This window comes from Megalops cyprinoides, chromosome 8 (assembly GCF_013368585.1).
Source record: "Megalops cyprinoides isolate fMegCyp1 chromosome 8, fMegCyp1.pri, whole genome shotgun sequence".
NCBI classification, from domain to species: Eukaryota; Metazoa; Chordata; class Actinopteri; order Elopiformes; family Megalopidae; genus Megalops; species Megalops cyprinoides.
Genome location: NC_050590.1, coordinates 25810517 through 26098874, shown reverse-complemented (window position 1 = coordinate 26098874; position 288358 = coordinate 25810517). Strand labels below are relative to the sequence as shown.

The 288358-nt window shown below is 38.2% G+C and overlaps 1 protein-coding gene across 1 annotated transcript; it reads left to right on the top strand.

The window, feature by feature from the left end:
• Positions 1-99311: 99311 nt before the first annotated feature.
• Positions 99312-271854, top strand: LOC118781819 (protein kinase C-binding protein NELL1-like). The gene is made up of 20 exons (XM_036534911.1): positions 99312-99455; positions 100357-100485; positions 131287-131437; positions 141988-142158; positions 165919-166015; positions 175797-175869; positions 176243-176325; positions 178706-178840; positions 179588-179690; positions 180468-180541; positions 184705-184804; positions 186752-186880; positions 213688-213813; positions 223853-223972; positions 250647-250742; positions 260792-260932; positions 266655-266848; positions 268018-268194; positions 269280-269504; positions 270117-271854. The coding sequence occupies exons 1-20, from the start codon at positions 99407-99409 to the stop codon at positions 270165-270167; spliced, it is 2424 nt and encodes an 807-aa protein (XP_036390804.1). The 5' UTR covers positions 99312-99406; the 3' UTR covers positions 270168-271854.
• The last annotated feature ends 16504 nt before the right edge of the window (positions 271855-288358 follow it).

The following is a 288358-nucleotide window of genomic DNA, read 5'->3' as shown; positions in this document are numbered from 1 at the left end:
GTGGGCACGAGCAAGAACGAGGGGGGTCGGGAAGAATTCTTTTCCAAAAACTTCTTCGAAAAAGTGTGTCATAAAAGCAACAGGGTTAGACCCTTCCACCCTCTCAGGAATGCCCATGACTCTTAAATTGAGCCTGCATGAGCGATTTTCTAAATCATCAACTTTCCTTCAACCAGGCATTTTTAGTCTGGATGGCGTTTAGCTTAGCTTCAACCAGGGCAAGCCTCTGTTTGCTTTGGTCGAGAGTAGCTTCAATTCCACTGATCCGTTCTTTGTGTGACTCGTACAGAGATTTCACTTGATTCAGTGTTGAGTTGAGAGGAAACAAAGCTTCGTCTAGCTCCTTCTTTATAACAGCGTGGATAGCCTGAGTGAGCTCTGAAATAAGGCCTGAGCAGAGTTGGTCAAACTGCTCAGCTAGCTCCAAGCTAGGAGCTTGACTAGTCTGGCTGGTCGCAGAAGCACTTTCTTTATCACTTGGTTTTTTGCCACGGAGCTGCTTGTTTAAGGATCGGCTGGTTTGTCGAAAATGACTTAAATTCACTGCATTGACTGGTATCTCTAAAATAAATGGGGTAAACAAGCAAAAATAAAGTAAAAATTCGGGAGCCACTTCACCGCCCACCGCCCCGTGAAACGTCTTTCTGGTCAAGTGGAACAACCCTCTGAAAAATGCTTGGACCTGGAGGGACGTTCAAAGAGGCAGAATCTGAGAATTGCCGGGGTAAGAGAGGGGAAGGAACATGGGCAGAAGACAAGGGATTTCGTAGCACAGCTGTTTAAAGATGTGCTAAATCTGCACGAAAAACCAGTGATAGACCGAGCCCACAGGGCTCTTTGGATGTGCCCGGGGGATAAGGAACCACCATGACATTTGATTTTGAGGATACACTACTGCCATGCCCTTGAGGAAATATGACATAAGGTTACAACCAACAAGAATCTAACATATCAAGGACAATGGATCCAAATCTTTAGAGACTTCCCATCTGCCGCATTTAAACGCCGAGCTGCTTTCACCCTTGCCAGGAATTTGCTTCGAGACAAGCTCGGAGTCAAGTTCGGACTTCTATATCCAGCCAAGCTGTGAGTGACGCACAATGGGACTGAAACTACATTTACAGATCCAGAGGAGGCCCGTCTATATGCCGAACGCCACTTTGGACTGAGAAATAGCTGACTGCTTTCTTATAGAGGCACTCACATAATGAAGAGGGTCCAAATACTTGTGATGGAGACGGAAGGTAATGAATAACACTGAAGTAGGCCTATAGGGAAGAAAAGATAGACCTATAGTTTCATTGTGACATAAAGGGTCATCCAAATTCATTCACAGACGCGTACATGTATATGCGCACGCACATATTATGGGAATGATGTCAAATATTGATTGGTGACACTGACCTAAAAATAAGATCACTAACAGGAGCATATAATATTCTATTTCTCTCCCGTTTGTTGATCTCTGTAGTTGGGGGCAGTTTAATTTTAAATTGCAAAATGATTGCGTTTCTTGTCATTCCTCCTACCAGAATGTTTACATCTACTAGAAAATGATGTTAAATGGAGAACAGAGTAATGTCAGGCCTATATGCTTTCGTTATTGAATAAGGGAAGGCTTTAGGATTAAAATTTCAGTTATTGCTGGTTTGTTCATATGATTTTGGATTTAATACATCTTTTTCAAATTGTAAACTTTATGGAAGATACATAATCTGGTTTTGTTGTGAATTGTACAATGACTGTAGAGCTACTAGTTTGGTAAATAAGAGAATTAGAGATTAAGAGATTATAGTTGGTTGCTTGGTTCAGAGTTAATCTTCTGTTAGGTGTGTGTTTGGAGAGATCAGGCTAGGCACAGTTAATAAAGTTTGATAATGTTATGTTTGTGTATTAGTGTATCATGTACTCAGTGGAAGGATGCAGGAAACTGTCTTGTACTGTCTTTAATCTGCCATTATAATGCAGGATGATACAGGAAAAGAAAGGAAGAGGGAAGATATAATCTTCTGTTTGTGGAATGTAGATGGTATTAATGAGCCAGTAAAAAGGGGCAAGGTGCTCACCCATCTAAAATCACTACAAGCTGACAATTTTCTTACAAGAAACACACCTGAAAAATGATTCACACGGTAAACTCAGGTGTAGGTGGATAAATCAAATATACCACTCCAACTTCTCAGTGAAGGCCAGAGGGGCAGCCATTTTGATTCATAGGAGAGTTCCTTTTAGGCAAACATCCACAACAGTGGACAAGGACAGGAGATATTTTATGGTTATGGGGGAAATACAGTCTACGCCAATGACTTAACTGAATATATATAGGCCACATTGTAATGATCCGGAATTTTTTAGGAAGGTTCTAAGCTTGATACCAGATATTTTTAATACTAATCTAATTATTGGGGGAGATTTTAATTTTGCTTTGGATTCACATTTGGACAGATCTTCCACTCAGAGAGTAGCGTATTCAAATACATGCAATCTTTTGAAAACATACATTGATAATCTGTTTGACGTATGGAGGATCTCAAATGCATCAGGCAGAGAGTATTCCTTCCACTCCCAGGTCCATAATATTTACACTAGAATTGATTATTTTTTAGTAGATGGTAAATTACTGCCATATTCCTATAACGCAAAATACCACCACATTATTATCTCTGATCACTGTCCTCAGAACCGGTCGTGGCATAGGCGGTATAGGCGAATGCTAGGGGGGCTGTCCATAAGGGCACCCCAAATGAGGGGAAAAAATAAAAATGTACTTTTACTATTTTTTACTAATACCATTTTAATATGATTATTTTAAAATATTACAGAAAAGCCCGCAACAACATAACTACATAGCCTATTAAATAATTAAATAGGCCCTATTTTCTGGGTTGCCCTCAGCATCAGTAGCAACTGTCTTGGTATCCTGGTTAGTTGGCCAAATTGCCTAGCTTAGTTGGCCAAACCATTACTCAGAAATTTATCCAACTACCAACTGTAAAGACTGTAGATTTTTGTTCAGCATTTGAAGTTACTTACTAGTTGACGAACTTGCTAAATAGTTTGTCAGCTGTAGACAATGCTTAGCTGGCTAGCTAGGGACTATAGGGACATGTTTTCCATTCCTCTTAGGTACATGAAAGAAGGTCTTTAATTAGCTACTAAATTTTATTGTATGAATGAACACTTTTCAGAGTCTGTGGTCACATATGTGAAATATAGCATTTCTGGATTTTTGACCCTGAAGTGATAGTAAATTACAACCAAAGAAAAGATGGCGGAGCGGCTGGTGTGCTGAATGCGACACTCTCAGCACGTCCCATGTAAATCTACAAAACATGGTTCCCATGGTGATGGAAATCCTGGAGAAGTCATGGAATTCAGTAGATTCATTGAAAGTTTTGGAAAAGTCATTAAGTTTGATTTTGTCATACCAGGGGCTTAGGAGATGTAGGAGATAAAGTATCTTATTGTACATTTTGTAAATGAATAGGAAATATAATTTTGCTTGTCAGACATCATGGTGATAAAATTGTTCTATTTCTACGAGGTGGGCGTACTCTATCGAAAACATCAGTGGCCACAGCCTTCTCTGGATTTGTCTGATGATAAAGTGACTAACAGTAAATGCTAGAAATTTACTACTGTTTAATTGTCATTTAACAATTAGGCCCAACCTGTGAGTAAAGTATACATTTTTGTGTACTTGTAGGTAGTGAAAGATCATGGAAATTTGGTCATTGAAAAGTTTTGAAATCTTGTCAGTAAAAATGGGTGGGAACCCTGTACAAAGTCACTAAACCTAAACCTAAACCTAAACTACATCATACATCAAGCTGGAACACAATGAGATTGAGAAACTGGAGTGTTTTATTGATCGTTATTATATTAAAATGAGTTCTAAAAATGATGCAAAGCGCCTGAGAGAACTATTAAGTTCCAGCAAAACGGACTCTGAAATGACTACGGCGGAAGTCAGAAGACCGCGCGATGTTAGCACCAATGAATGAACAGACGAAGCAGCTAAGAAAGCTGGATCTGCTGCACGATGTCATAAAAGATATTGTGGAATTAAAAGCAGCAGTAGAATACAATAATAAACTTATAGAAGACCGTGAGTACCGTCCTAACAACAACAGAAAAACTCTGATGAAAATAAGCAAATGAAAGTTGAACTTACTGGACTTGGAATTTAGAGGCATGCGAAACAATATGGCTGTAATGGGAGCGAAGGAGGAGGGAAACGAAAATTATACTGCGGCTGAAAACCCGCTGAAACAGTTCATGAAAAACGAAGTAAAGATGTCTGACAATCAGGTAGCGCAAGCTGAAATTGAGATTCAGCGCATAGGATTGGCCGTAAAAAGGATCCCAAGAACCCCAAACCGACAGTAGCGCGATTTCGCCATTTTGGAGAGAAAATGTCAGTGCTTGAGCGTGGAAGGGAACTCAGAGGCACAGACTTTTCTATATAAGAGCAGTTCCCTCCCAAAATCGTGAAAGGGAGACTCGTTCTTTTTCCCATAATGAAAAGGAACAGGGCACAGAAAAATAAAGTGCAACTGACAACAACTGTATATGAAGAACCATCTTTTCTGGGACTACAAGATAACAACGTGCCTGTAAGTAGGTATTTTCCTATACCTTTTGGGATCACACTGTTTTTTCCATAGACAAATTTAGGCGCTGTTTGGTCACTTTGATTTTTTTTTTTTTTATTGATGCGGACACCCCTCCAACTCGCGCGAGACTTGGCTGAGAGACGTGACGAGAATTGGCCACTGACAGCAGTGGAGAGAGAGAGAGAGCGCGGTTGAGAAACAGTTTAGAGAGGAGGACTCTAAATATAAAATTATTGGTTACATTTCTAAATAATAAAGACATTGGGCCCCTTCTAATAATTATATATACATAAATCGGATTTCACCGATGCAAAGATGTTAGAAACGATGCATCCCGAGTTCATCTCAAATTGTATCCGGTGCACACTTTTTTAATCGGGGCAATCGCATCGTGAAATTTTATGCCTGTGCACTGATGCGAATCGGTGAAAATGACCATCCCTAGTGTAAAAGCGTGCTAGGAATATTACAAGGCCCACACGCACACACACACACACACACACTCACTCTGAGACAGCCTTTACTATAAACAGCAATGATACAGAGAAAAGGCATTCACAGTGCATATGCAAGATGGTAACAGCTTTTAGCTTTCTAAACCAACAGGTACAACATCTGCAGCGGTACAGAACTCCATGTTTTACTGAGGCAAAATCACAAGATTCTTAGAGACACAAATCGAATCACTGTGCAATACTCAAATAAAACAAGGCCATACTAATACAATAAACACAGCAGCAGCAGCATATAACAGCAATAATGCAACAGCAGCACAATCATAAATACATAGTCCTACCTTTGAAGATTTTCTTCCTTGTTTTTCTGACAGAGAGGTCCTTAGGCTGGTAAAATCCAATTTGCGCAGAATATTTAGGGATTTTCTTTAGTATATCTTGGCCACGGTATTCTTTCAGCCGTTCTTTGCCGTGCTTTTCGTTTTTGTGCCCCGCCATCATATTTTCTTTCTGAGATTTTGCTGCCATGCTGTCCAGTAGCAGTGATGTATTATTTGAAAACCAATTTGACCTTATGAACCTGGCCACACCTACCCAATCAATTGCTTAATTTTTTAAACGTTTCTAATAAGCCAATAGAGCTCAAGTTTTTTTTTTCCTCTGAAGTAAATTTAAATAATTAACCCTTTCACACGTACGGTCACACTGGTGTGATTTGCCGTTTAGCGTCTATGCTAAAACCGGTGCGATTAGAACACTATCTTGGAAAAATTCTAGCTAATTTTATCTTTGAGGAAACAGTGATTTAACGTTAAAATATAGCAAATGCCAACTGAAAACTATGAGAAGATTAACGCTAATGAAAACATAACAAACCATGTAACACAACATGCGCTACACAGCATAAAAATAAGTTACTGCGAAAGGGTTAAAAATAGTCTGGCCAATCCGGGGCCCTCGCACATGTGGGGCCCCTAGGCTGCAGCCTAGGCCAGACTGTGCATTAATCTGCGCCTGACTGTCTCATTGTGGAACTGTACACATCCTGTCCCCGTACTGTCGCTATGCTTACTTTATGCACTTTTCTATGTCGCTTTGGATAAAAGCATCTGCTAAATAAATAAATGTAAATGTAAATATATGGAGACTTAGAAATCCAAATTTACCCAGATATACTTGGGGGAGACGGAATCAAGCTAGTCATATTGATTACTTCCTAATTTCATTCTCTCTGGTACTGAACGTTAACAAGGCATTAACTGAAGACAAAATGAGATCCGATCACCAGCTCATAGCGCTCCACTTACTACTTGCCGATTTCCCTAGAGGCCAATATTTTGGACTATGGACAATACTTTTTAACCAAAACAAACATTTTTATTGAAGATTTCTTCTCTAATAATAGAGGGTCAGCAGATCCTCTTATTGTGTGGGATACATTTACATGTGCTTTTAGAGGCCACACAATCCAATACTCTTCTTTTAAACAAAAGCAGTTTAGGTCAAAAGAGAAAAAAACTAACAAAGATTGAAAAACTTAGACTAATTATTGATAGCACTGATAATATATCAACAGATGTGTTAGATAAATTAGATGAAAAACAGAATGAACTTGAAGAACTTAATCAAGAAAGATCAAGTAATGCATATTTAAAAAATAAAGCAAAATGGATGAAGAAGGGGGAAAATGTAACCAATTCTGTATCTTCAATACAGAAACACATCTAAAAAGAATATATAGAAACTAATCACAACTAATGGTGAAACTCTTGTGGCCCCAGCTGATACATTAAAAGAAGAAGAAAAATATTTTACAGAAATGTTTTCATTTCAGTCTCCACCACTGCCACTGAATGATGCTCATTGCAAAGACTTTTTCCCAAAAAATCATGTAAAGCTTTCAAATAAACAAAAAGAATCCTGTGAAAGCCTAATTACAGAAGATGAGCTCAGACAGGCAATAAAGTGAGTTCAACCTGGGAAAACACCTGGCCTTGATGGCATCCCAACTGAGGTGTATCAGACTTTTTACGAACCATTACTTACATGTTTTAATTATTCATACAATAAGGGTGTACTGTCTGAGACCCAACAAGGTGGTTTAATTTCGCTATTACTAAAACGAGACCAGTGGCCAATATAAAGACCCAGTCTAAAAAACTGGAGACCTCTTACACTTCAGTGTTGTGATGCTAAAATATTAGCAAAATGTATAGCCCATCGCATTAAAAGTGTCTTTTCAGATATTGTCCACTATGACCAGTCTGGGTTTTTACAAGGTTGAAATATTGGGGACAATATTAGGCAGATACTGGAAATTATAGAGAATTATGAAACATCAAAAAGGCCGGTTTAATTTTTATAGCAGACTTTGAAAAGGCCTTTGATAAAGTTCGTCTGGGTTTTATTTATAAATGCATGGATTAATTCAACTTTGGCAAATCTGTAATAAAATGGGTTAATGTTATGTATAGCAACCTCACATGTAAAATTATAAATAATGGTCATATTTCATGTAATATTTCATTATCAAGAGGGGTAAAACAAGTTTGTCCTTTATCGCCGTATCTGTTTATAATGGCAGTTGAAATACTTGCTTTAAAGATAAGGTCAAATAATAAAATCAAAGGTTTAGAATTCCACGGACTACATACAAAGGTTTCAATGTATGCTGATGATACCAGTTTCCAGTTGACCCCCAGTGTTCTTCTTTGCAAAGTCTAAAACAAGACCTTGATTATTTCTCCAGTTTGTCAGGTTTGAAGCCAAATTATGACAAATGTCTTTGACAAATACAGCATTCACCTTACCATGTAGTTTACCCATAAAATGAAAGGATGGATCAGTTGATATACTTGGTATTCACATTCCTCAAAATACAAATAATCTCTTAGAAGTTAATTTCAATAATAAACTCATAAAACATACAAAATTCTGCAGCCATGGAGAGGGAAATATTTGACAATTTATGGCAAGATCACCTTGATTAATTCCTTAGTCATATCTCAATTTCCATATTTGTTTATGAATCATTCTTCAAACTATATGAGCAAAAAAATCTTCAGATATATATGGAATGGTAAACTGGATGAAGATAAACATATGTATTTCTACAATGAATATGGATCAAGTGGCCTTGAACCTCTCACTTAAAGCCTCTTTGGTTCCAGAACTTTTTTAAACTCAAAATGGCTTTCCAGGAGACTATTATAGAATGTCCACCCAATGTTCAAAAAGGGACTACTTCCCTTTCTACAGATAAAACACCCCCAGCTCTCACAGCTGATCAATGAGTGGATCGCATAGATTGATTAATTTATTCCTTTCCTTATTGTTATTTTGGTCTTTAAATGTATGTTTTTGTTTTATTTTGTACATGTGTATATGTGTGTATGTATGTGTGCATATATATATACTATATGGACAAAAGTATTTGGACACTTGACCATTACACCAACAGGGACTGTAATGACATTGTATTCAAGTACATATACTTTAATATGGAGTTGGTCCCCCTTTTGCAGCTATAACAGCTTCCACTCTTCTTGGAAGGCTTTCCACAAGATTGTGGAGTGTTTCTGTGGGAATTTGTGCCCATTCATTCTGTAGAGCATTTATGAGGTCAGGCACTGATGTTGGACGAGAAGGCCTGGCTCGCAATCTCCGCTCCAGTTCATCCCAAAGGTGCTCAATGGGGTTGAGGTCAGGGCTCTGTGCAGTCAAGTTCTTCCACACCGAACGCATCAAACCATGTCTTTATAGTCATTTAGACCTCCACTAATGTCTTTCCTCTAATGAGCACCCACTTCACTGGTTGACTGTATAATTTGCAGTGTGAAAGACTGTAGTGATGAGACAAGCCTAACTGCCAGTTCCAAATATATGTTTTATTTTTAAATTTAAGCCATCATGTAGCCCATTTATGTGCACCTGCTTGTGGGATCATATTGATTTTCAAGTTGAATGTAATTACCTTAAAATGGCAGACAGGTGGTGGACAATTTGATTAGAATCACTGTACTTTTACCACATTAGCCTGCAGTCTGATGCCAGCACTGAACCACTGTAATCACAAAAACAGCACTTGAATCAATTCTGTTATTAATGCCTAAAAAACTAGAAGGTGAGTACATATATGATGTAATGCTTAAAGTGTATTTAAATGTATTTTTATACATATAGTAATATGATTGGATATATCCCTTTGAACAAGAATTTAACATAGGAATCTGAAAGGGGAAATTATCCCACATGGGCCTTCTACACGCAAATTTTCCTCTTGTGCAATAATATGGACAATATATGGATAATATGGACATGTACACTGCACTTTAATACAGTACAATGTTATACAATAACACGGGCATGTGCAATAACAACATACTGTAAATATCGGTTTCACACGTAACAGTTAGGAGTACTTTTTACTACTATTACTATTTATTTATGTTCCATACTACTCTTCATATTCTATACATCACACATCTTGGATTTTTTGTATTTATTCTTGTTGTTTTTAATTCTTATTATATGTTGTCACAGCACTGACACCAGGGAGCAACTGTAATTTCGTTTTCCTGAACAATGACAATTAAGCCTTATTATGTTTTACATAGTGAAGACCAATCCTCATGATTCATTACATATCCTTATTACAAAGTTATACCAATTTACATGTAATGTAGGTGATTCGCCATTTACATGTACTGTGCAGAAGCAAGGTTGCACGGAGGTTAATTTCTATTAGATTTTCACAGATAAACATGTCTTTTTTACACAGACTATAACTAATGAATTTCTTAGTGGTGAATTATTTCTGCAGGTGTTCTTCACCAGTACAAGTTACCTGACAGTGATAACTTATATCATACCAAAATATCATTTCATTTTTTATTTTAAAGTAAATGATATATGAGATATATGAAAGACTGTAATTGTCACAATATGTTGTAAGGTTCATGAAACATGTTAGCAGATTAATTTCTAATTAGAGTCCTAATGTAAACTGAAGCAAAGATGTGGCTCAGTGCGTAGAACAAAGACCAGTTTGAGTTCTCAAACATGACAAACAGAATATAATACTAGCAGACAATTCTCAGTCATCTTGAATAAGAAACTTCATTATCTGCGTGCACCATGTTTTATTAATCACCTTGAAAGACAGCACATGCCAAGAACGATCCAACACTGTTAAAAACATCTCCTTATGAATAATTTAAATACAAAGGACTCATTTCTTTGTCTGCACTATTACCATGAATGTGGGAGGTATATTACTCTCAGCTGACGGTTTTGTAATTGGTACCAGGAGACCTGCCATATCAGTGGGTGGGAAAACAAATGCAGACTGAAATGAAGCATGATTCAATTTGGCGCCTGGGCCTGTGTGAGATTTCACATGTGAAAGTTGAAGGCTCCATTAAATAAATCAAAATGATATCAATCATAGGACAATTCAGTAATGTACATGAATGTCCATTTCCTACACTTAATCCTAAACAGGATACAACCTGAGACACCACAGGCCAGAGAGCATCACCACTCACAAGGCACGCTTCCACAACAGCCTTTTTCCAGCCATTGTCAGAATGATTGCTAAGGACATTAAGGCAGGAAGGAAATACCACTCCCTCCACCTTACTCACACCATGGATACTTAACACCTCACAACACTCTTGCACCTTACCAACTGGGTTTTAGTACTCAACTACCTCACCCCTCACAGAGTCTTCCCCAGTCCATTGGTTTGTCTTGGTTTGTGCAATATTTTCAATTCAATAGTGCAATAATTTACTGTGCAATAATTCATAGTGTGTATTTGTATATAGTGTGTACAGTGTGTATGTATTCATAGTGTGTATTTATTATACAGGTGTTTTCATTACTTATTTCTTATGCTGCTCTTTTTAATTGCCCTTCTTTATCTGTTTTTTTTTTTTAATAAAAAGCTGACTCAGTGAGCTATGCACAAAAATTCCAATGCACCTGTACTGTCCTGTACCTGTGGAAATGGCAATAAAATCTCTTGAATATTGAATCTCTTGAGAAAATCAGAGCCAGCAAGAAATAGGTAGAGCATAATCCTATGCTCTTAAAATATATTTTTGTCAGCAATGCATACATTTAATAAACAATAAATATGGATCAGTGGAAACTGCAGAAAAGTATGATGCTTAATCAGTGACACACTTTCACTGGTCAATAACTCAGCTTATTCAATAACTGTACATCTTTATTTTTTGGCTCACAGGTTGTCCAAAATCATATTTCACACATAAAGCCTAAACTTTTAAACTTTTAAAACCTTTGTTAGATGAAAGTATTAATTGTTCAAAACTGATTTCTGTCAAACAATTTATGTTGACATACACTTTTGGCAGGTGTAGTGTTTTCTGGGTTTGAATTATAATGTAATGCAATGTAATTTTGTTGTCCTGAATAATGACAATAAAGCTCTCATATCTTATCTTGTCTTATCTAATAATGATAGTAATAACAGCAATAATAATAATAATAATTTCAAAATAAATAAATAGTTGTTATAATAGGCCTACTTAGTTGTTGTAATATTTAAAAATAAATAAATAGTTGTTATTAGGTTTCAAATACTGTAGCACAACATAGTTCCACAACATAAAGGTGAACTATTACTATCCAGAGGTTAAACTACATCAAACATATAATATAACATGAGTTATGTCCTTATACTATCAGTGATCTATGGTTCACCTCACACACTCATTGCACAGCCAATGATGTGCAAGCCTGCTCCACATCACTGTAGAACGAGCTATTTAGCAATATCTTCTGGTCACAAATGAACAGTTTTTCTTAGTTACATAGAAAGACTTACTGGACCCTGTGGGCCCTGTTGTTCAGAGAGCCCACTTACTGCAAGTTCCCAGGGAACACTTTGAATGAACAGGACTCTGTCTGGACACAGACAGCAGAAATGCAAATGACACTATTTGATGAGTCTAGTCAGATCCTTGCTATCAGTGCTGACTTTGGCTGAGCAAGCATGAAGAGAATGCTGAAGGTGTGAGATTCAATGGGGGAAATAACCAGGCAACTGAGGAAGCTCAAATATGGTTTCATGGAGCAGTCCCATTCTGATAGCTGTGTACTCTGCAAATCCACAACTATTTATTATTTATTTTCTTGGCAGACACACTCATCACTATAAAGTGTCCGTACAGATGGATATTACTGGAGCAGTTCAGCTGAAGTGCCCTCTGTTCACAGCCAACTTACAAGTCAAGTTTTTTGATAATGACTCCATACTGCTGCATTTAGATGTCAACAATAAATGCCAATGATACATATACATCCGTTGAAATTCCTAAGTGTCTATTGCAACAGTAACACTCTCATAAGAAGCCTACTACAATCTTATAACAAACTCACTAAGATGTAGTTAGTGTTAGGTAGCTGACAGAGAAGGCATTCTCTAAGAGTGATTTCTGATCACAATGATACATTGTAGATTATTGAACTTAATATTTTGGGTGTGCTGCAATTCCTGTTTTGGATGGATACCATCACACAGATCCCCTCTTTGGTCTTCAGCTACTGTACATTTTTCTTGAAATGTGTCATTTGTGTCATTGAGTTTTGTGCCTGAAGACTTCATCATGCCTCATATAACAATACCTATTTCAGTAGTGAACTGATTCTAAGTTCTGCATTACTCTCTATGCCCTATTTGAAATGATCCTCTCATGATCCAGTGACTGACAAGTAGTCACTCTTTATTGTATCTTGACTACACCACTGAAATCCCTGATTTAAATGTCTTAAGGTGTATTATTGTTCTAACTTTAGAATTGCTTTTAGCTTTTCAGAGACAAGAAGACCTAGGTCAGGAACAGTACCACACATCTAAAAAGGACATGCTATACTCATTTTAAACACTGACTTAATTGAGTAAACAAAATAAGCCAACTGCATTTCAAGTGACACGGTGACACGGTGGTTTTTCAAATTCTTCTTTAACAAAGTGGTATAGCAGCAGTATTTCTGCTTTATTATTTCTACAGTTATTCAATCTCCTAGGTCTCACCTTATTAAATGAAATACAGTTATAATATCACACCTTGTAATGCAGCAGTAATCTAGACTTCCCCTCCCAATGGAACCTCAGGTATCTGTAAGCTTGTAGAATTTCTCAACAAGACCCCGTGGATAAATATAAACATTTTTTCCTCTTTATAAGACCTTTGTTCATTGTCTCAGCACTGAGGCCTTAATGGGAACCAAAAAAAGGAGATTGAACCAGGGTTTAACATCCAATAAACTACTGCTAGGGGATAGTCATGGTCACATTTTTATCCATCCATAGATCATATTTCTAACAGCATTCTTCCATATTTATGTAGTCCCCTGACCACCCAGAGATCCTTTGACAAGGTGATTTGTGGGAAATACATAACTGTGACTTGCCAAAATACAATACCACTTTTATTACCATTTTTTTGCATTTGATGCATCAATGGATTCATGTATTGCCATAAACATACGTACTGGTAACAATGGAAGCTAATCAAAGTGATCATACAGCAAAACCCCTTAATTCATCAATGTTCTTTGTTTTACAGTTTTACAGTTAGTTGAACAAAACATACAAATTTCATATGGTAAAATCAAAGTCATCTTGTTTCAAACTCACACTCCACGAGGAATATCATAATTTAGGATAGATACAGACAAACAATATCTTCAACATTTGGTTCATTTTGATTCTGTGATTTATGTCAACCCTGCTGTCATAAAATATTAGTGTCTGCTAAATAAATGTGTGTACGAAGGCATTTCAGTATGTTCAGATTGTTGAATCACTTTAGAATAATACACATTATCATAATTTTGATATAGGATATCACATAAAAGATCTAAAAACACTTTACAGTGAAAGGGTTGATTTTAACTACTATCAATGTGTAGTGACTATGTGGGTGATGCACAGCACAGCACTTTGCACCGAATGCTCACTGCACATCAGTTACGGTAAAGAGGGAGAGATTTATTAAATCTGGCTCCCCTACTCATTGCAATAATTTCCATGGGATAAATAGTGAGTAAGAACCTAAATTTAGCTTCTCATTCAAGGGATGGAAGACTTCAGCTATCTCCCAACATGACAGACAGCTGTGGATTATCATATCCACTGTCTTGCCTTCAGTTAAATCTATGGAAAAAATGTCATAAAAGACCCCCAGTAATCACTGCAGCATTTCATCTTTTTGTTAGCTCAGCAGCTAACAAAAACCTCTTCTAATAATAAAGCTACACTGATTACAGCTGCACTGCTGTGACAACATCACTGGGCAGTGCTGGGAAAGTAAGACATTGGTCATCTCAGACCTGGTGAATGGAAAACTGGGTGTTTATGGAGGTATTAATGAATGAATGGCTTTGAGTGTTGGTGTGACTGAGAAACTCACCAGCAGTGATCGGGGCAGGCAATGGTTATGAATGTAAGTTGAGCTTAAGACATGGCATGTCCCCTTGGTTTGATAAATTGGTTATTTTACTGCCTCCAGCTCACATGTCCTTGTAACTCAGTGGGGTTTTACTGTGGGGAAAATTGCTTCTCCAACAGCTTTTATTGCAATTCAGGCCACATCTGCATGGCTGTGCATGCCTGATTATACTGTTAAGACAACGTGATTGATCAGATTGTGGCTGCCAGATGAAGGAACACATAACAAAGTGAACTGTCCTGTTTCATTGAGAAACAATATGGGCAGAGATGGGCTGAAGTGACCATGTCTTTTATTCTCTTGACTAATGCATCCTTGAGGCTGGATTTATTGCACTGTGTTGTTACCAGACTAGTGAAAAAGTAGCCTTTTTGCACGCTGAATACAGTTCACATTATTCTATGGGGAGCATGAGAAACACAACACCGTGAAGACATTCACACGTATTATTATCCTACTTCTAAGAGCATAGTAATGTATCAAATTGTGCTGAAGAATTACTGCATTCTACTCTAATCAATTTGTATGCCTCTGTGCTTTTGTTTGTGTATTAATGGTGTCCCTGAGGACTATGATAATGCCTAATAGTGGATCTGTGCCAGCACACTGCTATTATGCACCTTTCTGTTGTGATGCTGTGGTTTTTGGTCTCACTCCTGCATAGTGGCTTATTTAGAAACAGATTGGACAGTAACTTCAGTTTCTTTTGCTAGTTTTTACTTTTGTACCATGTTTATGGCAGCTATGTCGACACTGCATTGTTCATTACTTAAAAAAAAAAATTCCAGGGTCATGAGAGAAAGCGAGGGGAGCATTATATTAGTAATAACATGAAAAGGGGGGGGGGGGGGGGGAACCACAATTATCTCTATTTTTGCTTTCTGATGGATTACATTGAGGATAACAACAAACACCAGCCAAACCTAGAATCACAACAGTCATCACTATGGATGGAACATAACTGTACTTAATGAGGCACACAGTAATTACTACAAAAATAATAGTGGGACAAAAAAGAATTTAATTCAGTCATAACAGCACAAAATTAATTGGCAGGAATACAAACCAAAAGGAAACAGTTCAGCCTGTTCCACTTCATAAATTATTATTTCAGCATTTACAGCCATTACACACAATTCACACACGTATAAATAATGCAAAATGATAAATTGGTGTAATGGTATGGTATGACTTAACATGGCTGAATGACTGATACATGGAAAGAATTGCATCTAACATTTACAGTAAACAAAAACCAATCCCATAATTGTGAACTGCAGCTATAAGCACTGTGATGAGATAACAATGACAGAATCAACTTTGTATTATTATAGCACACTAACTAACTAGACTAGTTTGATAACTAGAATCCTATATGAGATGATTCTTAAAAGTACTTTTTTTATCAGTGGTCCATTACCTAGTCTGTGAATGACAATAATAAACAATGTAATGCTCTACATTTTCGTACGAATGAAAAAAATGCCACAGACAGTACACTGTAACTGTGAAATTACAGTAAAATACTGGCAGCTGTGGTCACTAGTATTTTACTGTATTTTTACAGTGTCACTACCATAATTTATTTCAACAGTTCACTACTGTAAAATTTATTACAGTACTTTACAGTAGAATATGAGGTGTACCGTTTAATACTGTATCTAGACTTCACAGTAATATACCGTACACACATTTGACAGTAACAGATAATAACACCTAACAGTTTCTAACCGTAGTTTACTGTAAACTACTTTACTACTATACTACTATACTATACTACTATACTTTCTTTGTATTAAAATTTATAAAAACTACTGTGAATTGCAGACATATACTGTAAACAACAATGTGTCTTTAATCTCTGGACAAGCCCAAGATCAGGGAACGTAACTCACAGAATGTTGCATGAAATTACAACTGATTGTAAAAGAAGTATCACCTGAATGTCATTTTAGTTCAAAAGAATAAATCCTTTGAATACAAATTACATTTTAGTAGAATGTACCTTTTTTAAAGTGACATTTACCTAACAAAATCTGAATGGCTGACACTGAATTAAGAAATAGGTTGAGTAAATGACATTCCTGTATAAGTTCAGCAACAAAGTACAAGCAAAGCTGTGTCTGGCTATTTCCCTTAACTGATCACTTTTTAATGGATCCATTATCTCATCAGTCCACGTACAGTTTGCTGTTTGCTGTTATGTCAGCAGCCATGTAAGTTCCTGGTATGAAAAAATTATCAAAATTTCATTCTTTCGGGCATCAGAAATGGAAAAAGACGTGTTTTCCAGTATTTTCTTGTAATGGATGATCTGATAAACAAGAAAAAAAAGTCTTACTCAATTATTCAGTCTTATTCAATGTCTGTTGCTGTGGCAAACTCCTATTAAGCATAGACAATGGTATTCAACATTAGAAAAGCAGTGTGCATATAATCATAATAGAAAAAAGTTATAATAATTACTTTTGCAATTAGCTTACATCAGCATTGAGTATCAGTCCCTCAGGTGACTCAGTGAAGTGGGCCATCAAGAGCTGAATGACATACTGGGTCAACATAATTGAAGCTGTTTTTAACAACAGTTTTTCTCCTGTGATCTGTTTGGAGTGTCTAAGTATTACAAGCCCTTAAAAGATCGTCACATTTTAAGGTATCAATCACAGTGCCTATAGCTGCTTCTGGAAGCCCCAGAGAGACTAGCTTTTCTTTAAGATTGAAAAGCAGATGTGACTGACTTATGGCATGTATTTCTTGATAGTCTTCAATGATAGTTTGAATAGTAGAGAATGGAGGGAGCAGTTTTGCTTGTAATTTCAAATAAAACAAAGCTAAGTTTCTCAAAAATTGGCCTTTGTCTGCATCTTCTGGGAAAATCTCTTGTTCACAACTGAATTGACTGGGAGCATCTGGCTCTGCCTCACGATACTCATCATGACTTTCATAGGAGCTGTGTGGATTTGCTAAGGCTACAACTAAGGCCATCAGACTTCCTTCAGAAGAATCTTTATGCCTTCTTGACATATGTGATGTAAATGTAGACTTAACTGTAAAGCTCTGCTTGCATTGGTGGAAAGGGCATGGAACAGATTTTCCATCTTTGATATGAGTTCAGATGGGAGAAAAGACTGTTTATCCTCACACTTAGCACTAGGGAAGTCAACATGACATGTTAAATCGGTTGCACTTCCTACATCAGTCTTATGCGTGTCTTTATGCCGATAAATGTGACACTTAAAGGCTGAAAACTTACAAAACGCTCTACTGCATCCAAGAAAACCACTCTTGAACAACACATTAGGCATATAATTATGACTACGCATGTGCCTCACATATGCCAATATATTGCTGCAGCTCTTGGAATAAATGTTGCGCGTTATCATTTTTGTATGTTCATTGCAAGCAGTACAAAGCAAATTCTCACTTGTCTAACACCAGTGACCAACATTTTATTCTTTATGACAGGGTAAATGAACATTCACATGTCTACAATATAAAACAGAGGCAGATAACTGGCTGCATATTGTATCAAGTACAAAAAACACTTTACCTTTCATGAAGTCCGGATTCACTGACTGAAATGGGTCCTTACTCACATGCAAGGCTGAAACAAAATAAAATGCCAGCAGTTACTTTAATAGCCAACTATCAAAGGAAAAAAACACCCTCACTTCTGCAGAAAAATACACTTTTAATTTGTTAATATTAGGCAGGTCTTATATTAGTGTTAACTGACTAAAGTGTAGATGTGGCCCCCTATAAAAGCAATCAAACAAAAATGTTTAAACTAGACCTCCAACAGGTGTACCAGCCCTCATACGAAAATAATGTTTACAGTATTTGAACTTCCAACTGCTGAAGACTATCTAAAAATGCACTCTTGTGCACTGCCAGATGCTTGCTAATTAATGCTAACTTACTAGGAAGTTAGCATAAATTATATCTCACAAATTGGGTAACCAGATTCACAAATGTAATTTTAATTTCTCAGTATGATGTTACTGACCTTTTTGGTGTTTTCAAGAAAGGAGGATGAATGATGATTGAAAGTCAATTGTTGCATGTGGCTCACTGCTCTACTACTGCAAAAAAGAAAATATTGCATTGTATTGTCAAATTTTACGGTAGCCTGCTGTTAACGGTCAATTGTTTTTGGCTCCAAAAAAGCACCAGACTTTACATAATTTTATTGTATTTTGGAAAAACAGTAAATTACTGTTAGAATTTGGCTGTATTTTTACAGCAATTTATTAGTGTAGCAATACTGTCAGTGGTCATAATCAGACAGGAATTATACAAATATGTTATATTGCAAGAATAATGACCCTATAGTTTTCTGTATATTTATCTGTGTCTATAATAATTTTAAAACGATACCATTACATCAATATGAACCACTCACTTGAAAGCACTAATGTTGAGAACTCATTCTGTGGCTGGGATTTCACAGCTGAACCTTGTTGAGGGGCTGTTGTTGCCTAACTAACTTAATAGATTTGTTTTTCTTCCAGGAGCTTGTGCAAACATCCATTGAAGAGAATGAAGAATATTGCTCAAGCAAATACCCCAAGAGCCATTAATGTGCTGAATTTGCAGCCAGAGTATAATTTGCTTCATTTCATGCATCAGAATGAAGCATATAAGTATAGAAACTTGTTTATAAATCCTTGATTCAAGGAAATAAAAGGTATCGGGAATAATAACAATAGGTGTAAAATATTGATGAGTAAACTATGCATTTGGAGAAGTGTGCTGTCTAGCCTCCCCTTACCAAACAGACACAATCTCCTGCAGTGATTCACTTTCATAAGGAAATAAAACAAACAATGACTTTTTAATGGCAAAGCTGTGGCACCAACTACATTTTCATTACCTGGTGAGAAATAAAAGAGGCCTGTGGGTTAGAGCTGGACAGACTGGGAGATCCTGGTGACTTCGAAAAGAATACAAAGCATTATTTTTGCAGAGGGTGCCACTGTCTGTGTTGTCTGGCCTGGAGTTGGTGGTTGTGGATAGCTTTGGCTGAAAGAACATCATTGACACTAGAATGCTTCTTGTTTCTATGCTCATCTTACAAACAAGTATTTGCACAATAATTACATTTTTCTGTACAGTTTTGGCAGTAGTAAAATGTAAAATATGTCCATTTTATTCATGCACATTTCAGTGAAATCATTGTTTAGTTTATCAAGGTTACTGTAGTAAGGTTACTGTACCTGAAGGCCACTGTGCATGTGTGTGTATGTACACACACTTACATTGACCATTTGAACAGATTTCCTTCCGGCCTGGATTTATTTAGATGGTCACATACACGTTATACCCTCTCTTTAAGAATGATGGGTTAGTTCAGGTTTTGTGTGTTAGTAGCAACAGAGAGGTGGCAGAACGGGGTCAAGCACTCTACTCCTGGCATGTACAGTATAGAAGATGTCTCAAATACTCTGTTTAATCCATGGATCCATGTGAGGCTGCCCATATAACAGCACCATATGGGTCTTGAGGCAGTACTAGTTAGAAAGTATCCTGAAAGCAGAGATTACATCTAGTCAACAAACAATAGTATTACAATGAATGCACACTTTTTAGATTAGACTCCTTTCAGTTTAACATGGGATGTTAGAGGTATTACTGAAAGACATTACACCTTATAACAAGTAACCAGCCAACCCTTCACCATATTTCTAGCTAGCTGTTGAAACACAGTTAAAACTTGTAATACAGCTTGCAAGGATAGTCCCTGATCTTGTTTGCTGGCTGTAGGCTATGGAAGAGGGCTAGAGGTTGTCTCTGTTGTGCCTGTCATGGCTTTGAGAGTCTACATGGAAAGGAAAGTTTGTTATAAGCATACAGACCAGCTGTTTGTCACTTTCACAGTACAAGGTCACTTTCCTAGGATCATCACAAACTGCAGGGCAATCAATGGTCAATGCATTTTAGAGTAATACCGATTTCAACAAATCAAAAAATGATGCTGCCACCGCCTACTTCAAAGTGTTGAGGCTACTTCAAGAAGCTTGGACACTGTTATGGAAAAATATTACAGTTCCCTAAAATGTATGGGCTTTGTTCAACCACCTTACATACCCCAATTTCAGTCTTTCAGGTTGACTTGAACAGACAGCTTCCCATCTCTTGTAGTGGCTATAAGTGTTCTTCTACTAAGGCAAACCTCTTCCGCAGAAACTGGCACCATAGCTTTTTAGAGGTGATCAGGCACAGCGCCTAGCCGTTCTCGTACTCCAAGGGACTTGTACACTTGTATATAATTAATTATTTAGGGCAGTTTTCCTTTATTTGGTGCTGCATGTAATTCCTTGTGATGTGATGAGACTTGTACCCTCTCCTCCCAACATATTTTACAGGTGGATCCCATTACATACAGTAGACATAAATTGGGCATGAATAACTGATATAGTGCAATCTTAGTTCTTTAAGCAAGAGACTCTTGCCATCTAGGGATTGAATGTGAATGACATCTTTGATGAGCCAAGACATCTTTGATGAGCCTGAGAAATTACCAAAGGAATCCACTGACACATTTAAAATTATTAAGAGTATGAGATCACAAAAACCTGAACAGAAATGTTATGATTTTCCTGTTCAAACAAATGGACTCATTGTCATCAATTGGGCATTAATCTGGGTGACATTAGGAACTGATAAAAAGAATTGACAGTTGTGGCTACACAGACTTTTTTCCTCGCGAGAGAGGAATGAGGAAAAAAAAAATTAGCTTCACTCTATTGCTGTCTCCTCACTATGCCTCTCTTTGTTAGAAGGGAATTTCATGGCCAGAAGCTTTGCTTCTCAAAAAAGCATACCTTATGTTCTGAAACATTCCTCATCAATATGCAGGAGCCATCATAATTATAATCCTAATCATTGCTGTTAAATTTGTCCTTATTGAATGAGCCCCCTAGCAAGCCCTATACTATATGAAATGTTTGGCTTTTTTACCCCAACTTCTTTCTCCCAAACGAAAATGTGGTACTGAGGTGAATTAGGCCCCCAAAATTCCAGCAAAGGCACACATGAGACCATTAAAAAGGATAAAAATGATGGAATCATTAACTTCTCTTATCATGAATAAAAATAACCTGTGAAGTATGTCTTATTGGTATCATTGTACTGTACATGCAGTGCTATTTTTGAGTTGCCAAGCAGCAGCACACTGAAACAAGCTAACAAGATTCATTGAGAACATCTTACTGCGGTTTCTGATCCTTCTTTAATTTTTTTCAGGGAAATAAATATATGAATCATTCAGTGCATCTGTCTAACACAAGCACTGGAGTCTGCCATTGTGCATTTTTAATGTACTCAGCTAACCTCCATTAGAAATTAGAATTCTTTACTTAATCCAAATTCATCCTGGATAATGTATTCATGAGTAACCTCCATCAGTTTCAGCCTCACTTCTCATTACTGTGGTTGTGTGCCAATAGATTTAAATTGATATGCACAGTATCATGCAAGTGAATGCACATCTTGTATTGACATACTTCTGACACATAACACAATTATACATATACACTTATATAATACGTATGGGCCCTATAAGTATTATGTTACATAATCTTTCACGTGTGAATAGCAGCAACGTTTCTACACCATGTCAGGGGGCATATTTACCTACAGTAGGCTGACAAACTGTGCCAGATGACCTTCTCAAGAATTGTGTATGTATATCTGTGCATGTTGGAGAGACACTCAACTCAACTTTCACTCAACATGCTGTGCTCCAGTTGTAACTGGGCATTGACCACATGTATGGAAGTTAGAAGCTAGACTGCTCCCTCAGTTTAGTATATCAAGTATCAGACTTCGGTGTCAAACTTGGTTGTTTTTTTTCTCAGGGTGACCTACTTTGCTATGATCTCACAAGACAGGAATAAACAGGACTCCAATTTATCCCAGTAAGTGATCCTTAGAGTTTCTGATTGTCTGAAAGGAATTTTTGGACAGGGGTTATAGCAGGAGAATGCATGACAAAAGAGCATGAAAATTATTGTCTGGAGGTTGGCATGTTTTTAGTAGTAAATTTCTGAGGTGAATAGATTCAGTCTCACAACACAATCCTCTCATGGCACTCGCACTGTTTGAGTTAGAGGAAGTGGTGGACTTAGTTTCAAATCCCTTTCCAATCACCATTGGGCACTTTCCTGCAAAACCCATTCCATGTGGTATTATTTTTCAAAATTATTTAGGACTATACAATAAAACACTTCCCAGAAAGTTTCTTTTGGTTAACTTCCATGTTCCATGGGATTGCAGTTTTGGGACCATGGGACGTTGGATTAACACAGCAGAGTGCCCCTCTCACTGCATTGACACATTGCAGTTCCTTGGTCCAGAGACTGATCAATTCTCAGCCACTAGCACTACTTCCAATGGAAGTAATATCCCTTGAGGCCTTTCATCCACACAGTAGGCCAGCCCCCTTAGCTTTAGCTGTCAGGCAGGAGTGAAGTACAGAGTGGTATGACTTTTGAGGTGACAGTCCTCATATATATATATATATATATATGAGCATGATATATGATATATATATGATATATGATATGATATATGTTGCTCTACATATTAACAGTGTAGAGCAACAAATTACCTCCTTGGTGTTCCAAGCCTCAAACAGGGTCATTTTAAGGGGAATCAATTTCAACTGCAAAAAAAGCAATCATTTTCATTCATTTAACTACATTGCTTCCCAGCACAATCTCTCACCTGATAAAAAAACAAAAACAAGATTTTGTAATTGACACACAGGCTCCTTGTCCATCATTCAGAATAGATGCAAGACTTTAGATGTATGTTGAAGTGCTGGTGTCGTGACACCCATGTACTCTTTAGAACATAACCACTGCATGCTGACTGAATACAGAGAAATCAACCATAACATCAACCTACACAGTGTTGAGGTGTAACCTCAGGGTCAGTTGTGATTAAACACCCACAGATGCCAATTGATTCATCCATTCATGCCTTCTCATCATCATAATAATTATTGTTAGAATAAGTGTTAGAATTCTAACCTGACAGAGGGCCCTAGCCTGGGTCTCTACAAATGCTCAGATCCGTTTCTGACTGTCTTGGATTGGCTTGTAACCTAAAGGGCCATAGGTGTTTTGTACAATAATGTAAAACAACGTGAAATGGATATGAAGTGGAGGAGAGAGCTCCATCATTGTGATAGCTGCCACTAGAGCACAAATAAAGACGAGCTTAGAATACTCATCTGCTGAATGGATTAGGTCAGTGATTTTCAATCCTGGTTCTGGGGACTCCTGTATGCTGGTTTTCATTCCTGCTGAGGTCTCAATTATTAGGTTTGATTTAGCTAACGCTGCTCTCTATCTGAAAACAACACATGCAGTATATCATTTTTATCTTTATGTAAATTCTTTGTGAATATAATATAAAATGCAAATGCTAATATGAAAAAATGAAATGCTTATTTGACATATTTTTGTGCAAATCTGCCCCTTGAACACCTTTTTCATACAGCTGTTCCAATTAAATGTAATTAGTTCAATTTCTTGTTCTAAGTTCCACTGGACAGCTAATTACTCTCAATCAGTTAAGGTGAACTTGTTTATATTATTAATGTGTTTAAGGACCAAAATGAGTAGAAATAACATTCTCACATGTATGATTCTGTTAGAGCACATTTCCAAGAAGTCATAGCTATAAGAGACAACTGGCAGTAGAAACTTAAATGAAGTCAAATGGAGATCTGCTCATTTAAATTTAATAGATAAATCAAACCTAATAAATTGTGAGCTCATCTGGCATGAAAACCAGCATACACAGTGGATCACCAGGACCAGGACTGGAAATTATGGAGCAGACATATTCACCTCTGGCAGTTTATCAAAAGGTCTGCCACAATGGAAGATATAATTCTCAGGGAACCTCTATTTATGCAAAAATCCATTGCCTTTGATAAATGAACAAGTTTATTATATATATTTATTGTATTAGTTTATTGTATATAACACTTCGACTAAAATATATAAAATGAGGTGACAATGAAGGAGTACACTTTAATCTTTATTTTCATTTAATTTCAATCTGTTCATTGAGTGTGTTGTTTTCCTGTGGTCGTGACCAGAGTACAGCATGAAAATAATGGTAAAACTGTTAACTGTATCTTACACAAACTAATCAATTTCTCAATTAAATGACAGATACAATTCTCTGAAAGGCAGAGAAAACTTGTGTCATTAATTCCATACAGACCAGTGGTGCAGTGGAGTCCAGCTCCATCTCAAGCAATTGCTTTAATTTTTTACATCACATGCATCCTATATAATATTATGTATTCTCTCCCTTGATGCATTAACGGAATTAAAAAAAAAGCAACTGTTTGTCTTATAAGGCAGCTTATGATAACACATTCAGAATATAATATTTAATGTTATATTTAAATTAAACATCAATTGCAATGTGTAACAGTGTCCACTACCTTTGAGAAAAATTCTTAATGGATTTTTGTACAATGGTGTCATTAGATCAGGTGGCAACAGATCACCTTCTAAAGAAGAGAATGACAAAATTGAATATAGTGCATCATTAAGAACGGCTAAATATAAACTCAGATTTCTGGAAGGAGTGTGTCAAAGGAAATTGAAGTCTTCTCCACTTATATTTTTTGTTGCATTTCTCTACATGTTGTGCAGCATGTCACAGTCCAAGCTTTACCCCATTTAGTAATGTTAATCTGTAGTTGAGGTAATTTCGCAACTAATGCACAAAATGAATTTCAGTTATTATACAAAACATCAATATTGTGTACCTCTTTTTCAACCAATAAACATAGACATAACACCATCACACAATTTAAGAATTAATAGCAGCTAAAATCAACATATGTTCTTCTTACAGCTGATGTCCTGTGTTACAATACAACTGTCTTCAAACATTACAGGTCAACCTGCTCTTTTCAGTTTTTATTTTAACCTGAATATGTATGAAAATTCTTTCCCTGAATCTTATTTTGGGACTTCAATATATTGGTGGTTGGTGATAGAGAGACAAAAAGCCTGGTGCAATTTTTTTTCATGAAAGTTAATGCAAACAACTCTTCATTATTAACAAATAAAGCAAGCAACAGAGGGCAAAAGGTTTTGTATTTTTCTTCTTTTTTATTTGTACATCTACAATGCTTAAAATTGGGGGCTTGTGTGTACACCTGTTATCAGCACATTTACTATTTTCAGAGCAGGTTTCACAGACTATAGTGTTGTGTGGGAGTGACAATGGAAATCATTATCAACACCACTGTAATAGTGAAACATCAGAATATGATTCTTTTTAATGTAGATTCACAAATTTCAAGCAAAACTTTCTTGTGCATATGTCACTCTAAGGAGAAGTAAAAGGAATATACGACTGAACATAACTCAGAATTTTAAAATTAAGGTGTCCTGTTCTGAGTCTGTGTACATCATGTACTAACTGAATTCTACCCCACTGAGTCTGCAATCTGATTTATTATCCAATCACTGGTTCCAATCCACATAAAATTCTATGCGTAAAAAATGTCATATAGCCATGCTTTTGTTGCATTGTTTTCCTCTCAATCTAATTAAACCCATTGAGGTCTCTGTGAGCCAGGCATTGAGCTTTCAATCAATTGTGTCATAAGAGTTTTTGTTTCGCAGATCAAAAGGTTTACATTTTATATGTGACTTTAGACCAGCATGTGTATATGGCTGCCCCTCAGGCATTACAGAGTAAGTCTCATCTTTGTCACATATGAACATTCAATGAGGTATCTGCAGCTTCCAAGAGATGGAAACCCAGTGTGTCTGCAACTATCCAGCCTCAACCATTGCACCAGTTTGCAAAAAGCAGCTGAAGAAATAAAATATTTCAGCAGCTTGAAAATTTTCAATGCAAACATAGGATGAAATAACAAAAAAACTTTTTATGAAGAGGAAACAAGGTGACCCTCCTATTAAAGGGGCAAAGACAGATGTATATAATAACCTGCAAGATGCAGGCAGACACCAATCAGCAGCATATAAGACTATGCCAAAGCCATAGAGTTGACTGAACCTATGTTAAATACAAAGTCAGTACGTCTTCCTCCAAGGCATATGTATGAGAGAGCTGCACAGCATTTGTAAGATACTGAAAGGGACTGCAGTGATATTTGTGTAGGGCAAGTTACAAGACCATATCTCCTGCAACCCCCCCCGAACAAGGAATGCAAGTGTTTACCTCTGGGCTTGCAGGAGGTCAGGAGGGTGCAATAGTTATCTGAATACCTCTGTTACCCTTCTTGACAAATAAGCAACCCAACCAGGGGGTAGCGGCAGGCCAACCCTTGTCGCTAGCCAGGCAACCTACAGCACAGCCATGCTCAGGACCCTGTTCATCTCTTGTCAAAAGTATGAAATATGGTCATCGTCAGGTGCAACTTAATCATGTTGGTGTCATTTGAAAGCTAATTTCACATGCATGTCAATGATGTATGTAGCAGGGAGGTACCATGGGTCCATAATAAAGATTACAACATGTGGCTCAAAAGTGGACAGTGAGGAAGGAGCACTTATCTCTGCATTCCTCACTCACTAACACCACTCGTACCCCCCTGGTTACGACAGTATTGGTAATTGATGAATCATGACTACACTGTTGTTTCAAAGATTACCAAGTTTGGTCACAACACCAAAGTCCAGATACCCTATGTTCAGGTTCAGCATAGTTCGGGGAGACATTAGTTAGATAGTTCCATTGTGCTCTGTTATTTCTATTGCATTATCTACTGTTTGTTTTTTTGGACAACCATACATTGTAACAATAAATTCATTTATCGTAACTCGATGCTCATCGTCCATCTTACTTGCTGCAGCTGATCACTGTACGGTAAGAGAACTGCTATTTACGCGCTCATAGAATCATTATGCTATTGGTATACTCTGTAGTCCCTCGCCTATACAACTAGTGTCATTTTAGGTCGAGCTCAGGCCACAGGCATGTATGCATCTCCACGAGAGACTGCAACCCGTATGGAGCAACACTACGCGAGACCAGAGGCTACAGTCCCTCGGTTGCATATAAGCATTCTATCTTAGCGATTAGCAGAGAGGAATCTGAGCAAGCTGCTTACTAAATTGGAATACGTTAACAATAACAAAATTGGAGTCAGATATATTAAAACAGTTATATTTAATGAATTCTGTTCCCGAACCGCCAAAGGTAAGACAGCACGCCATCCTTTGCCACTCGGGCACTTCCGTTGTTGGTGTGTTCGAGCGAGAGCTCTACGGGCATGCTCTACATTTGGCAGTGAGCTAGAAATACCTGAAGGATTCATTTTCAGCTTCAGAGAAAATTGATGATGGAATATTAATCCTTTATGGAGAACACATGCTTTTATGTACAAGCACAGACATACATCACATGCATGTACTATAACAAGCTCTGCACAGTAATTGAGACAAGGACATTGACTGTGTGTCTCTGCAGCTGTTTCAGAAACAGGTTCTGTCTGACCTACTGCTATATGCAAAACAATGGATGTCACAAAAGGCAGGACTACATTAAACCATAAACCAAAAACCCTGACAGACTGATCACACAGTCAGCACTTACAGCTAATTTCCTCGAGCATCAAATGTCTTTTGATGAAAATGAAAAAATGACACGATCAATATGGTATTGTAACTTGTGATTAGCATCAAAGTTTTGCTTATACCCCAGGCAAAATCAATTATCTCAAGATAAAGGACATTGAAATAGAAAGACTGTTGACACTTAAAAGCTCAGTTTTTTGACCAGGGATATGGACCCTAAAAATACTTCAAAAGACAGACTGCATAGGGATTCACTTTTGAGTCTCGTAGAACTAAACTCTTTAGTGTGTCTAGGGTACATCCCATGGCCATGACCCTCATAGTATAGAAGGGTCATGTCCATGGGATGGGTAAGGGAAAAGATTTTCCACAGAAAACACTTCCACGTGAATACTTGCTCTAACCAAGTTAAAGATGACTTTTACCCTATAAAGACAGTGAACAAGTTAATCCTATTCAGTTGTAAACACAATTTGTTCCACCTAAAATGCACTGTATGCAAAAAAAGGGAACATTTTCTAACAGTAGTGCTACTCAGGAGGGCTGATTTTCCTTTTTGGTCTGCAGTTTCAGTATAAATTTTGAAAAAAACATTGCATTTTACTTGCGACACCATTGCTCTCTATTCTACAACTTTTCTACAGTTGTCATGGTCATGTCCATGGGATGGGTAAGGGAAAAGATTTTCCACAGAAAACACTTCCACGTGAATACTTGCTCTAACCAAGTTAAAGATGACTTTTACCCTATAAAGACAGTGAACAAGTTAATCCTGTTCAGTTGTAAACACAATTTGTTCCACCTAAAATGCACTGTATGCAAAAAAGGGAACATTTTCTAACAGTAGTGCTACACAGGAGGGCTGATTTTCCATTTTGGTCTGCAGTTTCAGTATAAATTTTGAAAAAAACATTGCATTTTACTTGCGACACCATTGCTCTCTATTCTACAACTTTTCTACAGTTGTTCTACAGCTCTGTATTCTACAATGCCCATTATTGTAAAGGTGGCTTATGCATATGGATAAAAACAGCCAAAGGCATCTTAAATGTCAAATGTATATAGGCTATACATTCACAGCAAACATTTAAACATGCCAAATTACACATTTAACTGTGTAGGCTATATTGAACAAATATCAGAGGACCACCAGGATAAATAATTCCAGTACCTTCTCCACTCATTCTATTTAGTCACATATCTAACATGCATCATAAAACATAGTATGAGCATACTTCACAGTCATGACAGGATTAATTAACTTTGAATCAATACTGAGCATATTGTGTTTTAAACATTTGTCAAAAATGTGGCTTACTGTGGTATTAAGGTGAAATTCTTTCTGATAGCTGCTGTTTCAGGATTATGTAACAATTACTACTTTTTCATTAGCTCATAATAATGACAACTCCAAATCAAAATATCCAGATTAAAATGGACAATAGCATTCAGCATTTCCTGTTTTATTGCCATTTGCACCATTTTGCCTTTGGAAAAGGCCATTTCATAAAAGAGTAGAATATCCTTAAATCACAGGGTTGAGCTGGAAACACAACTGCTCAGAATTGTGTTTTCATTTCATTTCATTGGTCATGAGGATCCATGAGGATCCAGCTGCGCTAACACTGATCTTTCACTATTTCAGCAAAATCATTGTAACAGTCTCTTACATGTGGGTAAAGAAATGATAACATTAGCATCAGGAACTTCAGCAGAGTACAGCCCAACCCTTTCAGTGAGCCTTTTTTTTTATCAGTAACAGTGGTTATCCTATTCCATCATCAATGCTTCAACCTGCCTTTGAATGTGTTGGCTGATCTGAAATCATGCTACTTGCACAGAATTGTAATTATCTCTTGTCTCATAATCAAGGGCAAATCCAGGACCAGTTAATGCCATTTGCTGTAGAACTCTAAAGGTCAGCATTTTTCTCTCACAGGAGCTCCATGAAAGATCAGGTGCTGATATGTTTCAATACAAAAAATAGATTTAAAAAGGACCCACCAAGTTGTACAAATCCTGGTATACCTAAAATGTTGCTAACAAGCTAAAGACAAGGTACTCTCAAAACTGTTATTAACATTAGCAAAATCATTTCATACATATGCAATGCGCCTTACGTGAGATGACCACAATGTTCTGGACCCCAGCTAAAGTAAAAACTTACAATTGATATAATATGATGGGTTTCACCTTTAATCACACAGAGCGCTATGCATTATTTTTTTTTTATTTAACATGTAAAAACTGTAACCTATGAAAGTCACTCTGGATAACAGCATCTGGTAAATGACTTCCATGTAATGTAATGTTATGACATATTCTGTGGAACAGGTTATGTGAGATATGGAGTTCCTTAAAGTTTAAATGGTAAAGTTGGAGTGCTTACTCATACATGCTGCTCACAGAGCATGGATCTTGTTCTCAGGTCACTGCACTGTCTCCCTTTACCCTGTTTTTTTTTTTTTTTTGGGGGGGGGACATGACATGTCATGTCATATGAGATGTGTATCTACTAATGAATCTTTCAGTTTAGTCTTGAAGACTTACCTGTTTTCACATGCATATTCTGCTTATTCAGAATTTTTCTTTATTTAAAGTACCCTTAAAAGTAAAGTACCCTAAAGTACCTAGTAACATAAGGAGCACTACAGACATTCTTAAAGCATTGTATTATACAATAGGATTTAAAAACAAAACAATATGAGACTAATCTTTATAATTTTGCTGGTAAATCCCTCTCACTAACTTTTCCTTCTTGTATTTGCTTTAAGCTCATGACCCACCAATGCTCCATGTACCTTCGAAATGGTGTCACATATTTTGAGTAAAAGTAAATTAATGATACCTATGCTGTTTTGTGTGAGAGAGAGGGTGTAAGGTGTGTGCTATCATACCTGTGCAGGAGTAGTCATCCACTCCCAGGAGGAGCTCCAGCAGGCAGTAACAGTGAAAGTTGTCTAAATTTTGACATACATGGAAAATGAATTAATTTTGTAGAAGTATCCCTCTGGAGGTAAGGAATACAAATAAATCTGATTGATATGTGGGTTGCACAGAAAACTTTGATATACCAATTAATTACATTTTACTGCTTTACACGTTGGCTGTATAGCACAGTTAAGGAGCAGGACTTGTAACCGAAAGGTGGTCGGTTCAATTCCCTGCTGGGGCACGGCTGCTGTACTCTTGGGGAAGGTATTTAGCCCACAATTGCCTTAGTAAAAATATCCAGCTGTATAAATGGATAACATTGTAAAAAACTGTAACTGATGTAAGTTGCTCTGGATAAGAGTGTCTGCTAAATGCCCATAATGTAATTTAATGTACTGCTTTAATGAGACACATCTAAAAAACAAAAAGTTTCAGGAAGTAGAATGCAGAGTTGAAAGAATTACATACCGCAATTTTCACTGGAGATATGAGAAGTAAGTGACCTTGAAAGGAATGAAGGTAGGAAGTTATTATTAACATTAAATGTAGCTTATAATGAGGGCCAATGAATTATCCTCTGATTGTAATATATGGGTGTCATACATAACAGTTTTTTCTTAGACTGAATTTTCTTCATTATACGGTACTAGAGTGACAAGCCCGCATGTCCTCCAACCTCTCAGTAGCATGATTCATTTCTTCTGTCACATGAACATGCTGCAGTTGAGGTGTGGTCAATGCTGTACTGAGAAGTTACATTAAGACTGTCATATTAACATGGTTTTCAGAATGAAACTAAGCCTGGAAAATCCAAAAGCAGCTCTTCTCCCAAACGCTCAGAGTAGTGCTTTTATTTAGAAGGATGCCTTTATATGCAACTCAACAGTGGGAATCTAGGCCTATGTCCACTGAAGCAAACTTCTGTTGAAGGACATAGAGTTTGGTCCTCCTGAAGCACAGTATCCCCAGTGGGAAAGAATGGCAGTGTGACATGCTCTTGCCTCTCTGCATGGCACAGAATTCCCAATAGATCGTATGGCCTCCTTTCACTACTAATGGTCCCCTGGGCCCTGACACCTGTGTTCCCTACCAGCTTTTTCCAAAGTGAGGGAGAGGAGGGGGAAGAAAAAAACACCAAGTGCAGTACATTTTGTGACTTCCAGATAACACAAGGACAATTTCATGATAGATTATAATCATATTCCCCATTCCCATTTTCCCAATGTTAATGTAGCATGAATGTCATCCTTATAATCACATTATATCAAGAGAAGCATTGGTCACAACAGCTGACATAATGAAATCAAGTCAGACCATGTGCTCATATAGAAAAGACAAATTTCTCTCAATACTGGGAATTTTTAAACTTTCAGTCTCCAATACAACTGAATGAGCTAGGTCTGCTCTTCACCTTCATATCTGTGAGTGTCGGTGCTAATGAATATTCTCCTTGAGGTACAAGGATTTACTTCACGTTTCACCTGGCCATGAATATGTGTATAACTACTTACACATGTATGTGTATAACTTAGGGTCTCACTGACTACACGTTCTTTCTGCTACAGTTGGACTGAAACAGTGAACACAGGTAAAGAGTACATTCTGTGCATACTATATCTAAGTGTACAACAGTAGGAAATCCTGTCCTTTCAACTCCCAGCTCCTTCCCATAACTAATCTCCTACCTAGACCGATCTCTGCACATTTTCTGAGCAGTGAGAACACAGGGCCAGGTGGGTGTTTGTGATGGTGATGGAGCTGGGGGCTGTCATTTCACAGTAGGGTAATTAATTTCTCTGGCCTGTCTGCACCTGCAGTCTTGTTTATTTTGTGTGTATGTAGGTCATGACCAGGAGAAACAGTTTTCTCCCCATATTCTGAATCATAATACATATATAAAAAAATTACATATAGGAAATTATATATAATTATAAATTACTATGTGAGAGCAGAACCTGTAGGTCTAAGAGGGCCATTCCTGTTTAAGAAAAGAGCAGTACAGACTACATCATGGTTTTATTCAATGAGTCCCTCTATCCAGGCTCAATCCACCCTACCAGTTCCGAGCCTCACCATCTGGTCCCAAGTAACTACGGTGTGCATGCTAACTTACTGGGATTGACTGGATCGACCTGGTTCCTCTGAGTTATTTTCATAATTGTGCACAATGCTACAACAGTAAGAGATTCTTACATGGGGACAGTTATAAGAATGTGGTTAAAAATGCTCACAGATTTGCATGCATTGCACTGGTGGGACTTGTAATGCATTGCATTTCACCCTGAAGCATGTTCACAGCAAGCAAAAATGTAAAACACTTACACTTGCAAAGTGGCACTTTCAGTTTTGCCAACTCTCAATAATTCCTTTAAAAGTCATTCATTTTTAAGACTAAACTCTAGGCAAAAAGAACTTCCCAAACAGCTCACATAGTCTGGATTTTCTCCATGTCTTTTAAGTTTTACAGAATAATTCATAGAAAATTTGGCCCCAAGACAAGTAGCAAATACAACCTACTAACACATCACCTAGAGATGAAAAGCCATATAATCCATAGTATAGTTACCAGTATACCTGTACAAGAAAAATGGTTGTAAGGGTTTTATGAAGTATGTTACCTACAGTTGGCCATATACACCATTTGTTAACCCTGTAGATCTTAAATTCTAAACAAATTCAAATTAATCAAATATTAACTGACATAAATGAAATATGTTGCTATTACCATGACATAACTGAGTAAGACTGGAGCCCAGCTAGCATGCCATGCCAGAAGAAAGAACCATGAAACATCAAAACAAGAAATAACCTAGTTCAAACCACCAGCCCACCATCCACTGGTAGAAGCCGGGAACTCCCTTACCAAGATTTCCTGACCAACTCTGCAATTATTTTAACAAACATTGTTCTCGTTTAAATTTTCGACATTGTTAATTGTATTCATCAATAAATGTAAATACCTTTTTCCAGGTAAGAGTAGGCATAGTGCTGGGCTTTTGCCCGGATATCTGGTGATTTAAATACAAGCATAATCCCCATGATAACTTTAGGGTGCCAAATATCAATCACATCAATGCCCTTAATGCTACTGGTAAAACTAACAATCACCTACCTACACTAGAGAACGTGCAAGTGCTGCCAAGGCAAAAATGTCAAAATATTTGCTGTTGGCACCAACATAAAACTGCGGGTTTACTGACTGTGCTGCACTTTGGGGTCCTTTGAGTAAAAAAACTTATAACACAAAGATTTGTAACTGAAAGTACAAGACACTCTACTGTTTAATGGAGTGCTTTTGTGTGCACTAAAAAAGGAATCAGACACTCCCATGTCAGGGCAAGACTGGAAACTGTGTTCATATTCAGTGACAGTGTATTGCAAAAAGGATGTTCTTAATTTTGTGATTGCTGTTGTTATTTGTGATTTTTTTCCTTTTTTGTGGTGCACACATCAGCCATTCTCTATAATGCTCAAAGATGAAAAGAGTGCATTTAGCAAATGGCTTATACATTCATTCACTTTTTTAAGAAGTTATGGTGGAGGAGAAGCATGTGACAGCTGGCAAAAAACAAAACACAATGAAGAATATGACAGAGCATAATACCATGCTATACTATTTAATTGTAGTTCTAAGAATCATTCTGGCTTACTCATATGTAATATGATACTTGAGTGTAACAGTGCATAATCAGACAAAAAATGAAATTTTAATGTGAATGTTTTTGGAATTAAAATAATGCAAAGAATGTCAACAATTTCACATAGTGACACCCATAGTGAAGCAACATTATCTTCATTTCACTTAATGGTTTCAAAAAATTGAATTACATTAATTATTTTTAAAAGACTAAAATGCTGTACATTGGAACACATTTTATTGCATATTTGAAGAACTTAGTTAAGCACAGTTATATTTAGAGAATGCAACCCTACCTAACTAATCCCCCCCCAACCCCCACCACACAGACACACACACACACACACACACACACACACACGCACATATGCACCTCTGGCTCCTGCCACTGTGTCACGTTCTTCTTTCTCCTTAAGTACTGTATATGAGCTCACTATAGTTGTGCTGTTCTGATCCTGAATTTTTAGTCCAAGTCTGAAAATGTGCACCATGCCCCAAATATTTAAAGGAGGAAACTTTCATTGAAATTTAATTCTGACAAATCTATGAATAGTACGGCTTCATCATCAGGATGCTGTGCACATTGTGATGCACATATTGATACCCAACAGTTCAAAGATTAGCCCATAAACTATTTTTCTGTGCATGCAAGATAGATACAAACCTCCTTCTGAAACTACAAGTGACAGTAACTGTTACAATTGACAGTTGTTTCTATACAATGTAATTATACTCACTGGGGCAAACATTTTATTTTAAAAGATACAGGGGTCACTGACATCAAAGAAAAGAACACTGTGACACTCAGCTATACCAAGCCCTCAAGTGGTGTGAAGCTGGTGATCAGCAGTTATAGTTTCTGTTTAATGTAGTTCAGTTATTGAGATTGAATATCTCTGAGATTAAAAAAATAATTGTTGATTTATCGCTCTGTCAGTTTTGCACACAGAGGGACATTTGATGACAATCTACATGAAATAATCTCTAGAATGCAAATTGAATTACTATATGAAGAATTGCCAAGAATGATTGCCATTATAACTTACACTCAAGTTTACAGAGGCAACTTTTCAAAGTTAAACATTTTATAAGATCTAGTGATTATAAATTATTCTTCAACTGAAGCATCATACCAGAAACTGGTAGCAGGTACAGTATATTATCATTTTTGCACCACAGGACCTGTACAGAGTGATTGATTCTTTGGAAGAAGAAAAAGGCCTGAAATGGAGATAGACAATACCTAAGGGACTGGAGAGAATAAACAGAACTTACTCTGTGGGGTATGGGGTTCAGGTGAGTGACTAGCCATATTCCACTTGAGTAACGGGAATTGTAGCCTCGTTCTCCGTAGACACACACCACCCTTTCTGAGTCACTGGACATTGATAAGGACTTTTTGGTTGACTCCACAAGCCAGCGTGTACTTCCATGCCTCAGCACCCATTTAAACAACATACGGAAAGGTGCTGTTGTAGTCAAGACATTCAAATAGGAAAAAAGGCTTACTTCAGACAAAGTCAAAAACAAACATAAATTCAAAGTACATTGCTTACAATGTAACAAACTGATAACTGAAAGGACGTACACATATGAACAGCCTTTGGAGTACCTAGACAGCTTGAAAAACACATTAGCATGATTTTTTTTATTATTATTATTATTTTTTTTTTTTATGAAAAGCCTGTGAATCATTCATTTGTATTGGAAGCCGCTTTGAACACAGCTGACATCTTCAGTCTTCCTATCTCTACTTGCAACTACTTATTTGGCTTCTTTTTATCAATGTGACACGATCGTCAGTCTCTCAAAGTGTCTGTCTGCTCTAATCACAGTCACACTGGCCACCTCAATCTCCGATGTTATTTCTTGGTGAGAAATTGAATCAACCTGAGCATAGAATTAATATACGGTACTTACACTTCTGACAATAGCTATCTTCTACAATTCTGATGAAAGGGGGAAAGTGGCACTTTTGGGTAAGTTAAGTGGCACACATTTTTAAAAATCTGATCAATCTCTACAAGTGCTAAGTGCAAATAAATAAGTATGGTAAGACACAGTCATCTCTAGCAACCACATACTGTATAGGAGTGTTCATTGTTCAGTGTTCAGTGTTAGTCATGGTCCAGGAATTGTTTTTTCCTAGTTCTTTCACATAGCCATTTTCAGGGACTGAAGGTTTATTCCTACCTCACATGTTTGATCACTCAAAAAATCACCATGGAGACATATGTCCGCCTCCACCATTGTGACCAGAATCACAATTTATGCTCCCTAGAAAAAGGGAGATTAAATTATTAAACAAGAAACTACCAATTATTAAACAACCAACCATCATCATGCTGTTCATTATTGTGCTGTCATTAAGTTTCACCCTAGCTTTAATATGGACACAAAGCAGTTAGCAACTCAGGCCAATAGTCCACCAGAAAGGTTAATTCAAATGCAGTGTGGTCAAACATGACAACAATCTGAAAATGCAGTATAAAACTGACCGTTCCAAAATGGCAGAAGAGAAGAAACTACTACACCAGTCACAGATATCTCAAAGTAAGTAGCATGGAGCCACTGGTCCATGACTTTTTGTTTTTTATGGTTTTTATTTTTGTGTTGCTGCAGGGCCTCTTAACCTTCTCATCAGATGAGACACAGGGAGAGGGGGTGAGCGAGCAAGGAATCATGCTGCCCTCTCACAAATTGAGAGCTGATTTCATACCCACTTCAGGTTGGAAATGAGATGAAGGTGGCTGTCTCAGTGGCCAGAGGATGGCTGCTGGCTTAGTCCTGCAGCTGTAGCAGCAGAGTGTGGCCAAGAAGTGAAAATATAAATCACAGGAGCCAGACACCACATTTGGACTGGCACAGCAGAGGGGAGGAGATGTTCTCCTGTGTTTGCCTGACATCCTCAATGGAAAGACCTTAAAAAAACTGCACAAGAAACTTCCCACATACTGTAAAACAAACAATTAGTTCGTTTGTATTCACCCTCAGGCCCTCATGAAAATTGTCTCTATTTCTCTACACAAGTATTTATCTCTTAAACAAGTCAAATCAATGATTTACAGCTGGCCTAAATGCCTGCTCTCATGCTCTCTCTCTCAAATCTCAGTGTTGGTGGATTTCAGTGAAACTCCAAAGCCTTATTTTCATAATCATTCATTAAAAATTAAGTAAAAAATGCAAATTAAACCCTTTTAGAATTTAAATGCATTTTTTTTTTTTTTCAGAAAAATTAAGCCAGTGATATTTACTTGCTTCACACATTCTGTCCATAACTCCTCTGCAGTGATACAGTATGACTGAAGGGAGTAAAAGAAAAGAAAACTTGTTCAATTATGTTATTTTTTCCTTTCAGCAATTTTTACTGGGAGCATATTAATATGTCATAATTTTGTATTTGTGATAATTTTTGTACTGAGCTCCATTTTGGAAAACGTGCTATTGTGAGCTGAATGCCTCATCCTAGATATCCTAGATACCTATCATCCTACATACCTACCTGGACGCCGCTCTTGTTGTTTTGGGGGATTTTAATCACTGAAATCTCCGGAAAAATATACCCAAACTCCACCAGTTTGTAAATTTCCCTACCAGGGGAAACAACACTTTGGACCGTTGCTATAGTAACATAAGGAATGCATATACTGCCAACCCCCAACCCCATTCTGGTAAGTCTGACCACCTGGCAATCCTGTTACATCCTACCTACACCACAAGGCTGAAAGCTAATCCAGACATAGTCAGAACTGTTCAGATATGGACTGACAGTGCACTGGCAGACTTGCAGGGCTGCCTAGAGGCTACATTTTCAAGGAGGCCACAAATAATTTTCACGATGACACAGAGACTGTTAGCAGCTATATTAACTGGTGAACTTCCATCTGTGTCCCCTCCCGTACTATTTGTGTTTTTCCCAATCAAAAGCCTTGGTTTAATGCATATATACGTATGAAGATCAGGAAACGGTGTGCAGCTTTCAAGTCGGGGGACATCATGGGGTATAAGCGGGCCCGATATGAGCTACAAAATTCCATCAGAGCTGCAAAAAGGGCATACTCCCAGAAACTTGAGAGCTGCTACCTAGATAACAACACATGTAGTATGTGGCATGGAATTCAATCTGTCACCAACTACAGGAGAAGCACGAATGGGACCGAGACTCGAGGCACCACCCTACCACACAACCTCAACAGTTCCTATGCCAGATTCGACAGATTGAACAGAGACATCCCCTCAAAATCCCCCTGTAATCCTGAGGAGACTGCACTTCAGGTGACACATACATAGGTTCTTAGGGCTTTGAAGCGGGTAAACCTCTGCAAGTGTGGAGTGTCACCGAGAGTCCTGAAGGCCTGTGCTGAACAGCTGGCAGGGGTGTACACAGACATTTTTAACTCCTCTCTCACACAGGAAACAGTCCTACGGTCCTTCAAGTTCTCTTTTATAGTACCAATCCCTAAAACACCAAACATATCCCAGCTGAACGACTTTAGGCCGGTGGCACTTACATCGGTCACCATGAAGTGCCTGGAGAAGCTGGTTCTCCAATCCATAAACTCTGTGGTTCGACACGGTGGACCCCCTACAGTTTGCCTACCATCCGAACAGATCAGTGGATGACGTGGTGGCCCTGGCGCTTCACTGGAACACTTTGACACTTACAGAACATATGCACGTAGTGCCAACACCCACCTGCAACCGGATTTTGGATTTCATTACAAACAGACCACAGGTGGTGGTGAGGATTCGAAATAAGGTCTCTGCTGAGCTCACAGTCAGCACAGGAACCCCCCAGGGCTGCTGCCTCAGCCCCAAACTCTATGCCCTGTACACTTATGACTGTGTTTTCAACCAGAACAACAACAACATCATTATTAAATATGCAGATGACATGACCATCCTTGGCCTCATTAAAGGTGGGGATGAGTCATCATACAAGGAACAGGTGAAAAAAAAAAATCATCTATGGAGTGGACAATGACCTTGTTTTCAACATAGAGAAAACCAAAGAACTCATTCTGGACTTCAGGAGAAGAGCCCCCCCTCTGCAGCCTCATACCATCAAGGGGACTGAGGTGGACCGGGTTGACAGTCACAAGTTTCTAAGCCTTTACATGTCAAAAAACCTGAGCTGGACCATAAACACTGTGACAACAGTGAAGAAAGCACAGCAGCAGCTTTACTTCATCAGGCTGCTGAAGAAGGCCAGACTCAGATGTAAGCCCCTCACCCAGGCCTACAGAGGACTCGTTGAAAGTGTTCTCACCAGCGGCATCACTGTGTGGTTTGGAAACACCACCCAGGCTGAGAGGAAATCTCTTCAACAAGTCATCAAAACTGCAGAGAGAATCATTGGCTCTGACCTCCCCTCCATGGACACACTCTTCACATAGAGCTGTAGGAGAAAAGCACAGAGCATCCTCAGTGATCGACACCACCCAGCTCACTCTCTGCTCAGGTGGGAGAACTCAGGATACAACTTGAGACACTACAGGCCAGAGAGCATCACCACTCACAAGGCACACTTCCACAACAGCCTTTTTCCAGCCATTTTCAGAATGATTGCTAAGGACATTAAGGCAGGAAGGAAATACCACTCCCTCCACCTTACTCACACCATGGACACTTAACACCTCACAACACTCTTGCACCTTACCGACTGGGTTTTAGTACTCAACTACCTCACCCCTCACAGAGTCTTCCCCAGTCCATTGGTTTGTCTTGGTTTGTGCAATATTTTCAATTCAATAGTGCAATAATTTACTGTGCAATAATTCATAGTGTGTATTTGTATATAGTGTGTACAGTGTGTATGTATTCATAGTGTGTATTTATTATACAGGTGTTTTCATTACTTATTTCTTATGCTGCTCTTTTTAATTGCCCTTCTTTATCTGTTTTTTTTATATATAAAAAGCTGACTCAGTGAGCTATGCACAAAAAATTCCAATGTACCTGTACTGTCCTGTACCTGTGCAAATGGCAATAAAATCTCTTGAATCTTGAGATGTATCCAAAAGCATAACTTTTTGATCTGTTAAAGAAATGAAATAAGTCAGATCTTAGAACATGAACATGAATCACAATTAAAATAAAAAAGACAAACAAATAAAGCCAACTATATATCTGTGCACGCAACAGGTCAAATTGTGCAGCTATGAAAGAACTGAAATGAGAATATGTACCAGAAATAAAACAAAATAGAGAGGTCTTGACAAATAGCCTAAATAGGGTTGAATTTCAGAGTATCCGTTCAATTAAATATAATTTCTGTGTAGGCCTTCCTGACAAAGAAATTGGCAATGTTCCCTACTGAAAAGATGTCAACTCTATTCAAATTAAAGAAATTCAGTGTGTCTACATTTTTCAGCTGTCCTTGAATTATTTGTTTTGTTGACCAACTTTAACCAACTTCAAAATTCACACATAAGTTGAGGTGAATACAGAGCAGGTGTTTCTCTGCCATCGCCAGTTTTGGATCTGCCAAATTTTTCATTTCAACATGGTGTGCCAATTTCCACTGGCATATTTGGCAATCAGCTGTTGGTATTTATTTTAGTTTAGGGGTCCATAATAACACATTATTAAACTAGTAAGATAGTAACTAAACAACTTGTATAAAAACCCATCCAAATATTGAATTTAGGATTCAAATTGCTAACCAGTCCCTAACCAACCAGCCTCAGACCTCTGAAAGATTCAGCTCAGCCCTATTTACAATATGAACAAAATTAACTCTATGTCTCTCAACAAACATCAAAATAAGAGCAAATTTGTCATCTTCAAAGTTTTAGCTTTTCTTCACATTCTATCTGAGCTATCTGGCTCTTGTGTTGTGAGTTGGCAGGGCAGTACAACACAGAGAGTTATCCACATATATAGGATATACTGTGTATATTTGTCAATGACCCTGCGGATATGAAATGACTTTATGCAGCAGGAAAATTAATAGAGAGAAGAAACAGACACTGATCAATTGGGATTGTAAGTATGCCATAAATACTCACTACAAACAGTCACTGCAGTGCAATCTACCCTCATTTAAATATACAAAATTTGGATATAATCTGATGTGGGCACACAAAAAATTGCTCAACTTGGGGTTTTTTCACTTTTCTTCTCCATCTTAATTTTCTTGCCACATTAAATAATTGAAAATCCTGTACCCCAATTTATGTATCTCACCACTGCTCTCTGCTCATATTCAGTCAAATTGCCAAATCTATTCCTTGCCACATTGGATGTGCATGAAACTCACTAGCTAACTAAGGTCGGTTAAGGAGGTTAAGAAGTAGGCCTTATCATCTAGATTTGATAATCACATTCAGCTGTAACCTAGGGTTTCTATGTTACACAAAGTTACCAGCCAGCCAGCTAACAAATTAACTGGATAACTGGTGGGCCACCTGGAATGTGACTGAATTTGGCTGGGTAGCTAAAGCAGAATCTAACTTCATTGCTAAATCACTAGATATATTTACTTATCTAAGTGGTAATTCAATTTTTGCAATATATTTTATACTTTTAAATGGGAAATTAGACTGTACTCATCATCAAAGGAACTATTTAGTGGTAAAGTCATCTTGAAATGGGGGCTTTAGCATGAGGAAAGAGAGGATCAAGTTAAACTGAGAATTGAGGAATTGAGAGTGGGTTTGCTTTGGAGGAGTGCTTGCCTAGTTTGAGCTTGTTAAGGGAGCCTGAGGCCATATGCAGGTCATGCCTGTTTGGTATGCCTGGCATAATCTGTAGCCACAGCATGCATTCTGTATATATCCTAATGTTATTCTTGTTGACATTATTCCTTTATCTCAAATGTTTCTTAAAATAGTAGTACTTTTTCCCTGTGAGGGGACGTTTTACCCTATTAAAAATCTCCCTCAGGATTTGATAGGGCTTCTTTACCTTTAAATCATTCCAGAGCTGCAGCCAGACTGTCCAACGGCATTATTGATCATAGGAGATTCACACCTTGGCTTGTAGCCTATTTTGGGTTTTCTTCCTTGTTTTAAAATGAAATGCAGTTCCCCTTGCCTCAAGTGGATTGAATCTGGGGCATGGTCTTTTTCCTTCAAATGGTTTTCTTGGTTGGCTTCTTTTCTTTTCCTTGTTTTCTTTGCTCCTTTGCACAGCCTGTCTCAATCTAGTAGAATCTGATCCCCTGCAAAAGCAGATTATAAAAGTCCAAACAATGATAAAGATGTCAAAACAACAATTAGTGGGGAAAAGGCTACAAATGAGTGCATTTATGAAACCAGAAACAATACCTTGACAGTTTTAAGGACGCTGAGTAATACCCAAAAGACGTATTTGGTTCTTTTCATTATGTATGACTCAGTACATTCCAGCATATACACTTTGATACATTTCCTTGGCTTAGAGCATAGGATTGCATAAAAAGTGATATAATTTGTCTTCCATAGACATTATTTTGTTTATAGCAGTCCATAACAAATTTTAAAACTTAAAATTTCACTTTTAAATTTTATTGAGAATGCTTTTTCTATGCCATGAGAAACATCCTCAACATAAATATGCTAAACAAATATCCGCAAATTGAATTGCTGATGTAAAATACACTGACCTTATCTGAAATGCCTGCATTTTGAGAAGCCTAGTATTCTGGATAGCAACCTCTTTATTCTCTACTGTAGTTTATAGCCATCATTATAGCAGGAGAATCTCATTATTGCTTGTCATCCGTATCTTTCAAATGGCACCACTGTTTGTGAGAAATGTTTAGCACTGCTAATAACAATTGTAGCAAAAATAAATATCACTGACCTGGCATCCGATCACAAGCCCCGTAAATTCCATACAACAATGACATATTGTATTTACATGTTTTACTCATCTTGTGAATGTAATAAATTACATGAATGTATATTAGTCCTTCTAGGCTGCCAGCAAATATAGCATGTAAAAATAAAACACAAGTTTGCATTACATACAGACTTTTTCAGAGACAGATGCCTCCTAATTATATATTATTTTATTGTATATTATTGTATATTACTGCAAGCACTCAATTACAGAGAATACATCAGAAACACATTCATTTCATGTGTTAGATCCTCAACAGATTCTCTGTAATCAAACATAATCCAGTTCCCCCAGCACATGTACTCAGATAAATCCTCAGCAAGTCAACCTTTAACATGCACATGCAGTACTCCCAGGCAGCAACACAGGAAAATCCAGGAGAAAGGTGTATGAGCTGTCCTACAGATAAGAAAAATGGATAACTTGGTGCCAGTCACACATTGCCACCTTACTGGGTTTCCTTGGAGCTCACAGGGGAGGGGAAAGAGGCACTTAATGGAAAAGCTGTCAAAGAGCTCAGCCAGTACTCTATTTTATACCTAAAAGAAACCACAGGTGAAACAGTCCCCTTCTCACCAAGAAGTAATACACAGCACTAGAAACCTTGAGACATCTAACAGTGTATTGTTATGCAAAATAAAATTAGAGCTTACTATTTTTGATATATATGGTCTGAATGGCCTGGTCTTAGACTTTGTTGATGAATTTCAGCGGAGCTCCAAAGCTTCATTTTCATAATCATCCATTATCACTCTGCAACATCCTCCAAAGCAAGGGTTGACACACCCAGCAGGGCCACTTTGGAATCTACTTGTAGAAATGTATGAAATGACAAAGGATGTTTTTCAATTATTTTTATTTGAGTAAATTATACACAGAAAAAATTTGAATGCAACTGCAACTATGACATAACATATAAAAAGATAACTAAAAGTAGTGTTCCTGTTCATGTAATACAACAATTCTGCAAGGTTATGGTAAAGCCATATCACAAACTGCAAAAATAGATGAACAGTAATTAATAAAAGCATCTAATCAACAGTAGACATTGTGCAACTATGACATAATGTCAGAACATGAATCACAAATAAAATAAAGACAAATAAACAAAAGCTATATATATGTTATATAAAAGTATAAAAGTATAATATGTTGTTCATATTGGAGGTCAGTTGTGCAGCCATGACATAAACCTGAACATGTATTACAAAAAAATCAAAACAGATAATAGTTAATAGGTAAAATATTTGCTAAAATCTCAGCTATTAATGGTATAAATTCAATGAAGGCCTACCTGACAGAGAATAAGACAATGTCCTATGCCTATAAGATGTCAGCTCTCTTCAAGTTATTTCCAAGGAAAATAAGTTTGTCCACATTCTTCGGCAAAAACACATTGTATGTTTTGTTTATGATGTATTCTTCTTGAAACAAATTTGCTCTGATGGAACTGAAGTTGAGGGAATTCAGAGCATATGTTACACTGCCATTAACAAATTTTGAATTTGTCAAACATGGTATGCTTGTTTCTACTGGCATGTTTCCACACAGCTAACTTCATAAACATCTTGCTGTGCTTTTGGGCAACAATGTAAAACACACAGATGGTGCGTCATGTGGAAAGCTAAACAGTTCTGGTTTCATGATTTGGTTAAACTGCCTGGCTATTTGTATTTTCAAAGGGAAATCAATACAGAAAATCAGTTCTGTTAAGAAAAAAATCTAATCACATGATTAACTGCTATGTTTGTTTTACTAAAAAAGAATTTAGAATATTGAATATGAATACAAATATTGAATATGAATTTGAGTATTGAATCTCTTAAGCCTGGAGACACTAAAGTGTGTCTTGCAAAGAAAATCCTCACCTTAAAGGTGTTACCTGGCCACTCTGGGGCACTTTTTCCCTACCTAATAATAAGGTCATATTTCTTCCTCCAAACATGATGTCACTCCCTCACCCATGGGCTACGGATGTTGACAAGAATGTCATTTTTGGTTGCAGGCCAGCCAAGCATACCAAAAAACTGACTCAACAACCAAAATGAGAAAACATTCTGCTGTACAGTATGTAGCTGATCATCCACTACAATATGAATGTAGTGTAATACAAGTTACCACCAAAATGGCATAGGACATCTACAAGTGGATGCAATATCAATTTGTGGCATTTTTCTCAAAACTGCCATACTTTTCATTATTTAGCACATTTGAAAATTTCAAATTATGTTCCAATGTCCTTTACTGCTATAGAATAGCAGAGAAAGGTTATTCCTTCAACCTGAAATAGATACTTGTCCACCAAATCTTTTTAACATTTGTCTATGCACCATTACTTCTAATAAATAAGGAAGGCAAAGAAATGCAAGATTCTCATCATCAATAAATCATCAGTGATTCATTATTAGCTCGACAACATCATTCTTCAATGAAAAATGTTAGATATCAATAACAACCAGTGAAGAAAGGGTACCAATATTTACATATATATCAGGCTTTCTATTATGGCTTGATACATGATACTCAACAAGGTGCTGGAGTAGTCAGGGGAAAAATATTATGTCCTAAAGATTCTACAGCCTTGTGTGAATATCCTCATACTCTAAGAGAGACACAATTGGCAGGGGTCCTCATGTTAATTCAATATATGGCATGTTTGCAGATGTCATTAAATACAATACATGAATACCAATAAATCATTTTTGTGTTTATTTATTCAAAGTTAAACAGACAAAAACACATTGAAAAAAGTACTTTAGTATCTGCCAGTTCCACAATGGCCCATAACAAAACTGTTTGTCAATATTAAGAAAGCCAGAAGCACACATGTGCTCACCTGCAGGATAATTTACAATGTCTGATTGCCTCTAACATGTCTATTTTTCACCAAAATATTCTATTGTGTGATTCTGTAATGGAGCCCATTTCCTACAAAAATCAAAGCCATTGATTTTTCTATACCTGTTTCAGCTGAATGGCGGCCAAATTAACAATGAGGTGCATACTGGGAGCAAGTGCACACCTTTCCCTAACTGAAAAAGAATGATGCGGCCATAATCTCATTACCAAGATATAATGAGCTCATTAATTCTCAAACCAGAAGACCAGTTACTATTTTGGGAAGAATAAACTCAAGACTACTCTAGAAATCGCAATATGGAATTGGTGTGTAGTCACTACTATTATCTCCCCTCCCATATTCCCCTTATTCCCCTCCCAAGTTTACAACATTGCCCTGAAGCAGAAATGACAAATGTGTAGCTTCTAATTAAGATAATTCTCTCTCTGACCTTTATGGTAACGAATTACACAAAGCTTCAATGGAGTCCACCCCAACAATGGCATTTTCCTTCCATGAGAACAATTCACGCCAGGATATCTCTGCAAAACTCCTATCTTGTTAATGAGAAGTGTCTAGCAGCAGACCAAGTGATGTACAGCTACCTAATACCTCCAAATTTGACAGGAATAAGGGCAAATATTTCTGCAGTGCACATGATTTTCAGTCAAATAAATTTCAACAAAACTGAGAACAACTCATTTTATATCCTTTTTGCAGTATTTACATTTAAGACAAAAAACAGTAAAGAAAGTTAAAAAATAAGTCCATTCATTTTTTCTGTTTCACCACACATGAGAAAGTGAAATTTATATTGTCATTCTTTATTTCTACATTTGAGTAATTGAATAAAAAGTTAGCAAAAAATCAGCATGGACAGGATACTTATAAATCTTATTTTGCAGTTCTGCTATAGTTATATACTGCTTTCCACCTTCATGCTACACTGCTTTGGAATTGCCAATTTCACATTAGGCCTGTCTGACTGCAGCAAGTTTCACTGCAGGAGCACTGAAGCAAGACAAATGCAATCCTCCAATACACAGGCATGGGGGCAATGGCTATTCACACTGCAAATTACACACTCCACTACAGTGATGTGGGTGCTCATTGGAGGATAGGCACTACTCCACTGGCGTCATCAGGGCAACTTGCAGATGGATGATGAATTATAGGGGTCCTGAGAGTGGTGAGAAGACACACCAGAGCTGATCAAGCCACCTCATACCTATTTGTTCTGCCATTGTGGGTTCCTGGTCAATGTTGGCAGGTGTTAGGATTAGGATTAGGGTGCATTCAAGAAGAGATCTTTGCCAACTAAGATATTTGTGAGTTAAATATTGTTTTGTTTTGTTTTGATGGTTCACATTTTAGTTAAATGCAACTTCATAAGACCTTCACAGCTTTATTAGGTGCTCATAAACAAATTAAATGATTCACAACAGCTGTCAGTCATGCAGTACATCAAATAAAATCAACAAAGGAATTGGAGAGGTGCCCGTATTTTTGTACTTCTTCGGTTAAACGCTCCTCAACTTGATCCATGGTTATCACGCAGAAAACAACTCTGGTATGAGCACTTTAAAAATGGCAGTATAGCGAGAGGGAGAAACCGGAAAAGCTAAATGCCAGAAATGATGTACTGAGCAGACCAATCACAGCCCTTGCGACACGAAGTTACAATTTTTTGGAGATACACGTCAGGCGATGGCGGAGGGGTACACTGTCAATTCAACACAGAAGGCTGAATCAGGCTTAAGGGTGGGTAGACTTTTTATATCCTCTGGATGTAGACTTGGCACCTTTTTCTTATAAAAGGTAGAATTTAAGGAGTTTGAGATAGTGAGAGGGGTTATTAACCAAGTTCAGATTTATTCTGAGATGAGGGCTGGAAATGTGCTCTGGGTTTGTTGACTTTGGGCAAGGATTCCTTTTCCCACTTTTATTGTCAACTACCACATACAAACTGATGGCAACATTTGCATTTGTTATGAAAAAGAGCTGCTCTTAGTCATAACTGCCTAGCCTTATCATTAAAACCAGGCTCGTTTGGCAACCCACATGCTGATTTGCTGCCATCTCCTCCTATTCACACAGCTATTTCTAATCTCTCAACCATGTGACCATTCCTTTGGGCTCTGACCTCCCCATTCGGTTTGACTCACCTCAAGTCACTGCTGATATCAGTCAGTGAATTAAACATTGGACTGCAACGTTGTAGAGCGTGTGAATGAGAATACCCTCATATTATTTCCCACCAGAGATAACTCCATACAAGATACTCAGTTAACCCACATTGTCTGCTGTCACATATTTAAATAACTATTGCAGCAAATTAAAAATGTATTTACATTATGAACTTGACAAAGACGAACTAGTATCATAAAAAATGTCACCATGAATTGTTTATGAGACAAACCAAATGTATGACACCTCATGGCGAGAGAACAGTAAAAAAGTTCAAACAGTTACTTAGGTAAGCTTCAGCTTACTGTCCTGTGGGTGTTTTTATCTAATGAGATTTAAAAAAAAAAAAAAGATAAAGGAAAACCACTTCAGTAAATCATAATTCAACAAGAGAATATGGTAAAAGGTTCAGAGGTTTAGGAGTGAAACACAAAATAAATTTGTCAGCCAGTAGCAACACAACAATCAAATTCTCAAATTCTTCACACCTTTGTGGTGAAAATTTTAAGAGATATGGCCAGAATGCTGGAGAATGTAAGGGCCAGGCTTCTATGCAGGCAGAAAACAATCACCACCATTCTCCACCCTTGCAATAGAAACAGAAAAACCTTTAAATGTATGGGTTGATAATTATGTCCATGTAAGCCGTGGGCAAACATAGACTATCAGTTTGCTCAAGATATTTGTGAGGGCTCTCAAAAAGTTCTTTATTCTTCTTTATTCTGTGAACCATTCTGAGGGGGTGCTGAACAAGATATTTGTTGGAATGTTGAGTGGAAAGACATTTTGCGGAGCTGGCTATTTGTCAGATCAGCTTCATTCTAAGAAGTTGAGGAAAGGTATTGCTCAAGCTCACCTTTTAAAATGCATACAACACCTTCCTTGGGTAACTGTGTATTCAAATAACCCCTTGTCCTGGGGTGATGGTGAAACACACTGTCTGCTCTTAACCGGACAATGGCCTAGAGATGTACCCAAAATATGGAAGTGGGTGGGAAAGGGTATGCTTAAAAATCAGTGTCTTCTAATTGTTGGGGGATTTTTTCTTTGTACTTGGGTAGAAGACCTTGGTAGTTCTTCTGTTCTATTAAAATTTCCATTTTGAAACATGAAATGAACACTTGGGCCTAAATTCATTTTCATGTTCAGAAAACTCACTTTGATTTCTATAATGTATTTTAACCTTTGTGTGAGCCATTTTGCTTGCACAGTAATTACACACTTGTCCAATGATTCTTGTTTCCTCTTTTCTCGCTGTCTGTGTATTGTCATTCTGCAACAATCATGCAGTGTATGAATACACACAAAATACAAAATATTTATAGTGTGCTTTATATGTGCCAGTATATTGAAATGTACAGATATCTTGTTTATCTTTATACAGCCATTTTCAGTGAATTGTATATTTTATGTTATGACCAAAGACCCCATCGTGTCAAATAGTTTGAGGAAAAAGGTATGCAGTTTACCCTGAATTCCAGTTGTTATGGCAGAAAAGTTGTTATAGATGAGAAATTATCATATGATCACATATTATTATTTGCTTTTAAAAAGGTTTGTATAAAAGTTCTGTACAAACATACTTTGTTCCATTTTAAAGCATCTAGCAATTGACATTTATCATTTATCAAATAAAATGCAAAATTCTGCTTTTAATTGTTGTCTGCTCTTTCTTGTCCATCTTGATTTTTCATTGACATTAAATCTTTGTAAGTTCTCCAGTGCCCTTAATGATACTCACCATTGGTTTCTCATATTCAGCTGTTAGCTGTACCTCTTCATTGTAGACAACTATACATTAAAGAAAACATTAGCACGTCAATTAACATTATCCAATAAACCAATTATATTATAACCAGTAAAGATGTACACATGTGATGCCATTTAAGCCAATGGAAAACTTAAAAAAAACACAGATTCCGTACTTAGAACACATTAACATTAGCTGATGCAAAAACATTCTAAAATACATTTGCTACCATTTTCTTTTATCATTGCGTATCCTGCAAGCTACCTATATGTCTATTTAGCCACCATAGCCTTGAGGGTGTCACATTTTACAAAAATTCATGTTTTAATTACTACTTTGCTAACTACCTAAATAACCTCAGTTGCTAGAAGGCTGAAAAAGAGCACAAGCTATATACAGCTTGCTATCTAGGTATAACAATCAATGATACAAATGTGCAGATTGTGATCAAGGAAAATTCAGTGCAGAAAATTCAGTACAGAATACAATTTCATTCTGTACAGTCAGACTAGGAGAAAAAACATAACTAGGAAACATGTTTGGCCCCAATGTTTAGATGTAATTTCAAGCTAAGTTGCATTGTTCTGATTTTTACTACTATAGCATTGGTCACAAAAGAATTTCAAATTACCATTTATTTCCTTAATAATAAACAAATCTGTTGTGGATTCCTGATATAGTAAATGTGAGAAACAAACTGCAGTTGAATTACCCAGTACACAACCCAAGAAAAAGTAATATTATTCATTCACTATTCACTCAGTGAACAGCTCCCACAAACAAAGCATATTTATTGTATTCCTGTAGATGGCAAAAAAATATATATAAATAAATAAATAAATAAATAAATAAATGAATAAATAAATAAATAAATAAATAAATAAATAAATAAATAAGGGGATCCAGGGCAAGGGGAACCAAAGTAGCTGCAGCCATTTACTACATTTAAATCCAAGAAAATGCACAACATTAACACTTGACAGTTGGCAAAGCCACCTGTCAACTGGCCCGGTAATGGGAACATGCTGCCCTACTTGCATACAACTCCCTGAGCTGATACAACATGTAATCCTTTGTGAAGTGGAGCTAATGTACTTGGGTTTAAAACCTCCAGGCGATATGCCAACAGAATTGCACCTTCATAACAGTATTTTTTTACCTAAATTGTTCCCACACAAATAATAGCACATTTATCTACTGATGGGAGAGTCACAAGAGACCTTTCTGCTGAAAGAAATACTGTTTGGTGATTTTACCTGTTACTTTATCTGTTTTGAGTTGCTGATGTACTAGACGGGTCAGCATCAGGGAATTCTAGAGTATATACGACTCTTCAGAACCAGGCTTGCAATCATAGACATCTTACTTGTATATATTATAGGACACCAAATTATAGATTTAGGTCATTGTCCTCCTTTGATCACACTGCTGTATTGCCAGTGATCCTGGGACTTGAGGGAAAGTCATTTTTGTGTTGCAGAGAGATGGCAGAAACAACAAAACTATTATCTATCCATTTTATGAACTGATTATATAGATGTACCAGACATAAGCATTGAGACAATGTGTACACATAAATGGGGCAATAGGCAGAAAACCTTCACAAAGTCAGAAGAAGCAGCACACTTGACACTAGCAATTAAACCTTGCCTGAGTTCTCTCTCAGGCTCTTCCCTCTCTGGGGGAGCAGGGGAAGATTAAGATGTGTCTCGCATGGAGGCGAGAAGCCAGCCATTCTCACATGATGAACTGCTGTTGGAGGCAGCTGTGCCCATAGGTTTCTCATATACCCAGGGATATGTGCACATGCTCATTAATGCAGATTGCTGTAAATAAATACACTATCTTTCATCCCCCGTGGCTGGTCTGGCACTTTCACCTGCTCTTAAAATGAACATTCTGTGCACTCAAACTCATTAAACACTCCTTGCTTCTAATACTGTCACATGGAATTGTGCACAGGTTTGTGATTGGATTATACAGTGGGATATAATGGTCTTCATTTTTCCGTTTCATTTTGTGGATAATTACTTAATAGGGTTATATGTATAGATGTATATATCAATCTGATATGCAGTTGTACACATAGGATGTGGTTCATGTGGAAATGTTTCAATTTATAGACGTAGCAAAATCAGTCTCCATTTCATGTGGTCTTGAGGAAAAAAATATGAAGTTCATCTCTGTAGTGTCCAACATATTTGCTCTATTTAGTCCTAACAACAGTCCAAAAAATTGACAGGAGGAAATCTCAATAAACTTCTACTGTTCACATAAATAGTCTAGTATGAGAAGCAATATTCATGATTGCATCTGTTAACTGCATTAAAATAAGGTTATGGTATGTTTATATGAATGGTCCAGTAATTTGTAGGTAAAAAAAAAAAAAAATTCAATGTTAAACCACATTTAAATCAAAAAACGGTAGCAAAAATGACCTGATCCACAGTTCACTTTCAACTATTACTGCTGTAAAATAATAACTGACACGACTGGTATGAGAAACAACTTCATATAATGATCTTTTTTAATTGGATGGATTTAATGGGATGAATTCCAAAAATCTCTTATTAGCCACTTATGGAATTACAATTTCAAAAGAGAATGAGACTCCAGGTAAAATTTGTGGTTTGCTAAATCTCTTATTTGTGATGTTTTAGCAGCATATGCAAATAACTTATTTTCTTGCAGCTAATTTGGTATTCATACTTTACTTTTCCCACACATAATCTGCTAAAACATACAAATCAATGTTACATGATCAAATAGTAGGCCTTTGAAGTATTAACTTGTCATCTTCCTTTTCCAACTGATAGTGTTTGTGCATGTACATATGTGTATGTTTTTATTGTAGCTTTTGAAAATGTCAAATTGAAGCTCTCGAGCAGCTCGGTAGTCAAAGCATTTGCTTTGAACGCAAGATGAGCTTTACGGCCCGGGTTCAATGTTGACTCTGTCATCAGCCAATCATGACCATGAGCGTATGACATTCCATTGCACACTAGCTACTCCCGCTGGTCAGTCAGGTGCCCATTGTCTGCTATGCATGAAGTGTGGGATGAAGATGTGTTCATGAAGTGAAGGACTCAAGCGCAGACAGCGGAATGGGGTGCACCAAGCGAAGTATAATAAGCCGATACGGGGAATCCAGAAAACGAAGTCAAAAACAGGCAAAGTCGGAAAACCAGAAAGACACGGCAAACAGTACCAAACAGATCCAAAAACACGGTCGAGGGAAACAGGCAAGATCGGGAAAACAGGCTGGCAGGCAGAACAGGAAAAATAGCTTGTAGCGAAACAGATAACTGAGACGAACTAGCAACGAGACAAGAAACAAACGGGGAATATATAGGGCAAGGCAGATGACAAGATGGGATGCAGGTGTGCAGGCAGGCAGGTAGAGACAATCAGGTGGGCGGAGAACGGGGCAGGGCTAGAACACAAGGAAAAACAAAAGCACATGGACAGGGAAAAGAAAACAACCGGCTAAGACGCCGCAGTCATGACACAAGACATTAGGAATGTAAAGATAAATTGATATGTATCCAAAAGTAACAACATCAATATTGCATATGAGAACTGGATTAATTTAAATCATCTTTATTTTTATTCTTATTGAAAAGTGTTGCATTGTTTCAAAGTGAATTCTTAGATATATTTTGATATATCATATTGTTGTTTACATATTGACATTGTATCATAACATTAAGCCAGAGGTTTACAACCTTACAACTTATTAAGAGGGGAATGTCTGGAGTATGATTTTAGAATTTTGGGAACAAACAGACCAGAGCAACAGATCCACTCCCTCATTCAAACATTCAGCTAACATTTACAACATTTGTGCTTTATCCATATTTACGTAAATGCATTCATTACATGAAAATCACTCAAGCGCCAAACAGAAACACAGGATGATTTCACACTTGGTTCATTTGGCAGAGACTTTGAAGACAAGTTTTGCTTGTTTAGTCAAAAAAAGTGTGAGAACAAAAAAAGGACCAAAGTTCACCTGAACAAAGTGGTTTTGGGTCCCCTTCAAACAAACTAGGGTGTAGTTTGCCCTAAAATTTCACTGCTGTGAAAGCAATATGCTGTGTTTACAGGAAACAATGTGAGAAAGTACATGTTGTTCAGTGAGCAGCTTAAGTTCAAGGATTCACCAGAACCATTGAGCAACGGCATGTCAAAAAACTCATCAATAACTGAATGTGTGCAATGAGAAGAACGAGCAGATCAAACAGAGACATTTTTTTTGCAAATATTCCAGGTCCAATCAGAACTGAGAAAACCCATCTCCTGGTTCATAAGACATACAGTAAATGCTACAGAAATACTGCCCACATTATAATTTATGATTGTGAGCAAAGGTATGTGTAACAAAGGTATGTGACTTTCAGTTAAAGAGTTCCTTGAAAAGATAGAGCACCTCAATTTAAATGAGGTGTTACATAGATTGGCTGGATGTTCTGAAGGTGGTTCTGTTTAAATAAAACTTGAATAGTTAAATTGTTGATTTTAGTTCAAATGTTTTTGATCCCAAAATGACTGTGTCTTATGAATAATGGACTTTCTATAAGTGGTTCAGCATTATTGTGTATATTGTGTATACTTTAAATTCATTGGGGAGTAAACAGTATTTCCAAAAAAAAAGACTCATAAAGGGATTTATTGCTTGATTATTACTTAATCAGCTCTGAGTGTTCACACATTTCACACATTACAACAGTAATACAACATATAGAGCAATTTACTAAAGCAAGAACAATATTTACTGAGCAAGATATTCCTGTGTGATGTGATAAGAAAAATCTCCTTTGGAATATTAATCCATTATGTGGTAATGCCAATACAGCCAACAACAAAATTATTAATTGTCTGAGTACAGTTTCATATGACCTACAGCTTTGAAAAAAGATCACAATGCATAATTAACTCACATCTTTTACACCTACATCAGTGCCCACTGCAAATTATGCATTTAGAATTTCACAAAAATTTGTCAAGCACAAGTCACGTAGTGACAATGGTGTTGATGGTGTCAATGTGGCAATCACATGGAAGAAACACCTTCATCTCCCCTTGAGATGACCAAAAGCCTAAATTCATCAGTGCTTTGCTGTGACTGTGATTGAGGATTTCTTGTGCAGATGTTCCTCTGTTTTCAGGAAATGGTTCCATAAGCCATGAAAGGAGAGGTTATGCTGCATCTCAAAAATTACTGGAGGCACATCCACCCCATTAAACATCTCAGTCCATTTGGGGAAAAGTGTGTCACTGTGGCACCTCTGCAACAGTGATGAATTTCTGAAGACCTGGCATCATGCATTTTACCTGGCCATCTTACTTGTTCCAAAAATCTCAGTCTATGTATCATTACTTTGCAGCACACTGAATACAAACTTTGGCAGATATAAGTTTGCTTATTTACTAGGTGGAGCTAAAATGCTGATGTGGGTCCCACCAATAATACCAATACACTGTAGGAAAACCAAATGATCACAAAGTTATGGCATAATTCCTTGGAAATCATTCTAAAAGAAGATTGTAATCTACTGTGATAGCAAGTTATTCAATGTTGGTTGTAATTTGGTGGGTTAGACAGGTGGTAAATAATCCAATCCCACAAATAAAGAATACATTTTTTGCCATTTTTGTTGAATCTGCAGATGTTGAATTATCCATTTACAGTTGCTGCCTACACCACATTTTGGGACATCAAAATCAGACCCTTAAACTGAAAGCTGATGAAGGTTAGAAGGAGTTTGGGCATTTTTGGTAGCTATGTGGATCATCTTTGAAAGGCTAGCACACCTTTAACACATTTATGCATGTCAGCATGCCACACAAAACATTTTTCAAATCACAGCAAGTTTGGCAAGTTTCAGTATTCAAACATAAATGTTTTTCAGTGGTGCAGTTATGAGGAGACAAAGGATGTGAATATTTTCTCAAGTCATGGTCCTGGGTTAGTTGGTTGTTGTTCATACACATTCAGACACATGGCCTTCTTTTCCATGCCACTGTTCACTAATAGCTAACCCCCAGTAACGTTTATGAAACAAAATGAATTAAAATGCCCCTACTGTCCTAAATGAGGGTATTTTAATTTATTTACACCAAATCTACACACAAATCTACACAAGATAAATAATACTGGTTTCTCCGTTCATATGAATGGAGTTAATTTCCGTAGCTTCTTCCTTCCGTAGTCTCTTCCTCGCTAATGATATAAATAGCACCATGCAACTTCTTGTGCACCCGAAATTATTTCAAGAGTGTCAGTACACTCAGTACTGCCTTTGGTATGAATGGAGTTTTTATTATATTATTTGCCTTTATTTTAAATAGGTTAACCTACATTGTCAGGTGAACCACTGTTTCACCCATCAGGCTATGATTTGACATATTGTGAGTGAAAAAAGGAATCCCATCACATTGCGGACAATGGGGAAGCATTTTAATACCTGGTATAAACATGCCAAAGGTGTTCAAATGACTCCCCAATCATGTCTCATCATATGTATATAATACCAGGTGTAAATTCCCTGTATATTTATATTTACCAGGCTTATACTGCAGGTTTATAATTCTACATTATTTTGCAATTCTATAGTTTTCATGTTAATAGATGATTAGAAATACCAAGGAAGCACCAAGACCTGGCAATCATCCCTGTGTGGGCCCATTATATGCTTTCTTTTGGTGGGTGGGTGGCTTGCAGTGGGTCAACTCTGGGTCATAAACCTAGATTGGTTTTGGGAAACAGAATAGGTTAGGATTTAAGTGCATACTGATCCAATTAATCTAAAACAGAATATCCACTGTGGATTTAGATCCATGTCAACAAAGAATTGAAATTGAAATTTAATCATTTACAGGTTCAATCCAATTCAATTAAATTTCAATCTTCTGATGACATGGGCCAAACTCCATACTCCACTATTTGAAAAGTTAGGTACTTCTGAAACAGACCTACAGACATGCATTTCAGCCCTTGTTTGAGCAGGATGAATTCCTACATTTTTAGGCAAACTCATTTATAGATATATAAAAGGGAAGTTTAATATGTCTCAAAGAGGAACTGTGATTCCAAAGAGGAACAAGTGATTCCAGAAACCCTCAAATTGGTCTCAGAAAAAATTTAGAGAAGCAGTGGAGTGGATCTCCAAGAATGAAAGTAGTTTTGACAGAATTACTTTAATAAACAGTTAACATGAGATTCCAGTGCTGTTTGTATTGTGATGACTAAAGACACTCTGCTTTAGACTATGCCCCTGCTAGAAGTCAATAAGAAGCCAGGAAGTCAGAGCTCTTATAGCCTCAATAGTAGGAGAGATAGAAGTGTGAAATACATTGAGATGACAATCTGATCAATATATAGACCATCAGGATTGATATGATACCAGAAGCGCAGTACAGAGTATCTGGTCATAATACAGAATATCTGTCATTTCAGTCAGAAAAGTAGCTTCTTGGAATGGCATTAGTGTGTTGCATGAACAAATAAGAACATTTTTAGTTATTAATATAGCCTATGAATTGAAAATGACCATGTTTATCTAAAAAAGCCTGTAGCAACTTAAACATATAACATATTAAGCATGTGAAGTATGTGAATATAGTCTCAACTCTGTAGAGCTGTAGGAGCATGTTTTTTGTCTGTGTGTTTTGTGTTTTAAGGAATCCTGAAGGGATAACAGTCATCTTGTTAAATGCAATCAGACTGCTTTCTCTATCTTTTAGAGGTGAGTTTTAGGCCTGAGTGCTGGAACTGCTTTAGGTTCAGGGCATACAATCCAGCCCTAATGAGGCCACTCACAGCAAAGGAAATGCTCCTATGATGTAAAACTCTAAGCTTCTTCATAGAATAACTCTATTCAATTTGTTGCATTTATATACCTATGGCTGTGATTTCAAGTGTAGGGTGTCACAGTGTGCAGTACCTGCAGCTTTACAGTTCCAATGATGGAAAACTCCTGCCTCCTACCTTCACACAACATAGAGTCTGCAAACCTGCTTTGTACCTACACCCTACTTTGTATGCAGAAACAGAATATCAATGTTTTCCCCATAAACAAATCTTTAAGTTTAAAAGTGGCCTGAAAATAAATTCCATGTGAGTGAAAGAGGAGAGGAGACTCAACTGTTTGACAATTCCATGTAAGGATAATTTGACTTACGAGTTATAGGTATAGCCAGAATGCTGCCAAAAGGTTAAAAATGAAAGCAATTTCTCTGATTCAGTGATGTAAACAATTCTGATGTAGGCAGATGCAAGAAGAAAATGTACTATTAAGTGTGTGCAGTGAAATCCAGGAGTCAGCACATCACTGATTGAAATAAGAATGACTTTGAGAGAACTCCAATGTCGAAATAAATCTGTTTTAGAACAAAAAAGTTGTTCTTATGCTGTCTTGTGTAACAATGAAATTTTATCTCACTTGTAGTAAGTATGTGGGGGTAGACATTACAAATATAAACCAGAGATGAGGAGGTGCACAGTTACACATAATTAAAACCTTGACCTCGATTTAATTTGATGAAAGTCTGAAACATAGCCCTGTTCTCTAGTGTGATCTGGGCATAGGGTCCTCTCACTGCCATTCATCTGGTGGCACACAAATGCCATGTTTCATGGCCATATTGTGTAGGATACAGGAGAACAATGTGATCTTGCACACCTCATGTATGTGCAAAAGCGTGCCACTTGCTGTGTTCAAACACATCCACCAGCCTTCCAGCGCATCAATGACTTTGATATAACTTTAGCAAACAATGTGGGGAAAAAGGAATGTTTTCTTACTTCACCATAGAAAATAAGTAAGAAATAATTACAAGCTTTTAATACAGTATCAAAGCTTGGAATCCCACAGGCTACCAAAATGGTTTAATGCAAGGTAAAGGATCCTTTTCAATGGTAAACAAATGTGTGCTGCAATATTTGTAGAAATTGCTTGTCACATTACTTTTAATGACACCATACCTCATCCCACCAAACAATTTGTAGTGGCATGGCAGTTTGATATCTTTATTAACTAACATTATCTGTCTTTTCTCTTGTCCCCATCCTAGGCAGAGGGCTGTTCCAATGTTAGAGAGAGATAACAAAATGCATTCTGAAAATTGTGTAAGAATTTTATTACTCCTCATTCTTTTGTAAAAAATAGTATTCATAAAATAATGGCTTCTCTCTGAGGATTCATATTTTATAAATGCAAGCAATAACTCATAGTTTATCATCCTTGCTTTGTCCTTAATTGGCATATTTCCTATTTCCCTTGGGTACTTTCCCAGTTTATGATCCCCCTTTTCTGACAGTCAGCAAGTAGTGACATTCATTTTCCTATTACTATGCAAGCTACATATCTATTGAACATGCATTCTATCCATTGGCACCACCTTCCATCACTTATCAGTAGCCATGATGACCTGACTGCAACAATAGGGCAAATTGCATTTTTAAAACAATTTTTACTATATCTTAGTGTATATTATAACATTGTGTGGGTTGTTCTCATTCTTGCCATCATGCTTTAATTCACAATGCTAAATTTTCTAATGCTTATTGATGTTCGATATTCAAATGTCATATTTTGAATGTTGCTTATTTAAAATACACCTACTAATGGTTTAAGGTGCATTAATAATTAAACTAAAGCGCTACGTGTTTTGAATTACCAGGTGTTCCAAGCATGTTTTGCATGGGAAAGACATTTCTTCTTGTAAGAACAAAAGTGTGTCTTAGTGAATGGGGGCACTGGCAACTCTTTTTGACTGATTACTATCAATCAACATGTTGACATAAGACTTTGCAAACTGAAATTGAACTTGAAGTGAAAAAAAGTGATGGGATACCTATGAAAAAGTGGATGGAAGACAAAAATTTGTTTGGGATATTTGTTGTGACAAAACAGCACAACTTCAATAAGGTAGAAATGAATGTGCTGGGTTGAACTGAAAAAAGGCACAGTCACAGTCAAAAAATGCAGAGGACCTATGATAAAATTAGAGATACTTCACATGAAGACAGAGAGAAATTATCTGTACATTTACTGAAAGGTTTCTGTTAACAGATTAAAGGTGTCTGTGCAGTTAATTGAAAGCAAACTTCTCTAGAAAGAGACTTTCTACAGACAAAGACTTTCTCTTTAAGTAGACTTCACTAAAGTGAAGTTATAACTTTTTGAAAATACCAGGCATACTAGTATAATTTACCTTCTTGGCATTTTCAAAATGATCATATTTACTTTTTATTCTCATTCTGTCGACACCACAATTTTTTAGTCACACTTTGCAAATTTCAAAGCAGCCAGAGCCAAGTGACCTGTTACTGAAGATAAAGCAATGTCTCCATATTTCAAACCTTATTCCTCCTTTCATCTCTGGATGAAGAACCTGCACATTTGAATGTTATCATGTGAGAGAGCAACTAGGTCTTCCAAAAGCCAATTTCTTATATGACTGCCTGCACAGATGGAATAGAAAATAACCCCTGCTGCTTGTGTAGCTTTGTGCATGCAGCCAACAATCGTCTACCAAGGCTTTAACCTCGACTTTCAGTCTGGTTTGAGAATATACAGTTTTAATGACTTGTAAGGTGACTAATTTCATTGGGAGTACCCACTTCAATGGCAGATGATGCTGGGCAGTAAGCAGCAGTGAGAAAGGCAGGAAGATGAAAGGGGATGAGCAGGCACGTAGCAGTCAAGGGGAAGATTAAGGACAGCCTTATTATTTGTCCCAGTAGCACCTTGCAGCTTTAATCAGGCACTCCGCATTTCAGAAATCACGGAGATCTGATGTAAAAGAGAAGTTCCTAGAACTATAAAGCAGGCAATCTTCTCTTACTCACTATCTGTGATGAGTAGTAACTGTTCCAATGTTCACATAGATGATGATGGCTGTTGAGATGATACTTCAAGTAGGGATATAAGGAACATAATTTATATAATTCTATGGTGTGAATTAAGAGCAAAAAAGCCTTAAACTTGTCAAAATTAAAATGAAACACTTCATGCAAAGGTGTAAAGCATAGCTTTTTTCCAACAAACTATCCAAAACTGTCCCCCTCACTCACCCAATTTGGTAAACTCAGTTATGCTAACAGTTCCATTTTGATTAATTGTGACACATTTTAACAGAAAACGGTAAGTGACTAATTGTCATGGCTGCAAAATGTACAGGAGAGAATATCCAGGAATTTCAGGGCCATCAATCAGCAGTTTATTATTACTATTATTATCAATAGTGGTATTATTGTTAATTGATCATAATAAACAAAAAACAAATAATTTATTGTAACAATCATTTAATAGTAAAAGTACGTTCATATGGATATTTTACATAATTACTTAATCTTCAGGTTTATGACAACCTATTCAAATCTAGTCATTTCCTGTATTATTAGACACACAGACAGTGCTGCGTGTCTCTGTATACAAATGCAATATTTAAGGTGGAAACAAAGATATTCTGTTGCTGAGGGGTTACTTGTGTATACTTCCATATTAATTCACACCTAGTAATTTATACGAAGTAAATAGAAACATGAAATATAACAGAAAAACATAATGGGCATTTAGTTTTATTTTTCCAGTCAGTAATTACTATTATTAATAATGTTACTGAGGAATAATGAACTGAATTAGATTTATTTTACGATATACAGTATTAACCTACATGTTAATTACAAACCTTTGATTGCAAGTATTATACGATTACTTCGATTGATAGGATTGCACTGCATTCACATCACACTGTACTGCATGCGTACCATTTGCAATTTCTCCTGGTATTCTCTCAGCACTTATATCTATAAAATATACTAACAGGTCAGTGATATAGAAATTCCACCATAAACTTGAGATTCCTTCATTTTTCCATGGCCAAGCCAGTGCAAATAAGATGAAAGCCTCATCTCAATACTTACTGTATATTTCATCCTCCAGTTTCTCCTGAGACCCAAATGTTTATGAGGGTATTCACTCACAGTCTGATTAAGGCCATTTAGGGAGTTTCAGGGAATTAAAAAGGGATGAGAAAAATTTTCTCAAGCACCCATTCGTTTCATCAGCAGTCAAGGCACATTTAACTCTGTCCATCAAGTGTCACTATATTCTTTTCCCTGTGCTGCTCTGTGTGTGCATGTGCGCATGCAGTCAGTTTGTTCATACTTTTCCCTGTGTCTCCAAGTACAACTACAGCACAACAGCAACTGTCAGTTTCTTAAAATCTGTATACACTTGGCATTATGCAGTGTTTTAGTCAATAAAATAATGTTTTCTTTGACAGTGGGCAGCTGCTTTGTCCTGGTCAGTCTAATTTTGTGTTGCATATTACAAGATTTAAAGATGGCGAGGAAGCACGTTGCTTAAATTATTTAGAAGAGAAGATTTTTCAGCCAAGTGACATCTCTTGCCTATTTAAAAGGAGAAATGTTATTATGCTCTTTAAATTATTGGGTTGTACAATACAAATACAAATTGATATATTTTTGTTGTGACTGATAAAAATATTATATGCTGTATTAATTATCAAATTCTAGGTGAGCTGAAGAAAATGATAATAATTTTTAGATTCATATGTTACATTTGAACTCTAAAATGTATAAAAATCACTGATATGAAAAGTACTGCTATGCTATAAAAACACCAATTTTCACAGTTACACATATTCATGAAAAGAAAATTTTCTATTCACGATGGTAGCACACTTTATAAGTGACCCATTAGGAACAAGATTTTGACTACTGTGAACCAGACTTAAGTATGAAGGTCAAATGAAGAGAGGTTTACTGTATGGTATGACTGTACTTGAAATACACCTGTTATTGTATACAGCTAATACCCTTGCCTACATTTGAAATAACCAGGGATGAAAACTGAGTAGGTCTGCACCATTCATCCTTTGAAGAGTTTGAAACAGTAGCTAATGTAATTTACAGGGCATGCCATTTTAGAAGAAAATTTTGAAAATTACTCAAGACTTTCCTTCTACGTGTTATACAATTTAAAGAATCTGCTAACTGCCCAAAACTGATTAGATGTTCACGTACAGGAACCATTGCCACATAAATCAGTTTGAGCACTCTTGCAGTGGCATCAGAGTAGGGCCGTCAGACCCAGCAGGAGAAATACTTCTCAGGCATGTGAACACTCAGAGTAATGCTGTATGTATCATTTTCATAAGCCCTGAAAATTAAATACAAACTACAAACAGCTCTACATGTCAGCATTTTTGATGCATGAATGTAATGTGCTGATTTTCAGGACAATTTGACACAGCTATAGTGCCAAGCTGTAGATTTTATTAAACAAAAAGAAAATGCACAAATCTTAGAATTCTGCTGAAGACAAGTATGCTGTCTTCACAGTGTGTCACTATGCTGCAGAACTAGACAGTCTAGCCATGTAACAACTTATAATCATGTTACTCACAGACAAATAGTCTCCAGGGCTCTGCGTGGAAGAAAATATTTTTAACCACAAGACACATTCATGTTCGCCGACTCGCTATGAACTAGTGATGTGCAGTTCGTGAACGAACGAATCCTATTGAACGTTGAGGTGAACTGAGTGTACTGAATCCCTAGTCTAAAAGATTTGTCCCTTCCTCTTTGCAAACTTGCATGCTGATTAGCTGGCATTGTGGTGATTCCACCACTACCCGCCTCTACCGGTCAGGCCAGAGGTTCCTTTCCGTTCTTGTGCCTTAAATATGCTGTGTTAAATACAGAAATAACTCCAAAAAAAATCTCCAAAATTAATACAAATTATACCTCAAAGTCTGATGTATATAGGTTTATTGTATATGGATCAGAAATCACATACAGTAATCCGGGCTGGTCCACGTGGAGCAAAGCAGTCACACCCTCTCTTGAGACCCAGGTCTGGGGAAACCCCTCAAATACCTCTTCTTATATATCTTTTTCTAAACCTTCCCATTGCTGGGCTTACCTGTTAGCTCCCCCTCTCATGGTCAACCCTCTTTTCCCCTTTTTGGTCTGATTAAACTTTTACACGATTATTTATTTATTTCTCCCAACCATTCTTACTTTTTCTCAGGTTTCTCAGGTTTTTTCTTCCAATATTTTCACGCTAAGCCAAGCTATATTTTTTAAAATGGGTGGAACCCTCCCAAGACTTAAGCTGGCAGTGACCCAGACTTTCTGGGTCCATTGCACCTGTCCTGCAATAACCTTAAGCTAGCATGGTGAACTTAATACAACCTTTTGGCAGTGAGCTTATGCTAGTACACAGTGTTGCTAGGCTAATACAGTTTTCCTACCACAGCATAGCAGCTATAACTCTCCCTCCAGTGGATATTAGATATGCAGTCTGTCCACGAAGCAGCCTATCACAAAACTGTATCAGCAGTATGTTCATGATGACAACTAGCCAATGGCTGAAATGCTAAAACTCAAGAAGCACCTCCCACTGGCCATCTCGGCACAGCTGACGATGTGCGACAATGCAAAAGATCTGGTGACTACTGAAGAATAGTGGTGATTATTTAGTGCTCATTATATTGGTAGACTGATTAGTTTGGTAGAATTAGTATGCACAGTGTATAATGTGACTGTGTAGTTTTTAGGCCGCTCACGGAGTTGTGACCTGTGGCCTACTTTCCAAGAGATGCTGCTATGTTGAACTAATCATGCACACAAGGCACACTGAAAGTGTGTACGTGGCACAAGGCCGTCCCAACGGTGAGGCCTATGATTTCGAGCACTCATATAGCTGTAGAAATCACTCATGTAGCTGTAGTTCAGTATTAGGTTAGTCATGACATGTTTAACCATTTGGGATGATCAGCACAACCAAGGTACCTCAGTTCCTAGAAGCTTCTTTTATAATAAAGGTTTTGTTCTTAGGTGATATAGGGGTTCTCTACCCGGCTGAACTTTCTCCCACTCTGCCTCCCTTGTCAGTGTCTGTGACAAAGAGGAGTTGGGTCAGAGTGTACTCCTTATCAATCTAGAGATACCTTCAGAAGCAATGTTTTTCCAATTAGGCGCCAGACTCTAGGCGATGCAAGGACAGTTATAATTAACCACTCTGGACAGCTCAGGGATGGTATAAGATGTTCTTTGTTCTTTGTTTAGTACAGAAGCAACGCAACAACAACGTGGCACGGACCAGAGTCGTGTACATATATCTAGGTGTGGGTGCGAGAATTACCTAGCCGCACTAGAGACAGACTGAGCGTGAGGACGAGTGTGCAAGGCTTAAGACTCTAAGTGAGACTTAGTGCGTGTAGTACCTGAAGCCGACCTTCATGTATGAAGTCTTGCTGTATTGAAGACCATCAATAAAACCTGTTTCTACCTCATCTTCGACCACGCTCCAGACTGAAGTTCTTTGTGTAACAGTTTATTAGTTAGCTTGCGAGAACATCAATTCACCAAGAGCCAACAACTTGGTGCCGTGACTCGGATCCACGAGGAAAAGGAGAGATCCTGCCAGAAAGTGAAGAGAAGACACTTGCGCGCTTTCAACATCTGTTGATCTTCTCTAACAATTGGTGAGCCCCTTTCCTTACCTTGCTGGGTTCCAGAAAGAACCGAGACATTTACAGAGTACATGTAACACTATAAGTAAAGGCTAACAGTTAGACAAAGAACTGTGAAGATACGTGCCTACAATGAGGGAGCTGTAATCATTGTATGTTTGATGTGTACACGAGGGTGAAAGAAAATTTGCAAACTGCAAAGTGTGTGGTGCACCTTGACTGCAGAGAAAAAGAGTCTGTAGTGACCGGTTAAATGCATAGCTCCTTTGGGAGAGCGCTATAGCGGATATCCTACGAGTAAGGGTACACTGGTGGAAAATTGGCATTTGTATGTGTACGCTTGAATTCGTGGATGCACGTGCTTTGTCACGGAAGATCGCGATATTCCTACAGTTTGAAATAGATCTGTAGAAGCCCGTCAGGGAACGGAAGAGCTGTCTAGACGTTGATGTGTTTTATTTGTTTTATGTGTTTTTGTACTGTCGACAGTGAGCGAGTGAGTGTGTGTGTATATATCTTGTGGTTTACGGTGTTTGGATAAAGAGCTCTATTCAAACAACCGACGGAGTGAAACTCTCCGGGAGGAGGAGAGTAGTGTGTAAAAGACATCTGAGTTTTCCTAGTGAGAGAACTAGCACTGGTGTGACAACAGCCTGAGATTAATGATAATGGCGGGTGCTCAGGGAAACTCTGAACCTGGTGCTGACAAAACGGAGCAGATTCCTACTACTGAGAAGGGTGGGAGAGCTGCGCCCGATGTTGATTTTGAGACAATGGTGGCAATGAGTACGGCGTATTTGCGGTCCACTTTTAAATTGGAACAAGTTGAAAAAGAGATTGAGCAAAAGTATGGGATTGAGCTTGAATCTGGTGGTGTGTGGCCAATTGATGATGTTAAGAAAGCTTGGGGAAAGTCGCAACGTGTGCCTGAAAAAGAAAGAGTGCCATTAACTTTGGTGGTGTTGGGTCAATTGCGGAAAAGATACGAAAAGCAAGTAAGTTCGGAATCTGAGAGGCAATTGAGTCACGAGAAAGAAAATGTCAGGGCGTTGGCTGAGGAGATAAGAGAAAAGAATGTGAAATGCAAGAGGCTAGAAGAGGAGCTGTCGGAGCTCAGAGGCAGACTGAGAGAAAATGGGAAGGAGCAGGAGCCCTACTGCAGGGGCGGAGCTACAGTTGAAAGGGGAGCTCACGCCTGCCCCACTGCTCCTCCCTACAGTGTCTACCCGTATGCGGAAATGGAGGAAGCAGTTCAGTTTGAAAGACGATATGCATTCAGAGCAATGGCAATGGGCGCCTCTAGTGATGATGACGAGGAAAGCACGGTTGTTGCAGATGATTCTGAGCCCAACAGTGAAAGGCGCTTAAGGCCCCTAGTGGTGAAAAGGCACGGGGATCAGATGATCTACGCTCACAAAGCATGCAAGCCAGAAGAAATTGATAAGTGGTCCAAAGGCCTGCAGCATCCACGCAAGGCAGGGATGGAGACTTGGACAACAATTGAGCGTTTGCGTCACATCTATCGCCTGCATCCCAGTGATGGCCTTCAGTTACTGTGTACAGTGCTTAACACTGCTGAAATCGCTAGAGTGACTCATGAAGTTGAAACAGCATTGGGAGATGATAGACAGAATTTGGGTAATGCCTGGGAAGCAATTCGTCTGTGGATCCAACGAGCTACAAGAGCAACAACAGATTGGGGAAAAATTGCTGCCTGCATCCAGAAAGCCGGAGAAGCAATTGATGACTACTCAGACCGGTTTTCCAAGCTGTTCCTGAGACATTCTGGAATAGAAGGCCTCAATGAACGGAACATCGGAGGGAATGCGAATGGCCCACTGAAGGCAACATTCATGCAAGGCCTGTTACCTGAAGTGCGGAAGGCGGTCAAGTTGAGCACGCCTGGATGGGAAGATAACCGCACAACATTTGAAGACCTGGTGACAGCAGCAAGAAGAGTGGAAACAGATCTTGAATGCAAGATCCGCAATGTGGCTGCACAGAAGCAGAAGAATCAGAAGGGCAAGACAGGAGCCTGCAGGAAGTGTGGGAAGTACGGACATTGGGCTAGAGAATGCCGCACGGGAAACCGAAAAGGCAACGGTCCACAGCATAAGGATGCTGAAGACAACTTGATGCAGAGATTCAAGAACTTGAGTGGAGACAAAAAGAAAGAACTCCTGGACCTGATTTCGGGAAACGAGTAGCCCCCTCCATGCAACCCCTCGCAGCGGCAATTGAACAACGGAACGACGGACTTCATGTGTGTGCAACAATTAATCGGATAATTGAAATTGATTTCCTTTTGGACACGGGAGCTGAATTGACTGTGATACCCGCTTCACATTTGAATGGATGTGCATTACCTGTGACAAACAAGACACAAATAGCTTGTGGTGCTGGAGGAGAAAGGTTCCTATTAAGACAGACACAACCCCTGTCAGTGACAGTGGGACCGGCAGAGATCATCGTCAGTCTGTGGGTTGGAAAGGTGACGCAACCATTACTGGGAATGGATGTATTGCTGCAACTGAACTCCAGTCTGACCTTCTCGGAAGGAAAAGTGACATGGAATTTGAGAAAACTGCAGAAGCCAGAATTGGCACAGCATCCAATCTGGGCACAGGGCAAGAACGACTGTGGCCTCCTGGATATGGAACCTGTCACACTTACTGGGAAACCGCCTCCATGCACACGACAATACCCCATCAGCAGAGAAGCAATAGCAGGGATAAGGCCAATCGTCAATGAGCTTGAAAAACAGGGCATCTTGAAGAAGACTCAAAGTGCATCCAACAGCCCTGTATGGCCTGTGAAGAAAGCCAACGGCACGTGGAGACTGACTGTCGATTATCGGAAGGCGAATGAGACCATTGACAAGCTGACACCGCTTGTGGCAGATCCGTCCATGATCTTCAATACGCTGAAGCCGGAACATCAATGGTTCACTGTGATTGACATGGTGAATGCGTATTGGACAGTGAAATTGTCTCCTGAATCGCAAGACTGGCTGGCCTTCACAGTAGATGGGCAACAATACAAGTGGGAACGGCTGCCTCAGGGCCTGCACAACAGCCCCACTTTGTACCACCAAGCTCTACGAAGACATTTGACCTCAGAGGACGTGCCGTCAATCACGTCTGAAGTGATTCAGTATGTGGACGACATCTTGATTGCGTCAGTGACGGAAGAAGAACACGACAAAGATGTGGCGGCCCTCTTGGATTACCTGTATGGGAAAGGACACAAAGCAAGTTTGGAAAAAGCACAGATTGCACAGCAAGCAGTGGTGTATCTTGGACAAAAGATCTCACAAGGGAAGAGGGAAATCACACAAGATCGAACAGTCGCAATTCGGAACACTCCTGAACCAACAACAGTGAAGGAACTTCGGTCCTTCCTGGGCCTCTGCAATTTCAACAGGGCCTGGGTGGAGTCCTACACTGAAATTGCCCAACCGTTGACTGAAATGCTGAAAGGTCGACGGGAATCAAAAGAGCTCATACAATTGGATGAGAACCAAAAGGAAGCATTTGAAACTTTGAAGAAAGCATTATGCGAATCACCTGCGCTGGGCATCCCGAATACGGAAATGCCATTCACTCTACATGTGAATGAGAGGGATGGATATATGTCTGCTGTTTTGACGCAAGAGCATGGCGGACTGCAAAGGCCAGTAGGGTACTACTCTGCGAAGCTGGACAACGTGGCTCTGGGTTTTGGACCATGCTTGAGGGCTGTTCAAGCAGTCTTCCTGGCAATTCAATCAGTGGCCAGTCTGGTCCTAGATCAGAAGCTGTTTGTGAAGTGCCCCCACGCTGTTCACACTCTGCTGACAATGAGACGTGCGACACAGGTCTCAGCGAGCCGGTGGGGCAATTGGCAAGCAGTATTGGAAGCCCCGAACATTGTCATTCAGAAGGCAACAGTCTCCAACCCATCTACAATGATGAGCGCTGTTGAAATTGAGGAAGATGACCACGTCTGTGAAGACATTGTCGTCACCTTGGAGCAAGATCAACACCTCAGGGAGACACCTCTCCACAATCCGGAGTTGGTGCTGTTCACTGATGGATCTTCGACAGTGAAGGATGGAGTAAGGCATGCAGGATGGGCAGTGACGACTGAGCATGACATTCTGAAGAGAGGCTCAATGGCACCTGGAACGTCAGCACAACAAGCAGAATTGAAGGCCTTGATAGAAGCGTGCAAAATAGCAAAGGACAAAACAGCAAACATATACACTGATTCAAGATATGCTTTTGGGATTGCACATGACTTTGGCCTGTTGTGGAGACAAAGAGGATACATGACAGCTAAAGGAACACCTGTCAAAAATGGTCAATTGGTTAAGGAGCTCATGGATGCAATCCAGCTGCCAAAAGAAGTGGCAGTGTTGAAGGTCAAAGCGCACACGAGACAGAGTACCATGGAAGCGAAAGGCAATGCCTTAGCTGACGAAGCTGCGAAAAGGGCTGCATGGATGGAGGGGGGAGAACAAAGTGAAGACCAAGATGAAGACACTGAAGCTGACACTCCTAGATCACACCTGGCAGTGTGTCAGAACAGTGAACGATTGACGGATGTCAAGGAAATGCAACAGAATGCCAGTAGGGAAGAAAAATGGGGATGGATTGAGCACGGAGCGAAACTCCATGATGACTGCCTGTGGCGACATGGCACGAAGATAGTGGCTCCATCCAGTCTCTTACCATATCTGGCGACTCAGATTCACTCCCTAGGACATGTGGGAGTAGATAAGATGAGATATCGATTTTCACAAACATGGTGGAATTCAAACTTTGCAAGTGTTGCGAGACAAACGGTGCTAGGGTGTGTCACCTGTCAGAAGAACAACGACGACAGGAGAATCAAAGTGCCTGCCAAAAGGACATTGGCACCACCGGGACCGTTTCGACATCTACAGGTGGATTATATTTCACTACCACCTTGCAAGGGTTATCGAGATGTACTGGTGATTGTGGATAAATTTTCCAGGTGGGTGGAAGCGTATCCCACTAGGAGAGGCACTGCAACACACACGGCGAAGACATTGGTGAAAGACATAATCCCTCGATGGGGATTGCCGGATCAGATCGATTCAGACCAAGGAACGCACTTTACAGGAGCTGTTTGTGCGGAGGTTTGTCGAATGCTGGAGATCCAGTGGTCTCTTCATTGTCCGCATCATCCACAATCCTCTGGACAAGTGGAGCGAATGAACAGGACGCTGAAAGAGAGGCTGGCGAAAAAACATCAGGATGGAATTTCGTGGCTCGAGGCCCTACCTGCGGTTCTGTGTAGCATGAGAGCGACACACAACAAGGAAACGGGACTGAGCCCCTTTGAGATCATCACTGGAAGGCCTATGTCTTTACCAGGAACAATTGACATGCGCAAGGCTGACATACACTTGACATCAGATGCCTTGATTTCTTATTGCACTGAATTGACTGAAGCAGTTCGAACAGCTGCCCAGCAGGTGGTGGAGGCGTGGAAACAGCCACCTGACGGGGGACATTCTTTAGTACCTGGTCAATGGGTCATGGTTCACAAGCCCCAAAGGTTACCATTGGAAGCGAAATGGGAGGGACCCTATCAGGTGTTATTGGTGACAGACGCTGCAGTCAAGGTGCAGGGGAAGCAGAAATGGATTCATGCAAGTCATTGTAAATTAGCTGAGCCCCCAAAAGAATAGGGAGAGTACAACAGCAGCGCTATGGGAAGAGTCGGAGGGTAGAACTGGAGGCAGTATGTTCCAGGGGTTACCTAAAGACGAAGAAAACATGAAATGACATGTTTCATGCTGTTTCATGTTAATACTTCTCATTGTGTTACGACCCTGCTGGAGGGCCAGACGGGGGAAAGTAGTGGAATTACTGGAATTGACAGTTAGTTAGGACGCTTAAAATGTCATTACGGCTATGATGTGTTGGTCGTTTTCCTGTGTGTTTGTGTGTTTGTGTATCTTTCAGGGTTCTGAGTCCTGGGCAGTCAGAGGTTACAGGAGCTGGCCTGGATCAACCTGTGGATCGAGTGACCCTCCTCCTGAGCTGCGACATCGCCTCGTTTGTCATCGAGAGTGCCTGAGGGACGACGACAGAATCTTTGGGAACATCGTTCAAGATCATCTATGAACTGATATATTGACATTCTGTGTGATAACATCTATGATGAATATGTGGTTTGTTGTGGTGTTTGTGTTGTTTTTGAAAGTTCAAGCACATTATGACAGTCATCATGATACGCACAGGGATAACACATTTCTAGCCATGGCACACAGCTATGCTAGGGCAAAGGGACAAGATTCATGTTGGGTGTGTGGGTTATTGCCAACATCTTCTAACACATATCCATACGTATCAGTTCCATTCACATTAGCCGACTATGCTACAGCATATAATGACACACAAAGCCCCTTCTTTGAGGGAAACGTGACCTTCTATACACGACCAATTCCATCAAGCCCCCCAGAGCGAGTGAAATTGAGTTATGCGCCTGAGGGTATGTTATGTTGGGAAAACAATGGTACGGGTATGTTTTTGGGACGAAGTTCATGTAACTATAGTCTTTCTACTTTAAGACCATGGGAAGCGATGCATTGGCATGGACATTTTGCTGTAATATCCTTGTTCGTTTTAATGCCAAATTTAGGAGCTGAAGACAAAGCCGCTCCAAATGGGACAATGTATGTTTGTGGGAAGCATGCTTATTCATATTTGCCTGCTGAATGGTCAGGATCGTGCTATACGGCATATGTAGTACCAGCTATGCGTATGGTTAACATCAAGCATAGAGGTAAGAGGGACGTGTTCCACAGCACAGAAACTGTTGCTACCCCAACTCAACGTTTCTTTGCTTCATTAGTTCCAACTTATGGTATTACTGTCGCATTAGATGAGATTAGGCAGATGGCTTTTGCCTTAGACAAAATTGCTAATGATACAGCAGGAGCATTGACACTGATAAATCAGGAGCTACATTCAGTGCGTCAAATGACGTTGCAAAACCGCATAGCCTTAGACATTATTCTGGCAGATAAAGGCGGAACATGTGCAGTTTTGAAACAAGAATGTTGCACGTATGTACCAGATGCGTTTGTTAATGTCACCACATATGTACAAGACATTTACGAGCAAGTGGCCCACTTAAAAGCATCTCAGAAGTGGAGCTGGGAGACATGGTTAGGATCTTGGGCGGGAGAATTGTTACCCCAGATCATTCAGATTGTGACACCTTTTATTGTTTTGATTTTGGGCATATGTTTGTTTTTTAAGGGTGTAACCTGCTTGGTCAGCAGAGCTATGACACCTGCACGTGTGGCCCAGATGACAACGACGTTGAACTTGACTGAGACTTCGTTTTTCTATTAGCTTTCCTTTCCTTTTATTAATGCTAGAAACGCAAGATGCCTATGCTCTTGAGAGTATAAGATTCGCTTCGCTTATATATATAATCACTTTATCTATCACATATAATCACCTTCCTTTTTTGTGATCATTGATGAGTTTGGGAATGATCAGACGGGGGACTGAAGAATAGTGGTGATTATTTAGTGCTCATTATATTGGTAGACTGATTAGTTTGGTAGAATTAGTATGCACAGTGTATAATGTGACTGTGTAGTTTTTAGGCCGCTCACGGAGTTGTGACCTGTGGCCTACTTTCCAAGAGATGCTGCTATGTTGAACTAATCATGCACACAAGGCACACTGAAAGTGTGTACGTGGCACAAGGCCGTCCCAACGGTGAGGCCTATGATTTCGAGCACTCATATAGCTGTAGAAATCACTCATGTAGCTGTAGTTCAGTATTAGGTTAGTCATGACATGTTTAACCATTTGGGATGATCAGCACAACCAAGGTACCTCAGTTCCTAGAAGCTTCTTTTATAATAAAGGTTTTGTTCTTAGGTGATATAGGGGTTCTCTACCCGGCTGAACTTTCTCCCACTCTGCCTCCCTTGTCAGTGTCTGTGACAAAGAGGAGTTGGGTCAGAGTGTACTCCTTATCAATCTAGAGATACCTTCAGAAGCAATGTTTTTCCAATTAGGCGCCAGACTCTAGGCGATGCAAGGACAGTTATAATTAACCACTCTGGACAGCTCAGGGATGGTATAAGATGTTCTTTGTTCTTTGTTTAGTACAGAAGCAACGCAACAACAACGTGGCACGGACCAGAGTCGTGTACATATATCTAGGTGTGGGTGCGAGAATTACCTAGCCGCACTAGAGACAGACTGAGCGTGAGGACGAGTGTGCAAGGCTTAAGACTCTAAGTGAGACTTAGTGCGTGTAGTACCTGAAGCCGACCTTCATGTATGAAGTCTTGCTGTATTGAAGACCATCAATAAAACCTGTTTCTACCTCATCTTCGACCACGCTCCAGACTGAAGTTCTTTGTGTAACAGTTTATTAGTTAGCTTGCGAGAACATCAATTCACCAAGAGCCAACACTACGAAGACTCTAAACTCCCCCTACTGACCTGATGAACTGTAGACAAGTTCCTCAGTTCACCAGTTCCTTCGGACTCCAAAGATTCACTGACTATGAAGACCTGGTTGCCAGAATCGCTAGTTCTCAGTATAGTAGGCTTGGGCTGCATCTGCCATATCTGTAATATTATTTTATATTTATATTTTTAGCAGTAGCATATTTTAGGTGCGCACAATATATCGCAGTTCTTGTTTATCACAACTGCAATTCTACATAGGCTACGATTTATTTAATGATGACATCACATTTCCTTTTAACTTGAATAAAGTCCTTATTAATAAATACTGACAAATCAACATAGTAGGCTACAAAACAAAACAGAAATGTGAGGCATAAGCCTATGCCTCACATTTGTAGCGTACTATGTCTACATTAACAACAAATACAAATACGACAATACGACATCACTGACTAGGCCTACAAGTATATTAAAATGTTTGGGCTCGGTTAGTTCAAAACTTGTAAAACTAAGTTTTTCACTTTGGATATAAGTGTGGCTCTTTTTTCCTCAGTGTTTTTTTTAGTTTTAGCAAATGACATGTACTTAGGTTATTATACTCGTTAAAATGTGAGGTTCTATTACCTTCCTAAAGACGAAGTATGTTTGGCTGCATGATTGTTTAAATAGCACGGTGCAGTTTCATGTAATAATTATTACGATTTAATTATTATTAATTTCATTGACATTTGGTTTCACACATGCTGTTTTGCGGCAGAGCACGCTAATAATGGACATGTTTGGAACAATGTAGAGTAACAGATTTGTGTATGCCATCTGACCGGATTTGAAAAGGAATGAATCAGTGAGTCAAAGATTCGAATCATTTTTTTGAACTGAACGAAAGGAACTGAATCACTAAAAAGAATTGTGTTAAACACCACTACTATGAACTGAAAACAGTCCAAGTCTCTGTGGTTGTCATTTACCATCCACCAGGACAATTAGGTGATTTTGTGATTGAGCTAGACACACTGTTGTCCTCCATTCCTCAACATAACTCTCCACTAATCGTCCTAGGCGACATGAACATCCACTTAGACAATCTTAACTCTGCTGACTTCCTGTCCCTGATATCCGCTTTTGATCTGGAAAGGGCTTGCAGCCGCTGTACGACCTCCAATGGTCTCCTACCTCCAACCTCCACAACTCCAAATCTCCCACCCACTTCTCTGAAGTGGTCTCGTTCGCATTGCCTCCTCTCAGCACTTTTTCCTCATTAGAGGTCAGTGATGCCACAGAATCTCTCTGCTCTACGCTGAGCTCATGCCTGGATAGCCTGTGTCCTCTATCCAATAAAAGGGCCCGCTCCAACCCACCTCATCCATGGCTAACTGATACCCTCCGTTTGTTGCGTTCTGATCTCAGGTGTGCTGAGAGAAGATGGTGAAAAGCCAGAGATCCCACTGATCTCAAAGGCTATCAAACTCTCAAACTCTCCTTCTCAACACAACATCTCTGCTGCCAAATCGGCTTACTACAATGACAAAATAAGCAATACCACTGACTCTCAGAAACTATTTTCCACCTTCAAAACACTACTATGTCCGCCCCCACTTCCATCTGACACAATCCTGTCAGCAAACGACTTTGCTTATTTTATTACTGAAAAGGTGGCAGCCATAAGCAGGTAATAATCCGAGCCTCTCAGAGATAATCAGTCTCCCCCGGTTAAGAGCTCAGTACATCCAAACAATTCAAAATGTAGCAGTCCTACTACATGTCCTCCTCTGTCTTCCCCGGAAAATGGCGTAACACACTCAAAGCCTTCATGTAGCAGTCCTACCACATTCCCAGCCAACAGCACTTCATATGTGTTTGGCAGTCCTACCACATCTCCTCTGTCTCCCTCGGTCAACGGTGCATCACTTTCTTCGTTCACCCTTCTCACTGAGAGCGAGGTATCAAAACTTCTGACTTGTAGCTGTCCTACTACATGTCCATTGGACCCTATTCCTACCAAACTCCTCCTGACCATCTCTCCCACAATTGTGGCAGCATTCACTCATGTGATAAATGCTTCATTTGCCTCTGGAGCATTCCCAACTCTTTTCAAACAGGCTAAAGTAACACGTCTACTCAAAAAGCCTTCTCTCAACCCTGCTCATGTTGAGAATTATCGGCCAGTCTCGTTACTTCCATTCCTATCCAAGGTTATTGAAAGGGTGGTATTTAAACAGGTCTCAGAATTCCTTTCTAGGAATGACCTCCTTGACTCAAACCAATCCAGTTTCAAAAGTGGACACTCCACTGAAACAGCTCTGTTGTCTGTGACAGAAGCTCTAAGAGCCTCTAAGAGTGGCTCAGTCCTCGGTCCTCATCCTACTTGACCTATCAGCTGCCTTTGATACAGCTAACACAACATTCTGTTATCGGTACTGTCAGAAATGGCCATCTTGGGCAGAGTACTGTCTTGGTTTGAATCCTACCTCACTGGGCGTTCGTTTAACGTGTCATGGCAAGGACAGACGTCCTCATCCCATCGCCTCTTTACAGGGGTACCCCAAGGCTTGGTGCTGGGGCCCCTCCTCTTTTCAATCTATACTACCTCTCTGGGCCCGGTTATCCGCACACATGGCTTCTTGTATCACTGCTACGCAGACGATACCCAGCTATATCTGTCATTCCTGTCTGATGACCCCACAGTCTCGGTGCGGATCACGGATTGTCTTGCAGACATATCCTTATAGATGAAGGCACGCCACCTTCAGCTAAACCTCTCTAAGAGGGAACCCTTGGTCATCCCAGCCAAGCCATCTATGCATCACAGCATCAATTTAAAGCTTGCCTCAAATATTATCAAACCTTCTAAGGTTGCAAGACACCTGGGGGTCATGATTGATGACCAATTGTCTTTCTCGGACCTTGTTGCCTCAGTCTCTCGGTCATGCCGCTTTGCACTATACAATATCCGCAAAATCCGGCCCTACCTGACTCAATATGCTACCCAGCTTCTGGTACAGGCCATGATTATCTCCTGCCTCGACTATTGCAATGCCCTCCTAGCTGGCCTCCCAGCATGTGCAGTGAAACCACTACAAATGGTTAAGAACGCGGCAGAGCATCTGGTTTTCAATCAGCCCAAAAGGACCCATGTCACCCCATTGCTCATTGAGCTCCATTGGCTACCTGTGGCTGCCCGTATCAAATTCAAGTCTCTCATGCTTGCCTACACAGTGACCTCTGGGTCTGCTCCGACATACCTGAGCTCAATCATACAGGCTTACTCTCTTTCTCGGCTGTTATATTCCTCCCAGGAACGTTGTCTAGCATTGCCATCCCTACACACAAGGCAATCTCAGTCCAGACTATTCTCATATGTAGTTTCCCGCTGGTGGAATGAGCTACCTTATGCTATCAGAGCAGGGGTGTCCCTCTCTATTTTCAAGAACCTCCTGAAGACCCAGCTCTTCCGAGAGCACCTCCTCTCCTAACACTTCTAACTCTAACACAATTCCATCTCCGCACACTTTCTGCCTCGCACTTCTTTCTTCACTTCTTTTTGTCACTACTTCTTTGTCTCCTCTGCCTGTCTATCCTTGTGTTTTCACCTGGTTTCACCTTGTTTTTCTATTTTTATTGACTTATTTAGCTGGGTTCAGTTGTTTAGGTTGCACTTAAAGCTTACTCCAAGGTCTCCTATGCTACTGTAGCTTGTTGCTGTTCCTCACTTGTAAGTCGCTTTGGATAAAAGCGTCTGCCAACTGACCTAAATGTAAATGTAAGTGTAAAAATGAAACCGAATGCCTCTCACTAATGTATGCAACAGCACCACAAATCGCCAGAAGGTGGCAGTATAATAACAGATCTTCGCAACACAATATTATTAACAGAAAAGGCATCACACTCCCTGCCTGACACAATTACTTTGTGTCACTAGTTACTTTTAAACACAATATCGTCAATGTCGGGTGGAAACCTCGTATCTCCATATTTCGTCATTTTTAATTTTTTCATAAATCAGTGCTATTGGTCACCCTTTACATCTGTTTGTTGGTTTTACAAATATTTAACTAATAAAAAGTATTAAAAAGAGCTTGTGACTAAATCTCGTAACTCTATTAGATCCTCAAACTTGGCAAAACCTTATAGCTCCACCCTGCCTCCATCTTGAATGAAGTGCCACACACAGCAGAGCTGAAGGTAAACAGTGACAAAGTGATTTCGTCTGACTTTGTCTAAGGCAAATAGCTCTATAAAATGTTTTCAAATTAGCTCTAGGTTGCAAACTCAGATAAAACGATGCAATATACCTGTTTATCAAAGCTCTGATGTTTAGCTCTGATGTTAACATTGTGATTATAGATGGAAGTGTTTGCTGAGGAGACTAACATAGCTAGCTAGCGATGTGACAATAAATGATCAGATTATTCATAGCCTTTCTCTCGCTAGCTAGATCAATCCCTCGAAAGTAATATTTATTAGAAAACTCAGTTAAAACTGTCCATTTTTGTAACGGCGATGATAAATGAAGTATAACACCTAGCTATATTGTAGAACAGTGTTTCTCAACCCTCTCCTGGAGGGCCCCCTGGCTTGCATGTTTTGGATCTCTTCCTTTTCCAACACAGCTGATTCAAATTATCAGTTTGTTATTAAGCAGCTTCAGGAGTTCATAACGAGTTGATCATTTGAATCAGCTGTGTTGGAGCAGGGAGAGATCTAAAACATGCAGGGCAGGGGGCCCTCCAGGAGAGGTTTGAGAAACACTGCTGTAGAAGAATAGTAGGCAGTTGTTTGGAAACAGTCTCTGGTTGTTTGCAGTGCAAGGGCTGCAATGCAAGGCTAAATAAAGAACTGGTTGTTTGAATAAGTACAGCATTTTCTTTACTCAAGAAACAATACGTCTATAAAGGCTAATGGTTTATGTATTTGAGGCCTGAGACATGTGGGAGCGGAGAAGAGTGCAGGCAAACCACGGTAGGTTGGAGTGCAGTGTAGTCTAGCATTTGCCTTTTAGTCATAGCCAATACTGTCTTCAATAGCCTGTTCGTAGCACTTAATCTTTTATAACAAGATATTTTGGCCATATGTATTTAATGACAAGCGTCCCCAACCTTCACGTTGGACCTCACGTCTGTCCACATCCTACAACCTTGCAGAGAGGACAAGTACTCTGCACACCAATGTTTCCAAAAGGTATCTGCAAGAGCTTGGGCTTGCTTCCATTGCTTTCCATGAAGAGCTGATGTGTTAAAGTCTCCAGAGGGCGCTGTCAAAGCATCCACCTTTTGCGTCAGGAGAATTGCTGGGGTAAAGACTGTAGGGTTGTCCGGATCTGTAGAAACTGGCAGTAGAGGTCTCGCATTCATTATCTCCATGACTTCAGTCATGAAAGTGCTCAAAATATCGTGGGTAAGACAGGTAGGTCTTGATTTCAGCAACATTGCATCTAGGATACGCCTGGCTACTCCTATTAGTCTCTCCCATGACCCACCCATATGTGATGAATGTGGTGAGTTAAACAGCCAGGTGCAGCCTCTCTTCTGCAGATAAGTGTGGAATGATGTGTCAGTGGTATCAATATATGTTCAATTCTCTTGCTTCCAATGATCCATAATCCTGAAGCACAGATCACTCCCTCCATAATGTGATGTCTCTGGTGTGCCACATGCTCATGATAAAATCTCACAAGAAGGGTAGAGACGTGGTGATAGCATGGGAGGATAAGAGGGTGTTTTTCCTCTCTTGGTATGCCTGCTGAGACTAAGCAACCCTTTATCCTGAGTAATGTGTTCTCATCCATAATGGGGTTGAGCTTTTTTAGTGGGCTTTGCTTTGAAATTGTCTGCCTTCTCTCAATACATCTGTATTCTTCTTTGAAGACTTCCTGCTGTACAGATCCAATGAGCAGGTTTTTGCCTTTGGCCATTTCTGTAGTGCTACACAGCTCTCTGAAACTTTGCCATCCCTTGTGACCAGCATAGTCTGGACCTTGAAAGGATATGGCAACGTGAATGAGTCTGGCCATAATGTGACTAAGTGTCCTCCAGCTTGAAAAGCACGAGAAGTGATGAGAGCCCAGTTGCCCCTCTGAACTCTGAGTCTTTATGGCTGTGATATCAGGACGGATCTCTTCATCTCTCTATATCTACAAGAGCAAAGGTGTTTGTTTCAGGAGACATATCCATACTGGTGCATGATAGGATAGGTGGACCTGAGAGCCAGGTTGTTTGTTGAAGGAGGCTTGTTTTTCTGAACCTGGTGGCATAATCTGCAGGGTTTCTCTCAGTTGAGATGTACTACCACTAATCAGGATGTCTACTGTTGGATACATAAGTGTAGAACCTTCTGTTGGTGTTATGTATATGGCCCAAAACTATTCTGCTGTCCGTATAAAACTGGGTCATTCCATGTGAAATGGGGCCTCCCGATTGACCATCTTGGATTTGCTTCATGCAAATAGTGTCATTGTACCCAAAAACTAGTGTGCAAAATTTTCAGCTTGTACCTTCTTTTGTTTTTGAGTTCCATAAGTCATTACTTTTGAGCTATTCATGCTAGATGCTTGAAATTTTCAGGGATTGTTCTACGCTATTAGATCTCTAACTTGTAAAATATTTGGCCCACGGTTGCATATTTGCCAAGTTATGGCTTGCTGAAAATTGCGGCAACCCAGAAAATAGGGCCTATTTAATAGGCTATGTAGTTATGTTGTTGTGGGCTTTTTTGTAATATTTCGAAATAATATGATTAAAATAATATTAGTAAAAAATAGTAAAAATTTTAAATTTTTGATTTTTTTTCTTCCCTCATTTAGGGCACCCCTATGGATGGATGGTGCCCCTAGCGTTCGCCTATACCACCTATGCCACAGGCCGGGTCTGTATACTTATATAAGAATACACAGGTATTATATTACATAGTTTTAATATAATAATGCATTATTTCTCTTTTCCAGAATGGCTGGGCAGGTGTTAAAATGAATAACACTGCAGCAACCAGAACAGGTGCAGAACAAAAATTGCATGTTTTTGTTCCAGCTGAGCTCTCAGTGAATTAGGTTTGATTGAGCTCCATTTCCTCTGCATTTAATTCTTTGTGAAGGAAATGTTCTGTTAGAGGTGCATTTGTGCTATAAAAATGTACTGTTGGAGATGTTCTTGTGCTGATAAAAATAACCTTCCTCAGACAGGTTGGGAGATGTGGCTTCTGACAAAATACCAAAATTTTAATTACCTTACATGTGTTCAAACTGATATAGGCCTGAAATAAATTCCATTGATTAGCATGGTTGATTTTGCTGATTTTGTTTGTGTATTTTCTCAGTCTTCAGCTTTCTATTTTTCACAGTGTAGTGTTCTGGTTTATCATCTGAATTGATTCCTGCTTTATATAGTATTTTTCCTTTACTGTGTTTGTATTAATGTCTTTTTCATCCCTCTCGAAGAGAAATGAAAGGTAATCAGTTATTCACAATACAGTTTTTAGAAAAAACAATTAAAAGAATATTTTTCACCCATTCACACACACACACACACACACACACACACACACACACACACACACAGACACACACACATACATATATAATATTCATGCATATTTTATTATGTCCTTTAAACACATTTGAGGAAAATTGTCTTAATTAATATGAATTCTTTTTAAAAGCATTTCTGATTTATTTATTTAGCTCAGAACTTGTTTTGTATGGTCAACTTCCAAAATCCACTGTCTATGACAAAGCACTACAAAATGTCAAGTCAGTATTCTGATCTGATCGGTCAGATCAGTATTCACTCAACAGCTCAATAACAATAGATCTATACTGGAATCAAGAACAGTATGCACAGTGTGCCCCAGGAACCCGAGTATTCTGTCATATCCTATTCTTCATATTGAACCAAAGTAATCTGAAATCTGAAACATCAATGCACTGATTATGAACAAACATCTTTACATATTAAGTTGTAATGGTGAGAGAGAACACTTTTTCCAAGACCATCATTTATTTTGATTATTTTTTTAAACAATGTGGACTAGAAATTATTGTTAATGGTCAAATCAGCAAATTTTAATATTTGTGGTCCATGTCTTCAATGGATTGTGTTATCCCCTATCCACATAAACTATTAACGTGTAGGTGATTTGAGAGGGAGATGAGAATGAATGCTCAATATTTGCTGCATAAATAATACGTAGACATTTACTAGCAGTCAGTGCAATAAGCAGAAATTTCATTTTGTGGGAAAGAGGGAGAGGAGCTTAATTTGGAAGGAACATGTCAATGCAATTCTGGCATGCACCACTTAGTAGTTTCCACCTGCAAACTAATTCTTCAAAATTCCTAAATAAATCAATACGTATATCCTTTTAATCAGGCCTCATGACATCCTTAGATTGATTTAGAGACTAATGATTTTAGAGTTAATGTTAAACTGCAGCGTGAAGGCAGATTTGGCAAAGGTAATTATTCCAAATTTTTTATGAATACAGTTGGTGCTTGTTTACTTATTTGTTTAGTTATTTCACATTAGCTTTTATCATATGTACTTTCTGTGAAGATGGTGTGAAGATTGAGTGAAGAGCTGTATATTGAGAGTGTACATTGTCTGTACATTTTGAATTCCACCCATTAGGCTGACTCATTAGATTGTGCAGACTAGTGTTTAGGGCGTGTATGTCCATGCTTTGGGGCCTTGGATAAACACCCAAGCATGTTACTGCAGCATCCTGTAGTGCAGCTGCACATTCATAAAAGTTGACAGAAAACATCATAATCAAAATAAGTTAGAAAATTAGTGCCATGTTTCTCTCAGGGGTTGCAAAAATGTGTCAATAACTGGATAATAATGCCATACTATTTTGTTTGATTTTTTGGAAACTACTTTTCCAACTAGGTGAATCATTAGAGAGTTGGAAGGGGAAAAACAACTACTGTCAACAACTACTATTCAAATATTTTCTTCAAGCATTACAGCTGTCTCAAAGTAGCCAATCAAATTTGAGTCCTTAATTCAGTTGGTTTGACTTGCTGTGTTCAGCACTTTGCAGCTTGAAGAGAGCAAATATGCTGACACACTGCTGAGAATACATGCCCTCCTCACTCCAAGGGCAGGCAGGCAAGCAGCAAGGACATTTTTGTCAATTACCTTAGATGAAAGTACCTTCATGGAGACCAGGACGTGGTATGTCATGCCAGCTAGATCATCTTGGGTATTTTTCTTCTTGTTTTAAATAGCAGCTATCTCTGATTTTTTTCCAATCCCACAGCAGGAGAGATGCTGCTACACAGTCAAATGCCTCATGCACTGGTAGACTGTTGTGACTTTGATGTCACATGTTAATAACCATAGTAATTATTTGTGTTTATTCTTGTAAATAGCATCCAATTTCTGTCTACCTAAGTCTGCTTTCTAAAGTTCCATTAATGGCATGAATGTATTAAGAAATGTGCTCATTTGTATTTAGCTTTTTTGAATTATGCCTTTTCCCTTTTATACAACCTATTTTTGGAATCACACAGTATACATTGCTGGAGGCAGGTCTCACCATGACAACCTCCACACTAGTGCAGGAGCACTGAGGCAAAGCAAATTCCATCCTCCAATACATTCACATGCAGCCAACAGCTATTTATCACACTAAAAGTCACACGGGGCACTACAGGAGAGATGAATACTACTCTGCTGACATCATCCAAGCTGCTCCCAAACACCTGAGCAATTACAGGGTGCCTGACAGTGGGAAGATGAGGAACCTCTGCTGACATTTCCACACCTGTCCATGGCAAAATCAAGCCAATTTATTCCACCATTGTGGGCTTCTGGTCATCACTGACTAATGACATGGCTGAGATTGTACCACAAGGTAAGCACCTTACCCAATTAGATACTCCTGAACTCTCATTTCATTTCAAACCAAATCACATTTCATGTTTCAACTTATGATCATATGCTTTGCTGAAGCCACCTCACAAGCCATTTCATTCAGTTTACAAAACCCCTAAAGAACCACCTGTCCAATTTGCAATTTTGATGTGGCTAATAACTTATTAACCCCTTGATTCTCTCAGATAATCATAACCGAACTCATTTCAAACAACCTTATTATTGACAAACAACACTTGACTGTTAAGCATGTATGATTTCATTGCTTCCAACTTAACGTATGTAAATCTTCCTAATACCTCTAATTAACCCTAATTAAGTATAATTGGAGTATGACAGTGGGTTGATAAATGAGGACAAAAAACCCATTAGAAGTATAGGCAACACGATGTTCAGTAGATGAGCAGCAGTAAAATCATTTAATCTTCATTAGCTTCCTTATTTTGTTAGTTTTAAAGCTAGCCTTCTTTCAAACATCTTTAATGTGCACTTACATACCTCACAGCATGCGCAAGACCCCACTGCTATTTGTAGTTCTGTGACCTTAAAAAGTATGTCAAGATCACCCATGAGCAAACTCATCCAACTGCTTGGTGAGACATATATTTGGTGTACATTTCACAACTGTAGTTGCATTTTTTTCTTGAGTAATCCTATGGACAAGAGTGCACAGACACAGCCACTTGCACACAGACAGACATGATGAAGATAATCCGTCATCAGCCTTCATAGCAGAGAGAGAAAAAACCCTCTGAGATTCTCACACTTGCAATAGCCACTGTTGTGTAGTGGTGGAATGAGGGGCAACTCAGGTACAGCTGTGGAAATTGAACAAAATTAGAATTAAACAATTATAACAAATAAACAATTAAAAACAATTAAAACAGCCCTGAGTTGACTGTGTGGTACAGTCTACCTAACAGGAATGTGCCCAGTGAGACAGGAAGTGATCACTGATACAGAACCAACCAGCTCCTGAAGCTGACTGCTGCTTGTCACCAGGTTCAAAAACATAACCAAGGAGTAGCAGACAGATGTTCTCTGAACTTAAGGGTAGGGAAACTTATCAGATTTCCATCTTTCTTAATCCCCTGCCTCCTGTAATCAAGTCTCCGCTCACACACCTCCATGCCAAGTGCAGAGACTACTACACTCTTTTAGCAATCATTCAGTAGAGAGGCCTGAGGGGGTGCAATACAGCTGAGTGTCAGTCCTCTCACAGGCTGTAACGGAGTAGGCAGGAGAAGGCTCCATTTAATTGCTGCCTGTCAGGGGCCCATGTAGGAAGGTGATTTTTTTGCTGCTTTACTATTGTAGGTGGACCCTCTCATGCATTGACAGTTTCACTCAGTCTTCAAAGTGACCATTCAACAATATCACTAAAATTACTTGTAATAGTGATAGCTATGTATACCACCTTCCCACCTTGTGTATAACACTTACAGATTTGAGTCATAGCCTATGTTTATGTATTTTTATTTGTCCTTATTGAACTGTTCCAAAACTGCATGTTTTATTAAACCTTTCGCATGTAACTTATTTTTTATGCTATGTAGCGCGTGTTATGTTACATGGTTCATTATGTTTTCATTAGCGTTATTAAGCTTCTCATATTTTTCAGTTAGCGTTTGCTTTATTTTTAACATTAAATCGCTGTTTCCTCAAAGCTAAATTTAGCTAGAATTTTTCCAATCTAGTGTTCTAATCGCACCAGTTTTTGCATACGTGCTAAGCGGAAAATCGCATCGGTGTGACCGCACGTGCGAAAGGGTTAAAAATAAATATTATTTCTACCCACCGCTTATTTAATTTAATTGTCTGAAGTGGTTGTCTGTGTGTGTGCGCCCAAGCATGCACTTGTGTTTGGGGCGGGGGGGGGGGGGCAAGAAAAAATATTTGCACCAGATACGCTACAGAATGGATCTGTGCTCATGGAGGTGAAATTACAGTTATGGAAACAGATAAGTTGAGTCAGCATAACTGTAATCAAGAGTGCATATGATCACATGCAGAACAAATAAACATCCTAATTAGGCTCTCACATAAAAACTCAAAAGAGTCAAATTGAAGGTGGTAATGGTGTTCAGTATATCAACACTCTGTGTCTGTTATTGCATTGTGTTTGAAAATGTTGAAAGTATGTTGCAGGCACTCTGAAAATAAAGGTCAGAGAATACTGCTCTGTTTGGATCATGCTAAATATGACTGAAATCTGTCTGTGGTCATTTTGGAAATTTTTGGCCATTTTTATGTCTCCCTCCAAATCTTTAAGTTCCTCTCCCATCTTATTCCACTCTCTCCCTCTTGAGCTTCCTCTTGTAGCTTAATACTTGTTCCTTTACCATTGCTGGCTGACAGTCAGAGATTTTTGCATTTAGTTGTGAATAATGGTGGTTGAAGGCAAACACACTGTACTGTAAGAATGAAAAGTTGGAAGATGGCAATCACAGTGTTCAGTGGATGTCAAGGGATCAGTACAAAAGAGGATAATTCAACCCTTTCCCATACATTGAAAATGGTAGCGAAAAGCAGGGTATTTTTCAGGGAATGTAATAACCCTTTTAAAAATAGATGCAAATGGATGTTCTTTCAGAAATCACTTTTGCGTTAAGTATAAGACATATAAGTATAGGTTGCCGTTAAATGTTCCCTTAAAAATACTTTAAAAGCAAATGCTGGGCCATTGACAACATTTTTTTGCAGTCCCTGAAAATGTGAAATTTGGACCCAATTTAAACAGTGCAGAAAGAAATCACAATCTAATGCAACATCAGTATTAGAGGATGGACATGGCAAAAAACACACTTGTGGCTATATGTCTCCTCATCTTTACTGTTGCTTGTGCTGATGGGTGTGACCATTTATTTAGAGGTGCTTTGCCACTAATGCAGAGCACAGTATTTAAATGGTCTTAATATCTGAGCAGATAGAAGATTCTTTTAATGCAAACACAATGTAGTAGTGCTGACCACTCAATAGTTTGGTACTCTACTGTAGTGTACTCTAGTACCATACTATTGACAGGTGGTGATATAAGGATTCGTTGAAAACGTTGATGTGGAGGGAATATCCGCATATACTGTGGCTAATGTTTACATGATGGAACAGATAACACATTGTGTCAAAATTAACATAGCTTAAAAGTAGACAGTTAATGTTAATGTGTACATCTACATTTTGCAGTGCTGTTGTGATACCAAGGTACAATTTCAGCAAGTACATGCCAAAATTAACTAAGATTTGTGGCAGATCTGGAGTCCCTCTTAAAATCTAACTACACTGAAAGTCTGAAATTGAATATGTTCTTCCTTTCCATATATTTTATTAGGTAGGAACATTGAATGAAGGAGCTGATTTCACAGCAGAGAAATCTCTCCTTTTTTAGCTTTTCACACTCTGATATCAGCAAGTGACATTTCTCTGCTCAAATGGATGAGCAATAGATGGGCACTTGATTAATAACTCCCTGCTACAAGTAATGTCTCCTCTAAGTTGAGCAGAAATTGCTGCTGAATGTGTGAGTCTTCAGATGGACAGAATGCCCAAGTGGTTGTCCTGAAACAGTTAAGCCATTAAATTATGGTTAAAATGTTCATTTTAAAAAACTGTGGAAGAAGCCAAACGTACTCCATCTCATTTCATTTGTCATCAGATCATACTCAGAATTCAATGTGAAACTAAAAAAAATACTTTTAACCTCCTTGCACCACTAGTGCACTGCTAAAATGGATGTACTGTATCCAAATTCCACCCAGTTTAGCATTCAAAGCTTAGACTATATCCACTGCCCAGTGAGGTGTCTATATTTAGAGATTTCAGTGATCACAATGGTTAAATAATGACTAACAAGGATATATAAACATACAATGCCAATTCATTCTTGGCTTTGTATGTGTATATGTATACAAAGGATGATATTGATCATTTGATGCAATATTCCTATCAACTATATTTGCTGTAATATTTATTTGAAAGGAAATATGTCAGGGCACAGGCACGGACTCACACTCAGACCAGGCGTAATCAGATTCCAAGAGGCTTTACTGGAAGGGAAAATCGCAGGATAGGTTCGTAATGGCAGAACAGACAGGGTCAAAAACCAGAAAGGCAGTCTAAGGCAGAACAAACAAGAAACAGGGATCGAGAACAGGAACAGGCTGGGTCAAACCAGACAGGCAGGCAGGCAGAAAAGGCAACCAAGGCAGGGCAGTGGGCAGGGACAAGGTAGGCAGTCAAGCAGGAGTCAACACAGGTTCAGCAACACAAGTAAACAGTGGGTACACAACAGAGAAAACACTGAGACCAACTGGCAAGACAGAGACAAGCAGGGTAGATAAAGGCAGGGCTGACGAGGAGATGGGATGCAGGTGTACAGGCAGGCAGGTGGCGACAATCAGGAAATCAGGTGGGCAGGGACAAGGCAGAGAGTGGGTCAGGGCTGGAACACATAGGAACTGTAAACAAAAGCACAAGGATGACACTGACAGACTGGGAGAAACACCAAAACAGCTAGGGGGCTGAATTACTGACAAAATATATTAATAACTTGCTGAATAGACAACTACCCAAAGCTGTACACTCCCACCCACAGACATCAAAAAACTGAAGGGCCCAAATAAGAGCTAAGGTCTCCTTCTCTATTGTTGAATAATTCACCTGGTGTTTATTAAACTTCTGAGAGAAGAATGACACTAGTCGGTCTACCCCTTTATCATCTGCCACAACACTGCACCTGGATCTGGAAAGATTGATCCAATCGCAGAGCCGCCAGGACCAGTTCAGTGCTCAACAATAATTTGATGTTCTCAAATATCCTTCTGGCACCCCACCATCCCCAAGAACCTCATGAGCTCCCTTTTGGAGGTGGGAGGTGGAAAACTGTCAATGGCCTGGACCTTGGCACACACAGGCTGTACTTGCTCCTGTCCAACCGCTTTACCTAAATAGACAGTGTCTCTCGTGAATCACACTTGGCTAAATTTACAGTCAAGCAGGCATCCACCAACCTCTGAAATAATGCATGGATGTGTACTACGTGCTCTTCCCATGTATCACTGTATACTATTACATCATCTAAATAAACTGTGCATCCTTCCAGCTCAGCAACAACGAGGTTCATCAAACGCTGGAAGGTTGCAGGTGTGTTTCTAAGGCCAAAACTCATTACGGTGTACGAATACAAAGGGGATGGTGTCATAAAAGATGAGATCTCTTGAGCACAAGCAGATAAGGGCACTTAATGATAACCTTTAAGTAGATCAAACTTGCTCACATACTTGGCTGCCCCAACACAATCCACGCAGTCTTCCATCTGGGGAAGAGGGAAAGAGTCAGGCTTAGTGATGCTGTTCAGCTTCCTGTAGTCAGTACAGAATCTGTATGTACTGTCTTGTAGGAGCCAAATGTTGCCAATAATTCAGTTGTAATTTTCTTTCTGTACACTGGGTGTCACTGTCATTAATTGGGGTGCTCAGGTATATAGGTAGCCAAGTTCAATGTTGTGGTTAGGTGTTTGACCCCGGAAGGGCAAAGGGTTTTTGACTGCTAGGTTCACGCTGGGCTCATGCTAAGCTCACACCTGCTGTAAGCTGTACTGCGAGTTTGTTTGGTGTGGTGTTTCGGGAATGGACATTAAGCTTTATCTGCGACTGTTATGGAATAAATGAGGATTACGTTGCTACTAAAGAACCGTCTGCAGACTGCTGAACAAACTGGTAGGCTTAGCAAATTTAGCAACGTCAAGTCTAGCGCATCAGCCAAGTCATTCCTGGAGTTAAAACACTTCAGTAGTTCTGTATTAAACCGAACTTCTTTAACATTTAGTCAAAAACCCTGCTACCAGTGGAACTTGTTGTAAAACATCGGAGTCTTTGGCGCATTTGGAACTAGAAGCTGCCGCGAGCCGTGGGATTTCCATGTGGATTATTGTTGGATATAACTTGAGGACCTACTGGTGATGGAGGAGCTTCGTGTTTGATACTGAAGTCAGCTTTGGAGCATTGCAATCATCTGATGCATGGCACCCAACATGCATGGCACCCAACGCAAGAGGTATACGATCAGGCACAATGTTCTTAAACTGCTCCAACACCATCAAATCACACAAAGCACCCTCAGCTGCCAGCCAGCGATGGAAATGAGTGTTTAGTTCTCGGGCCACCTCTACATGAGCCTGCCTATCAGCTTTCTGCCAGTTCCTAAAGCGCTGACCTGTAAGCCTCTGGAACTAGCTCATATACCCTCAGGACAGCTTCTTTGACCAAGTTGTAGACCTTCCATTCAGCTCCTGTCAATGACATAAAAGCCTCCTGTGCTTGTATGGCACTGACTGCGAAACAGGAGAAACATAATAATCAGGAGCTTCCCCGCATCTAACTAATAATCTATTCCTAGTCTTCATGGCGCTCCCCAAGAGCTCAGTAACTTTAAGCACCAACATACTGCTGGTGGCGAACTATCCTGGCCGTAGTCCCTCAAACCGACAACCACGGCAGCTCCCTCAGCCCGGGGATTAGCACAAATATAACAAACACAAAACAACAAACAGTGCGAAATGTTCTGCAGCCCAACGCAGGGTTAACCGATGCTCCAATGGTAAAATATCCCTTGCGGTCTCGCAAACAATACCATACAGCACTTACCCAATTTTGGTTGCTTACAAACAGCCTGATAATACCAAACTGCCCCCCCCCCCCCAACCCGCCCCCCACACACACATTTAACGTAAGCCAAACACAATGCTGAAACAATCCTTAAAATGTCCTTACCAAACGATCGAAATATCCACACAGATCTCCCCAAAAGTGTTACTAAAATGCCTGGTGTGCAATCAAGCAGACTCCAAGGAACCAATCAAATATGCTAATTACGCACAATAGATTGCGTCAATAGACAGCCCAACCAATTCACAATTTCAGCAATCTTTGAACTAACACTATCACATTACTTACCCGGTAACGCGTAGCAAAACAAAACAGGCACACCAAATCATGACCAGAGAACAATGACACAGACCCAGTCATGATCCCGGACAAGCCCTCATATGTTACACCCACCAGGCTCATTTGGTGAGGCAACATGAATGGGAGACCACGCGTGGATAATTTATAAAGAAAGTTGTTCTTAAAGTAAAGAAGAATACTCAAAAAGATAAAATAGCATCAGGATAAGCAATGATAAGGAAACTAAAGTGTAAAGCAAACATCCAGTGCATGCTGGAAGGGAGAGAGGGAATGCCACACATCAGCCACGTAGCCTTTTTATGGTCCCAGCAGGCCAATCAGGTAAACTACCTGCACCTGTCCACTAGCTCCACCCTGCAAGACAGACAAAAGCCAGGAAAGACAGAAAAATGGGCAGAGCCGTAAGAATTGCCTCTTGCATCTTCCGTCTTTTCTTCCTCAGTACCTTTGACTTTGATTTTTGGATTTCTGCTACTAGGAACTAGTTTGCTTATTTGGATTGGCTACCTGTTTCCTTGGATCAAAACTCTTTGTCAGCAAGTAGCGTTCCATGGGTACAATTATATGCTTTCATTCTGAAAGGCTTTCATAATTTTATAGCCCATGGTAGACCTTCAAATGAATCTTATTGCAGATTCATGCAGGATAAATAATCTCATGGGGTATTACCTCCATTTCTAATTTAATTAGTTACTTTCTCTTAGATGTTTATGTTTCCTGCTGCATGATGAAATAAAGGCTAGCAAAGCAAGATTTGTGGGCTCAAGGCCTTTTTCCCATGTACTCATGTCTTCCCACAATTATTTTAAAACACAGATTATCAGAATAAAAAAGGACTGAAATGTGATTAATGTGTTTCCAGTGGGAGTTTATGTTTCCTTGTACTGACATAAGCTTGATGACAAACAATGATATGTAACCAACTGATGATTTTTATGCATAACAGATCCCTTCAATTTTTTTTGGCAAACAACCCCTTAAAATTTAAATTTATTTGTACAGAAAACTGTACTCATCATCCCCACTGATTTACTTTAGCTTGTTGCAGGAGCTTGGTTATGTACTCAAAATTGTTTAGATTTGGCATCTAAACAATTTTGGTAAATCATTAGCCAAGAAGTCAAAAGGTCAGAGTATTGGTATGAAGAAATGATAATATCTCCTGTTGTGCAGGGCTCATTAATTAAATGTGACAGTATAATGTAGATGTATTAATGAGCTAAATCTCCATAAGTTAGAATATTTGTTTAATAATTGGTAAGCTCTGAAAACAATCTTGAAGCAATTCTCAAGTTCTCATTTTACTGTTGTTTACTGTGCTGCAAGTGCCCCTTGAATGCTTGATATAAAATTATGTATCAATTCCCAAGCCAATGTTACATGTCCCAAATAAGGTTTTAGCAGATACTCATGCAATTTTTGAAAATTAGATAGATTACTGTTTAAGTAGAGCATATTTTGTAAGTTTGTTTCCCCTTTGTAGCAAATGAAGCTACTTGGAGTGGGTGAATAAGGGTTTTGTGACCTTTTTGTAGATTATTCAGAATAGAGGGCTTTTGTCAAATCTGTTGGGTGACAAATGTCTGATAATCAGTCAGATGTCACTGATAATCAGTCATCTTTGGTTGTGTTCTATACATAACAGAATGGGCCATATTCAGGTCTTAACAGAAGATGTTGCTGCTACAAATACATCAGAGGAAGTACTGAAATTGAGACAAGTGGTGTTTTGCTGCCTTTCTCCTGAACAGGAATAAAATAAAATCTGTCCAGTGGGGAAAGAATGAATAACTTAGCTACATTATGCTGGTGCTTCCATGTGGAGGTTTTAGAATGGGTTTTTCCCACAAACGCAAGAGAGATTTACACTTTTCCAGGCCCCTTCTTCATTTATGTATCATCTAGCCAAAACAGAAGGTTTGAGTGCAAAAGATTTTATTTCATCCAGATATGCATTTATTGAGCATGTGATTAAATATTACAGTTTGTACAATTTCCAGGGTTAAGGGAAGATTCTATCAGAGCTGCTTTAAACTTCATTACTTTGTTGAATGAATATACAGATGAAGCAGATAAACAGACGTCACCTCTTTTGCAAATGACATGAGGATGTAAGGTAACTTTACAAGTATTTACATTAGTACGTTAATCACATAAATGTCAGATGACAATGGAATCATGGCTATAAAATCATTGGGATGGGACATCATTTTCTTCTTTAGGTATTATATGAGATTTTCAGCTGAATCACTCAATTTTAAACTAAGTCGCTTTACATAGTGTACAAAAATGTGATGAATTGTTATGAATCCACTTTATAAAGAAATATTACTAGCTGAACTAAGTACATATTTTTAGTAACTATGGTGCCACTAGGTGGGACGCATCACCTCCGCGCCCCTCCCAGGCTGAGAAATGTCACTGCAGCCCTTCAACCAGGTCAGCTGATCAGACCCAGGACAGGGCCAGGATCTCAAGCCCCAGCTGCAGGTCCTTGGAGAGTGGTGCCATGGAAACTGATCAGACTACACACTGGCACATGCACACCTGAAACCACTGAAGAAGCTCTGATGTCCCAGTTTTAAGAAAATCGGCTGGGAGTTAAAAGGAGGCATTTGGCCTCACTCAGGGATCTTTGTTTCCCTTGTGTCTGGCACTAATATGCGTGTCCTTTGTGTTGCAGAGTCCAGTTGAGGTGTCTGCCCCTTCCTTTCATCAGACACTCTGTTCCTGAAGAAAGCCAGCTGCCTGCTTTGAGCTCCAAAGACCACCACTGGCCACTGTGCACTTTTGATCCCCTTGAACTGTTCCCGAGTTTTATGTTTTAACACTGGTTTTCTTTTTCCTTTTTTTCTGCACAATAAACAACTCTGCTGGGTCTCTACCTTGAATGTCCAGCCTGTGCCACCCAACCGTGATGATGCGGGTGCCACACTACTAAAAGGCTAAAAGGCTGATGATAGCAAGAAGTACAGGACTACTGGAGGTCTTTCAAGGCACAGAAACACTTTAAGGTTTACAATCCTGTTTGTGAAGGTGCTATTTTATATATATATATTTTGTCATTGTTATTGTCAGTAGCTACTTGATCCTCTTGTTTTCCTCTTGATCCCCCTCTCCTTCCCAACAAGGACTTGTGGCTTTAATAAGCATACGCCTACTGTACTTATTGACTAACTATAGTGACCATTTCCAAAATAGGTTTTGCAACTCATATATAGTTTTCTGAAAACTTCATACCTTGTTTTCAATTTACACAGTACAATGGTACAATAGTCTGGCCTTTCAAAAAAAAAAAAAAACAGAAAAGCAGAAACACTACTCTGTATCACCAATAGGTGTCTCTAATGCCATTCCTGCATCTGTAGCTGTTAGAAGTACATTTATTATCAGTGAGAGGAAACAGGAGAAAGTCAAAATTAGAAAATAGATTTTTTTCTTTGAAAATTAAAACAAAGGTTGCATTACCTGGTGTCCCATAAATGCCTAATCTGTCTCTCCCTCTATGTCTCTCCCTCTATGTCTCTCCCTCAATGATATGTTCTGTTGTATGGTAAAGTGAAACTAGTTCACTTGTTTATTGTGTGCCGCTGTATTTGTGAAAAATGTTGTGTTTTGGCATTTTCCCTCTATGCGCATCCTATTTCATATTGGTAAAGATTCTTTAAAGATGTTGAAATGAATATATATATTCCTGCCAAATAAGATCTAGGGAATCCAACAGATTTAGTGAAGCTGTCTGTTTCATCCTTAATAATTGGATTTTATTCCACAGGGTTAACACATTTTCTTTTCACTCCCCATATTCATTTTAAATATTAATGTAATTATATTTTTTAAGAAAATCATTTTAAATGATATCTTTGTTATTCTCACAGTCCCATTTCATTTGCATTTTAGTTTTTCTGTTCATACTGTTATGTGGCTTGTAAAATCATATACTAAATACTTCTGGGTTACCTGCTTTGTGTATCGCCTGTAAGGAAAAACATCCATTATGTGCTGAAAAGAAGTGTACAGTAAGGTAACAAATGGCTATTTATTCCCTATACTATACATCAGTATTATTACAACTAGCAATACAATCAGCCATGTCAGGGGTGATAAAGTCTAGGTCTTGCTCTTGTGTTTGAGGTTTGAGTTGACACCAATGGAGGATAATAGCTTGCAAGGGCTAGCCTGCCTGGTATGTGTAAGGTGGATCATAGTGATTATCATTTAATCATTTTAATTGTTAAACTCCTCCTGGCACTAACATTCATTGAGGTAAGAGCAGTGAGCAGATAATCAAAATACACAATCTACACATTGCTCTAATCTTGCTTGCAAGATTCCAAAAACTTCAAAATGGCCTTTCAGGATATCAAAAATAATTGCTTTAATTTTTCTCTTTGATTAAAGGGGTACAGAGTGAGTATTGAGATGTTATGTGTTATGTGTCCAGTGGGTAATGGGCCAGCTGTACTGTATTTGTATTGGTCTGTTTGTATTGGTCATATGCATCTTAAAGCATAATAGAATGACATATCACTCTCAGCAAGACTGAATACCTATTGTTATACACATTCTAGCTTTTCAGCACAGCACAGCACAGGGTTTGGTTTTAATGTCTGTCACTGGTAATTGCTGAGATGGTGTTTTGCATATCTGCAACTATAATGGCCCAGCATTGTATTGGCTGTGATCTGGCACTTGAGTGAAGCTGAGAACCAGAGTGTAGAGCTGCTTTACATTGTGTGTATCTATAAGCATCTGGAGTGTGAGGGTCACAAGTACAGCACAAAAGAGAGGTGACCCTTGTTCAGATTCTGTGTGAGTGGATGGGACAGGGAGACACGTCCTTTGAAATGTCATAATAATCACATTGCATTATTTTTGCAGAGTACACAAACTCACCCAGCTTAACCACAATGCAAAACACATTAATTATGTGCTACAGCAAATGTTGTCCAGATGATCCTTTTTCCCCTCTAGAATCCTTTACATGTGACTAACTGCTTCCAGTAGACTAACTCCACCTCCACATTACTTCCAAGCTGTGCGTGATCACTCCCAACAATGCATGCTGCGGAATCATTTATTATGAATGGCTCCACAGCAATTGGGGCTGCTGCGGTCTCCTGGCCTAAGATGGTCTCCTTCCTGACAAAGCATCAGCAGGACTGCTTCAACTGCATGATCAATCTAATGTACTAATGTCAACAAAACTAATCTCTGAGGCACAGAATGCACTCATCTCTGACCTACACAACTGAATCAATGAACAATCCAACATTGCCATTTTTCAGTATTTAATTATGGGTCTTCCACTTGTGTTCCAAAACAAAATGGTAGTTTAAGTAAAAATGAACTCCCACTGGAGTCCTCAAGGATATGCTGATTTACTTTAACTATGAAAATTTACTTGACTAACCAACCATATTTTATTGACTTTCCTGATACCCTTCCCTCAAATATTGCTACAAATATGAGATATTAAATGTCTAATTTCTTCTTCTGAATTTGTCTTACTTCACTTCAAAGAGATTTTGTCAGTGCTCCGCCTCCTTAGCTGTTGTGTTTTTGTTTTTCCTTGCCCATGTGCTTTTGTTTTCCTTGTGTTTTAGTCCTGCCCCGCTCCCCGCCCGGTCTCCGCCCGCCTGATTGCCTGCACACCTGCTTCCCATCTCCTCGTCACCCCAGCCCTATATATTCCCCGTTTGTTTCATGTCTTGTTGCTAGTTCGTTACAGCGTATCTTTCCTGTTTCGTCCCCGCCGGTTTTTCCTGCCTGTTCGTTTTTCTGGTTCCCGATTCTGTCTGCACCCGACCTTGGTTTTCTGCCTGCCGTTTTTGCCCTGTTTGCCTGATTGCCTGCTTGCCTGGCTCCTGACTCTGCCTGACTCCACGATCGCCTTCCCCAGAATTGCCCACGGACTGTCTGCCTGGTTTTTGACCCTGCCTGTTTTCGTTTTCGCTACGCTGTTATCTTCCTTATAAAGTCACACGGAACCTGTAACTTACGTGGTCCGCTCCTGAGTCCTCGCCTGAGCCCTGACAGATTTGCATAATCCTAATAGTTTCATTGAGTATATATACAAAACACCCAACCCTTGATATTGTGCATTTGTTTGCTGTCATCAGTCCGGAGAGTTTAGGACATACCATGGCAGGGACTGGTGTGGTCATTAGGAAACAGATTGTATAATCTGATGGGGTAGGTTCAAATCCTGTGTGGGACAGTGCTGTTGTAGTATTGTTCAAGGTACCTTCTGTAAATACTCAGAGTCTTGAATAATATGAATGAATATAAGTTGTCCTGGTCAAGGGGGTGCAGCACTTAAATAACACAGTTCGAGATTAAATGCCAATTAAATGACACATGTATTCCTTCTTTTTCAACATCAAAGGTATTCCATGCACACCAAGCCAACTTCACCTTCACCTTTACCTTTAAAATAAACAGGAGCCATACTTGTGTCTTGCAATGTATTGCTAACTGGTGTACATTGTGTACCATTGACACTGGTGTAACCATGTCACAGTATTCGTGTATGATATCCCCACATTAAGAAAACAAAAGGGAAAGTATTCTTTTATTTGGCTAATTGCTAAATATCAAGAAAAAGAAAAAAACACTAGAACGCTAGAACAGTAAGAAAATGATGGATCTCTGCCTCATCATGTGAACTGTTTGTCTTTAATTATGTAGCAATGTCTCAGTTAAATTGGTGTTCAGGAACATGAGACATGTTTTGAAGTAATTTGATTTCAAGGGTCAATGTTTGAGTGAAAGTCGTAACAACAACCAGAGACTGACATAACATCACTGTAGCCTAGTATGAGTGATTGAAATGTTGGTATACATTTTGAAGTTGTTGGTCTGTCATCACCTTTTTGCCATAATTTTTCAGATTAGGTCCATTTTTGAAACTGGCATGCTTTAATTTGAGCCACGGACATACCAGAAGTAGAACAGCTTGCTTTGATCACCATGTACAGTACTGTAATCTTTTTAATTAAATATGTTTTCACTTGAAAGCAGATGCTTCACCCATAACATTCAAAACACAGAGTGAAACATAAAGACAATGAAAGATATATCCCTGTCGACTATCTTAAGTAGTGATGTTGTATGTACATAGAACCAATAATCAATGGGCGCCAGACAGGTAAATATGTGTACTGATGCCAGAGCAAGGTAAAAGCAAACAGACCACTGAAATTGAAGAGGTGTGTGTGTCTGTGTGTGTGTGTGTGAGTGAGAGAGAGAGAGAGAGAGAGAGGCAGATACACAGACAGAGTGATAGGAACCTTGTGCCAGTTACCAACATGTATATGTTACTTATAAATTTTAATATGCTAGTTGTTTCATTCCAGATTTTACTGCAGATTTACTGCATAGATGCAGATACATTCATGCATCTGTACTTGCCCACATCATGATGTTATACATTTGTTTATCCTACAATGTGTAATCAGCTATAGCTAATTATTATCAATCTCATTATTCTGTATTATTTTTGCAAGGGAGGAAATCCATACAACAAGATTTTGTACACAGGAGAGAGAGAAAGGATTAAGAGAACATTTCCTTGGAGAAATGTGATTTTATTACCGTTGTTTACAAAGGGCACTGCATTCCTGGGAGAGTTAGAGAGGGAAAATTTAGAGAAGAAGATATAAGAGATGGTGAAGGATAAGTAAAGTATAATGAATATTGGAGCTTTTGATGTTATTTTTCAATGCACTCGGTGGAAACATTTCTTGAATATTAATCCCCTTAATAGTCAATACCGTTAAGACTAAGGGTATTGCTAGTATCTGGTTATTTGTTATTAAGATTAGATGCAAATGTAGCAGTAACAGAAATTACAACGATGATGTGACTCGTAAGAGAGGTAGTAAGGTCTTTTCACCTACCCACTCGAAACCTTTGGGTACCTCTGGAATGGGAATAGCCTTATTCGTCGATAGGGGAAGACTTGTTCATGCAATACAAGTATTTAGCACGAAATAGCCCCTCCAATAGCACGAAAAATAATACCAATCCAAAATCATCAATGTAATCTGATCTTTTCACTGGAGAAATGTCCACACGACTCACATGCCGATTATTTCTCAAAAACAAGGCGCGGGCGGATCCTATATTTCAGAGAATTGGACTGTTCCAACGAGCTAAATTCTTCACCGGTGTGCTGTTCTTAGTCGCTCAGTTCTCAAGGCAGAGTAGGTGGTGAGCAAGTTTAGACTTCTTCGAAGCACACAATCATTGTTTCTTTTGAGGAAATTATATACTTCTAATTACCGCATGAAATGGATGTTTTTGCGGCAGTTATACTAGTTGTGTTTGTTACGAAACCAGGTAAGATTTATGCAGCCAAATCCAGTGTTGCTATTGCCTGTATGTATTAAATTAAGTGATATACAAAAGACAAGTTGTTTTGTGCATGTCAGGGCTGCCACCCTGCAGTAAAATCGTTGTGTCGTTACGCACCTGTCGGTGCAGTCCGTAGATTTGTATTTTCACTCTGTATACTGTTTCAGTCGATTAGATGTTTTAATTTTTGTGAAATATTTGCAAAACTTAGTTTGTACAGCCATTTTATTTTCCTGAAAGAACAAAAAAGCAATTACTTTCGATTTAAAGTTTACATTTGCGCGCATTTATACCATTTTTACACTATTAATAGTGGCGTGAAATGTCAATTTTCAAGCAGCATCTTTTCATAAGCGCGTGCATTGAGAAGCTTTGAGTTCTTTCAGCTGTTTGAGACAAACTGCACTGGCTAATGAACACAAACAAAACAACGTAAAGGGCTGAACTGGCGAGCTACGTGGGTTGAACGCCTACAAATAATTAGCCCTGTAATGTTGCTCCAAATACTGTGCATCATTGTACAGCTTCAACAGCTCTATTACCCGGAAATTCATTTCAAGTCCTAATGTCAGTTAAATGAAATTGCTCATATTTAAACATTCCGAAGATTGACTGGCCCGAAGGTTTTCATCTGTATTGACTGTAGAAAGTACGCGAGGACTACTTAGTCATAGGCACCATTAAGTACTGCCTGCTCATGTGAGGACACACTCATGGAGTGACACTGGAACACGCGAAACTTTAGTCCGAGTCTTGTAACGTTAGGTAATTTGAATCTAGCTATGAAGTCCGATATGTATTTTGTTTAAAAATGTTGCAACAGCGCACCACGAAATATTTGTCATGCATATATTTGTGTCACAATGGAGTAATTTTTCCTCTGTAGTTGTAGGTTTTGGGATGGACCCCAATTTACAAATTGATATCATCCACGAGCTGGACTTGGCTAATACAACTTTTGGAATAACCCAAGTGTCAGGCCTCCACAACAGCAGCAAAGCCTTCCTATTTCGAGGTAAAGGGGTTGTGTGTGTGTGAGAGTGAGAGTGAGAGTGAGTGAGAGAGAGAGAGAGAGAGAAAGAATGAAGTTTTGTGCTGTTGTAATAGACCTGAAAATAAACTCATGGACTAGAGCAATGCTTGTAACAAGGATACACTATGGAGTTTTTTTTGGTTGTTTTGCACTTTTTTAATTAAAGGGAAGCATTGTATGTAGTGCACATTAGGCTCACTCTGACTTGTCAGAGTAGACTGTGATGTACATTGAGGATAATTTATTTTGTGTTACACTGCACTTGAAAACATGAAAGATGTGCTACTGAACCACCATCAGATATTTGCTGGTTTTGAGAGAGCTTGAGGAAGTAAGGATGTATTGCAAACATGGAATGAGAAGGCAGTTGAATTATACAAAGGATGGACAGTTTGTCTTTGCGCACTAAGGGGTCTGCTGAATTCATTCCATAGTAATGAACTGAGTAAACCAAGTTCAATTTGCTTGCTAACCCTAAAACCTGTAGCATTGAAGACTTAAGACTGTCAAACTAAACATTGCAAATGATTTTACATTTTTTGCATGGGTTTTTTTGTGGTTGTGTATAACATTTGGCTGGAAAGTCCACATTTACAGTTAAGGTGATTATAAAAGATACTGATGCCAGTATATTAATGAGGTGAAACTTTTGGTGTCAAACCTAGCAACTGGAAATTCTGCAGCCTTATAATTATAATAAGTAGTAACTTATTACAAGGCATAAAAGGCATTTTATTACAAGAGGATTGAAACAATGTCTCAAAACTGTCTCCTGAGCTTGTCAGAATATATCTTATGGCATCAAAAGTATGATTAATCAAATCATATTTAGTACAAAACTTATGTAGACAACGTCTTTGCTTGCTCAAACTCTGACCCCTCCTAATCCTAATACTGTGGCAAAAGATAGTAGTTGTGTAATGGAAGATGAAAGCCTGGTGGCACTTAAAGTGGCAAAAGCTTAGTGGTAAACATCCTGTGGTGATACAAACTTGAGGTGGTAAATTGGCAGAAATAGTTCAAGGTTTTCCACCTTATGTTGATGCCAGTGTATCCCAAAATTCCACTGTATCTCAAGCATAGCATTAATGATTTATCTCTGTGACTACTTGCCTAATTCTGTTGATGGCACATTTTGTAAATTGCTCTTAATAAGGGTGTCTGCCAAATGCATATAAGTCAGTGTTAATGTGAGTAAATGTTTCCTCCTGAGAAAAGTGTACAAGCCTTGGTCGTCGACCAGTTATTCCAGAAATCAGTCATTTTTAACACTTCATTTTCCATTTCGGCTGTGACCTAGCAAAATCAGCTTAAAATCAGTATAGACTCAATTTTAACTGTACCATCTTGTGTAATATCGCATTCAGCTTGAAATAACTTGTTCTTTACAGGGCCATACCTGAGAGTTTGCCAGAAAGATGACTGACAGTCCCCCTCCTTCAGTCCCACCCTTTACTTGTGAGGATAGGTATGGGGATCCTTCAGAGTAGGTGTTACTGAAAATGCATATCAGGATCTTTTGTATTATAGTGTGTGCTTGGTTGATTTTTTGCTAGGTCAAAGGAATATTTAAAATTATGAATAGCTTTCTGAACTCATTTCCAAAAAATCCTCTTGAGCTGACATGGATCAGCAACCAGCTTCATACACTGATTGTGGTCACTAGACCTTTATCAGAGATTGACATCTTACATAATTACAGTATGGAAGTACACTGAATGCAGTCTTCCTATACACTCATGCAGCCGAAGTTATTTTTCCACCCTGCCACCCACAATGCTGCACAGGAGAGGGAGAATGGGCACATCCTCCGATTGATGTCATCTGAGCAACTCATAGGTACCTGATGAGCAGAGCCAGCCCTGACCAATTTGGTGCCCTTGGCAAGATTTTAGCTGGTTCCTCTTGCATTGCAGCCAATTCCACCACCACGGTTAATTGTGGTTTTAAGCCATTCTTTATGGTCAGAACATGACAAACACTTGCCAAACAGCAGAACATTTCACAAATCTGAGGCAGAACATTCAAAGGAATTATGATAATCTTTTTTCAACACCAAAATATGCATGAGTAAAATTAAGTAAAATCCGTGTTCAGTCCTTTTTCCTAAGCAAAATAAATATCTTAATAGAAAAATTAAGTGCTGCAGTGTGATACAGCACACATGTAAGATGGCTCAGACTGCAAAGTTTAAAAGTGTTTCAAAGGATAATGTCAATAAATAAAACAATAAACAGACAAATAAATCTTAATTCTGGTCAGCATGCCAAACCCTTTGTACAGACGGTTTGAAACGTTTTGTAACTGTATTAGCTGACAATGTAAACAAAATAAATAGACAAAAAAAAAATCTCAACTGTGGTCAGTATCTTCTGTACAAGTTTTAAACAAGCAAAGCCATTACCCTACAGGTTACAGGCAAGAAAGACAAGTCTGTCTACAGTTTCAGGTTTTAAAGCTGCCCTGTGACAGCTGATGAGCTTCTTGAATCCCTCATTTTCGACAGTGCTAATGGGAAGTATGTCTTTTGCGATGCAATTGCATTTGTCGCAAGGTACGGTACTGGAAAATGCGAATACAATCGTTTGCTGCTAGGTAGTCGCACTGGGTACTGGCCTGGTGTTTGTCGAAGCTCCACTAACAACACATGTTTGGGACTGTAATTTCTTTTTTTGCATGTTCTAACGGGTGATATTGTTTCAAATGATGAAACAGGTTTGTGGTGTTGCCTGTCTTTGATGGCACGCGTCTTCGGCACAGTTTGCAGTGCACGCTGCTCTGATTTTTGTCGGATTGTAAATAGCCAACATGTATTCAAACTACTGGAGCTGAGTGACCTTTCTTGTCGACAATGTCTTCGTACTTTGAGCTGGTCATGGACACTGCTTTTTGTTCGGTGTCGCTCATTTCGCTTATTTTGCTTATTCCGCTCCAACAACAAGCCTGTCAGCTGCTGTGTCTGTAAACAATACCACATGCTGGCTTGAATTTATACCTCTCACCGTGCAACCTAACTTGCGCAATGCATATCTCTATTCCTGCGACATGACTGGCAGTTCGTGATTCATTTCTGTGGATGATAGCTAAGCATGGAAATTAATTATATCGCACATTTGTTATATTTCTATCAAGGAATATTATATCGCGATAATTATCATTTTAGTGCCCAGCTCTACGTTATAAACTATTAATTACAAAAGGGCATGGAAAAGGAAAAGCATTTTAATTGACTATTACAAGCAGGGCTAATGTTGGCCAACTAGACTAAGATGTCAATAAAAATGTACCCTATGCCTGGTTTCTTGAGGCAGACAGTCAATGGTTCGTGCAGCACTCTTAAAAGAAAAAGTGTATTTCTCAGTTATGAATAGTCTTTCCAACTTTCCCTAATGAATTTAAGGTGGGAGTAACTGATAACTCTAGCTATTTATTAAATTAGCTAATGTTACTATTGTCCAAAGTAAGCTAGTAACACTTTGCTGCAATGATAACTGCTATGCAATGGATAAACTATTCATTCATTACATTACCTGTCTCCTTCTTGTTTTTCCTCCTCCTGTTTGTCTTCCCTGGGTACCAGAGGGCTTTGAGGGGTTTGGTCTTTTTGACATGATATATGTATATGAATTATTTGACATTTTATAGTATATACATGATTTGGACATGAAGAACACAACATGCTGTGTGTGTTAATGTACATTTCATATGATAAAATAAGAGGCACTGGCATCTAAAGGCTAACTGATTTTTAATTGGCACTGTTACGCTTCTTGAATTCAGCGTGTCAGTATCTGAAACTGTGTAGCCTCATGGAGACATTTTCATACCTTTTTGGTTCTCTACCCTTTCTTGTTCACACTCTTAACATTAATAAGAATCAGTATAAAACCATAAACTGTCACAACAATAGATTGCTTTTCTTTTTTGTTATATATGATCTGACATTCAGAAATTCTCTGCTTAAATGTTGCATCATTGTCATGGCGACGTTTATGGCTGGAGATAGTGTTGCACAAGTTTAGAGAACACCAAAGAATTTGACACTTTCTAAATCGCGACAGATTTCTACAACTCGTGTCTATGCGTGAATGCCCAATGTGTGTTTCATTTGAATTAATTTGAATGAGTTATGGGTTTGTTGGATCTCATAATGCTACCATGGATGGCTTTCTTCAAAAGAAGCAGACTTGTACTCCCCAGCAAGCAGCTGCCCTCACTGAATTAGTCCTAGTAACCATTCATTAAAAGACGTATTTTTGAATGAAGTTCTCATCTTTATTATCTTTGTTTTAGGCATATGCTATATAGGAATGCTATATAGGATATATAGGAAAACTACAACCCCAATGAACCACCACAATGAGAATAAATTTCTGCCATGAATAAGTATCTTGCTAAAGAAAATACTCCAATAGTCTTTTTTCACATCTCCCAGGACTAATATATTCCTGTTGTGCTGTCTGTTTCACTGCAGGTTTGAAACAGGTTTGTGGAATTAGCCTACTGATGTTAATCGTATCACGTTTCACAGTCAGTGTCACTCACTACTTCGGATAACTCGCCCATCCCCCACAATCTGGTAAATCTATCTAAGGGGGGGGGGGGGGGGGGGGGCGAATAGGTTATGTAGTTACGTTGTTGTGGGCTTTTTTGTAATATTTTGAAATAATAGTATTAAAATGGTATTAGTAAAAGTCCCTACCAGTTGCCTATATCACCTATGCCAAGGGCCGGCTCTGCTGATGAGTCCCTAGAGTTTGTTATTGAGTCGTTCAAGGACGGGATCTAGGCTGACGTAACCCACCCTCCCCGGTTTTATGGAGCCAGTATTGTTCTGTTGCTGTGGAGAGCAGTCATTGTTAATTGTTGAGCCCAGACTTAGATCTGTGATGTCTATAGCCATCAGACTCATAACGAGTACCTTAGCCCCCAAGCCACCCACGAGCCGCCTGTGCAGTGTTTGATTAGCGCATGGATGTTTTTTCAATAGTTTTCAATCATGCAGTACAGCACTGCAACTGACATGCATGCATCGGAATTCTACATTTGAATTCAACACTTAATATATGTGATTGGATGCTATTTTATAATTCAGGTTAATTCTAATATTAATGTATTAATGTTTCCATCTTTAGATGGCAGTCAGTCACCCTATGCCTCTGGCCAAAAACAAGATTGCTCTTAAAGTAGAGGCCCAGTTATTTAACTTTGTGTGAAATGGTGGAATAGGCAATGCCGTTTCCACCACTCCAGGTAGGAGTCTTTCATGGAAAGACTCCTACCTTGAGCTGTCTGCCTTTAAGTATAGTGATGTCAAAGAGCAGCACTGTTACCAGTGCTGTCATCATTTATTTTTTTTGTCCTGAAATGGGCAACTGTTGTCCTTTTTCTGGGAAAAGAGGAAGCCAGGTTAGTGTCTGAAAGCCTATGGCTGTATCTGAAACTGTGCTGTGCTACAAATTTTATTTACATATATACATTTAGGAATGACTTCACACACTGAGATTAACTTGTGACAATCGTAGAGTTGTGACTGCAGTGGTTTTGTAACTGTAAGTGGTTCAGTGCTTTCAGCGTCTTCATTGTGGTTGTTCTACATTGTAAGCCTTTATCTTGTTATCCAGTACCACTAATTTCTCTAAGGCATAGATGCTTGCTGTTCATTTATTTTTCATTTAGGATCACTTCCTCTCCCAACAATGACACACATTCTGCAAAAAAATGACATCCATTTATCTACCTAACTAAAAGAAGTATTCGGTATTTATGCCTCCAGCTATAAAGACAGTACAATGAAAAAAACATCATAATTTACAGTGCCAGACACAGTACTCTATTGGGAAAGTGTAACTTTTCAGCCATTGTTCTTCCTCCTATACTCTGTAGAAAGGTATATAAACTTCCCTTTCTCCTTGACTTTTGTATCAGTATATTGCAATATTGTGTTGCTGTTCATGCTGTGGAACATTCACAAATACTATGCCGTTGCCAATATGCACTGTACCTTACACAGCAAATCTGCATGACCTATATTTTTAATATTACTTTTTTCATGTTAAGAATTGTAGAAGGTATTGCTTTCTACAGTGAGGGATACCTCAGAGTGCTCAGGTGCACCAGGTTGATGACCCTCATCATTCTCAGCTGCCCTTTCATTCAGCTGACATTTGCCATTGGTTCAGCTGCCTGCCTTATGTATTGCTTGTGAAGAGTGCAAAGGGGTAGGACCTGAATTCAGACTTATCCCACTATTGTCAGTTTCTTTAGACCATCCATTCACTGTGCTGAAGATGATTAGTCCCTACACCTCCTCTCGTTACTCTTTGGCACTAGTCACTAGCATGTGGTATAATGGCAAATATATATGAACCTTTTTTTTCTTCACATACTTAACAGTGCATCTTGTTAGCCTTTTCAAAGTGGTCAGGGAATGACTTCACATTTAGTCTCAACTAGATTTTCATCTTTTAAATTCCTTGTGGAAATGGTGCACTGCATTACACGCTGTGAAAATGTGATTATAAAAGGTGCCATCCCAAATGAAAGTTAATTGATTGTGTCAAACACTGACACATTTCTGCTAGCCACTGTGGGAAATCTTCAATTAACACAGCAGAAAGGCAAGACAATGCAGACTCAAACCAGTACATTCTCCAGAAAACATCCCTTGCAGGTTTTTGGTGAACTGAGCCCAGTTGAAAACAAAATGCAATGTGAAAAGAATTTTCCTCTACGTGCAGTAGCAAGTGGAATACAAAATAGACTGAGCAAAATCATTTATTTTTCTCGTCTTAATGAAGTAAACCCAAACTTACAAAAATGTAAGCATGTTTGAAAGTACACTAGCTTTAAATCACAAGTGACTTGGTGTGAAAGTGCCCACATTCATCTCATACACATAAATTATAAATTTCTCATAAATCTCATAAATTTGAAAAGAGGATGGGCTCATTTTCCGGTTTCTGCTGCAAAAGAGTAAAATGGCAGTCATCCTTACTGTGTGAGTGAGTTACTGGACATAGGGGTTTGCTGGGCTTAATAAGGACTTGCTGGCCTTAATAGGAATACTAGCAGTAGGTAGAATAAATTATATGGGATATAAATGTAGTTAATATTTTACAAGTCTTTACAGAGTTAGAGTAGAACATGATGTGAAACATGTTTATTTGACATTTTATAGTATATACATGATTTGGACATGAAGAACACAACATGCTGTGTGTGTTAATGTACATTTCATATGATAAAATAAGAGGCACTGGCATCTAAAGGCTAACTGATTTTTAATTGGCACTGTTACGCTTCTTGAATTCAGCGTGTCAGTATCTGAAACTGTGTAGCCTCATGGAGACATTTTCATACCTTTTTGGTTCTCTACCCTTTCTTGTTCACACTCTTAACATTAATAAGAATCAGTATAAAACCATAAACTGTCACAACAATAGATTGCTTTTCTTTTTTGTTATATATGATCTGACATTCAGAAATTCTCTGCTTAAATGTTGCATCATTGTCATGGCGACGTTTATGGCTGGAGATAGTGTTGCACAAGTTTAGAGAACACCAAAGAATTTGACACTTTCTAAATCGCGACAGATTTCTACAACTCGTGTCTATGCGTGAATGCCCAATGTGTGTTTCATTTGAATTAATTTGAATGAGTTATGGGTTTGTTGGATCTCATAATGCTACCATGGATGGCTTTCTTCAAAAGAAGCAGACTTGTACTCCCCAGCAAGCAGCTGCCCTCACTGAATTAGTCCTAGTAACCATTCATTAAAAGACGTATTTTTGAATGAAGTTCTCATCTTTATTATCTTTGTTTTAGGCATATGCTATATAGGAATGCTATATAGGATATATAGGAAAACTACAACCCCAATGAACCACCACAATGAGAATAAATTTCTGCCATGAATAAGTATCTTGCTAAAGAAAATACTCCAATAGTCTTTTTTCACATCTCCCAGGACTAATATATTCCTGTTGTGCTGTCTGTTTCACTGCTTACTCATATAAATCCAAGCACATTTGACCTTTGACCTCCCTTTTTCAATGCTTAATGAGTGGGGATGAAACTTCCACACATTTCTTTGTGAGGCAGGTAATTGATGAGCACTATGTGTGGGAGTTGTGTGGAATGCTGGTGGATATCGAACACCATTTGGCAATATTGTTATTGAGTGATTCATAAACAACAGATGGCTAATGTTGGCAAAGGAGAGGGTTTTATGACTCTGCATTATCATCAAGAAAAAATGTGTGTACTGGTGCTTTGATGGGATGCCCATTTAAATCCATCTTATTAATGTGTTTAGCTCAGTGAGGTCTTATACCTTGTGAAATCTGCTTGGTTCCATTATAGAACTGCAGTATTACTGTAAAGAAAATATGTGGGCAAATCTTTTCAGTTGAAATTGACAGCAGTCTCTTCAGCATTGCTGCTCTTTTCCTCCCTTCCCCAGCAGGCATGATGAGAAACTGAGCCTCTTTTAAATGGCTTTAGTTTTTGTGGTACATTTTCATTCTGTTAAGAAATATTATTATTGTTTCTGCTACTTATCAATATCCTCCTCCTTTCTATGACTTCTGATGTGCACCACACAGAAACACCAAATTCATAGGATTTATGGCTTTTATGAAAGTCTCTTTCATAGTACATTTCTTCCAATGGCTGTTCAGTGGCAAGGCGTTTGGAATGGTGCTTCTTCTCATGATAGCCTAGTTGATGCTGCTGTTGCTAATGACAAAGCACTGGGTGAAAATATCAGTTCTGGTCTTTTGACAATAAAAAGTGCACTTTCTTTGCAGTCTAAAATTACTTCTGCAGTGACTTCCAGTGTGACTTCTGTAGGTGATATGGGCACACATTTGCAGCCAAGTGCTTACCCTTAGCATCTTTAAAGTATTCCCCACACAGATGGTGCCCTGTTTAATGAAGACTTAAGACTGAAATGAGCTGATTTGTCAATACAAATCTAGACTTAACTTGAAAAGAAGGAATTAATCAAAGCAAACTAAAGTCAGACCATGGGACTAAATGGTATGACTTATGTTGCATTTCCAGAATATGTTGTAGCCTGCATGTCCTATGGTTTCTGTGATTTAATTTGCTTGTTCCTGAATATTTGTTACATCAGTGTGGTCAATAAGTTCCCTCCAACCTCTGAATGAATCAGGCAGTAAGTCCACCAGACCTGTGTTTGTCTGTGTTTAATGGGTTCACTGTATGCTTTTACTTTTCTGCAGTAAGTGATTGTGGGCTTCTGACTTCTCTGTATTGCTTTCAGTGCATTTACTGAGTCTTATGTGTATACAGGGAGGCCCGCAGAACCCTGTTACACTGTATTCAATGAGTGCATGAACTGGTTACATTGTATACAGCAAGTCTCACTGCACACCAAATACTGTAGATGGCTATTACTAGTCCACATTTTGTATGAAGTGTAAGCAGTGTTCACTTACTGCATGGCTTTGCTATAATATATAGCCTGTGGAGAGTGATGTGCTCAAAGTGAGAACTAGCAACCTTTCACAAAGTTTCTCGAGCAACCTGTGCAGAAGCAGTCATTGTTAGGGCCTTAAACACGACCAATGTAGGTTGTACTGACAACCTAACATTTTCATTTTCATTTATTCATTTGGCAGATGCTTTTATCTAAAGTAACTTAAGTTAGGCAGAGTACAACACAAGTGAAAGCCATACAAGGAGTCACAATATTAGTTCTGCAGAAGTTCTGCATAACCAAGTTTCAGTAGTTGGCCAGAGAAGGCTAAAGCTTGCTGGTACAGAAACAAGTGCATTAAACTTTTTAAAAATGGAGAACTGAGTTAAGGACATAAGAAATTGCTTTAGGTAGTAGTGATTCAGGTTATCAGTTGAGCACGGAAGAGCTGTGTTTTCAGATGTTTCTTAAGAATAGTGAGGGACTCGGCTGAATGGATGAAGTGTGGAAGGTCATTTCACCATCAGGGGACAACGGCGGAGAAAGTTCTGGATAGTGATTTTGTGCCGCAGTGTGAGGGGACCACCAGTTGCTATTTGGTACCAGAGCTGCTAGATCTGCCCTGGTCAACTGTAAGTGCTATTATTGTCAAGTGGAAGTCTCTAGGAGCCGCTGTGTGCTGAAGCGCGTAGCATGTAAAAACAGCCTATCCTCTTGAATCACTCACTAGAGTTCCAAACTGTCTCTGGCTGCAACATCAGCACAACAACCGTGCGTCGGGAGCTTCATGAAATGGGTTTCCATGACTGAGCAGCTGCACACAAGCCCAACATCACTATGCGCAATGCCAATCAACGGCTGGAGTGGTGCACAGCACGCCGTCACTGGACTCTGGAGGAGTGGAAACGCGTTCTCTGGAGTGATGAATCATGCTTCACTATCTGGCAGTCTGATGGACGAATCTGGGTTTGGTGGATACCAGGAGAGCGCTACCTACCGGAATCCACAGTGCCTACTGTAAAGTTTGGTGGAGGACGGATAACGGCTTGGGGCCAGGGGCGGAGTCGATGGCTCATTGCAGGGGGGCGAGGACCTGTAGTGGGCTCTTATACAACCTATTATAGGCTGTGTGGAGATGCAAGACAGATCCAAAGGGAAACTTAAGGAGACAGAAGGGCGGAATGGAGAGAAATGCGGATTACAGTGAGGTGTGCCATTTCAGCACACACCTCATTGCGTGAGACCATTTTTAAATACCGCAGCTCTGTCAGCAGTGACGGCGACGGGGAAATAAAGCAAGACAGCTGGCAATCGCCTAGTTCCTACTTTGGGACTCAAACAGAGGGCATAATTTTTCTGTTTGTACACTTACACAAGGGAAGTTTTTTGTGTAACTATGTTGTGTCTCTGGTCATTCAAAATAAATATTGCGGCGAGAAACTTAGTTAGGGGTCGGTCGAAACCATTGCACCCTCAGTCTGACTTTATTTTTTTGCAGCAATTTTTCAGAGTTTGGGCTAGGCCCCTTAGTTCCAGTGAAGGGTAATATTAATGCTAGAGCATGCCATGCAAAGACATTTTAGATAATTGTATGCTTTCAACTTTGTGGCAACAGTTTGGGAAAGGCCCTTTCCTGTTCTAGCATGACTGCGCCCCTGTGCACCAAGCAACATCCATAAAGACATGGTTTGACGAGTTTGGTTTGGAGGAACTCCAGTGGCTTGCACAGAGCCCTGACCTCAACCCCATTGAACACCTTTGGTATGAATTAGAACTCCGATTGTGAGCCAAGCCGTCTCGTCCAACATTGCCTGACCTCACAAAGGCTCTTTTGGCTGAATGGGCACAAATTCCCACAGCCACACTCCAAAATCTTGTGGAAAGCCTTCCCAGAGGACGCTGTTATAGCTGCAAAGGGGGACGGGGGTGGGTGGACTCCATATTAATGCCCATGGTTTTGAAATGGGGTGTCCAATAATCTCATATAGGTGTGATGGTCAGTTGTCCACATACTTTTGGCCATATAGTGTATGTAGATGCAGCTTTGTTCTGAATGCAAGCAACAAGGCCTTGTACCTGATGTGAGCAGCTACAGGGAGCCAGTGGAGTGAAGCAAAAAGAGGTTTAATGTGGTCCCTCTTCGGCTGGTTGAAAATCAGACATGCAGCTGTATTTTCAACTGCAGAGGCTTAATATAGGAAGGCCAGCCAAGCGAGCATTGCAGTAGTCCAGTCTTGAGATGACAAGAGCCTGGACTAGGAGCTGTGCAGCATACTCAGATAGGTAGGGCCCGATTTTCCAGGTGTTGTACAGCACAAAACTTCATGATCTGGCTGTCGTTGCAGTGTCGTCCTTAAAGTTTAGCAGGTCATCAAACACTACCCCCAGGTTCCTTGCAGCCCTAGATGGAGTTATTGTCATGGAGCCAATCTGTATGGTGGTGATGTGCTGAATGGACAGGCTGGTGGGGACATTGCTAATTGGAAGTTTAAACAGATTTGGCAATTTGGTGCCATTTCGACTAACACTGAAAAGTTGGCTAAGGCCCACAAATTACTTGATTTAAAATGGGAAATCATATTGCTTTGTTGAGAGAACAGGTGACAGAGATCTGCAAATTGTGAAAACGGATAGCTTTTTCTTGTGACCAAGTCGCTCCTTGAGAAATGTAGATAAGCAGCTAGAAAGCATGATATATGATGATTCCTGTTCCACCCATTTAGGTAATATGCAGGTAATATGTAGGGCTTTTCCTTTCGCATTAGTGTGACAAAATGGAAAGTTGGTGGCTGTCAGTGAAGACAGCTTTTATGGATGTGAAGACAACTGGACATCTTTGACATTTTCCACATTGACAACGTAATAAGGAAGCCAAGCAAATGGGCCTCCAGTGACGGACCTGGATGCTATGTTTGTTTCCCCTGACCTGCATACCATGCCATCCAGGACAGAAACCTTTTTTCTGATGATGGTCGGGCAATAGATCTCCCCTGCATGTCTGTCTTTTGTGACAAGTCTAGAAGCCTCTGGTGGAAAATGGACTGTGGCCTCTCCAGAAAGCCTACAACAGATGAGCTGCCAACCCCTCAGATGTAATGCACTAGCCCTCCTCATGAGTAGCCTGGCTGATTTTTTTTTTTTTCTTGTACAAGATGTGTTTAGACACCTCTGTGATTCATACAGCGATCATATTTTCCCCCATTACAATTATGAAACTGATTAGAGTACTTTACAAATAGTTTAATGTTTTGTCAAAATAAGAACTTGTATGGTTACACGTGTCTAATGTTTTGTCAGCGCACATCAAAAAAAAAAAAAAATCGCTTCATGATCTCCTGTAGTTTGGCTCATAGCTGCTAAAAGCCCAATCCGACACTTACTGAGTGTTATCTTTACAATCCCCTCTTCGTTTTTCGTTCTGCAATTTGTTTTTCATGACTCATTCATAAATTCATATCTTGATTGTCGTGTGTTTTGGTATTCTAGTTTATTTCATTTTGTCAGTGTGTGGCTGCATTGTGTTAATAAACTCCTTGTCGCCTCATCTGTATTTTGTACTGACAAATCAGGCTCTAACAGCCTTAACAAATATAAAAATTAAGAAAATGAGCTCTTTAAAGGAACGTTAACTATCCTCGCCAAAAAACTGGTGCTTCTGTGGGGATAGTTGTATTCCCTACATAGAGAGCAAACTGTCTGGTTCCGTTTCTAGTGTTCCATCTCCACTGGATTGTGTTTGATTTGGAAAGATTTGGGGAGGTGAGCAAAGCACAGTTAATCATGGTTTTTAAGCGGTACAAATAGTGCATGCAAGTGAATTGTGAGTGCGATAGGAATGCACTCTAGCTGCTTTCATTAAACTTAGAAAAATGGTACATTGATCATTTCTACTCATTAATAAATTCTTTATATCATCAAAATTAGCAATTTTTAAAATCTGATTATACTCTATAAACATGCCATCTGCTATAGACCAAAACATTTTATTTTGATTTGGGCAGTGTGTGGTATGTTTAACTATGTGTAATGTGTGATTTGGGGGGAAAAAGATTCAGTGCTTGGTAAGTAGAGTGAATAGCAGATTGCAGCAACCTATTTTATGGGGAAGCTGGTTGTACATCATGTTGGTATGTGATACTTCTGCAGAAATTGGGGAGAGTGAGGGAAACAAATGATTAAGTGAAGATCAGTTGAGACATTTATGATTCTTAACACAAGATAGAACAGTGTGGATCTGATTTCCTTAAACATGTTTTAATCATGATGTTAAGAAGTTGAGCTTGCATCCCAAAGTAAATTAGTAGCATTAATAATTTAAATTAATATTAATAATGTAAAATTCACATTCTTGCTATCCATGCAAGAAAAAAATGTAACTAAATCTACCCATGTACCCAGTCTGGTTATTCATTTAAAGGACTGCCAATAATTATCCTCAGAAACTGGAAACATCTGCCGCAAATAAAACGCATATGAAACCTGATGTTCTTTGTGCTCCTGTTGATTCCACTGTGAAATGAAAATTATAGCAAATGCACCAAGGAGGATGCCCCTGTTGTGATTGTGTGGTGACTGTATTGTATGTGGAGATTTGTTTTTTCTTACGTTTCCTCTGTGACAATGTTTGTGTGCAGCTGGTTTTGTGGTGGCATTAAGAATGGTAGGACGAACAGTGGAGCCTGCTAAAGTTGATCGTCCTCACACACAATGCCTGGGCAATTCTGCTGGATCTGAAACACAATGCATCTTTTCCAATTTACTCCCAGGCATGTGATCAAGCAAAACACAGATGTCTGTCCTCACTTGTTCCGCTGTGACTCTTTGAAAGCTGGAATGGCTGAAACAGTGTTGTGTTGTGTCTCCATCTGCCATATGTGTTCACATTATGAGGCATCCTATCTATGCGTCTTTCTGCAGTGTATATATGGAGTTATTGCAGGATAGGCTTCTGTTGAGACAGCCAAAGAATTGTTGGTTTGTTGGCTCTAAAATCTTGTTTCAAGGACATGATCAAAGTCAGAGATAAAAAGATGGAGCAGAAATGTGATTGTACTCAGACATTGCAATGCTTTCTTTTCCAAAAGTCACGGAAGAAGGAAGACAGGTTGTCAAAAAAAAAATGAAACACAAGTGTGTATAACTCGCACTATAGCTTTGATTAAGGACCAAGCAGTTCATAATGCCAAGTGTGCAATACTCTGGGCTGTTTTCATACACCTTTGCCCTGTGCAATGATGGTAACATGCCCAGTAAGAACAACAATGTGAGAGTGATCAGATGATAACATATTGCTGTGTCTTTGTGAGCATGCTACGGAGTTAGGTCCATGTCATCAGAGGATTTAATTTGAACTGGTTTAAATTATTAAGTAAATCTGAATTTCAATGTCTTCAGTAGAATAATTATTGATTGAAACTCCATTCAATTTCATGTTTGAATGTTCTAACACTACATTGGATTTTATATTTGAAATTCAGTTAAAACGTAAGCTATGTTCACCCTCTGGATTGCATTCAACCTCTCACTGCATTCACCTCTGTTAACTGAAATTAAATTGAGAATTTAGATTCAAAACATGCAAGTGGATATAGACTACAAAACAGTAATACTTACTAGTAAAATACAATCAGATTGATTCAGTTCAAATCCAGTTCCCTGATGATGTGAATCTAAATTTCCATCATGCTCACAAAGTTCGACTGTAGGTTGTGCGGTTAATTTAAGCCCTATCATCAGTGTGTTTCACAATGTAACGATGCTGGCCATTGTACTGCTAAACATATAAACACAAAAAACACACAGGAGAAGAAATCTTTACCAAAAACCAAACACTTATTTTAAAAACACCAGCCACTTACAAAACCAAATGCTGTACTCAACAGCTCAGATTGTGTCTCAAGAAGTACAGCTTATTGGTTTATGGATGGCCATACACATGCACACATACATACATATTTTTTTTGTATTTCACGGGAAAAGTATGACTGTTAGTGAGGGAGAAGAGAAGATTGCACCTCTACCAGGGGTGCTGAGCCCAAAGGCACTCATCCATTTATCTTAAATATAAAGTCAAAAAAGGCCAAACACTACATCTAAAAAATTTAAAAAAGTCCAAAAGTCCAGGTTAACTTCCATTCTGCTTTCTTACTGTGAGACACATGCAAAGGCAAACAGGATCCTCATTTAAATTTGCGCGTGTGTGCTCTTTCTCTCGCTCTCTCTCTCTCTCTCTCTCACACTCACACACATACACACACTCACACATACACACACAGAAGTTGCATTACTGACATAAACATTAAATATAATCACGTGAAGATAGGCTAAAGCTCCTCCTCCTCACTAGATTTCAGGAGCAATTCTTCTCCATGGAAGGCAGTAGCAGGACTCATTTTACCTTCTGCATAGCTAAAGGTTCAGAGAATGAAAATAGTTGTTTCAACACAGGTTGAACACATACCGAAACTATTACTCTATAAAATATGCCAGTTCAGAGTCATTAATTGGTTTTAGCTCACAAGCTAGTATCACATCTCTGACGTACTGCTGACAGTTTGATTATAGATTTTCCAAGAAGTGGCTAGCTTTAAGCCACTCATCACTGAGGATTTCAACTGAAAATACAGGCTAGAAATTAGTGCTACTCAAAAATACCTTGCTCCTTTCAAAACCTGCCTCTCTGTTTCTAACAACTACACAACATTATCTGCCATCTTAAGTAAGCAAGTACAGTAAATATATTAAAACAACTGCAAAATATTGTAACATTTATTTTTTTTCCACCATTACACGTAGTGGAAATAGTTGTTATTGTTAGTCTCATCTTGTCAGGTATCCTGTAGAGCTTCTGATTCTGTTTGTGTGGTCAAATAAGCAAAGCCCTGGCTCAAGTGAATGGACACTCTTGTGGGGCTGCTTCAGTCAGCATCACTACAACTCACAGGGTGAGGTTATTTTGGAGCGATATTCAAATAAAGCTTAGAGAATTCCAGAGATGCTCCTCTATCCACTGGTTTGCTGGCATGTTTTCCTGGCACTTCTGAAGCATGGTGGGAGGGCACAGATTAGACCAGATGCCTCTCAAATGAGAGGTGCAGCGTCAATATGGGACACTTCAAGCTAAAAACGCAGAGCATCTGTCAAACGGGTGACGTCCAGTGAAAAAAGCAGAACTTGCAAAAATATCCATGTGAACACAGGCTCAGGATGATTTTTCAGTGAGGCATAACTAACAATAAGTCATTATTGTAAACAGATAGGCAGTAAAGACCAAAAATAAATAGCAGTGATAAGCAGGTAGTGGTGATTCTTGATAAAACTAAGAGGGGCTTAGTCTTGAAGAGATCTTTATGGAAATGCTGTTAATGGAAATGTTCTTAGTACACCAGTAGGAGGTGCTTTTGCAATCTTTTACAATTGTGAAATAAAAATTTGAGTAAATCCCATGCCTGTAAAAAATAAATAAATCCTTGTAATTTTCATGAATAACTTTGTAATATTACTTTCTGTAATAACAAAAGGTAGTGGAACAATTTTGCAAATTGCCCTGCTCTCTTTATGATGATCACCAACAATGCATCAGAAGTACGTTTTGATAGTTAAGATGCAGTGTGGCCAAAGTGGAATTAACAGTAATACTTATTTCTTTTTTCTCCCGTTTCTCCTCATGTGAGCCTACATTGCAGTGCATAACCAGAGTGCAACATAATTATGTTGAATGCTTTAGTAAACAATTTTTAAATGCCAGTGATATAAATGTGTAATTTTTTTTTCAATGGCAAAAATGCCACTCTTTTTTTCTAAATTGTGCAATGCATATAAACAAGTACAACAAAGGGGGTGAAAAGGTAAATGCTGTGCTTGCTGATGGCATGGTATACTGAGCCCTGTGTTCTGAGCAAGTGAGAGAACAAAACTTTTTTTTTTCACTTTTTTGTGAGTAGTAGAGAACATGTATGCTATTTATTATACACAAGTGAAGTACAGTTCTGTAGAATGAGAGAAGGGCTGGGCTGAGTTTAATGGAAAAAGTTTCTAGAATTATCATCACAGAACCTTGTTTTTCTTTCCTTTTTTTAAATCTTAAATACTCTACAGATGGGCTGTATGACCCTGGTATGCAGAATAGCCTGCTGCGTTTAGCTGTGTGAAATCAATCAGTGAGGAAATGTGGCCTATTTATCTTTGTTTATTTAGGTATTTATTAGAGATTTTTTACAAGTCCTGTGAGAGTAAAACAAAGTGACCTAAACAGCTTAACATAAATTTTGTACAACTCTTTTACATCCTAATATAGTATAGTAAATGTAGTGCTAATGCATAGTAGGTTTAAGTGATGTATTCCTTGAACAAAAGAATATAAGGTTGGTGTTTTCTCTGTGATCATGCTGAATTGTATCCTACTAATGTCAGGTATAGTTGTTTACGAGAAGACTGCTCAGTGGAGTGCACTGACAGCCTTTCAAAGCAGGGGAGCTGCTAAAGGCTGGACTAGCCAAAGGAAGCGGATGAATTGGCAGGGGGATTGGAAACTCTGGGGCCCCAGCCTGCTCTGCTTGGCCAGCAGTGATGAACAAATGCTCCTTAGCTCTGTGTGTGAGAAAGAGAGTGACAGGAAGGGATAGTGAGAAGTAGTGTTAGTTTGGCAGAGGGAACGAGTGGTGAATGTGTGCGTGTGTGAAGGAGGTAGTCAGCAGCCCCTTTCATGTCTCACCATTGGTATGAATGTGTATTTGTGAGTTTTGAGCCCACAACTTTAGTCTGTGAAAGGGGAAGAATGGGTGTGGATTTTTTATGTTCATGTATCTGCATAATCAGCTAGACAGAGTGAGCATGTAAGTGTATTATGTGCCAGATGGTGTGTGTGTGTGTGTGTGTGTAATGTCCTGTCTTCCAAATGCATGTTTAAATGTGCATATGACTTCCTCTGCTCCTCTCACAGGGCTGTTGCCTCTTGATTACACCAACTCACCACTTCAGGTACCAGCAGTGGGCTGCAGAAACAGACCCCTGGTGACCCCACTCCAGGCTGTCTCAGTGACTGTTCCTCCAGTAAGCCAATCAACAGCAGTGCATTTGCTGTTCCAACCATTTGCTGGCTGGCAGTCAGACTGCTTTATATTGCTCTCTACTGCTGATGGGAAGGTGGTTTCCTACCATGACTCTGTGAGTACAGTGGAAAATTAGATCCGTCCTTACTGCATTTTTGCAGCTTATCAAGTACACATGTGAGGGAAGATGGGGTCTTCCATGGAACCCATTCTCAGTCTCTGTCAATTGCTTAGGAAAGGGTCTGAGTCTGGGTCTGAGCTGTGTGGATTCAAAGAGACCTAGACTGAGCCAGTGAACATTCCCCAAAATATTTAGTTTAAAAGGGTAATAAGCCAGTGTATAAAACTGACCGTGAAACCTGAGTTTCTTCACTTGGAGTCATCCCAGTAGTGTTTGGAGACTATGCAAACTGATTTGAATATTCATCACTCTATGCTTATAAAGCTGTACTGTTTCGCACTTTGAAATGATGTGCTTTGAATTTAAAATAAAAAGGCTATATCTGTTAGCCAAGGGCTTCACTTTGCCAGCAGATTTTACATATTTATGGTGAAGCTGCCCATTTCTCAGGTCAGATCCATATCGGGTGCACGGCAGGTAGTTTGACCACAAATTGTATTGGTTTTGTTGTATTCTTTTAGAATAATTTGTAAATTGTAAAAAAGTGGATCAGTTTTTGATAGAACATAGTGATAAGTTAGAATTCCTCCAGATAACATTAGATAAAAATCCAAGCAGAATATGTAGCTGACTAAAAAGAACACAAAAACACAGTGGGCTTAATTCTCATGTACATTACATGTACATACACAAATTATCTAATGAGCAAAATTAAAAGTTAAAAAATTACATAAACACAAAGCCAATATGTTTAAATCTACCAATTAGCACTCAAAAATAATAGGTACAGTATGCCCAGCTCATAAAGTAATAGTCATCTTGTTTGAATTGTCAAGACTGAGAGAATGTTACCTGTTCATTCCTTCACACTCCCTATTTCTGTGTGGGCAGAAGTGAGATGATATTTTCACACTTACAGTGTCTAAACAAATTCCTGAAATCCATCCTATCAAACATTCTTCTTCTGCTGCATTCACCTGTTCCACCAGAACCTCTTAGAATGCACCCTTGCTACATTTCACCTCCAGTTCATGCTGTTATGCTTACCTCTATAGACTCAGTGGTGTCATGCACAACATTGCTGTGGGAGACATGGTTAAGTTGTGATTTTGAAACCTTAATGGTCATTATTGGGGGAAATACTGTTTAAGGTTGAAGCATTTAGGACTCCTCATTCTCTGGCTTTCTGTTCTTTCATCTTTCGACATTCTCAGCTCTAAGTCAAGTCATACTGTTTTTGGTTGTCAGTGTCACCTTGTGTTGGAATGAGTCTTTTTTTGTAGTTTGCTTATGTGTAGCAAGATTGAGTTGGTCAGAGAAAGTCTACACAGGTGTGTTGTGCCACAAATGTCCCACATTCCTTTTACATTACTTGGGTGATGAAGTCTGGGGTTCCTGATACTTTTTACATGAAAATTCTTTTATGTCACTGGGTAGGAATGGGGTTGTGCTCTGCTGGCTTATACTGGTTATTCAATGCACTTTTCTAATGCAAAAGACAGCAAATTGAAAACAAATTGATAAACAATAACAGATAGCATTTACAGAAATGGCTCTAGTGAGACCTTTGTGGAATTTGGGGAGCTATTTTTACAAAGGATGAATTGTCACAAATTATTTATTTCTATGGGTAATGATACTTTGATGCTTATTTCACCAGCAGTCCCACAGAGGAATACAAATGATGATAATACTCCAGCAAAGTAAACACCTGCTCCCTTTTGATAATTCTTTTGTTAAAGCAAATTAACTATGAATATCAAACATATAATACAAATCATACTGAACTGAAGTTAAGTCCCGATATACTAAGCTTTTATGACACCACAAACCCACTGCTGAGCACATTTTTATCCCATACTTCCCCAACCCAATAATCACCTATTGGATTTGTTCAGATGAGGAACATGCTATTCTTTGCTTCAGTGAGGGGATAGCACGTGAGAGCCTAATGCGTATGCAGTTATAGAATACTTTTACATTTTACATTAACATTAAACCAGGAGGGGTTAATGCAAAATAATGCTCCACAAGATGTAGTGAGATTTATCATGTGGACACAGATTGTAATATATAACTCTTATGTCATAGTAGCAAATGTTGATGCTTGCCAGGGTTCCTTGTTACACTACTCTTTAGCATGTTCTATGTACTCATTAGTTGCCTATGAGCTGCTCAGTTATGTCAGTACATTTTGTTAACTTAATTATAATAACTGTGCCCTTTCCTTTGCATATTCACCATACTTCTGCCCTCCCACTTCCCTGTCTCCTCTTTTGTAAATGTCCAAAAGTGTAAACAATTTTGTGGTAATGTATACATTAGTACAGTACATTGTTAGTCTGGACAAGAGTGTTATATATATGACAAATGTAAATGTGAGAGATGAGCTTTATCCTTCAGTCAACATTCACTCCCCTTTGGTGTACTGTGGGGTCTAAGCTATGAAAAATGGCTCATGCTCCTGTGTAAGTGTGAAAGAGGCTGCTTTGTGGTGAGCTTAACATACAGTTAGCAATTTCAAAGTTGGGATGAGAAATGGGCAATAATAAAGAATGAACAAATAAAAATATGTGAAATAAAGGTGTCATCAAAGAGCTGGCATGCTTCAAAATAAATTCGTAACTTGTCTCTTTTGGCATGTTTACATACTCGGCTGAATCCACAGGAAACAAACTGGGTACTGCTGAATATACTATTTTTCTGGCCCGATCTGTGAGAAAGGCATCATTTCCAAACCATGAATCAGTTCAGTTTCACACATTGTGATGAATTAAAAACAACATGGTCTGCGATTATAACAAGAATTTATGAGATGGAACACGTGAGAGCATTTTCTTATTGGTCTCAACACACACTTTGTTATTAGGGATGCTAGCACATATGGAACATAAGCACCCTATTGTAACTGTTACAGCTGTAAGTTGTAAATTGTTATAACATCAGTCCATTTTTTTTCTAGGGACCTATTGAAAGCCTACCATCAAGTACATCCATATTTTCCCAATGGGTCACATGGTATGGCTGCCATTTTCTTTCCCACTACAAATGGGCATAACTCATTAACCATATGTTGAACAGATGAGAAACCAGTTTTTGCATGGTCCACTCTTTCTTTATTTTATGCAAATTATGGCATAAATTTATTTCTCTCAAAACCATAGGACTGATCTGTATGAAACATGATACATATTATATATGACCTGTCACAAGTTAAATTTGTACATTTTACAAATGTATTTTAACAAAAACATGGCTGCCGTAAGCCCATCAGCTTGGACCACATCACAAAATATTATTCATTATGTAAATGACCATATCTCATCACCTAATTAATTGTTCATCCTAAAATTTTTTGGTGCGCACATACACATTTTCAGACTACAATAAGGAGCCCAATGTCAAACTGATCTGTAAAATGTGAGCAAAATGCAAATGGACCACCGCTGATTGATTAATGTAAAAGTTGGCAAGTGGACACATGGCACATGCTATAACAGTGTGCCAAATTTCAAAGCAATCTGTAAAAATTGTGTCTGTGACAGACAATCAGATTGCACCATTTTTCTACCCATTTTTCCTCTCAGGGGAATGTATTCAAAAGTTGTCTTCTCATGAGCCACTGGACAGAATTTGTGTCTTGGTTGTCCTTAGTGTGGTCTTTCTCAAGCTTCTTCAAGAGAGGTTTCTACATTGAGCAATATGATGTCTACCAGGCAGTGAATTGCCAGTATTCCAAATAATGGTATGTGCGAAAGCATATCTTGATCCCAGATAATATATTAGATGTGGCATTTGACAGGTGTGCACAGAAGCCTATGCTTTAACACTGTGACAGGTTTAAAGCAATCCAGTGAAAAGTGTGGATGATAAACCCAATTGAATTTCACAATTTTTGTCCCTACCTTTGCCCATTTTTACAGTTTTTTCAAGACATTCAAAAATCTTATTCTCTTGAATGACTGGACGAAATTCCACAAATTTGCTGTCTAAATAATCATTATAGTGTGCTTTATGAACTTTGCTCACACACAGTACGGCTATCAGCCAATTACATCACAAGTCTGTTTAATATGTTCTGACTCCGTAACACTGTCCTTAAAGTGCATCAGTGGCTCATTAAAGTACCACTATAGTGACTTTCATATCAGTATAGCACATAACAGCCAGGCTTGTGCCATATTGCTGATTACTGCTTGCAGCTATATTTTGACATGTTGTAACTGCCTTACTTAAAACATTTTGAGATCCTTTTCCAAATTTGCAGTCTCGAAAATGGAGAAAGCAATCAAATATTATGCTTCTGGTCATGTATTTCGTGATGTAATTATCAACCCTGCAATTCATGTTAATTTCCAAACAATTTATTCCTGAATACATTTTCTACAGTTTAATGAAAAAGGTAGTTTTGCGTATTGTATTTCCTCCTGTCATGCCACTTTTATCTCAGCCAAAGTATTTTAAAATTATAAAATTATCCTTGTTATTAATTTCTTGTCAAAGATATATACTTAAGTATGGAATTATTTTTATTTGCCTACTCTGCTAATACTTTATTCTTCTTGCACCATGTGTTTCCCCAACCATATTTCTTGTATGTACAAAGATGCAGACCTCAGTTACATCATGGGAGGCAGCTAACTGCAGAGCATTGAGGGGTGGTTGTATTTGTGCTTAGTTGCATATACATGATAATAAATGCACCACAAATGTGTTGGTTGCAGATATTTGTGCTTGTGTGTGTTAGTGACCAGCTTATGAAAAAACCTGTTACCCTGTCCACAATATTCTCACTGTGACGGTTGTGGTGCCTACTAATGTAATGACAGTTCAGAGGAGAAATTTATCTGACATATCAAAACCTTTAGAAGTTCATTCAAATTTGCATTAAGTGGTGTGGCAGGGCCCAAATTCTGCATACAGTGGAAGCTGTGGTTATATTTGCAATCCTTAAGTTGTAAGACCCAAATATGGCTTCCCTGGAGTGGTCACTGCCAGCCAAGGAGTTTAGCAAGCACTGATCCCAGATTGCCAATTCTGCCTCTATTCACTTTATAATAGCACAGTGAGAGATGCTTTTGGCAGGGGCACTTCTGCCCTTCTCTGTGTGGATGGGAGAAACTGGTGACGCACGTCTGTTGTGTTGTGATATCCTGCATGCCTCAAGGTTTTTAGTCATGGTTAAAAAATGTGATTTTTGAGCAATATGAGGTGAGCCAAGGCTCGTTTTATTGAACGGTTCCCCATATATGCTACAGCAGAGTGATGTTAGAAATGTCTGTTCAGTCATGCATAGTGCTGTGCTTACTTGTGATCCTACAGAGAATATTTACTTGCAGAAAATGTGTGTAAATATTGAGGGGATTGGTTAAGCCAAATCCTCAGTAATAAGTTTACAAATCCACTCAAAATTTATTATGGTAAGATAATCAACAAAGCTTTGAGTCAAGTTAAATTCTCACTCCTCAACCATATGCAGTCTTCATGCTCTGCCAAAGGGAGAAAAGGGACCTATTACAGGTATGAGCTCTGTTCACAGTGTTGATTATTTGCCAATCAGTGTTTACAAAATCAAATATTTGTTTGTATTACCCGTTTCTGTTTTAAATTCAACCCTTTGGTCTCTGACAGTATTCATCTTGTTTTTCCACTTTTTTATTTAAAATTATTGCTTCTTAGAACTAGGGCTGAATATTGGTAGCATTTTTTGATATTGGTGCCAATAACTGTACTTTTTAACTACCTTAATACTGGTACCAATGCCTAAATGTGTCATTAACAACCTCAGACTGCCACTTTGCTGTCTATATTATCTTTTGAACTCCTAAATGCAGCAAAAAAATGTTGACCACAAGCATTTTGCACAATGTTGAATTTATGTTGCAGATGTTCTTATCTGTGGTTTGAAGTAAGTTAATGCGAAAGAGACAAATATGTTATGAATTGACTGTAATTATAAAAGAATAAAATAAAATGTTTGTATTTCTTCACTAGTCATTTCTAAATATCAATCCAAGTAAAGTTAAAACTTTAAATCTGATTAAAAGCACGAAAAGATATTACAGTAGATCTATTGGCGATCTACTGTAAACATAGAAAACTAAAATGTATTAAAATAATCATTAAAAATATTTTAAATAAATGCAAGTGACAATCTTGCATCAGTGACTGTTGCCCACAGCTGTTGCATTAGCTAGCTTGTATTCATGGAAAAGATCCAATATTGCGGATGACATAGTAATTGTGTACATTTTGAAGAATGTTAATTTAAAGCATTCAGTTACTAAGGAGTATGACCAACACAATTCACATTCTTCCTGAGCAGAATTCTGGTATTATGCCAAACTTTCAGTGTGGCACATACTGAAAGATGAACTCTGATGCAGTCTGTCCTGTTGACTAGTGTTTTCACATCTGGAAAGCTAGATAACCAATTTGTTCATATTACAGACTACTGTTTTATCTTTCAGGTAATATTTAAAATACAGATTACATTTTAATAAGATAGTTTGTATGATAGAGGGATTCTATGAATGAAATACTGACATTTAGTTATTACCCCCAAAGTCAGTTTCTTGGCTTCATTAGCTAGGAGTGCAGCAGTGGTTTGAGTTACACTCTCTTAATAACAAATTGAGCCCTGGCCTCCTGTAGATCTTGGTCTTTGCATACCCAGATACCTTCTCTCTAAGGAACATCTATTTACCATTCAACTTTAGAAAATTCAGATCTCACCGATCAGGGATAAATGTGTTAATTTTCACAGAAATGGAAGAAACCTTTTTTTACAACCTGTGAGAATAGAAATGAAATGACCAGGTGGATTTCAACTGTTGTGTCAAGCATTTATCTGAAATGTAATAAATTGTAAAAATGACTTCTTCCAAACTGAACTATTATAGATGTTTTTATTGAAAATGTTGTGCTTAGATAAGTAACTATTTATGAATGAAATTTGTATTTGGTTATTTAGCTATTCAGTCTTGAAATGACATATTGAAACCTTTGGTTGATGTAAGAATGTAAATGTTTGTTTGTTAGTTAACAAAATGTTAAAATGTTATTAAATATTAAAATATTCTAATTTAATTAGGAATGTAGTCATTCTCATTAATATGTATTAAAGCCCCAGGAATGCTGCATAAAAGCTAATAGTTAACTATTGTAGTTGAATATTTTCCAACCTTTTTTTACAGGGATTCAGGATTTTCTCTGCACTGGAGTTAGTGGGGAATAGTTTTTTTTAAACTCTAATATATAATCTTTGGAGGTGTGGTATGTTTCAAATATAAAATTACAATAAAGCGTCCTGGAAAGGATAAGCATGTAAATGGCATAAATTCTTTTTAGTAACTATTTACAGAATAACCAAACAAAAATACAGGGGGAAAAAAAAAACTTGAATGACACATTGCCAAACTTACCAACTGTTCCTGCAAACAGAGAGCAATTTGACGTTTCCTGCACTCCCAGGGGGTAAAGCATAGGATGCACAGCACACAGGGCCTTTTGAAGTTTGAAGGTAACTGGACCAGTGGCGTCGCTGGGTCAGATCATTCAGCCCCGAATATTTTAAGACAAGCACCAGGCAAATCTGACTTAGCCCCTGATCTTTCCAATAGCTAGAAACATCCTAGAACTGGACACTTCTAATTTTTTGGTTTTAAATTATACATGTTATACATATTCATCTGCGGTGACATCTGTATTTATTCATACCCTTGATTAAATGGGAAATGAAACCCATATCTTTTTTCTGCTTAAAAAGTAGATGATTTTTATTCACATTCCTGTAATAAGATATTTTATACTACTTCTGCTCTAGTTCACATTGACAAGATGCTTATTGTAGTTTGTGTTGAGGTTCTGGAAAGAGGTGGTATCATGTATTGATTCACTTATCTCCAATGGAAAGATTCCAAAAATGTATGTAAGTCATTGTAATTCTTGAAAACCTGCAGATTCCAAACTATTATTACTTGATTTCACTGTCATGTACTGCTATCAGTGGGATCCTTGTGGAATGCTTGTTTTCATCCCTGGCTTTTGGCATCTGCTATCTGAGATAATAGTAATATTAGCTTGCTGGATAACTGAAGCTCTGCATAAGCATGACTATAATTGTATCAATAATCTTATCTGTAATGTGTGAACAGCAATCTATGCAAAAATGGTAATATGCATGTAATTGTGTAAAGTAATGATTAATATCTATGTAATTTAAAGCCATTATAAAATTGTCCAAAACAAGAACAGTATATGGGTGGCAGATAAACTGAACGTTGAGCCTTTAGAGAGGCTGCCTGACTCTCACATGTCGTAGAGAAGCCAAAACAAAAAAAAATAAAGACAATGAACTGGAAAAAAACAACCAAAAAAAAATGTAGCACTGGCTGGGGCGCAAACATCTCTGGGTGTGTCTCCCTCCCTGCAGGCCAAAGTTGCTCCTCTTTAAACAGGATGGTGGAGATGTGACCAATTGGCTCGTTAGCACTGATCAGCAGCTCAAGGTTTCCCCCGGCACTCAGGCCATCTCAAAAAAGAAACAGAAAGGGCAGGGGCGCGTAATATTATGACACCAATATTTTGTGAGGGGGAATATGATATGATTTACTACTAGGGGATTGAATCTGTAAAGGGCTGATAATAAGGCTGTGATGTCATGTGCAAGCCCCAGTTCCACATGTGCACATATGAATAACCGTCTTTCAGTCGGTTATTTTCACCACATGCCCACGTCGAGCCTCTGAAACTAGAACAGCTCCCCTAGGGTTCCGTTGATAAATCACTATGTGCATGACAATGAGCTTCCTGGTGCTCATTCATCAAACAGTCTTCCCTCAGCATCATCATTTGACGTAACGATGGACATTGAAATGTACAGTTTCAGTACTGAGCTTGGGAATTCAAAGGTCTGTTTGGGTTTGTTCTCAAATTTGTTCTAAAATTATAATAATAATAATAAAGCCTGCTGAATGGTGCTGTAATGTGCAGGGTGAACTGGACCTCATGAATATTCATCATATCAGTATTCAAATTGTGTGAATAGTGCATTTACCTTAGGTCTGAATATTAGGATATACACTGCTGTTCATATGCACATACTGAACACACTGATGACGTGCTGCTGTTTTAATAAAACTGGAATGGTTAGTATTTGGAACAAATCAACAGAATTGAAGTTTTTAGTATAGTACTACACGGTTTTAGTATAGGTACTACACGGCCTACTAATTTAGTAATTAGTAGGCCGTGTAGTACCTAGTAATTAAGATATGAAGGCCCGCAAGGCATATTTCAGTACGGTCAAAACACAAAACACTACAATAACAGGCATCTGTATGGAGATCTTCTTCACTGAAATGACAGTAATGGGAACCAATTTTTGGATAAGAATGAATGTAATATAGCACTATTACAGCAATCACCATTCACACTATAATTTGATGCCATTGCTGTTCGGCTTTACTGTTCAGTCTCATTACCTCCACCACTACTAGGTGTAACAGAGGTTATATGATTGCCCTGGAATAGTGTTGTGTTATGTTTGTCTCTGTGAATAGGATAACTGAAAAAAGTTATTACAGATTTGGCTAGAAATTGGAGAAATGATTGTGTATTTGACAGGAAAGAAATTGTATGATTATAGGACAGCTGTGACAGCGTGGTGGAGAGTGCATTCTTCCACATGCAACTGTTGATTATATTTATGTATTTATGTATTTATTTATTCATTTATTTGCCTATTTATAGATGTTCTTTTTGCCTGCCTGCATGATTGGGCTGATTGCTTTTTGCACTTCTATGATAGATTTAAATGTCATTGTAAGGCTCTGAAGTGGTTTATTAAAGGCCCCTTTTCCCCACAGGCCTGCAGCACAGACACAAGTTTGAATATGTGCTATGTGCTATGTAATTCTTTGACACTGACCATTTATAGTGGCTGAACATATGGTATAGCATAACACCTTTCCTTGTTAGTCGTGAGGTGCCTGCCTTACTTACTGTATGTGTCACTAGAGATATGCCTTTCTTCAAACTGGTGGCGCTTGCAGTTTGAAAAAAGCCATTGGCAATGTGCAAGTTGAGCATTTTGAGGATGAGGATTTGTTAAAATGGGGAAACTGTAAAAAGAGAAATGGTGGTTTTGGTGATTTTATTTTAACTCTGTAATGATGAGCTGTTGAAGGTTATTCCGTATTTAAATATTCATCTATTCTCAGTATCTGGTTCTGGATCAAAGATGTATTGCAATTTGTGTTCAATGGGCTATATACATCCTATTACAAATAACCAAATGGTTATTGTGGCATGCTTCTGTTCAATAAAAGGCTTTTAGGTGTTGTTAGTACTTCCATTGTTGGAATTTTATGCTTTCGGCTGTACAGTTAATGCTGTAATTTGTTGAGTTGTGCTGACTCATGGTGATTGGTCTATGTTTACGCCAGAAAGCACTTTCTTGAGCAGTTACCTTCTTATGGGAACAGAGTGGCTATAGCAGCGCACAGCACATTCAAACTGAATTACAGGCCACAAAATACACTTCCCAAAAATACAGTGCTCTGCTTGTATAATGCCTTAGACTATTAAAAGCTTCTTTTATTTCAATATGACACACTATTTATTCACAGTATTCATCACTCATCTCTTGTAGTTCTGTTTGTAGGCAAGGGGTTCTCAGTGAGGCCCAGGCTCATCCTGGATAAAGTGTGTGAACTATGCTCGTAAGTAGCAAGGGTGCAGTCACACATCTGGGTCAGTGGTTAGCAGAGGCTGGCATCTGTCGGGGATAGTGAGGGTCATGTGGGTCCAGTAGGGACCTCCAGAGTACAGGCAGAATTTGATCTTGAGGCTGCCTGCTGTGGGTCATGGCATTGTAAGCAGCTCTGTGCACAAAGAGTGTGTCCCACAGCATTCTCTTGAGGGTTTCTCTCCCGGCAATCTATACATAATCTTGTGATGAAGAAAGCCCCTACTACTTGTGTAAAAAAAAAAAATGCACTGCACCTTTTGGAGATTTCCTGATTAAGATCAAGATTAAGGTGATGTAGGATTAAAATGTCTGTTGTAACCAGTGACGGTTTCCATTTGAGTCTTACTGATGGGCTAGTGGTCTATAACTAAGACATTTTTTGAGCTTTACCTCTTTGAGGGTGGAACCTGTGTCAGTGTGCCAGTCATAACCCACCAACTGGAACCTGTGGCACCTTCCATCAGACCCTGAAACACAATCGTCATCTCTGGAGAGCAGGCCAGCAGAGTGTGTGTGTGAGTAGATTCATGAGTGTGTATGTGTGTGTGTGTGTGTGTGTGTGTGTGTGTGTGTGTGTGTGTGTGCGCGGGGTGGGGTGGGGGGGGGGGGTCTCTGCTTAGCTCCCTGAGGACAACACATCATTCAGCTGCAGTAGGAGTCATGGAACGCACTGTCCGGGTGAAAGGCCAGCCAGAGGGGATGTCAGGATTGAATTATTCTCTCTCTGAGGAGTTATCAGAGAAGGGCTGGTCAGAGTTATTTCTAGCTGTTTTCCTGGAGAGTTGCTTAATAATATTTGTCCTCTGTCTTTTATTTTTCTGGTAACACTCAGATGAAGCTAGATGAAAGGAATTCCTCCTCCAAGATCAGAAAAAAATAGTTATTTTATTTTATACAGGCATTTTTGAATTGTTGTAGATGATACTGGTTAAAGAAACAAAGACTGCCATACCACACAAGCAGTTAAGTAAAGCAAGCAGGCAGCTCCCACAACCAAGTGGAGGTTTAAAAGACAAAGACAAACATGTGGACCAGGTTCAGCTTGCTCCTCTTCTTGAGTGGACGGTCACAAGAAAAGGAATATGATGTCTGATGACAGAGAGTGCATTTCTAGATTGTAGACTTAGCACTGGTTTTCCCAAATACACACACACACACACACACACTGCATTTCACCAGTAGCCTTGTCTTAGCTGACCAGGCAGTACTGTTTAGTGTGAAATATAAACATTGAAGGGTAGAAATGGCAGCAGAGGTTGGTTGTTTTATTTTAATAAAAATGCTAATGTGTGCCTTCCTTTTGTTGTGTTCATGTAGTAATGTAAGCTGTGGTTGAATTTAGGCATTGTCAGGGACAATAAAGTGATATGCTGCTGTTTGCTGATTGCTTTCCCTTCTGTTTTAATTTCCCAGATGTACAGAGAGTAGTTCGTGCCCCATCACACATCACAGAAAAGGTGGTTCAGCTCTTTAAGAATAAAAGTGAATTCACCTTCCTGGCCTCCATCCGGCAAAGGTCCTCAACATCAGGAGTTATATTCTCTATCCACGAGTCTGAGCACAGGTAAGGGATCTATCTATGCATCTTTTAGTAACAGCTGCTTTGATGATCCACTGTTTACTTTTCAGTTGGTCAATATGAATGCCCATTTTGGAATGCAGCCTCAACCTTACTGCTAAGCCCTCATTCACATGAGCCATTTGCTGACATGTTTCACTTAGCTGAGTGAATTCAATATCACTAGCCCATTGAGTGCTGCTTGAATGAATGATAAAAGAGAAAAAAGTTATAGATGTACATTTATTTAATACATTATGCATTGATGGTTGACTAAGTGTTGACATTAATTGTTATTGTTTTGTTTGTGAAAGGTAGCATTCAGTGCAGATACTTGTTCAATTGTAAGTGCTGCATCATTGGAATTAATCACGGTTTTAAAAATCCATATTGAACATTGCTAGATATCTGCTGAATTTTTTGCAGACTTGTTCATTGTTGAGGGATTGTGCACACCTTTATTCCTTGAAAAAATGAAAGCCTCATACTTGCCCTTTCATAGTGAGGATGGCAAGGCTTTCAAAGGAATTGTCTTTTATGGTTTGGAAATAAGCTTGTTTTTAACGGATGGCATCAGGTGCTGGGGGCAATGTGTATGTGAGTGCACTTGTATGTTTCTGGAAGCAGAGGCTAAGTTGTGGTCTGAGGGGAGGGCAACAAAATAAATTACCTAGAATGCAATTTTATCCAGCATTCTCAGCTGGGGAGAGGGGAATTGAATGCTGCTGGGATGCCTGTGTTTACCACCCACACCTGCTGTATTCACCAGGTAGCACCACACAATAGGTCCAACAAGAAACAACACACAGTAGTACCACATTGCCCTCATGTGTAACCAACACACAAGGTACAGTAAAAGACACTTATGCTAAGCAGACATTGGGACATTGCTGAATGATACTGTAGCTCACTGTGCATCATAATTGGCTACTTGCACTTTTTTCCTGTCACAGTCTCTCCCACACATCAGGTGATAGCCTCATCCATTGCAAAATCTCTGGGACTGCATCAGTCTACAACAGTGGTGTTTCATTATTCAGAAAGAATGAAGCCCAAAGTGTTGCATATACATTGTATGTAGAAAATGCTTGAAAAATGTGCATGGGATATACTAATAAGTTGTAATGAGATAATTATTTATATGTATAGCCTTATGTATAGAAGTGAATGTCCTAAAACTGTGTGGAGAGTTTGTTAATGCACAAATTAAAAATTTCAGTTGAATTTTCCAAAACTTCTAAGCACAAACTCATACATATGTGGAAATTTTATGACCTCTTAAAGGCAGCCATGAAAATATGCTTGTTTGGCACAAGATGTTATGTAAACTGCGCTTCTTGAAGAAGCTGTATAAATTGTAAAACTGGAAGTAGAATGGGAGGAAGATAAGTAGATTGATAGTAGTAGTATTGATATTATACGTGCATGTATACATGCTCCTTTCTATACTAATATGTAGATAGATAGAATACAGTTGACTTTTTGGAATTTTCAGACTTTTTGCATGGTCTGCTACAAGATGGCATCAAATAAATGATTTGCTTGACTGGTTCAGACAGGTTCTTACTTTGTGTAATTATGGTGTAAACTACCAATCTACTACCAACAAATCAGATGTAGACTCCCATGGAATTTCACATTACCAATAAAGTACTACTACTTTGTACTTGCTCTGTTTGCAAATATTTGCTGATTCAGGAAGTGAGAGGTATTCTCCTCTGGTGGACTAGTGCCTGCACTATTGTGCAATGTCACTTTTCAGATATACAGCAGTGCAATCATATTCCAGCAGTGCAATCTGTTACATTGCATTGCAAAAGAGGTTTTGTTTGAGGCTGGCTCAAACAATGACCAAGAGAGATAAGGACAAGTATGACTCAGGAAAAGTACTGTCCCAAGTGTTTTGTGATGTTTATGGCACTAATTCCCAACAGCAGGGGGTTTCATTAGTGTAACTGGGTAAGTACCTGCTTTAGCCGATGAGGAAATTGCTTATTTTCGTCACGATGACAACAAACGCAATTAACCTTTTTTTTTTTTTTTTTTGGATAATGACTATCACCTTATATCTCATCCTGAATGTTTTTCATAAGCACACCATAACATTTCAGAGAAATGATAGAGAACAGTTAAAAGACATAGTGTTTTTGAATTGACTATGTATTTACTATAGACACTGCTAGTCAGTTTACTTTTACTGAGGGTGCAGTGTTCTGTATGAGGATCCCTACTCTATACAAAGTTCGAGTGAAAGTTCAATAGATTTGAAAAATCTTCCTTAAAGTTTAGCCAGATGAATCCCAGTAGGCCATAGGACAACACTGATAAGAGGACAGCTCTCACTGTGAATTTATTCAGTTTGTTATTTCTTTAATTGTGTGGGGTGGCAGTGTAGCATAGTTGTTAAGCAGCAGGATTCATAACCGAAAGTGTGCTGGTTTGTTTCCCTGCTGGTGCGATGGTGCTGTGTCCTTGGGCATGGTAGTTAACCTACAGTTGCCTCAGTAAATATCAAGCTGGATAACATTGCTTAATGATAAAAAAAAAAAAAACTTTAACCGACGTAAGTCAATCTGAGGGTGTCTGCTAAATACCAATATTGTCATGTAATGTAATGGTTTTAGAGCTGCATTTTGACGTGGTGATGTATTCACCATGTAAATATATTTGACGAGAAATGTGCAAATAAACAGTTAATTCACATGTAACTAACACTAATGTCACTCATGGAATTTCTTTAAATTGCTGAAGTACCTCGATGGTGCTAGTTTGATTATTCAAAACATCTCACCCCTAGTTTTGGTCCCACAATCTTCTGTTATTTTGTTCATTGTGGGGAAAAAAAGAAAAAAAAAACACTAAACAAAAATTGGAAAAGAAAATTGTGGTTGTGGATGTAAACATTTTTAAAGCAAATGAAAAAAAACAGAAAAATGTTAAAAATACTCGTGACATCCTCAGTATATATAATATACCAATAACATACCAAGAATGAAATGTGTGCAGTTGCATTGTATGTGCATGTCAGTATACAGTAACTTCATAGTAATTTGCAATCAGGGACGTTTCCATTAGACCTCTGTGGACACTTATATCCACTATGCTTCATGTTGTAATCTCGGGTGGTCTACCTCTCCTCTCCTGCATGCATTGCCAACAACTGCAAAGATATCCAAAGGACCAAATGTCATCGTTAAAGCTATTGAAATGTGTACCTGTTATTTGGATAAAACAAAGCTAAATGTGAAATTAAAAAGTAGGGGTGTGTGCGCGCAAAATGAATGCAATCAAAAATAAGAATTCCTAGTGATATGTTTCAGTAGCCATTTTAAACTGTTTACAGACAGAATTTTGAGCTAATTTAAGCTAGTTATTAGGTTTGTAGTTAAGGAAGCTTATGTAATGAGCCCCTGCTCTTTAAATCCTCAAGCAGAATATGCTGTGCAAAGTTTAGAATTAATTAATTATTTAATTAACACAGATCCTGCTTTAGCTGTTTCTTAGAGAGAAAAATTATGGTGGAATGACAGCTTTCATTGAAGTGGGGTGTGTGTCATTTTTTTTTCTTCAAAATATCAGAAACATTTCAGTGAATGTGGATTTTGTTTCATGCCATATAAAAGATGGCGTCAGACACAGCATATATATTTCTTTGAGAAGACAAAAGCTGTATCACATTTCTCCAAGTCCCTGTGATTGTCTCTCAGCTCAGAAACTTTACTCTCAGAACTTGTAATAACATTTGCCTTTCATGGTGACACAACTTCACAACTTAAGCTCTTTGATGAAAGCTTTTTTGTGTTTTTCTGTTGACAGTATTTAAATAGACGATTTCACATCATGTCTTGAGTTCTTAAATTATCATAGTTGTCATAGTGTTATTATTCAGCGGATTTGGGTTTTCAGTATGCATTATTTTCAGAGATACTTAGAACTAAAACCAAGTGTCATTTCCTGTTTTTTTTTATTTTAAATTTCAAAGTACTCTAAAGGTTATGTACTAGTTTATGACAATGTGCCTTTCTCTATATCATCACCAGGGTTGGGAGGGTTACCTTTAATATTTATTCCACTACAGATTACAGAATACTTGCCCTAAAATGTAATTTGTAACGTATTCTGTTAGATTACTCAAGGTAAGTAACATAATCTAAATACTTTGGATTACTTTCTGATCACTGTGTTTTTAATTTTTAACGCTTTTGTAAAAAATGTTCATCTGACTAAGGTTCTGAATGGTTATTTTTAGAATGTTCACTTAGCAACTTGTAACTTGTAACTTGTTGTGGCTAACATTTTGGCATCCCCATGTTAAGTCTGTCGGCATTTCATCGCAGTATCTTCAGAATTGTAAATGTTAATTCAAAATTTATTTCACTTGTTTTGTCACTGTATCTGCTTGTTAGCTAGTTAGCTTTAATAATATAGCCTACTAGCTAGCTGAATAGCTAATACAGTGCAGCCAAACTATGTAAGATAGCTAGGTAGCGATCAATATTAGCTTTAATAATGAAAAAGAGAACTTCAAGATGCTTCTTCAGGTTAGAGGTTGACTCTTTTGAAGCAGATAGCAGTTTGGTTGCTGGTAAACACAGCTTGCATTGTACTGTTATTTTGCGACCTTTGCCAAATTTGAAAGTAAAATGGTCCCCGTATTTTCATGACATAAACGTGTTGTGCTGGTTGCTTTCTGTCTCACTCTCCATTCTACTGTCTTGTGAGTCAGGCAAGCTGCGTGCTTTTTCCTTCTTTTTTTTTTTTTTTTTTTGTGAGGGGCATATGGGAGATGCACCCTGGAATTGCCTATCATTGGATAGGTTTTCCAACTGAATAAACATTAAATGAAAAAAAATAAATGAAATTAAATGAAAAAAAAAATCCAATGTAGTTCCTTCAGTAATCTAAATATTTTTAAAATTTTAAAACTATAATTTGATTACCATCAATTTAAATGGTAACAGTAACGGAATACAGTTACTCATATTTTGAATTTTAAATGTGTAACGCCGTTACCTCCCAACCCTGATCATTACACTGACAGATTATAGTAGACATAAGGTAGGGGAAGACAACAACAACCAACAAGTAGTCAAAACACAACAGTCAGAATAAATAAATGAATAGTAATGATACAAATCTACACAATATTTGAACCATCCTTTTACAGGTTTTAATGCAAAACTCAGGTTTGGCAGATGTATTACAGCACCAATTGTGTAACTCTCGGGAAGGGGTCGGACACCTGGGAAGATAGGGACATGGTCTGAAGATTGGGCAGACCCTATTTTACAACTCTTAATAAGCCCTATAGAAGATCGTCGTTGTTAGCTTTTCATGTGATTATCCCTGATGAAGGTGTAGTCCAAATGTTGATGTTTTGTCTCTAATGATAGTTCTATCCTATAGGCCTATGAGTGCTATGGAACTGCATATTTTGTTTATTGTTCATGCACCTGGGAGAGCTGGCAAGGAATCACCATACTTGTTCTGAACCAGTTTTTCAAATGAGTCTTACTGTCTTACTGTTTTAAATTGTTTTTTTTTTCTGTCTTTGGATTGAGAAGACATGTCAGATTGTGGGAAGTCTGTGTTGCTACAGTATTTAACAACCATTCAATCATTGATATCATCAAGAAGTCGGTGAAATTGAATCTGTTTTCGATGTACATTTCAATATCTTAAAAATTGGATTAATGTGTTTTAATTTCCTCTCTTTAAGATTAATAAAATCTGCACAGGAGGGAATCTCTGTTGCTATGGAAACTGTTTGAGGAACATAGGTCATTTTGTCAAGCGTATTTGCTACATTTTTATGGAGCAAATCCACCCAAGATTAAACTAAAACGACCAATATGTACTGTGAAATTAAACAACCACTGTACATTGTTTCAAATAACTGTCAGTCAGGCCTGCATTACTGCACAGGCCTATTGATCAGGTCACAGGGGCCCTAAAACCCACACCAAATAAGCCCCGCTGCTCTAGGGTTAACTTTTGAGAGACCCTAAAAGGCCCGTAGCAATACTCAAAGGGCTACATGGGCCCCTAACCTGAATGCAAGTGGTCTAGAGCTAGTCTGATCATTGTAGACACATACTGCTTTAGATGTATTGTTTATCAACATATGTGAGGTCCTATATGTCCTTGAATGTCTCGCAAGTATGTCAGTGACAGGGGCAGTGCTAGGAATTCTAGGCCCTCTGACAGAATTTTCAGTTAGGCCCCCCTCCAGCCAGGGCCCTAGGAATCACACACACCTTTCATGCCTTTACGGCACCCATGGTCAGTGAATACTGTGTGTCACAATGTTTGTCTTACAGGCCTGTAGTCTTGTTATTTTTTATGATCTTAGTGAGATGTTTGCTTGAAACAACAATGATGGTTTTTATTAATTTGGTATGAGATCACATTTTTGTGTTTTCTGTTGCCATAGCCTAGACGTATTAAGTTTATAACATGGGTAATTAGTGATTAGGCTAATGCTACTGCCTATGGTATTATTCTAAATCCTGTATGATGGGCTATACAGGTGTCTTTTTATTTTGTCCATTAACGTGCTATTTGTCGGCAATTCAGATACATTAATGTAGCTTAATTGCTTCATGTGTTGATGTGGTGTAAATCCTTTAGGCTGTGTACAGGTATTAAATATGTCACGTAAGCACAGGGTGGTTGGACTGTGAGTCGTTTCTTGCTGTGCGCGCACACCTATGGGCTGGGGGGGCCCAGGAGGCTTTCGTGCCCAAGGGCCTTTGATTTCATAATCCGTCCATGCTGTCAGTCCAGATTTTTCGGTTTCAATGTTTTAATACAGCTTCATATCTGAAAAACAGTTTTATATATTGTTTGATTTTCATAGGGTGAACTGTATTTGTATTAATTTGTGATGCCATAATGGAGGGCGTGTGATGTTAAAAGGTAATTATCTGATGGTGACTTCCTAGTCAATATACTGCTTTACATGCCTGTCTGTGTGTTCTATTGCTTTTGTGCAGTTTTTGGCAGACCTCTCCAGAAAACAAGAATGATTAAGATGAACATAGCTACATCCCTTTCATGGTTGGTGTACCTGAGCCCAGATAATTGATTTGCTTTTGAATGTCTATATAAGGAAGGAAACTCCATGTGCTTTGTTCTCATAGTCAGTGACACTCCTTGATCACCCATTTGTAGAAAAGAACAATATGCCGAAATGAATTTACAGATGCCTATAATCTTATTCTACTGGGCCCTCTAGGATTTCAGGTATGTCCCCTGGCAAGAGAAATGGAAAGATCCGCAGTTAAGATGGCAGCTATGCACCCACATGTAGATGCTACTTGTGCTACCTTTACTATGCTGAATGTAGCAAGCACATCTGTTGCAGGTTTGCTGCTACATCACTGATGGCTTAGGCTGAGCTATCATACACCAGAAATGTACAGACACAAAGGAAATTACTAATTTATCTGCTGTAGTATTTAATGTCAGCCCACTATTGGTATGTCACAATGAAGCTGTGTGGTAGATGTACAATGGCAATGTTTTTGCATTCTCAGAAGTGCCTTTATAAGTATGATTTTCAGCAGTTTCACCTATTGAGAAAAATTGTTTATTTGACCATTTATTTAACATGACATTGCTTTTGATGGTATTTATAATATATTGTTATCCCCAGTTTCATTTAATGGAAAATTAGGCAATTGTTAAATCCCCTCTGCTGAAGCCCCACTTGGTATTCTAGCCAGCATCCCAGTCCTCACTCCTATACATATGGATGAGGCTATTTGGGTCTTGCAGAGGGGAGCTTGCAGCAGTTGTGGGAGAAAACAATGCCATACTCAACAGAGCACTAGTCTGTCATTAAAGGGTCCTTCCCCTTTGCTCTTTATTTATCAAAAATATAGAGCATATCATGTAGGCTACGTACACCAGAGCCCCTGTGCCCTGTTGTCCCTTGGAGGCGTTTCATCTCTTTGGCTTTATTGAGGGGTTTATATTGAGGTGGCCTCTTCAGCACTCTGAATGCTTTGGATGGAACAGTAAATGATCACTCCTCTGTTCTCCTGCCGCTGTCTTAAAATGACTTTTCTAAAGTCCCCCCCCCCCCCCCCCCCCCTCAGGCTGGTGCATAGTGCAATCTAAATGTAGTCTACTTTACATTGGAGAAACCACATATGAAATCGTGTGATGGCCTTATTTGGATACTGTCTTGCCTTGAAACTCTGGCAAAACTGACATTCCCTTTCAAGAGGAAGGCCGTTATTGCTTGGATGCAAAAGCTGATTTTGTTCACAACCATGTGAACCTAGCCTGCCTAGCAAATAGATGCACAGTATAGATTGCTTACATTTCAGTATGGAAAGGTTTGGCCTACTTTACCAGAAAACCTGAAACGGTTTCAGCTGAGTGCAGGCTCTTGAAAAATGCAGATATGAGCAGGCTTTGTCGGTAGATCTCTCCCCAAAAAGACGCTGTAGGTCTAAAGAAGGTAATAAGTAACATTTTGTTTGATTGTCAACAAAGTCTGCTTGAATGTCTGAATGTGAGGCCATAGCTGTCCAAGGTTGTGAAAGCTTCCTCAGCTGTGGGAAAATTGCAGTCCCTCTGAAAGCATCCAAAAGGCAGGAGCAACCCCGAATGCTCCTGCACCATTTGACTCCCCCCAGCATGACTGCTTCCTTTTCTTCTGTGCAGAAGGCCCTGAAGTCCACTTTGTTGCAATAAATAAAGTGGAAATGTCTTTATTTGTTTTTGTTGTACAGGCAGATGGAATTATACCAGTTTAATTTCACTCAATTTCTTTCCACCGTCGAGAACAGTCGAATAACTGAAAATCACCCTGTAGTGAATCATTGGGCCGCATGATAAATGCATTGAATAAGCCACCAGTGGATTGTTAGCGATTGATTGCTGTAGCTCTTCAACAGCTCCTCTGTTTCAGTTGCTTTATCGAGTGGACATTGTGGATATGCACTACAAAAATGGCATTAATGATGTGTAAGTAAGATATGTTGTGAACACCAGTTGAGTTTAATGGTCCATTGTGTTTTAAGCATAATCTTCATTCAAAGGAAAAACTCCAACGTGATGAGTTTGAAGGAAATGTAACCTCCAAATGCATGTGTCAGCTTGCCTTGAAAAGTTGACAGTTGGATTTGAAAAGAGCAGAACACATTGTAAATTGAAGGAAAACATTTTTTCCAACTGGTTTATAGTATTTTTTTTTTTTATCATGAAAGCAACTATGTGATGCTGTGTGGAAGGTGCATACATGCATTTGAATTTGTGACTGAAGGGTAAGTGGCAACAAGCCATCCACTAGTACTGATTTTGTTATCTGTCCAATTAATTATATAATTGACTCAGTCTATTATAAATAAAAACTGAACAATGGTAGAGTAAAGGGAAGTCAAGTGAAGCCTATTTTCCCATTGTCAGTTACAAATGCATTTACATTTACATGTATTCATTTGTAACTTTTATCCAAAGTGACTTACAAGTGAGGTAGAGTACAACACAAGCAAAAAACCATAAGGAGTCAACAATATTATTATGAAATGCACTGTGAAGAGGTGGTGGCAAGTTTTATGCTGTATTTGTTGAAAAGATCTTCCCCATTATCATGAGAATGCAAAGAAATGTGGTCATTGTTTATCTGTAATGATTTTCACATGGTGTTAGTTTAGGTCAGTTCTGTGATCAGAAGACAGTAATTCATTGTTCTCTCATCGTGTTGCACTCTCCACCTGCTTAAGACCTGACATGTCCAGTTGTTAGAAGTTAACAGTAATACCACAGTACTGTCCTTTTGTGCATCTTCTTACTTGCATGGAAGTGAAGAATTGGTTTTGACTTGTTGACCTGTTATGCCGTCTTTTATAACCAAGGCCAAAGCAACTATAAAAAAAGAAAAGACAAAAATCGTTATTCACTTTTCTGCATCATTAACAACAACATTTCCATCACTGTTAATGTTGCTGGGAAAGGTACCTACGGGACAACAAAGTAACAGTTAGGATTTTATTCTGATAGATCAAGTTTGAGGGGTTATACAAAAACAAAGAAGATAAAATAAAATGACACTAGATGGTGCTATTATGCCCAAATCTGCTATAATCACCAATCTAGCTAGTTAACTACTCTTTTTGGGGTTAATGCAGGAGCAATACACTTTACTTTTATATGGTCCCAAAATGGATACAGTACAGTAGGAAAAATGAATATAAAGAACACAAAAGAAATTGGCATGTGGCAATTATCACTGTACAAATACAGTAGTGGCGATATAACAGCAGTTCCCCGCCTGGGAATGGAACTTGCAATGCCTATAAACCCAGTTCAAGCTAAGGAACTATTGTACCAACTGTTATACCAAGGAAGGTATAGCACTTTATTTTCACAAGTAAAAAGTGCATCCAGTAACAGATCTGAAAATATTTTACTGATATGGAGGTGTGTATCTGATAAAATGTAAAATTCATTGCTTCAAGTCTGTACTTTGCAAATCCAGAGGCGTCCTGTGAAACAGTTGGATGTAGCATGGGAGTGACCTCACTTCTCTTCTCTCTACCTAGGTACTTTGAGGTGGAGAGCAATGGCCTGCGAGAGGAGATCCAGTACCATCACTGCTACCGAGGGAAGGCCCGCTCCGAGTCCTTCCCCTACAGGCTGGCTGATGGGCAGTGGCACAAGATTGCCCTGTCCATCAGTGCCTCCCACCTGCTGTTACACATTGACTGCAACAGGTAAAACAGTAGTAATAGTAATGTTAACAGAGTGCACGTTAATGCACTGTACACTTTCTTGTCCCTGGGAGCTGAGGGTTTTACAGGTGTTTACTAGGTGACACCTTAACTGTGTATTGGCTGTTACTTTGTTTTGTTTTTGGTACAAACACCATAAGCAGTTTCCCGAGACCTGACGCTGTAAATTAAGAGGGGATGAGAGTTATGCTTTCTTTATCTTCGTTTTCCTGAATTATCATTTAAATATTTGCAGCAATATCCTATTCAGATTTATTAAAAATTGCAGTGTTATCAAACATTAAAGTGAGAAGACAGGAAATGCCTGTAATGAAAAAATCCTAACATTGTTTGGTAAGATTTGTGTTGTAGGGCAAGAAAACCCCAAACTGGCTTCAAATGCTTGTTTACTTTTCTAAAACATATTTATCAAATTACTCAAGTATTAAAAGCAAAGAAGCACATTCAGTAATATATACTTGGATTCATATATGATTTAATGTGGTTGCAATTAAAAATATGGTCAGCTAGCTAAGCAGTCATCTTTTGTATAAAATTATGGTCACATACTGTAAGCTTGTACTTGTCCAGCCAGCTTGAGAAATGGACATTAGCAATTCCATAGATTCATTTTTATTGTTGCACAACATGGAAATGTGTACACATTATTGTACACATTTGTATGTTGCCATTCATTGCACTATGCATTTCATTTCATTTTTTGTAGACAGAACTCTGTCAGTTACATATGCTGTGGAGAGGTTTTCATGTGGTGATACTCTGCCAAGGTGTTGATCCCTGTAGGTCTGTGACAAATCTCTGCTGCTGACAGACTTGATCTTCCTCACCTACAAAGTAATGCAACATTCTGTTCTGTTTGGGCTCATCAAACACCACCAACTATAACATTTCCCAAGTAAAATAAAGATAAAAAATTTCAGCATACTGCCTTCATTCATCAATGTTATTAAACTGACAATTTTTATGCACACCACTTATAATGTCAGTACAGGTGCACATTATAAGTGTCTGTATTTTCAGTAAGAGTTTCAATGTGTTTAATTTGTAGGAAAAAATCTGAAATTGGTATTTTCAACAGAAATTGAGTGAGCTCTCATTTGAGTATAGTTTAAAACAGAGGTACATGCATCAAAGAATTTCAGAACCTTATTTATAAAAGATGCACATGCAATATTTTTACATAAAAGGCTGAAAGATTAAAACCTTTCAGAGTGCTGCCTTTGTGAGTGAATGGTCTTGGTCTAAAATAAGTTTGTTTTTTTCCCCACATTTTCCCCCTAATCTGGAATGGCCAATTCCCCGAATTCTGGAATGTCCAATTTGTCATCATCAATGTTCGGTCCCATTGCACAACCCCCACTGTCAATCCGGGAAACCCTTTTAAAATCACATCTCGCGTAACATATTTTTGTTTTATGTGGCAGATGAGATATTAAATGGGTTGTAGTGTAATGTTAAACTGTAGAAAACCATATTGCGGTTGCAGAAAGGCATCTGAGAGAAAGGGGGCAAGCAAAGAAAAAAAATTACAAAGGTGTTTTTTCCTTAGTTAATGCATTTAAGTTCATATTCAGACATCCATAAGTATCCTTGGTTTATCTGTTGTAGGTGTTTCAACAACCTCAATATTTCATAATTAAAATCACAGTTTATGATTGTAATTGTGATAACAGCTGGATTAAAAACAGCTACTGCCACTGTGTACTTGGCTTTCTGCTTTTAGCTCAAAGTGATGACAGATTGCAGAACAGGTGGGGATGCTGAGTGAAGACTGGATTTTTGCAGTTTCTTTGCATTCCTTTTCGACCCTCTGCACTACAGAAGACAATCTCAGCCTTCCACCTCCTGATGTTACATGACTGACTCGCTGGTTACCACACTCATGCTAGGATTAGTGTGAGTGGAAGCGAACACAGTAATAAGACATAACTAGCATAATAATTACATGGTACATGAAAACAATCGAAGATTATAATAATGGTAATGAATTTACATTATCTCTACGACACAAGCATAATAGGACACTGTACACTAGCTGACCTGTAAACAAACAGCACCAACGATCACTATTGTGGTGGCAAGCTAACCTAAACACTAACAAGTAACACATATTGGCCATCATTTCATTTGCAATACTGTTCCTAATGACAAACTGAAAAAAGACAATATTTCCACTGACTTTGTCTTACAGTATAGGACCTAGCTCAGAACAACACTAGCGTTGCTGGATATCCTAGTTATAAGCTTGCTAACTTGCCAATACCGAATGACAAGAGCGAGAGAGAGCGCTGTTTGTATCTATGCTGTAGAGTGGGGAAGTAAGAAGCAGCCCAAATTAATGAGCTGTACAGCTATCTAGATAATACAAGGAACATTGACTTAGTAAGTTGTTCATGTAATGTTAACATTCATCCTGCACCCAAACAACTTACCTATCGATATGCACAATTAACGTTAACAAGTCGAGTGAACAAGAAAAGATAGCCGTCTGCTTTTGGGTAACATTCAAGCCTTCAAATTGATTTTGATAGCTATAGAACTTACACCAACCAGAAATATATGATAGGGTGCCTTCAAATGCCTCAATGTACGTACTGTTTTTCCCAACGATTTTGTACCCGCACGGTCTGCATTGTGTTTTATTGCCAATAGCACTAGTGATATAGATACAATTTCTCTATTAGTGATGTGCAGTTCGTGAATCCTTTTGAACGAATATTTGAGGTTAACTGAGTGTACTGAATCCCTAGTCTAAAAGATTTGTTCCTTCCTCTTTGCAAACATGCGCGCTGATTAGCTTGCATAGCAGCTATAAGTCTCCCACCAGTGGATATTAGATATGCAGTCTGTTCACGAAGCAGCCTATCACAAAACTGTATCAGCAGTAAGTTCATGACAACAACTAGCCAATGGCTGAAATGCTAAAACTCTCGAAGCACCTCCCACTGGCCATCTCGGCACAGCTGACGATGTGGGACAATGCAAAAGATCCGGTGACTATGAAGATTCTAAACTCCACCTACTGACCTGATGTACTGTTGTCAAGTTCCTCAGTTCACCAGTTCGTTCGGACTCAAAGGAACTGTGAGTCCTCAGTTCACCAGTTCGTTCGGACTCAAAGGAACTGTGAGTCCTCAGTTCACCAGTTCGTTTGGACTCCAAAGATTCACTGACTATGAAGACCTGGTGACTGCCTGTTGCCAGAATCGCTAGTATCTCAGTATAGCAGGCTTGGGCTACATCCGCCATTGACTGTGACGATGCAAATGGAATCAGAGCGCTTCCGTGACATTGTTATAAACAATATTAAATATTATTTTGCTCATCTACCTGTAATATTATTTTATATTTATATTTTACATTTACATTTATTCATTTGGCAGACGCTTTTATCCAAAGCGACGTACATAGGTTGCAGTTCTTTACAATGTTATCCATTTATACAGCTGGATATTTACTGAGGCAACTATGGGTTAAGTACCTTGCCCAAGGGTACAGCAGCAGTTTCCCAGCGGGGATCGAACCGGCAACCTTTCGGTTACGAGTCCTGCTCCTTAACCACTATGCTACACTGCCGCCCGTTTTTAGCAGTAGCATATTTTAGGTGCACACAATATATTGCAGTTCTTGTTTATCACAACTGCAATTTTACGTAGGCTACGATGTATTTAATGTTGACATCACATTTCCTTTTAACATTAATAAAGTCCTTATTAATAAATACTGACAAATCAACATAGTAGGCTACAAAACAAAACAGAAATGTGATACATAAGCCTATGCATCACATTTGTAGCGTACTATGCCTACATTAACAACAAATAAAAATACAACATCACTGACTGGGCCTACAAGTATATTAAAATGTTTGGGCTCGGTTAGTTCAAAACTTGTAAAACGAAGTTTTTCACTTCGGGCTCTTTTCTCCTCAGTGCTTTTTTTTCACAAATGACATGTACTTAGGCTATTATACACATTCAAATGTGGGGTTCTATTACCTTTCTAAAGACGAAGTATACTTTGCGGCTGCATGATTGTTTGAATAGCATGGTGCAGTTTCACGTAATGAATATTATGATTTAATTATTATTAATTTCATTGACATTTGGTTTCACACGTGCTGTTTTGCGGCAGAGCAGGCTAATAATGGGCATGATGTTTGGAACAATGTAGAGTAACTTTTAAAATGCAATAAAACTATTTACAGATTCCTGTATGCCGCCTGGCCGGGTATGGAAATGAACGAATCAGTGAGTCAAAGATTCAAATCATTTTAATGAACTGAACGAAAGGATCTGAATCACTAAAAAGAATTGTTTTGAAAACCACTATTCTCTATAAATCAGCTTTTTTTTCTTCCGAGTGTTCCATTGGCGGAGCAGCACGACCTGGACCTGTATATCAACCAATCATAAGCATGCAGTACATAGTTATGTATATTTTTTAAAGTGAATGCCTGCACTTAATTTGATAAAAAAAAAAGGTAGCTAAATTGCTTGTCCATTTGTCTGTCTCTAACATTATCATTTTGTTAGGCCTATTATTTGTCAATGAAAATTGTACTATATTTCGTCACAGTATTTATTTCCAAGGGTGCATTTTGATTTCGTTATCGTCTCGTTTTCGTCGTGGAAAAAGGTTCGTTGACGAACATTCTTCGTCACAGTTTTCGTCAATGAAATTAACACTGCTCTGTTAATAGCCTGCTCGAGTTTTGGTCAACTCAGTTCTGGGTTGAGACTACTGCTAATGCTATGCTCCAGATGCACAGTGACAATGCCCTTATCATTAATTCTCATGTCCCTTATTTGTCCAGCACTATAGTATGTCCTTCATGGTCATTTGCACTACTATTCCAAACATAGAGGTGACTTTGCCTTGTGGGTAGGTTATATACCCTGAGTATACTGTACTTCATTGTAGTTGTTTTTTTTGTCATTTGCACTGCAATGATAAACAACCCAGTGCAAAAGAATATTTTTAAATTAAATTAATGTCAGATTTATTTGACAAACAGCCAAAGAATAAGTCACATTCCTTCCACAGTTCAAAAGACACATATTACGTCTTTATACAGCATACAGTGCATGACACAACCTTTCTGGGTGTTATGGTTGTCAGTAAATGTCCCAAATACCAAAACGTGTTTTATTCCGATAAAGGAGCAGGTCCGATGTTCGTAGCAAAGTCAGGAAGGTTTATTTGCACAGCCGGCCATGGGAACAACAGTGTGGAGCAGAAGTTCGACAGGTATAGGATATAATTCTTTTTTATACAGTTACAGTAGGTACATTTACATATGAGTTACAATTACCAGAGGGGGTGCTGTTTTGGATTGGTTCTGTGGAGTTGTGCATTGCTAAACAGCTCTCTCTAATTGGGTTTCTCCTGAACCTTGTTACCTAATTGGCTCTGTAGGGTTCAAACTTTGGAAATGAGGTCCATATATGGTCATGGGGAACCCCGTGTTCCGGAGACTGTTATCATCAAGAGGCGCCGTTTGGCTCTGCTCAGATGTAGCGGCATCCCTTGCCTTGCCCTCCCGTGCTGCTCCACAGAACTGTATTATTAAATGTCTCCCAACACGGTCTCCCAACACTGTATTATTAAATGCATTAAGTTTAGACTACAGCTTGGAGTCCCTGGCCCTGAGAAGAAAACCTAAGGAATGTAGCTGGCTTAACATCTGTGTACTTGATGAAAGGTCACTGTAATGATTTAATTAAACAAATGCAAATTGATTAAAATGTGACAAAAATGCATTTGCCTAAAATTAGACTAAATCTTCTATAGTTTTTGTCAACTAAAACTAGACTAAAACTAATAATTTAAAAGACTAAAATGTGACAATAACTAATATGCATTTTAGTCAAAAGACAAAGACTAGGACTAAATAAAAATCAGCTGCCAAAATTAACACTGACTGACTATGGCTTTGTGTCTACTGGTGGTGCAGCTGTCCACTTGATCTACAGAAAAAGATGTGCAATGTGACCTCTTATTTGACAGGCTAACCAGCTGATGTATCTTTCAATGGACATCACTCCAGTCACTTTTGTAGGATATAATGTTAATTTATGTAATGTTTTCCATGCATGTTACATATGCATATTGAGTAAGCATTGTCCATTGATTCTTTTGTTCAGAACATGGTGTCAGAATCCTTTATAAATCTCTTCGTGCCCAAGGCTCTGTAGAATGTGGTGTCAGTATTTGTCATCATAAAATAAACGTGGTGGAGAAGTTAATTGTGCTTGTTTCTGAGCACAGTGAACTGTACAACAAGACAGTTAAACTGTATCATAACGTTCATCATAAATAGGCCATTTGGAGTCAAATTGGACGGATCCTAGGAGTGTTTGTGTTTACTGCATGTCGTTAGCAAAACTAGCCTGTTAGCTAATGTTAACTATGCAACAATGTATAGCTAGCAAGATCGCTAGATGTTGCAAAAGCTGTTGTTATGGCAACAAAAGACGTTCTTAACTGCTTTTTGGAATGAACGCTGCCAGTGTTTTTTTCTACCTGAAAAAATGCTCTGGCCAGAGTTTTTCATCAAAAAAGATGCTACGTGTGAACACAACCTAAAAGTCTGCTTGTGACTCTAAATCAGTCTTGTGAATGTTATCCTAAAGATTTAAGGATTTGCATCACTGCAAGCTGCAGTCAGTAAAGTGATTCTGGTTTGTTTCAGTGTTAAAGCTGAAACAGAAAATGGTACATGAATGGAATTTCAGTAATGTTCAAACTGACTGTGTCATGAAAATGCACAAGTTCATTATGTAGGCCAAAATGAATTGGGCAGTTTATCCTGAATGAAGATCAAAGGCTGTATCTCACCTGCGATTGTGACTTTTTCACCAGTGATGAAATTTACATTTAATGTAAACTGTAATGTAACAGTGAAATGTGTCACTCCTGCACTTAGACTATGCTGACTATACATCTGGTTCAGTTTTGAGCAAGTTCGCTGAATTTCAAAAGCCGCATTTCCAGCTGTAGGTCAGCTTTACCTGAGGCAAGCTGCAGGCATTTTCACAGCAAATTGACCCAGACTGACAGTATGTTGGGATTCCCCAGATGTAATTTTAAGTTGATCTAGAACCCAGGTGAGTCTTGCAAAGTAGTACAGTCTTGTTCATATATTAGCAGTTGTTCAAACTGGAAAATAAACTCTCTACCTCCTGAGCTTTATATTTTGTAGCATCATGTCTTATGATCTCTTCAAAATATGAATAGCAAAAGCAAAATAAGCATCAGGATTCATCAGGATCATTCCTGGAGCACAGCTGTATGTAGTTTTTTTTACAGCAGAAACTTCAATTAAAAAGATTGAGGGAACAGTTGCTTGCTCCCACAAATAACTGTAGTTATCAGTAGTTAGCATGTAACAGTATTGATTGTTTTTCCATTTGTAGATTTTTAAAGGATATTTGACAGGTTAATGGTTATGTGGTCTATAATTTGACTTCATTTTCCCCAACTCTGTGCTGACTGGTGGTGAGCATTTGTTAGTAAGATGTTTCTTCCTGATGGAATCATCTTTGCAAAGATGTACATTACTTTTGTAATGTAGTATAGTCTAATAGGTGGTAACCCTGAAGTTATTACTGGGTAAAAGCTCACTGAATTTAGGTTAGTGTTTAATCTCTCACAGTTGTTAGTATTTCACACCAGATTCCCTGACCTTGGAGTAAAAAATCTGTTGGGTCATGACGTCTAACAAGTGAAATAGATCTGGATCAGTCTTATCAATCTTTTTAGTGCCAGTGATAATACATTTCTCTCAAACAATGTATGATTTGGTGTAGTAGGCTATATTCTTTTCTGGCTGCAGCTATGTTTGAATGTGTTCTTTAATGGACACACGTGTATGCCTTGATAGCTGTACCCTTTAAGAGTCACTATCCTAAAAGCAGAACATTCAAAAATGACATGAAAATTGCATGTTTCTGTTTTTGTAAATTAAATCTCACATGTAGCTGGGAAAAATACAGATTTTAAAATGGTAGTAGATAATAATAGTCATTTCTCTGGGTAAACATATATCTAATATAACCCCTGTCAGACAAGGTGACCCCTGGGACTTGGTCCCTTTGAAGTTATTTCCATGCTGGCTCTCAGGAAATGACACATTTATTTGGGGTGTGTTTTAATCCTGTGCTGATTAAACTCAGGTTTATCTAGTTTATCTACTAGTATTGCATGTGAGGTATGTTTAAGGCTTTAGTACAGAGAGAAGGCGGTGTGTATACATTTCTTTTGACCAGTAACAATAACTAAATAAATAAATAAATATGAACTATTCATATTATTGTTATATATTGTTGAAAATACAAAGGTTTGGTCAAGTTTAAGTATGATTTTATATGGTAGGTTTTGCCTGAACTACATGGTGTGTTAAAACAAATGTTTTCTTTCTGATATCATAACCTGGAAGCTTATTAGTCCATGCTTTGAACAGTAACACATGTCGGTAGGAAAAGGTATTCTGGTCAATAAACACAGATGCTAATTAGTGCAGTTTTTTCACATTTAAAAAAAAAATTACTGATGCTAATTCTAAGTAGTGAAAGTTTCCACCATTGGCCAAAGTGACACCAGTGGATAGAAAGTACACTCAGCAGACAAGACTGTTGTATAGTTATTAAAAAAAAAAAAGAAACTGTCCAGGTATAGGTTTGACATGCCACATGAGTGTACCACAGGGGGGAAACACATACTGGAAGGCATTAATGACAAACGCTGACTGCATGGAACCAAATACAGTAAATGCTCTTTGTAAAACTTTAGGATGTCCATTTTCTTAGTGACACCTGCAGTTGATAAGTGGAAATATTTCCCATAATGATGAAAGGAGTGAGTGTAAATGCTAAAATTAACTGGTGACCTTTGACATTCATGTCACTTGAGATTTACTCTTTAGCAGCAAAAAACAGAGTGAGAATTTTGAGAAGAATAGAAGAACTAAAAAAGATGAGACACGCTGCTTTTTGAAAATGTATAAATGTCTTCAGCTGAAACTTGCCATCACTAGAATTTGGCTTATTGTGCTTGAGAGTTAGAATGAAAAAAATAGGCTTGAAGTAATTTTTGACACTTGTAAACATGTGGTCTTCAGCTGGGTTTGGTGTTTGTTAATTTAGTCTTCTTCCTTTAAAAAGATAGATGTAGCCTAATGCATGCATATTGCTCGTGTATTGTTTGCAAAGAAATGCATTAATTTGGTTTTCCTCCAAGCTGCATGCTTCCTGCTTAACCCCCTGAGGGTCTTGGATTATGGTAGTACTCTGATCCACCTTTTTATAGAAAGATAAATGGATGAAAGTGGTAATTGAGTAGACAATTTAGTCACAAGGTGCATGTGTAGTTCAAACAATTTTTGTAACAAATTGTCATATCAATGTTAATGAATGATTCACATGTGAAATAGTATGCTGATGTTGCTAACAATTGTGAGTTAACACATAGGCCTTAACTCATCTGGCCTAACTATTTGGTGCAACAGGATGCAGGTCTGCCAAAATTTGATGCAGGTTAGCCTGCCATGTACAGTACACAGCCAGTAAATTGTACTCTGCTGTATCTTATGTTTGCTGTACATTATCATACATTACCTATGTACCTGGCAGACTTGTAATATAGCATGGCAAGCTGGTTACATGGGTTCTTGTATGACTAACTAGGTTACCTAGGTTTTACAGTATTCTAAAACTCCTTTGGACTAATTTTTCTGAAAGCCACACCAGGTCTTGCTTGCCAACCTAAATCATGTACTCTGTTAAAATAACATAGGATCAGGTTACACAAAAGAATCTAGGACATATTAGGTAGCATTGCATTGTAATAAGATATGTGCGGTTTGTTTCAGGTAATGTGTCCCTAAATTATTTGATCTAACTTCCTGATATCAGTAATTATAATGGTAGACCTGTTTTTACAGTTTTTTGTTCTTACAGACTTCAACAATATCTGGTTTAATGTGGCTTGTGCTAGATATCATATTGTATTTGGTACATTTTGTATGCAAGGAGGAGTTTTAGTGGAGACATATCTACAGTATGAGCAGTTTGAACAACAGTAAGTACAGAACAGCCAGAAATACAGTAGATTGGCATCAAGCTGAAAAAGAGCACAGGTGTAAAATGCATAGCAGTAAAAGCATTGTTCTGAGCAATTTCCATAAAAGCAACATACAACATTATAAAGTTATCAGAGAGCCTAGTAGGGCTGGACCCGAATATTCGGATATTCGTTCGTTGGGTAGGGATTTGTTTTTCAATTTTGGGATTTGGATATTTGTTTTTTTTGCTAAACGTAGGCTATCAATAAAGGCGGACTGCAAAATACTCAGCACATTCTTGTACATTCTTTTTTATTGCACTGTTAAAATGTGGAAATATATACCATCTCAGCTTGGGCACCTGACATCCCTCTCCCCTCTCCCTCACAGCAGTGAATGTCAAGGTGATGGGAAAGTAGCCGGTAATCGCCGAGCTCGTGCTTTGGGACTCGAATGGAGGGTCTAATTGTTTCGACCAACCCCTAGCAAAGTTTGACACCCACCCCCCCCCCCCCCCCCCCCAAAGCTTCAAATATATTACTCGCTGTTGGTTACTACCGAAGCTCCAGAGCCCAAAAAATGGTATTCGGGACAGCCCTACAGCCTAGTGACATGCTATAGTATGATCATTACCTTAAATCCTAGGGCCAGTCAGTGCTCTTCATGGGACCTGCCAATGATATGCTCAGTTGTCTCTTGCTGATACACGTAGGTGAGACAAACATAAGCGCTATGCTCTGAAACAAAGCACAAAGGGGTTGCACATTACTAGACACAAGAGGAGTGTGCAACAACATTGCCTTTCAGATCTAAGATGAGCCAAAATGATTGGCAAGGTATGTAGTGAAACTCACTCACATAAACTTTTTTAAGATGATGTGCAGTCTGCCGCAATTATATGTGAAGTAAGGAGCCTGGCACCCCTACTGGTGTTTCGCATGGTCTCCCTCCACTTATTAGTGTAGTCAGTGGTGTTATCAGAAAGATTCAGTACCTTCCAGTGACCTCCCTCTTTACTGTAGCCACCCTAATTTAAAAAAGAACACAAAAAATGCCTTTATGATTTCCCAGAGTCAGTTCCATTACAGCTGCTCTACACTGCTGCTTAAACTTATGAGAGGTACTGGGGATTGACTAGTTGGGAAATCACCATTGGGATTTTAGCATCTTTTCATCATCTGAAGTCATGATTGTCTTAATTATTTCACCTGATTGCCACAGTACTCTGTTGCACTGATTGTTACACGTCTCTCTTTGATGCATTAAAATGATGGCATCCTGTACTGTTATGTAGCACACTTTGTCTAGTAAGCAGGTTTGCAATGACAGGTCAGACAGTTTTGGTCCTCCACTGTGGTATCTCACAATGGAACTTTGCTACCCTTAGTTTTTTGAGAGACACAGCAAACACTGCTTCATCTTGACAGCTCTGAGACAAGCAAAGCAACCGTGTCATGGCACTCACAGATGAGGATGGGCAGAATTAGGGCAAGAAGAGCCCTGTCAGTACTGTAATTAATGCAGCATCCGACAAAGGTGTGATGCCCAGAGAAGCCTGTCTTGTGTTCCTCTCAGAAATACCCCTGCTGAAGACTTGGTCGGATCTGGTTTATTTCCTGTATCTTTGCTGAAACATGTTTTAAGTTATCAAATAAGAAGCCTATCGCAGTAAGTCATCTCTTATAAAATTATGCTTCTCGTATTATTTTAAGTACATATTACAAATTGTTGTACATATTGTTGGCACAATATTTCTGTGTCTAGGTAGTGAACTAGTTATCCAACAAAGTCTTCTGAAGAGTTTGCATAAACTTTTTTTTCTCTTGAATTTTCTTTAGAAAATATTTAGATGACTTTCTTGTTTCTGTGAATCTGTGACAGAATATGTAATGAACTATGACCTTTAACTGTGACCCTGATATTTCTCAAACATCAGAACACGTTGGGAATATGTGTAATAGTTATCACCAAGCATTTGGAAAGGCATACATAACATTTTACATTTAGTCATTTAGCAGCCGCTAAATCATAAGTATCACAGTCTTATACTAGACGTAATTTCATACCAGTTCATGATTTGTTAGATGCAGCGACAGCAGAAAGTTGTTGCTTCTGCATCATTTCATGGGATATGTTATATTACTGTGTGGATGACGGTATTGTAGTAGTAATATATAGTATGGTATGGTAATATAGTAGTAATATTTAATATATAGTAATATATAATAATTTCAGGTATTAACCTTTTACAGCAAGAGTCTCATAATTGCAATGTTGTCATACATATATGGAAATGTGAAATAAAAAAAGGAAATGCCTTTGGTTCAAATTTTTTTCTAGTGTTTAAGCTGATGGAGACAGGCACATTGGTTGAGTTGTTTTGTCACACTGGTTAAACTACAAAATGATATCACACTTCAGAGAAATGAGGGCAGTGCAGACTCCGTTTGGGAGGAGATTGTGGGCAGGAAGGAATGGAGGGATGCAAATTGGATAGATGATAAGATTTTATTTATCCAGATCCAATTGATTGATTGATTGATCATTATACATAGTTACGTTCAGCATGTCCCCTGAAAGAACATTAAAGCTAACAAATGATCCAATTACATTTCACAGCTAGCATGCACAGGCTGTGTATGTTTTAGGGGATACATTAGAAAATCGTTACTTACCAGGTGAAATTGTTTTGCAGATGGTTTATTATATAATGCACAATGTGTCATCTGTAAAAAAAGGTTTCACCCTGCTTGTCACAGAAAACTAGTTCAGTATAAGAACTAGAAAAGTAGAACTGCTGTTAATTTGACAGGTTTTGCTTTTCAAATTTAAAATTCTCTGAGACTTTATATATAAAATCTGTGATAACACATAAAGAAGAACAAAGCATAACTACTCCTATATAAATTGGCTATTCACAATGGTTTAAATACAGTACAACCTACAATCAAGTATAGAGCCCTTAAAGGGAAATCCTAGGTTTGTGGGAACTTCCTTCTTGGCACTCTGATTTACTTCAGTAAAAATGATGGGGAGGCGTGTTGCCTTGGAAAAAAATGGCTACAGTTATTTCAAAGCCAGATGGCAGTTTGAGTAATTGTCTTCAATATCTAATAATGAGAAAAAATATCTGTAGCTTGGTGACTCTACAAGCTTTTGATTTGTTTTTGCCCCTGGTGGTGCATAATGCATTGGCCTTTGACAGAAAGAGCACAACAAATTGTAGTTATTTCAGTGTTTGCAAATTATTTGTCCACCTTAGGACTAAATCAATGCAAGGAGTTGCAGCAGAAAACAAAAACATTATTTCTGTGCTAACAATGCATCAGCAGTCATTCTGTTCATGATTGCCAACTCTCCTTATGGAACCTAATGAAGTGTCAATATATAATAAATGGTAAGCCTCTTCCTAATGATTCACTTTTTGCAAACTGTACACTCATTCAAACTATTGATCAAGTCTAATACAATGTTAAATGTCTGTTAACTCATTCTATGATTAGCACTTGCCTTTGTTCAGTCCTGATATTTTTTGTTACTATTCCCTTTTTCTAAATGCTGAGGAGTGTCCAGAAACCCTCCCTTTAGTATCTGTCTATGCTATTGCTTGGTAGATGGAAGGTAGTTGGCATTATGTTGGCATTATGTATAGTTGGCATGGTATGCTGCTGTCAATACAGTGTACTTTGTCATTAAAATGTATTAAAAACAAATGGCTACTTCCTTTATGTTGTTCTTTATCTTCCTTTATATTATTCCTTATATTGTTTTCCTGTTAAAGGCATATCCCCAAATGATTTTTTTCTGGTGCTGTTCAGGACCATTTTTTGTGCCTAGATAACTAGCTAGCTTTCTCCTGCTCATCCCAGATCACAAAGATCTTGTTTGAACATAAAATATACCTGGGAAACACATGCATCATTACAGTTTTACAGCATTTCACAATGTTAATATTTTGTGAGGGGAACGATAATGGCCAGGGGCATAATGGCTCTTTAAAATTAAGGCTCATTACCAACAGCATGATGTAAGAATTCTCTCTACCTTGAAGTTAATTTCTAATGGACTGATTTGTTGGATAGGCTATAACACTGATAACCTGAAATGTTCCACCTGGAAGGGCTGATAGTCTCTTATAACCTATGAGAGCTGACAGTTATGATGTACTATATTCATTACCAGAGCATCCCAGTGCTTTGCACAGCAGGTGTCAACCCTGTGCACCAATGGGCTGGTGTACCATTTGACCACCAGGAAGCATCAAGTGCACGTATCTCTCTGGCTAAGAGGAGAAAAAAATGAAGCCTGGAAGATTAGGCTGAACCAGGGGGATCCAGGCAAGACAGGGAGAGATGTGTAATCTGCTGTGTGTCCATGGTATATCTGCTGGCACAAGCAGCAGCCACAATGTTGATGCAAGTTACATCCTGTCTTCCCCCAAGCTTCTGCATAGCGGTCAATCAGCCCCTTATCACTGACAGACAGGAGCTCAAATCTAACAATCTTGGGCCATTCTTCAGCTTGGCTAATTAAAGATCTATATGAAGGAGGGAATCACAAACACTCAGCACAACTGAACTGATAGGTGCTGTATAGTACTGATAGGACATGGATAAACTGCTCTCTCATATAAAGATATAGAAGCAGCATTTATGTCAATTTATTCATGAAATCCTCTCCTTGGATGTAAGTAAGGCTTTTGCCAACCTGATAGGATATTCTTGGGTTATGGGAAGGTCATTTGCTCATTTATGGGTCCTCTTAGGTGCTTCTTTTTTGATTTGCTGGCAAGCAGTTCAGTGGCACCCAGAAAAGAATGGATTCTGTTAAGTTTAGGCAAGGCCTCTGTTTTGGGATTTGAATGTTCTGTTAATAATACACACTTCCATTACGTGCCATCACGTCCAGTTTTAGTGTGACATGGTCCCATGCATGTGTTAAGCAGGGTTTTGATTGGAAATGATAATGCATGAAATCACAGAGATGTGACTCCATGAAGTCACTGGGAATCAGTCTTTCTTGCCCAAGGATGAAGAATTGCTGACTCGTAACTTATAAGAAGACATCTTGGTTGAAAAAGAATCTTGATTATATATCTACAATATGCATTTTCTAGTCTATCAGATTTGATGTCATTCATGGGACTAAAATAGTGGCAGTGTGAAACAGACAATACTTTTGTATGTGTCAGAATGACTGCTTTTGACTGTAATAAGATTATACTAATTCCAATGGTGTGTGCTTAGTCTTAAATTTTCATTTCTAGATTCCAGCACATAACAGAAAAATGCCCTCTAACATTTGGAAACAAATGCTGTTAAAGATTCTAAAGGTTGCGTTGTGTACAAGTGCATGTTTTCACCAAATGGCAAGTACTGTATTAACAATTGAACTGCTGAGATTTTGCACATAACATTTAAAAATTAGTTCAAATGTAACAAATATGTCAGTATCGATTAAACATAAACATTTGATAGGAGTAACTACATTCCTATACAATGGAAACATCTGACCAGCCAAAATGTAGTTTCAATGAATAATTATACAAAATGCATTGCAACTGTAAATTAAGTACAATTTTTAAAAAGGTAAATATGAATAAATATGTTTGTGTACATAGTATACTGGAAAAATATAGATTATTCCAACTGTAACTAACTGTAAATTTACTGTAATTGTGCATTGAATATTGAATTCAAACAAGTGGAGATTGTCAGCAAGTGGAGAATGTCAGCAATTACAACATAAAAATCAGAGATGAATACAAACAAAGCTGTGAAATCTCAGCATTTACACAGGTTTTACAGGCTTGTATTTCCTATGAATTTCTAAATACTGACTGTAGTTAGGAAATGGGAAAATATAGGGAGTGGATATTATATTGACAGCCAGGTTCATTTCAAATTTAAAAATACAGCGGTTGATGGATGCCAGGTGTAGTACCATGTAATAAAGGCCAGCTAGCCGAAAAAATTGGATGTTATTTCACAAAATAACCAGACAGAATTGGATAATATTGGCAACACTTGACAGACAGAGGCAGAAATAAGTAGCTGTCATTTTACCTGTGCTAGGTTTAAATAGAAAGTAATTACATTTGTGTTTGTTTGCAACCCTACATGAGCGTGTTAAAATTTTAAATTGACTGTCATGCCTGTTCTAGTTCTAATACATAAGCCACATTTTCATATTGCTGGAAACACACAAAACAAAAAATAAGTTTATCGTATCTGTCTATAGCAATATATACATGCTCTCAACCATCTGTATTATGACTGTTTTCTTGAACTGCTTTCTGTTTTTTGACTACAGATAAAAATGAGCTGTTTACAGTTTCAGACATCTGAAATATTTTCATATATGTGAAACATTTTATATGGTCCCTCACCAATAAAATTAACCCCATTAGTCCAGGTTCTTTGCTAGAACCCAATTTTATCCAGCTGTATGTATCAGTCATAGTCAAAGGAATGAATAAGGTATAACACAATGACAAGTGATGAGGTTGTTCACATTTAAAGTGGTTTACTTTATTTTAAAACACTGATTGAAAATGCATTTAGGGGTCTGTATGTAATGAGACAACAATGTCTTCCCCCATACCATTGTTAAACCATGGAAGGAATACCATTACAGCTGAATAGGTAGTTGCATGCAGTTGGTATTTCATTTTATCAATACCCTACCAAGATAGCCATGACATACTTGTGCATTAGATGTGAGGATGGCACCAAGTGCAAACATCTCTCTCGTATACAATAGCGCCTTACTGTGCAACCGTGTGAGAGCAAGGGCGAAAGTACATGAAAAAAACGGTCCCCCAGTCACCGCTAGCACACATACATGCCACTGCAGTACATAAACAGGACAGGTGGCGAGAACCAAGCAGTCACATGAGAAGCAAACAGGCAAGAGTGTATCGAACATAAGCTCATACACTGAAGTTATGTGCTGTTGCACCTTGGACTCCCTGACCAACAGAGGGTCCTGTGACATCCAACAAGTAAAAGTGGACAAATGTGTGTGTGAAGCCCAGCTTGCCGCCACACAGGTGTCCTCCATTGACACCCCTTTAAATAAAGCCCATGAAGACGCAACCCCTCTAGTGGAGTGAGCATGCAGTCCTACTGGGGGTTCCATATCCACACTCTTATATGCGAATGCAACAATCCAATGAGCCAGCTGCTGTTTCGACAGAGATCAGCCTCTCACCTGGGGTCCGAAACATACAAACAGCTGATTACACATCCTTTGTTCGATCCAAGTAGCATCGGAGAGCACGTATTGGACAAAGTGTATGAAGCCTTTCTTCCTCGTCCAACCTGAATGGAGGAGGGGAGAAGGCAGTAAGCTCAATGATTTGATTACGAAAGGGGGTGGTGGCAACCTTGGGTGTAAAAGCCGCATTAGGATGTAAAACCACTTTCTCTCCAGCCGCCGAAAACTGCAAGCAGGATGGGTGGATTGTGAGTGCATGTAAATACCCCACCCGTGTCACCGAAGCTAACCAAGTCAGCCACCATGTCCTGTCTCGGACAGGGTGGAGCTTCATAGAATTGAACTATATTTGAAAAGGTCTCATACGTAGCAACCCAACTGGGAGCGCCACTGTTGCTGCTGCCATTACACCCAGTAGTCTGGCAAAGGTGAGCTTTTACACGCTGGCTCTGCTGGAGTTTCATTGCACAGGAAAGGATAGAAAGAATTCTCTCCTGAGAGAGACGCACCGTCATTGATCTAGAGTCCAGCTCCAAGCCCAGGAAGCGGGAGGCCTGGATCAAATAGACCGGAGAAGCTGATGCTGAGTCAGCATTTGGAAAGGTGCTTTCTGTAGAGATTTGTTCAAAACACGCAAATCCAGTATTGGACGGAGTCTGCTGTCTTTCTTTGGTACAAGAAAATAACAACTGTAAAACCCCTCATTTTGGTCTGATTGTGGAACCAGTCTTATTGCCCCTTTCTCTACCAGCATGTTTATTTCCTGTTGCAACACTGGTGCTTGCTCTTTCGGAACCACGCCAATGAATTTTGATGGACGCCATGCAAATTGCAGTGCGTAGTCCACTGTGACCGTATTCAGTACCCACTATGGCACTGCAGTTGCACACCATGCTCTCGTACAGGCATAGAGCCGAGCTGTTTGACTGTGTGAAAGACAGTTCAATGTTATATGAGGGGGGAGACAATGTATGCCCGCTCATAACCATTATTCTGTGAGGATGAGGGCTTATGTTCACGTGGCCCCTTGTGACTTGTGACAGGGGGACGTGGGGAACAATGTGGTTGTGTACTTGTGCAAACATTATATCTCATGTAATTTTTATAGGAGAGTGATAATGAATTCCCTTTTGTCTGGGGGGTAGTAGCGACGTCAGAAAGCGGAGTTGAGGAAACCAGTGCGCCTATCTTCAGTGCAGTTTCCTCGGGTCCTGTCTCCCTCTTTCGACTTGTCTCCGGCCCGCGGCGATCCTTTGTCTGGAGGGCGGTGTGGCTGCTGATGCTGCTGTTGTGGTTGCTGGTCCGGCCGAAACCTGTTCTTGCTCTACCCCCTGTGCTCTATTTGCTGGTGGGCAGGGGGAACTGGAGGCTTAAAGTTACCCGCGTCCTGCCTCTGCACTCCCTGTGCTCAGCAGAGAGAGAATGAGAAGCTGGATGTGGGAAGGGGTTGACCTTCACCTGGCATCATGGCAGTGAGAGCAGCTTGACTTCTCTGTTCGGCATCGAATACAGCCGTCATAATACCCAGGTGAGCAAGCTGAATACGGGCAGCCCCAGGATTTCCTTACCTCTGCATGTGCGTCAGGGAAGAAAGGAAGTGGACCGTGGGTAGTGGGCACGGGATCATCGTAGAATTCCCCATCCATTAGAGAGACTCCTCAGGAGTATTGGGGTTGGGCAGAGGGAGGCAGTGTTTAACGGCAACCCTGCTAGCCACTTCCTGCAACTGTGTCCCAAGCAACTTATTGCCTCTCTTAGAGGGGATAGTAGTGGGGCTGTCCTATTTGGCCGTAGAGAGCTCATCTCCCGAGGCTGATAAAGATACACAGTCATCCTCTGAGCAGAATGACAATACATATTTAGAACTTGGGTCAGGGGTGGTATCGTCCATGAAGACCACCGGTTCCAAGCTCGGGGGTCGAGCTCGCTTGGGGGCAGGGCGTGTCGGAGCCAAGGCGCCAGCTTGCCTGTGGTCTTCCTCGTCCACAGACACCTCAGGAAGGTCCTGCACAGAGCCCACTTGAGGGCTGGTGGCTTCTTCTCTGGCGGACTTAGCTTCTGCACAGTCCAAGTGCACCAAACGGCACTGGAGAATTCTGATGTTCATACAGGTGCAGTGGTTACAGTTGGTGGAAACGTCGAGGGCAGCCACCACATGTTCTCGGCCCAGGAAGAACACGAACAGTTGGTGTGTGTCACCTTTCGCCTTCCCCCGACCACAAGGGCAAACTCTGGACCTGTTAGAGAAAGATGTTAAAAGCAACAAATCTACTTAGCTAGGCAACAAGTTAGCTAGCTAGTAGGGAACAGAGGTAGCTGGCTAGCTGGCAAGCGAGCTAGGCAGCCTCCTCGAGGCAAACATATACTGGCTTCACCAGCTGAAAAGAGCAGTTAAGCCGTCGAGTATGCAAGTCTGGAATAGGCAATGCAAGAAATCAATGTACGTTAATACAACAGAGTGATACGTTCAGGAGAAGCGCGAAGTTGGCAAAGAGGAAGTGATAATGTCAGTCACAACAATTATGTAATGACAATATTGGGGGTGGGGCCCAATCAGTTGCTGATGCTTATGTAGCCATTCGGCGGGATTTCAGAGTGACTTCGTGATTGGTCAAGCCTGGGTCGGGTTTCCCCATATGTGGTGATGTCGAGTGAATGATTGAAAGGGAGCCCTTCCATCTTTACAACCTGACTGAAAGTATTTTTAAGTATCAGGGCTTTTGTGTGGTTTGACTGTTTTTCCTTGAAAGGAAATGGTTATGGAAAGGTTTTAGATGTCTGAATAGCCCAATTTTAGCATTTGCGGTTTTGCAGTTTCTGTGGTTGGCTTATGTTTTTTTTTACAAATCAGGGATCAAATGCTTCCAAAACAAAATCAGTATTGGATGTTTATTCATTCAGCTTTCAACATATGCATAATTTCTCTCATTTTGTAATTATTTTGTGTTTGAAAATTATGACCAGATTGTAGTCCATGTTTCTCTCACCATTATCATATTTTCTAACTACAAGTTAAGCAGTAAAGTGAAGCAAAGTGAGTCACTGGCACCGTGCCTCTACTGTGCAATATGACAGATGATACAATTTAACGAATGTCAAATAAAAAAAGTATTTCCACATAAATAACGCATTTACAACAGGCTATTTCAGTTTTAGTTTCTGGTTGAGTTGAATCCATACTCTAGGAATACCTTATTTTACACATTCCTAAACTGGGAAGACATGATTATGCCAGTGTCTGCAAAGGTGAGCAGGCTTAGGGAAGACTGGAGCTAGTGTAAAGAGATCTGATTTGGCATAGACTGAGAGGGTGGACAGTTTTTAGGAAGGTTAAACTGGTGTCAAGCATGGCTGGAGAGTGATGTGACTCATCGTAGCTGGAAGAGGCAGTGTATAAAAGCATCCTTTTAGAACTTCAGGAAGCAGGCTCCACAGAATTGGCTGAGATGGCTCCTGTTTCAACAATCAAAGGTGCAATTTTGTTTCCATCTTTGTTGAGATTAAAAAAAAAAAAAAAAGCCAGGCAGTTCATGTTATGTGTTGGGATGAAAGCTGTGTGAAGATTGATTATTTTTTGTGTGGTTGATAATAATAGATTTTAAGTTTTTTCTTCCTTTCGCTGTGTCTGTACTGCAGTCATCATATGCTGCATGAGTGAAAGCCATGGTATTTCCTCATTAGCATTACTTTTTTCCTAGTGTGGATAAAGTAGGTAAAGTAGGTCATCTTATTTTCTGAATTATTTGATGTCATGACACTTTATGTTAAGAATTTCTGTTCAGTTTAAATGAGCAGATCATGCTGTATTGCTTATGTATGTATTGTATTACTCAAAAAAAAAAAAAAAAAAAAAAAAACGTGTATCACTTTTGAGCAATCTGAGACCTCCGGTGGTATTGAGACTTCTCATGTGCATGTTGCAGCATTTTCACACACTGTTTTACATGTCTTTTTCTTTACAATTTTCCTTCACTAAATGCATTCAACAAAAAAGATGCAACAGAGCACTCCTGGACCCAGCATACCAACTCCAGTTTGGAATTATTTAATACAGCAATTAACAGGGTTTCATGTTTTTATTTATTGCATGATATTTTATATCTATATGATATTTTATATTCTGTGGACTTTTCTACCGAGTATTTTTAGTATCTCAGCCAATTCTCCCACTCTACCCAGCTTAATTAGATACATTTTATTCTATGGATGAATCTCTCTAACTGTATTGTTTCTCTTCATTTGTGTCACACTCCTGCAGCAGAGATTAATTTTGAAAATTAAATTTGCAATGCAGTGATTGAACAAATGTAGGAGATGAATGAGAAATCAGCTACTGTTGTGCATATATCCCCTTCTGTTCCGTGAACATAAGTTACACTGGTGTCAAAATAACAAATGTCTTTTCACAGAAACAAAACTTTGTCTTTATTTTTATGAGCACTGTTGCATTTTCAATTTCTGGTCTTGTGTTTAATGGACAAGAAATGATATTTCTTAGTCTTAACACACTCTAAAATAACGTTTTGATTGTTAAACGTACAAATGCCATTACCCCTGAATTAGCTGCTTCTATTGACTTTCCCCATTATCATTTCCCACTCGCTCAGTCAAGTAGCTGCAGAGATGAAATGCTTTGCTAAGGACTGTAATTCACAAAGACTGGGTCCTGGAAGCTATTCACTGGGTACAAAAGAGACACTTCCAAATTTTATTTATCTGCTCTTGTCCTCCTTGTTTCTGCTCTTCACTCTTCTAACACGGAATTAGCCTCTACATTTACTGATCCACGTAGTATACTGGATCAGCAGGGAAGAATGGCTGTTGCATATTATTTGTATTTTTCTTGTACCACAACAATGATTTGTCTGTCTTTCTGTGAGTTGTGGGTTAGGATGTAGTTTATTTGCAGATAGGAAGGAAAAACTGGCTGTAGTGCCAATGGCTTGCCCATGACAGGTTCTCAGCATCTTAATAAAGGCTAGTCAGGAAATTTAAAAGCAAAGGCAAATATGCTGCTTCTCTTAGATAAAGTGCACAAAATGCCAATCCTCAATTGTCTTGAATCTGAAGGCAATACGGAGAGCCAGCAGCTACCAGGTTGTAGACATGGCAGTGGTATCTATGCTGTTTAAGAAAATCTGTCAAATGAGACTGTTACGCTTGAAGAGAGTGATTCTGCTCCACATCCAATTTGCCCTTGAGGGAGAAAAGAAAATTGACATGTATACACTTTTGCTGTAGTAGTGCATTTGCTCAGTATTATTTGCTCTTATTGGATGTAGTTTCTTGTAAGTCTTTGGCAGCTGACTCTTACTTCTCTCCTAACCAGTGTAACTGTGCCGACCTGAGTCCTGCCAGAATCTTGTGCCTGGCTGACAACAGCAGTACCTGGTCTTTGAAACTTGAAATAGGAGTGACATGAATGGCTTCACAAACACCTAAGCAGGAATGCAAGTTTTTAGGCTTCTCTATTCTAGGTTTAATGCAAAAGATGTGATTGGTAACTATCTAACATGAAGAAATATGTAGTTAGCTATGTTTTTTATTACTCCTTGTTAGAATGGCAACATTTGGAGGTATGAAGCTAACACTTCTCTCTGTAAAAGTAAAGTTATCATAGCTATCATTACTCATAGCTGTCGATACTCATAGCTATCATGCACCAATGTTGTGACAGCACAAAAATGAATGTTTATAAGAATAAAAGAGGTTACAAGGCTATTTGAATGGGCAGTCCTTCAATTGATAAATAGCTATACCCTAAGTCCGTTTCCCCCAACCCTGCTCCTGGAGGCACACTGTCCTGCATATCTTCTATGTATCCTTCCTGCTTGACTAAATCAGGTGTGCTCAGCTAATCAAAAGTGCCACTGATGAGTTCAGTCAGGTAGGTAGAGCAGGGATAGATAGAAGATATGCAGGACGGTGTGCCTTCAGGAGCAGGGTTGGGAAACGCTGCCCTATGTAATATACAAAATCTTCACATTACATTACACTGTTGCCATTTAGCAGACACTCTTATCCAGAGCAACTTACATCAGTCCCTTTTTTTTCTTATAGTGTTATCCATTATATACAGCTGGATATTTACTGAGGTGAGAGTTGTACCCTTGGGTTAAATACCTTGCCCAAGGGTACAGCATCAGTGCCGCAGTGAGGAATCGAACTGGCAATCTTTCGGTTATGAGTCCTGCTCCGTAACCATTATACTACACTGCCCCCCTTCTATAATTTCCTTCTTCCTGACAGTTTTGGCATTGATGGACACAACATCATTGTGCAATTTTCTGCCCTCTACCTTGCTAGTAACTAGGTCAGCACCAGGTGGTTGGTCATGGATCTGGATTTAACTGTTTGTACTCAACTGGGTGATGCCACACCCTGACTAGTGAGCCTGGTTCTGTAATGATGGTAGATGGCAGCTGTCCCCTGTTGTGAAGGTTTGTCTTTTTTGTTGTCAGGATTTATGAGCGTGTGATAGACCCCCCACAGATGGACCTGACCCCTGGGAGCGGAGTGTGGCTTGGGCAGCACAGCCATAAACACGGCCTGTTCAAGGTAAGACCATGTGCCTATGATCACACAGACTAAAGACTGAGGAACCCAGGAGATTCACCCTTATAATTCATTCCAAACTATGATTAAATATAGGTGATCCAACACTACAAAAAACAAAAGACACGTTACAGCAATGCATGTTATACATCAGCATTTATATTTCACTGCTCTGTTGAAAGATATTAATCCAATGACAGATGTTTTATTTCTTCTGAAACTTTCACATAATTGTCATTTCCCATAAGCGTTCGTTTAATGTCTTCCTAATGAAACACTTCGTTCCATTCATCTCTAAGGAAGTGAGAGATTTATCTTTTTAAAGCACAAAACCACTTTGGTTTTTTTTTTCCCTCTACACACAAAACTTCACCCAGTTAATAGGCTTGTATAAGAAAAAGGAGAAATAAGCCACTGTAATTCATCTCACGCAATGCAAGACTGAGAGGAAAGTGAAAAAACTTAGACTTTAGTTGAGACAAATTGCTAGTTAATGGTGCTGTATTTGCCAGGCCAAGTTAAGTCTTGTACAGGGAGCTGTTTTCTTTTTATTTGGAATGGTTTTCTAACAAGAACATTGATAGGACTGCAAGAACTGGAAATTCTTGATCTCAATGTACAACTGATTTGCTACCACTATAATAATGAATAGATTTACTTGCAGGGACTGGTTTGTACATCCTGCAGGGAGATTGTGTGCATGAAACGGAAGTGGAGGGGTAAAACCATGTAGCCATCAGGGAGAAGTTCAGTTATTGTTTTGCACAGCCATTGGAAAAGCGGTGCATGCTGTAAGGGGAGTGCAATATCTGAAATTATCCTTTCTAGCCTTTTCCTTTTCAAGCACTTGCAAGAAGAGGAGGATTGCCACTATTCTGAGATCAGGAGGTGTGATAGGTTCTATGGGACCCAGGAGACCTCACCCTTTATGAAAGGGGGGTTTTTCAGAGTGAGAGATTCAGATATTGATCAGATGTAGAAAGCATAGTGAGTATGGAAAGGAGTCTCACATTGTGCTGGGGTCCATTGTAGGAAAAGTGCTGGAGTGTGTGGAAAACCTCCTGGCCAGACCAAGGATAGATCCAATGCATTAATGCACCCATTACATTACATTATGTTACATCATTTAGCAGAAGCTCTTACCCAGAGCGACTTACAAATAAGTGCATCACTATGGTAAGAGTAGACATCATAAGTTATTACAAGAGGTCAGTAAGGTACAAAGTTAAGTGCTAGGCTAGTGTGGAGTTTTTTTTTTTTTTTAGCAGTCGATAGGATAGATAGACATTTACTGTATAGGGAGAAGGTAGGCTACAGCTACAGCTTGAACAGATGAGTTTTAAGTTTTTTTCTTGAAGGCATCCAGGAAGTCTGTTGTCCAAATCTTGACTGGAAGCTCATTCCACCAGTGTGGAGCCAGTACTGGGAAGAGGCGGGTTTGAGAGATGCTCCCCTTGTATTTCGGGACATGGAGGCGACCCGAGGTAGCAGAGTGTAGCACTCTTTCTGGCTTGTAGGCCTTGATTATGTCCTGTATGTATTGGGGGGCTGATTCGTTAAGTCCCTTAAAGGTTAGTAGCAATTGTCTTGAACTTCATCCTCGCTACAACTGGTAGCCAGTGGAGGGACTCAAGGAGAGGTGTCACATGGCCTGCTTGGGGAGGTTGAATGTCAGTTGGGCTGCTGCATTGTGGATGAGCTGCAGCAGTCGAATGACATACGCCGGGAGGCCGGCAAGCAGTGAGTTGCAGTAGTCCAGACGTGACAGGATGAGGGTCTGGATCACCACTTAGGCTGAGTATTCGGAGAGGTAAGGTCTGATCTTCCTTATGTTGAATAACAGCAGTCTGAAGATCCAGTGAGAAGTCACACGATGACATAATGAAGTCAGATCCTCAGCTTTTGCGCTGTCCAGCGGAATGTTGGAGCCACCGAGCAGAATTGCTGGTACTTCACTTCTTTGCAGGACACTTAGGAGCATGTCTGCCTCTTCAAGAAATGCTCCAAGTGGTCCTGGTGGTCTGTACACTACAATGATGTACAGATCAGAGGGGGGAGAATGCAGTTGAGAGGGCTGCCAATGTGGCTGTGTTCTCTGGGGTGATCCATGTTTCTGTAAGTGAGAGGAAGTGTAAGTTCAGAGAGAGCGCATAGGAGTAAATGAAATCGGCTTTCTGGACTGCCGATTGGCGGTTCCAGAGACCATATTTAATAGCAGAGGTAACAAAGAGATGTCTTGTTGGGTACATTAAATTGGGGTTACTTCTCTGTTTTGTGGCATGCAAAATGCGTTGTTTTTTGTGATTCCACCGTGAAATGATTATGGTGGTAATAGGGTGATACATATTGAGAGTAAACAGATTGATACATAGGAAGAGAGGAAAAGGCAAAGAGCACAGCAGATAAAAACAAGTACGAAGAGTGAACAACAGAGGATACTTATCAGGGGCTATCCTTCCTCTCTGTCCTTCCTCCATGGACTCCCGCAGATAGGCTCCCTTGTCTTAGTGTGACCGAGTCTTTGTATGGTGAGGCTGAGGTCGATGATGCTCAAAGCTGCTGCTAAAAGCTGCCACTTTGCCCTGTTAGCCCTTAAGTACCTAGGCTAATGCTAACACAGCTAAGGATGCTAGGTTCAAAAGAGCTTCAGCCCACTCCCGAGTGTGAATAGCTCCAAAACCCCCGACTGATTCATCAAGTCACGTGATGTCAGCAAAGCGACTTGACAGCAACCAGTCAGCTAGAACAATGGAATCAGTCTAAATACAAAACATTTAATTAAGATAAATTACCTACGCGGATTAACAAGCAAAAAACCTTAAGATACTGACTAAAAGCGAGGAGGAGAGATGCTACAAGCACAACACAGCTCAACAGACAGCAAATAGGGACTGTAGATAGCAAAAGAAACTATACTAGATAGCAAAAAACCGGCTGCACTTACTGGCTCCTGGAAACTGACGATGAATTAATCTATACACAAAGTAGATGCACTAATGGAAATTAGATTTTATGTAGATATTTGATCTGTCTGATCTGATGCAAAACTGGTGGAGAATAGGCAGAAAAGGTTTAGACTTCTGGGGCCCTAGTGCTCAATTTGGAATAAAGGGGAGCTGTACAATGCTGACAGTTTACATTTGAATTGGGGGGGGGGGTATGCATTGGGCTAGTGTGTGCTTAGAGAAGCTTAGGAGTATATGAACTAGGCATTAGGGGGTGGGGGAGCTTAAACATGATTGAAGGTAGGGAAATATGGACAGCACAAGTGGCAAATGTTAGGAGTTACTCCTAATAAAGAGTGAGATATGCAGCATCTCAAACACTGACAAATGTGTCCATAATGTTGTCAGGGGTGGTAATAAATGGGTAATATGGCATTGTTGACATCACAGGGGCATGACTCAATTTTGGGAAAGGGGAGAAGTACAACATTGTTCTGACTTTAGTTATCACTCAGTTAGCTGGGAAAATGTGGCAGGTCATGGATAATTTGACAAGATGCTCTTGGATTTTGTAAATGATTGTATTAACACTTCTCATACTAGGGATAATTCAGGTACAACTTGTTTTGGTAATAATGGTGGTAGAATTTCCAGTGGCTACTGTACAGTAACTTAGGAAGTTGAATCAAGTAACCACAAAAACAGGGGGTTTTATTTGCAAATCAATTTTAATGAGACAGTAGAGAATTTAAGCAACATAGGCTGGATACATCTGTCAGGCTGAGAAACTCTGAATGAGATATGGTGCAGATTGTTCCTGACATACAGTGTAAGTTTATTCCAAAATTAAGCAAAAGTGAGTTGTTCCACAGCAGATGAATAAGTCCAAAAATAGGACTCTCTTTAAAATATGCAAAATGTACAGTTCAGACAGAAATAACTTTGCAACATATACGTTGTGTGAAAGTGTTAAAAAGAAAGAGTGGCCAAAATACTTTTAAGAAGCAGATCACTGAATGCAAAATGGAATCCTTGGCATTTCTTTACAATTTTGGAGTATAAAAAGGGTGTTTAAGAAGAGGTTGAAGATGGATGATAGGGAATTGTTTTGTCTTATAACAGAGTTATTGCAGGTAAGTTAATTCACAAGAAGGAGGTTACAAATGTTGAAATGAGGGAAAGTAAAATTCTGGGTAGGTACCTAAGAGTACTGAAAGAAGAGGGGGAGTGTATTTAAATTAAGCAGCCTGCAGAAACTGGAGAAACTACTAATGAATGTAAATAGGGTAATATCGTACAATTGTATAAGCAAGTCTATTACACTGATCCAGGAACCTACAGGGCTGTAACTTAAATTTCATGGAAAATCATGGAGCCTATGATATGAGAGAGGTTAGAATTATTCCTGAAAAAATTGTTTCGTAACAGATATTCAGCCCTGTATTCTCAGAGGGGAAATGTTCTGACCAAATCTCCTGGGCTGCTTTGAGCAAACTGAAATGTATTGATTCAAATCATTGTCCACAGTATGAAACACTTACATCTCCAGGTGAATACATATTGTGATATGAGTATGCAAAATCCATTATGGTTATGTGATGAACTACTGCAATGTAGGGCTGAACGATTTGGAGAAAATATCTAATTGCGATTTGTCTGACAGATGTTGCGATTGCAATTTGATTTGCAATATAATTTTTTAAAGTCAAGCTTCAGTTCAATATTCACTGTGTAATAGATTTAAAACGTGATGGAGCATTACCACATGAGATACCATCAAAATATTAACTGCTCTACATTCTAATGCAAGGATGAGAACTTAGATATGAATTGCTTCCAACATGTATTCATTACATTTTTTTAATTGGCATAGAACACAACAATCGAACATAGAACAATTATCACAAAAGCTGTGACTGTGTTAAGTTAAATAAATACAGTAATAATAATAATAATAAAAAAAACAATTCCAATAATAAAATAACAGGACTTTTCTGTAAACAATCTCTGACATTGAAATAGGTAGGTCATTCACTTATGGCTCAGGAGCAGCATCTAGATATCTGTAATTAGAACATTATTTACTGATATCCAGCATTTAGCTTATAAATTGACAAACCACAGAATAATTATCAAAAAAGCAATCACTAAATATAATAATAGAAATAGGAACATGAATGTTACACAAAATATCTAAATATTGCACATTCAACTAAAACATTTATTTGCTGATAATCAGCATTTAAGTTTTGAACTTTTTTTCCCACAAAGGCTGCCACTATAGGATAAAGTGCAGAACAAATAAAAGGGAATCTCTATCCAGCGTTTGGAGGAGTTTTTGAAACCCATCTTTGGTCACGGTGTTAATAGACACCATGTCTATAGCGAGGTAGTGCGTTATAGCGTTCATTACCTCACAGTGCCTTCGGGAGTCCTTTTCATACGGAGTAAAACTGTCAGGGCTCCCGCCCCCTAGCTGTTGTGTTTTTGTTTTTCCCTGTCCATGTGCTTTTGTTTTCCTTGTGTTCTAGCCCTGCCCCGCTCTCCGCCCTGTCTCCGCCCACCTGATTGTCTCCACCTGCCTGCCTGCACACGTGCTTCCCATCACCTAATCAGCCCAGCCCTATATCCACCCTGCTTGTCTCTGTGTTGTTTGCCAGATCGTTTCAGTGTTTCTGCCTGTCTCGTTTCCCGCCTGTTTCCCTGTTTGGATTTTGCTGATTTTTGCCTTGCCTGTTCCTTGACATCGTTTTTGCCTGCCCTTCTGTCCTGATTGCCTGATCTGCCTGCCTTCACGGTTTGACCCTGCCTGTTGCTGTTTTGATCCTTGTTTTGCCCTTGGACTGCCTACCTGGTATTTTGACCCTGCCTGTTTTGGACTGCCTGCTTGTTCAACGATCCTGGAATTGGAGCATTTGTGGTCCGCGTCTGAGTCCGTGCCTGAGTCCTGACAAAAACGGTTGCAAACAACTCTGAAATAATAGTTTTTTTACTAGACTGGGCTAGAGCGTCACTACTTTCACTTGACTTTTTGGCTGTACACTCATCATATAGCTGCCTGTGGTGCTTTTTCAAGTGCTGATATAGGTTTGTGGTGTTGCCTCATGATGTGGCAACTGTTCCACAACAGGCCTTGCACAGTGCCTTCTTTTGTTGTGCATCTGTTGTCTCAAACCCGAAATACTTCCATACCACCGAAGTGATGCTTTTCTTCAGGGCTAAATTGTCCAACGTTGCTTCTGGCTCAGCGGAGGCCATTTTTCCACACCACGAATGTCACGTTTTCCTTGGGTTTCACATGTTTGTTTTTGGTGGGCGTATACGCAGTCTCCTTGAGCCACTTCTGATTGGTAGCATGACTGGTACACGAGGAGCACGGCATGAATTCAAAGTCAAAGTCAACTTTATTGTCAATTTTCCTATATGCACAGGACATACGGAGGATTGAAATTGCATTTCTCTCAGGCCCATGGTGACAATACAACAGTTCGACATAACACAATGACACTGAGAGACAAGAACAAGAATTTTCACAGAAACAAGCTACAGATATTTACAGCAAGGGCATCAAGGCACATGGTAGGTTTAGTGTACAGTATGTACAGTATGTACAGTATCATGCATAATTGTAGTAATAGCATCAATTTTCTGCAATTTTCAGAATTTGCAGCCACATTTGTCATTGATATTACTGTAAACAGATAAATTTCCTGACACTAACAGGCTTGTTATTTAGTCAATGCATTATAGATAGTTTCAACTTGACCAGACATGATCCAAAGAGGCTTCTACAAAAACACAGGCGTGGCATGGAAGATGTGCTTTTCCACACCACTGTAACAAGGATTGTGTCAGGGACTTCATATCATAGTAACTTAATAGCCTGCTTACTGAGTTGGTGTACTAGTTGACCCTGGTCTATCCAGGTTTAGATGTTGTGCTGAAGCAGTATATATTCTGTAGAAATGGGAGGCTGGGATATATAGCTGAAAATATTGGGTCAAAATCAAAAGAGGTTAGGCCTGTATTAATGTTATAGAATGCCTTCTCCACTGTGTGTTACATATCATCAGCCAAAGACACTGGAGGGCAATTGGGCTGGTACCAGGTATTATACATATAACTTTTGAGAAAAAATACTTAAGCTATCTATGCTCTTTGGTGTAGGCAAATTGAGTGTCGGGGGAGTTTTCACTGAGGCTTTTAAATTTTATGATAAATGAACAGGCTATTTCAAAATATGCTCTCTGAGCAGAATGAGAGACTATTGGTGGAAATTAGTGGAATTAGTAAACTTGAAAGCTGGACTGTAGGCAAAATGACAAGCCTTGTTAAGCAGCATGATCTCCTCTGATCATGAAATGCATCCTTATGTTCTGGAGCACTTTTTCCGTTGCTTAGTTTCTAGGAATCCACTGTAACCTGCAGATATTTCAGACTGATATTATTGATAATTATAAGTGAAACTAAGGAGTGTAGTTTCCTGGGAAATCTTTATTTGGCAAGTTTCTAGGATGTATTCCTGTGCTGGGACTCCTGTGTGTTATTTGTAGCCTCTATCTTTTCTTTGTGTTTGTAATTACCATTGGTGAAATCCATGTAGCGAGTCCTCCCACAGCCTCTTGAGCTTTTAACAGCATAATTCACAACCTATATCCCCACTTCAGCAAGGTCTCTGCATTCATCTGAGATTCATTGCATATTAGAGGGTCACTGTGATATTATATTATATTGTGTTGTATTGCATTTTGTGCCTGAGTTACAGTCACTGGCCTTGTGCTCTGTCAAAGATTCAGAGTCTGGAACCTGATACACTATTCACTGCTGAGTCTGCCCTTATGAATATAGAATTAGTTCAGATCTTTTTTTAAGGGAGATGATTATTGATTGGCTAATTGGAGGTCAGTTGGATTGGCTATATATGGAGGAGTGTTGAGATGATGCCTTTGTGTGCTACCAGATCTTGGATTATCCTCCTCAGATGGAGACATCTGGCCACACTCACTAAGAGGGTTGCACTGGGTGAGTGGCCATCCATCCAGCAGGAAGCAGTCCAGCATGCTGCTTAGCAGATACAGAGCTCCCATGGTGGAGCAGGCTTCACAGATTGGAGAAATCGGATGAGAATGACTGCTTCTTAACACCACTGATTATCAGCCCACTCTCCTGTCACTTAGTACCCCCACCCCACTGGTTATCTTTAACCCCCCTACATACAAAGCTGGCGAAGAATCCAATGTTCTCTTTTTAGATTTAATTGAAATGCAGTTGCTGCATCAAAGAAAGAAATAGACACTCTGACTAACCAGGCCTCAGTCACTTTTTGTCAGCAGCTCAGTAAGTGTTGTCTGGGATGAGATTGCCTCATGATCAATACAGACAATGCACTGTCTTGTGTCCAATATGCTATGTGTTAAGAGCAATCGATGTCCTGATTTTCAGTTCATTTTGTAATGGTCATACACTCATTGCAGTTGTCCACAGGTAAAATGTCAAGAGGATTTCATGGGACCACTGCTGAACACTTCTTATTGTTAAACATAATTTACTTCAGTTCTGTAGATATTAAATTACTTGTACTGGTGAGCCCCAGAGTAATAAAGTATTCTCAGCAACATATCTGTGAATATCTAAATTATCGTTTATTTATCTGTTTTTGATTATTCTGTTCAAGAACTGTTTGAAGTGGGTAGACATTTTAAATGCATCCAGCATTACATGTGCAGTAGCTACAGCATAGGCTGTGTTGTTTCTGTGCTGTAATTTATGAATAGATGAGAACAAATAAAAGGTATTAAGTCTGCTATTGAAATAATAGAGTAATAGACAGGTGACACACAAGACGAAATGTAGCCCTGAGTTGAGGTTTTAATTATGAAGGTATTACACCCACCTGTTTAATCCCCCTTGGTTTTTAACCAAAGGGAGCTTTCCAGTCATTTTTGCTGTATTCCAATATGCTTTTTTTTCTCTTTGATTTGTAATAAAATTAGTTTTGTTTGAACAAAAAGAATATCTGGCTACAATATCCAAAGGCTTTTAGGAAGAACAATTACATTTTTGTTTGCATTGGTGTTTATTTTTCCTAGGTTCTTGAACTGTGCTACCTTTTAAGAGAATATACATATTTTTGGCTATTACTCATCCTTTGGGATTTAAGATATAACTTTAGTCAATTTGTCACTTTCTATTCTATGAATTTATAAATAACTAATATTTCAAAAAAAAGTGAGATGTCATTTTATCTAAACAAACAGAATCTTTAAGACATTATGTAGAAGCATATAATTGGTGGCCTGTGAGTGTGCTGGATAGTCTGTGCCATTGTCTGTGGTTGATGACAGGCACAAGCACAGTGCTGGGAGAAAACCCTCCATAAACATAGACCTAGACCAGAGCACCTTGATGAAACTCCTGCAGAAATTCCCAGTTGGGCTTCCTGTGAATGAGATGTCACAGGAAAAACCTGTGCTGAACAGCATGACTCTTTCACACTTATGAATAATTAGGATAAATAATACATATATCAACTAAGTTCTGTAACCACAAAGATCTCAAGGCTTACCTTATAGATATAGCAGAAATGTTACTGTTAATGTACTCCTGTCAAAATTTGGAAAAAAGCTTGAGAAAGGGAGTTATGCCATGTGTTGATTTTCCTGTTATCACAGTGGTGCTGAAACTGCGAAAAACAAAAGGTCACCTGAGGTGTGATGTCAAGGCAGATTACATCGGTACAGTTTCAGGATGTGACAGTAATTGCTGTGGTGTGATTGCTTTTGAAGATGTATCTTAAAAAATTCTCAATATGTTCCCTCTCTCTTTCTCTGTCCCCTCAGGGAACCATCCAAGATGTCAAATTTATTTTTGCTCCAAATGGATACATTACGCAGTGTCCAAACCTCAATCGTAGTAAGTACAACAGCTCTGTGACATGTTATCACATATTGTGTATTGTATATTACATGTATTGTAATATGTGCTGAAATTAACTTGCTGACATGTTGCTTATCCTGTCATGAAGCATCAACAGAGAAGCAAACAAGATTAAACAATTCCAGTGAATAATGCACAGGGACTCATTACCATTTCCAACAGTTTTTAATTGCCAATAGTCATGTAATATGAAGAAAAGGACATCTGAGTTCCAGGTCACTGCGCTGACCTGAAACCACCCATCCATATGTATGGTGTTTTCTTTCTTTTGCAGTTTCATCTTAGTGTACTTGTTGCTCACTCTTTTTTTCTTGCTCTCTCTCTCTCTCTCCATCTTTCTCCTGTTGAGCCTGCCCAACTTGTAGTGATTTCCTGAGCCTGGTGCAGGGCATCATGGACCTACAGGAGCTGCTGGCTAAAATGACCATAAAGGTAAGCAAGGAGGGTGGACCTATGCTAAATGATTGTTTTATTTATCACTCTTCCCACTGCCCACTCACAGTATACTCCCTCCAGTTGTCTCAGCACCAGCTATGGCCTGTTGTTATGGCTCCATGAAATTAATGTCAGTATAAATTCATAACCATAGAGTGAAGATGTAAAGAACTATACTGTTACGATCTGTTAAAAAAAAATATCCAAAAGATCTTCAAAACTGTAAGACAACAAGCATGCATAACAAGACAGACGGGGCTGTCTAATGAAGTGCAATTTTGCTGCCTCAGGGAGGTTACACTTCATTATATAGCCAAGATCTTTCCTTCAGAGAAAAAAGGAACTTGTGTGTAGTACACATTACTTTTTGGCTACCGTTTACCTATTTTGTTTATCTCTCCTGTTTTGACACATGTTTACCACAATTCTGGATTTAACATGCAAGAAATCCACCAAAGCATGTGCACCAAAATCATACCTCAGCTTAACATCCTAGATTGTATCAGGTCCAACTAAGGATGGTTGTTGATCTTTTGCGTGCCTTATTGGCAGAGAGGGGATGTCAAGCAGTCTTGATATTTTCTTTGATACTTGTTCAGTATATCATGAGCAGTGAGCAGTGCCAGAAGCAAGTGAAAAGAACCCTTCATAATCTGTCACTAATAATGAAAAATCTGTTTTCTGTACATTTTTAGCATTTCTTAGAGGATTGCAGTATAAAGCAACAGGAGAACTACATAAGAAAGATAGATAAGAAAACTAGATAAGAAAGATAAAATGCAAAAGTATGAGTGCCAAACAAAAACAAAAGCAGAAGATTAGGAACAAGCGTTTATTTAAACTGTCTACAAAAAGCTACCACTGCAAATGGGAACAATAGCTAGGTGGATTGATATAAAAAGTTGGTGACCTTTTGTATCCTAAACTCATGCAGGTCAGCAGCAGCATATGGCACTGAAACTGTAGCTGAATCTGAAGGTAGTCAGAAGGTATGATTCCCCAATTTCAAAACATATATGGTAGTTCAGCCCCAACTTCTCAGCTTCTACAGTAGCCCTCTAATAATATGTCTCAGGCACATTTACAGTGAGACCATTTGCAGTTCATTGATTTTTTTTCACAGTCATTGATCCTGTTGTTCTGAAATGGTAGCAAAATAGAAAATGAACGGATGTAAACATGTAAGAGAGATGGGCTCCTCCCTTATCAAATGCAGTGTGATGTGATGCAAATCCACATGCATTATCAGAATATGAAGGAGACAGGTCACAGCAGGTGCCATCATCTTCACATACACACTGCCCTGTCCTCTTTAGGGAAGTGCCAGAAGAAGCAAGAATAAAATGGTCACTTTTGGCATGATTCTGGTTTAAAACAAGGCTTTTGGAGAAATTCACTAAACATAGTGGAGCTCACACAGAAAGAATGATACCTTCTTTCACACCGTGTCTGCAGTCTTTACAATGACAAGAAGATGTAGCCAACATGCTTTCATGGTAGATTGACTCAAGCAGATTAAATTTTTTCATAGTGTGTACTGGTTGATTTGTGATATCATTATTGTGTATGCATGGCATATCCAGGGAGACTAAGGATCATCCACAAGGCATGAACATTACTGAACCATCAGCAATGTTACTGACAGGATACTAACTAACAGGCAACATGCACACAAACACAGATGCTTTCTGCCTGAACAGTTGGTCAAGAGATTTGGGGAAATTGTGGAGACAGGTATTATCTATTTGTGTAATTTTTAAATGACTACTAAAGATTGTCTGTGTATGTCTATTTAAGCTCTGAAGTAAATGCATAATTTTCAATTTATAGTAACAAAATAACACTATTTAAATGAATTTCCTGTGTTCGCCATTTCTGGGAATAGTAGAACAGACTATATAAATAAACTTTTTGTAACCTTGAGCTTTCGAGGTCGAGGATATTGTTTAATTCAGCATGGAGCCCTGCTCTTTGTAAGACCTTTTTAGTGATCAATACAACCACATCAAGCAGATAGAATGCCTTTAAAAGGTTTCTAAGTAAATGCCAGCAGTGGAGCTTTAGAGCAGTTGGCCTCAAAGCCACATCATTCACAGTGTGTCACCTGAGCTTAGGCTGCTTTGATGCATGTGGATGTTAAAAAGCTGAGCTTGACACCATCATTCCCCAAGTTATCACAACCTCTGTGAAAAAGGGCTGGGCCTGAGCTTGATTATCATTGTGGGGTGTGTTACTATCCCTCTCGCAAATTGGATACATGTGGACTCAGTTTAGATGCATGGGGGGAATAACATACAAAGCATTGTTCAAAGGCCTCTAATGAGGGATTGTACCCAGATCTTTTTAAATCTTGTTGGCACTGTTGTATCTTTGTCAGTTAAATTATGCCGAATCGAGGCTGAACCAGCTGGAGAGCTGCCACTGTGAGAAGACTTGCAAAGTCAACAGGATGGTGTACCGCAACAAAGATCTGTGGGTGGATCCTGAGAACTGCAGGAACTGTGAATGTGAGGTAGGGCTCTATCAAATCATGTCCATCTCTGTCACTAGTCCCCAAGCCAATTCTAGAGAACCTCAGATTCACACTATTCTCCCTATGTTCCATCACCTCTTACAGATTTGGCAATAGAAATTAAATAGCTCAGTTGAGGCGAAGTTGAAATTCAAAATGTTGAGTGAATGCTCATGTATACTGACAGTTTGAACACCATTCATCAACTCCAGGCTATACTAGTGATCTCTAGCCTTAACTATTTTTTGTGAGGTCTTCTTCAGCAGATTATCATGATGACCCCCAAATCTTTGATTTATAGACTTTTGTTCTCTTGCTTTGAAAATACATTAAAGCAATTACACAAATCAAAACTATATGCTGAAAAATGTATATTCACTTAGTCTCCCTAACATACATAAACCCAAATGGATGTAGGCCCCATGAAAATATAAAAATATACAAATATAAAATAAAATGTTGATGTTTAGCATGTACAGAAGCACTGCATAATGTATGTGAGAGCCGGTGTAAAAAATTGTGATGTATGGACACAACAGGCACCAGCAACAGCAAGGTTGGTAGGGGTTAATTGTATAAATGTAAAGCTCAAGAGTAAAATCTGATTTACATAGCAACTTCTACAACTCAAGGACCGTGTGTACAGTAAAGATTGAGCATAAAACTGGAAGGAAATGAGGACTGTGGGGATATATTAGCTGCTTGGATGAAGGGTGAAGGTGATACCCGGTCTGTTGTACTGTACAGAACGGGGTGGTGGAGTGTCGCAGAATATTCTGTCCCCCCTCCAATTGCTCGGCTGACACTCTTCCCGTGCACATCGAGGGCACATGCTGCAAGAAGTGCAGACGTAAGTAGAAGCAAGATTACTGTAAGTCACAGTGGCGTGTTGAGTCGTGTGCCCAAAGGCATCCAATTTTCTTAAGATCCCATGTACACTAATCAGCTCAAGTCAGTGTGAATTCCTTGAGCACTTTGAAAAGGATGTCTACATTCTGCAAGCAAGTGTTAACACTTCTTAAAGCAGTTTACCTCAAGTTTTACTTATTATACAAACCTTTAAACCAGTGGTTCAAGCGATGGAGCATTCAGTCCTCTGTCAGTGCAAGAATTTCCTTGTGTCTGTGTCTGTGATGCCTCACAGCTTTAATCATTAATTGTAATCATCCCTACTACTGGAAAACAGGGCTTCTTCTGCCAGGTTCTAGGCTCTCTGTAACCCCCGGAGTCCCTCTTCGAATTTTAAATGGAAACCCCTTCCCTCCCTCTCTCCACACAGAAGAGGAACTCTGTGTTCCAGACAGGACTCTGTCCTCCAGTGAGGACTTGGTGGCTCACAGTCCCGTACTCAGGAGATCAGAAATGCAGTTCTTGACTTCCTTTTCTATTTCTGTTTCATTGCCTCAGGAAAGCACATGAATGCTTTATGTCTTCTTTTGTTAATGCAAAGTTACTTCAAGACACTTTTAAAGAGACAAAGGTTTAAGACATTCCCCTGTTCATATTATTTTTAATTCAGACTCTTATGATTTTATGGGATCCATGTTCTGTCGCTTTTATTAGTGAGATCTGCTTAATTGCATTTCACAGTCTCTTCTGGTAATTAATTGATTCTTTCTTTGTACAGCTAAATGTACCTACAAGGGCAAAATCTTATCAGAGGGACAACGAATTTTGATGGAGAGCTGCCAAGAATGCAAGGTGATTTTTTTTTCTAAATTGCATAGACTGACTCTGATGCATATTAATCTTGCCATCATTTAATTAGGTGTTTGGCTTTAATTGATGTTTGACCCTGTGCAGTTTCATTTGATATTTGTCTGGTATAATGTGATTAAGTAATTTACAAATGAATAACCTTAATACAATCAGGTATTTGCTGCAAATATGCCAGAAGGAATACACCTATAAATTAGCTTCCACTATAAAGGGTTGTCATGGGCAATTTTGATAAATAGTTTTTGATAAGAACAGCCTTACTGTTGTTTTCGGATATGGTGTTTTTCATCCAGGGTGATTTATGCATTAATCATCGCATTATCAATTTACATAATAATTCTGTTTAGTCTGATGAGGATAGTTAATTTTTGTTGCTATGATGACAGTTTATATCCTGCATATGTGTTTACTTTTGAAAATAATGGAATGGGACACACTGTTGTGTCTGAAGTTGTAATGCAATTAATTTTCAGCATATAAGTGCATTATAGCATTCATGTGACGCTTAATTATGTATATAAATACATAATATATATAAATATGACAACACACGATAGCTGGCCAGTCACCATATATAGTTCAAAGTAGCCTAGTCCACACACAGAAGGAAAAATATACGAAAAAGTAAAAACACTGGAACACATTGTCAGCAGGAGTTGGTAGAGTACATTTAAAGCATAGGCTGATGTACAGTCAACTCTTGATTAACTGAAGTGGTAAAGAGGGGAGTGTTCGGGATAACAGAAAATCACTGATACTGAAAATCACATTTATTTTACTTTTAACCTGCTTATTTCAGTGCATTTACTTCTCTGTAGTTGTGCAAAAATATGCTGCTGTGGCTTTAGATCTGCCCCCTCCTCCTCAAAGGCACTTTCTGCGTGATTTGAGTGGTCTGTCATTTCCTGTACACCCTTCACAACAGCACCATCTGTTAAACAGGCTGATCACAATCACTGTTTAGAATTGTAAATGATACATGCTTTGACACTCTCATGATTAACCCACAGCTGCAAGGTGCTATTTGATCTACTTACAGATAAGCAAGGGGTAACTATAATCCTGATCATATAAGGTCTTTTAGCCTTAAGTAGTAATGCAATCAGTTTCCTCATCCTCAAATGTTAATTCAGAAGAAAAGAAAAACAAATGAGATGTAATCCCAAAAATTTATGAGCTCACATATAATCAGAGCTGATCTGCAGTTTAAGATGCTCCATGATCATTAATCAATATTTTATTAACTTGAAATCATTAATGGGTTGTCCATGTGTACGTAGTCTGCTTCACTTGGCAGAATGAAATGAGCTACAGCTAAATAAATCATATAGTGGCACAACAGCATGTGAGCCTGTTCTTGCTATATTCATGAGAGACAAAACCCAGTAGATATTCCCTGTCTCACCTCATGAATGTGACTGTGTGAAGAAAATATTTCAGCATTTTTTCAGCACTCATTGAATGGGTGTGGCATACATTTCAGGCAGTATTTCCATATGAAAAGTTAAGACGCAGAGGTGTGTGAATATTTTCATTATCGTGATCTAAAGAGCACAATTATATACCTTTTTTCCTCTGATATTTTGTCCTCTGTGCTGGATGCCATTCTACAATAGTTGACATCTCAAGTGTCATACACTGAGTGTGATATTCATGCATTTGGACCATGCCTCATGCTCAGACAGAATTTCAGTCAAAACTTGACCTAAAGAACCAACTGCTGAATATGGAGATTGTGCTCCTATTTTGTGATCACATTAAAATTACTGGATTATCTTGAACTTGTGCAGGAGAACTGAAGCATGAAGAAGCAATCCTCCAAAATACTTGCATGTAACCAATGGCTACATTTTGCCCTACTACTCCCAGAGTGCACCACATGGAGGAAAATGCCAAAGAGAGGATTGTTGTATTGCTCAGTAATGTCATCTGAGCAACTCATTTGTGCAGTGAGGGGACCCTATCAGATGCAACCTTATCCTGTCTCTCCCCTGTGTATTTTGTTACATCTGGGCTAATGACACAGCCCAAGCAGGGAATTTGAAATGTCTTGGACTATAGAGCTCATAACTTAAATTTCTTATGTAGAGCTGTAATTTTTTTATTTGCAGGAGTTGTCACAAGAATGTCAGAATGCTATATTAGTGAATTGTGACCAAATTATGAATGCTTTTCTCCTGAGGTCGTGTTGGGAATCTTGTGCATGAACAGTTCAGAGAATTTATTTTGTGATGTCAGTTCCCCTCTTAAATCAGGTAAATAGACCAAAGTATATGACAGTGCATTTTGTTTAGTTTTTCTTATTTGCCTTCATCAGTATCACATTGTGTGTCTAGCTTTCATTTTGAGTAACTTAGTAGTACTGTAAGTGATCCAGTGTTATTTTCATCTGCAGTGGGCTCTAATGTTTGGCAAGTGTACATTCTCTATTCAAGTGTAAATCTGTCATCCTTCTGAGACTTTGCTACAGATTACCTACCATTTGTGGCTCATAATTTTTAAAATATACTTCAGAAGAACAGTATCTACTTCAGCATTGAGTATTGAACTCTTGCAGGTACTCTTATATATAGTGTATATAGGAATGGTACTCATGAAAAGGTGTAGTTAAGTGTTTGAGCCTGCCAGCGTCTTCCTCAGATTTACCCATAAGGGTTTTGGCTTTATCTGGTTGTGGGTGAGTAGCCCACCAGACATTTCATTTACATCAGGGTGCTGGAGTAGAGATGTCAGAATGCATACATTGAATTGCATGTCAGTGGCAATGTGCCATAGAACAAAAAAAAGAATTCCCTTGCAAGGTTTCCGCTAGGATTTTCTCTTGCCGGTCCAGTGTCTGTAAAGAATTCATTTTACCAGACAAATCTGAAACTTACCGGTCATATTTCAATAACATTCTATGTTACAAATGTACACCTAGGTTGACGAAAGAATGATAATGACCTCAAATCAGTTTGACTATTTAATGAACAGTAACGATTAAACAAAACAAACAGTAACGATTGAGCAAAACCTCAACATTAGCCGCTAAAATGTAGGCTATTATCTGTAACCTGTAATATCTGTAGCCTGTTTTAAAAAAAGGCTAGGCCTACAAATGTAGCCTGTAGGCTACCAGGTAACATTTTATTTTCTCCTTTTTTCATTGCAGCAAAGTCCTCTGCTGCCAACTTGAAATTAAACGGGTCCAATGTGTCTTTGCAGCTTGCAATGTGCATAAGCCGCGTCACTCTCTCCTCCTCCAGACGACTTCGCAGCGCCGTCTTAATTCAGTTCTACAGAGGGAAGCCCCTCTCTGCTGGCACTCTTGACATGGGCAGAACACAGGCAATTTTAGCCAGTGTAGCCCAGTCAGGGTACAGCTCCCTGAACTCATAAATAAGCACATTTCACTGTCAAAACACAAATGTAGGGATAGCCTTCCTTATAACTACGTTTTGTATGAGTGTTGACCGGCAAGTTTTTTAATTTATCAGTTTTTTTTAATAAATTTTATCAGGCAAAAAACGGTAATTACCGGCTAACGGAAACCCTGGTCCCCAGTACTGTACTTCTTATATAATTTTTTATTTTGCAGTCTGCCAAATGGATGTGTTAGCATTTGTAGTTAGATGGAAATGATACAATATTTTTTTTATTGTTATTATTTTATCATTGTTGCATTAGTAGTAGCAGATACTGTGCACAAATGTCACAATACTTATTTAACTGTGTATTGATACAATGTATGAAAAGCTGGATAATTTACGTTCAGGTTTCTGTATGGAAAATGTTTGTCACAATACAAACAATTGTTTCTTTAGTTTGTGCCCAGATAAACTTTTTGCAGATACAGTTTTCTTACATATTTCCTGGTTGCTACAATTTTTTTTAATCACCTGACTTAATATCACCTGTGGAACCAAGTGCTATAATGAAACACTGTCAAACTGTATATTATATACAGTTTGACAGATACATAACTTATATTCTGTGTTGTGTGTATAAATTATAAAAGATCCATCATACAATGTCTGCAATAATTCCAGTACCTAAAAGCTATACTGATGTATATGAGGAACATGAAAACATGTTTGTATCTGCTGGAAGTTGTGCAAAGTCCTTGGACTGGTGAAATAATATTTAGTGTCTGTCTGTCTTGGCAGAATGGCATAATTGTAAAAGTGACAGCGACTTGTCCAGATCTCAACTGTACAGTGAATGAACAGATTCTTCCAGAGCACAGATGTTGCAATGTCTGCAAAGGTAAGAATTACATACTCCTGCTTATCATTGGCTCTGTGAGTGAAAAGGAAGAACCTTTTGTTTCAGTGAAATCTTTCATACATTTCTGAAGGGGAAAGTCTGTTGGCAGTGTGAATAAAAACTGAAAATACTGAGACTAAAAATCTTTTATGGGATGTTCTCTGAAACTAAGCTGATGAATGCTAAGAAAAAGGCTTTTATCTGAGTCTATCAAATATTACATTTGCCTTGGACTATACAGTTGACTAAACCTTGAGGTCAGCCCATCCAGGATTGATACATTATCTGTGAAGATGCACCAGTCAAATCATATTGAGCCATTTCTGTTAAATTGGGTATGTTTGTTACAGAATGTGTGTGTTCCTTAGATTTTGGTGTCTTTGATCATGACCAGCATTGACCTTTCTGATGCAGTTGTTTTCAGTTCATGACTACATTGTTCAATTTGGGAGAAGGGGGTGCATTCTTATGAACTGTGCAGCTAATTTATGTTGATGTTGAGGGATGCAGTTTGCCATAGTTTCTTTTTACAAGGAGTACAAAGAGAATAGAGCTGCAGAAAAGACCTCAGATGGACTTAAATAAGGCATATGAGGAGGAATTTAGTGCTTTCAAAGCACTCTGCACACACATACAAATGTGAAAGAAATATTGATGAGTAATATGATCTAACTGATGGAAGTGAATTCATATCCAAATTTCAGTGTGAAAGTTTCACTGAACCTGTAATAGATGAAACAAGAGTTGAAAGTAGTTAAGCACTTTTCAGAAAAAAAATATAATAGTCATTTATGCCACACTGTAAGTTGGCCCACAACTTGCCATTCAGGAAACGAGACCAAAAACAAACATCAAAACCAATGGGACCTAGCTATGACCCCTCCATGAATCATGATAACATGACAACATGATCTCCATGAATACTGGGACAATTATTTGGCACCACAAATAGTGAGTAAGCAGAGATGGCCTGCTTTGAAGTTTTAGGGACTTCTCTTTTGCACAAGGTCTTTGCAATTTCTGAAATGCGGAGTGCCTGATTAAAGCTGCAAGGTGTTACTGTACAGAAATGAGTCTGGGACAAATAATAAATCTGTCCTTAATGTTCCCCTTGACTGCTGCATACCTGGTCTTTCCCTATTATTCCTAAGCCTTCCTATCTCCCCATGCCTTCCGGTGAACTTTCTGCTTGCTGCTTTCTTCCTAGTGTTATCTCCCTTTAGAGCAGATATTCCCAGTGTAATTAATCATAACTGACAAGTCATTAAATCTCCACTTTCTCTGATTCAGTTAAGTCAGTTTCATAGCACTCAAGGTAGGTTTTTCGATTGTACAGTCACACATTTGGCAGGGTTTCTTTGTCTGCATTTTAAACCAACATCCTTACCTCTAGATAAGATTCATGAATGTGTATTCTTCATCCAGATATGAATACATTTATGACAGAGAACGGTTTTAAAATTTACTTCCTTACCATTTACCCTAATAAATGAATGCATATTGAGATCTGAGTTTGTCCTTCAACAGCAGCAAAAAGATACACTTGAATGATATACAATATTATTGAATACTGATTCTGATTTTTTTGATCATCTGTCCATGTCGATGGTTTTTACCAGAGTTGTTAAGATTGAGACCATTCATGCTACTGGATAGAAACACCTGACATGTTTTGTGCTGGCTTGTCTAACACAGTAGGGAAATGGTCCTCATGAGAATCCGTGCAGCACCAAGGAGGGTCACATGACAGGATCTTTGGACATTGTTGCAACCCAAAGATCTGAACAACAGTTGTCACCATGGAAAGAGTCATCAGTATTTTTCATGTTAATGTTTTTGTTTAGACCTGCCTTATCAAATCATGTAGCAAGTAGCTGAGCAACAACATCCTAATTTACCAGCTAAAAGTTAATGCATGTAATTCAATAAATTTTCCATTGCTTTCAGGCTATGACTTTTGTGCAGAGGGATTGTATTGTGGAGAAAACTCTCTGTGCAAAAACCAGAAGACCAAAGCAGTGTGCGATTGCAAGAGCGGCTTCGCCCCCATTCATGGAGACTCCACATACTGTGAAGGTAGGAGGCAGGAGTTTTTCATAACTAGATCTCTGAAGCTGTGGAAAATTGTATACTGTGGCACCCTGCACCTGAAATCACACCTAAAGATGGCATGAATACAACACTGAATACTGCTATTAGATAAAGAGGCTTAGTGTGTGTGCATCAGTGGTGCTGTGCATTGGATTTGATTTGTTAGGTATCCTGCAGGCTGGAGCTTATTGTAGGCAGGACATTCTGTTGATTGTTTCCTGGTTCTGATTAGTTCTAAATCTGTTTTGCTGTTTTTTCATAGAATGATTGTCAATAGTAATGACAAATAAAACCTTACATTTTGTTCAGAAAGATGATAGTGTTTACAGTGCGTTGTCTACATTGATTGAGAGATACTGACACTTGTCTTTGTGAAAAGGAGATTGTGAGTGAGTACAACACCATAGATGCAAGTCATTAATTGGCCTTTACTCTCAACAAGAACCTCGATACCCTTACACCAGATTTTTAGACAATTTATTGCAGATGTTTGCAGATGTTGTGTGATAAGTTACAGTTGTGAGCTCTAAATGGAATAGATAGGCATATAGTCTCTCTGTTCTCAGTTATCAGAAGTTTGGGTTTGCTCATGTGTATGCGTCTGCACACGTGTGCGCGAGTGCATGTGTGTGTGCTATATATTGGTGGGGTGTAAGTCTAAATGGCACTGCTGAATTGTTGTTTATGGGAATATGCAGCAAATGAGTTTCTGCTGCTAAACTCTTTAATTGTTTTAGAATTAATGCAAATGCCTCTGAGTTGTGGTTTAATAAGAATTGGACACTGTTTCATAGCTGCTGGAGGTACATTAAGATCATTAGACATCACATTTCAAATTTAGACATTACATTACATTGTTTCCACATCAGGATATTCTGTCCACCACTTGTACAGAAAATAAATCCATGCAGGTAATGATATTATGGTACAGTAGATTATGAAGTGTAATATAATTCAATAGCTGTGTAAGTTACACTACACATGTGGTGTGGCCCAAAAAGTCTTTTGTGCTAGAAGTTGTTCTGGATAAGATTGTCTGCTGAATGTAATGTAATGTGGATAAAACACCATAAGAAGACAATCAGATACATGTTCAGAACAGCACTTTCATTTTTCATTCAGAATATAGATTGCTTTTAGTGAATTATGCTTTTATGCAGAGCAAGCATCGGTATCTACCAACCCAAAGGTTTTTCAAAACAGGAGTACAGATGACATTACAAAGCAGAAGTGATAACATGGGTTTTATGCTGAATAGTCAGGACAGTAAACTTGGAAATCTTTCTTGCATTTTCAGAGTAATCAGGATGATTTTTAAAATGTGGGTTTTTTGTCAGAAACAAATATATAAACAAATAAATATATGATATATATTTACATTCACCAGTTGTTTACAAATTAAGACACAGATGTATAAGAACAATTTCTCTTATTGTTTACTGAAATATTAACAGGAAAAAACAACATGACCTAAGGTAAGCCTGCAAACACTATATTACTACAAAATCTGTTTTCAGCAAAATCATGTGACAGGATTTAAGTATTGAAAGCTTCCCATAGTGATTTACACAGCAACAAATATTTGCATTTATGTGATTGACTGTTGGATTTATAGTCACTAGGCTTGTTCAAGCATTTGACTAATGTGATTGAAATTGGCATCACATCCAATATGGCAGAATCAGCTAGTGTAAATTTGATTAATTTTGTGGCAAAGGCCATAGGTGTGCATACTTCCATGGCTATATGCCTTATGGTGGATGACTTTTTATGCAAACATTTGTCTTTAAAACAAAATTTCATCTGAATTGGATTTGCCACTGAGTCATTTGACCTTGTGGGGATGTATGGGGTCTCATCAGATGCATCCTTTCTTCAACTAAAAACCAGTCAGATTTCATGACTTTTACATAAATGGTTTTGATATTTATATCCTTTTTTTTAAAAAAAAAATGGCCAATAAAATTTGAACAGTGGGGGGCCTGTTAAAGTATCCCTGATCAGGGTGCATAATACTCCTGAATGCCATTTTGGTGCACACCAAGCATGTGAAATGAAGCAGAATCCTTCTGACCCATAATAATTTCTTGGATTTGCCCAAAGCACTAATTGTTGAAAGAACAATTTCAGTTGTTTTCTGTGGCTGCATTCCTGTTTGGCACTCTTTATTGCTATTCCTCTCATTAACTTTCTACAAAAGTAGAAATTTTCAACATTAATGAAATACAAACAGTGTGCATGTTACTGTCTCAGGGGTGTATTTCTCCAAACACTTGCTCAAGTGATCCTTTTCCACACAGATTCCCCTAGGCTTTGCTAATGTGTCGGGGAAAAGGGAACCATTATTTCACTGGAGTAATTGGTGATGGAAGTAGACTGTTCCTCTGGGCTACATATTTGCAGGCTGTTATTCAACTGAATGTCTTTTTAATTCTGAAGACTCTACAGTGGAGCACCATAATGTTGACATAAAATATTAAAATATTACTCCTAATTTTAGTTCTTGCCTTAACTGAAGGAATACTAAGCATAACCATAATGAATTTTTTTTTATCCAGTCTGTCCTATTACTTTGATTTGGATGACACAAATGAAGATTGAATTCATACTCGCTGTGATACAAGTGTTCCAATGGTATTATTTCCCTAAAGGAACACATGTTGAAACAATCAGCTAAACTTCAGTCACTCTGGCCGTTTAGTTCCTGAATAAATCATTATAATAGAAATCGTATTTAAATGCATTAGGTGTAAGGGGGGGGGGGGGGGGGGGGGTGTGATTTGATTTGATGTTAGCTGCTCATTGTGGGGTCTTTTCATATTTTTATACCCTTTTACAGATGTCAGACTATCCAAAGCTTTAATTATCTTGAGATCACTTTAAGCCTGTCTTTATTGACTTGATGAGCCAGATTATCCATGGTGGGATGAAGGTTACTGTATCTATCATCATTAATGGGCATGTACACATGTCCCAGGGTGTATGCAAAATCTATGGGCACAACCGTCTCCACCGGCATTTAGAGCAGCCAGCTTCATTTACTACCTTGGGAGACATATCTTAATCCTCCACTGCTCTTTCAGAGAGAGAGGAGCCTGAGAGAGAACTCAGGCAAGGTTTCATTGCTAGTGTCAAGTCTGCAGCTTCTTATGACAGGTCTCTCGCTCTGTAGCACCAGCTAACAGGACAGGTGTTTCAGGATAGACAGCATCTCACTCCTTGTACCTCATCAACCAAAATATAGATCGATAAGAGTGGCTCATCATTTTTGCCTTGTTCAAAAAATACTTTCTTTTTACATCACTGGGAGAGCATTTTATGTGCGTAATGAATGGCAAAGTCATTCATATGTATGTGTTTGGCATACTTCACAGTGATTCATAATCCAAATTCATTTACCCCACTGCACTATGGGTTACATGTTTGCTATATTAGTTTGGGGCATGGTATCTAAACATAGCAACCTGTTTCCATTACTGTGGTAATTGACAGGAGGATTTACATGGCAGTGCTCACATAGGTGTAGAAATGTGTTTTTCTTGGATTTAGAGAAGGTTGCTTCTATGCAGTGTTGGTTGTTTCTGATACATATTGAAAAAGTGGAGACATGATTCACTGTCTGGGATGAAAAAGCTTTGGTTCCTCTGTGTGTTGTCTTGAGCTGCAGATTGAGCTTGTTTGTAATCATCTTCCATCACAAACAGCATTTATGTGCAGATCATACATTTGAATGCTCAAATTACATTATTTGAATGCTCAAATTACATTATTTGAATGCTCAAATTACATATTACAAATTACAAATTACATTGTACTTATGATAAGCAACTCTGCGCTTTACAGTAGAAATATAACTTGGACAAGTGTCCGAAGCAAGGTCAGAATGAGAATAGTTATATATAAAAAATATTTATAAATAAAATACTCCAAGGATTTCAAGTCATTGCATTGTGAATGGGCTCTTGTTTATTGACATTCGGATGTATATAATACAGATATACAGCTCTGAATTGTTTTATTCATTTGACCTTCATTGAGGATAATAAATACAAGGATTCTTGGTTGTTATGTAATGTACACATAAATAAATGACAGCTTTGATCATTTCTGTTTGCATGTCCTTATGAGCAGTACCCTAGGCTTTTTACCCAGTGTAGGTATGGTTTATGTACAGGTACATTATCTGTGGCTGGTTAGGATATTGCAGATTATTAAGTAAAATTTGCAGCAGTCACAACAGCAGAAATGTGGTCTGAATATCTTGTTAGTATTAACTTTTTGCCCTGTCATTTTGATCTTTTGGAGGTGATGTAGCTGGGTGTCATTCTGAGGTGCAAACTAACTAGCTATTAGCTAATAAGTGTGTTACAACTGCCTCTCAGGGTGCTCTGTGGATATGCTGCTGTTAGCTGCTTGCTATCTAACTAGCTATCCAGCTGCTAATGAGCACTATCTACCTTACCTAGTAAACTGTCCTGGATTAGAATGCAAATTTTGAACTAAAATATTCAGGTGAGATTGGGCAAGATGATTTTAGATCTGTTTTTCTTGGCCAGAAGGTACCTGTAACCTTTCAGATCACTAATAGTTAGACAGTGGGGACATAAACTGTAAAAAAGTGTGAAACAACATTTTTTCTAGGGGAAATAAAACATCAGAACTATATAAACATAACCACATTCATAGGACATGCAGCCAAGACAAACTTGGTTTACTTATTAAATGGTGATTGAAAGTTGTTCTCTTATGAGAAAAATACCTCTGAAATCTACTCTCATGGACTGAGTTGTAAACTCAGATTATTATTGTGTATGACATTAAAGTCTATCTGAGAAACTAGGTGGTTTGCAGAGGTACCCTGATTTGCCATTTTGTTCTCATGGCAGGGAAGGAAAGGGATGTGTTAGTCTTTAGTGTAATTCATTATCATAAAGGTCAGAGAAAGAATTATCTAAATTAGAAAGTTACGCATTGCTCATTTCCATTTCAGGGCAGTGTTGTGGACGAAGGGCTACAGTGCTGTGTGTGCACCCATTCCATGATGGGATTACTTGGAAAAACTGGAGTTTTTCACCCCAGACTAGTAACTGTTGTTTTGGTTTGAGAAATCTGTCATTATACCCTGGTAATACGATTATGGTTGGTTTGAAGACATCATTCTTTTTCAGCTAAATGTGTTTTAACAGGTCAGATTTTCATAGTTACAGTATTGCACATGAGGTTGTGAAAAATCTATTGCTTTGTACTATTGAAGGCAATCAAGTCCATGATAAGATGCTGTAGAATGACAGAAACAAATGCCTTAATGCATTAACAAGACTAAATTATAGTAGCTGTTGGCAGAAAATCACATATTTTACTGCCTTACATTTAGTTCGGCATTATTCATAAACCTAACAAAAACAGTAATATTGCAGCTGGTTTCAAAAACAAAGGTCTAGTGTCTAGTTCTGAAATCTGTTGGTGGTTTTCAAAGTGCACTGCTGTTTCAAAATCAGCTAGCAATGGGCAATTCACAACAATTTTTTGAACTTGTTCACTTGGAGGTGACTTCTCATTGCCAAGTTTATTTCAGTTTGGAGATCAAACCCCCTTTCAGTGGGCACTTTAATGGAATACAAGAATGGAAAGATTTTGCATTACTTTAGACCAGTAGAGCAGAAAACAGACACAGATACCACAGTATTCAGACATCTTTTAGTCCATGGTGAATCTGAAGTTGAAGACTGAGTACAACACAAACAAAATGTAATCACTCCAACCTCTTGGAGACAACAGAACAAGCCCCACACACATGGTAGAATAATTACTTTTTATGTTTATTTTTATACTTATATTTTTTGTTTAATGATTAGAAACATATTATTTATAGTCTGCTTAGCTTAAAGAGATGGAAATATATTTGACCCTACCCTTGAAAATCCAACGCCATATCCACCTCCACATGTATGACAATACACGGGTAACAGTTTTGCACTCTTGGGAAAATCAGTTGTTCATGGCAAAGTGTTTCCATTCGTGGACTGGTGTATTTATACTGGGTTTAAGTGATTAAAGATGTCATCATATACTGTGAAAATTTATTAAAACACAAAAAATACAATAATTATTATGTCTTGTTGCTGTGAGTGTTGTAATCCATGCGATGGAAGCCATGGAGAAAAGTGATTTCGCTTTCTTATGGGCAGTGATCAGACTGTTTTACACTGCCATTATTCTACTTCCACTCACAAAGGTATTTCAAGGACTAAAACTCCCTAGTGAGGAATGGGCTGCAGTGCTGATGGGTAGGTTATTCATTTATGACACTGAGGTAATAAACTAATTAAAAAGAGACTGCCATTTAACCTTGGCTAACAGTGGCAACCTTACATACAGAGAATACTGAACAATTCTGAGTATGATACCACCAAATGAATAGTACAAATAAGTTTATAGTAAAACAAAAATATTTCATTGCCTCTGGTTTACATCCAGGCAGGTGCTTGCAAAGTAAGTATAACCCTCTGTCTCTGGTCTGTGTGTTGTGCAGCAGCAAATGACTTCTCAGGCTGTGTGGGTTCATGCACGTGCTATAATGTATCTGGCGATAAAAAAAACAATCTGTTGGCACAGCGTTGTACAGTGTCTTGCTCCAGCCCCACTCTCGTCACCGGTCACGGGAAAAGGGGCATATAGAATGATCGTATAGATTTTTTTTCCAAATTGACAGATTATCGTGTTTCTTTGTATTCCATGTGCGCATACATATTCCCATGTGGCTAAGATACTAGCCACTTGACCCCATCTTTACAAGGTACAGAAACGAACCTCAAATGCAATGAATACATTCGCACACCACAAACAGCACAACATACCTGGCAATTAAAAAAACAATCCGTTGGCACAGCGTTGTACAGTGTCTTGCTCCAGCCCCTGTTCACGCAAAGCAAGTCATATATGAAACACTAGTATTAGCCGCTAGCTAGACGATACCTGTGCCGCAGTTATCTAGCGAGCCTGCAGAAGCTAGTTAGCGAATTTGCAGGACACCATCCAATTATAGCAATAAAACAATTACGGTAGGTACTTATAACAAATTTCATCACAAATCATTGCATATACATTCATAAAGCACGTAATACATGTGAATCATACTTTCAAGTGGTTTACAATACTTTACTTCACTAAAAGGGATGGAGCAAAGATTCTACCCACCACTCTCATCACCAGTCGTGGGAAAAAGGGACGAGAGTGATGTTTACAGCCAACTTGATCACAGCCAGTGCCAACTAAAACCATAAGAGGGCACTAGGAATACAATTAAACATTTCTTTAATTAGAAACCACTGGGACATAACCCCCTTGGGAACAACAATACAATATTTTGACGAACTTCACTGTATTAACATGCAGGTACTTCTTACTTCTGCTACATAAGCATGTGTATACTTAATCTGTTGTAAGTAGTAGCTGCAGAATCAGATAGCAGTATTTCTTCTTTCTCCCAATAACAGTGCTCAGATATTTATATCAGAAAGATGTGAAACACTTTACCTAACTTCTTACCCCATAATCACATCAGAAAATGATTTTTCCTTATCAGGATCATCATCTCTTTTCACCCCTCCTTCTTCACCATCTTAATTTTCCATTTGTATTACATCATCCAGTATCATTTATAACGCTTCTCTCTAATGACCTCTTCTGTTTGTGTAGACTGTTTTGGCACAGTCAGCCTATAGCTACATTATTGCAGACGATTATAATGCATTGTGGGTCATACTAATTACAGATGCAGTAACCACGGATTTGAGAGTGAGGTCATAGCATCCTGTTGGTGGTTTTTGCTTTTAACTAGGCCAGTGGGAAATCAGTGCTACTATTGGGTTTATTAAAGAAACTTACTGCAGCATCAAATATTCTTCAGCAAAAAAATGTACCTCGCATGTCAGGATTTGCTGATGTCATGGATGTGTATGGTAGGTATCTTGGCAATAATGAAGGGAAAAGACAAAATGGTCATCTTTTGTCCATTAAAACAGGACCTTTTAAATTTGTGAGAAAAAAAGGTCAGCTATACTATGAGGCTGTTGACTTGCTGAGACTGTATGCTTCATCTCCTTTGTGATGTGGGGAGATGCACCACATTGAAACTCTTTGTGCACATATGAGTGTGATCAACGGAGACACTTGAATGGTATTTCACAGCAGGGGATTTAAAGCTTCAGTTAGCCTTTGAATGCCTTGAAATTCAAAAAGCATACATTTCTAAAACATTCATTCTGTTGATGGTGGAATGTAATTTTGATTAGGAAATAAACTTTAACTGTCATCACATGGTAGCAGGTATGTTGATGGAGAGGAATGTTAACATATAATTGCCTTTCCCATATTATCCCATATAGTATATTTGTGGTATAATGTCATGATTAGATATTAAGGTAAGGACAGAAACAAATTGTTGGATAGTAGTTTTTTATCCTCCTCTACATTTTATTAATGAAATGTAAAATCCATGATTGCATAGTACTATACTGTATGCACAGATACCAGCTGATTAAGTACTGTAAGTGTAAGACCATCATTCCCCGATTACCAGCTCAATGTCAATACGTCGTCCATGGAATCATGTGAAAGGGCCAATACTTTTAAAAATATTTAAAAGTACAGTTTCTCAGAAAACACTTCTCCTGTGCAGTTTTGATAAGTGATCTTACATCAATGAGAACAATACCAAACTGGTATGTGAATTTGCATTGTTAGCTTGCTACTGTAAATGAGATTTCTGAGGTCCTCCCTTGTTAGTGATTTGTGTAGTTGTGCCCACATAATATTTTAATGCTCCTCCTCTTTCACGTTTTCTTTGTGTAAGTCTTTGAACTACCAGAAATTCCCATTCCCCATTAAGTAAATGCTCCAGTGTCCATGCGATGCACAAATTGCTCAGACTTATTAGCAAGCTAGCCAAACTGTGCTGCTGATGGAATCTACCGAATGTTCTGATTTATAGATAAATAAATCACCACTGTTTAGTTCAGTTGTTCTCATTAACACCTCTTTTCATTTTGTTGGTTTCAGAAGGCTTTCTGTAATTTTTTGCTTTGCACAATGTAATCTCTTTCTCTGGGTGAAATTACACCCTCCTGAAAGACTGCAGGCTGAGGAAAACATGTTAGGCTGCTGCCTTTCATTTCTGCTTTTTAAAATAAAAAGTTATGATTTTGTCTTTGTTCTGATCTGTGCAAGCAGCTTCCACACTTGGCCTCATAATACCTGGGTGATGGGGGAAAAAAAGACCTGGCACATTGTCAACCACTTATTTCTCAATGGTTAACATAGTATCAATTGCTTATTGAAGTGTAGTTTTAAATGACACAGACTGATTTAAACCAAAGTCAGGCACCTAATTGTATGACTTTCAACTCTGTTGGATGCTTTTAAATCAAGAGAGCAAGACTGTCAGAGGGAAGGAAGTGCACTGTAGTGTTTACCCAGTAAGTATCTATATCTCCAGTGAGTTCCCAGGAGGGGGAGAAACGCATTCTGCACATTATTGAACTTCACATAAATGGTCGTAGGTATTTGGTCCGGGTTTGAAGCATACGCACTTTTGTTGCCATTGTGACATTAATGGGCCACTAGTGACTGTATGGATGTCCTCACCAGACAGGAGTTCTGTTTTGTCCCAGTTTTCTTTGGCAAAAAAATTCTGCCCTAGAAACCAAGGGAAGCTAGTATGAAGAAGTAGAGTAGAAGAAAAGGCAACCAAGAAATCCATTTTGAAGGAAAAACAGCATGCCCCAGATTCAATCCATATGAGGCAAGGAAAATGCATTTCAATTTAAAACAAGGAAGAGGTCCTGAAATAGGCTTCAAGCCAAGGTGTGAATCTCCTATGATCAATCATGTCGTTGGACAGTCTGACTGCAGCTCTGGAATGATTTAAAGGTAAAGAAGCCCTATCAAACCCTCAGGGAGATTTTTTAATAGGGTAAAATGTTCCATTGCAGGAAAAAAGCACTATTATATTATTTCAGATGACATGTTAGGTAAAGGAATGACAGTAGTTATAATAGCATTAGGATTTCTGCTGAATGCAGGCCATGACTACTCTTTCCACAGTTGGTGAAGCATGTCTGTTAATCCTCTTGTTTACATGTGTAGCAGTTTGGTCTAATTTTTATTGTAATCAGGGCATTTTAATTGCAGCAGATTGAACAAAATGTAAATGATGTATGAGTACATTTCTATTGTATTTTTATTTGGTTTCATATTTATTGGCAATTAAGTAACATTAGTCCTTTTTTAGAATGCACTTAAGTCAAAGCATTAATTTGCCCCGTTAATGGGTCAGTATCAGATGGTTTTCTATGTAACATGTCCAGTCACCCTCTTTAGTAAAATGTGTCATTACTGTATTTTAAGCTTCTAGCAACCCTTCTTCAGTGCTTCTATACATCACACCACAGCCTTCCACTGACTCTGGCCTTTGTCTCACAGCTGTGGCTACACCACAATGTCACACATTCCCAGGCATAACCTGCAAAACATCATCTCAGCAGGACTCAAAACAGCCCTAATTAATCAATTAGAAATGAATTAAACCTGGCTGAGTTCTTCCAGCTCCAGGCTGTCTCCCCCTCTCTCAGATATCTGGCAGGTTTAAGATCACACACTGTGAGCAATACAGTGTGCCCTCAAGACTCCAGCAGCCAGGATCAGTCTATGACCTCTACATGCAGCTCACTCATCCCTGTGGTTGTCCACGTACCTTTTGGTTCTTTAAATTTTGTGGCCTTGGGACAGACTTTTTTTTTTGCCACAATCCACCTTAACAGATAAATTGTGTTGCCTGTATATCTTATAGATGATAGCTCTTGACTGTTTTTTGTCAGGGCCAGATCAAAAAGAAATGGTGCTCACATTTTTCAGCTCCAGCTGATGAAACGATCTATGACTTAATAGTGTGTACATGTGCACAAACAACACAGGCACATTTTGAAAATATGCATAAGTATTACAATGTGCAGATTGAAATCCCAACAATGCTCTTTATTTGTTTTTCATTTGTGGTAATTATGAATTCAGCACAGGTAAGCTCTCATTAAATAAATAAAACAGTACAGCAAATATTACATATTACAAACATATTTCAGGTTCACTGTCAATAAATTAATAAATATTAAGGAAAAAATGCATTTAGATTTTTTAATAGCATCAGGATCCTTGACATAGGAATGCATACTGTGTAGTGAAAATTGCAAGTAGTCGTAACATTTTAACTTATTAATGTTGTATATTTTTCATTTCTCATTTATCAAAGTGTCCAGTGATTGTCTTCAGGCTAATTAGTCATTGTAAAGGTCTGTTAATTTAGGATGTGAGTCAGGTTCAGATAAACATCTTCCACTACGTCAGGATAAACAAAATTGGAGTCCTGTGATTCTTGGGATTAATATTTCTTAAAAGTGTTTTTTTGCTACTCTGCTGCTACAGCCGCAGGACTAAGCCAGCAGCCATCCTCTGGCTACTGAGACAGCCGCCTTCATCTCATTCCCAACCTGAAGTGGGTATGAAATCAGCTCTCAATTTGTGAGAGGGCAGTATGGTTTCTCCCTCACCCCCTCTCCCTTTGTCTCATCTGATGAGAAGGTTAAGAGGCCCTGCAGAAACACAAAAATAAACACACAAAAACAAGTCACTGAGCAGTGGTCACATGCTTTTATAAGCAGCAATGTTTTTTCCTTCTCTTGTCTGAGTTTAGTTGTATCCAGCTGTATTGCATACATCACTAATCTTTCACACGCTTTAGAGATTTCTCTGAAAGCTATGGCCTTTCTTGTTAATATTCATTTTCATCCTTTAAAATGTGGTACTGTTCTGTCATTGACATTACCTGCTGTTACCACTTTTTTGACAGAGTTATGTATGAACTCTACTTTTTATGTCAACATCAGAAACCGCTTTGGTTATGAATATTGTCCGTTAAGAACTGATGTGGTGGGCTTCATATCCTTTCTTTAAGGAGGTGAAAGACAAAAACATGTATATTCCAGTATTTATTTACATGAAAATCAATCAATTGAAAGCTTTATGGTAATTGAGAATGATGCCACAGAGTTGCTCTTTGGGTAAACATTACTATGATCTAGTGATGTGACCAAGTATGATTTAGGGTCAGCTTTACCTACCTTTCACCCTAAGAATTCACATTGTGATGGGTGGGGGTTGGATGGATGGATAGATAGAAAAGGTTTAAACTAAGCCAGAGTTGGTGCTTATTTTTACTGCTTGTCAGTTCTCATTGTAATTTCCTAAAGAGGAATAGTTACCTCAAGGAGAAGATAAAATTTCTTACCACTCTTTTACCACTCATCTTCAATGGAACACCATTTGCTTAGAAAATGTTGGAGAAACCTGGAAAACCAGCAAGCTGAATGCAGTTATAACCATTCTAAGACTTAATTACTTGAGTGTTGCCTTGTGACATCTCTGTGCCTTCCCCATTCTTATGAAGCATTCTAGTTCATTATTTCTTTCAGTAATGAACAAGTGGTGCCAGTGGAGCTTATTCTTATTTAATCACTTAGATTACTGTCTTCTGAGAAGCATCACAAAGCGTTACTATTCAGATGCTCTTCTTGCAAACATTTGGCTCATCGGTTGGCTTTTTCTTTTGGAAAGAGTGGAATGATATTCTAGTATAAATGGATTGCCAGTGTAAATAGCATTTGTTTAACACAGAAACTCGAAAATTTTCTTTGCAGTCATAGCACAGTAGTACTGGTTCTCTGTCTGATGCTTTACTGAGCACTTAGAGAACGTGGCAACTCCTTATCTGTGCTTATGAAGCAGGTGTGTTTTGTCAGCACTTGCCGTGACCGTTGGACTGGTTGATCATTGCCTCTTTAGTCTCCAGCTAACCTGCAGCTTTAGGTGACTAATGCCTCCCTAGTTGTCCCTTTTCTCTGGTGATCTGCTGGTGATTTTTTTGTCCTTTTCCATTAAGAGTGAACATCTTTCCCCCAATATTTGGGCAGCTTTTGCTCTGCCCTTGCCAGGGAAGTTGTGTGGCGGCCCACCATCAGGCCTGTGACAGTATTATTAGGCCCTTTTCAGCTCAGTCCATGTGGCAGCCCTCTCTCTCCTATTCACCCTGATACAGTGCCAAGTAGAACCTTAGCAAAAATATTAGATAAATGGCTGACCCAGTGCCCCTGATGGATATGCTTGCAGGGTTTCTTTGCCAGTCTGACCCAGGTGGCTTTTTTTGGCAGCAGGCACACAGGGGACACCTCCTTTCTTGGTGCTTCTGCAATTGATTACATGGGCCATCTCATGCCTTAAATTAGGGATGCACCGATATATCGGCCAAACATCGGTATCGGCCGATATTCGCCTTGTTGACTGGCATCGGCCTATCGGCAAATAAGATGACATTCACCGATGGCACCAATGTTTATCTGTTGTGTCGCATCAATTTTGCACAGGCTAAATGTTGTGTTGGTTATTTGCGGTCTGAATCAGACAACAGTAGCCTACCCAGCTGCAGATTTGGAGAAGAATAGGTGGTATTATAATTAGCCTTATTCAAATGGCAGCCATTTTGCTCTTACGTCACACTCAGGGTAGGAGCAGGGTAACTCTTCAGTCAGCATCGATGGCAAAGTGGACCAAAAGTTTGAGGTATGTCTGTATCTACATTTTGAAGAAATACAACGAAACAGTAGCTGGTTTTAAGGTTATATCCAGTAAGTTTAAAGAAAGACCTGGCACACTTGGCTAACTAGCTAGATAAAACACTCACTACATGGACGGCAGTGCACCATAGTGGTTAAGGAGCAGGAGCCGGTTCGATCCTTGCTTGAACACTGCTGCTGTACCCTTGGGCAAGGTACCTAACCCACAATTGCTTCAGTAAATATCCAGCTGTATAAATGGATAACATTGTAAAGAACTGTAACCTATGGAAGTCGCTTTGGATCTGCAAAATGAATAAATGTAAATGTACTACAGACTAGCTAGCTAGCTAGCTAGCTAACTATAATGTTAATTTGGTAACTAGCTAGCTAGCAATACTAAAGTTGTCAGAACAGGTTGCTTGCAGTGTCTGTGGTAAAATTAACTATTTGGTCGTGATGAGGCTTTATTAGTTTGATAGCTAGCTAGCTCTTAGTAATATGACAGCTGAGCAGTGCGTGAAAGCTAAATTAGCTAGCAAGCTATCTATTTTTCTGTGTTGTTTTTATTGTAGCTAGCTAGCTATATGTTTGCTTGCAAGGAGATATTTGTATTTGTCAGTGGAATGTGATAGTAACTGGCTAGTTACATTTATTGTTTTGTTTGTATTGTAGCTAGCTAGCTAGACTTGGCTTTCACTCACTTTGTTAGCTATCAAACCAATACAGCTTTATCATGTCTCTTATGAACAAATAGTCAATTTTAACATTCATACTGCAAGCCAAAGTATTAACATCGTAAGTATAGTTTGCTAGCTAGCTAGCTAGCAACTTAATGTTAGTTAGCAAACTAGCTAGTTTCCCTGGCACAAAAGGGGGAATAAATAACAACAAAAACAAAATAAAGTGAAAAAAAAACATTGGTATTGGCATCGGCTATCGGCCAAATTGTTATTTTAAGCACTGGTATCAGTCCAGAATTTCACAATCGGTGCATCCCTACCTTAAATGCTTGACATTTCAGATGGGCTCTTGAAAAGCAAGACTTAGAGGGGCTTTTTCTTCTCATAAATTACATACATTACTCCTATTAATATTAATTTTCCAAGAGGTTACCTTTACCCTGAACACCTTTTAATGGTTTAGGGAATATTTTTTAGTTCTTTCCCCCAATTGGTTTTTTGTTTACTGTTTTTTCCCCTCTGGAAAATGTCCATTGTAAAGCACTGTGTAACAACTTGTTTGTAAATGCTACAAAAATAAAGACTGCTTGATTAATTTTTATCATGCTTGCTTTGAACAATAAACTAACCACACTTGTTTAATTGCACTTTGCACATAAGAGGTTAAGCACATATATTCTGTATTTTTATTCAACACAGGTGCTAAGGTTATTTGGTTAGTCCATAAAATACTCCTGAAAGAAAGCAGCGGTGGACTCCATATCATTTCTTTGCTTAGCTCTTGATATTTCATCATTTGGAAGTAGACCCTCTGGGAATCTGACAGAAATACAGACCTACAGGGGGTTGAGCAGAATGATCTGTAGAGACAGTGCTCTGCACATGACCGATAAAAATAGAAGCATCCGTGTGAAGAATTCAGGGCAACATTGGTCTTCAGGTGTTCTCAAGGAAATTTAAATTTAAGAAAATTACTGGCAAGCTTTGCACAAAATTAATTACCTTAAATTATTGCTCTTGCGGCAACTACAAATCCATTTTGTTGTAGTGAATAATGATATGAATTGTGAACACTGTAATTTAAACATGCTTACTGTTTGTGTTAAATAGCAGCCAGCAAAATGAAGAAATGCTACAAGAGCATCATTAACACATTTGACTGGAGTCATTACTTCTGATGACTGATGTCAAAAAACTGTCAGGTACATTGTGTTGTTAAGCCTGATCATTTTGATTTAAATAGATTTATGATTTATTTTTATGACCATTTAAACTATATAAAAGTTTAAACTGATTTCACTAAAATGTTATTCATTTGTCTTAAATATTTGTTATTTGTTAATAACAAAGTTATTTGTTTTTGTGAGTAACAATTGTTAGAGATCTGTTGTTGTTACAGATCAGTTTTTTGGAGAAGTAGCAAGTTTAGAGATGCTTTGGACATTTTTCTGAATATTTAAATGTTGTATATCTACCTAATGTTGGTATCTTGGTAGGTCTACTTTGCAAAGTCAAATCAGGTCAGATGGTAAGAGGTAGATATCTAAACAACAAAAGGGCTATACTCTCTGCATCAAGAGTCTCCTTTATTCTATTTTAAACTCCATGAGGTCCAAGAATTGTTTGACAGTCAAAAGGTATCTCAAAAAAAAATCAGGCTAGTCCAATGTTATGGTTATTTATAATACCTTTTGGCTGATATTTAACCATGCCATCATTATGATTCATTTTTCTTCACACAATTGTAAAAAATTCACGTACTGCATCTTCATGAGTCAGGGCAAGTTTTTACTGCACAGCTTTTTACTGTTTGGTTGGATTTCAGCATGGGCAAAGAATTTTATAATTATGCTTTACAAAGGTAAACCCACAGAGCATTTCACCAGTTAGATTACAATATGTACTACAATGTCAATACTGTAATACAGTACAATGTGAAATGTAATACAGTGGTACAATGACAATCAGGAAGAAAATCACATGCAGTGATGGGGTCAGAAACAATGAAGTAAGTTGTGTCCAGATGCAGTACCACAATATTACAAAGTATTCTACCAGGGTATGTTGGGCTCTGAGAGGGCAGAAAATGCAAAGAAACAGGTTCCTGAGACACTCAGACAGATAAGGCACTTGCTTCAAGCATAGGCTGGGCTCTGCATCCCAGTCAGAGTATCCTGTATCCTGTATCGTCCTCCTACGCTATGAGCCCAACGTGACTTTGAAGTTAGCTTTGAAAATAGGGACTAGAGTAGACACCTCACTAGAGTAGGGGTGGGTATGTTGGCAAGGGTTCCCACAGCACATCGCTCCAGGGAGATGTGCCTATCCGCTGAACATTGTTTGCTTCCTGGTGTGGGTCTTGTAGTCTGAAAAATAGTCTTGTTGGCTTGTTTTGTTGCAGAGGATTTCACTCACCTTGCTCTTTCATTGGAACTTGCCAAGGAACTTGCCATACTAGTACATATAGAAAGCAGATCAGGCTACCTGAATGCATTCTCTTCATTGATAATACAGTGGCATGTCTGAACAAGGTCTGTTACCATTTCCATCATCCACAAATGTTGGAAGTCATCCCAGGAAGTTTTAGTTCTGTTTGTCTTTTCCAGCATCAGTGCATTGTCTCCTCCCCATGAGGCTCTTCATTGCTCACAGTCCATTTGCAGTCAGCAGAATCTGCGCAGGCCTCCCACTGGCAGGAAGAGTGACACTGTGCTCGTCACCATGGCAAGCTCAAAGAGGCACAGAATCAGAGTGGTGTATCAGGGGCTGAGTCTGCCACACTCCATTGAAAAGCTGTCAACTTCCAATTCCAGCAATATTTAACAGCCAGCATTCTTTTCTCATTCTGTTGTTTTTGTTTATGTATTTTATGAAATACATTTTTACAAATTAATTTGACTTAATTTGAAAAAAATGTTTTAAGCCATTAAGGATGGCATTTCTGTTATTGTTGTACAGCCCTAAATATTTTGTGAAGATGTTTTCATGACCAGCAGAAAATAAATTGATAATAGATAATATCAATTAAGATCAAGCTGGCTGCCAACCCAGCATCCTCTGTTAAAACTGGTGGTAGAACTGCCTGCACTGAATAATCACTCAGATGCAGGCAGTTGCATGCTGTTGTAGGGCTGGATTTTCCTCATTTCAGAGTTCAGAAGTATAACCCTATGAGGTCACTGCTGGGATATGGTAATTGGAGTTACTGACAGTATTATTTAATTAGCTGCTCATTGACATATGAGCACTTGAGAATTGTAATGTGGTGACATAGCAGGATTCCTGTGAAGTGAATGCTGGCACAGAAATTCATTATATTGAATCAATGGCTTTGCTTGCTAATTAGTTACTCATTGCTCAGGCATCAAAGTACAATGTTGTGTACAGACCATGTCAAACGCATATACACTGGGGTCCAAAATTATTGGGACACTCACTTTTTTTCTGAAAACCCACAATATTTTTGCTGCATATTCCATCAGACATTGGGAAAGTCATATTTATGTCAATATCAATTTCAGCTTCATCTTCTGTGACCATGTTTCAACCTTGTTAGGTTTATATAGGCTTCAGTATGAGTGTTCAATTAGGGGGCAGGGCAACGTTCAATTAGGCCTAATTGAAGTGATGGTCATTTTTGTTCACTTGTCTGCACTTAATAAGTATGTAGGTACCTTTTAAAATTAAGTTAATGTCATGGAATTGTCAGTTTGTTTGGCAGAATTAATGTCATACATATTATTAAAATGTTGGAAATAAGGGTAGTCATCAGGCAATCGTGTGCCAACCACATAAAGAGATGTTTTGAAAATGTTAATAGTTGCCAAAACATGTAACTGTTTTGGCTACACCATAAATTAGGTTTGAGTGATAAAACTAATAGCTACATGGACACATCCACACTTAACCAACAAAATGCCCAAGTGTCCCAATAATTTTGGACCCGTCTTTATAGTCATGGCTAAAAGTACAGGAAATATTGAACATATGAAGTAAGAGAAGAGCCATTGAATTCCATTAATATGAATAAAATGCCTCTCACTGACTAGTATCATTTTAGTGAGAAATTCTGTTATTCTATTGAGGTCTTAAAAGTTTTGCACGGCTTTGTACTTATCACTTTCATCCCTTTACATTAGTTCATCAAAGCAATTACTGTATATCCAAAACAATGAACATCAACAAGGAAAACTGCTACATAAGTGAAATGCTTTTTTTCCTGTAATACTGCGTAAAAGAGGTATGACATGATATTTCTCACTGAATTACATTATCAGCTCCCTCACCTTTTTTATTTCTGTAAGTGTATAACAGACTTTCTGAGACTAATAAAATGGTGGGAATTCTAAAGCTGGAGAGACAAGAACTGATTTTTTGGGCAGAAGCTGAGGCCTTGTTAGCATGAGTGCATTATAAGCTAATGAGTGACTATTTATACTTTTAAAATAAAAGGTCACATTGCCTTTTTTGTTTATATTTAATACTTTTAAGATCTATTATTATTTTAAAATGTTTATACATACATATGTATTTGTTTTTTTTTTCTTATTTGCCGACAATGAGGTTGATGGAGCACATTCACCTTTCTCACATTACATTTTAGAGGCTGTAAATAAAACAAACAAGTTAGTAGAGACAGGACTCTCTTCTCTTTATCATTCAGAGGGTTATTTAAAAAATGAGACTCAGACTCATAAATCTTCATCAGGGTCTGTGCAGGCTTGCTTTCTTGCTCTAAAAGGAAATTACTGAATGGTATAGATGGCATAGAGTGTAAAATTTGATTGCACTAGTTTTAAGCAGAATGAGATGCAGAGGAACATCTAGGCAGGGTAATGTGCACTGCACAAGGCATGCACAGGTATTTTAACTTTTCCCGGATGAATCTTCCACACCAAAGTTACCAGCAACAATAAATTTATGACAGCCCAGGCTGGTGTGTTGTGTTTCCGTACCAGACTCACTTGACATACACTATTTTGGAGGGCTGTGGGTTTTTCTGTAAGGCTATTGAATGGATCCTTATTATGGGTAATTGTGCAGAAGGGAGAGCATTTCTGGTTATTATGTGTCTGATATATTGGCTTTCATACGAATTGTGATCTTCCCGCATTATTAAAGGTTTCATTCTTTTCTAGACCCCAATACAGAGTCATACCAAAAAACACACCATACATTTGAATAAGCCATTACAAAAAAAGACAGTGCCATTGATTTAAAGTTTCAATATCAGAACAATGTTAAAGTTATAATAGTGTGATCCAGACACACCAAACAGACTCTGTTCCTAAGCACTTCAACCCAGTGTTACCCAAGTTGTCTCTGGTATTTCATGTTTTTTTTTTTAATGAAACCATCTCAATTTAATTTGTACCAAGTTGTATTTGTACAGCGAATAATGTGGCTATTTGAAAGGCATGACAGTTCAAACATCTATTTGGAAATAACATTCTCTGTGGTTTTAACAGTAGCTAGCTCCAGACAGTACACAGTGTTAGTCTGGAAAGCCAAATATTACAATATCCTGTCACCGACAATGGCAAAGGCGGTAGAGACACAACCCTCACAGAGCTTGAGAGAGAGGCACAAAGAAAACCCTAGCATTATTTACATCTCCCAGTTTGATAAAGCTGCAATATGATTGCTCTCCGAATAAATAGAATCCGCACTGCAGTCTTGGTTATGTTGGACAAAGCAGCTAACTTTTCCAGGCTAGTGGCAGGGTACATAAGAGTAATGACGTTTCTGTAGTCTCCAAAAGTGGCGGCAATATTTTGTGTAGCTTCCATAGCTAGTAAATTGTATAGTGGTTCCACAACAGTTTCCTACTTACTTGTCATTTGTTTTGTTATGCTGTGCAAACTATGCCATGTCCTGCAAGCATTGTAACATTTACTCTTTTTTTAATCTTCAAAAAGAGGAATTACTCCTCCATGAGTACAGCCACCTGACTTTATCTGAAAGTAACTACAGTCACCAGGTAGCAAGTACATGCAAATTATATTCATTTTGATAAAATACATTACATTTTAATGCTGTCGTGTTTGAAAGGACCATTCAACATGTCAATTCAGTTGCAGTAACATTCACTAGGGTTGAACCTGTAGCTAGCCAGCAAGGCTGCATTGAAAATGGACCCATTCATCCTGACAATCATAACAAGACCATTGTATAAAAAAACTCCCAAACAGGAAATGCACACAGTGCCATGGACACTTTAGGTATGTCACTATCATACAGATGTGTGTGCCTTGCAGAATTCAGTTAAAATGTCCCTTGAGTGAAAGTTTTTTTCAGTCACCAGCCATCCAGGCTGGTGGACCAAAAAGTTCATTTTGGACCCTACTCTATACTCCATGCTGCATACACAGTTTGGGATCATCATTTATTTTCTGATGCTGGAATGTTTGGCAGCTGTGTTTGTCAGTGAAAGTGCAAATACTGATTTACATCAATATTGATTTATTCTCGCAAATAACTTCAGCTGTAGTGCTGAATGTGAACCTCAGTTCTGTATTCAAGAATGAGTACTCTTACCGTGGAAAACAAAATGGAACTGTTTATCTATTCTTATGAGCTTGAAATTGGACAAGTGTATTATTCAAGATAAACCTTTCGGACAAGTGAAACATATTGAAGAATTTAGAGGATGGACAACAAAAATTAAATGCATGTTTCTTTTGTCGTTCTCTTTTGATAGCCAATAAGTCAAAAAGTAGTTGTGGTAGTGAGTGCATTCAACAGTAAGAGATAAGGAGCTGGACTTAGTGATGTCCTCTGCCTCTTATATCACCTGCCAGCTAGCACACCACCATGTTACTTGTATAGTTTAAAAATCATTGCAATGTACTGGTTTAATAATCACTCAGCACTGAAGCCTTCCATTGTTGCATACTGTTGGACTCAGCATCGAAACTTCAAACTTCACATTTCCACAAGGAAACAACCAGGTGTAAGTGTAATGTGTGTAATATAACTGAGGAAGACAGAAGTGAACATGTTTTTCTTATAGGAGCAGATGAGCCTGTGAAACAGCATTAATCAGAGTGTAGGGAGGGATTTTTAATAAAAGATATAGCAGTAACCTCACAGGCCCTGCATTACAACTAATGTGAAAGTAGGTCTGTAATGTCCGCTGACAATGTGTTATAATTGAACTGTTGCTTTTTTCCCTTTTTCCTTTGTCCCTTTTCTTCTATACACATGCACACATACATAATGTATAATTCCAGAGAAAAATAGAATTATTTCAGTTTTTTACCATGAAAAACACTAAGAGGAGGAATATCATATGTTTTCCAGACATAAAAATTGGTTTCTTCCTCTGTCTTCCCCATCTTTGCCATGGACAATAGATTCGTAAAATCTACGTCAGTTTGTAGGTTTTGAGATGTTGATTCATGAGGATGTCTAATTTACCTAAAAAAAAAAAGATCTCTAATATGTTGGTCTTGGGTCTGAATTTACTCAGAGTGGGCAGAAGTAAAAATTTTCTTGTATGCAAGGTAACCATTCCTATCCTTCAACATCTTGATAATAGACACTGCTGTGGAAGCGGGCAGGTACAGGGTTCATGCAAATATTTTTATAGCCCCACCTGAAATTTTACTGATGTAACTGAAGATGATGGACAGTGAATGTCTTGAACTATTGCCACTGATGTGTTAAGACACTTAGTGTTAAGTGTTAAGACACTTGGTTAGATGAAAACGGTAATGATGGACAAACATCACAAATTAAACGAGACCGGGACCTGTATGGGACAAGCAGCAAAAGTATTGTCTCGGCATGATACAGACCCCTATACAAACAGCTACCTATCCACTCACGGCATTGCCTGTCACATTAGGCAATGTTTAGCACACAAGCTGTCAAAACCAATGCTTTCACTGAACGTTGACGAGTCCACAAACTGCAACATGGACAGAATTTTCAATGTATTGGTCTGATTCTATGATGATGACTTGAACAAAGTTGTAACACAGCATCTTGCTACTCGACCATATTTTATTGAAGTTGCATTTTTCATTTTTAATAGCATTTAAGAAAAAAGGAAGCACTTTTATTGATGGTAATGCTAAATTTACGCGTGTCCTATTTCAGGCTCAGAAAATTTTCTTGCTTTAAGCCCTGGAAACAGTATTTTTGTAGTATTTGTTCATGTTGGATATAAACATATTTCCTGAAGAGTATGAATAAAAATGGGCATTTTGGACATTTTGATATAATGAACATCCTTATCGTAATTGTCACACATCTAGAGGTAAATTCATATGTGGAGATTGGAAAACAATGGAACTTGGGAAAATGCACAGGGAAAGATTTGTTAATACAGACTCACCCTTACATAGTCTAGTGAAAAACAACTTGGTGATGCACCACACCTGCGAGACACACCCAATGGTTGGGTTCTGCTTTGCCAAAATGTAAGAGTCTTCATTTTAAGTGCCTTTTTCTAGACAGACTATGCCATTACAATCAGTGCTGAGAATATCTCTACCAGGCAGAGCCTATTTATAAGCAGGCAAATGGCAGCCAATTAATGTGCACAAGAATTTTGATTATTGGGGCATTGAGGGATGAAATGGGCAGGTAGGAAAATGGAGCTGTAACAGTTAGGAGATATTTGCTTCAGAGAATGTTCTGTTTGAGTTGTGCTGGCAAAAGCATGTTGTCACCTGAACTCCTCTCAGGCCCGGCCCCAGGAGAAAGTAGAGGGGTGCAATTGCAATCCACGGGGCGGGCACAAATAGTCATATCTTAAAAAACCGTAACAAATACTATGTAGACATCGAGATATACTATACGGACAAAAGTATCCGGATGCCTGACCATTACATTGTAATGACATTGTATTCAAATACATATACTTTAATATGGAGTTGGTCCCCCTTTTGCAACTATAACAGCTTCCACTCTTCTTGGAAGGCTTTCCACAAGATTGTGGAGTGTTTCTTTGGGAATTTGTGCCCATTCATTCTGTAGAGCATTTATGAGGTCAGGCACTGATGTTGGACGAGAAGGCCTGGCTCGCAATCTCCGCTCCAGTTCATCCCAAAGGTGCTTGATGGGGTTGAGGTCAGGGCTCTGTGCGGGCCAGTCAAGTTCTTCCACACCGAACTCATCAAACCATGTCTTTATAGTCCTTGCTTTGTGCACTGGGGCACAGTCATGTTGGAATAGAAAAGGGCCTTCCCCAAACTGTTGCCACAAACTTGGAAGCATACAATTGTCCAAAATGTCTTGGTATGCTGAAGCATTAAGATTGCCCTTCACTGGAGATAAGGGGCTTAGCCCAAACCCTGAAAAACAGGTGTGGCCAAATACTTTTGTCCATATAGTGTATATAGAGACAGCTGGGGGTGCACTGAGATCTGACTGGGGTGCAGTGCACCCATAAGCACCCCCATAATACTGAGCCAGGCTCCTCTGTTTTTGGACAGGAAATCTCGTCACATAGGCCTTTCCTTGCTTCTGCATCAAATCTTGCTCCCTGGCAGTGAGCTACCACAGGTGCAAACTGGCTCACATGGACTTCTGTTATCACAAGAGTGGATGTTAATGAGTTTTCCAGTCTGGTCCTTCAACCTCAACATAGAATTTTCAGCTTGTGGAGGCTGAATTGAAACATGACCCGCAAGACAAATTACCAAACCATTTTTCCCCCTTGAAAATTCTCAAGTTTGAATGATCAAAATTGCACAAGCACCACACAGCAAATAGTATCCTGTCCAGCACAAACTGTTGTAAAAAATATATTATTTATCAAAATAAAGAACTGTTGCTGGTTTGTGCATTTGTTTATGAAGGACATGACAATTCAGTCAGCATATTTCCATTAATACTCATAGTGAACTGCCCATGCAATCTTACCCAAAATCTTATGAGTAGACAGCCTCCTTTTAACTACACAGTTTTCAACAGTCATGACCTACATCTGCTGGTAAATAAATAAGCCTGTAGTTTTATATGAGCCAGAGAAATTAATTACCCTACTGTGAAATGACAGCCCCCAACTCCATCCCAAACACCCGCCTGGCCCTGTGTTCTCACTGCTAAGAAAATGTGCAGAGATCGGTCTAGGCAGGAGATTAGTTTTAGGAAGGACCAGGGAATGGAGAAGACTGGAAATGGAATTTCATTTTACCTGAGTGTGACTTAGACAGTTTTATTTTCCTTTTCTTTATATATAAATTTTACTCTCAGATGCAGTCTGCAGTGTATTCAAGAAAACAACATTTAAAACATTAGCTGATCTATTCAGTTTTGCTGAAATATTTCAGGAGATATCTATGCCTTTTGCCCATCCCATCAGCATGAGTACACACATTACAGTATTCACAGGACTTATTTTGTATGACAAGTTGATGTATTTGTTTATAAAAAGGTGAAATATGAGAGTCAAATCTGATTGAACAAGGAGAATTCAAGAGTACCAGTGCCCTGTTGACTCACATGCACAGTAGACTGAGGGCCAGTCACAATAAAAATGAATTTTGGAAGCTGTTTATTGTTTGATCAGAGACTGCTTTCCTTAATTTATAATAAAAATGCTGGTATAATATGCTGAAAAAGCTAATACATATAAGTTTTTTAATTTATGGGCAAGTATAGTATGAATGAACCGAACAGAAATTGCAACAAATTCATTGGTTGTTGGCAATCCCTCACTAGTCTTGAAACTCAACACTGAAAAGGGATCAGTGAAAATGTCAGGACTGCTTGATATCCTCCCACAGCTCGTAAGGCACTTGAAAGACCAATTATTATTGCTTTGTAGGACCTGATACACCACACAATGTGAAGGAGGGCTATTCATCTTGTGACCCAGGGGCAAAATGCCATGGATTTCCTGTGGGTTTTAAAATTGGGAAAACCTGTAGGCCTGTGTAATGTTATTCTGTATGTCCAGGAGATGACACTGGTGTCTTGAGTAAATATAAGCCTTTACCTCTTGTTAGTTAGCACTGTTGCTCCTGTGAGGTTGGTTTCCTAGGTTTTTTGTCTACCTGAAGTATGCATTTTTTCAGTATTCTTAATGAACTGGTGTTTTACCACAAATGAGAGCAAACAGAAGGCAATGATTTTTTTTATTCTGAACAGAAGAAATTACAGCTGTGAAGAATGTGTCTGCATGTATGTGTATTCTAGGCTTAAGGGTGACTTTCAAGCTACCATATGGTAACACTGAATATAAGAACTAGGAAATGTAATTCTAATTTTATAATTATAATTTCTATAATATAATTTTAATCCTCCACATTATCTGAAAGAAGCATGAGGAACTTATCTACAATACACCCCCTTCCTTTGATATTCTACATTTTGGACATGATTGCTCAAAACGACAGGTGTTATGGCCCAAAGGACCATTAGTGCTGAAAGGTGATCTGATGAGGATTGTATCCTGTGTCATACAGTCAGGCAGCATGCCATACTGCCACTCTTTCCTACTGGGGATACTGTGCTTCGGAAGGACCAAACTTGGGTGTTTTTCTGCAGAAGTGAGATCAGATCTGAGTTTGGCTCTGTTTACTTCAGTGGCATGGGCTCCAGTCTTCATGGTGCAATAGAGCTGTACTGAAAGAAATCCATCTTTAAAGAAGCATTACTCTTGACCTTCATCAGTAGAAACAGATTCAAAAGAAAAGAACCAAGTTTAGAGTCTTATCAGAGCTAAAATTGGCCTTTCACAGACCAGAGCTCCCACAGGTTAATCACTGCTGCAGACTGTACAAAAACTACTTTAATCTGACAAAAACCCCTCCCTTGTTTGATATTTTATAGCAAAGCATACATTCTTTGTCAAAGGCTATATATAATGTCAATGACACTGATGGCTTGATGGGCATTGAAGTTCTATGTCTGTCATAAAATCAAGTGGTTCATGGCTTTAGCTATGTTTACTGTCAAAACTTTTTTTTTTTATATAGCCCTTATTTCAAGTACTCAGTAATGATTATTCTGTGTAGTTCCTTGTTTATTTTTGGTATTAAATTTTAGCTGAATTAGTTAATAGCATTTAAGAGTAGTAGCATTAATGTAAAAAAAAAAAAAAAGTAAATGGTAAAAAGCTGAAAGAAGTTTTCGGGTTAGTTAAATGGTAACAAGCTGAAAGAGGTTTTCGGGTTAGAAGCCTCATCTTTTCATTTGCCCAGTAAACATTATTGCCCTTCTTGTCCCCATTTGAAAAGGAGGACTAACAGATATTATAAATTCATTTTTCAATGAAAGGTAATTAAGTCTAAATGGAGAGTGTGGCTACTGGGTTGCCAGAATGCAAATAAATTTTTCAGTATATTTGCAGAAACAGCAGGGAATGTGTAAGCAAAGAACAGGTGTTGAAAAATTCTGTCTTTCTGTATGAAAACTTGCTTTTTGCAGTGAAAACTACTTTGAAAAGAAGTGAGTGGTTTTTGTTATCACTTTTATGCTCTCGTTTCCTTAGACATCGATGAGTGTGCAACCCAGATGCACTACTGCCATGACAACAGTGTGTGTGTGAACCTCCCTGGTGGCTATCGCTGTGACTGCCTGCCAGGATTCATCAGAGTGGATGACTACTCCTGCACAGGTATGGTAACACACACATTACATCCTCTACACCAGCAGTGCGTTCATCTATATTTGTTAAAAATCAGGGTGGGCACGGTTTCAGGTAGGCTTTGACTGGACTAGAGCACAAGCATCCAAAGTATTGATGCAGCCATATGTTATTTTTGTTTGCTTGGGAATCTGTTATTCTCTTGCTCCAGGATTATAGAAGAAAAACAAAAGCAAAAACACAAACATGCTTCTGTAGTCAAAACAAAGCAACTTTTACAACTCAGTAGCACCAAAACCAATCTAGCCTCAGCTACCAGCCAACCCTTGCGGCTTTATCACAGGCATATGGGGGCATATTTTGGCATGCTAAGCATATTTCGGACTCTCTGTGGGGAGTTTAGTGAGAAACACCTCTGTGCAAGCAATCAAACCAGAGCACTCTAGTCAGGTTTATAAAGGTTGAATTTATGTTTTCAGGATTCTGCATGGGTACTTCCAAATGTTTTGTTCCCTATCCAGGACTGCATTACATGATGTAGTGGTGTTTTGTAGCAGCAGGATCCAAAATACATGGAAGATGTGAAGGAGGATCAAGCTATTGCTGTAATTACTGTGTTCAGAAAAAAATCAAAGAAAATCTATTTCAAAAGCTGTGCAGCTTCTTCTTTGTCATATTGTTTATAAGCATTGTTCCTAATTAATTTTCTGTTGAGGATTTGCATTAACACCAAGGCTGTATGACACTGAGGACAGTGTTTACCATTTCTCTGTGATCCAAAATGAAATATGAAACATGTCTGTTTGTCGCTTTCTGGTGATCTCTACCATCTTGTTTACTTTAGGTTTGTGTTTCATTTATCACAGAGTTCCTCTGTTTACTCCTAAATGCCTGAATGAAACTTTTGAAGATAGTTCATCAAGTATTATTAGACATATTTGTGGTTCTGATTCATGGTGCATGGTTCATTTGTTCTTTTTTTCTGTCAATAGTGAAGCGAAGATATCTTTGTCAATGAAAATCCTGTTATAATATTATACAACAACTGATGCTAAGTTACATCAGGATAGGTTTTTACTCCATGGCCAAAATGTTCCTGTCTGGCTACACAAATAGTTGTCAAAGTGTCAGTTCAGCTCTGCAGTAGTAGTCAAAAAGGAAAAGAAACAGGGAATGTTTCTTATTTTACAAAATGGGTGCTTTAAATAGATCCCTTCATTTTTTCCACACCCAACTGTCATCATTGTCTGTCAGCACAGTCACCAATTGTGGGGAGTAGCAAATGCATGTGATACAAATACACACTGTGTCTTTTTTCCATACTGCAACCACAGTCCCACAGTGCACCAGGAGACAAATGCTGTCAGATGATAAGCATATGTCCCTTATGCTATTTGAGTTACTCATAGTCACTCAGTCTAGGTGCAGGGTGATGAGAGTGGTGAGATGAGGGGACCTACCCACCCCTAGCTCCAGTGGAACAAAGTCAGTTTGTTTCACAGATGTGGGCTCCAGGTCATTGTCGGCAAATGACACAGCGGGTTTCTAACCTGGGCCCTCTGGGTCAGTCTGTGCTTTGAAAAAAACATTTTGCTGCCTGAGCCACTCTAGAGTCTTATGTGATGTCTTTCAGTCTTTATTCACATGTCTTAACACCTGAACATGGCTGTGGATGTTGTATTTGAAGTTTGAATCTGATTCAAAACATGTTGTGTCCTTAAGTGAATCCACATACACAACCGCACTAGTTGGCAATTCACTGTGGGCACAAGAAACTCTTATCAATTTGCTGATTATGCATTTCTCCGGGCATTTTGAAACACTGCCATAAATTAGGAAATGCTTTGAATTAATCAAAGCTTTATTATATCTCCACTTCTAATATATTATTGTTATAATTAGGATTTGCTGAAAAAATTGGAAAACCATACAATATGAAAATGGCAACATCAAAACACCTTGATAATTACTGTACCTGTAAATGAATAGGACATATTATGATCTCTCAAACCAGCCAAAAATGTATTGTTTATGAATATGCTTTCTTAATTGAGCCTCCAGCTGAATCCTCCGTAAACTGTGCAATTATACAGGAGCCAGCTGGTTCGAGATGGGTGTCTTTTTCCATGCTGAGTTCAATTTGATGAATATTTGATGTTCACTGCGGCAGGTTGCTCAAGAATGAAATTCATCACCAGGATGTCGACCAAGGAAACATTTTAGTAATACATGGGTTGAAGTGCATTTTCAACTTCTTCCATTTGTGATGCACTGTAGATGAAAAGCCCTAATATTAGACAGCCCTGCTTTTTTTTTTTTTTTTTTGCTTTTTCTCTCACAAGCACTTGGACATTTGCTCAGAAAAGTACAGAGTCATGAATATTTAATCTACATGGAATTAACTAATATTTAATACTAAAACCACAATTTCAAATTATTTTGTGGTATGATAATCAAAGTTTCATGCAAACCCAAGAAATTGTTTTGCATTCAGATAGAGAGGAGGCTCAATCTAACCCACTGTGGCTTCAGGATAGTGGAAGACCAATGTTGAAGGTATCATTGACAATTTTAACTGATAGAATACAAAAAACTTTTACATAAAAATATAAATTGAATAATTGATCTGAGACATCCATCAGATAATGGTTTCAGGGCTTATGTTGAGGTGGTTCAAAATACTGACTTATGAGTCAGAAGATGAGTATCCACTAACTTCTCACTCCCTCAAAAGGAAATTCAGTTACCTGGTGCTTTGCAAGGAAATCAGGAAACCAATTAGATCTTTCTACTGAGATGATTTAAAGCAGTTTATTTGGTTGCCAAATAAAGGCATGAAATTATAATTGTTTTGAGATTAATTGTCCCTTTAAATCTTTCACACCTGTAGAAATGCATCCACAGTGTCCCTTTTCCAGCTCATGTACAGTATATGGAAACACTGCACTGCTGACATTGTGCCACTCATTAATCAGTCTTAAAGGAGGCCTTCTTTACAAGACATTCAAAATTGATGCAAGTAGTAACAAAAAATCCACTTTGTAGAATTAAGGGAAGAATTGTTATTGGAACCAACAAAACACTTTTGGTGTTTCCACCAATAAAATAGTGCATATTAAGTGTATGTTGTGTTTGTAAGAAAGAAGAATTAGCTTTGTCTCTGTGACGCATGAGGTAAAGCCATCTTTAATTAGTCAAGAGCTGGCAATCGAGTGAAAGTGGGTGTCCATGGAAAATTGGTACATTCTGGTGTTTCTGAACTCTTTGGATTACTGTTATGGGATGTGTGCACTCTACACTAATGGGTTTAGTTCTACTGAGACAGAATAGGAAGGTAATCCCTATGCAAGTCCTTTATTGAAGTCTGGCAACACTGTCCCTGTGGGGCAGGATTAATAATCCACAATCACGACATTCTTTTCATTTTCCATTGCCCTTTAGTTTGGGCTTGGTTGGCTTTAACTTAAAGTTTAGCCAAACTTTGTGCTTAAAAAACATGTAAAACTTTGTGCTTAAAAACATGTGCTTAAAAAGTACATCTTTGTAAAGCACTAATTAGTAAAATGAGGGTGATACAAAATTAAATAAGCTATTCATAGTGCATTTTTATTTTAGCATTCTGCATTTCAGTGTTGTGTTCGGTGGGGGCTGTTCACAGGCCTGATATGTACAACTTCATTAAGTGTTGTGCACAAAAAAGGTATAATGTTAATATAAATATCACTATTAATTATACTGTTATAAGAATAATTCATTTGAAAAACAGCTGTTTAAGATAAACCCCTCAGAACCTATCATGCTTTCAACCTTTCATATTGGTTTGTTCAAGTCCAAATTGTTATATTTATGAACTGTATTTTGAGTTTGTGGATGACTGTTATTCAGAATTGGAAATTGCTATATCCAGCAAAGTGCTCTGATTGTGCTTTCTACTGTTACATTCATATTTCAAGTGGCAGCCTCTCCTATTCATGCCAAATTCTCTTCTCCCAGCCATTTCTATTTCAATACTCATGTATGTAACTAAATATGTATGTATGTAAAATATGTAATATGTAACTAAAACGTTTTTTTCCCTCTCTCAGTGATACCCAAAAGTTATTAGTCTCTTAAAAGGGCATTTGTAAGATACAGCATGGGCCAGATTGATGCCCTGTCACAGGTGGTACAATGTATACCTGAAAGCACTAAATGCATGTGTTGTGTCAAGCTGTCAACATTGTTACATAAAATATTCTTACCTGTTTTTATAACTGTCTACTTCATTAGTGTGTTATATTGTGTTTCACACAAATAACACATTTCATGTCATTGTTATGTCATTCTTGTGTAATGCATATTGATGCATTACACATGCTGTGTAGATATGCTCTGAATGTGTAAAATGTAATTTACATGTGATGCCACTGCGTGTTTCATACTGAGATAGATTATTTTTTCACTTCACAGCTTGATATCAGTATGGTTTCTTTCCTTGAATTTTGAATGGAGGAAGTCATACATTTATTTAAGAACGTCCTCTCAGATAACTCCAAAGCCACTTATGGAACTATCTTTTAGTCATATTTTGTGTTTTGTTCTTCACTATGCCATGTGTGCCAGAGACATGTCCACACACTAGTCTTGCTTCATGCAATGTGATTAATGTTATGTTAATTTACTTCAATTAAAAAGCAAGATACCAGTATATGGAATTATAGTTCAAGCCCATTATTTAAAAAATATTTTGGATGAGTTTGAACTTGACAGGTAATTAACTGTCCAACCAGTTGCTGACCCTTTATTCATTCTAAAAACAAGTCTTTAGTTCTCACACATACTTTTATTGGTTAATTAAATTTTATGTATTCATGATGGACATAGATGAAGCAGCACTTCAGCAATATGCAATAAATAAGACTGAGATGCATCTCACCTCAAGATTCACCAATATACAAAATCCGCTTCATAAACACTCCACACATGCAAGTTATTTAAGCATAGGGAAGCTATGCTGTGAAGCACGTGATGAAATGAAGGCGAAAGTTGATAAAACACGGTCAACTTTTAACAGCATGGAATCCACCTCTGCAGAGCAGAATTGCTGAACCTGAGCAAGCTTTTGTTTTTACTGGAGAAGAGATGGCTTTTTCATAAGGCTGCCAACTCTAATCTTCAGCCTACTCCATTTTAAGAGCAGACAAGCCGTCCTCACAGGGGCAAGAGCCAACTCTACATCATAAGGCAACTGCTGCTGCAGTTGGGGACATGGCTTTCACGGCTACCCCTACTCAGGGTAAAGTCCTGCACAGAGGAAAGCAGGTGAATCTGGACTAAAGAAATACTGAAGTGAAAAACAATGTGTGCAAGAAATTCAGTATTTCTTTGATATGTTCTTGAATACTTTATATTTTCCTCCAGAAGTGATCAATAATAAATTATCATTCATTTAAAGAGAATTTCTTTCTCCAACATTTGAGAACTTTTTGTTTTAGCTGTTATGTCAGTATTTACCTGCCTCATTGGATAAGAAAGGTGGGTTTCTACAAATGAAAAACACTATTTTCTTAAGCTTTAACATAGGTGTAAGACCAGTAAAAAGGTTTGTTGAAAAAGTGTGTATTCCACAGCCTGCATTCTCCAAAATTCTATGAGGAACTAAAGAGGTGACATCATGAGAACATGTCAATCAGCCAGAAACCACAGTTCCAATTATCATGCAGGCACTCAAAAAAATAATTAACATAAGTCAAATTTTTTATTTTATGTTTTAATTTACTTAAGGACATTGACTGCTCAACAGCATTGTTCCACCTACAGCACCAGTAATTTGCATGACAAATTAGAATAATTAAAATGCAAACAAATAAATTCAGATCTAAATAGTTAATATGAGGTGTGTAACTTAAGTTTCATTAAAAAAAAAGGCTGTATAAAAATACTCATCATTTCAATACTGTTTAGGTCCATGTTTGAAGAACTTAGCTTGGGGCGTTTCTCAGTTTTTGAGAAAAAAAATTGAAAGGTGGGAGAGTGGAATTCCTGAAGGATGGGATTCTTAAAAGTAGAGTGTACTGTAATGTACAGGATAAATTATGTAAATATTCTGTTTGAATATCATTCTGTTCAGGAACAATGAAAGGTGGGCTATTTCCTAATTTTGCATAGATGGATATAAGTAAATATAACTGTAATACCTGAAGTTTGTCATTGCCATTCAATCAGAAAATAGTATGTTTTAAAGCTTTTACAGTAGCTGAAAAAGTAAAAACCACCCCTAACCAAACGTTGTAGAATTTCAGATTCAAGAAATATTGTGCCATTAGAGCACTCTGGAGGAATAGAGCACTTTAGGACATTCCACAATTTGCAGAAGTCCAGAACAGGTTGATGCCAAAGTGGAATGAATCACATTTTTTTTCTAAACAATGAAGTTGTCACCTTGCATAAACTGCATCTTGATATACAAGAGATTTTCTGCAGGATTTTGTTCATCTTTTCAGTGATCAGAAAGCTGTCTGTGGGGAAAAAATTACTTTCATCTGCTGAGTTTGGTATTTCTCTACTCACTCAAAGTTAAAGCTGGTACTAGCTTGTACTGAATGGAGAAGAGGGTCTGGTTCTAGACATGTACTGTTAGTATATAACATATCAAAAGTATATTTTTGCTGGGAGTACTCCTTTAAATGGCAAATTCTAAATGAATCACTGCCTTTTACCTCTGACCATACTGGTATTTGAGATTGAGCTCATGATGCCCTTATAAATGTTACTACAGGACAGGCCAGTTCACTCACTTTGCTTAAAAATCTTTGGATTATCAGTTCCAGATGTCATGTCTGGATTGATTGGAGTGGTTGGACGATTTTAGTCTGACGTGTGTATGAAGAAAAAATGCATATATTGAGTTCCAGTTATATAAATATTGAATTTTGAGCTCAGATGTAATAAAGTCCAAGACTAATGTTTCAAAATGGAAGTTACTCTTGAAATGCAACAAGAAATTAATACATTCAGCCTCCCATTTGTTACTATCTTCTAGAATTTTGAATTTGTATTTAGCTGGAAAACCATGATGAAATTAAAATGTGAAATGGAAATGCAGCAAATCAGCATTGCTACATGCATACTTATGGTGCCTTGTCTACTTGTTAGCCTTGTGCCAAACTTGGGCATGCTGATTTCTTAGGTTAATTCCTTGTAGGACTGAATGAATGTATTAATTCAACCACAACTGTACTGAACAGTTAATGCCAAATGTGACATTTTTTTATACACTTGCTGATATCCTCATTAACTGTATAATTATGGTTCTCCTTGCCAGTACTGTGGATAGTAAAAATGTGGCATTTTTTAACATGTCATTACCATTATGTAACTCTGAATAACCTCTTTTTGGGAATTTGAAATACTTGGAACACATTTCTAATATCAATAAGCATGTGCAGCATTCATTTCTTTTCTTTGCTCTAGATGAGTAGCACATACTGAAGCCATGCTGAATTTAATTTCAAAAGAAAATAAAATGAAGACATGATCATCCATTTAACTACAACTGAAGACATTTACTGTAATTTCGCTGCTTTTCTCCTAAATCTCTAAACACGTTTAAGAAATAAATCTGTGCAGACATATAACATGACAGTTTTATTTCAGGTAGTATTTATTTTCCATCAGAGTCCATCTATTGAGATTTCAGTTCAAAAGAAATGGTTGGTTCTGTGTAAGGCAGAAATTACTGGAAGTTCAAATATGTTTTTCTATTATTGCTGTTAGCGTATTGATATGCATTGAAAAACAAGTTCTTTAAAGGGCCATGGATTGTACTTATAAATTAGTGGTATATTACTGTTATCACTCAAACCGGGCAAATTATATTTAGTAAAAACTAGTTGATGCATGTGAGCAGGAAGCAGTCTGAATGTGTCTGATGGCACAACATCCCCAACTGTGCTAAGGATTTGCTAAGCTAAATTGACCAAAGAAAAAACAGATAGAAAAGGACATGAAACTATAGACTATAATAGAGTTACAGTGCAACTGTAAGATAAATCACATAGGATAAACACAGAAGACAGAGACAAGAGACAGACAGCTGAGATACAGATGAAAGAGAAACAAGCTGAACATGATCACTGGTCACATAAAGTTGACAGTCAGAAACATCAAGAAGACACTTGAGAAGAGGGAGACTAAGAAGACTGACAAAAGCAGCACAACCTGGGCACAAGTAGGACACTAAACCTAAGGCTTTGCCATTATCATGGGTAGACTTTTATTTGATCACAGGCAATCAAGGTAAAATGTGTGTGAAACTGTGTGCCACCCCTTCTCACTTTCATCTCTGTACTATTGCTAGTTTTAGGCCTTTGTAAAAGGCAAGCTGATTTGCTAAGAAGAGAGTTCCCATATTAATCTCAACATCCTTGAAATAAATGTTGACCAAGTTACAGTACTTTACAGTTGCTGTTTCCTTCATGAGAGATTTTGGTAGTCCTCTTGAAAAGCTTCTGACCACCATCACATAAATTATGCCTCAACTAAACTGTTCTTGGATTAGAATCCATTGTCGAATTTGAATTCCTAGGGTTTGGATTTGGGTTGTGTTAGCTTATGAAGTAGAGCAGTAAAAAGCAAAAAGTACCACCGTTTGCACATTTTTTTCAGCCAAATGGCAATTTTTTCCAACTTTTCTTGGAGCATGCTATTTTTTCAGTCTCTAAGTAATTCACACTCTAATTAGTCACTCTCAATAATTACTTACAATAATTAGTTGAGCAGAAGATGTCAGGATCTTTTTTTTTCCAGTTTTATTACAAGTGATAGCAAACAAGGCTTAACATAATGTGATCCTGATCTGCTTGTAGGCTTAATATTTAAGAATCTAGAATTTAGTCAAATGACATAAATCTTAGTTGAGTAGCTGTCTATATATCTGAAGACCAATCTGAAAAGGGTCAGTGTTAGGAATGTACTGTTCCTTTGAAGTACAATCTATGTTTTGATGTTTTTGGGATATGAAAGAAAAGCTAGTTTTATGCATTTAATTGTCATGACTTTCATATCTAAATTTCAGGTGCGTATACTGCTTTATTGATGGTCTGCAATGTTTGTGATATGACATTTGAATATGATATTGCCTTTGAATTGAGAGGATGGGATCACAAATATTTCTGAAAAAATACTTGATTGGTCACATAGATATGTTTGGGAACTGTCCTTGTACTCAAAATGAGGGCTGTGGCTGGCTATAGACATGTTTGTCATTAATTTAAAACTGAATATAACATTCTTTGAAACACCCCTTTTTTCTTCCTCTGTGCACTTCATTTAATTGACTTGTGACTTTGCCTCTTACAATCTGCAGCCAGTTTCTGATTTAAACAGTGATTCCCTTTTTCCTTTCATTTAATCTGGATGATGAATTTTTGACTGAGGTGCTGTCTGTTGTGCTGATGTGTTCCTGATCCCTGAATTCCACCAAAAGCAGAGCTCCCACAGGCCTGGAAAATCCTTTAAAGTTTGTGAAGTTTAGAAAAAAATAATAAAGCCTTAAAGGTTTTGAAAATGGACATGGGATATTGAAAGTGCTTGAATTCATAGCAAGGTATTTTGCACAAGAAGAGAGATTGCAGCTATTGGGTTTTGGTTTAATTTTATAGTTACTTGTAAATTTGCGTCTGAAATACACCATATCTTTCCCACCCTCCACGGTTCCTTCACTCATTTCATACGCCACTTTCCTGCTGGAGAGAGTTAGATACAGCTGTGTGAGTGTATAGCAGGCCATTTGAGTCAAAATGTGTGGAACTTTTTGTTGACCAATAAAAAAATTTTCTCTCCTAATGTCAAATCACATTGTCTCTTGTAATTTTATTTATTTGTATTTAACACAGAAAACAACAGTGAACACATAAAATGAAGAAAGTATTTTACACATAAAAATGGAGCAAATCTCATTGTATGGGCTAACACCTCAAAATCTTGAAATAAGAATGATTCGGACATATGAACCTCCTATACCTATCCATCTGTCATATCTATTTTCCTGTAAAACATACTCACCTGCTTCTCCTCTTACTCTTTCTAGAACATGATGAGTGTGCCAGTGGGCATTTCTGCGATGACAATGCTATCTGCACCAACACCATCCAGGGTCATCTGTGCATCTGCAAACCAGGCTATGTGGGCAATGGCACCACCTGTAGAGGTAAGGCTTCTATTCAAGTCGGACTGGAGTGGACTTTCTGCCTGGGCCATCACCACTCCCCAGAAGGCTCCATTTTATTTATTACTAGCTGACATGGTGATGATGAGAATTGATTTTAGTCTAAACTTCTCACGCTCACAGACAGACTCTCTCCGCTATGTACCCCTCCCTGAGTCAGGCATTTGTGTCCTGGTGACTGAGGAGACATATTCTTTATATTTCCTAGAGCAGCGTTTCCCAAACCTCTCCTGGAGGACCACTTGTCCTGCATGTTTTAGACCTCTCCAACACAGCTGATCTAAATGACCAGTTTGTCATTAAACAGCTTCAGGAGTTCATAACGAGTTGATCATTTGAATCAGCTGTGTTGAAGTGTGGTAAAAAAGTATAAAGTGGTATAAAGTTTTAGTTTTAATGGAAAACCCTGCAACCCTTTCCACTGAATGATGTGTTCAGTTGTATTCAGTCCTGAGGATTTAAACAGTGCCCTTCCTCTCTGTGTGATTAATGACCACATGCAATCATTAATCTCATGTTAATAAAGCATTGTGACAAGAGGAACTGGAGCTGGAATTGTGAATACTGTAAATTGCCTATAAATGCAGGGACTATTTTGAGCATCTGGTACGAGCAGGAGCAGTGTAACAGGCTGTGTGAGGAAAGGGCCCATCCCTGTCTGTCTCTACCTGGTGCTACCAGGCCATGCGTTTGTAACAGAGACGCACATTAGGATGGGAGGCAGGTTTATGGTGGGTCTTTGGAGAGATCAATGCAATTTTCAAAGTGCCTTCCATACAATTTGAAAGCTGGATTGTCTCCAGCGCTGCAAGCAGAAGATAGACTGCTCATAAGCGATGGCACACTTCCCTCCTGCTGCATCCACATATTTCAAATTGTATGCCATGGATAAATATGCAAATGTTCAAAAATGGTGAAAGAGGGCTGAGATAAATGTGCCACAAATTACAAACCAAATAATCAGGTTGTCCATGTATTTTCTCCAATCAACACCCTCTTTTTTCCTTCATACACAAAATCTCCTCTGAATATTCATTTACAGAAAATTCACTAATACTTTAATTCGCACATTCTGATATACTACCTCATTAGTAAAGCAAATAATTATTGCTCCTAATGATATGCATTAATAAAGCATAGTTTTCAGTAGGGATGTTACGATACCAAAAACTCACAGTACAGTAATACCACGATAAAAAATCCATGCTACAATATTTATCACGATATTAAAGAACAAAGAAAAATACTGACTTGATGTCCTTTATTAAGTAATAAATCGGCATTTTTTATTCGTATAAAATTTGTTTTTCCTTTTAAATTAAAGTGCTTCTGCTTTCCTTCTTAAATAAAAGTAGCGAGCGATGATGTAAGCATGTGCAAAAATTGGCATGAACTGTCTTGGCATGAATTGGCACTGAATGATTGAACTATGTATGTACTATTCAGTGGTGGCTCTTGCCAGATCTCTCAGGGGGGGCAATTGTTGCGATGATGGCTAAGGTGTCCCATTCTCTCGGTAAATTAACAGCTAGCTAACGTCACATTGTCACATTGCAAACAAAGCGTTACAAAGCGAATGCAGCTATACTAGCAAAATAACCATGTAATATCCTGGTAGATTTCATCAAAGCCCCACAATGGTATCGAGGCCTTTTTTTAATTGCGATATCGTGAAATTCAGTATATATCGTTACATCACTAGTTTTCAGTATTTATACTGTGATGTTATGATTTTATGTTTTATAGCCTGGAAATGGCTTTGGATTAAGCAGAGATAACCAATTGTTAATTGAAAACTCTGGAAGTTAAGAACAAAATTGAATGAAAATGTGTCCTGTATAGCACTTTTGTCTGTCTTAACTCAATGACTATGCACTCATCAGTTATCTGATGCATAAAACCACTTTATTTTCAGAGATCACTTGAATTAGTTAATCATTGCATCTTGGTGATGATCACCAGAAGGTTTTTAACAGAAGCCATCTTTCTTAATTTGGAGATTAATACCAGAAATTGCAATCCTGCCCTTTCCTTGACTGTCACACTGAAAGACCTTGAAAAGCTCACCAGTTGTCAAACTTTGATATTGCTGAGAGGGTCTCCAACATATTTTAACTAATTCCAGGCTCATCATAGAAATAGCCTTAATAGAATGTATGTTAGATTTAATAGACTAATTGCTGCTGTTGTTTATTGTGAAAAATAGATTAAAATTAGCTGAATAGGCTATTAATTTTGCAGATGGGTAAATGAAAGAAAGCAACAAAAAACAACTTAAGCTGCTTTGTGGGCTACTTGATGTTTCTGGCAAGAACAACCAACAACATGTCCACTTTTGTTGATCTCAGTAGGGGCTGCTGGCGTGTCCCACACAGAGGCGATTGTTTTTCTTTTTTTGTGGCAAGACTGTCCTCCATTTTCAGCTAACAAGGCTATCTGATATATCAGTTTGGTTTCATCGTTACTTATATGCACAACCCATGTTTTTGTGTAAGCTATTATTAATGTTTTATGCAGTGCGAAATCAGAAGAGAAGCTGTTGACTGTTGACAGAAAAATGCCACCGTTGCCATTTCAGAACTGCACCCTATTTGGTATTACCAAATACCTGCACAAATTTACACTCAATACTTGGTGTGTGGTGTTCATACATTGATGTTTACATAGTACTTACATACGTAATTACATAAGCATAATGACCCTGTAATGTGTCACGTAACCAGTAGTGTGATATTATAACATAAATGTTATTGTATTCATCAATTATTTGATATGCTGTCCCAGCCTTCATAATATTATATTACACAATAATATGAGATATTTCTATATAAAATATTTAAATAAGCCATGAAATTAGATACAGACTTGCAGTTACAGAGCCCTTAGCACAGGGTTTTTGCTTGTATTTTCAAAATAACCGCTTGGGCAGCATGGTGGCGCAGTGGTTAGCACTGTTGCTTCACAGCAAGAAGGTCCTGGTTTGAATCCCAGCTGTCCCAGGCCATTCTGTGTGGAGTTTGTGGAGGTGCTCTGGTTTCCCCCCACAATCAAAAGACATGTATGTTAGGGTTAATACTCCTGGCAGTGCCCTTGACCAAGGCACTGGCAAAAAGAACTGGAGTTGGTCCCCAGGCACTGCGCTGCCTGGAGTGTGTGTGCGCTCAGTACTGGTGTGTGGGCTCCTGGTGTGTGTGATCACTGCTCATTGTGTGTAGGATGGGTTAAATGCAGAGGATGAATTTCCCCATGGGGATCAATAAAGTATACAATTATTATTATTATTATTATTATTATTATTTGGAAAAGCATCTGTTCACATTCAGTTGTAATACCGGGCCACCAAACCAAGTGCTAGCAATTGACATAAAAAACACAAATCAATTCCCCTGGCTCTGTGCAACCATATCACAGGCAACAGGGTGACTGCTGAATTGCATCACCCGGCATTGCCTCACTCTCTACATGCTTACCTCAACATTGTGCCTGGTGTTGGTGCCAATAAGAAGAAATGTATTCACCTTCCATCTGATTTTAATTCTGATTGGATGTTGCTTTAGGCTTTACCTTGGCCCACAGGGACGTCATGAATATGTACAGTAGACAAAAGTACAGAGGCATACAAATTGTTTAGAGTAATTGAGTAATTCTTCTGCACATTTTGATATGTTACTCCACTTTTAGAAATGGAGGGGGCAGTGAGATTTGTGTGAATATTTTCACAGTTTTGTACTTTCCATTCTCCCTGTGGAATAATATGTACTGTATTCAGCCTGCCAGAAAGGGCAGTTACTTTTTATTGGCCCAGTAACAACACTATGCAACAAATTCAAACTGAAGATTGAATAACATGTCCAAAGAATTTCTGTGCTGCCTACAATATCTCAAAGCAGTAGCCTTTCACAACACAATGCTTGTATGACCTGAAAGGACATTAATGTCATGTTCATAGCTGTTATGCCTTCAGTCCAAATCTGAACTGGTCTGCAATCATGGTTTTGCAATCACCAGGATCTTGAACATAATCCATCATCCATGCTACTATTTCACTGAATGAAAAAATCTTGAGATATATACAGTAACAGTAGGCAGTCATGGATAACTTGCATGTTGTCATATTCACCTTCTTTTTTGATTTGGTGCCCCTTCCAAAAGACTTGAGAAGAAACTGAGCACCTGTCGTGATTATAGCCAGCACATCTGTGTCTGGACTGTTATAGCTTCATCAGCAGGTTTTCTTATTGGTCACTGGTTGCATGGCCACACAAATAAAAAAAAATGTCTGGCCACAAGCACGTTACCAATCTGTGAAATCTAAAAAAAAGTTGTTGTTTTTTTTAATAATCTAAATGACTCTATATCTGTCACAATGAGCTTTTTCATTTTTCATTTTTTTGAACTGTGCATATTAACACTTAGTAAGGTAGCCACTATCATTTGTATTTTGTGCTTTTTAAACATTGTTTTAGTTTTGAGGTAATTTTATTGATTTAAGCATGCATGGGACATTCCTGTCACGTATGCAGTGCAGTCCTGGTGAGCCCCAAATGTGCTGTTACTATCATAAAGTTTTGGAGAAATGTGGCTCTGGTGACATATACTCCATCAGTTTCTCATTCTCAGTATGTACCATTGGCAGTCATTGTGAGTAGAATGAGTTGCTTTCATGCAAATGAAATTTCAGGGTGAGCAGTACCTGGTTTGACCCAATTTGGTTCAAAAGGACCGGAGGACCCCCTTGTTGCATCTGTTCTATAATTCCACACCCAGATTTTTAAAAAAGAGCTTCTACATCTGAATTCTAGGGATACACAAACCTGTACTGAGAAAATCCCTTCCAAACAAACCACATGTGAAAAGTTTTCATTTGTTTTTGATTGTCCACAGAAAAGCCAGTGTGGAGCTTTTTGATCAAATGATCTGGGGAGCTTTGAAAATGCACTTAATCCCACTCATTGACTTTTAGATAAATTTCCTCTCTTTACAAAAACCAGTCAAGGACAGATTTGTAAATCGGAATCCACCTGAAATATTTCACCATAATTCTGAAAGTAGATGTGTGCAGGGAATGGAGAATGTTTCCTCATGTCCACAATTCTTTAAATATTAAGTGCAATAAAGTTTTACAGGCAAACTAATTCAGTTTCCTCTGAATGTGGGTTGTCATTAAAAAGGAATGGAAAAGTAGTATGGAGTCCAATGCATGTTTCACTCCCTTGTAGATTCTTTATGGTTATTTGCCTTTAAGACATATGCTTTGAGCTGTGAGTCACTCACTAAATAAGATGCAGCTTAGTCCTGATCTTTCTTTAATAAGCAAGCACAAAAAATGTTAGGTAATAATTTTGAAATTATGTACATCACAAAGAGCTGATGATAAAAATGTGCCTCTCACAAAAAAATAAAAAATAGAAAAGCATAACAGGAGGAATTACAGCTTTGTTGTTTTTCGCCCTTGATCAGTCATAGATTTACACGGAAAAGAATACAATAAAATGCAGAAATTAATACATTCTTGTCATTTAACAGATGCTCTTGTCCAGAGTGACTTACATAGGTTATGATTTATACATGTTATCCGGTTTATACAGCTGGATATTTACGGAGGCAATTGTGGGTTAAGTACCTTGCCCAGGGGTACAGCAACAGGAGCCCTGTGGGGAATCAAACCAGCAGCCTTTCAGTTAGCCCTGCTCCTTACCACTATGCTGCACTGCCGCGTGGTATATTATGGTTTATTGCTGGTGTTGATTGTTGACAACAATTGGCTTGCAATTGTTCTTTGTCATCAGGTCCTCTATCTAGCCCAAGCCCTTTTTCAACAGCAGTAGTCCCTGTGTTACACTGTTGGGTAATGCATGCAAGTTGCTTTGCATCTGATAAGCACATAAACAGTGTAATATGAATGAGAGAATGCTGCACATCTACAATAGCCTCACAGTGGACTGAGACTCTCCCTCACATCTTTCATAATGTTGCACTGAAACAGAGCTGTATAAACTGAGAGCTTGCATGTTTTCTGGTTGCATAAAGTGTTCCACCAGTGAGAAAGCAGTATGAATGTTGAGAAGCTGGAGGCAGAAAATAATGAAATTGTCTCTGTAAACCACACCATAACCAAGACCCCCAGCGGAGTGAGAACACTATTATGTAAACACCCTCTGAGCATAGAACAATGAACCGGCAATGGAAGTTCAGTGGACACCAAAAACATAGATCCATATCGTCAGTATTTCCAGCTTAATGATCGGCATGCATTTCAACCCCTTTGTGCCACACTGAATGAGGAAGGCTTATCTTGTTATTGCTCTTTTTCAGGAGCATGTCTGATTAAACAGGAGCTTTGAAAAGAGAATTTTCACTGCTTTAACAGCAGTTTAGCAGACTTAAAGAACAAAAAAGCTTCAGTCCTGTCTGACTGCAACAATTGATATTTCTGGTCTGCTATAAGCAGGTGACAGCACTGGGTGTCAGCATCAGACAGAGGGTCAGGGTGTATTTTTGGTTTGTTCCTGACCTCCTGTGACTGCTCTGCTTTTATAATGTTCACACTTTGATGCTCTCTCTTTCAGCTAATGCTGTAGGGCTGGGTAAGAAACAATGTTGCTGAAAAATTCTACAAAATGTTGAGCACTGTGCTGGAGGTGGTGGTGTTTCAGAGGGCCTAAGTGATTGAACATAAGATCAAGAACAGTGGTGATTAATTGGGAGTGTAGAATCTGAAGTACAGAACTGTTCTTAGTGAAGGAAGATATATAATTTCCTTACAGCAAAAAAAAAAATTCATACACACACATATACAGCTCTGGAAAAACCAAATGAGTTGAAAAGAAAAGTTTTGAGTGAGGAACAGAAGGGTTCAGTTCTGGGTTTACTGGCAGAGAAATACAGTGAGTGTCAGGTTGCTTCCATCCTTAAAATTTCAAAGACAGCGGTTCATAAGAACAAGGTCAAGCAGCAGACATTGGGGACAACAAACCTACAGACCGGCAGAGGGCGAAAACAGCTCTCCACTGACGGGGATGACCGCCAACTCATTCGAATGTCACTCAACAACCGTAGGATGACATCAAGTGACCTACAAAAAGAATGGCAAACAGCAGCTGGGGTGAAGTGCACGGCGAGGACGGTTCGAAACAGGCTCCTAGAGGCGAGGCTGAAGTTGTGCAAAGCTAGAAAAAAGCCCTTCATCAATGAGAAGCAAAGTAGAGCCCAGGCTGAGGTTTGCAAAAGACCGTGAGGATTGGACCATAGAGGACTGGGGCAAGGTCATCTTCTCTGATGAGTCCAATTTTCAGCTTTGCCCAACACCTGGTCATCTAATGGTTAGATGGAGACCTGGAGAGGCCTACAAGCCACAGTGTCTCACACCCACTGTGAAATTTGTTGGAGGATCGGTGATGATCTGGGGGTACTTCAGCAAGGCTGGAATCGGGCAGATTTGTCTTTATGAAGGACGCTTGAATCAAGCCACGTACAAGGTTATCCTGGAAGAAAACGTGCTTCCTTCTGCTCCCCAACTCTGAGGATTGGTTTTTCCAGCAGGACAATGCTCCATGCCACACAGCCAGGTCACTCAAGATGTGGATGGAGGACCACCAGATCAAGACCTTGTCAGGACCAGCCCAATCTCCAGACCTGAACCCCATTGAAAACCTCTGGAATGTGTCCAAGAGGAAGATGGACGAATTTTTGCACCAGGAGTGGCATAAAGTCACCCAACAGCAATGTGAAAGACTGGTGGAGAGCATGCCAAGATGCATGAAAGCTGTGATTGAAAATCAGGGTCATTACACCAAATATTGATTTCTGAACTCTTTCTAAGTTAAAACATTAGTATTGTGTTGTTTAAAAATGAATATGAACTTGTTTTCTTTGCATTATTTGAGGTCTGAAAACACTGCATCTTTTTTTGTTATTTTGACCAGTTGTCATTTTCTGCAAATAAATGCTCTAAATGACAATATTTTTATTATTTGGAATTTGGGAGGAATGTTGTCAGTAGTTTATAGAATAAATAAAACAAAAATGTTAATTTTACTCAAACAGATTCAAACAGATACCTATAAAGTAATATATATATATATATATATATATATATATATATATATATATATATATATATATATATTTATATATATATACACATACACATACATATATATATATAGGGACAGCTGGTATAAATGGGCTAACAGGGCTAAGCCCTCCCTATCTTTTATAATAAACATGATAAAATTATTGTTAAAAAACCTTAGAACAGATTTTTAAAAAAAAATTTTGGTGGAACCTAGAGCAGCAACAGCACCAAATGGTCACAAGAAAAACACAAGATGTATCTAAATGGGCTTAATTTTCACCGCCCAAACACAGTAGCATCAGCTTCCATTCATCTTCTGGGTCAAGTTGGTCACAGGTGTCATGGCACGCCCCCTTGCTGATCATTTGGGCTAAATTCATTCAGCCCAGTAACCGGAAGTCTCAGACGGTCACGTGCCGGTTAATTTGAATGCTGTTTTCCATTGGAAACTATTGAAAAATATCCGAGAAAGTCTGGTGGAACAAGATCATCTACTGTATCAGACTATATATTTGTCATCTAGAATACAAGTAATTGACATCTATTGACTGTCTGTTTTGCACGTTTCTTCTAATAATCACATGATCACGGCAAAAGTAGAGTGGCTGAAAAAAGTGGCTGTCAATAGGTAGCTAGTTAATAGCTGACATTAGCTATCACTGCCTCTCTAGCTAGATAGGTCTTCACTATTTGTCAACCAACGTTAGCTAGCTAGTATTGTCAAATAGCTAGGACTATCAGTCAATCTAATATAGTGGTGATATATTGAAGGCTTATTTTGTAGGCTATCATTCCTTCATTTTTGCATATTTTTTAGTTAAAAATGGCATGTGCTAATGTGTACAGAGAAAAATAGTCAAATGGTAGGCTGCGTGTGTGTGTGTTTGTGTGTGAGAGAGAGAGAGAAAGGGAAAGAGAAAGAAAGATACAGAGAGTTTTTTTTTGGTATCAGGCCATTCTTGTGGGTACTTCTCTATAGTGTTGTAGAGCGTGTTGCTGTTGCTGTAACTTGGTATGTCGGATGTGAGGCTACTCTTGCTACAGCATGAAACTGTTTTTGAAGACTGTTCTCTGTTTTGTTCTATATAAAATCCAATTGAAAAAAACTATCTGGTAATTATTCACCCAAATCTACAATTAAAAGGTTAACTGAACACAAAATAAATGTTCTCAGCTGATAATTTCAATAACCAGGTGTCAAATTAAGAACTGTAAACCCCCCCCGTAAAATGTATTATGTGGGAACAGTATGACTCTTTGAAATGTTATTAAGATTAAAGCATAACTTCCATTTTTCAGCAGGTATATAATAAAAATTTACATTTTTCATTGTTTTCATTGTTTACATTGTGCATTGTTTAGTATCCCAGGAGTGGTTCATTCATGTATGGCAGCTACTCTTGTGGTATGTGGTTAAGTTTTAAACAACCCCTAAACTTCTTTGTCTTTTTTTCAGCCTTTCTTCAACATTCAAAGGAATTATGTGTCTGTATGGTTTTTTTTTTGGATTGGTGTGAAAATTTAGGAATTTTATAATGTAGTTACTTAGTAGTTGTGTTATTTAGTACATTCCCCAGACCCAGAGTAAGCCTATTCCTCCTCTATATATAATTTTGAATGGAGATTCTAATCTTGGCATGTGTTTGTGTAGTGACTAAAGCAGTAACAATACATATAATTTGTAAATTCTTGTAGTTACTAATGTCAGCATACATACAGTAAACAAATACTTACATGGTTATTTCCTTTATTGTGCTGAGAATTGTATATTTTGCTGTTTGAGATAAAGTTTGAGTCTTCAGCAATCTGCCCCGTGGTGAGTACATGTTGAGTGATGTAACAATTTAGCTAAAATGTCATAGCCTGTAGCAATCAATGTGCTGAAAATCCTTAGCAGTGCATCCGTCGAATTTATTGAAGAGGTAGTTTCATGAATTTCCCATCTTTTGTGTTTTTCCAGCAATAAAAATAATTTTATATGAAATTTGTTTCATAAGGGGAAATTTGTTTTATAAGGAAAAGGAAGAGAAAGAATAAAATAATATTGTTGCAAAATGTTTTAATGTGTCAATGAAACAACATGCAAAGGAACAGGTGTGTTTTACTCTATTGTGCTGTCGGACAGAAAGTCTTAAAGTGACCAGAAAACTTCCCCCTCATACTCTGTGCTGTTGTGGGCCTTCAAAGAATGTTTCAGATCATCAGGAAAGGTATTCAAACAGTACAAATATAAATATCCTAATCAATACACAGTGAACTGTTTTAGAGGGCTCTTGAAAATTTATGATATTCATTCATTTCTGCTCCCATTAATACTCTCACTACCATATAAAAAGCTTTGGAAATGCATGTATTGCTACATTAGAGCTATTTTAGGTACATTGCAAACTACTGAAGGTGGCCATATTCAGGTTGACATGCATTGCATGTAAGCTGTAAATCATCATATGTTTGTTTATGTATTGCTTTTTGAGTGCATAATGAGTGACAGGTACTCCACACTTTTCAGTACTTCACTGTCTTTGTTGCTTGGGCAACTTCTGTATTTCTGTATCAGAAGAAAATTGTAGTTTTCTTCATAATCAATATAATAGTGGGCAATAGGCAATAGTGGGAGGCAAAGTGGCTCAGTGATTAGGGATTTAACTTAATTTTTACCAAATCCAAACTGGGGCACATCCTATGAAAATTTTAGCAAGGTACATCATCTGAATTGTTGCTTTGGTTACCCAGCTTTTTAAAGGCATATATTTTAAAAAATATAAGCTATGTAACTTATCCTGGTCAAGGGCATCTGCCAAACAAATTAATGATAAATAAACAAAGGTGCTTAGTACCCAAACACCGCTTTGTGTGTTCATACAAATATGAACACAGAGTACAGTGTACCATTTAGTCATGCCGCTTGACCATGCCTTTAAGGTACCTACCTCTGTATAGCATTTAATCTGACCATTTGTGTCTTCTGTGTATTGTCTGGTAACTTTCTTCTTTGAGGAGTTGGCAAGACTGATTCTGTGTATTTTCCAATTCCCAACCTTCTCTCTCCTGCTCAAAGAAATGGTATTGGAATGAATGACAGTATTGGAATAATAAGTATTATTCCATAATAATAAATGTGAAACCAGTCCTAAAAGTACTATATACAGTATGTATGTAATGTATGTCTCACATTAAAAAATCAGAATTAAAAGTTTTACTTTTGGTGATAAGACAGATAATGTATATTTGCATTTAACTGGTAAGTCTAGCATTCGGTATGGTCAGTTTTGTGCAGTGATTGAACCCCTGTTGACAAACTGAAATACTGATTTGTAACCATTTTCCTGCTTAGCAATGGCATCCATCTTTATCTTTTGCCACAAAAACATCAAAACTTATACTCATACTTCGTTTTGATCACTGCACAATTGATAATTAATTGTAATTGTAAATAATATGTAGGGGTACTGTGGTTTTAATCTCTGTGGGATGTTTATGCTTGAGGTAATTGGATCTCAGGATCTCAACCACAGTAAATCACTACCTTGGTTTAATGTCTGAGCTAAAGGACGGCATCTCTCACTGGATTGGAGCATTGGTTTTCTGTTTGGTTCAAAGGGAAGGCTGGCATCTATTGCCACACCAACACCAATTATCCTCCCAAGTTAAAACCTGTTTTAATAGTTTAATAGGTTAAAACAAGTTTTAACATGGTAGGATAGATTGTTTTCAGATTCTATAGTAGCAGGAAGGGTGGGTGTTACCACATAGACTAATGAATATAACATCAGAAACACTTTTTTGTGTGTGCCTCCATTTCTGTTGCCTAGATGTATTTAGCAAGACTAGTAGATGCATAAGAAATATATGTGGTTGACAGGAAACAGACAAATTTTTGTCAGGTCTTTCCAGCATTCTCATTTGTGTTTTGTAAAATGTGCTTTCATTGGAGAATCTGTACTGCAAATTAGGGCTGGGCGGTATATCGATTTTTTGAAGGTATATCGAGATATTTTCAAACAAGCTATAGGATGAGACAATACCATTTATATCAATATAGTCTGATGTTGCGTTACATAACCCATTTCTTCTGTAAAGCCGTGCCAGTGTTGGCAGCTCTCCTCTCTCACACTTTCCGTGCAACCCTGCCCCCACTCTCCCTCTGCATCTGCACGCAAACTCGGTGTTCTGTCGATTTGTCCTACCTTATCGCAATGTCCTACCATAGCGTACATTGATAGTCCTATCTATAGATATTTGCTACCCTATTGGGAAATACTACTGCAAGTAGGTTGTGCTACCTTGGAAGCGAAAAAAGGTTGGTAATTCTTTTTTACATTATCAGAAAATGGTTCTAAGCTAATTACATTATTGTTTTCATTAATTCATCAAACAGCAATTTCGAAAATGCTGTCAAGTAAATTTTAATAATAGGCTTAGCCTACTTACAATTTATCTATCACAAAAACTGTATGTATTTGGGCAGTCTAGTTTACATGCTGACATGTAAATTTGTAGTCTAGTTTGTCCATCAACACACTCTAATCAATACAAATGTAAAATTTTAAATAGCATATTTTGATATTCTAAACCTTATCAGAAAAGACTACCAGGATATAACTGTAGAATTACCTTATCAGAAGGTGCTACCAACATAAACCTATTTTTATTTAATATAGGCCATTTATTTTATATATTTTTTCATTTACATGTTGATATATTGTGCAGCTGTATATTTTCAAACAGGGAAGGAAACCCTGTCTTTGCATTTTATTATGATCACAGTCTGTTTTAAAAAAAAGTGCTTGTGACATCTCACATGTGGCTTTGACTTACAGCTGAACATTTAGCCCACTTCGTAGAAAATACCAAGATATATATCGCGTATCGCCACTCAGCCTAAAAATACCGAGATATGACTTTTGGTCCATATCACCTAGCCCTAGTGCAAATTATGCTGATTCCTTGCTTGCTGATGCCCTTCAGCCATTCCACCATTTCTGCCTGTCAACATAACTAAACTCTCCATTATGATTTATCATTGTCTTTAGGTAAAGTTTAAGTTTGATGTTTTATCTCACAACTTTAGAAGTGCTCAATTACATCTCAGAGTTGATGGCCAGTAAGCAGTAAAAGCATGAGGCACTTTTTTTTTTTTTTACCCCAGGTCCCATAGTTTTCTGCCTTGTCAATATCAGGCTTGGAAATGGCAAGGTCCAGAATTAATAAATATAGTTTTTTTCTTTGGCCTGTTAAAGTTGCAAGATTACTATCCACTCTGGTGGATCGCAACCTACTCTCATTCAAAGAACTACTATAGAATTGCAAGATGCCCAAATCTTAAGTTTCAGTCCAGTTCCTATTTTTTAAATATAAGTCAGTGGCATTTTCCAGTTTTTAAACCTGTTGGTCATCTCTTTGGATGATCTTTGGTTGTCAAATCATGACCCTCATATTACAGCGCTATACAAATTTGTCTGCCATGGAAAGATTCGGCTCTATGTGATATCTGACTACATAGTTTTAGTCTGAGAGGTTACCCTTTACCACGTCTGTCACATTGCATATTTTTGATAAATGAGTCTACTGTAAATTTAAACATGTTGAAACACTGACTACACTGAGTGAACAGACAGCAGACAAATGAGGGTCATTTTCCAAAGGGTACAGTTCAAGGGAACGTCTCTGATTTTGAGTCACTGTAAATGTGATGCCAACTTCATTGATTCTTCATTACTATGTTTGGCTTGCTAACTAGCTATCTTGCTGGTAGTACCAATTATTACTTGATGTTGTTGTGATAAACACAACATGGGTTAGTTGTCCACTTTAGCTGTAATGTTATCTTGATAGCTGTTTTAGCTAATAATGTACAGTGGTGGTAAAACACAGAATCTGGCAGGATACAGTTAAAATGTAGCTTGATTTGCAATGAATTATTCTGCCTGGTGAAATATTAGACAAGATGGTGTTTTTTAATGTACCAGCAACCTGACAGTTCGACCAAAAGGTCAATGTTGGACCCTGCAAGAGGTTGTCATCAGGCAAGTGGTATCCTAAAAGTTTTTCCAGGGATAAACAAGAAAGGGAAAGAATGGATCTTAGCAACTGGTTTATACCACATGTACATTCCAGATTCCAGACACTGTAAATGAGAAGGTCAGCTGAATGCATTTATAAGACTTGTACACCTGCAGTCTCGTCATTTCTGCAATTCTGCATTTGCTGTCCCCCCATCTCAGCCTTCAGCATCATGCACAATCATCCAAACACATTGTGGCCAAACTGAACAGTGACAGCAGAGATCTGGTTGGACTCATCAACTGTCATTTGAATTTCTGCTGGCTTTGACAGAGTCCTGTTCATTCAAAATGTTCCCTGGGGACTTGCAGTAAGTGGGCTCTCTGAACAACAGGGGCCACAGGGTCCAGTAAATTCTTTTATGTCACTAAGACAAGCTGTTCATTTCTGCGTAGCAGACATTTCAAATAGCTCATGCTACAATGATAAAGGGCAGCATCATACACCATTAGCTGCAATTTGTGTGAGATCAGCTGTTGATAAGAATAGGGTTTTATCCTTTTTATTTGAAAACTGCAATTATGGAAAAAGTTATGGTAGCTCAGATTTCATTCTTCAAGCGGATAAGAGTTCCTACACCTAACATGTTTAGCACAATAAATTATTGGAGATTATTTACTAAATGTGCTCAGTGGTATTTTGTGCATTAGCTGTGAGAAAGGATCATAGCTGTAATAACTGTAATTTATATGCAGTTTTGTGATGTGAGGGAAACTGTCTAAATGAACTTAAAATCCATTGAAACATCTGTGCACTTATAGTTTTTATGTACTTATGATTTTTAGGTGCAAAAAGTGTTATAATGCAGTAAGTTCCATCTTCAGCAGTAATATAAAGTGGAACACCCTGCTTGATGACATCTTGTATTGCTCACTTTTTCTAAAGGAAACTGTCAGTGCTTTAAATAGAAGATGCCAATCATCTGTCAAATAAAGTATATTTCATTTCGGTGATAGAGCACGGAACAGTATAGGTAATTTATTTCACTGAATATTAGCTGCAAAGTTTGAATTTTTGGGGCAAAGAATATTGACATATAGAATTAAAGAAAATTTGAAATTTAAAAATGGATTAAACAATGTTTGTGAAGCGTTTTTGTTGTCTTTAGGACAGCTACTGTATTATTATAATTGATATATGAAAACAACTTGAAAGAAAAGGCTAGAATGCAGAATGTTAACTTTTACAAAATCCTGCAAGTTACATAATAGTACCACGTAAGACAGTGATAAAAAAAGGTTTATATACTGTATATATACTGTACCTGTGCTATTGGAATTATACATAAAAGACCTTATGTTCTGATGCAAATACAAGTCACTCTGGCCATCTGGTCGTGCACATGTAGGAAACCTGATATCATGCTCAGCAGTCTGATTTTGAATTCCAACTGGTTTCTTGGGAATTTGTTGTTTACATACTGTGCTTATCTATATATTCAACAGTGAGTGGAAAATACATTGCCCATGCTGTCAATTAAAGCTTTGTGTTTGCACATGCTTTTTTGTTCAATACAGTAAATTATCACCATGCACAGACTTATGTGTAGTAAAAAAACAACAAAACAAGTTATATGAAACACTCAGCCCCACAAATGTAGTTTGATCTTCTTTCCATTTTTTGTGTCATTGATTAGATGTATGACAGTGGGATAAATAACATCTTGAGGTTTTGACAAGGATAATTTAAGACATCATCTCCAAAACAGGATTCTGCTTTGCCTATGTCTTGCTGGCTCTATCAGTACCTTCCACGTCTCATTTGGTCAAACTAGCCTCAGAGAAACAGCCTCTATTTTAATGTCAACATGCATAACACCTGATAGACATACTGCATTACTATAGGTGGAAACACAGGCATGGACCATATGCAGTCATATCATTGCAGGTAGACACAAAGTCATGTTGTATATGTAGTTACATCATTACAGTTAGAGACATGGGTGTATAGTATATGAAGTCATATCTTTGTGAGTAGAGATAAGCATATGTGCAGTCAGGTTCAGTGTTCCTGGGACCACTCAAAGGCAGAGGGACAGAACCCTAACTTACTGAGAGCAATGCAATGTAGAGAATACAATGGCGATATACAGTATGTGTTAGCCTTGTGGATCACATCCTTATTACGAATAAAACGTTAAATTCAAATTGAAGAAATGGATATAGACGTACGTAGCTGCTTTCCTTTGTCAGATACTTTCAGTTTTATTTAATGTAGTAAGGCTTCCGCTTCCCCATGTAGCCCAATCTTACAACGGCCCAGGCGCCAAATTGAATCATGCTTCATTTCAGTCTGCATTTGTTCTCCCACCCACTGATATGGCAGGTCTCCTGGTACCAATTACAAAACCGTCAGCTGAGAGTAATATACCTCCCACATGCATGGTAATAGTGCAGACAGAGAAATGGGTCATAAGGAGATGTTATTTCCAGGTGGAAACCTACTCAGTTGCAGAATTACAGTATCCCTTGTTTCATCTTGCCTGTTACTAGTTTGAATTGCTGCTTCTTCCAAGGCAATGAAAAACTGATGTTTACCATTAAGCATCTTATTCAAAGGGTAGTGGAAGTGGTAGGATGTTGCTGGTATTTTGTCTGTTGTCTGTTTGAAAACGGATGTTTTTATTCAGCTAAATATGTATTGAAGGACTGAAGTACCTATCCTAATTTTTTCCACAAACATAAAAGAAAGTATTCATATTATTGGTTAAAAACTGCTGAAATTTAATCAAAGCTCTGTTCACTGATTAATTCACAAAAGCAGTATCTGGATGATTTCCATGGTGCCATCTTTCCTTTATGTTCTCAGCTATCTTAGTTAATAAAGGGCAGCACTGTAAGTATTGCATTGTTATCTCCCTATTATCCTTGCACTATGCAAGCCACAGCTGCTGTCTTGAGCATTAATCTCATTGCACACACCTGACTGTGGCCTTTTTGTAAATACACATGTTCTGGAATAAAGAAATTGGCAAACCCTAAATCATGCAGCAGAAATGGTCATTACCACTTTTGTCCCATCAGAAAGCATCACAATAAAAAACTGTAGTCATTACACTAAATATCAATTGTTTCCACACATGTTTAAAACTGAATTTGACCAGAATTCTTGAGAAACTAAAAAGCAGGACATCGCCAGGCTGTATACATGGGTTAAAGATCTCTGGCCCCATGCCGGAAATCCATCGTGCGGAGATTGTAGATGAGGCAATGAATTATTACTAGCGTATACCAGATCGGAACACAATTCTATTGAAAACCATCACTGATGTGGTGTTTTTTCGGATGAGTTTTAACCAAGCCTGTTTAGGCGACGTACTGGCATGAGAGCACTGTTCTTATCCAGTCAGCAACTATAGTTTCAACTTTCTGTGAGGCAATGCCAGGAAGTATTTGCGGGGACTGTATCAGCTTATTACTGCACAATAGGCTAACATGCATTGAAGTAGATGGAGCATAAGAGCGAAACTTGTGAAGGTTGGCGCAGACACAAGCACAATAAAACAGGAGGTGAAAATGGCGATAGGCTGGGTTAGATGAAACTCGACCAACTTTTATTGAAGTTGCATTTTTCATTCTTAACAGCATTTAAAACAGGAAGCACTTTTAATTTGAGCACTGTAATACAAAATTGTATTAATAATTGTATTTTTTTTCTTAGTTTTGAATTAAAGCTGTTGTGATAATGCTAAATTTACGTGTCCTATTTCAGGCTCAGAAAATTTTGTTTTAAGCCCTGTGTATCTGATTGATAACCCTAATGCTAAGGTTTATTAATGACCACCTGTGTGTCATAATGTTTATACCATATTGTCATGTTTTGCTTAAAAATGGTATTCCACTCTTCCAGAATTGTGAATGTCACTGGCATTTGAATAGCATTTGAAGTGGCGACATTGTTTCTTTATTGTTACTATCCAATCAGTTGAAGATGAAACTATTTGATACTAGAGTTTATGCCAAGTCTGGTGTGTTGGTTAAGCAGGTGCACTTTAGTGGTGTCATCAAGGACATTCTGTCTGAAGTATGGCATGGATTAATAGCATACTGAATTGCCATTTTTCATGTTGCTAAAGCATTACTTACTTAAATTTATATTCCAAAGTAAAATTCACTTGAAAGTAAACAGCTTAAAAAGCTGTTATGTGGCCAGGACAAAGTGTCAACATGGTGAAAGTCTTTTTTTGCACTTTAGCACTTTGTGGAAACTTAATGGAATCTTTCAACTGTCACTGATTCAAGAGCATCAAGCATCAGAAATATACTAATGCTGAGACATTCTGGAGAAACAAAATGACATTCTGGAGAAACAAAATAAGTCTGTCTACAAATGACTGGTAAAAAAGAATGGTTAAGTTTTAGTTTGGGGTGTGGAGGTGTTTGGGTGTGGCGGGATGTATATTTTCACAAACCTCAGTTTCTCAGTTTTTCTACTGGCTAATTCAGTCTGCATATTTTCTTTACAGACCCATCAGGAATGCCACATATCTTTGTCAGGGCTCAGAACAGATTATGCTAACAATCATTCCTATTACAACCAGAGATATATTGTTACAGGGATGCATTTTTTAAGACAAGAAAAGGTACCCAGTTCATCTAGCAAATGTTTTCCTTGCTAACTAACACACCTGTAACATAACAAATGGAAAGCCCCACCCAGATTGAGCAAATAGGCACTCACCTTCGGCTGAAGGAATAATGGAGGGATGTGAATACCAAACAAGCAAAGGAATGTCCATGATGGAAAAGGTAACTGTAGAAAGGCCCCAAATAAGGCAAAACATCAGCAACCTTCTTCTTGTAATACATTGATATTCCTTTTTGCAAATTAGACTGTTTTTTTCTCTATTTTTTCTCATTTTACATTCCTTTTCCTCATTTCATATTTCTATTCCTCTTTTAACAATTCTTTTGACTTTTCAAGTTAATTTGGAATTGAACTGAAATCTGTAAGTTCATTATGTTGAAGATCTGTGGTAAGTGTTCATTTGAACCCTGAACCTTAATTTGCAAAATATTTAGATAGCTTCCAGTCTTTAAATTGTCAAACGAATGACAGTATTAATCAGCTAATTATGATGTGTGTCTGTATTCTAAATGCATTTAAGCTCGTAATGGTGAATGAGTTCACTATGTCTTAGCATAGAGTTCATTCCAACTGCCTGTCATGTTTCAGTCTGTTGTGTCGACTCTTATTTGTGGCCATGACCTACAGTCCCTGTAATTTTGTAATTCTGTTTTGAATTGATGGAATTGATGGAAGCTACAGTGATAATCACAGTCCATTCATATTCTTTCAATTAGAGCCATCCATGTGTACAAGAAAAAAACCAAGCTTTCATTACACCCATGAACAACAACAGTAGAAATTCAGTTGGAATGAATATATTAGGTCTTCCATTATGGCCCATAATGTGGCAGCCCTGATTAGTGAAAGGGGGTTATTTTTGATTGAAGATGTGGGTGTGTTATTCTGCTGGAATGAACTTGAATAGACCAAACGATTATTTGTGAAATAAAATGTAAATCGATGTCACAATAATAGACAAGCAATTTCAGTGGCTTGCTAACTGGGGCCTGTGGATATCATGTTAAGGCCACCTGCATGAGTAATGAGGACCTATTTAGTCTGCATGCCAATCAAGGCTCCTTACAGCCCACCTCAAGAGGCTCCACTTTCTAAAATATCACACCCTAGCCATTTCCCACACCACAGAGATTAAGGGCATGTATGTACATTTGCTTAAAAGAGAATTTTGCCACAGCATAAAGAGATGCATTGGGGTAAAGGCCCCATTATAGGCAGGGTTTCTGTCCAAGTAATTTAAGATTCAGTCCAAATTCAGAAAGAATTATGTTCCATTAAATCTGTAAAATTAAATCTAAAATAAAAATCTGGATAAGCTTTGCCTTCAGGCAATAAAAGTTCTTTATTGGTCAGTTGAAGATAACATGACCACATGTGGTTAAAAAGGACAATACTCAGATAAAAGGAATGCCATCAGATGCTTCCAGCAAGTGTATTGGAAACCTTTCTCTGCAATTTTAGTATCCAAATACATGTAAATGTGCATATTTAATGTGTCACTAAACTACCTTGGATGTTCATCTACATTAGTGTTTGAATAGTGATAGTGTTCTGTATAAGTATATACTAGTGTATGTTAAGATTTTGACTTACATTTTGCCAGGGAGTGAATGTTAAAAATATTTTTTTTCAGTGCAGATAATATGGAAATGAGGGGGATAGTTGTCTGATGCATCTAAATATGGCTAATGTGTGTCTCATATGAGAATTTGCCTCCTTTGAGTTCTCTTTGCTCTAGGAAAAAATCAACTGTAATCACTCCAGCTGGAAATTATCATCATATAGTGTCATATTACACATAAGGTAGTGAGCTGAATGCAAAGGATAGCCACTGGACAGTTCATGCATGGGCCCTATCTGGTTGTTTTCTTTGACATTCATTTTTCATCACACAGTGAGAGAAAAATACTTGCTTTTTGAGGTTAATGATACATACTTTTCAGTGAGAATATAATGGTTGAACTGCTGTTTATTCATTACTGCACTTAAAACCAAATGTTTCCTTCAAAAATACGTTTACCCCAAGGCTAAGCGTATCTCCTCCTCACCTGTGCTTTTTTTCTAAATAATGCAACAATTTTATCTGTCCTCACTGTTTTTTGTGTTGTGATTTTAAGAGACATTACATCTCCTTTAAGGCATCATTTGCAAAGTTGTTGTTAACCTGTAATATAGAAAGTGCCAACACAAAGTTTTACAAACAGACCATGGAAAACCTTTGTAAAAGATCATCAGAAAGATCATTTATAATTGCATAAGTCTCCTCCGTCCATCTCAAGCGTTAAAATTTTGGCAGAAACTGTTTAATTGAAGTGTATGCAGATTGGAGAGGGAGCTGAGAATGCTCAATACCCACTGCATTAATAATACATATGCATTTGCAGGCAGTCATGGCATAGTGAGTAGGAATATGAATTTTATGGCTTGGAAGGAGAGCAGCTTGAAATGCCTTGAAGATTTCCTGACCAGACTTCATGCAGCACAATACCTTTTATAAAGTGGTAAAAATAGTTTCAGTCTGTGCCACTAATTGGCTTTCATGTGACCAAAGTTGCACAGATCAGTAGTGCTGTTGTACCATTTCTACAATTTAATGACCAGCACCCAGTTAATCTTTTTGATTGGTGCATTGTAAATTCTTTGTAAAATTCTGAAACTAACAATGTTCAGTTGGGATATTGTCAGTGGGAAATTTTTTATTGTATATTTGTGCATTGGAGTATAGCTTTGCCAAGTTAAATGTGCCAGTGAGCATTTTACCAAATTTGTGAAAAAATTGAAGACATTTGACATACCAGCCGCATTGGGTCATTGCACTTGTTTGCATAATATATTTTTGGTTTAAGTTTTATTGCATTGTTCCTTAACAACAAGAGTTTGAATCCTTGTACAAGCTACCAGGGCTGCTGCGGCAAATCTGCTGTAAACTGCAAAACTAGTTACAGAATCTGTTAATGTAAAATACATAATAATCTGTTAAATCAGAATGTGGAAATGTATTGTAACCATTATGACTTTTCTAGGGTGATGGGAAAGCAATGTTGGTGAAGTTATTCATTAAAGATCACTCCTTGTGGAGGAGCACTGAGAGCTGTTCCCTATTTCTGTGTGTGCTCTGGTGAAGAACTCTCTTCACAAAGCATGCATATATGAGCTCTTTATTAGCATACCAAACCTCAGCAAAAATAAACAGGAAAACAGGAAATGCATTTCAACAAATCACCAGGTATTTTGCCATAGTGTTCAGAAAAAGTATGTAAAGTAAGTAAAGTGTAGGTGATATAGCTCTCAGGGGCAATATAATACATTGCTCAGTTAAATTGGAACAACTCATCACATTTTGGCTTTGCTGTTATTATATATTAAATTAATATATTTTTAATTCTTCGTTTCAACTCAAAATTTTGCATCATCCAGAGAGAGAAAGAGAGAAAATGGGCCATGTGGTTTCAAAATAGATTGAAATGTAGGTGAACCTCAACTAAAGGCTCTGTCTTGACATGTGACAAAAATGTTGAATTTGGAACTTCTTTCAGGGAATATTGCAGAGATGTCACCAAGTGGACAAATGTCCTGCTGAGCAGTGAACTTCACCTTATCTCTGGTAAAACAAAGGCCCCAGATTATAGTATGGCAGATTGATATTAAATATTCATCATGTGTCAAAGCAAGCTAATTTAAATTAGGCAAATTGGACCACAGCATTATATATAGCAATATATAGCTTTCACTTTGTCTGCACTGTAGGCTTAGTTGACTCATGTCAAAGAGGTGATGTGTCACAATAAAGAATTCAGTTATTGCATCATCAGAATAATCTGCAAGTGGATATTATTGTCATTTGTGAAGCTCTCTATCAAGTAGTGTTGTGCACTGGCATATCTACCTGCTGAGTGTGGACAGACTTCTGTCAATAGTTCTTCTGTCCTCACATTGCTCAAAAGCTATTCAACCTATTCAATGACATTTCCTCCTACCCTTAGATATGACACCACTAGGCAAAAACATAGTTTGAATAGTTGCCTAACAGTGATAAAATGGCCTTTTATGTAGGCTACATGTGTGTTTAAGCTGTACAGATGTAAAGTATTATTGTGTTCTTATCAACGGCATTGACTTTCACATGGACGTGCAATTGTCAGGAAAAGGTTTTGAACATACTTTGCGCATCTGCAGATTTTATATTAGCAGAGTATGCTGCTGACGCTTCAATATTGAAAATAAGATTAAGGTTAACACTGTATAGTGGTTTTCCTTTTCAGTGTTAATATTTTAATTTACTGGAGGAGTTTCATTTAATTAGTTACACTGCTTCATTTTGAGTAATATCAATTTCTTCCATTTGGAGGTATTGAGTAAATCTGAATTACTTGTCCATCTGTTTTCTTCCAATGAAGATGAGGGAATCAATTAAACAAAAAAAGATCTTGCTAATTATCGGCAGTGATTTTGCTATTTTGACACAGGTTTTTGCATTTAAATGATGATTCCACATTTCACTGACTTGCTAGAGGTGCTCCACAAGTTAAGGCCAGGACTTCTCTGGCAGTCTGAAAAATTGGCAAAAATTTATTCCAGAGGGACACTGAAATATATGCAAATTTGTTAAGAAAAACAAACATGGATTTTTTTTGTGCACATTTTGCAGCAAGGGATGTCTAATTAGTATATCACATGAAATATCTATGGAAATGCTTTTTAGTATTAACTATTTAAACACTGCTTTTTGCCATTAGCATTATGGTTTTTGACACTGTTACAAGCAGGTCCCACCCATTTTCTACATGTTTCAATCCATTTTTCAATTTCCATGATGCACTACTACTATTACTATGACTCCTACTAACATACTTTGTATACATTCCCATTACCTCTGTCCACTCCCATACATTGTTGGAGTGAATACATTTTCATTCACAATTAGCTACCTTCATAAATCTACCAAAAGTGATTTTCATAATATCAGAAACCACAAACCGCACAAGGAGACTCATCCAACCTCTGTCACAGCCACTGATACAGGAAAAATCACATATATAACAATATAAGTTATTAAGATCAGTGATGGAGGGATAACTATTGAGTAGTAAGGTATGGTTAATGAAGGAAACTATCTCTGATGCAGAACCCATCACCTGAAACTGACTGCTGATCATTGCCAGGTATGAAAAGGGGTGCAGCACAGTCATGAATGATGGTTTAGAGTTGCTCTTAATCTGATGGAAGAAACCATGTTAGAGCTTTAACAAAATTCCAAGGCTCCTTCAGTTGATTTCCCCCTTCACACAGCTCCATGTTAAGCATAGCGTCTATCCTGTGCAGGGCCTGAGTGCCTTGAAGTGGTTCAGTGAAGGCTAAGTATTTCCCCTTTAACAAGCCGTATTGAAGAATTCTGAAGAACACTCTACTTAATAGATACCATTAGTGTGACATGCCTGGGTTTGTGTAGATGGAAGTAAAATGATAATTGCAGGAAAAGACAAGTGGAGTCAATAAGTATAATCAGTTTTAAAGTGTACTTATTAGTAGTGCAGGACCAAACAGGCTTCTTATCACTCCGTGACAGAAACTGTCAAATAAGGAAAGGAGTCAAATTAAGACGTTAATGGCTTTTGGTGTAGTGACATGCTCTGTTTATTTATTTTATCATTACTTCAACATGTAGTTTTCAACCTTTTGAGGGGCTTGCAGAGTTATATTAATAATTTATGTTGAGGGCACTCAAGCAACAATGGCTCTGGACAAGAGGCACATAGCCCTGGCTATAAACATATTTTTTTCCCCACCTCTTAAATTATTTTCTGTAAGACTTTGTTTAGGGAGTTCTGCATTGTGGTATACCATATGCAGGAGCCACAACTGTGCAATATTTATAGTAAAAAACAAATGCAAAAGTGGTTATGAAATATGATTTGACATTCCTGAATCCTAATTAATAATTGGTTCAGGTGATTGCAATATATGATCAGCTTACATGCATGTTCAAGTAGACCTTGGTCACATCATGGCATCCCCATATTTTGTTTGTATTTAAACATGATTGCTTGCCATTACACTTACTCATATGATTTACTTATATGATAATGATCCATTGGGAAAAATCAGATAATGTTTTCTGTGCTTTTTTGAGCTGTCTAAGGTGTGCAGTGCATATTTCAGCCTGTCTCCAACACTTAACAAACTCTGATTATACTGAGACCCTCATACCCTCATACTCAAAGGGTAATTAAGCTCTTAATTTGAGCCAAAACTGAAATAGGAATTTCCAGAGCATGTTTTCCCCCTCCTATCTCTTCATGTGTTTCTGTCATGCTCTACCCTTGGTTGTAAAAAAAAAAAACCTCCAATTCATAAAAGATTAAAAAAGAGATTCATTGTAACCTGCTTTTCCAAATTGACAGCAATAACATTATTTATTGCATGAATTTCTTCCCCTTAATTCAGTACAACCAAACTGTTTGTTTCTTCTCAGAGAATTTGAAATCCCTTAAAAGAGAGTAGTGTTGTTAATAGTTCTCTTCAGTAAAATAACTGTTATATGATGTCATGAATGTCATTAACATTCATTTAAGTGTGCTGAAAATATTATTTTTGAAGTTTTCAAAAATACTACTAGAATTTAGATTATTGCATTTCAGAGTCATTTCTAATTTCGGAGGTGATGAGGACACTACATGTTGTCTTCAAACTGTGTTGGAATAGCTTACATTATTGTTCTATGGGAGTCATTGTCTATATAAGCCAGAGAAACAGAGTCACCTAGTGTTTCATACTGAGAGTTTGTATTTTGAGTGACAAATTCCATTTTGCAGAATGGAACTTTTGTAGAAATACTGCTGCTACATGAAGTTAAATCATGTTGAGTTGAACACAAATTGAATTATGTTTGAGAGTGGTAACCATTTTACTAATATTATTAAATCTTCTATTTTTTCAGTTAGAAGATAACATGGCATAGTAAAATGTTATTTTTGGATGGTTAGCTAATGCTTATTGGAGAAAGCAGGGAGACTTAGTTTGCAGAGTTGATATCACAAAGGTGCATGATCTATAACAAACAGCAATTTTTGGATCAATTTTGCCTCAAGAAAATGTTATTTTTATTGGAAACTAATATAATACATTCATTATGTATTATTATCATGTCATTATTTATATTTAATGAATGACTGACACTTTATGTTACACATTCTAAAATGTGTTGTTTCACCTGGAATTAAAACTAAAACAAAAGGTATGGAGAACAATCCATCTCCTGGTAATTTTGACACAGTGTTAAAAGGTATTAATCTAATTAAACATGTTACATGATAATTGGATTCCTTCCCGTGCAGAGATACAGACCTGTTGCTTAGAGACTAGCTTACAGTGTTCAAGCAAAAATGAGGGATTATATCTCTGTCTACATTTTTTGTCTGGAAATATGCACAGAATTTGTGAATACTTGAAGAAAGTAATGGGTAAGGGGTAACATTTCTTTCATTTGTCAGCAACATAATCACAAAGAACCGCCCCTGCCTCACGCATCTACCAAGGTGTTAAAGAAGAGTTGAAAAACTGGTTTGAAGAATTTCAGCAACTCTTCAAGATGTAATGCAAAAAATGTTACTTTTATTGATTAAATATATTTTTGAAGAGCTTTAAATAATAAAAATACATCAATGTATTTTGGCTGTGTCCAACACTGGGTAGGTTTCCCAAGACAGCCTGTGCTATACTCAGGATATACATATTCCAAGGCTACTGTCTGAAAGGCTGTGTTGAAAACAACACTGAAGATGGCAACCGCTTTAAAGTAATAAATATTATGCAAGTGTATGGTTAATCTACCCTTTTATCATTTTGCCATTCCAGTAGTTTTAGAACTGCTCCTCACTGTAAGAGTGACGTCTGTAAGTCTGGGCTTCTCTTCCCTTCTGTTATCTCCAGCTTTCTGTGCGGAAGTCTGCCGCAGTGGAGGGACCTGTGTGTCACCTGACACCTGCCTCTGCCCCTCAGGTTTTACTGGACGCCACTGCGAGAAAGGTAAGACACTTCAGCACTCCTGCAAAGCAGGCTGGGTACTCATCAAGCAGTTCTTATATTCTGGTTTAGCTGAGTCTGACGTTTGAACCATTTTGAAATGCAAGTACCTTTTACACAAAGTACCTTTCTGCTGTCTGATGACCTTTATAATTCCTCCACCTAATCTGTCAGACAGTGCAATGCGTTCCTTCCTTTTCTAAGGTCAGATTGTTTTATATAAGGAGCTATTCTATTTACAAAACAACAAGGAAGCAAAATCGGGTCATTTGGGTGCCATAGGCACATGCTGTCATTTAATGCTTTCTACACAGTATGTAGCTGTCCAAATGGTTTAATTCAGTTGGAGGATAAAGCATGATCTTTTCTCAATCTTTCCCTCTTTTAAGAGTACAAGCGAACTTTAAAGTCATTTTCTTGCAGTGCTAATTCAGTTCTCCAGGCATTCAGGTCTGAGACTGGCTGGGCGGTCTCATCTGGTTGTCATGGTTTCACAATGAGTGGCAGGTTTGGGGCGTCTACTCTGCTGCCACTGCCCTTATGGTCAAAGAGACAGGTACCCAGAGCAGATGTTCCAGCAATAACTGTAAGGTTGGCATTTTACTCTGGGTAAGTGTGCCTACAAGGTGTGTGTAAGCCAGCTTTGGTCCTTACGAAATGTGTCAATATGAAGGTGCATTTTGAGGAGTTCAGAAAATACTTTGCCATTTGTACCCCCTTAAACTATGCATTAGTGTAAAAGGTTTATGGTAATTCAGAGTCTTTTCATATTCATTGATTTTCTTCCTTGTAAAGATCTATGTAATCAAATTTAAAACACACTGTGAGGTTAATATGTTGACTTATAAGCAAGGAGACATGATAGCACATCACAACAGACTCACATAGGCTCATGTATCTGTATGATACATATGCCCAAAAGAAGCCACAGGAACATCTGTACTAAATACAATGGTTTTTATTCTTGCCCTTAATTTGTTGAATGATTATTTAAAACTACTTTATAATTCATCTCTGAAATGTCCTTGCCTGTATGGCTATACACTTTACAGCCTTTAAAATTGTCTCACATTAGTGTGTTGCATCTGTAGTTGCTTTAGGGCAAGACTTTACAGACATATCTGATTTCAGCATCATACAGGACCCCTCTAAGCTTTCCATATCAGTTCTCAATATTACGTTGTGAAAGGTATTAATTATCAGCACTTCATAATTTATTTGAAATTATCAAGGCCACTTTTGGATTGAGCTTGAAAAGCAGATGTTTTGTAATTAAGATTGCAGTGCACCATACTGTTTCAATGTGCAGTTTTTATTATTAATGGTGTTACTGTATTAGATATTTTTATTTATTTACTCTTGTCATGTTGATATATAAAGAGAACATGACTCAATGCAGTAATGCCCATACCATATTGAAAGTACCGATACCATACCAGATGCAATCATTTGCAGTTATTTGTAACATTAACACCTCTTTGTTCCATTATGTGGCTCTTGGATTGGTTACTATACACAGCTAATGGTTTGCTTTACACATGTACAGACTTATTGTAATTGCCTGATTTGTGTCAAGAGACTGACCTGAACCATTTACCATATTTAATTTATTTTAGTCTGTCTGTTCTGTGTTGACAGTGCTGTGCTGTGAACAGTCAAATCAGCTGACGCACAGAGACGAACCCACTTCTCATGGTTGCTGTACAGAGAGTGTGCATATTATTTTTAAGTCAATCTAAAATTGCACCAAGTGCGTGAAAGTTTGACTGATGAATTGTAATTGCCTGTTTCCATCCCTGGTTTTAGGCCTTCAAGACAAGACTTTTCAATTAATTATCTTTTGTATAGTTTTCTGCTTAAAGGATAATCCCAGTGATGTAGTCATGAGTGGGAAAAGGTTGTATACTCATGGGTGTGGACTCGATGAAATATTTATTCATCTCTTATTTCAAATGATGTTAAACCACATTTGTGGTGTGTGGATTTTTTTTCCTTTTATATTACAATTATTAAAATGTAAACTAAAAGACACTGTCCAACTGAGGTGAATAATTTGATCATTACCTAAAATAAAAGGAATCTGCGCAACACTTTGACGAGACTTCAAATACTTTTTATTGCATCATTTATTTGACCAGTTACAAGCTGCTTCTTTGTATGCGCTATTTCTAATGTCCTGTGCATTCCATTGTTACTCTGAATGAATGTGTCCAAAATGACATGAGTTACAAATGATTTCCTCATAATATTGTTGACATGTATAAGGTTTTGTACTTCTGAGCTTTGTTTTAGAGAGAGTTACTGGAAAAAGCCATAGAGTGTAAGTGTATATGTTAGTGTTGACCTTTCAAAGAGGAGAGCTGTCATTCATTCTGCTGTTCTCGACTGCTATGAAGAAAAGTACAGATAATGGTGTTGACTACCACTGCACTGCACATTAAATACAAAGAAGGAAAGTGAATTAAGATCATTTTCAGTTAAAGAAAACCCAAAGATAGAAAGTTGTGCCTGATGGCATTAAATGAGCATTGTTTTCAGGATACGTACATTACTATATGTGAAAGGAAACACAGAGGCTTGAATGGAAATGATCTTGAACCCTTTCAAATCAGGTGTTTGTAAAGCACGATGTTGCACATCAGATAGTAATTAGTTTCCTCCCTATGGACCTGTGACTCTAGCCTGGAGTGTCCTGAAGATTTGTTGCTTTTTTTTTTTTTTGCTTGGTTGCACACCCTGTACAAAATAAAGAGCAGTATGCACATGTCCATCTGTCTCTCCTTAAGCGGGCTAGCAAAACAGATTTGCATTGTATTTTATCCCTCATGTCTAACAGGGAAGGACCCCTCTGTTGGACTTGCCATGTTTGTTTGCATAAGAATATAGTAGATTAAAAGCCTCTAAATGGCTTTCTTTTGTGTCACAAAGTCAGTTCTCACAGAGGCTGAGATGTGAGTTTTTGTTGCCCTATTTCTACTGTTGTTTAGGATCTTTTTTATTTTTCCCTTCCTTTCACTCTGACTCATCTTGTAAAAAAAAAAAAACACTTTAGCTGAATTTAGCTGTAAGGAATCAGAAATCGCCAGAGCAATTCCCATTACTCCAACTGTGTGAAGCTCCAGAGGTACAGAGACAGACCCAAAGAGCTGGCCCTGTCTATAGAGAATGAACTTTCCTGCCTTCATCATTTATTCTCTATATCCCATTGTGTGACTGTCTCTTGGAAAGTGTCTTGTTTTATTTTGGTCCATTACATTCAGATGGTTTTAAATAGAAGCATTGATTCAGGAGATAAGGCACTAAACAAAACCATGGGGCTGGACCCATCATGCAAATGATAAATTAATTATAATTGTTTAATTGTTACAGCTGACATAGTGACCATTCAGAACTAAATTTGACCAAAAGAAAAGTAAAAAAAAAACATTTTTTTGGTGTTGTAGTCATAAAACATGTTAGCAGCCAGTTATTAAATGCAAAGTTTAAAAACTCATGCATCCATAATAAGACCATATATAAGGCTCCTGAATTGGTCAGATAATAAAAGCTTTTATTCCAAGTGCAAGCTGAACCCTGTTGCATGGGTTAGAAACTTCACCCTTGTCACCCTGGGACCTGTGTGGACACCTCTGAGTTACACAGATAATACAGATAAACTAAAATGTAAAAAAACTTAAATGTAAACATAACAGTTCATGTACATAAAAAAGGAAAAACAAAGACTGTAGATTAATTTCATCAATGAAAAAAAAAACAAAGGAGCCACTTTTATCAGTAGAAATGGAGGAACCTTTTCACTGTAGGTCCTGCCACAAAGACATAAATAGTTGTGTATTGTAGCCTGACTCACATTGTAACATGATAATCCTGAGAAATGTGTATGACAGTCTAGGAGTTGGTGTGGTCTGTATAAAGGGTTTAATATCAAGTCCAAACTGAGTCCCATTGATGACAGTGTATTCAAATAATATATCCAAACATCTTCCCTTCAGTAGGTCATCTGAGTCTTCCCCTCTCCTCTGCATTTTATGTGTTTAATACCTATACATCTTAACATAAAGACCTTACAATTTGCTCTCATGAAGTAGACCACAGAGCTCTCTGTTTTGCAAGCACAAGCCAGACCACATGGATACTTGAAAAAGTATGGTAAAGGTACATTTATGGTGGATGCTTCAACAGTTCAGAGCCTCTTCCTAAAATGCATCTGGATGGGAGGCAAGTCTGATTTCACAAGCATATATTTCAAATTCCGGACAAGGAGAATTTTAAAAGATATTGTTGAGGACATTTGCTATCCCCACAGAGGCACCAGTTATTTGGTGAGAACTAACATTCCTCAATGAATATGAAAATTATTAAAATTATGTCTTTTAAGCTTGTTAGAGCCCAGTTTTTCACTACAAAATACAGACAAGGTGACAATGTAATAAAAGCAAGTTCATTAACACAACAAAAACACTGTCTTTACTGACAGCTTCCAACATCATGTTGGGTGCATCACTTATTGTCGAGGGACTTGCTTCAAGAGCCAGATGTGGGTTCAGAACGGAATGTGTTGGAAAGAGCTTGGCCATCCAGAGCTGGATGTGACTTCAGGATGAGGGGTGCATCTGTGGTCGAGGAGTCTTCCCTTTCCAGAGCTAGTGGAGTTAAAAAAAAATTGATGTAACCGTTTCAGGTGGAAAGCCCCCCCTCCTCCTCAGAGTAAGGAGCACTCTAGCAGAACTGAGCAGAGGTGCAAGGCCATCAGAGAGGAGCTAAGAGGGAACAAGGATGTTGTTCTGGTCACACTTGTGTAGTACCACTTCAAAGGTTCTACTCCACATGGGCATATGGTTTGGTCACTGGTAGAAAACTTGCGGCTCCAATTTCCATGCAATCTGTTTGGAGAATGGGAGTCCATGTAGTCACTGTATGACAAAGACCTCCAATGAGAATCTCCAATAACCTCTGGGTGACCCCTGTTGGAGCTCTCCTTTGAAGTACCAGATGCCTCAGAGGTGTTAGTACCACACATGCATGACTGCATCAGGATGTTTGTGCTTAACTTAATTTGAGAGCAGTGCAACAAAGTTTATTTAATTTTTGTTTCATAGCCTTATAAGGGTGAGGAATCATGTTGACCACATTCCTTTACTTACCAGATTGCCAGGGTCGTGTACCATACCATACCATTTTGAAGATGCTGAGAGTAAGCATTGTAATAAACTTGGTTTTAGTTGAAAATATATGTCCATATCCCCTACAGTGCTTTTACACAGTCAATTATGTTGGTGTAGAAATGGAGTGATTTCTTTACAGGTTATGCAACAGATTTTATACATTCTTAAACTTTATTTTGAGTAAATACACTTCAAACCAGGTGACCATAATCCTGTCAATATAAAGCTAATGGAAGCATTCAGGCTCACCCAAGAACGTTACAACTTTTACAGTACTAAACTATGACAAGAGCTGTTCTATAATACAGTGAATGATCTATAGGAAGACCATGCTGGTTATTGGTTTTTCATGCTTAAATGAGCAATGAATTTGACTTGCCATCAACCATTGCCCAACCACAGCCAGATGCAGGTCAAGCATTCAACTCACATCAGTTAGTATCAGGTTTAGCAGACAGGAAAAGCAAGCAAATACTGAGAAATCTGTTAAAAGTCAGAATTTAAAGGTAAAGCAGTGAACATGCCACAAAGAATTAGACTCGACAGCACTAGTCTGAATACCTGTCTTTATTCTTTGAATCAGAGATGCAGTGAGACCCTGGATTATAGGCTGTTACAAAATCAGTATGAATGTTTTGCTGATATGTTGCTGTAAAGGCCAGATATAAAGTACTATTGTAGAATATAGGGTGTTTTTAAAAAGTTCAAAGATTCATAACATCCATCCATCCAACACCCAAAAAAGGTTACTAACACTGGACTTTTAGTGTTTCTTAGCAGATGCTTTACAAATATACAATATCAGCAGAAAGACACTTTACTGTAGTTTTGTTTTTGAACATCTCTATCCATTCCAACCAAGTATCAAAAACTGTTCAGTAGCTATTTCAATGAGCATAGATCACACATAGAACTTAATGTTTGTTTAATGCACGGCCTGTCACCATTTTATCATCCATGTGATAATTGTATTAAAGAATTATTTCCAGCATTCATTGCCAGATTGCAATAAACTTCACATCGACCTGCTCTAAACAAATCATTTGCAAATACAGTAATCTCTGTGTTGTCTACAGCACATCAGTGTAATATATCAAGATATCATCAGTGCATGAACACACCATAAACAGTTAATCTGATGGCAAATGAAATAAATTCAGTTTATTTCAATAGCATTTCAGTGAGGCAGTATGAGAGTTTACTTGTGCATCAGGACTGTTTATGAGTGAGTTGTCATTGGTCATAGCAAACCACCACAGTGCTGTTGTGGTCTTTTTGAAGCAAAAATCTTGTCTGCTAAGTTTTCAACCAGCACAGCAATAACATATGAAAATTAAAGCAGAAGTGATATAAAGATAGAATGTCAAGTAGAAGCACTGTTATTGCAATGAGTTTTACAATACTTCATTGCCAAGCCATCAAAGTGAAAAATGTAAAATGTCCTTGAAGAATAGTAATACTGATGGGACCGTTCAAATCACTGTGGAGAGTCCAGTTTGAACTCCGGTGCTGTAGAAGAGGGATTCCAATCACCAGGCCTTGTTACCATAAAGGATTCCTTTATTTAGGTTTGCTGATCAAAGCTTGAGGTAGTGACATTGGTAGTATTGAGACTCGAGGTATTGAGATTTGTGGTTTCTATAAACAAACAAAGTAAACAGAATACAACAAACTTAATAAACCCAAATACAAATCAACTTAAGCATACATATGAATCGGTACACCTTAAATACACATCCATGCTGATATCTTTAATGAACTCAGAATAACATGACCCTATATTGTAGAGATAACCTCTACTTAGGTGCATGCTATCTGGTTACTGGTTCACGTAAGAGGCGCATGAGCCTTAGTGCGCATGCGCCAGTGTAAAGGAGAAATGGCATAAACTTTGGGCATCTTACTATTATATACAGAGTACACGTATGCTTAATAATCTTAATATACGGCTCGCTAACAGAAAAGCGATCTATTATCTTTACATCGCGATATTTATGCCGTCTTACAATGATCGCTGCAAACCGTAAACATGCTAGCATACATGCTGCGATCTCTCACTGCTTACTTATAGACAACACAGAGAACCACTTACGGTTTACATCGACGCACAAATCCCAATGTAACTAGTCTAATTGTTCCTACACTGCGTTATTTAAACTCTTTAACTAAACTCTTAATGAAGTCGCGGCTCCCCGTGCTGTTCGCGAACTTGTTTTTCTCAATTCTTACGCAAGACTCTTGAGGCACGCCATCTGCTGGCCAGTGATTGGCTTCTCAGCTCCCGCAGTCTTAAAGGAACAGTCTGTCTTTTTAACAGTCCTGATCAAATCATAACTGAGAGATTTTGAACTCTCTCTGCTCATTGCAGGCAGCATGCAGCAACTGTAAAGGGGGAATTTCAAATTCTGTACAAAAGAATGGTCACCTTATATTTTGAGTTGAGAATCCTACAGATGAGGCTGATTGTATGATGTGAAAGCATGTGTTTAGCTACATATCTTACAAATAAGCATTAGGGGAGTGTTAAATGTAGAAAATGTACTGTAGCAGACCGTTAAACACAGTTAAACCCACCATCAAAATACCCAAGAAAGCGGTTTGTGTTGGAAAAGGGCACAGATTCGGTTAATGCTCTCTGAAAAAACGGTTTGTAAGGATTCAGTGATGTAGGATTCAACCTGTTTAAATTTTCAGAAAGGTTTATATTATCTTATCAATGGCAACCTGTGTGTTTATAAAGTAGTGGATTATATAGTACTTACATTTCCCTCAAAATATAAAAAACCAATCATGTTAGGGGACAGGAGAAGAACCTTGTAATGTCTAGATTGTAATGACATGTGCAAATAAAAAGTTGCCTCACCACAGCTGCTCAAGTAGTTGAAATGAACACACCAAGTGCCAGATCAAAGATATGGCTAAGGCAGAGCAGTTTTGATTTATTTGAATGACCCTTTTGTGAATGTCACATATCTGTGCTGAAATATGTATCACACTGATTTATAACACAGCTGCAGTACTGCTTTAACATTCGATTGCTTTACAATTGGAAATGTCACAAGCCTGTTTTAACGGAGTAAGAGGTTATGAAGAAAATGGATGTGTATGTAGTGACAGAACATTGTGTCAGTAAGAAACTGAAAGTCATAGACATCTTGCCTGCAATGCTTTTGTCTGAAATGAATACCAGGATAACTGCTTTGATGACCCATACTACAGTCTTCCTTTTGATATTTTTTATTGTTTTTCAAGGCTAGCAAACTGTGTGTACTGTCACAGTATTATATTCATATAGTTGGTTCAGACCATATTGCTCTTTAAAAGAATATACATTAATTTCTTTTCCTGCAATAGTGAGTAGACTATTCTTGATGTGAAAAAATATGGAGGGAAAATCTACACCACATCATTGTTCATTCTGTAAAATGTATATTTCAGTATGTTCACCACTACTAAGGAAGAGCTGCTTTTTGCAGTTTTGTTAGCGTTTTTCATGTCTGAAACCTCCAGAGGTTTGGCACTGCTGTTGACTTTGAAGATTGGAACTTTGAAAGCATCGCTGTGTCTCGCATTACCTGGCTTGTCAAGCCCCCTGCTGCTGCTGACAAGCGTCTTCCTCTCCATTCTGCACTTCTCTATTAAGTCCCCACAAGGTGAATGCAAGAGCACATCCTGCATCATGCACAGTCATCTCCCTGAGCGAATGTTGCATTGCCCTCTGTCTGTCCCCAAGGACCCTATGGAAAATTTGACTTGAGCAGAAGCCAGGCACCTTTAATTGTTAGTCACTCTCCTCTTGAGGAAAGAGTGAAGCTGAGATTCATCAAAAAGCAAACAGTCCTTTGTGAAAGTGGCAGTTTAGGCAAAATAGAAGTATCTACTTTGCAAATATATGTTTAAACTTGTGGAAGAGTAGTAGTCCACCCTATCTCTGTGAGAGTGGGAGTAGGTTTTCAAAGGTTAATTGAAAGGTTACAGGTTTGATTCTTGGGTAGGGCACTACTGTTGTACCTGTGAACAAAGAATTTATCCTCAATAAATAGGCACCTGTAAAATATCTAATTTGTATATTTAAAAGGAAACAGTTTGTCATATATAGGAGTGTGTGACATTCTGATGTGTTGACTTAATCCTTAATGCAGCAGTATGATTCGTGGAGCTCCAAGCCCACATCAGAAACAGCACTAAAGACTTAAACTCCAAAGCATCACATCAGGAAAAGGTGGACATTTAATCAATGCATTTAGCCTAAAGTAAAGGAAGGCTCTGTTGAAGTGAACTATAATCTAGAAGAGGGATCTGGTTATGAAGGAGTATCACAAAAATGGTACCCTGGAAGCAAAGTATTTATCTTGGTTGCTGACATATTTAGCTCAAAGTAACTGTTAAGTTGGAATCCCTAAGTCATTTTGAAGAGAACCACTTTACCTTACTATCAGGTTCTTATGTGAAGCAGCTCTGATTTCATGCTCTTCATGAAAAGACTATATATACTATAATTAAACTAAGAGACTGTTTTTGAGTAGGAAATGAAACTACAGTCTTACAGGTTACAGACTATCTCTGTGGGTAGATGATATGCAGTGTAAGTAAATATAAATATTGGCCTTCTATATGATTCATTGAATTATTAGCAGCTACAACAGGAGAACTTATGTGTGTAACAAGCAAAACAATGGGTGGAAGCCATTTTAATCATCATCTTTTTTTTCCCCAGAAACATCATATATAAGGAGATGCACTAGAATCTAGGAAACTAGGAAAGATCAGGCATTGCTGATCAGAAATTCCCAGAAATGTGCACAGGCCTTGTATTTTTTGTATTTTGGATGAGAGAAGGTCCAGAGAGTAATTTGCTTTGTGTGTTTTTTCCTCCCTGTGAGGTAGACATTGATGAGTGTGCAGAAGGCCTTATCCAGTGTCACAACCATTCGCACTGTGTCAACCTACCTGGCTGGTACCACTGTGAATGTAGGAGCGGTTTCCATGACAATGGGTCCTACTCAATCGACGGGGGGTCCTGCATTGGTAAGCAATTTAGAGTAACTCTTTTTTTATTTTATACCGTGTACTATGAAGGCCTTTCAAACCCTATCACAATGAATACTTATTTCCTTTAGTAAGGCCCTGCAGAGAAGTTCAGTGCATTGAGTCCCTTAAAGAATCTGTATTTTTGTGTTGGGGGAGAGGTCAGGGAGAGAAAATCTCTCATCCTTCCCCAGTCCTGACATTTCAAAGGCAGTAACCTCATTGACATTATGTTCTTAATCATAGTCATTAAATTAATAATGGAGTGTATGCTGAGGTGCTTTAACATAATAAGCTGTTTGCATGTTGTTTTATTGTGTTTTGAATTCCCTTGAATTTTTTTGCAATGACATACCTTTCTTTTATTAATATTGCCTCAAAGGTCTTCAGTAAAGTAGAGGCAGGTACCCGCTAGTTGACAAAATGCTGGCTAACTGGTGAACCTGCATCACAAGTGAAAGAATCTGAGCAAATCAATTGCTCAGTCCAAGAATGTTGTCTGTTGTCTTTATTGTTGGTAAAATGCGAAGCAAAGTGTGCATTGTTCTTCATTAGTATGTGATGCTTGGAGTGAATCATCTATGTGCCTATTCAGTTACAACTGATAGAAACACTTTAAACGTTATCATAATGTATACAAACGTATACAAATCCTGTTAAACCGAGTATATTATCATGGTTTAAATAACATCAAAACACTGATTATTGGGCTAAATATTTGTGTTTGATAACAAGAATTGCTAATCATGGAAAATTACAACAAGTATGCAGTAAATATAAGTTAATAGAAAAAGGAACTTGTGAAAACAAAACAATTTGTGTCAACATTGTTCACAAAGAAGAATGTTCCAATAAAATTAGAAACCTGAATTCCTCTTTTGCATGGGAGGCAGCAGAAAAATGTTTTTATTGAAAAATTTCTTTTTGAAAAGTTAATACTTACATTTGACTTCTGAGTGTCTCAGACATTAAAGGTTTCTAGTGCAGACTGAGCCCTATGGCCTGGGTTGTGTGTGTCTTTTATGACCAGGTGCCCATATTTGACAGAACAAACTGGCTGCATTCCCCTGGAAAAAGGGATGGGTATGTGAGCAAGGGTCCCCATTGTTGACACAGTGGGACATGGATGGCTGTTTATGAGTAGCTCAGTGTCAGGAGGATATGCCCTACCTCCAAAGGCCTCCTGTTGCAGTGTGAGATATGTCGTATGGAAAGTAGTTGCAGTAGGTATGCATGTATGAGAGGTTTTCACACACCGCATCCTGAACTACTGTGTGGGTTCTGTGGTTGCTGTAATGGTGATGAGCTTAAGTATATAATTGGCAACTACAAAAGTTTGGTGAAAAAGGGAAATTCCAAAAAAAAAAAAAACATTAAGAAACTAATATTAAACTTTTATTTGGAAAACTGTCTACACAATGGTAGAATTGCTCATTTTTACCAAGCATATTTCAAACTTTGTCTATAAACACTATAGTTTTTGTACAGTAGCCAAAAATTTAAAACGTGTGGTTGCTCAATGAACAAGCTAAACGTGTGTGTGTGTGTTCAAATTTTGTGTAGGATTCTTTGTTTGACACTACTTCTGTGTTCCTGCAGCAGCAAAGTCCATGCTGAAAAGAAAATGTATATGTATATATATAGACACAGAGAGAGAGAGACAGAGATAGATATATAGGCAACATCATTGTTCAGCCCGACTGCAAAGTAGCCTAAATACGGATTCCACAGATTGTTTTCACTTGCCCATCGTGACAATGATGACAAAGACAAAGGATGACTCACATGACATCTCATTAAAATTCCATTGCTTAATGTTGACATGATGTAAATTCTGACAGACTTCTGAAACATTCACTCCATTTGTCACACCAGAAGAGCAGATGTTGTACATGTCTAAGGAAACAAAGGAAACTGATTGAACATTGTAATATTTGTGTGTGCAATCAATATGTAATTATAGCGTTCTCTTCTTTTGTTTGCAACGACCATAAAAGGTAATATGACAGCAATGTGGTAGCTTGCTCAATATAACTGTTAGGTAATGTTACCATATTTTGTAGGCCTGTCCTGAAGACAAGTAAGCAGTTTAAGTATCAATCAAACAGCTACAGTGTAAACTAAGAAAAGCTTTTGTATTACTTGCTTGTCTTTTATTTGACTTGCCAGTTGACTTTGGAGAAACATATATATATATATATATAAAATAATTAGATTGTCCCTCCTATCTTACTCTTCTCAAGCCTTACTGATAAATTTGGCAAGCAAGTCAGCTGTATTTACCTAACACCAAGCTTGAGTACAAGCTCAAAATTACCACCTAGTCAACTAATTTAAAACAAAACTTGGCAGATCACCTAAAGTGTGCAACACTGTTTTTTTCTTAACTTTTGAAATGCACAACCAGAGAGCCCAATCAGGAAGGAAGATTGATGGTCAGTGGACTCACTTGTCAGGGATTTTTCATTTAGCCCTTATGATGCAAATCCTTTTATTTAAGATTTGTCAGATATGGTAGGGGGAAAGACCCAATTAGTTGTCATTAGTACACTTTGAATTAACCAAGATACAACTACCTTCATTATGCATAAGTCAGAATTTTAAAAATGCAGGGCAACACTGCTGAATTTCAGCAAGGATTTTCTTTGTTTTTATTCAGATATTGAAGCACTGACACCGCTGTCTTTAATGTGAAAGGGAACAAAGCTCCTTTTGCAATTCAGATATATATCCTTTTCATATGCTGTCATTTAATGTAGTCATTCATGTGAAAGAAGTCTAAAAGACATGAATAGACTGTACATCATCATATGGTAGATCATCATATGGTATGATTTATAATAAATTAGAAAATTCGAAAATATTTTTGACAAGCCCAGTATTTTATTAGATCCTCAGAAGGTTTTGCCAACATTATACTGAAATCAATGTTTCATTAAGAAAGTGATTAGTGGATATTTTGCATGTGACACAGATTGTAGTTTATAAGATGACAATATGAAATGTTAGCAAGCCATGTAAAAAAGCTGGCAGTACAGATGTTATTGCCTCCAAATGTACATTTGAAGGGATTTATTGCAGGTAAAATCCATCTGTATTAGTGGTGGTATGCCTGAAGTATGAGTGTTGTGGCACCATGCTCTTTATTTCTATAAATTGGACATTAAAAATCCATGGCACTTATGTGGAAGTGTCCAGTTTACTGGTCAAATTCTTAATTTAGCTGTCTCAATCAAGGGCCTCTAATCATCAAGTAAATGTCTGGCTATCAGCTTATGAATAGTGAGCATTCTGGTGAAAAATAGTTGCTATGAATCACTCAGGTGGGGGCTACACTTTGGTAGTGGATGAGATGAGTTAGGCCTGCTTCACTTAAAAACACTGAGTTCTACTGTGTGGCAGACATACAGATGGTCCCTTCTTTTATGACACACTGTATCCCTGCCAACTCAATCCTAAACCAGGCTTTCAAGGATTAAGTCCTATTTTATGTCAAATATTAGTTAAGATGGGAAAACATATTTACACATTGAAATATATGAAGTCTAATATGCAAGGATTGGGAGTGACAGGACACAGACCAAAACTTAAATTGCAGTTTTTAGGCAGGTGTTTGTTTAAGCTCTGGGGTGAACATGGCAGGGGGCTCGAACATGCACACACAAACACAGAGAGAGAGGAGGTAAAATAAATGTCATCTTCAATTCCCCTCACTGAATGAAAATGAGAAACTAAAATAAGACAACACAACAAACAAATTTACCCCCACACCCACACGTTTTCAGACTGTTTTTTATTTCATTTCTCTGACTCACAGACATTCTCACTCCTCAGCCCCTCTCTTTGTAAATCAAGAATTTGTGCCTTAAAACAAGTAATAGTGGCTTTATATATGTTGTGAACCTGCATCATTTTCTGTGCAACAGGTACTTCTGGCAGTCCATAGCTATTATTATGACTATTGTTATTAACGCACAGTTTGAAAAGAGTTGGTTCCAGTGATTCCCGCAGTAGGAGACCTATGTTTGTATAACCATCATCAGTCCTATGGCAAGTGGTGATGAGTAGTGATGGCTCATGAGTTCAAAAGAGAAGCAGAAATCTCACCTTTAGACTTCTTATGACACACATGCACTTATAATTTGACCATGTGGAGAGATTAAATCTTTGTTTCCTTGTCCCTGACCAGAGTATGTCGATGATGTAAAGATCAATCAATCTGTGCAGAGCCTCCACAATTTAAATACTCAGGAAAGTGTGCATAATAAACATTTGAATTGTTTTGGGGGGGGGGGGTGAAAATCATGCTCTCTTCATTCTGCATGAATGTATATTTACCCATATCCTGTCAATTTTTCTTATTAGCTTTAATGATGACATTCTTGTCTCAGACCCTGAAAATATGGACCGGAAGTTTTCAGGTGCTGAGCAAAAATGTGAGGCAAGTATATGCAAGTGGAGCAAGTGGTCTCTGATGTTTTATTAGAAAGCTTTGTGTGGATCTGGTGGGTTTGAATGGACACTTGAATGGATCCATATGCTTTAGAGGTGGGAATGATGGTAACCAGATTGTGCAAGAGGATCAAACACTGCAGTGGTTGCTGTCTCATTTTAATATACATGACCTTTTCATATGGTGTGCCAAGAGATATGAAAATGAAATACAGTTGAAACTGAAATACATAATCGCCTCATGCCTAGTAATTACCAACACCTCTCTTGAATAAATTGTTGGAGCTTGCATGGTGTTTGTGTCTGTGCGTACGCATATGAGAAAGAGAGGGAGGGGCTGGCCCCGGGGTGAAACAGCGCTTTGTTGAATGTGGCACAAACACTTATTAATCAGTGGTGAATCATGAAGGTATGTCTCTTTCCCTGACAGGTATTCCATTTAGTTTATGCAATTTACTCATGTCGCTCTTTCTCATAAATTGTCAAAAGCATTTTTTCTATCAGTGTGAGTTTATGCAGAAGCCAATTAAAATTTATATTTAGTCTGTTGCTTAAGGTCTAACTCAAAGCAGGAGAGGAGCTCTGCTGTCTCGCACTGTGTAAGGCCCTACCTTTTGTGCCTTGGAGATAGTGTGGATTTCCAATGGGAGCTGCAATTAAAAGTTAAGGGAAAAAACATACCAAATTATTTTTAAACTATTTAACAATTTCTGCAGCTTTAAGTTTGTTACACCCTGGCTTTCATTAATATTCATTGTGAAAGCATGCATCTATACATCAGGAGATAGTCCTGCTCTGGGATGATATTATTCTCATAATTTTATTTATAATCTATCATTATCATTACAGAAATGCAGCCTTAGTTCTGTGTGTAAAGATGTCATTTTTGCCAGGTGTATTGTATTTACAGTCATTGTTTGTTGTTCATAGTATATGAGCTGTGTTCTTAAACTGTAGCTGTCATTTTTTGCCCTGTGGAGATACAGGTTGAACCAATGCTGTATTAGGGGGTTTTAAAGTACATTTGATAAGAACCAGAAAACTAGGTCCATAACAGATGTTTTAGAGAGTAAAGCAGAGCTGTACCTCTCAAAACCAATAAAGCAGGTGCAGGGGACTCATATTGGGGACATTCAGAAGAACGTGGAGCACACTGCAAATGTCTGCAGCTTGACAGTGAATTTAGGATTGAGGTTATGGGAAGAAACACTGCGGAGGGTAAAGGTGCTTTCTGTGACATTTTAGTGACCAGCTTCTGTGATTGTTTTAGACATTGACGAATGTGCCACCCATACCCACACATGCTGGAACGACTCTGCGTGTGTGAACCTGAAGGGCAGCTTTGACTGCTTGTGTTCCTCTGGCCCTGCCTGCAGTGGGGATTGCCCCCATGAGGGCAGCCTCAAGCACAACGGGCAGGTGTGGACCCTCCAGCAGGACCACTGCTCTGTCTGCTCCTGCAAGGTGGGTGGCTTACACACACACACGCACGCACACACACATACATAAGTCACATCCCTAGTTTGAATCTCCAAAGACTATAGATGCTGCAAATTCTTCATCTCTGTAGTAAAGAGGACTTGATCATCATTTGGGTTGATAGTTTTTTAATGGAAAGTTTTTTTAGCTTGTAGAATTTTGTTGCCATACATTTGTATTGTCATCCAGAAACCAGTGACATTTGCAATAGTATATTTCATCCTGCAGGTGTTTGTAAGTCAGGGCCCAAGACCAAGTATCCCTTTTAGCAAGGACTCTTCAGTGTGCTTCTACTGAATGAGTATCTTATCAGTGTCAACCAATGAATTTATGATGAGAGCTTTTGTCCCTGGAGACAAGTTTATGTGATGTGATCAGCATTATAGTTTGGAATCAGGATGCCCACTACTGTTCTTAACTACCCTGATTTTTGAAACTGGGATACAGCAAAGAGAATTTCAAACACACTCACTTCAGGTTGGATTCCTCTGTCACACTTTGTTTGCCCTGACCCAGACCACAGTTCAGTGTAGATCTGCTAGAACAAAATCATATTACAGCCATTGTAGACATCCAAGACCTTCATCAGACACATACTCTGTGAAGTGTCTCTACTGTGTATTGTTTATGATCTTCATATAGAAACCTAATGATTTAATCACCCATCTGGTGAACCACCTCATGCCAGATACCATGCCAGATAACATACCATGACATCATTTTTTAGAAACATTCTCTTAATATTTTCAGAAGACAATTATGACTGGAGATGTCCAATGTCTGTTTCTGTAGAGCAATTTTAAGTTAAGTTAAGTTTAAGTAAACAAGAATTTGGAACCTTCCAGCTTTATGTTGATTATATACATGTACAGTAAAAACTAATGTGAGGTAGTTTTTACCTTAACAGTAGTGACACTGGTCTTCACCATATAGCTAGCTACTATACACGGTAGTTTTATGTTGCTTGCCTATGAAAATGCAGGCAACATAAAGTAGCTCAGTAAAAACAAAACAAACGCTGAATCATTTGTGGATTGTCATATAGGATTTCCTCTTGAGGGCAGAGCACAAGGTTTGAGCCCCCACCTTGGTGCAGTCACAGGTTTAAGCAGTAGTGGCTACAGAACCCTGAACACTTTACTCTGTGTGAGCAGGATGGGAGGATATTCTGCAGGCGAACAGCGTGTGACTGCCAGAACCCTAATGTGGACCTGTCCTGCTGCCCAGAGTGTGATACCAGACAGAGCAGCCAGTGCTTACACCAGAGTGGACACATGTTTTACCGCAGTGGAGACACCTGGACCTACGGCTGCCAGCAGTGCCGATGTTTGGTGTGTACCCAGCACACGCACACATACAGTGATCTGTAATGTGCTCAGGGACACGTTCACATATTTGGGAAGGATAAGAATTATCAAGGTGTTGTTTTTGATATGTGTGCTTTGAACCTGACAGAGAGTTCATTTGGAGCCATACCTGCCTCCTTAAATTCATGGCACACAATTTGAGATTGTCAAGTACTTAAATGAAATGCTCCTTCAAGCGGAACAAAAAGAATTTGTTAAGTATCGGAAAGAAAAGCAAAGCCATTATACACAGGTTTAAAATGCTCTGAAGTCTTCCTGTGCAGCTTCTTACTGTGAGCCATGTCAGGGTTACCCCTTCCAATTACTTTTGCACATCTTTAATATAAATTATGAAGATCATAACATCCATATCCATGGTTACTCAACCAGCAATTAATTTTGTGCTTGTAAAGCATCTGGATAGCTACAAAAGCTTATACTAGATTATTTTCTTTATTATTTTTAAATGGAAAACTCTGGACACAAAGTCTAGATGTATTCACAAATGTCTGTGGGTCACACTGGAGAAGCCTTTCCACTGAGCAAACAATGCTGGCAATGGACTCATACTGCAGACATCATTTTGCCAAGGCATTACAGCATATATTTCTCTTACCACTACGGGATGATTGATGCCACCTTGATGACTTCATGCTATTTGCATGATGGTGAGTAACATGCTGTCAGTCTTTGGCAGGGGAAGTATTCTTTGATTTCCTAGCATATGCCATATCATAAATAGGAGCTTTTTATATACCTGTGGAATGGCCCTTTGTACAAGCTTTGTGGTTTTCTGGTTTTATCTGAATCCTATTGCACTGACAGCTTTGCAGTTAATTCTGGAATAGTCACACTGTGATGTGAAGTTGATGCACAGAAGCCAAAATACCATTTTTAATAAGTACTGCCTCCTGATGACAGCATGATTAATGTCTTCTGTGAAAATGCTGCTTACACCCAGACTATTTTTAGATACACCGTATTCCCCACACTGCCTGTAGTTTCAGAGGGGATCTCTCTGTATTGATCCTGGTGAAGGGATCTCATCACGCACTCTTCTTTGGGGTTAGGAGGGTGAAGTGGACTGCTGGCCCCTGGCATGCCCCGTCCTGCCCTGCGAGTATAGCTCAGTGACGGAGGGAGAGTGCTGCCCTCGCTGCGTCACCGATGCCTGCCTTGCCGACAACATTGCTTATGACATCAGAAAAACCTGTCTGGACACTACTGGCATCACGCGCCTCAGTGGCTCCATATGGACCGTGCCCGGATCTCCTTGCACCACATGCAAGTGCAAGGTATGAGGATCACTCATTGTCTCGCCCTATACTGGTGTTAGTGACACTATATTGTAAACAGTTATATAGGCTAGCATTCTCTGTCAGCCTGCCCCCTACCATGGAAGTGACCTGAACAAATTTTAAAGGGTTTTAATGATTATAATCACAGACTAGTTGCCACTTAAAATTGATGATTTTTTTTTTTTTTTCAAAAAATAATGGTGGGATACTTTTATTTTTGGTTTCCTGGTAGTTTTATTTTGGGTCAACAGGTAGTTGGGCTGACTCTAACTTAGTCTCAAGGTGTTTCTGTATTGTAATTTCATGAAAATGGAGATTGACTGAAGTCTGAGTGTAGGTGAATTCCCACGCACTTGCTGTCCATTTTAACAAGACCCATCATCTTTCAGAATGTGCTGTTTATCCCCCCTTTATGCCAGGAAATGCATGGGTGAATTTGATTGAGTACTCTTTAACACAACTCATGGAGCATTGTAAATAAATTGAGATAACACTTTACGGGATTGGCCATGTAAAAATGGTTTAAAATTAAGCAAAGAATGTGGTTGGAACATTTACAAGAAAAATGACTTCTCTATTTTATACTTTATTGGGATTTCTCTTCTACAGAATGGGAGCATCTGCTGCTCTGTGGAGTTCGAATGTCTCCAGAACAACTAGACACAGCTTTTGAGGAATACCTCACCAGTGTGAACTGGGGTGATCATCTGGTTTTAAAGTTTCAGCTCTTTTTTAGTTTGTTTCACACGCCAGACTGTTGCTGAAGGTGCCTGGAATTTCACTACATTGGGAACTTTGTTCCATGGCTCTAACTCCCTAGAGATACTGGAATATGTGTCTGTTACTTGAGGAACCCATTACCCAAACCGACACATCAACAGTATATGCCTCATGTTCCTAACTTTTATTATTTGGGAAGCTAATCTGAGAGGATGCAGCGACATTTTACTGAAAATAAGAAACACTTCTGAAAAGCAGCCCCCCACTGATAACCAAACATCATGTATTTCCATCCTGTAAATGTAACTGCTTTCCTCTCCCATCTTCTCCTACATATGTTAATGTTGGTTGAAAAAGTGGTCCCCAGTGTAGGACACAAGATTTTTTCCTTGGGTTTTTCACATTGATAAGGTTGTCATCATGGTTTCTTATTGGCTTTATGCTTCGGCAGATATTTCATTTATGAATGAAAGCAGTGTTTTCAGACTAAACTGAATTCTCCTAAAATACAAGCAAGACAGCTATTTCAGTGAAGGATATGTGGATGTCGAGGGAAATGTGTACACAATTGACCAGTTCTTGATGCAGGCAGTGTTTAAGGATAAGACAAGGTCCTATGATTTTCAAAGAGCATTAACATATTCCTGACTTATAACAGCGTGACAGCGGGATGAGAGAGAAAATATAATTAAGGACAAGTCACACAGATGGAAACTTAATATGCCAACAGTTCAGGAAGGGTCACTCTTGTTTGCTTATTGCCGAGCTTATTAAAAGGAGGAGACTTTGGCCTCTGCCTTGTAAATGCACTCCAGTGCATGGTTTTTGCAGGCTTTCTTTAGCTTTATCCCCAAGTTGTCCCATGGTTCCATATACCCTGTGCTAAAAACTAGAGCATACTTGGAGCAAAGGCCGTATCTTATTTAAATATACAGTTGGCTCTACAGACATGAACAGCAACTTTTGCCAACGTGAAAAGCCATTCTCACACTGTGTAAACAACAAACTGATCCTTTTCTTAATACCAGATTGATGGAATGTGTTTGAATGTTTGTGTTGCAAGTCACCCAAAAATGTTTTATCTGTTGTATCAGCACTGACATTTAAGTGATAAATTCAATGAGATGTCCTTGAACTATTTCATACTATATGTCACACTATATGACAGCTGTGTTCTTTAACAATGTTCATGTAAGAAGTGCACAGGTGAAGAGTAGAATCATCACCAATAGTCTGTAAGAGATCGGGGCATAAAAGATGTTTGCATTTCTACAATAGGCAAGCATTTATGGAAGCACTCCCTAAAGTCAAAAGGGTCAAAAAGGCTTTTAGATTTCAAAAAGGGATACCCAAAACATTTCATTCTCAAGATATCTGTGCGAATGTTTCTGTAACATACTGAAATTATATTTTCCAGTTGATGTGCTTCTGAATTTTGTGGAATATTTTTGTTTCTGTAAATACAGTGGAAAGCTTAGGGCAACATGAAAAAAAATAAAACTGTTGAAGATAATCTTATTGTAAAACATTCATAGGTCCTAAGCCACAGACATCAATTGTGGGGAAACAATTTATATTATTTTTAATTACGACAGATGCTTTTGATTTTCCTTTTTGTACTATTACCTTAACCCTTTTTGTATTTGTCAGTGTATGTAAGATCTTCATTTCCATTATCAAACAGCAGGGAAATATTGCAGTATAAAATGATGAAATGCTACTAAGAAATACAATGCAAATAGAGTGTTTCAGTTTTTAATTTTGTATCAAAGTGTAGAAGTGATTATTTTCAGAATTATATGGTGTATTACATTGAACTGCTTACACTGTGTAAATTTTAATAATGTGTAATGTGTAAACATTTAAATGATTGACAATGTTGTTCTTTACACCATGTGTACTATATTATAATGTACAGGACAAACTTTGTTTTCCTCCAATTTAATAATTTACTTCATCAAAGCAAATTTTTGTAATGTGTTTTTAGAAAAGTGCTTGCTTTTTGTTTTAAAGGTTATCAATGAAACATTCTAATTTGTATTGTTACAGCTTCAAAATAATACACCACCATAATTGTACTTAAAGGGTTAAGTGTCAGTTGACTTGAAGACTGTGCTGTGAGTTCTCTGTAAATTTCTATGTTAATAAATTATTTAGTTGTTTAATTTAACTCCTTTGCATGTTTGACATCATTTACCCAATCAGAGTTCATTTCCCACTAAACAATTACAACTAAGGAATTACTTCAAAAGCCACCTTCACAGTATATCAGTAATTCATTTAATTCTAAATATTGACCTATATATGGTTTATGTCTCCTTTCTAAACACGAAAAGTCTAAAGTTTCTTGCAGCAGTATGATAATGTCCATGGTAAATGTGCATAAACACTTGTGTTTTCAATTCTTGGGTCATGTCAAGCCCTGAAGCTGTCCAATAAGGCCTGTAATTTGGTTCAACCCTCATAGTGGAAATTTAAAACAAACTGCATTCATGCCTTCTCTATGGAAATTTAGCACTACCAGAGCTAACAGTGACTACATTATGGCAAAGGAGACTGTTGTGCTTTGCCAATATTGCATACTTCCCTTTTCATCCAGCAGTCTCACAATGGTTTATAGACTCCCAAATACTAAAGAAAAATGTGGATTGTTTTATACATTGGCTGCAATTCAGAAAGAGGTTGCACTATGCCGAGTGTGTTGCATTTAAGCGACTACATTTTACTAATTGATCAAACCCAAGGGGGAGAACCAAGCATACATCATTTACACTCTAGCAACTGCCAGTTTATGTTGACTGCCATTGTTAAAAAAAAACCCTGATGTAAAACAGTCTTAATCAGGCTACTTGTATAAGTAAGTGTTTGCTCATATACTGCTTTCAATAATACATGGGATTTCTTGAGTGTTAACCTCAAAATAACTTTATAATCCAAGATTCAAGAAAATCTGAATCATTCGAAATGTGAGTTGATTTCTCACTGAATGGCCCTTTATTTTGATTGTTTCAGTATAATCAAAAATTATAATAATGTGATCAAATATAATAGTGATCAAAAAGGAATTACATATACAAAGCATTACATATGCTTATTTAGTGCACTATGTACAGTTAATGCTCACATGAGGAATATGGAATATGCTTAAAATCACTGGGATTATAACACATTTGTCAACTTTTATTTTCTGCATCAAGTTGTTGTTTACAGCACATTACAACACAGAGCTCCAGAATGACCAGAATATTGTTCATTTTCAGTACTGATGGTCAGTACTATCCCCCAGGGCCAACTGTGAAAACACATGACTTTCATTTCTATTAGGACTTATGACAAAAAGATTAGTGTCTTTCTAAAGATTAGAGGATGACACTAAAAATCATTGGCAATTCACAGGTAAGACTGTTATTTAGTATAGACAATCTCAGAACTGCACATTTAACACTGTATATTTAAGTATTTTAATCATAATGAGCAAAGAAAAAAGCAGCTGTGTAAATGATGTAAAAAGCATTGAATGAAACAAAGAGTGTGAAACAGACAAAATTGTGAATACCAAACTGAAGTGAACTTGCCGAAATGGAGGAATGAGAGTTTTCCTATACAATAGATACATCCAAAATACATCAAAGCATCTCTTACCAATTCATTTCAAAATGAAGTCCAGGTTAGAACAGAATTAGAGCCCCTAACAAGGAAAGTTGAAAGTAAATTTTGCTTTTGTTAATTTCTGTCTGAAAACTTGACAGAAGGAAATGTGATGTCATCACAGATTATGAAATATTACTTCATTCTTACATTACATTACATTCATTTAGCAGATGCTCTTATCCAGGACAATAGTACATTTAGGTTGAAAATGTACTATTCATTTAGGTTGAATGAGCAACAGTGTCAGACCAGACTAACAACAGTCCCAAACCAGGGAGTCTGAGCATAACACCATTGAAGTCCTAAGTTAACTAGTGCAACCTAACTAAACAAGGGACACCAACTATACTACCATGTCTCAGTCACTTTATCATAGAATCCAACACATCACAATACTACATATAAAATAAACAGCAAGATATTTCTTGGGATTATTGTTTTTTTTTTCCTTAAACAAAGTCTATTGGCCTTTTGTTTCTCATGACGTGGTACTTCTGAAACTAAAGGGACCTATGCCATCCCAGCTTGGATCCAGGTATACTTTTTTGCTTTGTGTAACAATCTCCTGTCTTTCCATGACATTTATCACAGAGCTACTGTTTACACTGAACGGAAGTGGTAATCTTAAGACTTCTTTTCCCCCGAATGTAGTCCCTCACTGTACCCTTCCCTCATCTTGCAGAGAAGTTATAGAATCCCAATGTGCTGTGAGACTACCACATAGAAGGAACATGCAAACCACATGCATGTTGTGTGTTTAATTAAGTGGAACCAGGAATTAGATGCAAGTTGGATAAATGTCTTTTGTTTGTATTCACGCAATAGGTATAGTATAATTTAATATGGGTGAAGATGGGCAGGACTCATTTACAGGTGTCAGGACCTGTTAAAGGTATTCAAAATATTGACTGGTTGTAAAATAAAAAGCTAAGCATTAGTTAACTACTTTGCCACAGTAAAGCTTGGAGAATATAGGTTTTTTTGGTAAGAGTGTTTGACCCAAGTCATGCAAATCTGTTGAGGGTTTGAACTACTTCATTGATTTATTCCTTGATGAACATATGGCAAATGTGTGACTAATCACATTTTGCTTTGGAACAGCTTTGGAAGTTTTTACAGGTAACACAAGCCACCACCTGAGTAGTGCAAGCTTAACCTTCAAAACCTTGCCAGAGGGATTCCCTTGTGTATGTGACATGCCATAGGCTGTCATCATCTCTAACAGTGACTTGAGGGTGTTTCAGTCCTCAGTCACCACGGGAATGTGTTGTAAATTTTCTTATGGCTTTACCTAATACAAAGGTTTATCATTTTAACAGACAGGTTTGTGTAATGAGAGCTATTCAGTTTGTGCAGCTCAATTTGTACCTTCCTTCAAACCAAGAAAGCAAGTAAGAATTGTGAATCAAACCTTCCACAATCCACAGTTACCTTCACCTAATTTACAGTATATTGAGAGTAATTTGCCATCACAATTTACAAAGTACTAAACTTCATAAAAATTGTCAATGTATGTTATTTTCAGTTTGACAATGTAGCTGCAGCCAGATGTAGCTAGAATGCCTATTCATTGTGCAGACATCCCATCTATGTAAATCATCAGTGATGGAAACAAAACTTTTATAGATGGGTCGCTGTTGCTACCCACCCTGTTCATGTCAGACATTGACATCCTTTATACTGTGTATTTGGCAGGCTAGGTAATAAATAGTAAGCAAATCAATTAATCAAATGTCTGGTAATCCAGAGTATTGCATACTCATCATTAGTTTTTGCATCCTTTGACATGGATTATTACTCAAAGTGTTGTGGTGGGAATCCAGCGGGGTGAAAAGCACCTGTGTAATCACAAATTTCTGTAGTGTGGAATGCAAGCAGCATGGTGTCTTCCCTTGCATAGTAATGGACAATGAGTGACAAGAATCCAGCCAAGGAAAGGGAAATATCATCATACATAGTTCTACAAAGTGAGTCCAGCACATTGATAAAGTACATTGCATAATAAAGGACAATTAGCAGTACACATTTGTACGGAAACAAGCAACACATGGTGACAGCTCCACCTTTGGAAGAAGACATATTCCCTGTATTTTTCTACATTTTTATTTGAAGGCTTATGTTTAATAAAGTCCTGCACTATATGGGAATATGTATCAATACCCTGTTATTTTTTGAAAGAGCATATTCTCTTTGTACATTGTCTATTAGCAACAGTGTGACTAAACTGATGATAGTGCTATTGGTGGTTAACTTGGCTCCACTATTATCTCTTTACATTCTCCTATGTAGCGAGGTAATGTATGCATGAAGTTTTTAAGCATGTCTGAAAAATGTTTACGTATCCTAAAGTAACACAACAAATGAGTCCCATACAGGTGAATACCAGATACAAATGAATATATTCATAATGTCCATAAAACATTTTTTGCTATAAATTACTATAGAACATTTTAGGGCCATTACTGGCCCTTTTTTGGCCACTCAAAAAAGGAAAAATGCTAAATCTAGAAGTATGAAATGAGCTTGCAAGCCAGTGACCCACGGCCATTAATTTACATGTAGCTGTCTAACTACTTTAAGACATTAAATCACAGAAGAGCAATGTAACAGATTGACATGGGTTACTACTGGGTATGTTAGTTTGCTAAAATTTAGCTACAATAATCAGTTTTTTTGTGAATTGATTGACCAATATACATTCATATACAGAGCTGATGGGTAAAACCACTGGCAAGGAGCTGACAACCAGCTACATCTGCCACAGTGCTACTCAGGCTATGTTTCTTATGTATTATTTACTTAATATCTGTAATTAAAATTTGAATCCACAAACTCAAGATTTTGATCACAGGAAATCTTGATGAAGATAATTTTAAAAATCAATTCATATCACAGTACCTGGATGGGGCTTTTCAAACATTTAGACTTTATTCTTCTCCTCCTCTTATTTCACATGATTATTTATTGTATGAGTAATATTAGATATGGTGAGGTTTTATAGCTGCAACTTCATTAATTCCTCTGGTACTTTAGATGGCAGAACCCCACCATAATATTTGTCTGGTGAAGGGAACAGTAGAAAAATTGAAATTGGACTTCGAAACTGTTTCTCAAAGTCAATTAACCTTGAGTAGATGGGGTTACAATCCATTTATATTCATGACCAGAGCTGAAGTGATAAATTTCATAAAGCAGATGCCTCAAGAAAAATATGCTTATACATTTCAAACTAGGGTTCTCAAGCCTTTTCAAAGCAAACCATTTTTTAAACCTTTTAAATAAAAGTAAACTGCTTAAAGACAAAGGGCTATTGAAGAGTCAGTAGGGACAGTCTGAGGTTGCATTGGTTCCAACCACATGTCTGCAGCCAGTATAAGGTCACTGGCTGATGTCTGATTTCAGAGTGGGGCCTTCTCTGTAGGGTGGTCAAGCTATAGCTATTATTCAGGAGCAGATTGTAATGGCTACATTGATTGCATGTAGAGAGTGAATTTTTAAAAATACTATCCAAATCATTGACTAGGCTTACATTGTGTCAAAAATATTTATACCAACAGCTTTGACTGAGTAAAGAATCTCACTGTCTTCTAAAACCACATCTCACCTTAGCTCTCTCCAGTGCAAACATACTCGCATGTGCTTGAATGTGCAAGAACATTTGATGGAAACCGATGGGTAAATTTCCACCTTCATGTCTTGGTTTTATAATTTTAATACCAATCCACTCAATATGTAGCAATTGGTGTTGCAGCACTCTTTGAGGATATGGAAGGGAGTGAAATCCCAATAAACCATCACATCATCCCAGTCCTTTATAATCCTCTGGAGAGAGTGCCTCTGCTGTATTCTAATTGGATGGGAACAAGGTCAATTGAGGTCCCTTCCAAAGAGCTGTCTGGAAGCAAGATTATCATCATAAAACATTTCATTATGATATCTTATTATCCACACCTTGTCCCACTCAAATCTGCAGTGTCCACTCAATCAGCAATGTGACAGAGACTGCCTCCACCACCTTGGCCTTAAGAGGTCAGCAGCTTTGAGCTGAGCCTGCCATGTAGGCAATGTGCTCTCATGCATGCAGTTGCTTCATTCTCTGGTGTCATTTAGAGTGCTGTAACCTGACATTCTGCACAGACAAGTTCATACAAGTATTTTTATCCCTGCATATATTTCTTTTACAGTGACTGGAAATGCTATTCACACAACACAGAGGAAAGTATATAGTGCATGTGATGGTTCATGGCAATTCAAGTCAAGGCCATGCTTTGCAGTCTGTATGATGTTTCATCTCTCAGGGAACAAAAGCTTTCAACCTAGCACCTGAGGGCAAAATGAGCAGGAAACCATTTTGAATACATTGTTTGACATTTTATGACCTTTATTCACATTATCTGGTCCCAGCAGGAGTTGTGGTGTGACTGGTTTTGTGTATCAGAATCCCCCTGAATGTGTGATAGAGATGCGCTAATGCCCCACTTGCTCAAGACTGCTATTCATCAACACTCCAATGAAAGGGTGGGCAATTCTCTGGAGAGAAAATCACACAAACACTATCCAAATGAAAAAAAATGTATTTTACACAAAGTGTTAGGCCTATACTTATTCTCAGCAAGCTTTCAGCACTATACTGGATGTCCAATTTCTACAGGAGGTTGCGTCAGTATAGCGTTCTACCAGGACAGATTTTGGAGGGAACTAATGTTCTCCATTTTAATGATGAAAAGACCAGAAGACAATGCTGTCTTCAAGCAATAATTTACATTTTCAGTAATGCATTCATTGCTTACCTGTGTAAGAAAAAGCTAAGAAATGCCAATTACATGTGGCTGTATAAGTCTTTGCAAACAATCTGTTGGAAGCATGACAGATAAAAACATCTACAGCCATCTGCATCTACTTTCCAGATTTCATCATTGTTAAAACTTAAGTTCGCAATAATTACTAAAATACAAAAAAAGCTATTTCTCCTCTTATTTATTTGTGTTAAATACATTTTCCTTAAATAACATCAACAGAAATGATTGCAAATATCTGAGCTGAGTGGAATTGACTATTGTCATAATAGCCCTCCAGTAAAACTATCTTTCAAATACTAGTAACAATGAATGGAGCAGCCTATATGTTAGCTTTGTGATACAACTTTATTCAGTAAATGTAACAAGCTAAATAATTGCTGGAGCTCTCACTCCTAGTACTCACACCCTCTTACTACAGGCTGATCAGAGGGAGAAATAGTATAACTTTTATCAAAGCCTAGTGTTTGAGTGGAATGTATAAAGCTTGTGCTTTATTTGGGAATAATTTACACTTCCCACACCCAGACTCATTTCAGATCTGATTTTATGAAAGTGTAACACAATAGATTATTATTACTGCCTTTACTAACAATGGTTGTAATATTTGCTAATTTCATAATAATTCTGCAGCATACATGTGAACATTACTTTGAAACTGGTTTACAATTGGTTATGTTTTGTAGAACAAGTCCATGTATAGCCTGAATACAGGTCCACTTAAAAGCTGATCAAAAACATCCTTTGACACATCCCATACATATGGTCAGGTGTTTAAAGGAACTTATGGAGATGTATGATGAAGAGTTGTTAGGGGGGCATATAACAAAGCTGTAGTAACACTATTGTAATTGTTGTGATGTTTATATTTTGGGGGCCAAGCACCTATGGTGTTAGGCACCCTATTGTACTTGTCTGAGTTATTTTTAGGGGTCCATACAGTGAAACTGTTGAATGTTTTGGGCATATTTTAGCTAAATTGCAAAGGAAATGTTGCCATGCTGTGTCAATTTACCACATACCATTCCATTGCCACATACCAATCAATTTGTAAAGGTTGTGAAATAAGTTATTTTATCTCACTTTTGAGTGGATATGCTATTCAAATTACTAGAAGTTCTAGATGTTTGCTCAAAAACTCACAAAATCCCTACAGCAGTCCTCTTCAGTATTAAAATTGTGCACATTGGTCACATGATTTGGCCACTGTGTAACCAGGCCGTTACATATATACAGGGCTGGGGAGTAACAGAATACATGTAACAGCGTTACATATTTATACAAAATACAAAATATAAGTAACTGTATTCCATTACAGTTACCATTTAAATTGATGGTAATCAAATTACAGTTACATTTTAAAAATATTCAGATTACTGAAGAAATTACATTGAATTTTTTTTTTTTTTTTCATTTAATTTCATTTATTTTTTTCATTTAATGTTTATTCAGTTGGAAAACCTATCCAATGATAGGCAACTCCGGGGTGTATGTCCCATATGCCCCTCACGAAAAAAAAAAGAGAAGAAGAAAGAAGAAGAAAGCACGCAGCTTGCCTGACTCACAAGACAGTAGAATGGAGAGAGAGACAGAAAGCAACCAGCGCAACGCGTTTATGTCATGAAAATATCGGGACCATTTTACTTTCAAATTTGGCAAAGGTCGCAAAATAACAGTACAATGCAAGCTGTGTTTACCAGCAACCAAACTGCTATCTGCTTCAAAAGAGTCAACCTCTAACCTGAAAAAGCATCTTGAAGTAAGTTCTCTTTTTCATTATTAAAGCTAATATTGATCGCTACCTAGCTATCTTACATAGTTTGACTGCACTGGATTAGCTATTCAGCTAGGTAGTAGGCTATAGTATTAAAGCTAACTAGCTAATGAGTAGATGCAGTGACAAAACAAGTGAAATTTCAGATGTTCAAAACTGTGATTACTACAACAGTTTTACACTACGCATATTATACATTAAATTGTGAAAGCTACTCCTTTCTCATTCACAATGTATTTAGGGTGGCTCGGGCCTTATTCTAACTCATGTTTTCGTGTAATGTACAGTTTTTGAATTAACATTCACAATTCTGAAGAAACTGCGATGAAATGCCCATAGACTTAACATGGGGTGTCAAAATGTTAGCCACAATAATGCTAAGTGAACATTCTAAAAATAATCACTCAGAACCGAACATTCTTTTAAAAAACCGTTAAGAATGTTCTTCGGATTCCATCTTGCTCTTTCAAGGACCTGTCAGTGCTTGCTAACTGCCAGCAGGGGGAGATCTGACCATGCAAACACGGTGCATTCCTTTTCACGTTCCAGTTATATAAACGAAACAGGGAGAACCTAATTTTAGCACTGTCATTCAACCAGGATAATGCTTCTCTTTATGGATTTCGTGTTAGCTAGCTAGGTTTTCTGTCATTTGATAGCAGCAACTTGGACATAGTTTGTGAGAATCACCCAACCACTATATGCCACACTTTTACGTACATACTTTTAAAAATTAAAAATACAGTGTTCAGAAAGTAATCCAAAGTATTTAGATTATGTTACTTATCTTGAGTAATCTAACAGAATATGTTACAAATTATATTTTAGGGCAAGTATTCTGTAATCTGTAGTGGAATACATATTAAAAGTAACCCTCTCAACCCTGCATATGTAGACTAACCTACACCACCCTCAATTAACAGGTGAGGGCCCTAAAAGCAGACAACCTGCACTAGAGTTAGAACACCTCAGTGACAGTGCATGGATGATAGACACAGACTTAAATTTGCCAATTTTATTTAAACATCAATGGTACAGACTTTGGGGTGGAGTGCCTGGACTGGCCTACAATGCTAAGATAACCTACAGTTTCTGCCAATGTATTACAATTTAAGTGCAGTTTTTTTCAAAGCTAAAAAGTGACAACCACAAAGACAAAGTGAATAACACTGGGCAGTATCTACAAAAGAGGCTTTGCACTTTGTTTAGTACTATGCTATTAGCCGTCACCACAACCCACAACAAGCAAATCAACCCAATTTGTCAGCAATACAGAAGGCAGACACCGTCACACCATTCAGCCAGATCAGACCTCCCCAAGGCGAGCTAACAAAGTATACACAAGGTAAAACCGGTATTCCAATGACCCAGTCACGCAGCCCAAAGTAGTCACAGTAGCCTAAGCAAATTCCTTATTTGAAAGAATGCAGTATCCATATTAAAATGAGCCCAACACATACAAAAGTTATGAGACTACGTGCACGTAGAGTGAACCAGCTACACAACACACGGTGCTGGCTGCAGAACGCAGAATAGAGAAGCCACCAATGTGGTAGAAAATTACCTAATTTTAATACACACATAATTTAAAATGCTGTTAGGTAATAACACTAATCGTTACTGCATAATTTAAAATGGAATTTGAAAATGATGTTGCCCGCTACTACCCCCCTATACACTGTATCAGATTTTATGGCACATTTCAATGCGCCTTTTTATTCAAAACTAAAGATTGAAACATCACCGATACTTTTCTCTCTTTGATCACACTAAGCACTTAAATTTGCACCTATTGCATCTAAATTGCAAAGGAGAAGTAGCTACATAAAAAACATGGCCACTACAAGCCAATGAATTTCCTAGTATGCAAATGAGTCAAATTTCATTCACCATCAGCTGTTGCATCAGCTGTTCTCAGATTACTTTTACACAATGTCAATATTACATCCAAATGATGTCTCCAGTCTTGCACATTTTAAGCAAATTTTTAATGGGTAAAAAATTTCTTAAAATCATTCTTCTCATGAACTGAACCTGATTTGATGTGAAAGTTTATACAATAGAGCCTTTTTGGTATACTCAATATGATGGTATAATGTTGATGATGATGATGATGATGATGGCAGAATCACTGGGCCTCCTTTATCAAAATGTTTGTCAAAATTATTACATTTTGTTTTTGGGAAAAGTGTGTACGAAAAAGTCATGTCAGCTTCATGTAACATGCAGAAACATCCAGTTACGTTCTTACCCTCATCCGTATGATGATGAATCACAAGTGTTCCTAAGTTAAATGCTCATGAATGTTATCTGTTAGCAGTGTGCGAAATACCCGGTCGCAATCAGGGGGTCCCCCCTACCCATACCTGCCAACACAAGTTTCAAAATACAGCAGGTTTTTTGGGGGGGGGGGGGTTAGTGTGTGGTTTGTGTGTAGATTGTGTTTCATCGACGATCTGGCAACTTGGGTAATGTTAGACAAACATACAAAACTTATGGATCCGTCTATGACGATTATTCACAATAAAGTTTGCAATGCAAATTGTGGGAGTTTCCTGCGCACATCTTTTGACCACAACTATTGAATCATTGCAATGAAAAGCAAATACACTATTTTGTGTTTATTTTTCATACAAAGTGGGATGTAATGACAGCCCTATGTTGGAGACAATGCAGAAATTTGCTGTGATTTCAAAACCAGATTACTCGACAACGCTTTGTCGCACAGAGAAACAACTAGTAGACCTATCATCGGAAAGGGTAAGTTCTCCTGTTTATTTTATATGCGGTATGTTGTGAAGCAATAGGGACTTAGTGACTTACTCAACCAAGAAGCAGGAGTGTGAAAATGGGTGAATAAATTAGTAAAGATATTACTTTGCAGAAGTTTGATCTGTCTTCTTAACGTGGTTACTTCGGTCTGTACAAATATGTGACTAGCATCATTACAAAGCTCCGGTACCGCTCTTTCTTGGGATATCCATATCTTCCGCAGAGAGCCCTTCGCTCCCAAAATGCCGGGCTTCTCACCATTCCAAGAGTGGGCAAAACTACTGTAGGCGGTAGAGCCTTTTCCTATCAAGCCCCTCTCCTGTGGAACAGTTTACCCTCTGAGATTCGGGGAACAGACTCTCTCTCCACCTTTAAGTCTAGGCTCAAAACATATCTATATAGTAAATCCTTCAGCTGAGGGACATGGCCTGGTGCTGGCGTGGATCATAGAGTCTCTGGTGGACTAAGTGGTCATTGCTTTCATGGAACCTGTGCCGTGATCTGGTGTTGACTGTCTTAGGGTCGCCCTCATGACTATGCCGGTCCCTTGCCTCCCGTCCCCTAGGTTATGCTGCCATAATGTTAGCCTGCCGGGGTCTTTCCTTGTTGCACACCTTTTCTCTGCCCCTCCTCTCCTGCCTCTCTGTTCTACATCCCTGCCATTCTTATCATCCACTAACCACTGTTTTCTGTTTGCTTCCTATTCCCTGCTCCGGGCTCCTGTCCGGAGCTGTAGCCCAAGCATCTCATCTCGTTTTCCAGTCCTGCTACCTCGCTGCCCTGCCCATCAAATCCAACTGCATTCCAAGACCCGGACATCCTAGGAGACATTCTTATAATCACTCTACTGTTAACTGCTATTGTTTGTCAATAACAAATGTACATTGCATAATTTTGTGTCTAACTCTATCTGCCCAGTGCCGGCCAGAAGCAGATGGGCCCCCCCATGAGCCCGGTTCTGCTCAAGGTTCCTTCCTGATAGGGAGTTTTTCCTTGCCACTGTTGCCTTGTTGGCTTGCTCTCAGGGGGTCTCAGGCCTGGGAACAATGTAAAGCTGCTTTGTGACAACTTGTGTTGTAAAAAGTGCTATACAAATAAAAATGAATTGAATTGAATTGAATTGAATATGTGTTCCATATCTATACAGTGACGAGTTCTTGAGTAGGATAATTCAAACAAGAGTAGTGGGAGTGGAGATGGATGCAGAGCTGTATGCAAATTGTAACTATGATTAAATTTGAATTATTTTTCTCGCCAACACGTTGTCGCATAGACAAGCAACTAGCGTCATTAGCGATGAATACTATTTCGTGAGCAATTCATCCGAGAAGAAGGGATGTGAATTTAGACGCAGGCTGCGTCTTTACCTCTGAGGCTACAGAAAACCCCACAAGGAATGTTGGGTGGTTGTGTCAGCATTAATAAAAATCAAGTCCCAAAACCATTGGCAATTTGTAATTGGCTTAATTTTGTGCAAGCTCTGAAAACAGGTTTTATAAAGGGTTGAAACACAAGATACACAAGGATCCTGATGGCTCAGCCAACATGCTCTTTTCTCATGGCAGTTTGCCCTTAGGACATAGGTCTGTTCAGACAGAGAGAGTAATTTTTAACCCATATGAATAATTATTAGGGCTGCAACTAACAACTATTTTGATAGTCGAATAATCTATCGATTATTGAAACGAATAATCAACTATTCGGATTATCAATCCCACATTTACTCAATGGCTCTTATTTATCTATCGGCTTTTAAATTTAGTTTGAGGCTGTTTTAGGCATATGCTAACTAACAAAAAAAACAATTTTTACATCAAAATACATCTTTTAATGAATGGTTACTAGGACTAATTCAGTGAGGGCAGTTGCTTGCTGGGGAGGTTTGCAAATGTTGCAGTTCACAACCTTCTTGGCAGAGTTAACCCTTTCGTGCGTACGGTCACACCAGTGTGATTAGCCATTTAGTGTGTATGCTAAAACCGGTGTGATTAGAAAACTAGATTGGAAGAATTCTAGCTAATTTTAGCTTTGAGGAAACAGCAATTTAACATTAAAAAATATAGCAAATGCTAACAGAAAACCATAAGAACCTTAATAATGCTAATGAAAATATAACGAAACATGTAATGTAACGCACGCGCTACATAGCATAAAAAACAAGTTACATGAGAAAGAGTTAAGAGTGAAATGCTGCCACATTTTTGAGGTCTTTGGTCGTGAAGGTGTTGCCACCTCTATTGTTCACTCCAGTAAAGCAACGTAGCTTTTTAGTCTACATGTCTGAGCATTCCGAGTCAGCATGAAAAACACACGCGATAACGTCACCAACTAATCGACAATTAAATTCATTGGCAATTAATTTGGTCATCAATTTGAATTGATTATTCGTTGTCGATTATTCGTTGCACCCCTGATAATTATTATTTGTTAATTAATGCAATCTACACTATATGGCCAAAAGTATGTGGACACCTGACCATCACACTTATATGAGCTTATGGAGCTTCACTGGAACTAAGGGGCCTAGCCCAAAGCCTGAAAAACAGCCTCAGACCATTATCCCTCCTCCACCAAACTTTACAGTAGGCACTGTGCATTCCGGTAGATAGCGCTTTCCTGGCATCCGCCAAACCCAGATTCATCCAGACTGCCAGATAGCGAAGAGCGATTCATCACTCCAGAGAACGCGTTTCCACTGCTCCAGAGTCCAGTGGCAGTGTGCTTTGCACCACTCTAGCCGTCGATTGGGATTGCGCATAGTGATGTTGGGCTGCTCGGCCATGGAAACCCATTTCATGAAGTTCCTGACACACAGTTCTTGTGCTGATGTTGCAGCCAGAGACAGTTTGGGACTCTGTAGTGAGTGATTCAACAGAGGATAGGCAGTTTTTATGTGCTACGCACTTCAGCACACACACGGCTCCGCTCAGTAAGTTTGCGTGGTCTACCACTTTGTGGCTGAGCTGTTGTTGCTCCTAGACGCTTCCACTTGACAATAATAGCACTTACAGTTGACCGGGGCAGATCTAGCAGGGCAGAAATTTTGCAAACTGACTCATGGCAAAGATGGCATTCTATGACAGTGCCATGTTTAAAGTCACTGAGCTCTCCAGTACGACCGAAGGTTTGTCTATGGAGTTTGCATGGCTATGTGCTAGATTTTATGCACCTGTTAACAATCAGTGTGGCTGAAACACCTGAACTCAATAATTAGGACGGGTGTCCACCTACTTTTGGCCATATAGTGCATTTGGATTGCACAGATTTGTTATACAACTTATATTTTACGGGTATATTTTAACAAAACCACATAATCAGACTATCGAACAGCACATCATTATTTCTGAGACCAATCATCTCTCATGCCTAATTCGAATCCCTTGCAAAAACAACATCAATTGCAGCAGTCTTAGTTCCCATCATTATATATGAAAATTACTGATGCTCCAAATGTTCATGCACCATGCAAAATATTGTAAGGACACCACAGATCTGTGATTTTATAAATCTCCTTCTGTATTACAGTACAGAATATTCAGCTTTTTGTTTCATATTGACATCATCTACTGCTTCTTGTCAACTATCCTGTTCAGTGGCAGCCTTTGCAAATTAATCCAATTTACTGTGTTTCTCCTGGTTCAGGTATATGTGAAAAATTTCACATGTATACTTTTGGAAAAATATAACTGCTAAAAACAGATTTTGGGAGGATAACACATACTGTGCCTTATGGTGGCCACAAAACACAAGCTACTGCAGCAGAGTGATTTGCATCTCTTGTATAGCTCCGGGAATACAAGCTTTCAGAGTTACAACTTTTTCTTTTTTTATTCTTGTCACCAGAAAAGCTAATTTACTTCACCAATAATGTAAGCAAAAAAAACAACAAAGAAATCCTTTTGAGCTTATGCAATATGATGTACAGTACCCAAAATAACACGTATTTACACATGGTTACCAAAACAAAATGAAAAAAACTGCCGCAGTAAGATTAATTCAAAAATCATGTTTCATCCAGGTTTTCAGCCAATTAAACTGGTGACAACAGGTTACAGAGACAATGCAATAACAAAACCATCTACTTCAAACAATAGCCTCACTAAACCAATAACAAAATTCTCAGATGTTTGATATAAACACTGTCATTAGAAATGACCTGTCCCCTTGTATAGATATAAAAGACATAGATACAGTCCTCTCAGGATGTGATGTTCTCTAAGAGGGCTGCCATAGGATACAAAGCAAGCAGCTAGGGAACCAATTACAGAGATGCTGCAATGTAGTGGAAGAGAGGCAGTAAATAAGTGTGGCTGTGTGCTGTTTGATGTTTACAGCCCTAGCGCAGCACGGCGTGTTGCTGGCATGCATTATTGAAAGTATCAGAAGCCTCTGAACAGCAGCAGCAGCTCCAGGCTGTTGGGGCTCTGACATCCGAGTGTACACCTCCTATCTGCTCCCCATTAATGATTCACACCCTGTGTAATGTCTTTTGTGAAACAATTTAAAGGCACATTTTTTTTTTGCTCCATGACAGGTAGTGACCCCTTAAGTAACACACAGATGCATGAACGCACACCTGCACAGTGAGAGCACACTGCTGCAGTGGGAAGGGAGCCAGGCATTGCACTTTAATTCTGTGAGTGAGCTCCAGCTCCAAGATGTTCATCTTCCTGTACATATGCTGACTGTTAGCGGCAAAAGTGATTGTTTTGCAGAACTGCATGGAGAAAATCATTACATGGAAATGTTTGTAACCACTTGTATTGGTACATGTAAGTAAGTATACATATTTATATATTGTCTGGGCTATGGAATGAATTGTACTTGGAGAAGTACATTTACAGTTAAGGTTTGCATGAATTACCTCCAAGCCATTCATCTTAAATATTCTATGCTGATGGAAAATTCAGAATGTATCACTTCCCCTCCATAGCATTGTAAAATGTTTTTATATTCCTCCCACATTCCCTAGTGACAGTGATCTTTTATAATCAGACATAATGGATGCCACACAGAGTAATCAAGACTTATTGTAATTAAAGAAGGGAAAAGCAGACACAATGGCAATACATAAATGAAGAAAAAATCAATGGCAAGTAGAAGTTCACAGATTTTCAACAGAGGTGGCAGCAGTGGCC

Coding starts and splice junctions, on each gene's coding strand:
- LOC118781819 (XM_036534911.1), top strand. CDS start 99,407: ATGGATGTTTTTGCGGCAGTTATACTAGTTGTGTTTGTTACGAAACCA. Junction 166,016..175,796: donor ATAAACACGGCCTGTTCAAG/GTAAGACCATGT, acceptor CTGTCCCCTCAG/GGAACCATCCAAGATGTCAA. Junction 179,691..180,467: donor ATGCTGCAAGAAGTGCAGAC/GTAAGTAGAAGC, acceptor TTCTTTGTACAG/CTAAATGTACCTACAAGGGC.